The sequence below is a fragment of the Quercus robur genome, chromosome 2 (assembly GCF_932294415.1).
Source record: "Quercus robur chromosome 2, dhQueRobu3.1, whole genome shotgun sequence".
Lineage (NCBI taxonomy): Eukaryota > Viridiplantae > Streptophyta > Magnoliopsida > Fagales > Fagaceae > Quercus > Quercus robur.
In genome coordinates, this window is record NC_065535.1 from 96082210 (window position 1) to 96363069 (window position 280860).

The window sequence follows — 280860 nt, forward strand, 5'->3', positions numbered from 1 at the left end:
ATTAAATAATGAAGACTTGAGATTAAGGATGTTGCTTTAAAACCAAAATCACAATCAAGAAGTATCATCATCGTCATCATTACCATCATTAGTTTTAATATTATGTTGATGTTTATTGTTATATTATTTATGTTTATTTGTATTGTTATGTTAATTGAGAAATTAAATGAGGGTATTTAACCTTTTTGAGTATCTGACTATTATTATTAATAATAACTAGTTACTAACATGCACAATGCTCAGGAAAGTTTTATCAAATATGGTAAAACAAATTTTATCTTACCAAAATTGAAAACAGTATACTCTTTCTCAAGAATGCAAAAGGTAAGGTAAGGAAAATTTTCATTTCTTAGGCTGTGTTTGGCTTGATGTAAAATGTTCTCTAAATGTAAAAAATTTTCAGGTGAAAATATTTTTTGGAAAGGAAAATATTTTTAGTTGTTTGGTTGTGTTTCGGAAAACATGCCGGAAAATGGTTTCTAGAAAAGTGTAAAACAATTTTCTAGTCCACCCAAAACAAACATAGCCTTAATAACAACTATTTATAACACTTTGTACATCAGAAAAAAGCATACTAGAATTTAAAAATTATTCTTTTAGTTTTAAACTAACTTTCTCAAACTCATTTTTTTCTTCCTACAATCTAAAACACCGAAAACATATCTCAAAAATTAATAAAACTCAACAGAATTGCGATTCAAAACAAAAGTGTAAAAATATTTACTTCAACACCTCTCATGTGACATTAAGACAAAAGTTGAAATAAGTGATGAGAAGAAAAAATTGGGGAAAAAGACTTTAGTATGTTTTGATATCCTTATTTTCTTTTTCTTTTTTCTCATTAAGAAGGTACCATCATTAAACAACAGGAAAATAAAATTTGGAAATATTGTTGTGCACAAAATTGCAAGAATGCATAATTAAATTTAGAATTTGTAGTAAGGCTTTCAAGCCACAAAATAGAAGTAGGTGGCCAATCTTAAGCAAAAGTGTTGGTTACAGCCTTATCATGAGATTGAATGGTCTTGCTACTGATGGACGAGTATCAATCATACATGATGCTATTGTTGGACTTCTCTTAAGGTTATTTGATGCTATTATTATAGATGTGGTTTGGTTGTTTGGACGACCACTATGGACGAATTAACCTTAGATTGATCCCCATCAGATACCATAGTTAATCCTAATTTTTACATATACACAAAAATTATACTCTTCTCTCTTGAAGTTTGGGGAAATGATATTTTACCCCAAACTCGAAGGGAAAAATAATTTTCCTTCAATTAATATCCGATTGACCAAACTTTATTAAATTAATATTTAAAATATTGTGTATTAACATGCCCTTTGCTTAAGGGCATGTTTTCAAAATTATCTTACTTCATAATTAAATTGACTGTTTTAAAATTTTAATTATTAAAGTGTATTTAAAAATATTATGTTTGAATTTTACTTAGTATTTCTTTTCTTTTTTCAATGGGTTATGGAAAGATTTGCCATTACAAGTGTTTTGGTACTTTATAAATTTTACATTTTTATTCTAAATTTATCAACCTTTTTTTTTTACTAACTATTGTTAAACTTTTGTACAGAAATTTCTATAAAAATTTAGAATAATTCATTACTAATATAAACTTGTCATTGTTGATTATCATGCCTTATCATAGTCAACCTATATTAAAATGACTTTTTGTGTTAAAAAATTCCATATAAACTAATAAATTTTTAATGTAGATTTAAGGTTATCCAGATAGTAACCTTCTTGAAATGTTTAATAAGAAAATCCAACATGCGTCTCTATATATATTATGTCGAGGCCTTCCAAAAAGAAAAATGAAATTTGCAAAGATTTATATTCAATGTTCCAAGGTCTAATAAATAAAAAGTATTGTTTCTCCAAAAAAAAAAAAAAAGAGGTATAACAAGGTTTTTAAATCATAATCGATTTAGTAATTAATTATGATTAAAGTATGAATAAATATATTGTGGGTGTATTTTTTGCTTCAGGGAAACTCATGTACTCCCTGGCATTTTTTTGCTGATGGTACTCCTTTCTCTTCAGCTCATGCTTATAAGGCAAAGGGAGGAGGGAGTTTTCTTCGATATAGGACAGCAAAAAATGCCAGGGAGTCCATGAATTTCCCTGAAGCAAAAATATATATTATTTTTGTTGAGAATCAAAATACGAATAAATATTAAATTTTTATAACATGGTAAAATTAAGTAAAGAAAAAACATTTAAACATCCTTAAAATATATTTTTACAAAGTTTTGGTACGTCAAGTAAAAGATAATAAGAAAAATAACATGGTACTAAATAAATTTTATATCATACCCCACGAATCACACCCTTCTTTCTTTTTTATTCTTTTTTTTATCCCTCACCCTTTCGTTTTACTTCAAGACTTCAAACATCATAGCGCATGTGGGGCTATGATTACCACATGAATAAACAGATTTGGTTTCTTTTACTTTTGTTTTTGGCAAAAATACTTCTTTTTTTTCTTTTTTTTTTTTCTTTTTGTGTGTGTGTGGAGAAAAGATGATAAGCAAAAATACATTTTGATACCTCTTAATTTGTGTTTTCTGTCTAGTCCCCAAGTTCAAAATGGTCAATTTACACCATTGACTATGAGCGTAGAGCCAATACATATTACATACACACTATTGTTGATGAAAAATTCCTCCAATATAAAAGTAAAAAAACAAAATAATTACCCTTATATGTAGACAACGGCGATAAACAAAATTGTTTGAACCTCCAATCCCCTTACTAAATAGGAATTTTTGAAGAGTGTTATTTTTTGGAACTTGAAAGATTTAACTTTGTCTTAAAAATTCCTTTAAAAAATTGTCTTCTTCCATTCCTTTTGACATTAAAATTTTCTAAAATATATCATTGTTCAAAAAGTTTTTTCTTGAAAAATATCTCATTTTTCTATGTTTAATAGTAACTTTTATCTCAAAAGAAAAAAAAAATAGCAACTTTAAAATGAGTTGAAAACTATTTTTTGACTTTACTTATTTAGCTTAGGGGGTAAGATAGTCGTTTTTTTAGAAACTTTTACGGAAAAACAACTTTATCTTATGTTAAGCTATATAAGAAAAGTCAAGAGATAAATTTATTTTAAACCATTTTTTTTTCTGATATTACTAAACATAGAAAAATGCGAAAAATTATTTTCAGATCAGATTTTCCATTAAAACAAATGAAAATTAACAAAAAAGTTATAAATTCGCCTCCAAATTGGTTTGGAAGAATATCATCTATCCTGTTATGTATAAATTTATAAATTCATCTACATACCCCATTGTAATTATTGAATAAAAAAAAATCCATATGTATTATTTTAAATAAGTCACATTACTCATTAAATAGGTCATTAACTAAAATTATACATGAATGATTTTTGAAAAAAAAAAAAAAACACTTTAATTTCACAACATGTAAGTTTGTAGGTAATAGTTTCATATAAAAATTATCAATAATGCTATATCCATAATATTTTCATAACAAATTTTATGTGGCAGATTATTACTGATAGACAGAAAAAGTAATTTAAGTGGTATATTCAAATTAGAACCAATAACAACTTACTATATTTAATTTTTTTATGAAAATATAGTAAAAATGTTGTATACATAATCTTTCTAAAAAAAGTAATGAACAAAAAAATCATCAATTTCAGTTTTTTTTTGGAGATAAAAGTAATCCATTTCAGTTAGTAGTGAAATTTGGTGTGTTTCTAATTTACGGGTTAAAAACAAAAAAATCCAGTCATAAAAAAAACGCAAGGAATAAGAAGACAGGAAAAAAAAAAAAAGGTAACCGTAAAAATCTGTCATTGTACGAAAAAGGGGTCAAAATCTGACTTTTATATAAGATTTTCAGACCAAGCCAACGCATCCGATTCAGATTCAACAACTATTCGTCGAACTCATTCTTTCTCTGCACAACCAGTTCTTAGTTTCATCAGTCTGACAATTAAACTTTCTCAGGTTAGAGATCTTATGGTTCCTCTAACTGATTTTTCTATAATCTATTTATACTATTATTTAAGGGGACCTGTTTGGATCGGCATTTTTTTTTTCCCCAAAATATTCTTATTTCTCTAAGTTTAAGTGGAGAAAAAAATAAAGGATAATTTTATAAAACTACGTTTTTTACTTCTCACTAAAACATTGCCAACAAAATAGGATCACTTTTTTTTTTTTTTTTTTTTTTGTGATAAACAGGACCACTTCATGGTTAAAGGTTTTCAATTTTTTTTAATAGAATTTGTTTTCCTTACTCCATGATCTCATGTTTGTTTGTTTGTATTTTTTTTCTTTAAAAAACTCCTATTAAAAAACTATTACTATAACTTCCCATCCATCTCTTTTAAATTTAGCAAATTATTAACAAATACCTCTCCTTCTCTTTATCTTTAGTTACCACCTTTTTTTTTTTTTTTTGTGTGTGTGTGTGTGGTAAATATTACCAATCTATTGGTTAAACGTTTTCAATTTTTTTTAATAGAATTTGTTTTCCTTACTCCATGATTTCACTTTTTTTTTTTTCAAATATCTTCTTATTTATTTTTAATTTAAAGAAAAAAAAACACTCCTATTAAAAAACTATATTACTATTAACTTCCCATCCATCTCCTTAAATTTAGCAAATTATTGACATATACCTCTCTTTCTCTTTATCTTCGGATATTATTTTTTTTTTTTAAGGGAATTATGTATGGTTAGTTGGTTACTTTAAAGAAAAGAAGCAAACTCTCCTAACAAAATCAAGAAGGTTTTATTATTAAAAAAAATAAAAAATAAATAAGCACGTTTTTTCATAAAAAAAAAAAAAATCAAACAAATGTGAGATCATGGAGTAAAAGAAGAGGATGGCTACCGCATTACTGAAAAAAGTGTGGGGAAAGAAAAGTGAAGTAAAAGGAGTTTTAATTAGATTTGATGGTTGGCAGAAAAATAAAGCACGTTTTGTTATTAAAAAAAAAAAAAAAATTCAAGCATTTGTTTTTGTTTTTTTAATCTCAAACAAAAAGAATCAAATTTAAAACAAAGTGATAAACTTCAAACTAAACAGTTTTTAACAATTTCCATCATGCACACCTTTTACTAACTCATGTTCAAATAATTTACATAACTAACAAGCACCAACACTTCTCCTTGCTATAAAAACAACACAAACTTCTCCTCCCTCAAACCGTTTCCAACAACACAAAGCAGATGCTAATGGTGAATCCTTATCAACATCTCCCTTTGTTTACGTTTATTTACTTTTATCTCTATTTTTACTTAAATTTTTTTGTTTTTTCAACAGGAATCAACGAATCATACTAGGATTTTCATACCGATAGATCGAGCCTTGGCGTCTTCATCCACTCCATCAATGACTTAGTAGCTGACAACGTTAGAGAGAAGAAGCACTGAGATGTTCATGCAAACCTTTCTTTCACACTTCAAAGTGGAGAAGAATCCTTCCCATCAAAAAGTAATAGTTTTCCTTCATAAATTTCAAGCCTAAAATAGGCATTCTTAATAAATACTAGCCTCTGAGCACGCGTGTGCTCAGAGGTTCTTCTATTTTTTTTTGTAAGGGTTAATTTAGAGCATTTATTATACTTTGAAATTACTACATTTTCCAATCACAAAAAAAACCTAGGTGTGTGATGAGTATTATGTGTGGTGAAATAATTTTTCATCACACCCCTAGGTTTTTTTGTGATTGGAAAATGTAGTAATCCCAAAGTATAATAAATGTTCTAAATTAACCATTGAGGCATAAAAGAGTAGACACCTTTTACATCACAAGGGGAGGAGAAGGTCTACCTTACTTGATTTTGATGTCATGAGCTTTAGTGCTCGAGCAGATGGCCAAACTAATGACACTTGGGTTCATTCTTATTTCTCTCTCACTCCTTCAAACAAACAATTATACTATACTAGCTTGCTAATTCAGAATTCTTGGTGTTGCTAAAAAAGTTTTTGACCAGTTCATTACTTTTTCTCCCATCTTTAACATTTTAAATGGAATTAGCTTTTTTTTTTTTGTGGGGGGGGGGGGGGGGGGGTGATCAATACATGTAGGGCTGTCCATGGGTTGGGGGGGTTGGGTTTTTGCCCAACCCACAACCGACCCGTAGAAGTTCAAGTGGGCTATTTTTCAACTCGCAACCAACCCGTTACAGTAACGGATTCGTCGGTTCGGGTCACCGGATGGAGGTCGTCGGTTTTGAGTGAACCCAATATTCACCAGTGTCCAGCGAAATGCGGCAAGATTTTGCCAAATTTGGCGAGATCTTGCTAGATCCATCCAAGATCTAGTGAGATCTCATCGAATTCAGTGAGATTTCTGCCAAATCTTGATGAGAAATCAGCGGTTTGGCCAAATCTGGTGTTTATTATGCCAGAAATCGACAAATTTAAGTGAAAAAGTGGTCGGAATCTGGGAAAAATGGCCAGATTTTATGGTCTTCAGGCGGGTCGGAACACAGGTTTTAGAGGAATAGATCCGAAACCGACCTGCTAGCATCGGGTTTTTGGAGTCAGGACTCGAGTCCGACCGCCAGAGCAGTCGAATCGGGTGGTTCTGGGTCGGGCCCAGGCAGGTAGGGCAGGTGGCGGGTTGATCTGGATAGCCCTAAATGCATGTATAATAGTACCAAAGTAACCAAACTCCTTCAAGGTCCATAGGACAACTTAGTAAAGTTAGTGGAGTTCAAAAGCACTCTTACAGTCCATAGGGATCCATATGAGTTATGATTTAAAAGATAAATTTCAGCTGTTGAGATTTTCATCACTATATAAGTTACAGATTTTGCCTTTACTTCAAGTAGATCCTTTTTTTTTTTTTTTTTTTTTGCTAAGTTATTTCCTACAAACTCTTTATAGAAAATCTCTAGGGGTGTAATTAAAAAATTATTTCACCCAAAAACGTAAAATACTCATCACACCCCTAGACTTTTTTGTGATTGGAAAAAGTAGTAATATCAAATTATAATTGATTCAAGTTATTAACATTTACAAAAAATTAAATAAATAAATAAATAAAAGCCTCTGAGCACGTGTGTGATGATTTTAGTTTTATAGTTAGCAGATAAGTTTGTTGAAAGATAGCTCTCTTAGCTTTCACCATCAACAAGAATGAAAAACAAAGTGGAAAGATACTTAACGATATTTGAAAATGAGAATTGAGAAATGTAGTAGCAGCATATAAATGGGAAACAAGATTTGGATCATGGCGCATTGATAGAACTTTGTTTATAAATGTAACTTTAGCAAATTTCACTGCTTTTGAGTTTTAGGTCTTCTGTTACAGAAAGTTTGGCTTCAAAACTTGCCTCCTATAGTAGGAGATGGTGTATACATATGTATTGAAAGTTTAAAATATTATGACAAAATTTATGATATTCTACTTTGAAAAAAAAAAAAATACACATTTATTGTTTTTAAATTTCCCTCACAATCTTTTACAAATGTTCTGCAATAGTTCTTTTCAAGGGTTTGAAGATCCCAAAAATAATATACATATGCTAATAATATCATATGCATATTATTTCTTAAGTTTTGATTTCATCAATTTTATTAAATAATTTTAAAAAAAGTTGGAACTATATCCTAAGTTTTGATTTCATTAATTTTGTTAAAGAATTTTTTAAAAGTTAGATTTGTTCTCTAAATTAAAAGAGATTAGCCTCTGAGCATGCGCGTGTGCGCGTACTCAAAGGATATTGTTAGCATATGCATATTATTTCTTAGGTTTTGATTTTTTCATCAATTTTGTTAAATAATTTTTAAAAAAAGTTGGAACTATATCCTAAGTTTTGATTTCATTAATTTTGTTAAAGAATTTTTTAAAAGTTAGAACTACTCTCTAAATTAAAAAAAGATTAGCCTCTGAGCATGTGCGTGAGCACGTACTCAGAGGTTCTTTTATTTTTTGGGTAAAATGAGTGTGTGCTCAGAAGCTCTTTTATTTTTTGGGTAAAATTTAATAATTTGCATCCATTATAATTTGAGATTATTACATTTTCTAATCACAAAAAAAATCTAGGGGTGCGATGAAAAAAATATATCACCCACAATTGCATTACACTCATCGCACCTTTAGGTTTTTTTTTGTGATTAGAAAATGTAATAATCCCAAATTATAATAGATGAAAATTATTAAATTTAACCCAAAAAATAAAAGAGCCTGTAAGCATGAGCTCATTTTTCCTAAAATATAAAAGAGCCTTTGAGCACGCGCTCACACGCTTGCTCAAAGGCTAGTTACTTATGATTTATGTGTTGCATTGGAAGATGTTAAATCTTTGCTTGTCTTAAGTTTGTTGGATTAATCATTTGGTTTGACCCACTTCATTTTTCACGGTGTAATTAAAAATTGACGAGAAAATTCGACATGCATATATGCATGTATGTGTTATTGTGGGTATTTGTGTGTCTGAAAGTATGCATTTTTGTACATGTGTGTGTCTATGGTGAGGTGTCATGAACTTTCTGTGATGCAAATTAATTAGATGAATTTTGCTGGGAAATGGGTTATGGAAAAAATAGACATGCATATATGTATGTATGTATGTGTTAGTGTTTATGGGTATTTGTGTGTCTGAAAGTATGCATTTTTGTACATGTGTGTGTTATGGTGATTTGGTGAGTTGTCATGAAGTTTCTATGATGCAAATTAACCAGATGAATTTTGCTGGGAAATGGGCTATGGAAAAAATCGACATGCATATATATGTATGTATGTGTTACTGTTTGTGGGTTTTTGTGTGTCTAAAAATGTGCATTTTTGTTCATGTTTGTATGATGATTGGTGAGTTGTCATGAAGTTTCTATGATTCAAAATAATCAGATGAAATTTTGTTTGGAAATGGTTTATGGATAATTTATGAAGTGAGATATTTTTGGGACCACACATGCCCCACCTACCCATTCACTACCCACCACTCATCTCACACTACCATTTCATCACTTGGCCGGCCATCCTTCTTCTTATTTTCTTTTTTTTCTTTTCTTTTCTCTCATACACTCCTCTCTGCTCTTATATCCTCTCATCGGTACTTCCACACCACAACCACCACCATTTCCACCATCATTTTCCAGAAAGATCATCGGAAAATTTTGAGAACCTATAAACATCTTCACATCCTTTTTGAGGTAAAAATTTCTAATCTTTTTTGTGGGTTTTACACTTTTGCTTGAGGTTATTTTTATCTAAACTTTAATAATGATACTCATGTGATTTATGAGTATTGAAAGTGATATTTATGTGTTGGTATGTATGGGTTTTGTATTGGTGGAATTATTTGATGATTGGGTATATGGTTTGTGCTAATGATGACTATTTAAGATTTATGTATGGTGGAAAATTAAGGGGTTTTGAGTTATAACATGTGATGGTTGGTAAATCTAATTTTTCCATTGCCATTGGGTTTATTTGGAGTTAGTTGAAGTTCTAACTTTCTTGTTTTGGAGGATTATTTGATTTTGCTTTCGTAGGTCTCTTAATGATGTAGTGTAAATTTTATGGAAGCTAGTCATAATGTTGGGGATGATATTAAATGGGTTAACCTTATAAATTGGAGTTTATGCCTTGTGAATCAATTTGTTGAGAAACTTTAGGAGTAGAATATATTATTATCGATAAGGTTAAATACTAGGCTTGCCTAATTAAGTGCTCATTTGACAATTCCTAAATTGTAGCTAGATACAATTTCAAGCTCTATGCTTATTATGATAGATTTACTTGATATTGTTTAGGTTCTAGCTAATCTCCTTGGAGCTTGGAGAATTAGGCTTTTGCAGTTGCGAGGTAAGTAACTTTTTAATGGGATTTTTGAAAAATAAACATGTTGCATAAATGTTGTTTTTGGGTTAGACACTTTTTTGGAAACTACCTATGAAAATTATATTTTCCTAAAAACTATTGTGTCGTAACCTTAATATATGTATGATTATATATGAAAATGCATCATATTTGGTATTGCATTTGGGGAAATGCATGAATTTGTCAATATGGAAAAATGAGCATCTTTTATTTAACTTTTGATAAGGAAATCTTGGATTTTATGGTATATTAGAAAATTTAAAGATGCTTGTCTTGTTATGTGGGAAATTAATAGAAAATCTATTGACAAGAATGAAGTTAAAAACCTTACAAACTTTGTAGAAGTTAGATTATTTAAGATTTTTCTGAAACTACCTGGATATAAACTATGTGTTTCAAAATAATGTAACCTATGAGTTTTATGTGGTTTTAACACTATGCCATGTGTGATTTTTCGATGATCACCCGATTTGGTTTCCGTAGTCTTTGTGACAATGGAATCAAATCTAGGTTAGTGCCATTTTACTTTGAATGACGCGTTCTTTCCTCCTACCCATGGGGGGAAGAGGTTCCTTAATTGTGTGTGGGTGAGGCTGCTGTCTATGGGGCCAAAAGACCACATGTAAAAGAGGTCCTATTTGACGCGCTATTTATGCTGCCCATGGGGGGAGAGAAAAATCTTGAGGGTATGGGTGAGGCTGCTGTCCATGGGGCTAAGAGTCTGCATACTAGAGAGGACAATATCATGCCAGTTGTGAATGGGTGGATCCCCTGACCGGTCTATGTGGTAGTGTGGTATATTTGTGATAATTTACCTTGTGTTAGATATTATGGCCTTGAAAATTATATTGTTGGTGCTCACAGATTATGGTATATAGTTTCAAGGTATTTACTTTGAGAAACCTTGTATTTCATTATTAAATCATTCTTGTCATATCATATTATTGTTGAAAATGAAACTTGCATTTCCCCCACCCCCATTAATTATGCTACTTACTGAGCTCTGTCTCATTCTATTATTTTATAAAATTTTCAAAGTAGACAACAATATTTTGAGACAGCTTTTTGGTGGCTAATAATAGTTAGACTAACTATTAATGGAGGCTGAACTTTTGTAATGGAGATATTAGATGATGTACATTTTAGAATAGACTTGACTCATTCTTTTGTTTATTATAGTGGTTGTGACTTTATTCCCACTGATGGGACAAGCTAATGATATGTAATTATTTATTCAGACCTTCATTCTTTTGTGACCAATGGTTATTGTATTTATTGCACAGAGCTTTGACATACCTTGAGAGTATATTTAATGGAATTATTATGATAACTCTTGATGTTGGTACTTGATATGATTTTATTTGGATTGAATTGTCAAAATGAACAAAATCTACAAGTACTTTGAGATGTCTTTCTCATGCTTTGGACCCTATGGGGTTTGGGGCGTGACAGTGACTATAGGTGATTGGTGAGTAATGAAGTTTCTATGATGCAAAGTAATCAGATGAATTTTGCTATGAAATGGGTTATGATTCTTTTGAATATGGTGTGTGTGTGAGAGAGAGAGAGAGAGAGAGAGAGAGATCTGGTATGAATTTTACAGAAGTTGGAAGTTTTGATGTAGTTGCAATATTATTTTGGTGAATTGAAGGCCTAAAAAAATTGTAACCACTACACAAAGCTCTCACTTTTGTGGGATCTGTGAAAGGTGATTGTAGGTTGTTAAAATGTAATTTGTGATTGACAAGTGGCTCCCTAAGTGTCAAAGAAAGAAGCAGCTGAAACCTAGGAGTCAACAAATGATGAATCCAGTAGTAGCAAAATTGAACAAGCATGCAAGTGGACACCTCATGGACAAGTGTCAATTAAAGAGAAATGAAGCAAACTTCTATAGTATTCTTGAAGCTTGTAGTCATCCTAAACTCCTAACTCATCTATATATAGATGTGAGTTGTAAAATGATGTATGTAACATCCAGAAAAAGAACAATGAAATAGTTGTGCTGCAATACTCTGTTTTTCCTTCATATCTAGCATAACAGTAACATCTCTACAAAAGTAAAATACTAAATTCTACTCCTAAAACAATACTTGCACCCAACATAGGTTGCCTTACGTCAACGTTAAAAAATAAAAAAATAAAAAATAAAAGTTTTAACACTTATTGTATTGATATATGCATTCATGGGAACGTGTTATTGAGCAACAGAATTGGAATTTATAACCTTTCACTTTTTTGTGTAAATATGTTGCTAATGTAATTTCCAGTGCTGCACATTCAGTATGCTTAAATAATGTTGAGCATAACTTCAATTGAGCTCTGTTTATGATGGGAAGTGCGCTGTACAAAATCAAACTAGTTCACATGAATTATAATGATAGTTTTAAGTTTATATAAAATGCAAATGGCCTAATGTGGTTGTTCTTTGTTTAATACAGGAAAGATGTTTGAGGGGAAGGTGTTGGGAAATGGTCTCGTTGAAGAAGAGAGGGAACTTTCTAAGTCTTCAACTAATAAGGTACTTGGTTATATACTGAGACAGCTTCTCCCTTTTACTTTCTAAGGACTACAATGGTACTTTCTCTATATGTTTGACAGGTTTAAATCGTGTATACTGTTCTTGAAAAGGTGAAGTGATTTCTGTTTATAGTTGTCAAGCTTTTTAATTAGCTTTTCTGTCTACTTTCTAAACTGCTGCAACATTTAGATGTGTTGTACTCTGCGGTAGAAATTCCTTTCTTGTCTTTCTGCCTTTGGGTGTAAGCTAATGAGTATAGCTTATTCTATATTAGTAATGATGCTAGTTATGTTTATAGAGAGAGAAAACAGCAAACCTTAGGTATTTTTTCTGTCATTTTGATTATTTATTACTTATTTAACTTTATTATCTGCTATCTATAATTCAGTAAGTTTTCAGAACAAATGAGTATAGAATTACCCCTAGGCATGAATACTGTTAAGTAAACAACACTGAAATATACAGGTGGTAGCACATACGTTTATTAACTTAACATAAAATTTTAACAACATTACAAGAGGCCAGATAATTAATCCCATCTTTTTTGTTGGCAGAGATATGGTTTATCCCATATTTGGCCAATTGTTGAATGATTTTTTGCATACAATGTTTATGTTTACGTTTTCTTTTGATTGGCAAATTACACATGCACCCGATGGGTCTTGAAGTTGAGGTAGAGCTCATTGTATTTACTTTTTGCTGCTCCTCTCTCTCTCTCTTGTTTTGGAGGGGGGATGCTATAAATCATCTTCACATCAGTGGAAATAACTACATTAACCCTGAAATTTAGGCTTTTAAATATGTGAGTAGCAAGTCATGTCTAAATCAAGTGCTTGGGCATCTACTCCATTGAATGAAGGGATGGGCCATTATAAATAGCAGTAGTAGATACAACGACAAAAGTGTATTTTACTTGGATTTTTCTGTGCAGATTACCATCTCTATCCTTAGTCAGCTTCATAGGGTTCTGGTTTGTCATATGCAATTTTATCCAGAAAATTTGAGCATTTTGGACATCAAAGATGTTTGTTGTCTCTGAAAGAGTTGCAAAGGTTCTCTTTAAATCTGTTTAAACCATACTATAGAGGTTTTGTTTATTTTGAAATCTTTCATAAGTCACCTTTAAAATGTTTTTTTATAAGAATTATAGTCTCCAAGCTGCAAATCCTTCTGAGGGATCATAGGTCTGTTCCAATTAAATCAGCTGCAAAATCTAACTGCTATGGGTTATGTTCTAGAGACGTATGTAAAGACATTGTAGCAACAGGTAATGCGTTTATGGATGTAATTGGCATGATAGGTGAGCTTTGCCATCAAGTTATCATTTTCTAAGTTGATCTCTGAAATTTTTTAGCATAATCATTGATGCAGTAGATGACTCCACAGTTTTGAAACACAGAGCATTCAAAGAACTGAAAAAGGGAAAGGTTTAAGGTTTTTGAGGTCGGATTGGGGTTCAACCGAGGTCAAACCATGACAAAATAAAAATTATTAATTCAATTTCATAGAATTAATATAATAGTTTGTGACATAAAGACACATTCGAGTTCCCACGGGTGCATTTTATCAACTTTTTCCAAAACACACTCCCCTAAACTGGTTGAAAAAACCTGCTTGACCTCTGGTCCAGTTATAAAAACTATGTATGACACAACTACTTTTAAGATTACAGAAAGTAGTCAAGTATTCTTTTTCAATATTTTGTGATATGACTCTAATTGACAATTGTTTTGAGCTCGATGTTTCAAACCCTTTATTGCTTGTCTAATATTTTTTTCTTTTGTTTGTCTAAGGTTGACCCTGGTAAACCTGCATTACTGACCTGGCAGCGAAAGTTAAACAGTGAGGGAAGTGCCCTTTCTGAGTTCACTCTAAGTTTGAAAGAGAGAGTTCAGATGGTATGCTTACAGAATTAGATTTAATACCTTTTCTCTTTGGACCCTTAAAATCCTTTGCATATAAATGTGTTAATTGCTTTTTGGAAAGGCCTAAGGACATATACACACACAAACACATACATGCAGATCTGTACATACATACATACATACAATACACACGCACACATATATGTTGTGTATGTATGTGCTTATGGTTTCCTTCAAAGGTATTTTTAACTTGCTTATATTTCTGCATCCTTACCATGGTCTTGCTGATGCATCAGAATCACATGACAAATTCACGAACATTAGGACCTTAGCCCCTTTATAGAAGTATCATGGGTGCCAACTATATTGTTTGTTATATTTGGTAGGCTCCAATATTATTTCGGCTGTGGCGCCATGTCCGAGAAGAGGCTGCTAAAGGAAATGTAACTTTCTTTCTTTTTACCTATCCAGCTTGTATTGGTGCATTGGTTATGGTCTAGAGCATCTTTCTATTCTCTTTGCAGGGGGTTGCAATCAATCTATTTGCTAAACGCCTTGTAACTTCTTGTCATGGCATTCCCTTAGGTGGTATAGGGTATGTGTTCAATCTAAATCACTCATGATAGATGTTTATTACCATATAATGTAACATAAAAGCCATACATATTACACATTCTTTAATACATATACTAGACATTTGTGTTTCTAGTAGAAGATATTTATTATTGAACATTATATAACTTTATGTGAAGAAAATGCCAATGAGCTCTAGCTCAAATGGCACCTTCTCCCCTTGTAAAAGTAAGTTTGATGGTGAGGTTATGGGTTTACGAGCCACCAGGTGCATTTGTAGTTGACCAATTAAAAAGAAGTTTATGTGAAAAAAATGTGAAGCTGAGAATATTTCCTCACATTGTTTGGCATTATCTTTACTAACTATAACCAGCTGAAAACTTTCGGATCTTACCCAAATTATTGTATATTGCCTCTTTTTAGTGAGTTTTAGAACATAATCATCTCTTGTAAAAATATAATGTTCAGCTCAGGAAGCATAGGAAGGAGTTACAGAGGTGAGTTTCAGCGCTGGCAACTATTCCCTAGAAAATGTGAAGAGAAACCAGTTTTAGCAAATCAATTTTCGGTAAGTTCAATGAATATATTGTTGAAGTATTTTATCATTGATATGTTGAAGGAGATATTATAAATATTCCTTTATCTAAGGCTATGTTTTTTCGGGTGTTAGAGACCTTGTGTAGCTGTCAAAATGCAATGCCGTATCTGTCTTCCCAATTAAACTAAAGGGGTGATATGTTGAGGCATTCCTTGGCCCTATCTGGTCCATTTATCCTAAAACAGCTATTATCATAATGCTTTTGAGGACAGATTCAACTGTTTCAATCTGTTTTTGAACTTTTAAAAAATAGGTTTAAAGTTTTACTTTGTTCAAAGTAGAGTGATTTATGCAGCAGTGAGAAACAGTAAGTTGATTTAAGTTGAGGGAACAAAAAGAGATAGAGGAAAACAAAAAATAACATTACTAGAACTAGTAAAATAGGACACGTAAATTAAGGAAGTAACAAAGAGTATGACACCGGATAGAATAGAATGGTAGTAAAGAGTTCTTGTGGTCAATTTTTACTGGTTTGTTGAGGGTCCATAGGACCATAGGTGATACCAAAATTTTGGAACCAAGGCTTGATTGTTGTGGAAACAAAGAAATTAAAGGAGACTTTTAACACATCTTTTTTTTTTTTATGGATCTTTGGTTTGGTATTTAGTTCTGATATCATCATTAAATAAAATGCAAGTGGCTGATTTGGTCCTAGTTTACACGTTTTACAAAGAAATATGAAGGATGACGTCATCCATGGCTATGAGAAATTTATACAATATACAGGATATGTGATCCTAGATGGTGGGAAATGGTCAAAGACTTTCAATGGTTGATCAGAAAATGTTGGGATGAGTCTTTGATGAAAAGCTCATTGAAGCACTTAATGTTACTTTGATCAATTTTTGTTTCTATTTTCTATAGTTGATATTACAGTTGATCTTTCATTGGATGGAAATAAAATGAAGAACGGAACATCTCTTATCATTAGTGTCTTTCATTGGTTATAATCAAGTTTCTGCAAAATTTGGAATACAAATACTTGTGCAGGTTTTTGTTAAGCGCTCAAGTGGTGAAAAATATTCAACAGTGTTGTGCCCAGGGAGCCCAGAGGTGCTAAAGTAAGCAACTATTAGCTGCACTGTTAATTTGAATGCTTCAGAAATTCTTGAGAGCTTCATTTCATTTGTGCTTGAACTTACTGAATACTATGTCTTCCACAGAGAAACTGATGTTTCAGGGATTGGATCTTGGGACTGGAATCTGAATGGAGGCAACTCTACGTATCATGCTTTATTCCCAAGGTCATGGACTGTATATGAGGGTAATCGTTTAGTGGTATACTTCTCAGTCTACAATGATCTTTATCATGGATAATTTGTCTCATGCATTGGTCACCCGGTTCTTTTTAAATCCAGGAGAACCTGATCCGGAACTTAAAATGGTTTGTCGTCAAATTTCACCTGTTATCCCCCATAATTACAAGGAGAGCAGCTTCCCTGTATCAGTTTTTACTTTCACGGTAGGAAAAGGATCTATTAGATACATGGTTGTCTATATCAGATATATAGTTAGACTCAGTATTGAGTTGCGGTTTTAATTTTCTTCAGCTATACAATTCTGGAAAGACTGCTGCAGATGTTACCTTGCTTTTCACATGGGCAGTATGTCTCCTTTTCAAGTGTTCATCACTTTCAAATTTATGTCCTTTGGTTCCATACTTATGTTAGTTGTATTTCTTTAAAGCTTTTTCCTTCTTGGAGTTACCAAGTATATTTTATGTAGATTCCTGAAAAGAATCTGATGTGCCGGAAGTCATTAAAACTAATGCAAAATCTTCTTGTCAATGCCATTTTAGAATTCTGTTGGGGGGCTTTCTGAATTTTCTGGTCAACACTTCAATTCAAAAATAATGTAAGAAATTTGTCATTTGCTTGGCTTCTTCTTTATATATCTTACCTTTTCTTTTATTGATTTTTGAAATTAAAATTAGATACATACGCGTGCTTGTGTTTGTTTGTGAAGGATTAGATATTTGTGCCAGCATACGTGAGTGTGAAGATTGCTTATCTAATTTATAGCATGCCAATTGTTTATGCTAACCCATAAGATTATTTATTCTGCTAGGATGAAGGATGGTGTGCATGGTGTACTTCTACATCACAAGTACGCTCTTTTCAAATCTTCCCTTTGTTTGATCAGTTCATCATTATATGGTATATGTTCTGATACTCTCCGTGCAATACCCCTCACTTGCCACTATAGGACTGCAAATGAACGGCCACCTGTGACTTTTGCAATTGCAGCAGAGGAGACTGATGGTGTTCATGTCTCTGAGTGCCCTTACTTTGTGATATCTGGTAACTCTCAGGGTATCACTGCAAAAGACATGTGGCAGGAAATCAAGGAGGTTTGTAGACTTCCCATATTTTACATGCACATTCCATTAGAAAGGTTCTGGTAGGTGTAGTCAGTTGTCTGTGGTTTTACTGGCTCGAGACAAGTCTATAGGGCTCTTCTTTAGAAAGTTTCCCTTCCTTACCAAAATAAAAAATAAAATAAAATAAAAGACATCTCATCAGTTTCCTACATTTGCACATTCGTGCCAGGCTTTTAAGTTTTAATCTTACTGTGTATTTACAACTCAAGAAGGATTTTGGTTTCAGCAGATTGTAACCTGATTAATTAATATTGCCTGGCTTTTTCTTGGTGACAGATTGGCTGTCTTATCTTTTTTTTCTTTACCTGAACCAAGTATCTTCTTTTCACCTTTTTATCTAAGATTATCATGAGCTTGAAGAAGAATAATATATCTTGATGATTTTGGTTGAAAAAAGTGTGGGAATTGACTTTCTTTGAGATAGCCAGCCTCCAAAGAGGAAGGGGATTAGGTAGAGAGCCTAGAGGGGAAATAGAGGAATTTGTATCAATGTTCAATATAAGACCGATTACATGGCTCCTAGTATTTATAGTAGGGATCTTACACAGCAAGTATCAAGAAAAAAGCTCAAGATTGTCCTTTTAACCAACTACTGAACCACTACTTTGTAACTATTTAACTATCTTGGCTTTTGTCTTGCTCTTTGGTCATATCCACACGTGTCCTTAATTGGGTTGGACTAGACTTGTTGCACTTGGTTTAGCTAAATTACAATTTCAGCAAATCTGACAATTGGGTTTGTAGATCAGAAACTATAAGATTTGGTATTATGCCTTAAGAATATTAAACTGTTACTGTCAAAGTGAGATTTGATAAATAACATTGATCTCAAAAGTTGCGTATAGATGAAATAATCATTTAACAACTATTTTAAAAAGAATTTTCTTTGTGTTTTCACCTTTGGTAGTTTTGCCTCTCCCGTCCCACTGTCAAAGGGACATTTTCAGTCTTAAGGTTTGTTTTTTGTTTTCTTTTGTTGTTGTTGTTTTTTTTTGGGGGGGGGGGGGGGGGGGGGAGGGTGTTCGGTACATGGTGATGTTTATATTTTGATGCTGGAAGCACAACCAAAATTATTTTTTATTTAAATTTTGTTTGAAATCTCAGATTTAATTTTTTTGAATTTTGAATTTCATATTTTTCTAGAGTTTTACTATTGAATTTTGAATTTAATGTTGTTCATGATTTTATGGAATGTAACTGAGGCTTGATGTACTTCTTGATGCCTATTAAGGAGAGGCTCCAAGAATGGCTTGAAGCATTGAAATTTGAATTTTTTTTTTTTTTTTTTTTTTTTTTTTCATTTGAGAAGTTTCTCTAAGTTTGGTGGTGATTGCAAGCAACGTAGGTGCTGAAGTTAGGCAGATTCTAGGTAGTGAATAGTACAATTTTTTCCCCCCTTTATCTCTATTTTTCAACCTAGCCATCTGGCATCAAATTTCCTCAAAGGAATCTGACCTATTTTTATTTCTCCTGTTATGCATAAAAAGAAATAGCTTTATCTTCATTTCTCACATAACTTGATATGCGTATTTCTTTTCTAACAGTATGGATCCTTTGACCGCCTTAGTTCCATGGAAACGTCAGTGCCTTCAGAACCAGGATCATCTATTGGGGCAGCCATTGCTGCTTCTCTTACAATGCCTTCGAATGCAGTACGTTCTGTAACATTTTCATTGGCATGGGACTGCCCTGAAGTAAAATTTTCGAGTGGAAAAACTTATTACAGGTAGCTATCCAAAATTTTGTTTGAGAAATATCACATTTCAAAAAGTTATCTAATTGTTGAAAATTTTTATCAACAGGCGTTACACTAAATTCTATGGTACCCGTGGGGATGCTGCTGCAAAGATTGCACATTATGCTATTCTTGGTAATTAATGTTCCAGTGTGTGTGTTGTACATTGATGATTTGTATCAACTCTAGGATTTTAAAGTTTTACTCCATGTTTGAAAGCAAGAATATAAACTATAGTTCAACACATATGTAATAAAGTTGGCCATAATGCCCATACATTCATAAGATTTTTGATTGATAGGGAGTGCTAATACACAAAATAAATTGTTTTTATTGTGAAGAAATTGTTACTTCAATGCCCTTATTTTTGTTTTATTCTTTCTGAATATAGAGAATGGCCATTGGGAGTCCCAGATAGATGCATGGCAAAGACCTATTCTTGAAGACGAGAGGTTTCCTGAATGGTGAGTTTTGACGTGTTATTTGTTGTGCATGTATAGTCAGGTTCTAACTTATTCTGATGGTTTTCTACAGGTACCCTATAACTCTCTTCAATGAGCTCTATTATCTTAATTCAGGGGGGACAATTTGGACAGGTATTGTGGAGTTTGTCTTCATGATTTAGGACAGCATTGTGTGCACATCCTGTTTACATGAGGTTTCCTCTATTCTATTTAAGTTTAGCCAACACCAAAGTTTTGGGACAATGACTTGGGTGGTGCTGTATCAAAAGCGTTTTTGTGATTGTTGACTCAAGTAATAAGTAACCACGAGTTAGTTTTTATTTTTGCAGATGGATCACCGCCGGTTCATAATTTAGCAAGCATTGTACAAAGGAAGTTTTCCCTTGATAGTTCCAGGCCAGGTTTGAAAGACATAATCGATGTACCCCATCTAAATGATACCGCTGGTGATATTCTTGAAAGGATGACTTCAGTACTTGATCAAATCCACACCACAACTTCATCAAACTCTGCATTTGGGCCAAATCTTCTTCAGGAAGGAGAAGAAAACATTGGGCAATTCCTTTATCTTGAAGGGATTGAATATCACATGTGGAACACTTACGATGTCCATTTCTACTCATCTTTTGCATTAGTCATGCTTTTTCCAAAACTTGAACTTAGCATCCAAAGAGACTTTGCAGCGGCAGTAATGATGCATGATCCCAGTAAAATGAAAATTTTATATGATGGAGAGTGGGTTGGTAGAAAGGTGCTTGGAGCTGTTCCCCATGATATTGGAATGAATGACCCATGGTTTGAAGTAAATGCTTATAGCCTTCATAACACTGACAGGTGGAAAGATTTGAATCCAAAATTTGTCCTCCAAGTTTATAGGGATGTGGTTGCCACAGGCGATAAGAATTTTGCACAAGCTGTTTGGCCCTCTGTTTATGTTGCAATGGCTTATATGGAACGATTTGACAAGGATGGAGATGGGATGATTGAGAACGAAGGCTTCCCTGATCAAACTTATGATACATGGTCTGTCTCTGGTGTGAGTGCATACAGTGGAGGGTTGTGGGTGGCAGCCTTACAGGCTGCATCTGCCATGGCACGTGAAGTAGGTGATAAGGCATCTGAGGATTACTTTTGGTTTAAGTTTCAGAAGGCAAAAGCTGTGTATGATAAATTATGGAATGGTTCTTACTTCAATTATGACAGCAGTGGCAGAAGTTCAAGTTCATCCATTCAAGCTGACCAATTAGCTGGACAATGGTATGTTGTGACTGAAGCAATTTTCTAGATATTTTTTTAATATCATATTCTTTAAGAACATTAAGAATGGTTCTTTCAATTTATGATTGCATATGCGTGTGCGTGTGCTTACTTATCCAATTTTTACTTTTAAAATCAGGATAAAATCCTCTGATTTTTTTTTTTATCCAAGACCAGGGAAATATCTTTAGCAATTAGCATGTGCACGAAATGGTTTCTGGTATACATTATGCTTACACTAGTCTCCATGTGGGACAATTTCTGGATTTATCTAGAGCCTATGTTATATTTTGTATAGAAATACATATACAGTTGCATAACTCCACCTATGTCAGTGTTTTGTGTCATATATTTTGTTCATTGCTAGTCCTAAGCCCAGAAAAGGAGGGGGGTGGTTGTTGGCTGACAGTTAGCATAAAATTTAGTTACTTTATTATGAATATAACCCATACAGACACAAGTTGGGGTATCCTATACTAGCAGCCAACTCCAAAATTTTGGGACTCTTGGATTTATTGCTGTATTGTGTAAAAAATAATTTTTGTATTTTTTTTTAAAAATGTGGGAGAACTAAAGTGCCCATACTCTTGACCTTAAAATGGTCTTTTTTTTATTTCATTTTTTTTATATTATTATTATTTTTTCTGTACTGTGTCATGCGTGGTTATTTTATTTCTTTCAGTAACAATGGTGGTGGATTAGAAGTTTCTGCGTATTAACTCTGTAGGTATGCTAGAGCATGCGGTCTTTTACCAATTGTTGACGAAGACAAGGCCAAAAGTGCACTAGAAAAGGTCTTTAATTACAATGTCTCAAAGTTGAAGAATGGAAGGTGGGGAGCTGTCAATGGGATGTTACCTGATGGAAATGTTGACATGTCATCCATGCAATCAAGAGAAATATGGCCTGGAGTCACATATGCTGTTGCTGCAACAATGATCCATGAAGATATGATTCATATGGCATTTCAGACTGCAGTTGGAGTCTACGAAGCTGCATGGTCTAAAGAAGGACTTGGGTGAGTTAGCTCTTCGTTTGCCTTTTCTTCTAGAATTAGTTTGTTTTATTAACTCAAGCAGCTCAAGATAAATAACCAAAAGCTATTATGACTGTTTGTCGCATCAAACAAAGTGAACTTTGCTCGTTTTGTTTTCCTTGCTTTTGATAAGGATGCTTGGTTAATCCTATATTCCTATTACTCCTTCCCCTCCTTGCAATATATATATATAGGGTCCATTTAGATACAACTTATTTTTGCTAAAATTAAAAATTAAAAATTAAAAATACTGTAATAAACTCATTTTTAAATGGGTGAATAGTATTATTAGACCAATAAACAATACATAAACAATGCGTGAACAGTATTTTTTATCCCCTGCATAATGCTTTCATGTGATGTTACCGTTCACACATTGAAAAAAAAAAAAATCGGCAGAAAACGCAAACGATGGGTTTGGAACGCGGATCCAAACCCACACATAATTGTCAATCTTGTACAAATTTTCGTGCAAAACCATGTCATTAACTGTTGGTAGATTCAATAGTTTGCCTAAATCAAATTGATATTTTCTTTGACTTTTCGGCCTGATAAGATCCAAACCCACACATAATTGTCAATCTTGAACAAATTTTCGTGCAAATCCATGTCATTATTCAATAGTTTGCCTAAACCAAATTGATATTTTCTTTGACTTTTCGGCCTGATAAAATCATATCACTTATGCAACTTTATATAACTATATATATATATATATATATATATATAAAAGCGTGAATGCGAGAAATCACCGTATTTTGGTTTCGTGAGCCTTTAAGTTTTTTTTTTTTTAATAGTAGCTACAGTACCAAGTGGCACTGTAGCTACAGCAGCTACCATACCAAGTAGCTTTTTTTTTTTTTTTTTTAAGTCTTCCGTTTGTATTTTTTATTTTCTTTTATATATATTGTTATACTGATACAACAAATTTCACAATATTTTCACAATTATTGAGATGTTAATTTTTTATAAGTCAAAATAAAATAATAAAATATAAAACTGTGACCAACTACAACTGAAAATAAATGTTTTGTGAAAATATTGTGACACTTATTAGGTGAATGTGTAAAAACTATAGTTTGTTCAATATATACATTTTTTTTTTCAATCATCGATTTGTGCACTTTTTTTTCTACTAACCATATAAAAAGAGGCAATGCCTTTACAGGCCCCTTTTGGTGTAGTGAGCCATTCCCCCCCCCCCCCCCCCCCCCCACAAGTTTTGAACAGTTGCTACAGTGCTTTGGTTTCGTCAACCTCTGCACTATAGCTACGGTGCCTAAAGAGGGTTTTTTTTTTTTTTTTTTTTTTTTTTTTTTTTTTTTTTTTTTTTTTTTTTTTCTCTAATGCGCTAAAGCACTGTAGCTACAGTGCTTTGGTTTCGTCAACCTTTGCACTGTAGCTATAGTGCCTAGAGTTTTTTTATTTTTTATTTTTCCCACCAGTAATCGGTTTGTGTGTGTGTGTTTTTTTTTTCTTTTAAAATATTTATGTAAGCTGGTATATATATTGTTATACTGACACAATAAATTTCATAATATTTTCACAATTATTGACGTGTCAATTTCTTACAAGTCTACAGTATTTTGGTTTTGTGAGCTTTTTTTCCTTTTTTTTTTTTTTTTTTTTTCTTTTTTTATAAGTTTTGAACAGTAGCTACAATACCAAGTAGCACTATAGCTGCAGTACCAAGTGGCATTGTAGCTATAGTAGTTTTTTTTTTTTTTTTTTTAGTCTTCCGTTTGTACTTTTTTTTTCCTTTTATATATATTATTATACTGACACAACAAATTTCACAATATTTTCACAATTATTGAGGTATCAATTTCTTATAAGTCAAAATAAAATAATAAAGTATTAAAATATGAAACTGTGACCAACCACAACTAAATATAAATGTTTTGTGAAAATGTTGTGACACTTATTAGGTGAATGTATAAAAACTATAGTACTTTTAGTTTGTTCAATATATACTTTTTTTTAATTTATTTTAATCATCGATTTGTGTACTTTTTTCTACTAACTATATAAAAAGAGGCAATGCCTCTATAGTGCCCCATTTGGTGTGGTGAGCCATTCCCCCCCCCCCCCCCCCCACCCCCCAAAAAGTTTTGAACAGATGCTACGGTGCTTTGATTTCGTCAACCTCTGCATTGTAGCTACAGTGCCTAAAGTTTTTTTTTTTTTTTTTTCAAATGCGCTAAATTACTGTAGCTACAGTGCTTTGGTTTCATCAACCTCTGCACTGTAGCTACAGTGCCTAGAGTTTTTTTTTCCTCTAGTAATCGGTTTGTTTGTTTGTTTTTTTTTTTTTAATATTTATGTAAGCTGGTATATATATTGTTATATTGACACAATAAATTTCACAATTATTGACGTGTCAATTTCTTACAAGTCGAAATAAAATAATAAAATATGAGAGTGTAACCAACCACAACTAAAAATAAATGTTTTGAAAAAATATTACAACACTTATTGTTATCATAATATTTTCACAATTGTTGAGATCTCAGTTTCTTATAGATCAAATAAAAAAAAATGCTAAGTCCACAACATTTTAACATTAATTTCTATAGTGCCTTAAGTGTGTGTGTGTGTGTGTTTTGTTTTTTGTTTTTCTTCCTTCAAGTATGCCAATTGGTTTGAGATTTGTTTTTGTTTTTTGTTTTTTGTTTATTTAAGATCTTTATATGTTTACTTTGTACTTGCAATGCAAGTTTACATTGTAAATACACAAAAGTGGTTAATATTATACACATTTGCACAAAAAATGGTAAATATTGTACAAATTTTGCAAATGTGAACAAAATTTGCAATTTTTTTGTGTCTACCATATAAATTTACATTGTAAGTACAATGTATACATAGAGATATTGTGAAAATGTTGTAACGCATGTGTCAATTCCTTATGGGTTAAAATAATATAAAATAAAATAAAATAAATATCATACCAAGATCTAGCACAACTAAAAATTTGACATTTTGTTGTTATTACAATATTTTCACAACTATTGAGGTGTAAGTTATAGGTCAAAATAAGATAAAAAAAATATATATATATATAGGACTGGGATCCTTCATGGTTGAAAAAAGAGGTATTGTGAAAACGTTGTAATATTTTGTTGTATTCATAGATTTTTTTTTTTTTTTTTGGTTGGTTTAGTCAAATTTAGTAATCTATATATAAAAAGAGTAAACAGGAAAAGCTATCATAACTTTGTTACAGTAGTTTTGACTTGTTCAATTTTCACTGTTTTGCGGGCCTTTTTTTTTTTTTTTTTGGTGTGAATGCATAAAGCTGCAATAGATTTGCTATATTATTTTTGGTTTGCCCAATTCACATTGTTTTACATTATAATAAAATATTAACACAATAAATTGGCACAATATTTTCACAATTTTTGAGATGTTAATTCCTTATAATTCGAAATAAAATAATAAAATATCGTACTACAGCCAACGTCCACAACTAAAATTAAAGGTAATGTGAAAAAAGATGTGTACATTCACAATATTTTTTACAATACTTTCATAACAAATTATATGTAGTAATTTGTTTTTGGTTCTAATTTAAACTTACTAATGAAATTACTTTTTTGTCCACCAATAACAACCTGTAACAACTACTTATGATTTGTTATGAAAATATCGTGGACATAGCTTTTTTTTTTTTTTTTTTTTTTTTTTTTTGTGAAAAGTCTAAAATATCTTGTTATCGTCACAATATTTTCAAAATTGTTGAGCTGTCAATTTTTTACAAGTCAAAATAAAATATAACAAAATTATAAAGGTATTATGAAAATGTTGTGCTATTCTATTGTGTTTTTAGAAATTTTTTGTGGGTTTAGTTAGATTTGTTGAGCCAAAATTCACTATTTCACATACAATTTTCTTGGGTTGACTTTTTGTATTTTTTTTCTTTGCGCACCATTTTAAGTAAAACTACATAGTTTTACGCACAAAAACAAAAACTTAGGAAAAAAACACTTTTTATTCTTTATGTTTGGGGTAGTTTACAATTCCTCCTTCTTAAACTTTAAAATCAAGCAATTTTTCTCTTAATATTTTGGAAAAGAGCAAATATGTCATGTTATTACTCTCTCAGTTAAACCCTAATGAAAGCTTATAATTTTTAAAATATTTTATTGTGTAATGTCTAAAATACTCTTACTAAATTTTAACATCCCAAAAATTTTCTTCTAGTATTTTGAGTTTTAGATGGTAATAATTCTTGGAAAGTTAGAATGATGATGTAGGGACACAAAATCTTTAGCGGCCCAACAACGATGTTGGGCTCACACACGGAAAGTCCCTCACAATAACATTTGTAGAGAGTGGGCTTGAAAGGCCAGCGTTGGATCACAGGGCGACATTTCGGGCTGGACTATAGGTGAACCACTATGAGAACGAGCTTTGGGATGGACATTCAGGCCCTTCGATCTTGTATCCAGGAGGATTTGGCTCCTCGGATCATGTCCGAGGAGCGATGGTGCTGTCCCCGGTTACCCGTCGGTGGGTTTTTATGCGGTGTCCGGCGTATATTATCCAGACATTCTCTTTCATCAAGTCTTTCTCCCGAAGCTCGATGGGAGAGCCCCCCTCTTTTGGGTCACATAACATTCTCTTTTATACTAGCCTACGTTCGTCGTCCTTCGTCCACGTGTAGGGTCGATCTTTCCAGGGCAAATATCTGTCCCATCAGTCTAATCCTTGAATTGTGGGAGATGGTCCATAAAGCCTAAAAATCCGACTCTGTTTGGGGCGGTGTCATGTCAATGAAGGGTATTAAGGACTATTTCCGTGAGATATTTTCTGATCTCTCAAGTTTGCCTGTATCCCATTTTCGTCAATGGGGTTCTAGGCTTTCCGAGGACTGAACGGTCCTCGGACGTATCTTTGAACCACATCGGGCTCACTATTTTTGGGCTTGGGCCCTGGCCTCCTTTATTTTGGGGGCCTGTGGACTCCCTATAAGCGAGCGAGCCGGGACCATAGACTATTGGGCCCCACAGATGATATAAGGTTTTTTATTTGTTATCTAAAGAACATTGATTTTCTAGGTTTAAATTTTTAAAACTTAAAATTTATCTAATGGAAAATTCGATAACACATGCCTTTTGTTATCTTTTTTTTTTTTTTTTTTTTTTTTTTATCTTCTTAGCAAAACTCAGTTGTTTATTGTTGGGAGATGATGATATTCGTTAAATTCTTAGAAGTTTTTAGTGAGTGGATATATTGACTATAACAAATAAGTACTAAAAAACTATTATAGTGAAATAGATATTTATATGTTAAATAGCTCTCCTAACTCTGTGGTTGATCAAAATTCTTATACGAATGAGATTAACTTTTTATGACATAATTATCAAAATTCTTATAATTAATGTCTCTTTTTATTAATGTAAATCTCTATGTATTTTAAAAATCAAATTATTTATATCTTTATTTTGTTATACAAATAAAATCTAGAATTGATCCTAATCACTACTTTTTTTTTTTTCCATGGCTAGCACGTGCCTTGCATGTGCTGCCTTAACTAGTCTTTATTTACAAGAACCAAAAGCGTGAGGATATTTTCATCAAAAAAGAAAGGATGTGGATTTAGCATGCTATTTGCTTATTTTCTTGATAATATTTCTTTTGGCTTAGAGTTTCATTTTGAACCATTTACAGTAATAATTTTAAGGCAAAACTACACGGTAAGTCCCTAAAGTTTATTTGCTGAGCACAATTGGTCCCTAAACTTTTAAATAAGTGCTATTGGTCTCTAAAGTTTTAAAAATGAGTATTATTGGTCCCTTTGTTAACCTTTGTTAATTTTTTGCTTGCGTGTCAAGCGGAACAATAACGTGTCTTTTTTTAATGACAAGGCAACTGTTTTCAGTATTAAAAAATTCCTTGCCAGCAAACACACCACCCTCAGGTTAGCCATTGTCTCCAGCGCCACCTCTGGCTTAGGCCAGCACTTAGTCCACCTCCTTGGCTCACCTCCCCAAGCGCTCCTCCTCGTTGTGGACACCTCCTGCAACCTCATATGGATTATCTCTAATAAGTCTCATCAAACAAACTCAATAATTTCTTCAAATGGTACCCAGATTCCAATCTCAAATCAATATTAGACGAAAATTTGCCCAAGATCTCAGCTTGAATTACAAAACCCATTTTTCAATAACCCCAGTTGCAACAAAATAGATGGTGGAAACCAAGAGGTGGGTCTGTAAGAGAACACATTTAAGCTCACGAAACCACAAAACGAAGAGGTGGGTCTTGCTCTATTTTTTTGGGCTAACTTGGTCTTGCTCCTAATCGATGGTGGCTAGTTTAGTATATTGAACAATAGCAATATTAATAGACGTTATAGAACAAGATTCGAAGGAATAGGAAATAATTGGGTTTTTGGCTTTTATTTTTGGGGCCAAACAAGAAATGTGCGGTAAGCAAAATTGGGGTTGTAGGGATTGGTTCCAGACACTGCCGATGTAGGTGACAAGGAGGATGGGTTGGGGTGGAGACCCAAGGAGGAGGGAGATGAAAGTATTGGCTAGATCTAGCAATGGCACCGAAGACTATGGCAGGCTTGAAGTAGTGGCAGTCTGAGGAGAGAACTTGGCAATTGGTGAGTGGTGTGTTTGCTGACATGTAATTTTTTAATACTAAAAACAGTTGCCATGTCATTAAAAAAAGGCATATCATTATTCTGTTAACAAAGGGACTGATAATGCTTATTTTTAAAACTTTAAAGACCAGTAATGCACATTTAAAATTTTAGGGATCAATTGCACCCAACAGGTAAACTTTAGAGACTTGCATTGTAGTTTTGCCTAATTTTAAAGCCCATATGAACTTTCTCAAAAAAAAAAAAAAAAAAAGCCCATGTGAACTTTTTTACATAAATCGTGCTCTGTCACCTTGAGGTCATGACACCTTATCTGGCAAGAAATAGGCAAAAGAATAGAAGGCAAAAAATGAAAGGAAAGAAGAAAAGAAAACCTAAATGGTTGCTTGCACTTCACATCTTTGTGTATTAGTACCATATATATATATATATATATATATATATATATATATTATTAAGATGTAGGGCACTTGGTCAAACCATTAGATCTTTTCTTGATTCTGAAATACAACACAAAACTGGATATTCATGATGTCATTCAAGACACTTTTTGCCCAGTTTATTCTTGGAAGAATTTTTTAGTTAAACTGTTGGTTAATTCATTTAGGTGAAACCTAAATTTCCTTCTTATAGATTATTAACAAGTTACCATTTTGTGAACAGTTATTCTTTTCAAACTCCGGAAGCTTGGAACAACAAGGACCAATACAGATCTATATGTTACATGCGCCCTTTGGCCATATGGGCCATGCAGTGGGCACTAACGAGACCAAACCTTCTTGACGAAGAGGTGAGACAAGAAGTGAAGGAAGATTCTATGTTTGTGCACCATTACGGGTTCTCAAAAGTTGCTTGCCTTTTAAAGTTGCCTGAAGAGGGAAAGTCTAGAGGTCTTTTACAGGCTTTATGTGAGTTCGCCTTGACTAGGGTTGGGATTTAATTCAGGTTTCCACAACTATCCAGAGGCCTGTAAATCATTCCATTTGATTGTTGTATTTACTATATAGCACCTTGAATCTTAGTTGAGACAGCTATTTGATGTACTAGCAATGGGCCCGCGCAATGTGTAGATAATTTTGTAAGTTGTTATGTAAGAAGATTATATAAAATATTCAAAATATTTTAATGAATTAGTGTTGTGATAATTTGATGAGATTTATTTTAAATTAACGATGTAATACAAAATTAAGGGGGATGGAGAATTTGGACTATAGAGTACATGTCATATAAATTAGAAATTAGTTATTTTGTGGTGTAACTAATAAGTTGATTGTTTGTTTAATCATAGTTTTTGTTTCTTCAATGCATTGGAGTTAGTATTAATTTTTTTTTTGTAATATCATTGTTAATTTTTTTGTATGATGTCACGTTTATGTTATTGAAGTATGATAGTGATATGTTAAACACTTAGTGAAAATAGTAATATTTTGTTAAAATAATTTTATTTATAATCCACAATATATAAAGAGTGGTGAGGTGGAAGCCTATACAAGAGAGTTTCAAGGAATGTGCTACTTGACAGAACCTCATGGTCTCTCACATAAGATCTATGTTTTTATACTTTGATTAGAATGTAGCCTAAATGAGAGAGTTCCGAAAATTGTGCTACTTGGTAGAACTTCATGCTTTTTCAAATGAGATTTCTCCTGTTAATATATATTGATTGATTTGTATTATACTACGTTCTATTGATTCTCACTGGTTTTATATGTTCAAAAGAGCTAGTCGCACACTTACACTTACATCAAAAGGACTGGGATTTAAATCAGGTTCCATAACTATTTAGAGGCTTGTAAATTATTCTATTTAAAATCCCATCATTTATAAATTTCCTTGTTTGGCTCTGATATTTGATGATGAGAATTGTAAACAAAATAAATACTAAAACTGAAAATTACGTTAAGAGCAACCGTAAATATACCCGTCTTCCCATTCATGTGAGGCTTTGTCCATGTTAATCTCTTTGTGTAATTTCATCATTGTTCTACTTACTGTAATCCCACCTCACTTACTTACTCATGCGTATATGTTAGTCTTCTCCACATATGGAACAATCACTATGATCCAATTTGTTAACGTATATTATGTTATGGGCTTTAGGCCCAGCTAGGTTACTTGTATAGCACACTTGTACTTGTACTACACTTTACTTGTACTGCACATATATACCTCCTATATAAAGGCACTGATGTATATTCTTTGATCAATGAAATACAACACTATTGCATTCAGTATTTCTAACATGGTATTAGAGCCATCGCTCTGACTTTTTCTTTGCAGTCTTGTCTCTCATTGGTGTTATTCCAGACTCATAATTGCTTCTGCTGTTACAACTGCTGCTGCAGCCATTCGTCGTTAAACCTCTGACGCATTTCAGTCATCGTCTCTGGTTCCGGACCTGCAGCTGCCGTCATTCAGAGTCTCGAGACCACTGCCATACCGTCACCGCCGTGATCCTTGCCCCGATTATGTTTTTGTAGGTACGAATAAGATCGTCCTTCACCGATCTACCACCTCGTGGAAACCTGACCACCATCAAAGCTCACACGCGCCGTCACGCGCCACCTAACAATTCTGAGCCAAAGCTCATGCGTTCCATGCACTGAAAGCCTTCTTCCTTTTGCAACAATCGTCGTCGACAATCCAGCAATCGTTTTTGCAATTTATGTAAACGATTTGGCCACAGTATTGAGACTTGCTATCATCGCAACAAATCAGCTGTTTCAATTTCTGCTGCTACTGCTGCTAACACTGAGAGTGACCAACCAATGGCTCCCGTCTTTGCACGGTCTCAGTCTTCTGGATCCACTTTCACCATTTCCAGAGATGGCCTTATAAACACCATCGCTAATGTCATTCATATGGTTGGTAATACATCTTATTCCTCTTTTCTCTCAGCTTTATCTAGTATGTCTCCTACCTCTTGGCTTATGGATTCTGCTTGTTGCAATCACATGACACCTCATTCGTTATTTTCTGAACTTAAACCTACACCACACCCTCTTAATATTCACACAGCAAATGGTTCCACAATGTCTGGTCATAATATAGGCTCTGTTTCGACCTCTAACCTCTTGGTTCCTGGAGTCTTTAATGTTCCTGACCTTTCTTACAATTTATTTTCTGTGGGACAATTAGTTGAGTTAGTTTATCGCATTATCTTTGATTATTCTGGGTGTATTGTGCAGAATCCAAGGACGGGACAGGAGCTTAGGGCTGGTCCCAGAGTTGGGCGTATGTTTCCCGTGGACAACCTTCGTCTTCCACTTGTTGCTCATGTTTCTATTGCTGTAGCTGCTATAGTTTCTTCTGTTCCTTCCCTTGCACTTTGGCATGCTCGACTTGGTCACGCATCTTCCTCTCGGGTACAACAATTGGCTTCTCGGGTTTGTTAGGTTCAGTGTCTACTGAAAATTTTGATTGTGTGTAATGTCAGTTAGGAAAACAACCAGCCTTACCTTTCAATACTAGTGAATCAATATCCACTGATATCTTTGACCTTATTCATTCTGATGTTTGGGGGCCTTCCTCTGTCTCTAGTATTGGTGGGTCTCGATATTTTGTTATCTTTGTTGATGATTACTCTCGCTATAGCTGGATTTTTAATATGAAACATCGTTCTGAATTATTGCAAGTATATTCTAATTTTGCAAAAATGGTTGAAACTCGGTTTTCCAAACGCATCAAAATTCTTCGATCTAATAATGCTCTTGAGTACACTCAATATGCTTTCCAAACTATTTTGCATTCCTATGGCACTGTTCATCAACTAACTTGTCCAGGTACCTCTCAGCAAAATGGTAGAGCCGAACGAAAACTTCGTCATATTCTTGACATTATTCGTGCTCTCCTTCTCTCTGCCAAAGTTCCTGCTCCTTTTTAGGGCGAAGCTGCTCTTTATGTTATTCATACTATTAATCGCATTCCAAGTCCTATTATCCAAAATCAAACTCCATATGAGCGCCTTTTCGGGTCACCTCCAGACTATCACCACCTTTGCTCCTTCGGTTTTGCTTGTTTTGTTCTTCTTCAGCCACATGAGCATAACAAACTTAAGCCTCGGTCAAGGCTTTGTTGTTTTCTTAGCTATGGCGAAACTCAAAAGGGGTATCGGTGTTATGATCCTGTCTCTCATCGTCTTCATGTCTCCCGCAATGTTGTCTTTTAGGAACATTGCCTCTTTGTCGAGCTCTCTCACTTCCGTGCCTCCCTATCTTCCTCCTCTGTCTTAGATCTTTTTCCAGATGAGGCACATATTCCTACTGCAGCTGATCCTGATCCTCCTGTAGTTGCTCCTGATTCTCTTATAGACTTCTATGTCCAACCACCAGACATCATTGATCCCTTTCTTAGTTCACCCTTTAATGAACAGATGGAAGATGAATAGGTCGAAGACGAGCTACCTAACCCCAACCCCGAGCCTGGGTCCCCTGCTCCTGCTCTGCCTGAAGATCTTGCACAAGACATTCCACCTCGTCACTCAACTCGGGTAAGATCCATTCCTGCACATTTACTTGACTATTATTGTTACACTGTCCTTGCTACACTACACGAGCCTCACACCTATCGTGAGGCTTCCACTGACCCTTTATGGTAGATTGCAATGAAAGAGGAACTTGATGCATTATCTAAAAACCATACTTGGGATTTGGTGACACTTCCTTCTGGGAAATCTGTGGTTGGTTGTAAGTGGATCTGCAAGATTAAGACTCGCTCTGATGGGTCCATTGAGCGCTACAAAGCTCGTCTCATTGCAAAAGGTTTTACATAGGAGTATGGGATTGATTATAAAGAGACCTTTGCTCCGGTTGCTTGTATCTCATCTGTTCGTGCCCTCTTAGTTGTTCCTGCTGCCAGTAAATGGGACATTTTTCAGATGGATGTCAAAAATTCATTCCTTAATGGGGATTTAAGTGAAGAAGTTTATATGCAACCTCTTCCTGGTCTCTCTGTTGACTCAAACAAGGTTTGTTACCTTCGACGTGCACGTTATGGCCTTAAACAAGCTCCACGAGCTTGGTTTGCCAAATTTAGCTCTACCATTTCTCGCTTAGGTTACATGGCCAGTCATTATGATTCTGCCTTATTTCTTCATCGCACTGACAAAGGTACTATTTTACTTCTCCTGTATGTGGATGATATAATCATAACTGGTGATGACCTCAGTGGCATTCAAGAACTCAAGGATTTTCTCAGTTAGCAATTTGAGATGAAAGATCTTGGACATCTCAGCTATTTCTTGGGTCTTGAAATCACTCATTTTACAGATGGACTTTATATTACTCAAGTCAAGTATGCTTCTGAACTCTTGTCTCGAGCTGGACTCACTGATAGTAAGACTGTTGACACTCCAGTTGAGCTTAATGCGCATCTGACTCCCTTATGGGGGAAACCATTGTCTAATCCCTCTCTTTACAGACGATTAGTTGGCAGCCTAGTTTATCTCACAGTTACTCATCCAGACATCTCCTATGCTATTCATCAAGTGAGCCAATATCTGTCTGCTCCATGATCAACTCACTATGCTGTTGTTCTGCGCATTCTTCGATATCTGAAGGGCACCCTTTTCCATGGCCTTTTCTACTCAGCTCAGTCTCCTCTTGTACTCCGTGCATTCTCTGATGCTGATTGGGCAGGAGATCCCACTAATCGCAAGTCCACTACAGGTTATTGCTTTCTCCTTGGTTCTTCTTTGATTTCTTGGCGAAGTAAGAAACAAACTTTTGTGGCCCGCTCCAGTACTGAAGCAGAATATCGTGCCCTTGCTGATACCACATCTAAGCTCCTTTGGCTACGATGGCTTCTTAAGGATTTGGGTGTGTCCACATCCTCTACTACTCCCCTTTATTGTGACAACCAGAGTGCCATTCATATTGCTCACAATAATGTCTTCCATGAACGGACTAAACACATTGAGATTGATTGTCATTTTATCCGTTATCATCTTGTCCATGGTGCTCTTAAGCTTTTCTCCGTCTCCTCCAAAGATCAACTTGCAGATATCTTCACCAAGTCACTTCCTAAGGGACGCACTCGTGATTTGGTTGACAACCTCAAGCTGGTCTCACATCCACCTTGAGTTTGAGGGGGGATGTTAACGTACATTATGTTATGGGCTTTAGGCCCAGCTAGGTTACTTGTCTAGCACACTTGTACTTGTACTACACTTTACTTGTACCGCACACATATGCCTCCTATATAAAGGCACTGATGTATATTCTTTGATCGGTGAAATACAATACTATTGCATTCAGTATTTCTAACACAATTCGATTATATGACACATATTCACCAATCTATATTCTATATGTTACGGTGGACTTGCAGGCATCAAGCAAAGCCCTTCATATGCCAGTATCAAGCTTGATAGACATGTGCCGAATGAACTTCAATGACACATATTCATTTTTTTTTTTTTGGCTGGAAGTTATTTTCTACAAAACAAAAAGAGGTTTAGGATATCTTTTGATAGGATCAATTAAAATGTGAGACTCACTCCTTTGATTTTTGAGAAATGCTACGTCCAAAATATTTTCCCAATAAATCTTAGGTGGTAAGTTGTTATTGTTCTTTTTGCCCATCAATTACAGTCAATAACAACTTGTTACTTAAGATTTGTTGTAAAAAGTATTGTGGATGTAGCAGTTTTCTTAATTTTATCATTACATGGAATTGGTATGTGAATTGAGAGGTGAAAAGTGCTCTTCGATTGAGCTACATTGTTAGTCTTATACATGATAATCGTAACTCTTTTACATAATACAAGTAGAAATGTTAGTTGCAGCCTTGTACATGATAATCGTAAATCTTTTTTCCTTAAATAAATAAATAAATAAAACGCTAGTGTACAAGTCCAAATGGGAAAAAAAAGGTAGAGGAAAATTTTTGAAATAAAAAATTGTGTTTAGTCATAAATTAAACCAAAATGTGAATAATGAATATATAATAAGTAAATAATTTTATTAATACAAAAATGAATTTATTTTCTTAAAAATTCAAATGAAAACACCAATGAGATGAGGAAGACAAAAACCAAAATAAAATATTCGTAAACACTTAAAACAATCACTCAAAGGAAAATCACATGACAAAGAAATAACAATTTGTTTCTAATTTGTCAATGAAAATATTTTAAAAACAATGAATGGAAACCGCACAAAATTAATTTGTGTAGACCATCTTCTTCAATTGCACAAACTATTCCTCACCATCTTGTTGTTTTCCAAGTAAACTAATACCTAACAACATCACGCAATAAGATATATTATAATCTGATTTTTCCCACAAATCAAGTCCATAATAAACATCATTCATTAAAGGCATTCAACATTGTAAATAAAATGACAAAACAAATACTTGCATGATGGAACATATATGAATTAAGAAAGGATAGGACAATAAGGGTACAAACCTATTGTAGATCTATAACATGCTTGATTTGAGCTCCTTCTACGAGGCAGCTATTAGGTTGTATAATTTCTACCATCAAAGATTAAGCAAGATTTGTGAATACATTTTTATAGACATTATTTTCATTGATTTCATTATTTACTTCTAAACATCTAAATTAAAGTGGATTAATATGTATAGGCAAAGTTTTTTATTTTTCATTGATTTCAATGTTTAGTTATAAAAATTTAAATTAAAGTAGATAAAAATGTAAAAACAAAGTTTTATGTATAGTTAAATTAAACAGTCCTAAATAAATGTGGAACATCAATATATTCATATTTTTAGTACTGCAAAAAAAAAAAAAAAAAAATTATAGTATAAAATAAATGAGAAAATTAGTGATTATGTGGTAGATGAGGTGACCTAATTGCTACACTTCCATTTTTATATAGTATATAGATATAGATATAAATATGAAAAGGAATATAAGGAATATAACTTTTTGTGGCTATCACATTACTCTTTTTTAGTGATGTAAGGAATATAACTTATTTTCACATCATTTTACCACTTATTGAAAAGAGAAGGGAAAAAAAAAATTTCTTCTCCTCTCGCTAGAAGTTTTCCTTCTCACCTAGGGTGAGCCACCTTTCTTCACCACAACTCTTCCTCGTGGTTTTGTCTTTCTTTTTCTCTTTCTTCCTCCCTTGTCTTTCTTCTACACCTCACTGGTCTTTGAAGGTACTAGACCAAGGGGCTAAAATCTCGAGCACTGAGATGGACATCGAAGTTATTGATCAATTGCACCGGATTAAGTTAACTTCAGAGGAAGGCAAAGTTATCATTGTAAGGACAAACATAAGGGATAAAACTCTAGAAGAGTGCTCCCTTAGTCTTCTCAGAAAATTCTTAGCACCCCGTCCACTAAACCTGAGAGACGCCAAGAACCTTCTTCGATCAATATGGAAGATGGGACCGAACCTCAAGATAATCGAGGTTGGTGACAGTTTGCTTCAGTTTAAGTTTGCATTGGAGAGCCAGGTATCATGGGTCGTGAATAACAGACCCTGGAGCTTTGATAATAGGGTCCTGGTACTGGAGCAATGGAAACAAGGCATGACAGCGCGGTCAGTCACTTTCATAGACTTGTCTATTTGGGTACAAATCTGGGGTCTGCCTTTTGATCTCATCAATGCAAAGGTGAGCTTGGAGATTGGAAATAGTCTGGGTCAAGTTGTTGAAGTCGACTGTAAGGCACTTACCACGGACCAAGCGCGCTTTCTCCGAGTCCGTGTGGTGACTCCGTTGGACAAACCGATTCGTAGAGGCAGCCCGATAGGTACCCTGAGGGAGATAAAACCTGGATTGCATTTCGATATGAGCAGCTATGTGGGTTGTGTTTCAAGTGTGGTAAAATCGGTCATGAGGCCAAGGAATGCAACGTCCAAGTTACTGAAGGGGAAGAACTACCCTATGGGGATTGGTTGAAAGCTAGGTTCCGACAGAGAGCTCCAGGAAGTGGTGGTTCGACAGAAAATCGGACGGAGAATGACCTAATGGACACACCTTTTGCTCCAACTAGGGAGACCGGTGATGATAGGGTCCCACTAAATAGCCACGAAGCCGTTAGGGTTTCGACAGACACCAACCAACACGTAGCGTTGATTGAGGATAATTCTTCTTTTGATATGAATGATATCTCGGTGGATTTTTTGGCCATCACGCGATTTTCGCAAAAGAATATGACTGAGCGGGATTCACGGGATCCCATTCCTACTGTACTGAAAGTTGACGTTACACCAAAGGAAACTAGCTCCACACTGGGGCTCGCAAACATGGAAAGAGTTATTAGTGAGATGACAGCTACGCATAGTGGCCTATTTAGTGTGCCTATTTCTTACATGCAACTAGCTATAGACCCCATAGGATTAGATGGGACGATGCATGACAAGGGAACTGTGCACCCACTACAAATTCCATGTACACAAGAGGTATCCCATGCAAAAGATAGTAAGAAGGGTAAGGGGAAAAAGCCTCTAAGGCCCATGATTATTTCCATGCACATTAATGACTTGAACCATGAGGTGGTTGGCATAAAAAGAGGAAGGCTGGAAACTGAATGTAGCACAGAGGTGGTAAGCACTAAGGAACCCAAAAAACGTCCTCAGTTTGAGGGACATGATTCGGACAAAATTGCATCAATGGTGGAGGCTGGTGGTCAGCCCCACCGAGCACAATGATCGTGATAAACTAGAACTACCAGGGGCTTAGGAACCAACGTGCAGTGAATGCCCTTACCTTTTTGGTAAAGGAGAATGTTTTGTTTCTCATTGTGACAAAGCAATCTGTTGAGGAGATGAAACACATTCAGGTTGACCTACACTACCCCTCCATGTTGGTGGTTTTAAGTGAGGTCCAAAATGGTGGGTTAGCAATGCTCTAGATAGCTGAAACGAACTTACATATTCAAACCTACTCCCCTAACCTTATTGATGCTCTTATTTTTTATAACAGTAACACACCCTCAAGGTTGACTGGATTCTATGGTCAACCCGAAGAGCATAGGCGGCATAAGACATGGCAACTTTTACGCCACCTTTCTTCTAGATTCTTAGTCCCATGGTTATGTGTGAGGGGTTACAATGAAAACTTGGTTTCCGAACAAAAATAGGGTCATATCTCAAAGCCCCTACACCTTACGCTGGACTTTCGGGAAGCTTTATCTGACTATTCTTTGATCGACTTAGGCTTTCAAGTGAACATTTACCCATGGAGTAATGGACGGGAGAGTGACAACATTGTTCAAGCACGCTTAGATCAGGCTTATGCCACGTTGGAAGGGAGAGAACAGTTCCCACATGTTAAAGTCATGCATCTACACTCTTCTTGCCCTGATCATGTCCCAATTATGGTTAGCACTCACAACCCAAGCCTACAAGAAAGAAGAAAATCCCACACAGGTTTGAGGAAAAATGGGTGACCTACCCAGCATGTGAAGACACCATCCATGAGGCATGGGTGGGGTCAGTATGTGAGGGGAGCCCAATGTTTCAACTTTTTGAAAAGATTAAACAGTATAGACAAGCCTTGGTGCAGTGGAGCCATACGAATTTTGAGAATGCTAAGGAAAGGCTCCAGGATAAGCACAAGCTTCTGGAAGAACTAGCCAACTAGAATAATGTGGAGAACAATGAGGCCATTTGGGGTATACGAGCTAAAATAAACTCATTACTGTACCACGAGGAGGTGGTGTGGAGACAACGATCACAGTCCATTTGGCTTCCTACAAGTGATAAGAACACCAAATTCTTTCATCAACGAGCAAGCCAACGGAGACGAAAGAATCACATTGCTAGGACCTTTAATGCCAACGATGAGTGGTGTACCACGGATGATGAAATTGCAGATGTAGCGAAGCAGTACTCCAAAGCCTTATTTACTTCAACTCAACCAACTAACATGGAGGTTGTTTTAGACCCTATAGACAGGCTAGTAACCCCAGACATGAAGCACCAACTCTTACAACCATACACGCTGGAGGAAATAAAGCGAGCTTTGTTCCAAATGCATCCATCCAAGTCGCCTAGCCCTGATGGTATGTCCCCGTTCTTTTTTCAAAAATATTGGCATTTTGTAGGGAATGATGTGTTTAGGGCTGTCCTTTCTGTTCTAAACTCTAGCCACCTCTTACACAAGATGAACTATACCCACATTATTCTTATCCCCAATAAGAAGGAGCTGCAGTACATCTCAGATTATCGCCCCATTAGCTTAGGCAATGTGATATCACGGTTATTTTCAAAAGTTTTGTCTAATCATATCAAATTAATATTGCCTAATATTATCTCTGATGCTCAAAGTGCCTTTGTTCCTAATCACCTAATCACTGATAATACCGTTGTAGTGTTTGAGTTGTTACACAGGATGAGAAATAAGAGGAAAGGGAAGCAAGGTCAAATGGCGGTGAAGTTGGACATTAGCAAAGCCTATGACCAGGTTGAGTGGTTGTTTTTACGGAATATGATGACTAAACTCGGCTTTGATGATACATGGATACAGCTGGCTATGGAAATGGTTTGCACCACTTCTTACTCGATCCTCATCAATGGAGAGCCTCGTGGTTTGGTCAAACCCACTCGTGGAATCAAGCAAGGCGATCCCCTCTCGCCATATTTGTTCCTTCTATGTGTCGAAGGCTAGTTCGCAATGCTTCGTAGGATGAAGCGAATCAGTCTTTTAAAGGAGTTGTATCTTGTCAGCATGGAGTGACCATTTCTCATTTGCTCTTTGCCGATGACCGCCTACTATTCTATCAAGCCACGGTTCAAGAGTGCCAAGTGTTGCTCAACGTATTATCACAATATGAATCGGCCTTTGAACAAGCCATTAACCAGCAGAAAACGTCATTTTTTTTTTCAGTCATAACACCAGACAAGACACGCGAGACTTAATAAAAAATTTGCTTAGAGCCAGAATCATGACTAATTGTGAGAAGTATTTAGGTTTGCCAATGGTTGGGGGTAGAACTAAGACAACCACCTTCAAGGAAATCGAAGAACGTTTTACTAAGAGAGTATTAGGGTGGAAGAAGAAATTGATCTCCAAGGCTGGCTATGAGATACTTATAAAGTCAGTTGCGCAGTCTATACCGACTTACTCCATGAGCTTATTTAGGCTTCCAAAAGTAATGAGTGACGCCATCAACTCGACCTTGGCCAGATATTGGTGGGGTAAAAAATGCAATGAGAAAAAGATCCATTGGGTAAGCTGGCAGAAGCTGTGTACGGACAAGAATAGAGGTGGTATAGGGTTTCAAGACATCAACGCCTTTAACCTCGCAATGTTGGCCAAGCAAGCGGGGCGACTGATTCATGGCACTCAATCTCTCTTCTATTGAGTGTACAAAGCCCGGTATTTCCCTAGTAGTAAGTTCTTAAAGGCCCCACTGGGCCACAATCCTTCATTCATATGGTGAAGTCTTTTGTCTACTAAGGACATGATCGTTGCTGGTTCAAAATGGAAAATAGGTGATGGTGAGTGTATTGGTGTCACTACGCACAAGTGGTTGTCTCATGACCCTATCTTCAACGGTGAACCCGACCCTGAGTTGAAGGTTAATGACTTCATAGATGCTGACACAAGATAGTGGGATCGAGGCAAGGTCCATGCAATATTCACGACTAGAACTCAGAATGAGATTCTAGCATTACCCCTCAATGATACACATGCTAGGGACTCCTTTATATGGATGGAGAATAAGTCAAGGACCTTCTCAGTCAAGACCGCTTACCACGTAGCGCTCCGGTTGAAGCAGCAGTAAGTACTGGAGCACTCAAAGGCCCAGACAAACAAGCCAACTTGGAAGAAACTCTGGACACTAAATGTACCCCCAAAAGTCAAAACCTTCGTGTGGAGCGAGACAATTTGGTAAAAGAAAGGTTCATGTTACGGAGGTGTGTGGGTTGTGTCAGCAAAAACCTGAGACGACTGGGCATATCTTGTGGGAGTGTCCCCTTCCCAGGAATGTGTGGGCCTTGGTTAAGGGGAAGATTCAAAAGTGTTCCAATGAGGCTTGTGACTTTTCCTTGTTGTTCGGTTTCATGGTACAGAGCTTAGACCAACGCGATTTGGAACTTTGGGCAACAATGGCATGGGCTATTTGGAATGCTTGAAATAAGGTGTACTTTGAACAAAAACAAACTCATCCAAGGTATATTTTGAATGGTGTAAAGGGTCTGCTGAATGAGTACCAAAAGTTGATGGCTTCTCAGATTTAAGTTTTTATATAGGTGCCTTTTCGTAGCTACGTTGTTGTAACTATAGTCTATGGTCGGATTTAATTTTTTATATAGGTGCCTTTTCCTTAGCTACGTGTGTTGTAGCTTTAGTCTATGGCCAGCTTTTTGTAGCTGGCTTTGGACTTTATAAGTTGTCTACTTTACATGTATTCAGTTTACTGAGTTAAATAAGAATTTCTGACCTGTTATCAAAAAAAGAAAAAGAAAAGAGAAGTTGTGATAGGAAATGTCATTTTCTTTCCTACTAAAAAATTAATGGTTCATGCCAATAACCAAATAGTTACACACTTATACTAATCTTGTTCTAAGGAATTTTTCCCCTAATGTGGGTGTCTAGGATTCTTAGATCACTTGACTAATTCCTTTAGATAGTATAGTCCCTATGTCCCAAATACATTATGTAATTACAGGGATGAATCCCTTGGGGTAACCCAAGATGTTGTTTAGCTAGCTTGGAGACATGAATTCAAGACCTTTATAAACCATGTGTCACTAAAAAAGACATCAAACAATAAAATAGGAAGAACCATAAAACTTAACATTTACATCAAATATGTAGTTATATGCCTTGCTTATTTATTTTGTAAAATTATCAACCTAACTTGAAACTTAGTACATACCATATATGTGCTCTTTGTGGTTGAAAATTTAATACATTTTTCCTTGAGTTGAATTGAAGTAATAATTTCAGAAAACCAGAACTAGATTTGTCCTCATTAGGCTACAAATGACAGTTAATTATTAGCCCCCTTTTTTTTACAGGTAGAATGATTACCTTTTTACATTGACTTTTAACTCACAATGCTATTATTTCTGGAAGCTAACCTAAAACTTCGGTGACTAGCACTACAAGAAATCTGCCCTTTTACCTTGCTTATTTATTTGTAAAGCGTCACAAAAAACCTAAAAAACGTCACCATAGACTAATAACGCCTTGAAATGTATACTTTTTATATATTTATGTGGGCGTTATCTCCTTATTACTATGCTTAATTTGTATAATTAAGCCATGATTTGCATTAGTCCCTATTATTTATCTTTACATAATTTCTTGAATAAGATGCCATTTATTGTGTATAATTTTCTACTTTCAGGAAATCATGTGAGAAAGATGAATTTACAGGAATTTGTGAAAGAATGGAGGCCAAACTAGAATTAAAGTGGAGCTAAAGGACCATGCTTAAATGTCTAAGGAGGTGCAGCTGGAGTGCCTGGATCATCTACCATGATTGGAAGCTTCAAATAAGGAAAGAAATCAAAGAGGCAGAATCTGAAAAGGAAAAATCTGATTTGAGCACTGATCAGTATTTTGGGCGTATCTCTCTCCTCAAAAATCCAATTGACACAAGGCCAGATGGATTGGAACCGTGACTTAAATATATACAATTTTCCAGTTTTGTGTTTTTCAAAATTATCAATTTTTAATGCCTAAATTAACTCACAAGTTACTGCTATAAACCTGGACGGAAATTAAAATAGAAAAAGTTTTATTTTCTTTGAACACTTAGACATTAAGGTTTGGAAGGAAGGCTGTGTAGAACGAATTTTGGCAGAGAAAACCTTGTATTTTCCTTTCTCTAATGGCAGCCTAGACTCTTTGCTAGGCTAGGGGTTATGTTTCTTCTATACAATATGAATATTCAATGTGATTCTTTCTAAGATTTTATCAACAACATATTTGATTGTTCAATTAGATTTCTTTTGATGTATTAGTTCTTCCATGCTTTCAATAAGTTCAATTATGTTTTTCTTATTGTTTAGATGAATTTCTAATAGTTTCAAATAGAAATCAGGTTCTAAATTAGTGAATGGGTTTTTCTGAAAACTTTTCTAACCGCATTATTAATCTAGGTTATGATGCGTTCTTGAATTGTCTCAATTCAACCGAATCATAAGTGTTTAATTGTATAAGAACAACCAATTATGAAATATATAATTTCTTAGATCACAAAGAATTTTATATCGATATATGGAAACACCCTGATGCCCTAGTATTTACATTATTGATTTATATGGAAACACCAATTATTATTATTCTTGTTAACAATCACCAAGCAAAAGTATTTTTCTTCTTTACCCAAAATTTTGTTTAATTATATTGTCTTTAAATCTATCTTGCTCCTTGTGGTTCAACCTCGGTACTTCGAAAATTATATTGCTACGATCTCCTGCACTTGGGAGTGAGCAAGCATAGAAGCAAATGGTCTACAACGACTTTTTTGTGACGTTCAAAAATGTTGCAACAGAGCCATCGCTATAGGTCTATTGCGACGTTTTTAAAAACGTCATTTATAACTCTTTAACGATATTCAAAAACTTTTAGTGACATTTTTGAAAATGTCACTAAATAATATAACATTTTTGTTTATAATGTTGGAAAATATATCTAGCGACCTTTTTAAAACTCCGCAAATAATCAAGATGTTTCAAAAACATCACTATAGCATTTGTCCTCTTACTTTTTAGCAACGTTTTAAAACGTCGCTATAGGGTTGATTATTTGTGGCATTTTAAAAACGTCACTAAAATCTAACTTTAGTCAGATTTTTTGTGTAATTGTGAGTTGCTAGGTAGTGTTAACCATTTGCAAGATGAGTGCCAAAAAAGAATAGAAAGGGAGAAGGGATTGGGGGCAATGAGAGAGATGCAACTATAATTTTGTTCATAAGCATTGTAAAGCATGGTTACGAAAATAAAAACTTAAGGAGAATTACAGATGAAAGACCTCTCCATCCACAATAATGAAGCTCATCCAGTTGCTAAACACAACATTTTTAATATTAATTTAACAAAATTTGGTCAATCAGATGTCAAGGGGAGAAGTGTTTTTTTTTTTCTTCAAGTTTGAGATGAAGTGTCATTTCCCCAAATCTTAAGGGAGAGGAATGTAATTACGTCTTTGTCTTTTGTTTTTTTTTTTTTTTTTTTTTTGTTTTTTGTTTTTGTTTTTTGTTTTTTGTTTTTGTTTTTTGTTTTTTGTTTTTGTTTTTGTTTTTTTTTTTTTTTTTTTTTATCACAAGCTTCTATTTGTTTTGTGTTTTTGTTTTTATTTAGAGTGATGATAACATTTTTTTATCCTAACTTTAAAAAAAAAAAAATTCAATTTCAGATAAATCCTATTTTCAAAATACACGTTTTCAAAATTCTTATTTCACAAGAAATGTGTACGAAAATGTATAATAAGGATTGCGTAGCACATGCTTCTATTCTCCGTTGGTTTTTTATTTTTATTTTTTCACATTTTTTCTCTTTTTATCAAATTTCTATACTTACTAAATAATTAAGTAAATGCTAGGTACAAAAAAAAAAAAAAAAAAAAACCCTCATGTTTTTTGGAATAATTTTAATTCAATAGGATTAAGTGTCTGTTTAGTATTTTGTAGTTTGTGGTAACTTATTTGTTAAATATGAAATAATAAGTATAGTTTTTTGATAGTTTTTATGTAAATGTGTTCTAAAAGATAAATTTTATTTTATTTTTAAAGTTTATGTATTAATTTGATATTACTAAATTATGATTTAGCTTCTCTCTACATTAAAAAAAAAAAAGGTTCTCTCAAACAAAAATTATGATTTACTTGCTTTCTTTCTTTTTTTTCCTTCTTTTTTTTAAAAAAAAAAAAAAATAATTTTTAATGTGAAGGCTTTAGCTTGCAGTGAGGAGCACCCATGGGCCACGTGGTAGATGATTAGTTAGTTTGGACTAGGCGTAGACCAGCCCAATACTTATATAAGAAATCAAGTAGTGCGTCATTTTAATGGACCAAGAAGTGAGATTGTTTGGTTAAAGAAGAGATTGCAGGGCAAAAAGAAGCGTTTATTCACTCTTTTTGTTTGATGGAAGGGAAGTGGACCATATATATGTTTTGACATTAACATTTTCTTAAATATGATTTTAAAAAAAAAGTATTTTCTAGAAAATTATCTTATTTTACATTATTTTAACTTTCTTTATTTAATTTAGTATGAGATTGAGTAGTTTTCCACAAAAATAAAGGAAGTTAAGAGCTAGTTTTTTAACTCATTTTAAGGGCACAATCAAACATAGGAAAATGAATTAGTTTTTAAGAAAATACTTTTGAAAAAAATAATTTATTTTTTAGAAAATGTTAATAACGAAACAAACAAAATAGGAGGGAAAGCATGAGGAGGGTCATATTGATTATTTGGAGCTTTGATGTATTTGGTCATTTTAAAAGAAAAACGCTAAAGATATTTTGATATTTTAAATAAATATTAACTAATACTAAATTTTGATCTATATTTAAATTGTTTATGATATAATGTAATCCAATCTATTCATTTAAAAAAAAAAAAAATGAATGAATATGATTTAGAAACTATTACAGAATAATTTTATAAACCCTAAAAACCTCACCTAAAACCGTCCGCTAATAATATTTGTAATTAAAAAAAAAAAAAAAAAACTAAAACTGTTTTTAAAATCCTAACAGATGAAAATTAGCCACTTTACCCATGCAACATACCTTTCACACATATTGAATTATAATAATGTACTCTTTTTCAACCATCAAAATTTGAAGAAACCAAATTTTGTTCTTGTAAATCATCTGGACAAAGCTTATTTTCACAATAAAAAAGAATAAATTAGTTTTTAATGCATAAATATATTTTTATCCAATAAACAAAATAAACTACAAACTTATCCACAATACACAGGCTTTACACGATTTAGTAACAAAATCTATCAAGTTTAGAGGGATCGCCCACATCTGATAATACATCCAAGGGAGAAAGCCAGAAAACAATAATAATCAACCTCCTCAGGAGAAAACAAGCATAATAGGTTAGGACTTAGGATATTTCCTATTCTTCAATTTTTGTTACTACTGTATTATTAATTTTTGTTTGTCTTAACTTGGATAGACTAATTCTAGATTTTCCTATATTTTATGTCGTTGTGTCTTTGGCCTAGAAAATGCTATCCTTTTTCAAAAGGGTAATGGGTTTGCTAATGTCAACAAACTAAGTTGAGGGATTAAATAAATTGGTAAACTATGTATTTGGTATCCATCCTTTACACTAGATTTCAATTTGAGATCTAATATTTCAATTATGTCAATTTAGTCCATACCATTATCTCACTACAAAAAACAAGAGCTATAATGATGTTTTCAAACACCACTATAAGTCCTAAAAACGCCGCTATAGGTCCCTTTGGACTATAGGGGCGCCACAAAACACCACTATTGTTCCGTAACTGTAGAACTAAACCCTAAACGGAAATTTTAACACCACTATTGTACTGTAACTATTGTACTGTAAAATGCCACTATAAGTTCATACCCTATACAGCAATTTTGGATGGAAATTGTGACGTGACAAATGGAAAAAATTAAAAATTATTTTTCATTGATGTAACAATAAACTACTTTTTTATTTTAGGCATTTGCTACTACAACAATTTCCATCTAAAGATAATGGTAGTGACTAAATTGACACAACACTACAATGTTAAAAATCAAATTAACACAATTGAAAATTTAGAGACCAAATTGAAATATGTTATTAATGATAGAGATCAAATACATCATTTACCCTTAAATAAATTAACAGTCTTTTTAAATAAGTTAAAAAAAAAAGCTTGCACAACAGTTTCATTTTTTCTTTTAAATGAATGCATCCAAGTTTTCTTTGTTTTTGGATAACCATGCACTACGTATGCACAATACTAGTTTCTTTTGTTCATTATTAGTAAATTAATATTATAGATTGAAATTTGGCGTGATTTAATATGATAAAATCTCTTGTAGTTAAATAAATATATGTACTCCAAAAAATTGTGATCAAAGCAATCCCACCTATTTCAAAAAATAATTAAAAAAAAAAAAGAATTTTTTGATGTCTTGATCTATAAGAAAAAGTAATTATTATGAAACCGGTACCATAGTTAATCCTAACTTTTATATATACACAAAAATTATACTCCTCTCTCTTGAAGTTTGGGGAAATGATATTCTACCCCAAACTCAAAGGGAAAAATAATTTTCCTTCAATTAACATCCAATTGACCAAACTTTATTAAATTAATCTTTAAAATGTTGTGTATTAACATGCCCTCTGCTTGAGGGCATGTTTTCAAAATTATCTTACTTCATAATTAAATTCATTGTTTTAAAATTTTAATTATTAAAGTGTATTTAAAAATATTATGTTTGAATTTTACTTAGTATTTTTTTTCTTTTTTCAATGGGTTATGGAAAGATTTGCCATTACAAGTGTTTTAGTACTTGATAAATTTTACATTTTTATTCTAAATTTATAAGTTTTTTTTTTTACTAACTATTGTTAAACTTTTGTACAGAAATTTTTATAAAAATTTAGAATAATTCATTACTAATATAAACTTGTCATTGTTGATTATCATGCCTCTCCCCTCCTGTGCAGAATACATAATGAAACAATGTGCAAAAACATGAAACAATGTGGGGCCGAATATATCATCAAACCTACTGCCTATTATATTCAAATATTTGAAACAATGTGCAAAAAACATGAAACAAACCTGTGCAAAATACATAATGAAACAATGTGCAAAAACTTGAAACAATGTGGGGCCGAATACATGATGAGACAATGTGCAAAAACATGAAACAATGTGGGGCCGAATATATCATCAAACCTACTGCCTATTGTATTCAAATATTTGAAACAATGTGCAAAAAACATGAAACAAACCTGCCTACTGGAAGTTTAGGCACTACGTAACGTGAATGAGATGAACCTTGAAAACACGTATGAACTACAGAGAAGAGGGATGGGTCAGAGGCGGCAAAAGCAATAGGGTTTTAGAATAAAAAATATTTTATCTCATATCTTGTACTCTTGTGTTTTACTTTAAATATTAGTGATTTAGAGTTTACTAAATTTACAATTATAGTCTTTATTAGTGCGGGGTGGGGACGGGGCGGGGCGGGTTGGGGATAAAAATACTAAATTCATCCCCACCCTGCCCTGGGGTGCGGGGACAAAATATTGTCCCATTCTCGCCCCACCACCTTTGCGGGGCAGAGAAAACCTGCACGGGGTGGGGTGAGGCGGGGCAAAATTGCCATCCTTAACAACGGGGATAACAAAATTGCTTTAATAATCTCCAACCCCCTTACTCATTCCATTTGTTTTGACATTAAAATTTCTAAAATATATCACTGTTCAAAAAGTTTTTTCTTAAAAAATATTTCATTTTCCTATATTTAATAGCAACTTTTATCTAAAAAAAAAACACTTTAAAATGAGTTGGAACTCATCTGACTCAGACTCAACAACTGACTCAGACTCTATCAACTATTCGTCGAACTCTTTCTTTCTCTGCACAACCAGTTCTTAGTTTCATCAGTCTGACAATTAAACTTCTCAGGTTAGAGATCGTATTGTTCATCCAATTTGTTTTGCACTTATGATTTATGTGTTGGATTGGACGATGTTAAATCTTTGCTTGTCTTAAGTTTGTTGGATTAATCACTTGGTTTGACCCACTTCATTTTTCATGGTCTAATTGAAAATTGACGTGAAAATTTGACATGCATATATGTATGTATGTGTTAGTGTTTGTGGGTATTTGTGTGTCTGAAAGTATGCATTTTTGTTCATGGGAAGTGCGCTGTACAAAATCAAACTAGTTCACACGTATTATAATGATAGTTTTAAGTTTATAACTAGAGGCCATCCACAACTGTTCAGCCTATGAAATATTGTAGTAATTGATTTGGGAAAGAAATTATAATGCTATTTGTGGTTTATGAGACAATGGAGAAAGGAAAAGAGAATTGGAATTTTGTACATATGGGTTAGAATGTTTGTAGATTTCTATGCTTATACCCTTGTCTTCTGACTTCTTGGTAACCAAATGGGCTTCAAAAGAATGTGAAGCGTGTGATGAATTATATAAAATGCAAATGGCCTGATGTGGTTGTTCTTTGTTTAATACAGGAAAGATGTTTGAGGGGAAGGAGTTGGGAAATGGTCTCGTTGAAGAAGAGAGGGAACTTTCTAAGTCTTCAACTAATAAGGTACTTGGTTATATACTGAGACAGCTTCTCCCTTTTACTTTCTAAGGACTACAATGGAACTTTCTCTATATGTTTGAAAGGTTTAAATCGTGTATACTGTTCTTGAAAAGGTGAGGTGATTTCTGTTTATAGTTGTCAAGTTTTTTAATTAGCTTTTCTGCCTACTTTCTAAACTGCTGCAACATTTAGATGTGTTGTACTCAGCGGTAGAAATTCCTTTCTTGTCTTTCTGCCTTTGGTTGTAAGCTAATGAGTATAGCTTATTCTATATTAGTAATGATGCTAGTTATGTCTATAGAGAGAGAAATCAGCAAACCTTAGGCATTTTTTCTGTCATTTTGATTATTTATTACTTATTTAACTTTATTGTCTGCTATCTATAATTCTGTAAGTTTTCAGAACAAATGAGTATAGAATTACCCCTAGGCATGAGTACTGTTAAGTAAACAACACTGAAATATACAGGTGGTAGCACATACTTTTATTAACTTAACATAAAATTTTAACTACATTACAAGAGGGCAGATAATCAATCCCATCTTTTTTGTTGGCAGAGATATGGTTTATCCCATACTTGGCCGATTGTTGAATGCCTTTTTTTGCATACAATGTTTATATTTACCTTTTCTTTTGATTGGTAAATTACACATGCACCCGATGGGTCTTGAAGTTGAGGTAGAGCTAATTGTCTTTGTATTTACTTTTTGCTGCTCCTCTATCCTTTCATCTTCACCTCTCTTTCTCTCTCTCTCTCTCTTGTTTTGGAGGGGGGGGGGGGGGGGGGGGATGCTATAAATCATCTTCACATCAGTGGAAATAACTACATCAACCCTGAAATTTAGGCTTTTAAATATGTGAGTAGCAAGTCATGGCTAAATCAAGTGCTTGGGCATCTACTCCATTGAATGAAGGGATGGGCCATTATAAATAGTAGAAGTAGATACAAGTACAAAAGTGTATTTTACTTGGATTTTGCTGTGCAGATTACCATCTCTATCCTTAGTCAGCTTCATAGGGTTCTGGTTTTTCATATGCAATTTTATCCAGAAAAGTTCAGCATTTTAGACATCAAAGATGTTTGTTGTCTCTGAAAGAGTTGCAAAGGTTCTCTTTAAATCTGTTTAAACCATACTATGGAGGTTTTATTTATTTAGAAATCTTTCATAAATCACCTTGCAATGGTTTTTTTTATAAGAATTATAGTCTCCAAGTTGCTAATCCTTCTGGGGGATCATAGGTCTGTTCCAATTAATTCAGCTGCAAAATCTAACTGCTATGGGTTATGTTCTAGAATGGTCTCGGGCTTGGGGACTCATGACTAGTGATTCTCTCCCTTGTTTCATTAGCTCTCTTTCTCTTTGTAATTAATCTGTGGATTGGTTTTCTTTTTTGCTTTTTCTTTGTTTCCTTCTTGTATCTTCTGGGTTTGCTCTATGTTTTTCTTGCATAGAGTAGCCATTCGTATATATAACATTCTTACTTATCAAAAAAAAAAAAAAAATGTTCTAGAGACGTATGTAAAGACATTGTTGCAACAAGTAATGCGTTTATGGATGTAATTGGCATGATAGGTGGGCTTTGCCATCAAGTTATCATTTTCTAAGTTGATCTCTGAAATCTTTTTAGCATAATCGTTGATGCAGTAGATGACACCACAGTTTTGAAATCCAGAGCATTCAAAGAACTGGAAAAGGTAGAGGTTGGGGTTCAACCGAGGTCAAACCATGACAAAATAAAAATTATTAATTCAATTACATAAAATAAATATAATAGTTTGTGACATAAAGACACATTCGAGTTCCCACGGGTGCATTTTATCAAATTTTTTCCAAAACACACTCCCCTAAACTGGTAGAAAAAACCAGCTTGGCCTCCGGTTTCTGGTGAACCCAGTTGAACTAGCTGGTCCAGTTATGAAAACTATGGATGACACAACTACTTTTAAGATTACAGAAAGTAGTCAAGTATTCTTTTTCAATATTTTGTGATACGACTCTAACTGACAATTGTTTTGAGCTCGATGTTTCAAACCCTTTATTGCTTGTCTAATATTTTTTTCTTTTGTTTGTCTAAGGTTGACCCTGGTAAACCTGCATTACTGACCTGGCAGCGAAAGTTAAACAGTGAGGGAAGTGCCCTTTCTGAGTTCACTCTAAGTTTGAAAGAGAGAGTTCAGATGGTATGCTTACAGATTTAGATTTAATACCTTTTCTCTTTGGACCCTTAAAATCCTTTGCTTCTCTTATTTTATATAATCAAGCATATATATGTGTTAATTGCTTTTTTGAAAGGCCTAAGGACATATACACACAAACACATACATGCAGATCTACATACATACAATACACATGCACACATATCTGTTGTGTATGTATGTGCTTATGGTTTCCTTCACAGATATTTTTAACTTGCTTATATTTCTGCATCCTTACCATGGTCTTGCTGATGCATCAGAATCACATGACAAATTCACGAACTTTAGGACCTTAGCCCCTTTATTATGGTTTCATGGGTGCCAACTATATTGTTTGTTATATTTGGTAGGCTCCAATATTATTTCGGATGTGGCACCATGTCCGAGAAGAGGCTGCTAAAGGAAATGTAACTTTCTTTCTTTTTACCTATCCAGCTTGTATTGGTGCATTGGTTATGGTAAGGGATCCTTGAGCATCTTTCTGTTCTCTTTGCAGGGGGTTGCTATCAATCTATTTGCTAAACGCCTTGTAACTTCTTGTCATGGCATTCCCTTAGGTGGTATAGGGTATGTGTTCAATCTTAATCACTCATGATAGATGTTTATTACTATATAATGTAACAAAAAAGCCATACATATTATACATTCTTTAATACATATACTAGACATTTGTGTTTCTAGTAGAAGATATTTATTATTGAACATTATATAACTTTATGTGAAGAAAATGCCAATGAGCTCTAGCTCAAATGGCACCTTCTCCCCTTGTAAAAGTAAGTTTGAGGGTGAGGTTATGGGTTTAAGAGCCACCAGGTGCATTTGTAGTTGACCAATTAAAAAGAAGTTTATGTGAAAAAAATGTGAAGCTGAGAATATTTCCTCACATTGTTTGGCATTATCTTTACTAATTATAACCAGCTGAAAACTTTCGGATCTTACCCAAATTATTGTATATTGCTTCTTTTTAGTGAGTTTTAGAACATAATCATCTCTTGTAAAAATATAATGTTCAGCTCAGGCAGCATAGGAAGGAGTTACAGAGGTGAGTTTCAGCGCTGGCAACTATTCCCTAGAAAATGTGAAGAGAAACCAGTTTTAGCAAATCAATTTTCGGTAAGTTCAATGAATATATTATTGAAGTTTTTTATCATTGATATGTTGAAGGAGATATTATAAATATTACTTTATCTAGGGCTATGTTTTTTCGAGTGTTAGAGACCTTGTGTAGCTGTCAAATTGCAATGCCGTATCTGTCTTCCCAATTTAACTAAAGAGGTGATATGTTGAGGCATTCCTTGGCCCTATCTGGTCCATTTATCCTAAAACAGCTATTATCATAATGCTTTTGAGGACAGATTCAACTGTTTTAATCTGTTTTTGAACTTTTAAGAAATAGGTTTAAAGTTTTACTTTGTTCAAAGTAGAGTGATTTATGCAGCAATGAGAAAGAGTAAGTTGATTTAAGTTGAGGAAACAAAAAGAGAGAGGAAAACAAAAAATAACATTACTAGAAGTAGTAAAATAGGACACGTAAATTACGGAAGTAACAAAGAGTATGACACCGGATAGAATAGAATGGCAGTAAAGAGTTCTTGTGGTCAATTTTTACTAGTTTGTTGAGGGTCCATAGGACCATAGGTGATACCAAAATTTTGGAACCAAGGCTTGATTGTTGTCGAAACAAAGAAATTAAAGGAGACTTTTAACACATCTTTTTTTTATGGATCTTTGGTTTGGAATTTAGTTCTGATATTATCTTTAAATAAAATGCACGTGGCTGATTTGGTCCTAGTTTACACGTTTTACAAAGAAATATGAAGGATGATGTCATCCATGGCTATGAGAAATTTATACAATATACAGGATATGTGACCCTAGATGGTGGGAAATGGTCAAAGACTTTCAATGGTTGATCAGAAAATGTTGGGATGTGTCTTTGATGAAAAGCTCATTGAAGCACTTAATGTTACTTAGATCAATTTTTGTTTCTATTTTCTATAGTTGATATTACAGTTGATCTTTCATTGGATGGAAATAAAATGAAGAACGGAACATCTGTTATCATTAGTATCTTTCATTGGTTATTATCAAGTTTCTGCAAAATTTGGAATACAAATACCTGTGCAGGTTTTTGTTAAGCGCTCAAGTGGTGAAAAATATTCAACAGTGTTGTGCCCAGGGAGCCCAGAGGTGCTTAAGTAAGCAATTATTAGCTGCACTGTTAATTTGAATGCTTCAGAAATTCTTGAGAGCTTCATTTCATTTGTGCTTGAACTTACTGAATACTATGTCTTCCACAGAGAAACTGATGTTTCAGGGATTGGATCTTGGGACTGGAATCTGAATGGAGGCAACTCTACGTATCATGCTTTATTCCCAAGGTCATGGACTGTATATGAGGGTAATCGTTTAGTGGTATACTTCTCAGTCTACAATGATCTTTATCATGGATAATTTGTCTCATGCATTGGTCACCCGGTTCTTTTTAAATCCAGGAGAACCTGATCCGGAACTTAAAATGGTTTGTCGTCAAATTTCACCTGTTATCCCCCATAATTACAAGGAGAGCAGCTTCCCTGTATCAGTTTTTACTTTCACGGTAGGAAAGGATCTATTAGATACATGGTTGTCTATATCAGATATATAGTTAGCCTCAGTATTGAGTTGTGGTTTTAATTTTCTTCAGCTGTACAATTCTGGAAAGACTGCTGCAGATGTTACCTTGCTTTTCACATGGGCAGTATGTCTCCTTTTCATGTGTTCATCACTTTCAAATTTATGTCCTTTGGTTCCATACATATGTTAGTTGTATTTCTTTAAAGCTTTTTCCTTCTTGGAGTTACCAAGTATATTTTATGTAGATTCCTGAAAAGAATCTGATGTGCCGGAAGTCATTAAAACTAATGCAAAATCTTCTTGTCAATGCCATTTTAGAATTCTGTTGGGGGGCTTTCTGAATTTTCTGGTCAGCACTTCAATTCAAAAATAATGTAAGAAACTTGTCATTTGCTTGACTTCTTCTTTATATATCTTACCTTTTCTTTTATTGATTTTTGAAATTATAATTAGATACATATGCGTCCTTGTGTTTGTTTGTGAAGGATTAGATATTTGTGCCAGCATACGTGTGTGTGAAGATTGCTTATCTATTTTATAGCATGCCAATTGTTTATGCTAACCCATAAGATTATTTATTCTGCTAGGATGAAGGATGGTGTGCATGGTGTACTTCTACATCACAAGTACGCTCTTTTCAAATCTTCCCTTTGTTTGATCAGTTCAATCATTATATGGTATATGTTCTAATACTCTCCGTGCAATACCCCTCACATGCCACTACAGGACTGCAAATGAACGCCCACCTGTGACTTTTGCAATTGCAGCAGAGGAGACTGATGGTGTTCATGTCTCTAAGTGCCCTTACTTTGTGATATCCGGTAACTCTCAGGGTATCACTGCAAAAGACATGTGGCAGGAAATCAAGGAGGTTGGTAAACTTCCCACATTTTACATGCACATTCCATTAGAAAGGTTCTGGTGGGCGTAGTCAGTTGTCTGTAGGTTTTACTGGCGTGAGACAAGTCTATAGGGCTCTTCTTTAGAAAGTTTCCCTTCCTTACCAAAATAAAAAATAAAATAAAAATAAAAGACATCTCATCAGTTTCCTACATTTGCACATTCGTGCCAGGCTTTTAAGTTTTAATCCTACTATGTATTCACAACTCATGAAGGATTTTGGTTTCAGCAGATTGTAACCTGATTAATTAATATTGCCTGGCTTTTTCTTGGTGACAGATTGGCTGTCTTATCTCTTTTTTATTTACCTGAACCAATCATCTTCTTTTCACCTTTTTATCTATGATTATCATGAGCTTGAAGAAGAATAACATATCTTGATGATTTTGGTTGAAAAAAAGTGTGGGAATCAAGTGGGATTTGACTTTCTTTGAGGTAGCCAGCCTCCAAAGAAGAGGAAAGGGGATTAAGTAGAGAGCCTAGAGGGGAAATAGAGGAATTTGTATCAATGTTCAATATAAGACTGATTACATAGCTCCTAGTATTTATACTAGGGATCTTACACTGCAAGTATCAAGAAAAAAGCTCAAGATTGTCCTTTTAACCAACTATTGAACAACTACTTTGTAACTATTTAACTATCTTGGCTTTTGTCTTGCTCTTTGGTCATATCCACATGTGTCCTTAATTGGGTTGGACTAGACTTGTTGCACTTGGTTTAGCTAAATTACAATTTCAGTCAAATCTGACAATTGGGTTCGTAGATCAGAAACTATAAGATTTGGCATTATGCCTTAAGAATATGAAACTTTTACTGTCTAAGTGAGATTTGATAAATAACATTGATCTCAAAATCTGAAGTTGCGTATAGATGAAATAATCATTTAACAACTATTTTAAAAAGAATTTTCTTTGTGTTTTCACCTTTGGTAGTTTTGCCTCTCCCGTCCCACTGTCAGAGGGACATTTTCAGTCTTAAGGTTTGTTTTTTGTTTTCTTTTGTTGTTGTTGTTTTTGGTGGGGAGGGTGTTCGGTACATGATGATGTTTATATTTTGATGCTGGGAGTACAACCAAAATTATTTTTTATTTAAATTTTGTTTGAAATCTCAGATTTAATTTTTTTGAATTTTGAATTTCATACTTTTCTAGAGTTTTACTATTGAATTTTGAATTTAATGTTGTTCATGATTTTATGGAATGTAACTGAGGCTTGATGTACTTCTTGATGCCTAGTAAAGAGAGGCTCCAAGAATGGCTTGAAGCATTGAAATTTGAAATAAATTTTTTTTTTTTCATTTGAGAAGTTTTTCTAAGTTTGGTGGTGATTGCAAGCAACATGGGTGCTGAAGTTAGGCAGATTCTAGGTAGTGAATAGTACAATTTGTCTTTTCTTTTTTTCTTTTCCCTTTATCTCTATTTTTCAACCTAGCCATCCGGCATCAAATTTCCTCAAAGGAATCTGACCTATCTTTATTTCTCTTCTGTTATGCATAAAAAGAAATAGATTCATCTTCATTTCTCACATAACTTGATATGTGTATTTCTTTTCTAACAGTATGGTTCCTTTGACCGCCTTAGTTCCACGGAAACGTCAGTGCCTTCAGAACCAGGATCATCTATTGGGGCAGCCATTGCTGCTTCTCTTACAATTCCTTCGAATGCAGTACGTTCTGTAACATTTTCATTGGCATGGGACTGCCCTGAAGTAAACTTTTCGAGTGGAAAAACTTATTACAGGTAGCTGGCCAAAATTTTGTTTGAGAAATATCACATTTCAAAAAGTTATCTATTTGTTGAAAATTTTTATCAACAGGCGTTACACTAAATTCTATGGTACCCGTGGGGATGCTGCTGCAAAGATTGCACATTATGCTATTCTTGGTAATGTTCCAGTGTGTGTGTTGTACATTGATGATTTGTTTCAACTCTAGGATTTTAAAGTTTTATTCCATGTTTGAAAGCAAGAATATAAACTATAGTTCAACTCATATGTAATAAAGTTGGCCATAATGCCCATACGTTCATAAGATTTTTGATTGATAGGGAGTGCTAAGACACAAAATAAATTGTTTTTATTGTGAAGAAATTGTTACTTCAATGCCCTTAATTTTGTTTTATTCTTTCTGAATATAGAGAATGGCCATTGGGAGTCCCAGATAGATGCATGGCAAAGACCTATTCTTGAAGACAAGAGGTTTCCTGAATGGTGAGTTTTGACGTGTTATTTGTTGTGCATGTATAGTCAGGTTCTAACTTATTCTGATGGTTTTCTACAGGTACCCTATAACTCTCTTCAATGAGCTCTATTATCTTAATTCAGGGGGGACAATTTGGACAGGTATTGTGGAGCTTGTCTTTATGTTTTAGGACAGCATTGTGTGCACATCCTGTTTGCATGAGGTTTACTCTATTCTATTAAAGCTTAGCCAACACCAAAGTTTTGGGACTAAGACTTGGGTGGTGTTGTATCAATAACGTTTTTGTGATTGTTGACTCAAGTAAGTAACCACAAGTTAGTTTTTATTTTTGCAGATGGATCACCGCCGGTTCATAATTTAGCAAGCATTGTACAAAAGAAGTTTTCCCTTGATAATTCCAGGCCAGGTTTGAAAGACATAATTGATGTACCCCATCAAAATGATACCGCTAGTGATATTCTTGAAAGGATGACTTCAGTACTTGATCAAATCCACACCACAACTTCATCAAACTCTGCATTTGGGCCAAATCTTCTTCAGAAAGGAGAAGAAAACATTGGGCAATTCCTTTATCTTGAAGGTATTGAATATCACATGTGGAACACTTACGATGTCCATTTCTACTCATCTTTTGCATTAGTCATGCTTTTTCCAAAACTTGAACTTAGCATCCAAAGAGACTTTGCAGCGGCAGTAATGATGCATGATCCCAGTAGGATGAAAATTTTATGTGATGGAGAGTGGGTTGGTAGAAAGGTGCTTGGAGCTGTTCCTCATGATATTGGAATGAATGACCCATGGTTTGAAGTAAATGCTTATAGCCTTTATAACACTGACAGGTGGAAAGACTTGAATTCAAAATTTGTCCTTCAAGTTTATAGGGATGTGGTTGCCACAGGCGATAAGAATTTTGCACAAGCTGTTTGGCCCTCTGTTTATGTTGCAATGGCTTATATGGAACGATTTGACAAGGATGGAGATGGGATGATTGAGAACGAAGGCTTCCCTGATCAAACTTATGATACATGGTCTGTCTCTGGTGTGAGTGCATACAGTGGAGGGTTGTGGGTGGCAGCCTTACAGGCTGCATCTGCCATGGCACGCGAAGTAGGTGATAAGGCATCTGAGGATTACTTTTGGTTTAAGTTTCAGAAGGCAAAAGCTGTGTATGATAAATTATGGAATGGTTCTTACTTCAATTATGACAGCAGTGGCAGAAGTTCAAGTTCATCCATTCAAGCTGACCAATTAGCTGGACAATGGTATGTTGTGACTGAAGCAATTTTCTAGATATTTTTTTAATATCATATTCTTTAAGAACATTAAGAATGGTTCTTTCAATTTATGATTGCATATGCGTGTGCGTGTGCTTACTTATCCAATTTTTACTTTTAAAATCAGGATAAAATCCTCTGATTTTTTTTTTATCCAAGACCAGGGAAATATCTTTAGCAATTAGCATGTGCACGAAATGGTTTCTGGTATACATTATGCTTACACTAGTCTCCATGTGGGACAATTTCTGGATTTATCTAGAGCCTATGTTATATTTTGTATAGAAATACATATACAGTTGCATAACTCCACCTATGTCAGTGCTTTGTGTCATATATTTTGTTCATTGCTAGTCCTAAGCCCAGAAAAGGAGGGGGGTGGTTGTTGGCTGACAGTTAGCATAAAATTTAGTTACTTTATTATGAATATAACCCATACAGACACAAGTTGGGGTATCCTATACTAGCAGCCAACTCCAAAATTTTGGGACTCTTGGATTTATTGCTGTATTGTGTAAAAAATAATTTTTGTATTTTTTTTAAAAAATGTTGGAGAACTAAAGTGCCCATACTCTTGACCTTAAAATGGTCTTTTTTTTATTTCATTTTATTTTATATTATTATTATTTTTTCTGTACTGTGTCATGCGTGGTTATTTTATTTCTTTCAGTAACAATGGTGGTGGATTAGAAGTTTCTGCGTATTAACTCTGTAGGTATGCTAGAGCATGCGGTCTTTTACCAATTGTTGACGAAGACAAGGCCAAAAGTGCACTAGAAAAGGTCTTTAATTACAATGTCTCAAAGTTGAAGAATGGAAGGTGGGGAGCTGTCAATGGGATGTTACCTGATGGAAATGTTGACATGTCATCCATGCAATCAAGAGAAATATGGCCTGGAGTCACATATGCTGTTGCTGCAACAATGATCCATGAAGATATGATTGATATGGCATTTCAGACTGCAGTTGGAGTCTACGAAGCTGCATGGTCTAAAGAAGGACTTGGGTGAGTTAGCTCTTCGTTTGCCTTTTCTTCTAGAATTAGTTTGTTTTATTAACTCAAGCAGCTCAAGATAAATAACCAAAAGCTATTATGACTGTTTGTCGCATCAAACAAAGTGAACTTTGCTCGTTTTGTTTTCCTTGCTTTTGATAAGGATGCTTGGTTAATCCTATATTCCTATTACTCCTCCCCCTCCTTGCAATATATATATAGAGTACATTTAGATACAACTTATTTTTGCTAAAATTTAAAAATTAAAAATTGAAAATACTGTAATAAACTCATTTTTAAATGGGTGAATAGTATTATTAGACCAGTAAACAATACATAAACAACGCGTGAACAATATTTTTTATCCCCTGCATAATGCTTACACGTGATGTTACCGTTCACACATTGAAAAAAAAAAATATCGGCAGAAAACGCAAACGATGGGTTTGGAACGCGGATCCAAACCCACACATAATTGTCAATCTTGTACAAATTTTCGTGCAAAACCATGTCATTAACTGTTGGTAGATTCAATAGTTTGCCTAAATCAAATTGATATTTTCTTTGACTTTTCGGCCTGATAAGATCCAAACCCACACATAATTGTCAATCTTGTACAAATTTTCGTGCAAATCCATGTCATTATTCAATAGTTTGCCTAAACCAAATTGATATTTTCTTTGACTTTTCGGCCTGATAAAATCATATCACTTATGCAACTTTATATAACTATATATATATATATATATATATATATAAGCGTGAATGCGAGAAATCACCGTATTTTGGTTTCGTGAGCCTTTAAGTTTTTTTTTTTTTTTTTTTAATAGTAGCTACAGTACCAAGTGGCACTGTAGCTACAGCAGCTACCATACCAAGTAGCTTTTTTTTTTTTTTTAAGTCTTCCGTTTGTATTTTTTATTTTCTTTTATATATATTGTTATACTGATACAACAAATTTCACAATATTTTCACAATTATTGAGATGTTAATTTTTTATAAGTCAAAATAAAATAAAAAAATATAAAACTGTGACCAACTACAACTGAAAATAAATGTTTTGTGAAAATATTGTGACACTTATTAGGTGAATGTGTAAAAACTATAGTTTGTTCAATATATACATTTTTTTTTTCAATCATCGATTTGTGCACTTTTTTTTCTACTAACCATATAAAAAGAGGCAATGCCTTTACAGGCCCCTTTTGGTGTAGTGAGCCATTTCCCCCCCCCCCCCAAGTTTTGAACAGTTGCTACAGTGCTTTGGTTTCGTCAACCTTTGCACTGTAGCTACGGTGCCTAAAGAGGGTTTTTTTTTTTTTTTTTTTTTTTTCCCTCTAATGCGCTAAAGCACTGTAGCTACAGTGCTTTGGTTTTGTCAACCTTTGCACTGTAGCTATAGTGCCTAGAGTTTTTTTATTTTTTATTTTTCCCACCAGTAATCGGTTTGTGTGTGTTTTTTTTTTCTTTTAAAATATTTATGTAAGCTGGTATATATATTGTTATACTGACACAATAAATTTCACAATATTTTCACAATTATTGACGTGTCAATTTCTTACAAGTCTACAGTATTTTGGTTTTGTGAGCTTTTTTTCCTTTTTTTTTTTTTTTTTTTTTTTTTTTTCTTTTTTTATAAGTTTTGAACAGTAGCTACAATACCAAGTAGCACTATAGCTGCAGTACCAAGTGGCATTGTAGCTATAGTAGTTTTTTTTTTTTTTTTTTAGTCTTCCGTTTGTATTTTTTTTTTCCTTTTATATATATTATTATACTGACACAACAAATTTCACAATATTTTCACAATTATTGAGGTATCAATTTCTTATAAGTCAAAATGAAATAATAAAGTATTAAAATATGAAACTGTGACCAACCACAACTAAATATAAATGTTTTGTGAAAATGTTGTGACACTTATTAGGTGAATGTGTAAAAACTATAGTACTTTTAGTTTGTTCAATATATACTTTTTTTTAATTTATTTTAATCATCGATTTGTGTACTTTTTTCTACTAACTATATAAAAAGAGGCAATGCCTCTATAGTGCCCCATTTGGTGTGGTGAGCCATTCCCCCCCCCCCCCCCCCCACCCCCCAAAAAGTTTTGAACAGATGCTACGGTGCTTTGATTTCGTCAACCTCTGCATTGTAGCTACAGTGCCTAAAGTTTTTTTTTTTTTTTTCAAATGTGCTAAATTACTGTAGCTACAGTGCTTTGGTTTCATCAACCTCTGCACTGTAGCTACAGTGCCTAGAGTTTTTTTTTTTTTTTTTTTTTCCTCTAGTAATCGGTTTGTTTGTTTGTTTTTTTTTTTTTAATATTTATGTAAGCTGGTATATATATTGTTATATTGACACAATAAATTTCACAATTATTGACGTGTCAATTTCTTACAAGTCGAAATAAAATAATAAAATATGAGAGTGTAACCAACCACAACTAAAAATAAATGTTTTGAAAAAATATTACAACACTTATTGTTATCATAATATTTTCACAATTGTTGAGATCTCAGTTTCTTATAGATCAAATAAAAAAAAAATGCTAAGTCCACAACATTTTAACATTAATTTCTATAGTGCCTTAAGTGTGTGTGTGTGTGTGTGTTTTGTTTTTTGTTTTTTTTTTTGTTTTTCTTCCTTCAAGTATGCCAATTGGTTTGAGATTTGTTTTTGTTTTTTGTTTTTTGTTTATTTAAGATCTTTATATGTTTACTTTGTACTTGCAATGCAAGTTTACATTGTAAATACACAAAAGTGGTTAATATTATACACATTTGCACAAAAAATGGTAAATATTGTACAAATTTTGCAAATGTGAACAAAATTTGCAATTTTTTTGTGTCTACCATATAAATTTACATTGTAAGTACAATGTATACATAGAGATATTGTGAAAATGTTGTAACGCATGTGTCAATTCCTTATGGGTTAAAATAATATAAAATAAAATAAAATAAATATCATACCAAGATCTAGCACAACTAAAAATTTGACATTTTGTTGTTATTACAATATTTTCACAACTATTGAGGTGTAAGTTATAGGTCAAAATAAGATAAAATATATATATATATATATATATATAGGACTGGGATCCTTCATGGTTGAAAAAAGAGGTATTGTGAAAACGTTGTAATATTTTGTTGTATTCATAGATTTTTTTTTTTTTTTTGGTTGGTTTAGTCAAATTTAGTAATCTATATATAAAAAGAGTAAACAGGAAAAGCTATCATAGCTTTGTTACAGTAGTTTTGACTTGTTCAATTTTCACTGTTTTGCGGGCCTTTTTTTTTTTTTTTTTTGGTGTGAATGCATAAAGCTGCAATAGATTTGCTATATTATTTTTGGTTTGCCCAATTCACATTGTTTTACATTATAATAAAATATTAACACAATAAATTGGCACAATATTTTCACAATTTTTGAGATGTTAATTCCTTATAATTCAAAATAAAATAATAAAATATCGTACTACAGCCAACGTCCACAACTAAAATTAAAGGTAATGTGAAAAAAGATGTGTACATTCACAATATTTTTTACAATACTTTCATAACAAATTATATGTAGTAATTTGTTTTTGGTTCTAATTTAAACTTACTAATGAAATTACTTTTTTGTCCACCAATAACAACCTGTAACAACCTACTACTTATGATTTGTTATGAAAATATCGTGGACATAGCTTCTTTTTTTTTTTTGTGAAAAGTCTAAAATATCTTGTTATCGTCACAATATTTTCAAAATTGTTGAGCTGTCAATTTTTTACAAGTCAAAATAAAATATAACAAAATTATAAAGGTATTATGAAAATGTTGTGCTATTCTATTGTGTTTTTAGAAATTTTTTGTGGGTTTAGTTAGATTTGTTGAGCCAAAATTCACTATTTCACATACAATTTTCTTGGGTTGACTTTTTGTATTTTTTTTCTTTGCGCACCATTTTAAGTAAAACTACATAGTTTTACGCACAAAAACAAAAACTTAGGAAAAAAAAACTTTTTATTCTTTATGTTTGGGGTAGTTTACAATTCCTCCTTCTTAAACTTTAAAATCAAGCAATTTTTCTCTTAATATTTTGGAAAAGAGCAAATATGTCATGTTATTACTCTCTCAGTTAAACCCTAATGAAAGCTTATAATTTTTAAAATATTTTATTGTGTAATGTCTAAAATACTCTTACTAAATTTTAACATCCCAAAAATTTTCTTCTAGTATTTTGAGTTTTAGATGGTAATAATTCTTGGAAAGTTAGAATGATGATATAAGGTTTTTTATTTGTTATCTAAAGAACATTGATTTTCTAGGTTTAAATTTTTAAAACTTAAAATTTATCTAATGGAAAATTCGATAACACATGCCTTTTGTTATCTTTTTTTATTTTTTATTTTTTTATCTTCTTAGCAAAACTCAGTTGTTTATTGTTGGGAGATGATGATATTCGTTAAATTCTTAGAATTTTTTAGTGAGTGGATATATTGACTATAACAAATAAGTACTAAAAAACTATTATAGTGAAATAGATATTTATATGTTAAATAGCTCTCCTAACTCTGTGGTTGATCAAAATTCTTATACGAATGAGATTAACTTTTTATGACATAATTATCAAAATTCTTATAATTAATGTCTCTTTTTATTAATGTAAATCTCTATGTATTTTAAAAATCAAATTATTTATATCTTTATTTTGTTATACAAATAAAATCTAGAATTGATCCTAATCACTACTTTTTTTTTTTTTCCATGGCTAGCACGTGCCTTGCATGTGCTGCCTTAACTAGTCTTTATTTACAAGAACCAAAAGCGTGAGGATATTTTCATCAAAAAAGAAAGGATGTGGATTTAGCATGCTATTTGCTTATTTTCTTGATAATATTTCTTTTGGCTTAGAGTTTCATTTTGAACCATTTGCAGTAATAATTTTAAGGCGAAACTACACGGTAAGTCCCTAAAGTTTATTTGCTGAGCACAATTGGTCCCTAAACTTTTAAATAAGTGCTATTGGTCTCTAAAGTTTTAAAAATGAGTATTATTGGTCCCTTTGTTAACCTTTGTTAATTTTTTGCTTACGTGTCAAGCGGAACAATAACGTGTCTTTTTTTAATGACAAGGCAACTGTTTTCAGTATTAAAAAATTCCTTGCTAGCAAACACACCACCCTCAGGTTAGCCATTGTCTCCAGCACCACCTCTGGCTTAGGCCAGCACTTAGTCCACCTCCTTGGCTCACCTCCCCAAGCGCTCCTCCTCGTTGTGGACACCTCCTGCAACCTCATATGGATTATCTCTAATAAGTCTCATCAAACAAACTCAATAATTTCTTCAAACGGTACCCAGATTCCAATCTCAAATCAATATTAGACGAAAATTTGCCCAAGATCTTAGCTTGAATTACAAAACCCATTTTTCAATAACCCCAGTTGCAACAAAATAGATGGTGGAAACCAAGAGGTGGGTCTGTAAGAGAACACATTTAAGCTCACGAAACCACAAAACGAAGAGGTGGGTCTTGCTCTATTTTTTTGGGCTAACTTGGTCTTGCTCCTAATCGATGGTGGCTAGTTTAGTATATTGAACAATAGCAATATTAATAGACGTTATAGAACAAGATTCGAAGGAATAGGAAATAATTGGGTTTTTGGCTTTTATTTTTGGGGCCAAACAAGAAATGTGCGGTAAGCAAAATTGGGGTTGTAGGGATTGGTTCCAGACACTGCCGATGTAGGTGACAAGGAGGATGGGTTGGGGTGGAGACCCAAGGAGGAGGGAGATGAAAGTATTGGCTAGATCTAGCAATGGCACCGAAGACTATGGCAGGCTTGAAGTAGTGGCAGTCTGAGGAGAGAACTTGGCAATTGGTGAGTGGTGTGTTTGCTGACATGTAATTTTTTAATACTAAAAACAGTTGCCATGTCATTAAAAAAAGGCATATCACCACCGCACACCCTTGGTGCGATGGTCACTCCACAGGTATAAGTGCTTGTGGAGTGTGGGGGGCAAGGGCCGGGGTTCAAGTCTCCAGGAGGGAGCTTCACACACATATACACTTAGATTAGGCTAGAGTAGAATTCTATCTTGTATCAAAAAAAAAAAAAAAAAAAAAAAAAAAAAAAGGCATATCATTATTCTGTTAACAAAGGGACTGATAATGCTTATTTTTAAAACTTTAAAGACCAGTAATGCACATTTAAAATTTTAGGGATCAATTGCACCCAACAGGTAAACTTTAGAGACTTGCATTGTAGTTTTGCCTAATTTTAAAGCCCATATGAACTTTCTCAAAAAAAAAAAAAAAAAAAGCCCATGTGAACTTTTTTACATAAATCGTGCTCTGTCACCTTGAGGTCATGACACCTTATCTGGCAAGAAATAGGCAAAAGAATAGAAGGCAAAAAATGAAAGGAAAGAAGAAAAGAAAACCTAAATGGTTGCTTGCACTTCACATCTTTGTGTATTAGTACCATATATATATATATATATATATATTATTAAGATGTAGGGCACTTGGTCAAACCATTAGATCTTTTCTTGATTCTGAAATACAACACAAAACTGGATATTCATGATGTCATTCAAGACACTTTTTGCCCAGTTTATTCTTGGAAGAATTTTTTAGTTAAACTGTTGGTTAATTCATTTAGGTGAAACCTAAATTTCCTTCTTATAGATTATTAACAAGTTACCATTTTGTGAACAGTTATTCTTTTCAAACTCCGGAAGCTTGGAACAACAAGGACCAATACAGATCTATATGTTACATGCGCCCTTTGGCCATATGGGCCATGCAGTGGGCACTAACGAGACCAAACCTTCTTGACGAAGAGGTGAGACAAGAAGTGAAGGAAGATTCTATGTTTGTGCACCATTACGGGTTCTCAAAAGTTGCTTGCCTTTTAAAGTTGCCTGAAGAGGGAAAGTCTAGAGGTCTTTTACAGGCTTTATGTGAGTTCGCCTTGACTAGGGTTGGGATTTAATTCAGGTTTCCACAACTATCCAGAGGCCTGTAAATCATTCCATTTGATTGTTGTATTTACTATATAGCACCTTGAATCTTAGTTGAGACAGCTATTTGATGTACTAGCAATGGGCCCGCGCAATGTGTAGATAATTTTGTAAGCTGTTATGTAAGAAGATTATATAAAATATTCAAAATATTTTAATGAATTAGTGTTGTGATAATTTGATGAGATTTATTTTAAATTAACGATGTAATACAAAATTAAGGGGGATGGAGAATTTGGACTATAGAGTACATGTCATATAAATTAGAAATTAGTTATTTTGTGGTGTAACTAATAAGTTGATTGTTTGTTTAATCATAGTTTTTGTTTCTTCAATGCATTGGAGTTAGTATTAATTTTTTTTTGTAATATCATTGTTAATTTTTTTGTATGATGTCACGTTTATGTTATTGAAGTATGATAGTGATATGTTAAACACTTAGTGAAAATAGTAATATTTTGTTAAAATAATTTTATTTATAATCCACAATATATAAAGAGTGGTGAGGTGGAAGCCTATACAAGAGAGTTTCAAGGAATGTGCTACTTGACAGAACCTCATGGTCTCTCACATAAGATCTATGTTTTTATACTTTGATTAGAATGTAGCCTAAATGAGAGAGTTCCGAAAATTGTGCTACTTGGTAGAACTTCATGCTTTTTCAAATGAGATTTCTCCTGTTAATATATATTGATTGATTTGTATTATACTACGTTCTATTGATTCTCACTGGTTTTATATGTTCAAAAGAGCTAGTCGCACACTTACACTTACATCAAAAGGACTGGGATTTAAATCAGGTTCCATAACTATTTAGAGGCTTGTAAATTATTCTATTTAAAATCCCATCATTTATAAATTTCCTTGTTTGGCTCTGATATTTGATGATGAGAATTGTAAACAAAATAAATACTAAAACTGAAAATTACGTTAAGAGCAACCGTAAATATACCTGTCTTCCCATTCATGTGAGGCTTTGTCCATGTTAATCTCTTTGTGTAATTTCATCATTGTTCTACTTACTGTAATCCCACCTCACTTACTTACTCATGCGTATATGTTAGTCTTCTCCACATATGGAACAATCACTATGATCCAATTTGTTAACGTATATTATGTTATGGGCTTTAGGCCCAGCTAGGTTACTTGTATAGCACACTTGTACTTGTACTACACTTTACTTGTACTGCACATATATACCTCCTATATAAAGGCACTGATGTATATTTTTTGATCAATGAAATACAACACTATTGCATTCAGTATTTCTAACATGGTATTAGAGCCATCGCTCTGACTTTTTCTTTGCAGTCTTGTCTCTCATTGGTGTTATTCCAGACTCATAATTGCTTCTGCTGTTACAACTGCTGCTGCAGCCATTCGTCGTTAAACCTCTGACGCATTTCAGTCATCGTCTCTGGTTCTGGACCTGCAGCTGCCGTCATTCAGAGTCTCGAGACCACTGCCATACCGTCACCGCCGTGATCCTTGCCCCGATTATGTTTTTGTAGGTACGAATAAGATCGTCCTTCACCGATCTACCACCTCGTGGAAACCTGACCACCATCAAAGCTCACACGCGCCGTCACGCGCCACCTAACAATTCTGCGCCAAAGCTCATGCGTTCCACGCACTGAAAGCCTTCTTCCTTTTGCAACAATCGTTGTCGACAATCCAGCAATCGTTTTTGCAATTTATGTAAACGATTTGGCCACAGTATTGAGACTTGCTATCATCGCAACAAATCAGCTGTTTCAATTTCTACTGCTACTGCTGCTAACACTGAGAGTGACCAACCAATGGCTCCCGTCTTTGCACGGTCTCAGTCTTCTGGATCCACTTTCACCATTTCCAGAGATGACCTTATAAACACCATCGCTAATGTCATTCATATGGTTGGTAATACATCTTATTCCTCTTCTCTCTCAGCTTTATCTAGTATGTCTCCTACCTCTTGGCTTATGGATTCTGCTTGTTGCAATCACATGACACCTCATTCGTTATTTTCTGAACTTAAACCTACACCACACCCTCTTAATATTCACACAGAAAATGGTTCCATAATGTTTGGTCATAATATAGGCTCTGTTTCGACCTCTAACCTCTTGGTTCCTGGAGTCTTTAATGTTCCTGACCTTTCTTACAATTTATTTTCTATGGGACAATTAGTTGAGTTAGTTTATCGCATTATCTTTGATTATTCTGGGTGTATTGTGCAGGATCCAAGGACGGGACAGGAGCTTAGGGCTGGTCCCAGAGTTGGGCGTATGTTTCCCGTGGACAACCTTCGTCTTCCACTTGTTGCTCATGTTTCTATTGCTGTAGCTGCTATAGTTTCTTCTGTTCCTTCCCTTGCACTTTGGCATGCTCGACTTGGTCACGCATCTTCCTCTCGGGTACAACAATTGGCTTCTCGGGTTTGTTAGGTTCAGTGTCTACTGAAAATTTTGATTGTGTGTAATGTCAGTTAGGAAAACAACCAGCCTTGCCTTTCAATACTAGTGAATCAATATCCACTGATATCTTTGACCTTATTCATTCTGATGTTTGGGGGCCTTCCTCTGTCTCTAGTATTGGTGGGTCTCGATATTTTGTTATCTTTGTTGATGATTACTCTCGCTATAGCTGGATTTTTAATATGAAACATCGTTCTGAATTATTGCAAGTATATTCTAATTTTGCAAAAATGGTTGAAACTCGGTTTTCCAAACGCATCAAAATTCTTCGATCTAATAATGCTCTTGAGTACACTCAATATGCTTTCCAAACTATTTTGCATTCCTATGGCACTGTTCATCAACTAACTTGTCCAGGTACCTCTCAGCAAAATGGTAGAGCCGAACGAAAACTTCGTCATATTCTTGACATTATTCGTGCTCTCCTTCTCTCTGCCAAAGTTCCTGCTCCTTTTTGGGGCGAAGCTGCTCTTTATGTTATTCATACTATTAATCGCATTCCAAGTCCTATTATCCAAAATCAAACTCCATATGAGCGCCTTTTTGGGTCACCTCCAGACTATCACCACCTTTCCTCCTTCGGTTTTGCTTGTTTTGTTCTTCTTCAGCCACATGAGCATAACAAACTTAAGCCTCAGTCAAGGCTTTGTTGTTTTCTTAGCTATGGCGAAACTCAAAAGGGGTATCGGTGTTATGATCCTGTCTCTCATTGTCTTCATGTCTCCCGCAATGTTGTCTTTTAGGAACATTGCCTCTTTGTCGAGCTCTCTCACTTCCGTGCCTCCCTATCTTCCTCCTCTGTCTTAGATCTTTTTCCAGATGAGGCACATATTCCTACTGCAGCTGATCCTGATCCTCCTGTAGTTGCTCCTAATTCTCTTATAGACTTCTATGTCCAACCACCAGACATCATTGATCCCTTTCTTAGTTCACCCTATAATGAACAGATGGAAGATGAATAGGTCGAAGACGAGCTACCTAACCCCAACCCCGAGCCTGGGTCCCCTGCTCCTGCTCTGCCTGAAGATCTTGCACAAGACATTCCACCTCGTCACTCAACTCGGGTAAGATCCATTCCTGCACATTTACTTGACTATTATTGTTACACTGTCCTTGCTACACTACACGAGCCTCACACCTATCGTGAGGCTTCCACTGACCCTTTATGGCAGATTGCAATGAAAGAGGAACTTGATGCATTATCTAAAAACCATACTTGGGATTTGGTGACACTTCCTTCTGGGAAATCTGTGGTTGGTTGTAAGTGGATCTGCAAGATTAAGACTCGCTCTGATGAGTCCATTGAGCGCTACAAAGCTCGTCTCATTGCAAAAGGTTTTACATAGGAGTATGGGATTGATTATAAAGAGACCTTTGCTCCGGTTGCTTGTATCTCATCTGTTCGTGCCCTCTTAGTTGTTCCTGCTGCCAGTAAATGGGACCTTTTTCAGATGGATGTCAAAAATTCATTCCTTAATGGGGATTTAAGTGAAGAAGTTTATATGCAACCTCTTCCTGGTCTCTCTGTTGACTCAAACAAGGTTTGTTACCTTCGACATGCACGTTATGGCCTTAAACAAGCTCCACGAGCTTGGTTTGCCAAATTTAGCTCTACCATTTCTCGCTTAGGTTACATGGCCAGTCATTATGATTCTGCCTTATTTCTTCATCGCACTGACAAAGGTACTATTTTACTTCTCCTGTATGTGGATGATATAATCATAACTGGTGATGACCTCAGTGGCATTCAAGAACTCAAGGATTTTCTCAGTTAGCAATTTGAGATGAAAGATCTTGGACATCTCAGCTATTTCTTGGGTCTTGAAATCACTCATTTTACAGATGGACTTTATATTACTCAAGTCAAGTATGCTTCTGAACTCTTGTCTCGAGCTGGACTCACTGATAGTAAGACTGTTGACACTCCAGTTGAGCTTAATGCGCATCTGACTCCCTTATGGGGGAAACCATTGTCTAATCCCTCTCTTTACAGACGATTAGTTGGCAGCCTAGTTTATCTCACAGTTACTCATCCAGACATCTCCTATGCTATTCATCAAGTGAGCCAATATCTGTCTGCTCCACGATCAACTCACTATGCTGTTGTTCTGCGCATTCTTCGATATCTGAAGGGCACCCTTTTCCATGGCCTTTTCTACTCAGCTCAGTCTCCTCTTGTACTCCATGCATTCTCTGATGCTGATTGGGCAGGAGATTCCACTAATCGCAGGTCCACTACAGGTTATTGCTTTCTCCTTGGTTCTTCTTTGATTTCTTGGCGAAGTAAGAAACAAACTTTTGTGGCCCGCTCCAGTACTGAAGCAGAATATCGTGCCCTTGCTGATACCACATCTAAGCTCCTTTGGCTACGATGGCTTCTTAAGGATTTGGGTGTGTCCACATCCTCTACTACTCCCCTTTATTGTGACAACCAGAGTGCCATTCATATTGCTCACAATAATGTCTTCCATGAACGGACTAAACACATTGAGATTGATTGTCATTTTATCCGTTATCATCTTGTCCATGGTGCTCTTAAGCTTTTCTCCGTCTCCTCCAAAGATCAACTTGCAGATATCTTCACCAAGTCACTTCCTAAGGGACGCACTCGTGATTTGGTTGACAACCTCAAGCTGGTCTCACATCCACCTTGAGTTTGAGGGGGGATGTTAACGTACATTATGTTATGGGCTTTAGGCCCAGCTAGGTTACTTGTATAGCACACTTGTACTTGTACTACACTTTACTTGTACCGCACACATATGCCTCCTATATAAAGGCACTGATGTATATTCTTTGATCGGTGAAATACAATACTATTGCATTCAGTATTTCTAACACAATTCGATTATATGACACATATTCACCAATCTATATTCTATATGTTACGGTGGACTTGCAGGCATCAAGCAAAGCCCTTCATATGCCAGTATCAAGCTTGATAGACATGTGCCGAATGAACTTCAATGACACATATTCATTTTTTTTTTTTTGGCTGGAAGTTATTTTCTACAAAACAAAAAGAGGTTTAGGATATCTTTTGATAGGATCAATTAAAATGTGAGACTCACTCCTTTGATTTTTGAGAAATGCTACGTCCAAAATATTTTCCCAATAAATCTTAGGTGGTAAGTTGTTATTGTTCTTTTTGCCCATCAATTACAGTCAATAACAACTTGTTACTTAAGATTTGTTGTAAAAAGTATTGTGGATGTAGCAGTTTTCTTAATTTTATCATTACATGGAATTGGTATGTGAATTGAGAGGTGAAAAGTGCTCTTCGATTGAGCTACATTGTTAGTCTTATACATGATAATCGTAACTCTTTTACATAATACAAGTAGAAATGTTAGTTGCAGCCTTGTACATGATAATCGTAAATCTTTTTTCCTTAAATAAATAAATAAATAAAACGCTAGTGTACAAGTCCAAATGGGAAAAAAAAGGTAGAGGAAAATTTTTGAAATAAAAAATTGTGTTTAGTCATAAATTAAACCAAAATGTGAATAATGAATATATAATAAGTAAATAATTTTATTAATACAAAAATGAATTTATTTTCTTAAAAATTCAAATGAAAACACCAATGAGATGAGGAAGACAAAAACCAAAATAAAATATTCGTAAACACTTAAAACAATCACTCAAAGGAAAATCACATGACAAAGAAATAACAATTTGTTTCTAATTTGTCAATGAAAATATTTAAAAAACAATGAATGGAAACCGCTCAAAATTAATTTGTGTAGACCATCTTCTTCAATTGCACAAACTATTCCTCACCATCTTGTTGTTTTCCAAGTAAACTAATACCTAACAACATCACGCAATAAGATATATTATAATCTGATTTTTCCCACAAATCAAGTCCATAATAAACATCATTCATTAAAGGCATTCAACATTGTAAATAAAATGACAAAACAAATACTTGCATGATGGAACATATATGAATTAAGAAAGGATAGGACAATAAGGGTACAAACCTATTGTAGATCTATAACATGCTTGATTTGAGCTCCTTCTACGAGGCAGCTATTAGGTTGTATAATTTCTACCATCAAAGATTAAGCAAGATTTGTGAATACATTTTTATAGACATTATTTTCATTGATTTCATTATTTACTTCTAAACATCTAAATTAAAGTGGATTAATATGTATAGGCAAAGTTTTTTTATTTTTCATTGATTTCAATGTTTAGTTATAAAAATTTAAATTAAAGTAGATAAAAATGTAAAAACAAAGTTTTATGTATAGTTAAATTAAACAGTCCTAAATAAATGTGGAACATCAATATATTCATATTTTTAGTACTGCAAAAAAAAAAAAAAAATTATAGTATAAAATAAATGAGAAAATTAGTGATTATGTGGTAGATGAGGTGACCTAATTGCTACACTTCCATTTTTATATAGTATATAGATATAGATATAAATATGAAAAGGAATATAAGGAATATAACTTTTTGTGGCTATCACATTACTCTTTTTTAGTGATGTAAGGAATATAACTTATTTTCACATCATTTTACCACTTATTGAAAAGAGAAGGGAAAAAAAAAATTTCTTCTCCTCTCGCTAGAAGTTTTCCTTCTCACCTAGGGTGAGCCACCTTTCTTCACCACAACTCTTCCTCGTGGTTTTGTCTTTCTTTTTCTCTTTCTTCCTCCCTTGTCTTTCTTCTACACCTCACTGGTCTTTGAAGGTACTAGACCAAGGGGCTAAAATCTCGAGCACTGAGATGGACATCGAAGTTATTGATCAATTGCACCGGATTAAGTTAACTTCAGAGGAAGGCAAAGTTATCATTGTAAGGACAAACATAAGGGATAAAACTCTAGAAGAGTGCTCCCTTAGTCTTCTCAGAAAATTCTTAGCACCCCGTCCACTAAACCTGAGAGACGCCAAGAACCTTCTTCGATCAATATGGAAGATGGGACCGAACCTCAAGATAATCGAGGTTGGTGACAGTTTGCTTCAGTTTAAGTTTGCATTGGAGAGCCAGGTATCATGGGTCGTGAATAACAGACCCTGGAGCTTTGATAATAGGGTCCTGGTACTGGAGCAATGGAAACAAGGCATGACAGCGCGGTCAGTCACTTTCATAGACTTGTCTATTTGGGTACAAATCTGGGGTCTGCCTTTTGATCTCATCAATGCAAAGGTGAGCTTGGAGATTGGAAATAGTCTGGGTCAAGTTGTTGAAGTCGACTGTAAGGCACTTACCACGGACCAAGCGCGCTTTCTCCGAGTCCGTGTGGTGACTCCGTTGGACAAACCGATTCGTAGAGGCAGCCCGATAGGTACCCTGAGGGAGATAAAACCTGGATTGCATTTCGATATGAGCAGCTATGTGGGTTGTGTTTCAAGTGTGGTAAAATCGGTCATGAGGCCAAGGAATGCAACGTCCAAGTTACTGAAGGGGAAGAACTACCCTATGGGGATTGGTTGAAAGCTAGGTTCCGATAGAGAGCTCCAGGAAGTGGTGGTTCGACAGAAAATCGGACGGAGAATGACCTAATGGACACACCTTTTGCTCCAACTAGGGAGACCGGTGATGATAGGGTCCCACTAAATAGCCACGAAGCCGTTAGGGTTTCGACAGACACCAACCAACACGTAGCGTTGATTGAGGATAATTCTTCTTTTGATATGAATGATATCTCGGTGGATTTTTTGGCCATCACGCGATTTTCGCAAAAGAATATGACTGAGCGGGATTCACGGGATCCCATTCCTACTGTACTGAAAGTTGACGTTACACCAAAGGAAACTAGCTCCACACTGGGGCTCGCAAACATGGAAAGAGTTATCAGTGAGATGACAGCTAGCATAGTGGCCTATTTAGTGTGCCTATTTCTTACATGCAACTAGCTATAGACCCCATAGGATTAGATGGGACGATGCATGACAAGGGAACTGTGCACCCACTACAAATTCCATGTACACAAGAGGTATCCCATGCAAAAGATAGTAAGAAGGGTAAGGGGAAAAAGCCTCTAAGGCCCATGATTATTTCCATGCACATTAATGACTTGAACCATGAGGTGGTTGGCATAAAAAGAGGAAGGCTGGAAACTGAATGTAGCACAGAGGTGGTAAGCACTAAGGAACCCAAAAAACGTCCTCAGTTTGAGGGACATGATTCGGACAAAATTGCATCAATGGTGGAGGCTGGTGGTCAGCCCCACCGAGCACAATGATCGTGATAAACTAGAACTACCAGGGGCTTAGGAACCAACGTGCAGTGAATGCCCTTACCTTTTTGGTAAAGGAGAATGTTTTGTTTCTCATTGTGACAAAGCAATCTGTTGAGGAGATGAAACACATTCAGGTTGACCTACACTACCCCTCCATGTTGGTGGTTTTAAGTGAGGTCCAAAATGGTGGGTTAGCAATGCTCTAGATAGCTGAAACGAACTTACATATTCAAACCTACTCCCCTAACCTTATTGATGCTCTTATTTTTTATAACAGTAACACACCCTCAAGGTTGACTGGATTCTATGGTCAACCCGAAGAGCATAGGCGGCATAAGACATGGCAGCTTTTACGCCACCTTTCTTCTAGATTCTTAGTCCCATGGTTATGTGTGAGGGGTTACAATGAAAACTTGGTTTCCGAACAAAAATAGGGTCATATCTCAAAGCCCCTACACCTTACGCTGGACTTTCGGGAAGCTTTATCTGACTATTCTTTGATCGACTTAGGCTTTCAAGGGAACATTTACCCATGGAGTAATGGACGGGAGAGTGACAACATTGTTCAAGCACGCTTAGATCAGGCTTATGCCACGTTGGAATGGAGAGAACAGTTCGCACATGTTAAAGTCATGCATCTACACTCTTCTTGCCCTGATCATGTCCCAATTATGGTTAGCACTCACAACCCAAGCCTACAAGAAAGAAGAAAATCCCACACAGGTTTGAGGAAAAATGGGTGACCTACCCAGCATGTGAAGACACTATCCATGAGGCATGGGTGGGGTCAGTATGTGAGGGGAGCCCAATGTTTCAACTTTTTGAAAAGATTAAACAGTATAGACAAGCCTTGGTGCAGTGGAGCCATACGAATTTTGAGAATGCTAAGGAAAGGCTCCAGGATAAGCACAAGCTTCTGGAAGAACTAGCCAACTAGAATAATGTGGAGAACAATGAGGCCATTTGGGGTATACGAGCTAAAATAAACTCATTACTGTACCACGAGGAGGTGGTGTGGAGACAACGATCACAGTCCATTTGGCTTCCTACAAGTGATAAGAACACCAAATTCTTTCATCAACGAGCAAGCCAACGGAGACGAAAGAATCACATTGCTAGGACCTTTAATGCCAACGATGAGTGGTGTACCACGGATGATGAAATTGCAGATGTAGCGAAGCAGTACTCCAAAGCCTTATTTACTTCGACTCAACCAACTAACATGGAGGTTGTTTTAGACCCTATAGACAGGCTAGTAACCCCAGACATGAAGCACCAACTCTTACAACCATACACGCTGGAGGAAATAAAGCGAGCTTTATTCCAAATGCATCCATCCAAGTCGCCTAGCCCTGATGGTATGTCCCAGTTCTTTTTTCAAAAATATTGGCATTTTGTAGGGAATGATGTGTTTAGGGCTGTCCTTTCTGTTCTAAACTCTAGCCACCTCTTACACAAGATGAACTATACCCACATTATTCTTATCCCCAATAAGAAGGAGCTGCAGTACATCTCAGATTATCGCCCCATTAGCTTAGGCAATGTGATATCACGGTTATTTTCAAAAGTTTTGTCTAATCATATCAAATTAATATTGCCTAATATTATCTTCGATGCTCAAAGTGCCTTTGTTCCTAATCACCTAATCACTGATAATACCGTTGTAGTGTTTGAGTTGTTACACAGGATGAGAAATAAGAGGAAAGGGAAGCAAGGTCAAATGGCGGTGAAGTTGGACATTAGCAAAGCCTATGACCGGGTTGAGTGGTTGTTTTTACGGAATATGATGACTAAACTCGGCTTTGATGATACATGGATACAGCTGGCTATGGAAATGGTTTGCACCACTTCTTACTCGATCCTCATCAATGGAGAGCCTCGTGGTTTGGTCAAACCCACTCGTGGAATCAAGCAAGGCGATCCCCTCTCGCCATATTTGTTCCTTCTATGTGTCGAAGGCTAGTTCGCAATGCTTCGTAGGATGAAGCGAATCAGTCTTTTAAAGGAGTTGTATCTTGTCAGCATGGAGTGACCATTTCTCATATGCTCTTTGCCGATGACCGCCTACTATTCTATCAAGCCACGGTTCAAGAGTGCCAAGTGTTGCTCAACGTATTATCACAATATGAATCGGCCTTTGAACAAGCCATTAACCAGCAGAAAACGTCATTTTTTTTTTTCAGTCATAACACCAGACAAGACACACGAGACTTAATAAAAAATTTGCTTAGAGCCAGAATCATGACTAATTGTGAGAAGTATTTAGGTTTGCCAATGGTTGGGGGTAGAACTAAGACAACCACCTTCAAGGAAATCGAAGAACGTTTTACTAAGAGAGTATTAGGGTGGAAGAAGAAATTGATCTCCAAGGCTGGCTATGAGATACTTATAAAGTCAGTTGCGCAGTCTATACCGACTTACTCCATGAGCTTATTCAGGCTTCCAAAAGTAATGAGTGACGCCATCAACTCGACCTTGGCCAGATATTGGTGGGGTAAAAAATGCAATGAGAAAAAGATCCATTGGGTAAGCTGGCAGAAGCTGTGTACAGACAAGAATAGAGGTGGTATAGGGTTTCAAGACATCAACGCCTTTAACCTCGCAATGTTGGCCAAGCAAGTGGGGCGACTGATTCATGGCACTCAATCTCTCTTCTATTGAGTGTACAAAGCCCGGTATTTCCCTAGTAGTAAGTTCTTAAAGGCCCCACTAGGCCACAATCCTTCATTCATATGGTGAAGTCTTTTGTCTACTAAGGACATGATCGTTGCTGGTTCGAAATGGAAAATAGGTGATGGTGAGTGTATTGGTGTCACTACGCACAAGTGGTTGTCTCATGACCCTATCTTCAACGGTGAACCCGACCCTGAGTTGAAGGTTAGTGACTTCATAGATGCTGACACAAGATAGTGGGATCGAGGCAAGGTCCATGCAATATTCACGACTAGAACTCAGAATGAGATTCTAGCATTACCCCTCAATGATACACATGCTAGGGACTCCCTTATATGGATGGAGAATAAGTCAAGGACCTTCTCAGTCAAGACCGCTTACCACGTAGCGCTCCGGTTGAAGCAGCAGTAAGTACTGGAGCACTCAAAGGCCCAGACAAACAAGCCAACTTGGAAGAAACTCTGGACACTAAATGTACCCCCAAAAGTCAAAACCTTCGTGTGGAGCGAGACAATTTGGTAAAAGAAAGGTTCATGTTACGGAGGTGTGTGGGTTGTGTCAGCAAAAACCTGAGACGACTGGGCATATCTTGTGGGAGTGTCCCCTTCCCAGGAATGTGTGGGCCTTGGTTAAGGGGAAGATTCAAAAGTGTTCCAATGAGGCTTGTGACTTTTTCTTGTTGTTCGGTTTCATGGTACAGAGCTTAGACCAACGCGATTTGGAACTTTGGGCAACAATGGCATGGGCTATTTGGAATGCTTGAAATAAGGTGTACTTTGAACAAAAACAAACTCATCCAAGGTATATTTTGAATGGTGTAAAGGGTCTGCTGAATGAGTACCAAAAGTTGATGGCTTCTCAGATTTAAGTTTTTATATAGGTGCCTTTTCGTAGCTACGTTGTTGTAACTATAGTCTATGGTCAGATTTAATTTTTTATATAGGTGCCTTTTCCTTAGCTACGTGTGTTGTAGCTTTAGTCTATGGCCAGCTTTTTGTAGCTGGCTTTGGACTTTATAAGTTGTCTACTTTACATGTATTCAGTTTACTGAGTTAAATAAGAATTTCTGACTTGTTATCAAAAAAAGAAAAAGAAAAGAGAAGTTGTGATAGGAAATGTCATTTTCTTTCCTACTAAAAAATTAATGGTTCATGCCAATAACCAAATAGTTACACACTTATACTAATCTTGTTCTAAGGAATTTTTCCCCTAATGTGGGTGTCTAGGATTCTTAGATCACTTGACTAATTCCTTTAGATAGTATAGTCCCTATGTCCCAAATACATTATGTAATTACAGGGATGAATCCCTTGGGGTAACCCAAGATGTTGTTTAGCTAGCTTGGAGACATGAATTCAAGACCTTTATAAACCATGTGTCACTAAAAAAGACATCAAACAATAAAATAGGAAGAACCATAAAACTTAACATTTACATCAAATATGTAGTTATATGCCTTGCTTATTTATTTTGTAAAATTATCAACCTAACTTGAAACTTAGTACATACCATATATGTGCTCTTTGTGGTTGAAAATTTAATACATTTTTCCTTGAGTTGAATTGAAGTAATAATTTCAGAAAACCAGAACTAGATTTGTCCTCATTAGGCTACAAATGACAGTTAATTATTAGCCCCCTTTTTTTTACAGGTAGAATGATTATCTTTTTACATTGACTTTTAACTCACAATGCTATTATTTCTGGAAGCTAACCTAAAACTTCGGTGACTAGCACTACAAGAAATCTGCCCTTTTACCTTGCTTATTTATTTGTAAAGCGTCGCAAAAACCTAAAAAACGTCACCATAGACTAATAACGCCTTGAAATGTATACTTTTTATATATTTATGTGGGCGTTATCTCCTTATTACTATGCTTAATTTGTATAATTAAGCCATGATTTGCATTAGTCCCTATTATTTATCTTTACATAATTTCTTGAATAAGATGCCATTTATTGTGTATAATTTTCTACTTTCAGGAAATCATGTGAGAAAGATGAATTTACAGGAATTTGTGAAAGAATGGAGGCCAAACTAGAATTAAAGTGGAGCTAAAGGACCATGCTTAAATGTCTAAGGAGGTGCAGCTGGAGTGCCTGGATCATCTACCATGATTGGAAGCTTCAAATAAGGAAAGAAATCAAAGAGGCAGAATCTGAAAAGGAAAAATCTAATTTGAGCACTGATCAGTATTTTGGGCGTATCTCTCTCCTCAAAAATCCAATTGACACAAGGCCAGATGGATTGGAACCGTGACTTAAATATATACAATTTTCCAGTTTTGTGTTTTTCAAAATTATCAATTTTTAATGCCTAAATTAACTCACAGGTTACTGCTATAAACCTGGACGGAAATTAAAATAGAAAAAGTTTTATTTTCTTTGAACACTTAGACATTAAGGTTTGGAAGGAAGGCTGTGTAGAACGAATTTTGGCAGAGAAAACCTTGTATTTTCCTTTCTCTAATGGCAGCCTAGACTCTTTGCTAGGCTAGGGGTTATGTTTCTTCTATACAATATGAATATTCAATGTGATTCTTTCTAAGATTTTATCAACAACATATTTGATTGTTCAATTAGATTTCTTTTGATGTATTAGTTCTTCCATGCTTTCAATAAGTTCAATTATGTTTTTCTTATTGTTTAGATGAATTTCTAATAGTTTCAAATAGAAATCAGGTTCTAAATTAGTGAATGGGTTTTTCTGAAAACTTTTCTAACCGCATTATTAATCTAAGTTATGATGCGTTCTTGAATTGTCTCAATTCAACCGAATCATAAGTGTTTAATTGTATAAGAACAACCAATTATGAAATATATAATTTCTTAGATCACAAAGAATTTCATATCGATATATGGAAACACCCTGATGCCCTAGTATTTACATTATTGATTTATATGGAAACACCAATTATTATTATTCTTGTTAACAATCACCAAGCAAAAGTATTTTTCTTCTTTACCCAAAATTTTGTTTAATTATATTGTCTTTAAATCTATCCTGCTCCTTGTGGTTCAACCTCGGTACTTCGAAAATTATATTGCTACGATCTCCTGCACTTGGGAGTGAGCAAGCATAGAAGCAAATGGTCTACAACGACTTTTTTGTGACGTTCAAAAATGTTGCAACAGAGCCATCGCTATAGGTCTATTGCGACGTTTTTAAAAACGTCATTCATAACTCTTTAACGATATTCAAAAACTTTTAGTGACATTTTTGAAAATGTCACTAAATAATAACATTTTTGTTTATAATGTTGGAAAATATATCTAGCGACCTTTTTAAAACTCCGCAAATAATCAAGATGTTTCAAAAACATCACTATAGCATTTGTCCTCTTACTTTTTAGCAACGTTTTAAAACGTCGCTATAGGGTTGATTATTTGTGGCATTTTAAAAACGTCACTAAAATCTAACTTTAGTCAGATTTTTTGTGTAATTGTGAGTTGCTAGGTAGTGTTAACCATTTGCAAGATGAGTGCCAAAAAAGAATAGAAAGGGAGAAGGGATTGGGGGCAATGAGAGAGATGCAACTATAATTTTGTTTTTTGTTTTTTGTTTTTGTTTTTTTTTTTTTTTTTTGTTTTTTTTTTTGTTTTTTTTTTTGTTTTTTTTTTTTTGTTTTTGTTTTTTTTTTTTTTTTTTTTTTTTTTTTTTTTTTTTTTTTTTTTTTTATCACAAGCTTCTATTTGTTTTGTGTTTTTGTTTTTATTTAGAGTGATGATAACATTTTTTTTATCCTAACTTTAAAAAAAAAAAAAAAATTCAATTTCAGATAAATCCTATTTTCAAAATACACGTTTTCAAAATTCTTATTTCACAAGAAATGTGTACGAAAATGTATAATAAGGATTGCGTAGCACATGCTTCTATTCTCCGTTGGTTTTTTATTTTTATTTTTTCACATTTTTTCTCTTTTTATCAAATTTCTATACTTACTAAATAATTAAGTAAATGCTAGGTACAAAAAAAAAAAAAAAAAACCCTCATGTTTTTTGGAATAATTTTAATTCAATAGGATTAAGTGTCTGTTTAGTATTTTGTAGTTTGTGGTAACTTATTTGTTAAATATGAAATAATAAGTATAGTTTTTTGATAGTTTTTATGTAAATGTGTTGTAAAAGATAAATTTTATTTTATTTTTAAAGTTTATGTATTAATTTGATATTACTAAATTATGATTTAGCTTCTCTCTACATTAAAAAAAAAAAAAGGTTCTCTCAAACAAAAATTATGATTTACTTGCTTTCTTTCTTTCTTTTCCTTCTTTTTAAAAAAAAATAATAATAATAATTTTTAATGTGAAGGCTTTAGCTTGCAGTGAGGAGCACCCATGGGCCACGTGGTAGATGATTAGTTAGTTTGGACTAGGCGTAGACCAGCCCAATACTTATATAAGAAATCAAGTAGTGCGTCATTTTAATGGACCAAGAAGTGAGATTGTTTGGTTAAAGAAGAGATTGCAGGGCAAAAAGAAGCGTTTATTCACTCTTTTGGTTTGATGGAAGGGAAGTGGACCATATATATGTTTGGACATTAACATTTTCTTAAATATGATTTAAAAAAAAAAAGTATTTTCTAGAAAATTATCTTATTTTACATTATTTTAACTTTCTTTATTTAATTTAGTATGAGATTGAGTAGTTTTCCACAAAAATAAAGGAAGTTAAGAGCTAGTTTTTTAACTCATTTTAAGGGCACAATCAAACATAGGAAAATGAATTAGTTTTTAAGAAAATACTTTTGAAAAAAATAATTTATTTTTTAGAAAATGTTAATAACGAAACAAACAAAATAGGAGGGAAAGCATGAGGAGGGTCATATTGATTATTTGGAGCTTTGATGTATTTGGTCATTTTAAAAGAAAAACGCTAAAGATATTTTGATATTTTAAATAAATATTAACTAATACTAAATTTTGATCTATATTTAAATTGTTTATGATATAATGTAATCCAATCTATTCATTTAAAAAAAAAAATGAATGAATATGATTTAGAAACTATTACAGAATAATTTTATAAACCCTAAAAACCTCACCTAAAACCGTCCGCTAATAATATTTGTAATAAAAAAAAAAAAAAAAAAACTAAAACTGTTTTTAAAATCCTAACAGATGAAAATTAGCCACTTTACCCATGCAACATACCTTTCACACATATTGAATTATAATAATGTACTCTTTTTCAACCATCAAAATTTGAAGAAACCAATTTTTGTTCTTGTAAATCATCTGGACAAAGCTTATTTTCACAATAAAAAAGAATAAATTAGTTTTTAATGCATAAATATATTTTTATCCAATAAACAAAATAAACTACAAACTTATCCACAATACACAGGCTTTACACGATTTAGTAACAAAATCTATCAAGTTTAGAGGGATCGCCCACATCTGATAATACATCCAAGGGAGAAAGCCAGAAAACAATAATAATCAACCTCCTCAGGAGAAAACAAGCATAATAGGTTAGGACTTAGGATATTTCCTATTCTTCAATTTTTGTTACTACTGTATTATTAATTTTTGTTTGTCTTAACTTGGATAGACTAATTCTAGATTTTCCTATATTTTATGTCGTTGTGTCTTTGGCCTAGAAAATGCTATCCTTTTTCAAAAGGGTAATGGGTTTGCTAATGTCAACAAACTAAGTTGAGGGATTAAATAAATTGGTAAACTATGTATTTGGTATCCATCCTTTACACTAGATTTCAATTTGAGATCTAATATTTCAATTATGTCAATTTAGTCCATACCATTATCTCACTACAAAAAACAAGAGCTATAATGATGTTTTCAAACACCACTATAAGTCTTAAAAACGCCGCTATAGGTCCCTTTGGACTATAGGGGCGCCACAAAACACCACTATTGTTCCGTAACTGTAGAACTAAACCCTAAACGGAAATTTTAACACCACTATTGTACTGTAACTATTGTACTGTAAAATGCCACTATAAGTTCATACCCTATACAGCAATTTTGGATGGAAATTGTGACGTGACAAATGGCAAAAATTAAAAATTATTTTTCATTGATGTAACAATAAACTACTTTTTTATTTTAGGCATTTGCTACTACAACAATTTCCATCTAAAGATAATGGTAGTGACTAAATTGACACAACACTACAATGTTAAAAATCAAATTAACACAATTGAAAATTTAGAGACCAAATTGAAATATGTTATTAATGATAGAGATCAAATACATCATTTACCCTTAAATAAATTAACATAGTCTTTTTAAATAAGTTAAAAAAAAAAGCTTGCACAACAGTTTCATTTTTTCTTTTAAATGAATGCATCCAAGTTTTCTTTGTTTTTGGATAACCATGCACTACGTATGCACAATACTAGTTTCTTTTGTTCATTATTAGTAAATTAATATTATAGATTGAAATTTGGCGTGATTTAATATGATAAAATCTCTTGTAGTTAAATAAATATATGTACTCCAAAAAATTGTGATCAAAGCAATCCCACCTATTTCAAAAAATAATTAAAAAAAAAAAGAATTTTTTGATGTCTTGATCTATAAGAAAAAGTAATTATTATGAAACCGGTACCATAGTTAATCCTAACTTTTATATATACACAAAAATTATACTCCTCTCTCTTGAAGTTTGGGGAAATGATATTCTACCCCAAACTCAAAGGGAAAAATAATTTTCCTTCAATTAACATCCAATTGACCAAACTTTATTAAATTAATCTTTAAAATGTTGTGTATTAACATGCCCTCTGCTTGAGGGCATGTTTTCAAAATTATCTTACTTCATAATTAAATTCATTGTTTTAAAATTTTAATTATTAAAGTGTATTTAAAAATATTATGTTTGAATTTTACTTAGTATTTTTTTTCTTTTTTCAATGGGTTATGGAAAGATTTGCCATTACAAGTGTTTTAGTACTTGATAAATTTTACATTTTTATTCTAAATTTATAAGTTTTTTTTTTTACTAACTATTGTTAAACTTTTGTACAGAAATTTTTATAAAAATTTAGAATAATTCATTACTAATATAAACTTGTCATTGTTGATTATCATGCCTCTCCCCTCCTGTGCAGAATACATAATGAAACAATGTGCAAAAACATGAAACAATGTGGGGCCGAATATATCATCAAACCTACTGCCTATTATATTCAAATATTTGAAACAATGTGCAAAAAACATGAAACAAACCTGTGCAAAATATATAATGAAACAATGTGCAAAAACTTGAAACAATGTGGGGCCGAATACATGATGAGACAATGTGCAAAAACATGAAACAATGTGGGGCCGAATATATCATCAAACCTACTGCCTATTGTATTCAAATATTTGAAACAATGTGCAAAAAACATGAAACAAACCTGCCTACTGGAAGTTTAGGCACTACGTAACGTGAATGAGATGAACCTTGAAAACACGTATGAACTACAGAGAAGTGGGATGGGTCAGAGGCGGCAAAAGCAATAGGGTTTTAGAATAAAAAATATTTTATCTCATATCTTGTACTCTTGTGTTTTACTTTAAATATTAGTGATTTAGAGTTTACTAAATTTACAATTATAGTCTTTATTAGTGCGGGGTGGGGACGGGGCGGGGCGGGTTGGGGATAAAAATACTAAATTCATCCCCACCCTGCCCTGGGGTGCGGGGACAAAATATTGCCCCATTCTCGCCCCACCACCTTTGCGGGGCAGAGAAAACCTGCACGGGGTGGGGTGAGACGGGGCAAAATTGCCATCCTTAACAACGGGGATAACAAAATTGCTTGAATAATCTCCAACCCCCTTACTCATTCCATTTGTTTTGACATTAAAATTTCTAAAATATATCACTGTTCAAAAAGTTTTTTCTTAAAAAATATTTCATTTTCCTATATTTAATAGCAACTTTTATCTAAAAAAAAACACTTTAAAATGAGTTGGAACTCATCTGACTCAGACTCAACAACTGACTCAGACTCTATCAACTATTCGTCGAACTCTTTCTTTCTCTGCACAACCAGTTCTTAGTTTCATCAGTCTGACAATTAAACTTCTCAGGTTAGAGATCGTATTGTTCATCCAATTTGTTTTGCACTTATGATTTATGTGTTGGATTGGACGATGTTAAATCTTTGCTTGTCTTAAGTTTGTTGGATTAATCACTTGGTTTGACCCACTTCATTTTTCATGGTCTAATTGAAAATTGACGTGAAAATTTGACATGCATATATGTATGTATGTGTTAGTGTTTGTGGGTATTTGTGTGTCTGAAAGTATGCATTTTTGTTCATGGGAAGTGCGCTGTACAAAATCAAACTAGTTCACACGTATTATAATGATAGTTTTAAGTTTATAACTAGAGGCCATCCACAACTGTTCAGCCTATGAAATATTGTAGTAATTGATTTGGGAAAGAAATTATAATGCTATTTGTGGTTTATGAGACAATGGAGAAAGGAAAAGAGAATTGGAATTTTGTACATATGGGTTAGAATGTTTGTAGATTTCTATGCTTATACCCTTGTCTTCTGACTTCTTGGTAACCAAATGGGCTTCAAAAGAATGTGAAGCGTGTGATGAATTATATAAAATGCAAATGGCCTGATGTGGTTGTTCTTTGTTTAATACAGGAAAGATGTTTGAGGGGAAGGAGTTGGGAAATGGTCTCGTTGAAGAAGAGAGGGAACTTTCTAAGTCTTCAACTAATAAGGTACTTGGTTATATACTGAGACAGCTTCTCCCTTTTACTTTCTAAGGACTACAATGGAACTTTCTCTATATGTTTGAAAGGTTTAAATCGTGTATACTGTTCTTGAAAAGGTGAGGTGATTTCTGTTTATAGTTGTCAAGCTTTTTAATTAGCTTTTCTGCCTACTTTCTAAACTGCTGCAACATTTAGATGTGTTGTACTCAGCGGTAGAAATTCCTTTCTTGTCTTTCTGCCTTTGGTTGTAAGCTAATGAGTATAGCTTATTCTATATTAGTAATGATGCTAGTTATGTCTATAGAGAGAGAAATCAGCAAACCTTAGGCATTTTTTCTGTCATTTTGATTATTTATTACTTATTTAACTTTATTGTCTGCTATCTATAATTCTGTAAGTTTTCAGAACAAATGAGTATAGAATTACCCCTAGGCATGAGTACTGTTAAGTAAACAACACTGAAATATACAGGTGGTAGCACATACTTTTATTAACTTAACATAAAATTTTAACTACATTACAAGAGGGCAGATAATCAATCCCATCTTTTTTGTTGGCAGAGATATGGTTTATCCCATACTTGGCCGATTGTTGAATGCCTTTTTTTGCATACAATGTTTATATTTACCTTTTCTTTTGATTGGTAAATTACACATGCACCCGATGGGTCTTGAAGTTGAGGTAGAGCTAATTGTCTTTGTATTTACTTTTTGCTGCTCCTCTATCCTTTCATCTTCACCTCTCTTTCTCTCTCTCTCTCTCTTGTTTTGGAGGGGGGGGGGGGGGGGGATGCTATAAATCATCTTCACATCAGTGGAAATAACTACATCAACCCTGAAATTTAGGCTTTTAAATATGTGAGTAGCAAGTCATGGCTAAATCAAGTGCTTGGGCATCTACTCCATTGAATGAAGGGATGGGCCATTATAAATAGTAGAAGTAGATACAAGTACAAAAGTGTATTTTACTTGGATTTTGCTGTGCAGATTACCATCTCTATCCTTAGTCAGCTTCATAGGGTTCTGGTTTTTCATATGCAATTTTATCCAGAAAAGTTCAGCATTTTAGACATCAAAGATGTTTGTTGTCTCTGAAAGAGTTGCAAAGGTTCTCTTTAAATCTGTTTAAACCATACTATGGAGGTTTTATTTATTTAGAAATCTTTCATAAATCACCTTGCAATGGTTTTTTTTATAAGAATTATAGTCTCCAAGTTGCTAATCCTTCTGGGGGATCATAGGTCTGTTCCAATTAATTCAGCTGCAAAATCCAACTGCTATGGGTTATGTTCTAGAATGGTCTCGGGCTTGGGGACTCATGACTAGTGATTCTCTCCCTTGTTTCATTAGCTCTCTTTCTCTTTGTAAGTAATCTGTGGATTGGTTTTCTTTTTTGCTTTTTCTTTGTTTCCTTCTTGTATCTTCTGGGTTTGCTCTATGTTTTTCTTGCATAGAGTAGCCATTCGTATATATAACATTCTTACTTATCAAAAAAAAAAAAAAAAAATGTTCTAGAGACGTATGTAAAGACATTGTTGCAACAAGTAATGCGTTTATGGATGTAATTGGCATGATAGGTGGGCTTTGCCATCAAGTTATCATTTTCTAAGTTGATCTCTGAAATCTTTTTAGCATAATCGTTGATGCAGTAGATGACACCACAGTTTTGAAATCCAGAGCATTCAAAGAACTGGAAAAGGTAGAGGTTGGGTTTCAACCGAGGTCAAACCATGACAAAATAAAAATTATTAATTCAATTACATAAAATAAATATAATAGTTTGTGACATAAAGACACATTCGAGTTCCCACGGGTGCATTTTATCAAATTTTTTCCAAAACACACTCCCCTAAACTGGTAGAAAAAACCAGCTTGGCCTCCGGTTTCTGGTGAACCCAGTTGAACTAGCTGGTCCAGTTATGAAAACTATGGATGACACAACTACTTTTAAGATTACAAAAAGTAGTCAAGTATTCTTTTTCAATATTTTGTGATACGACTCTAATTGACAATTGTTTTGAGCTCGATGTTTCAAACCCTTTATTGCTTGTCTAATATTTTTTTCTTTTGTTTGTCTAAGGTTGACCCTGGTAAACCTGCATTACTGACCTGGCAGCGAAAGTTAAACAGTGAGGGAAGTGCCCTTTCTGAGTTCACTCTAAGTTTGAAAGAGAGAGTTCAGATGGTATGCTCACAGATTTAGATTTAATACCTTTTCTCTTTGGACCCTTAAAATCCTTTGCTTCTCTTATTTTATATAATCAAGCATATAAATGTGTTAATTGCTTTTTTGAAAGGCCTAAGGACATATACACACAAACACATACATGCAGATCTACATACATACAATACACATGCACACATATCTGTTGTGTATGTATGTGCTTATGGTTTCCTTCACAGATATTTTTAACTTGCTTATATTTCTGCATCCTTACCATGGTCTTGCTGATGCATCAGAATCACATGACAAATTCACGAACATTAGGACCTTAGCCCCTTTATTATGGTTTCATGGGTGCCAACTATATTGTTTGTTATATTTGGTAGGCTCCAATATTATTTCGGATGTGGCACCATGTCCGAGAAGAGGCTGCTAAAGGAAATGTAACTTTCTTTCTTTTTACCTATCCAGCTTGTATTCGTGCATTGGTTATGGTAAGGGATCCTTGAGCATCTTTCTGTTCTCTTTGCAGGGGGTTGCTATCAATCTATTTGCTAAACGCCTTGTAACTTCTTGTCATGGCATTCCCTTAGGTGGTATAGGGTATGTGTTCAATCTTAATCACTCATGATAGATGTTTATTACTATATAATGTAACAAAAAAGCCATACATATTATACATTCTTTAATACATATACTAGACATTTGTGTTTCTAGTAGAAGATATTTATTATTGAACATTATATAACTTTATGTGAAGAAAATGCCAATGAGCTCTAGCTCAAATGGCACCTTCTCCCCTTGTAAAAGTAAGTTTGAGGGTGAGGTTATGGGTTTAAGAGCCACCAGGTGCATTTGTAGTTGACCAATTAAAAAGAAGTTTATGTGAAAAAAATGTGAAGCTGAGAATATTTCCTCACATTGTTTGGCATTATCTTTACTAATTATAACCAGCTGAAAACTTTCGGATCTTACCCAAATTATTGTATATTGCTTCTTTTTAGTGAGTTTTAGAACATAATCATCTCTTGTAAAAATATAATGTTCAGCTCAGGCAGCATAGGAAGGAGTTACAGAGGTGAGTTTCAGCGCTGGCAACTATTCCCTAGAAAATGTGAAGAGAAACCAGTTTTAGCAAATCAATTTTCGGTAAGTTCAATGAATATATTGTTGAAGTTTTTTATCATTGATATGTTGAAGGAGATATTATAAATATTACTTTATCTAGGGCTATGTTTTTTCGAGTGTTAGAGACCTTGTGTAGCTGTCAAATTGCAATGCCGTATCTGTCTTCCCAATTTAACTAAAGAGGTGATATGTTGAGGCATTCCTTGGCCCTATCTGGTCCATTTATCCTAAAACAGCTATTATCATAATGCTTTTGAGGACAGATTCAACTGTTTTAATCTGTTTTTGAACTTTTAAGAAATAGGTTTAAAGTTTTACTTTGTTCAAAGTAGAGTGATTTATGCAGCAATGAGAAAGAGTAAGTTCATTTAAGTTGAGGAAACAAAAAGAGAGAGGAAAACAAAAAATAACATTACTAGAAGTAGTAAAATAGGACACGTAAATTACGGAAGTAACAAAGAGTATGACACCGGATAGAATAGAATGGCAGTAAAGAGTTCTTGTGGTCAATTTTTACTAGTTTGTTGAGGGTCCATAGGACCATAGGTGATACCAAAATTTTGGAACCAAGGCTTGATTGTTGTCGAAACAAAGAAATTAAAGGAGACTTTTAACACATCTTTTTTTTATGGATCTTTGGTTTGGAATTTAGTTCTGATATTATCTTTAAATAAAATGCACGTGGCTGATTTGGTCCTAGTTTACACGTTTTACAAAGAAATATGAAGGATGATGTCATCCATGGCTATGAGAAATTTATACAATATACAGGATATGTGACCCTAGATGGTGGGAAATGGTCAAAGACTTTCAATGGTTGATCAGAAAATGTTGGGATGTGTCTTTGATGAAAAGCTCATTGAAGCACTTAATGTTACTTAGATCAATTTTTGTTTCTATTTTCTATAGTTGATATTACAGTTGATCTTTCATTGGATGGAAATAAAATGAAGAACGGAACATCTGTTATCATTAGTATCTTTCATTGGTTATTATCAAGTTTCTGCAAAATTTGGAATACAAATACCTGTGCAGGTTTTTGTTAAGCGCTCAAGTGGTGAAAAATATTCAACAGTGTTGTGCCCAGGGAGCCCAGAGGTGCTTAAGTAAGCAATTATTAGCTGCACTGTTAATTTGAATGCTTCAGAAATTCTTGAGAGCTTCATTTCATTTGTGCTTGAACTTACTGAATACTATGTCTTCCACAGAGAAACTGATGTTTCAGGGATTGGATCTTGGGACTGGAATCTGAATGGAGGCAACTCTACGTATCATGCTTTATTCCCAAGGTCATGGACTGTATATGAGGGTAATCGTTTAGTGGTATACTTCTCAGTCTACAATGATCTTTATGATGGATAATTTGTCTCATGCATTGGTCACCCGGTTCTTTTTAAATCCAGGAGAACCTGATCCGGAACTTAAAATGGTTTGTCGTCAAATTTCACCTGTTATCCCCCATAATTACAAGGAGAGCAGCTTCCCTGTATCAGTTTTTACTTTCACGGTAGGAAAGGATCTATTAGATACATGGTTTTCTATATCAGATATATAGTTAGCCTCAGTATTGAGTTGTGGTTTTAATTTTCTTCAGCTGTACAATTCTGGAAAGACTGCTGCAGATGTTACCTTGCTTTTCACATGGGCAGTATGTCTCCTTTTCATGTGTTCATCACTTTCAAATTTATGTCCTTTGGTTCCATACATATGTTAGTTGTATTTCTTTAAAGCTTTTTCCTTCTTGGAGTTACCAAGTATATTTTATGTAGATTCCTGAAAAGAATCTGATGTGCCAGAAGTCATTAAAACTAATGCAAAATCTTCTTGTCAATGCCATTTTAGAATTCTGTTGGGGGGCTTTCTGAATTTTCTGGTCAGCACTTCAATTCAAAAATAATGTAAGAAACTTGTCATTTGCTTGACTTCTTCTTTATATATCTTACCTTTTCTTTTATTGATTTTTGAAATTATAATTAGATACATATGCGTCCTTGTGTTTGTTTGTGAAGGATTAGATATTTGTGCCAGCATACGTGTGTGTGAAGATTGCTTATCTATTTTATAGCATGCCAATTGTTTATGCTAACCCATAAGATTATTTATTCTGCTAGGATGAAGGATGGTGTGCATGGTGTACTTCTACATCACAAGTACGCTCTTTTCAAATCTTCCCTTTGTTTGATCAGTTCAATCATTATATGGTATATGTTCTAATACTCTCCGTGCAATACCCCTCACATGCCACTACAGGACTGCAAATGAACGCCCACCTGTGACTTTTGCAATTGCAGCAGAGGAGACTGATGGTGTTCATGTCTCTAAGTGCCCTTACTTTGTGATATCCGGTAACTCTCAGGGTATCACTGCAAAAGACATGTGGCAGGAAATCAAGGAGGTTGGTAAACTTCCCACATTTTACATGCACATTCCATTAGAAAGGTTCTGGTGGGCGTAGTCAGTTGTCTGTAGGTTTTACTGGCGTGAGACAAGTCTATAGGGCTCTTCTTTAGAAAGTTTCCCTTCCTTACCAAAATAAAAAATAAAATAAAATAAAAGACATCTCATCAGTTTCCTACATTTGCACATTCGTGCCAGGCTTTTAAGTTTTAATCCTACTATGTATTCACAACTCACGAAGGATTTTGGTTTCAGCAGATTGTAACCTGATTAATTAATATTGCCTGGCTTTTTCTTGGTGACAGATTGGCTGTCTTATCTCTTTTTTATTTACCTGAACCAATCATCTTCTTTTCACCTTTTTATCTATGATTATCATGAGCTTGAAGAAGAATAACATATCTTGATGATTTTGGTTGAAAAAAAGTGTGGGAATCAAGTGGGATTTGACTTTCTTTGAGGTAGCCAGCCTCCAAAGAAGAGGAAAGGGGATTAAGTAGAGAGCCTAGAGGGGAAATAGAGGAATTTGTATCAATGTTCAATATAAGACTGATTACATAGCTCCTAGTATTTATACTAGGGATCTTACACTGCAAGTATCAAGAAAAAAGCTCAAGATTGTCCTTTTAACCAACTATTGAACAACTACTTTGTAACTATTTAACTATCTTGGCTTTTGTCTTGCTCTTTGGTCATATCCACATGTGTCCTTAATTGGGTTGGACTAGACTTGTTGCACTTGGTTTAGCTAAATTACAATTTCAGTCAAATCTGACAATTGGGTTTGTAGATCAGAAACTATAAGATTTGGCATTATGCCTTAAGAATATGAAACTTTTACTGTCTAAGTGAGATTTGATAAATAACATTGATCTCAAAATCTGAAGTTGCGTATAGATGAAATAATCATTTAACAACTATTTTAAAAAGAATTTTCTTTGTGTTTTCACCTTTGGTAGTTTTGCCTCTCCCGTCCCACTGTCAGAGGGACATTTTCAGTCTTAAGGTTTGTTTTTTGTTTTCTTTTGTTGTTGTTGTTTTTGGTGGGGAGGGTGTTCGGTACATGATGATGTTTATATTTTGATGCTGGGAGCACAACCAAAATTATTTTTTATTTAAATTTTGTTTGAAATCTCAGATTTAATTTTTTTGAATTTTGAATTTCATACTTTTCTAGAGTTTTACTATTGAATTTTGAATTTAATGTTGTTCATGATTTTATGGAATGTAACTGAGGCTTGATGTACTTCTTGATGCCTAGTAAAGAGAGGCTCCAAGAATGGCTTGAAGCATTGAAATTTGAAATAAATTTTTTTTTTTTCATTTGAGAAGTTTTTCTAAGTTTGGTGGTGATTGCAAGCAACATGGGTGCTGAAGTTAGGCAGATTCTAGGTAGTGAATAGTACAATTTGTCTTTTCTTTTTTTCTTTTCCCTTTATCTCTATTTTTCAACCTAGCCATCCGGCATCAAATTTCCTCAAAGGAATCTGACCTATCTTTATTTCTCTTCTGTTATGCATAAAAAGAAATAGATTCATCTTCATTTCTCACATAACTTGATATGTGTATTTCTTTTCTAACAGTATGGTTCCTTTGACCGCCTTAGTTCCATGGAAACGTCAGTGCCTTCAGAACCAGGATCATCTATTGGGGCAGCCATTGCTGCTTCTCTTACAATTCCTTCGAATGCAGTACGTTCTGTAACATTTTCATTGGCATGGGACTGCCCTGAAGTAAACTTTTCGAGTGGAAAAACTTATTACAGGTAGCTAGCCAAAATTTTGTTTGAGAAATATCACATTTCAAAAAGTTATCTATTTGTTGAAAATTTTTATCAACAGGCGTTACACTAAATTCTATGGTACCCGTGGGGATGCTGCTGCAAAGATTGCACATTATGCTATTCTTGGTAATGTTCCAGTGTGTGTGTTGTACATTGATGATTTGTTTCAACTCTAGGATTTTAAAGTTTTACTCCATGTTTGAAAGCAAGAATATAAACTATAGTTCAACTCATATGTAATAAAGTTGGCCATAATGCCCATACGTTCATAAGATTTTTGATTGATAGGGAGTGCTAAGACACAAAATAAATTGTTTTTATTGTGAAGAAATTGTTACTTCAATGCCCTTATTTTTGTTTTATTCTTTCTGAATATAGAGAATGGCCATTGGGAGTCCCAGATAGATGCATGGCAAAGACCTATTCTTGAAGACAAGAGGTTTCCTGAATGGTGAGTTTTGACGTGTTATTTGTTGTGCATGTATAGTCAGGTTCTAACTTATTCTGATGGTTTTCTACAGGTACCCTATAACTCTCTTCAATGAGCTCTATTATCTTAATTCAGGGGGGACAATTTGGACAGGTATTGTGGAGCTTGTCTTTATGTTTTAGGACAGCATTGTGTGCACATCCTGTTTGCATGAGGTTTACTCTATTCTATTAAAGCTTAGCCAACACCAAAGTTTTGGGACTAAGACTTGGGTGGTGTTGTATCAATAACGTTTTTGTGATTGTTGACTCAAGTAAGTAACCACAAGTTAGTTTTTATTTTTGCAGATGGATCACCGCCGGTTCATAATTTAGCAAGCATTGTACAAAAGAAGTTTTCCCTTGATAATTCCAGGCCAGGTTTGAAAGACATAATTGATGTACCCCATCAAAATGATACCGCTAGTGATATTCTTGAAAGGATGACTTCAGTACTTGATCAAATCCACACCACAACTTCATCAAACTCTGCATTTGGGCCAAATCTTCTTCAGAAAGGAGAAGAAAACATTGGGCAATTCCTTTATCTTGAAGGTATTGAATATCACATGTGGAACACTTACGATGTCCATTTCTACTCATCTTTTGCATTAGTCATGCTTTTTCCAAAACTTGAACTTAGCATCCAAAGAGACTTTGCAGCGGCAGTAATGATGCATGATCCCAGTAGGATGAAAATTTTATGTGATGGAGAGTGGGTTGGTAGAAAGGTGCTTGGAGCTGTTCCTCATGATATTGGAATGAATGACCCATGGTTTGAAGTAAATGCTTATAGCCTTTATAACACTGACAGGTGGAAAGACTTGAATTCAAAATTTGTCCTTCAAGTTTATAGGGATGTGGTTGCCACAGGTGATAAGAATTTTGCACAAGCTGTTTGGCCCTCTGTTTATGTTGCAATGGCTTATATGGAACAATTTGACAAGGATGGAGATGGGATGATTGAGAACGAAGGCTTCCCTGATCAAACTTATGATACATGGTCTGTCTCTGGTGTGAGTGCATACAGTGGAGGGTTGTGGGTGGCAGCCTTGCAGGCTACATCTGCCATGGCACGTGAAGTAGGTGATAAGGCATCTGAGGATTACTTTTGGTTTAAGTTTCAGAAAGCAAAAGCCGCGTATGATAAATTATGGAATGGTTCTTACTTCAATTATGACAGCAGTGGCAGAAGTTCAAGTTCATCCGTTCAAGCTGATCAATTAGCTGGACAATGGTATGTTGTGATTGTAGCAATTTTCTAGATATTTTTTTTCATATCATATTCTTCAAGAACATTAAGAATGGTTCTTTCAATTTATGCTTGCTTATGCGTGTGCGTGTACGTGTGCGTGTGTGTGCATGCGCATGCATTGTGCTTGCTTATCCAATTTTTGCTTTTAAAATCAGGATAAAATCCTTTGAATTTTCTTATCCAAGGCCAGGGAAATATCTTTAGCATGTGTACCAAATGGTTTTTAGTATACATTATGCTTACAATAGTCTCCATGTGGGACAATTTCTGGATTTATCTTGAGCCTATGTTATATTTTTTATAGAAATACATATACAGGTGCATAACTCCACCTATGTCGGTGCTTTGTGTCATATATTTTGTTCATTGCCAGTCCTAAGCCCAGAAAAGGAGGGGGGTGGTTGTAGGCTGACAGCTAGCATAAAATTTAGTCACCTTATTATGAATAGAACCCTTACAGACACAAGTTGGGGTATCCTCTACTAGCAGCCAACTCCAAAATTTTGGGACTGTGGATTTATTGTTGTATTTTGTAAAAACTAATTTTTGTATTTTTTTAAAAAAAAGTTGGAGAACTAAAGTGTCCATACTCTTGATCTTAAAATGGTCTTTTTTTTTTTAATTTTATTTTAGATTTTTTTTTTCTGTACCGTGTCATGCACGGTTATTTTATTTCTTTCAGTAACAATGGTGGTGGATTAGAAGTTTCTTCGTATTAACTCTGTAGGTATGCTAGAGCATGCGGTCTTTTACCAATTGTTGACGAAGACAAGGCCAAAAGTGCACTAGAAAAGGTCTTTAATTACAATGTCTTAAAGTGGAAGAATGGAAGGTGGGGAGCTGTCAATGGGATGTTACCTGATGGGAATGTTGACATGTCATCCATGCAATCAAGAGAAATATGGTCTGGAGTCACATATGCTGTTGCTGCAGCAATGATCCATGAAGATATGATTGATATGGCATTTCAGACTGCATTTGGAGTCTACGAAGCTGCATGGTCTAAAGAAGGACTTGGGTGAGTTAGCTCTCTGTTTGCCTTTTCTTCTAGAATTAGTTTGTTTTATTAACTCAAGCAGCTCAAGATTAATAACCAAAAGCTATTATGACTGTTTGTCGCATCAAACAGAAGTGAACTTTGCTCATTTCGTTTTCCTTGTTTTTGATAAGGATGCTTGGTTAATCCTATATTCCTATTACTCCCCCCACCCCCCCCCCCCCCCCTCCTTGCAATATATATATATAATTGTCAATCTTGTACAAATTTTCGTGCAAATCTATATCATTAACTGTTGGTAGATTCAATAGTTTGCCTAAATCAAATTGATATTTTCTTTGACTTTGCGGCCTGATAAAATCATATCACTTATGCAACTTTATATAACTATATCTTTATTTACAAGAGCCAAAAGCGTGAGGGCATTTTCATCAAAAAAGAAAGGATGTGGATTTAGCCTGCTATTTGCTTATTTTCTTGATAATATTTCCTTTGGCTTAGAGTTTCATTTTGAACCATTCGTAGTAATAATTTTAATCCCATTATTCAAAACTATAGCCCATATGAACTTTTTTACATAAATCGTGCTCTGTGCTGTCACCTTGAGGTCAGGACATCTTATCTGGCAAGAAATAGGCAAAAGTATAGAAGTTAAAAAGTGAGAGGAAAGAAGAAAAGAAAACCTAAATGGTTGCTTGCAATTCACATCTTTGTTTATTAGTACCATATATATATATATATATATATTTTTTAAAGATGTAGGGCACTTGCTCAAACCATTTGATCTTTTCTTGATTCTGAAATACAACACAAAACTGGATATTCATGATGTCATTCAAGACACTTTTTGCCCAGTTTATTCTTGGAAGAATTTTTTAGTTAAACTGTTGGTTAATTCATTTAGGTGATACCTAAATTTCCTTCTTATAGATTATTAACAAGTTACCATTTTGTGCACAGTTATTCTTTTCAAACTCCGGAAGCTTGGAACAACAAGGACCAATACAGATCTATATGTTACATGCGCCCTTTGGCCATATGGGCCATGCAGTGGGCACTAACGAGACCAAACCTTCTTGACGCAGAGGTGAGACAAGAAGTGAAGGAAGATTCTATGTTTGTGCACCGTTGTGGGTTCTCAAAAGTTGCTTGCCTTTTAAAGTTGCCTGAAGAGGGAAAGTCTAGAAGTCTTTTACAGGCTTTATATGAGTTCGCCTTGACTAAGGTTGGGATTTAAGTCAGGTTTCCACAACTATCCAGAGGCCTGTAAATCAGTCCATTTGATTGTTGTATATACTATATAGCACCTTGAATCTAAGTTGAGACAGCTATTTGATGTACTAGCAATGGGCCCACGCATATGTGTAGATAATTCTGTAAGCTGCTATGTGAGAAGATTATATAAAATATATATTCAAAATATTTTAAGTAATAACATGAAGTAGTGTTGTGATAATATGATGAGATTTATTTTAAATTAATGATGTAATACAAAATTAAGGGGGATGGAGAATTTGTATAGAGTAAATGTCATATTAATTAGAAATTAGTTATTATGTGGTGTAACTAATAATTAAGTTGATTGTTTTTTTAATCATAGTTTTTGTTTCTTCAATGCATTGGAGTTAGTATTATTATTATTATTATTTTTTTTTTTTGTAATATCATTGTTAATTTTTTTGTATGATGTCACGTTTATGTTATTGAAGAATGATAGTGATATGTTAAACACTTAGTGAAAATAGTAATATTCTGTTAAAAGAATTTTATTTATAATCCACAATATGTAAAGAGTGGTGAGGTGGAAGCCTAAACAAGAGAGTTTCAAGGAATGTGCTACTTGAAAGAATCTCATGGTCTCTCACATGAGGTCTATGTTTTTATACTTTGATGAGAAAGAAGCCTAAATGAGAGAGTTCCGAAAAATGTGCTACTTGGTAAAACCTCATGCTTTTCCACATGAGACTTCTCCTGTTAATATATATTGATTGATTTGTATTATACTACATTCTATTGATTCTCACTGGTTTTATATGTTCAAAAGAGCTAGTCACACACTTACACTTACATCAAAAGGACTGGGATTTAAATCAGGTTCCATCACTATTTAGAGGCTTGTAAATTATTCTATTTAAAATCCCACCATTTATAAATTTCCTTGTTTGGCTCTGATATTTGATTATGAGAATTGTAAACAAAACCAAAACTAAAACTGAAAAATTACGTTAAGAGCAACCGTAAATATACCCGTCTTCCCGTTCATGTGAGGCTCTGTCCGTGTTAATCTCTGTGTAATTTCGTCATTGTTCTACTCACTGCAATCCCACCTCACTTACTTACTCATGCATATATGTTAGTCTTTTCCACATATGGAACTGCCTCCATGATCCAATTCATAGAGATTATATGACACATATTCACCAATCTATATTCTATATGTTACGGTGGACCTTGCAAGCATCAAGCAATGCACCTCATATGCCTGTATCAAGCTTGATAGACGTGCCGAATGAACTTCAATGACACATTCATTTTTTTGGCTGGAAGTTATTTTCTACAAAACAAAAAGAGGTTTAGGATATCTTTTGATAGGATCAATTAAAATGTGAGACTCACTCCTTTGATTTTTGAGAAATATTACGTCCAAAACATTTTCCCAATAAATCTTAGGTGGTAAGTCGTTATTGTTTTTTTTTGCTCATCAATTACAGTCAATAACAACTTGTCACTTAAGATTTGTTGTAAAAGGTATTCCGTACGTAGCAGTTTTCTTAATTTTATCATTACATGGAATTGGTATGTGAATTGAGAGGTGAAAAGTGGTCTTTGATTGAGCTACATTGTTAGTCTTATACATGATAATTGTAACTCTTTTACATAATATACAAGCAGAAATGTTAGTTGCAGCCTTATACATGTTCATCGTAAATCTTTTTCCTTAAATAAATAAATTAAGAAAAAAAAAACACGCTAGTGTACAAGTCCAAATGGTAAAAAAAAAGGTAGAGGAAAATTTTTGAAATAAAAAATTGTGTAAATGTTGTCATAAATTAAACCAAAATGTGAATAATGAATAAATAATAAGTAAATGATTTTATTAATACAATAATGAATTTATTTTCTTAAAAATTCAAATGAAAACACTAATGAGATGAGGAAGACAAAAACCAAAATAAAATATTCGTAAACACTTAAAACAATCACTCAAAGGAACATCACATGACAAAGAAATAACAATTTGTTTCTAATTTGTCAATGAAAATATTTTAGAAATGGTGAATGGAAACCGCACAAAATTAATTTGTGTAGACCATCTTCTTCAATTGCACAAACTATTCCTCACCATCTTGTTGTTTTCCAAGTAAACTAATACCTAACAACATCACGCAATAAGATATATATATTATAATCTGATTTTTCCCACAAATCAGGTCCATAATAAACATCATTCATTAAAAGTGTTAAAATATATATTATTAGCAACGTGATGTGTTATACCATGTTGTGTATGCTAGAGTAGATGTGGAAGGAGAAATATAGAATAGGAACACTGAGAACATGAGTGTTACGTGGTTCAGTCTTGTCGGCCTACATCCACGGAGGAATCTCTTAAGGGCTACATCTTTATTATGTATAAGAGTGTAGTACAATAACCTGTGTTACAATGAACCCTAACATGAGTATATATAGGCGACTAAACCCTAGACTACTAGTACAAGCAGGACTGGGCTTAGGCCTATTACATTAGGCTAATATGTCTAATATATATCTCTAACACCTTCCCTCAAACTCAAGATGGAAGCTTGATGAAGGCTTGAGGTTGGATAAGCATGAGAAGATCACTTGGAGATGCCTTGAAGAATGCATTTGAAGAAACCACAATGAAGAATGTGCCAATTGACCAATTTTGGAGCTTCAAATGAAGAAACGGAGGTCAAAATTGGAATCTACGCGAAAAATTGAGCAAGATAGACCCTGTCGGAAATTTTGACTTTTGGTCAAAGGTCAACGTAAAAAGTCAAAGTCAACTGGTCCATGGTCATAGTCAATGGATACTGGTCTGGGTCGGTTCCGGGTTTCCGGGTCGAGTCACGGATGGGGCAGCAGAGCCACTGACGTCATCCTATGACATGTCGCTGACGTGGACTAGGGCTGATGTGGAGGTGCTTGCATGGCTGTTGACGTGGAGTGATGACGTCATCCAGTGACGTCGGATGACATCAGCAGTAGTTTTCGGCGCGTGTGGCGTGTGCGAGTAGTCTCCGGCGATTGGAGGAGAGTCCCGAAACTAGGGAGGCGCGTGGTGGCGCATGTGAGCTCGGATGGAGGCCTGAATCTCGGGTTCTGTAGATCGGTGGATGTGGAGGCCAACATGGCGGCGTCTGTCACTAAAGATGATCTGCGAGTGAGGATTCCGATGTGGCGCGTGGGAGATATTTCAGAGCTAACTGCGGCGCGTGGAGGCGCGTGACTAGTTTTCAGTTGACCGGATTTTTGGGTTTTCCTCAAGGGAGGCTGAGGAGCACGTTTGTGTGGTCGGTTTCGACAGGCGAAGGCTTAATGTGCATAGATTTGAAAAGTAAATCACGGTTTTCTTGGTTGGGGATTTTGACACAGCACAAAGCCATGGCGGCTACAAGATGCCATGGAGTCTAGATCCAGCAGATAAACATATGTGACTTCAGATGGTGGTATGCACGTGAGAATCTTCTTTGCTATGTAGAGATGTTTGTTTGATGCCAAGAACGAAGTTTGGCTTTGATACCATGTTAAAATATATATTATTAGCAACGTGATGTGTTATACCATGTTGTGTATGCTAGAGTAGATGCGGAAGGAGAAATATAGAATAAGAACACTGAGAACACGAGTGTTACGTGGTTCAGCCTTGTTGGCCTACATCCACGGAGGAATCTCTTAAGGGCTACATCTTTATTATGTATAAGAGTGTAGTACAATAACCTGTGTTACAATGAACCCTAACATGAGTATATATAGGCGACTAAACCCTAGACTACTAGTATAAGTAGGATTAGGCTTAGGCCTATTATATTGGGCTAATATGTCTAATATATATCTCTAACAAAAAGCATTCAACATTGTAAATAAAATGACAAAACAAATACTTGCATGATGGAACATATAGAATTAAGAAAGGATAGGACAATAAGGGTACAAACCTATTGTAGATCTATAACATGCTTGATTTGAGCTCCTTCTACGAGGCAGCTATTAGGTTGTATCATTTCTACCATCAAAGATTAACCAAGATTTGTGAATATATTTTTATAGACATTATTTTCATTGATTTCATTCTTTGCTTCTAAACATCTAAATTAAAGTGGATTAATATGTATAGGCAAAGTTTTTTATATTTCATTGATTTCAATGTTTAGTGAGCGTTTGGATAGTGCTGAAAAGCACCATCTGTGCGTCTACGTTTTCTTTTTTCTTTTTCTTTTTTTTTTTTTTAATTTGAGAAGCACATGAACGTGAGAGTGACAGACCTGCCAATGGGTCTCGTGCAGTACTATGCATGGGACCCACTACCTCTTTGAAAGTGCAAATTTTGCATTGAAATGTGTCACATCAGTGGGTCCTATGCATTGCTTATAGGACCCACAAATCTCTTTTTTCAACAACTTTTTCATTAAAAATGGATCTTATGGTACTATTCACACATTTAAAAATTATTTTGCTACAGTGTTTTCAATTTTTAGCAAAATAAGCAATATCCAAACGCACCTGTAGTTATAAAAATTTAAATTAAAGTAGATAAAAATGTAAAAGCAAAGTTTTATGTATAGTTAAATTAAACAGCCCTAAATAAATGTGGAACATCAATATATTCATATTTTTAGTAATGCAAAAAAAAAAAAAAAAAAAAATTAGAGTATAAAATAAATAAGAAAATTAATGATTATGTGGCAGATGAGGTGACCTAATTACTACGCTTCCATTTTTATATAGTATATAGATATAGATATAAATATGAAAAGGAATATAAGGAATATAACATTTTGTGGCTATCACATTACTCTTTTTTAGAAATGTAAGGAATATAACTTATTTTCACATCATTTTACCACTTATTGAAAAGAGAAGAAAAAAAAAAAATTTCTTTTCCGCTCGCTAGGAGTTTTCCTTCTCACCTAGGGTGAGCCACCTTTCTTCACCATGACTCTTCCTCGTGGTTTTGTATTTCTTTTTCTCTTTCTTCCCCCCTTTTCTTTCTTTTACACCTCACTGGTCTTTGAAGGTACTAGACCAAGGGACTGAAATCTCGAGCACTGAGATGGATGCCGAAGTTATTGATCGATTGCATTGGATTAAGTTAATTTCAAAGGAAGGCGAAGTTATCTTTGTAAGGCCAGATAGAAGGGATAAAACCCTAGAAGAGTGCTCCCTTAGCCTTCTCGAAAAATTCTTAGCACCTCGTCCATTAAACCTAAGAGCTGCCAAGAACCTCCTTCGATCAGTTTGGAAGATGGGACCAAACCTCAAGATAATCGAGGTTGGCGACAGTTTGCTTCAGTTTAAGTTTGCATTGGAGAGCCAGGTATCATGGGTCGTGAATAACGGACCCTGGAGCTTTGATAATAGGGTCCTCGTATTGAAGCGATGGGAACAGGGCATGACGGCACAGTCAGTCACTTTCACTGACTTGCCTATTTGGGTACAAATCTGGAGTCTGCCTTTTGATCTCATCAATGCAGAGGCGGGCTTGGAGATTGGAAAAAGTTTTGTTCAAGTTGTCGAAGTCGACTGTAAGGCACTTACCATAGACTAAACGTGCTTTCTCCGAGTCCGTGTGGTGACTCTGTTGGACAAACCGATTTGTAGAGGCGGCCCGATAGTTAACCCTGAGGGAGATAAGACCTAGATCGTGTTTCAATATGAGCGGCTGTGTGGTTTGTGTTTCAAGTGTGGTAAAATTGGTCATGAGGCCAAGGAATGCAACATCCAGGTTACCGATGGGGAAGAACTACCCTATGGGGATTGGTTGAAAGCTGGGTTCCGACAGAGAGCTCCGAGAAGTGGTGGTTCGATAGAAAATCGGACGGGGAATGACCCAACGGACACACCTTTTGCTCCAACTGGGGAGACCGGTGATGACAGGGTCCTAATAAACAGCCACGAAGCCACTGGGGTTTTGACGGACTCCAACCAACACGTAGCGTTAATCGAGGATAATGCTTCTTTTGATATGAATGATATCTCGGCGGATTTTTTGGCCATCACGCGATTTTCGTAGGAGAATATGACTGAGCGGGTTTCACGGGATCCCATTCCTACTGTATTGAAAGTTGACGTTACACCAAAGGAAACTAGCTCTACACTAGGGCCCGCAGACACGAGAAAAGTTATCAGTGAGATGACAGCTACGCATAGTGGCTTATTTAGTGTGCCTGTTTCTTACATGCAACCAGCTATAGACCCCATAAGATTGGATAGGACGATGCATGACAAGGGAATTGTGCACCCACTACAAATTCCACGTACACAAGAGGTATCCCATGCAAAAGATAGTAAGAAGGGTAAGGGCAAAAAGCCTCTAAGGCCCACGACTATTTCCATGCACACTAATGACTTGAACCATGATGTGGTTGGCGTAAAAAGAGGAAGGTTGGAAACTGAATGTAGCACAAAGGTGGTAAGCACCAAGGAACCTCGAAAACGTACTTAGTCTGAGGGACATGATTTGGACAAAATTGCATCAACGGTGGAGGCTGATGGCCAGTCTCGCCGAGCACAATGATCGTGATAAGCTGGAATTGCCGAAGGCTTGGGAACCAACGTACAGTGAATGCCCTTACCTTTTTGGTAAAGGAGAAAGTGCCTAATGTTTTGTTTCTCATTGAGACAAAGAAATCTGGTGAGAAGATGAAACACATTCAGGCTGATCTACATTACCCCTCCATGTTGGCAATTTCGAGTGAGGGCCGAAGTGGTGGGCTAGCAATGCTCTGGACAGCTGAAACGAACTTACATATTCAAACTTACTCCCCTAACCATATTGATGCTCTTATTTTTTATAACAGTAACACACCCTCAAGGTTGACTGGATTCTATGGTCGACCCGAAGAGCATAAGCGGCACGAGACATGGCAGCTTTTACGCCACCTTTCTTCTAGATTCTCAGTCCTATGGTTATGTGTGGGGGATTACAATGAAATCTTGGTGTCCGAAGAAAAACAGGGTTGTATCCCAAAGCCCCTACACCTTATGCTGGACTTTCGGGAAGCTTTATTTGACTATTCTTTGTCTTAGTTCGCGAGCAAGCTCAAACTAAGGAATGGAAGTTACGCGAAGGGTACCGGTAATTGGGGGTGCCCCTAATCTACTTAGGCTTTTAGGGGAACATTTACATATGGAGTAATGGACGGGAGAGCAACAACTTTGTTCAAGCACGCTTAGATCAGGCTTGTGCCACGTTGGAATGGAGAGAACAGTTCCCACATGCTAAAGTCACGCATCAATACTCTTCTTACTCTGATCATGTCCCACTTATGGTTAGCACTCACAACCCAAGTACGCCTACAAGAAAGAAGAAAATCCCACATAGGTTTGAGGAAAAATGGGTGACCCACCCAACATGTGAAGACACCATCCGTGAGGCATGGGTAGGGTCAGTATGTGAGGGGAGCCCAATGTTTCAACTTTTTGAAAAGATTAAGCAGTGTAGACAAGCCCTGGTGCGGTGAAGCCGTATGACTTTTGGGAATGCTAAGGAGAGACTAACATAAGCACAAGCTTCTAGAAGAACTGGCCAACCAGAATAAGGCAAAGAACAATGAGGCCATTCGGGGTATACGGGTTGATATAAACTCATTACTGTACCATGAGGAGGTGGCGTGGAGACAATGATCATGGTCCATTTGGCTTCCTATGGGTGATAAGAACATCGAATTCTTTCATTAACGGGCAAGCCAACAAAGATGAAAGAATCACATTGCTGGGACTTTTAATGCCAACGATGAATAGTGTACCACGGATGATGAAATTGCAGATGCAACGGAGCAGTACTCCAAAGCCTTGTTTACTTCGGCTCAACCAACTAACATGGAGGTTGTTTTAGACCCCGTAGACAGGCTAGTAACCCCAGACATGAACCACCAACTCTTACAACCATACACACTAGGGGAAATAAAGCGAGCTTTGTTCCAAATGCATCCATCCAAGTCGTCGGGCCCTGATGGTATGTCCCCGTTCTTTTTTCAAAAATATTGGCATATTTTAGGGAATGATGTGGTTAGGGTTGTCCTTTCTGTTTTGAACTCGGCCACCTCCTACACAAGATGAACTATACCCACATTATTCGTATCCCTAAGAAGAAGGAGCCATTGTACATCTCAGATTGTCACCCCATCATCTTAGGCAATGTGATATCACAATTATTTTCAAAAGTTTTGGCTAATCGCATCAAATTAATATTGCCTAATATTATCTCTGATGTTCAAAGTGCCTTTCTTCCTAATCGCTTAATCATTGATAATACCACTGTAGCCTTTGAGTTGTTACACAGGATGAGAAATAAGAGGAAAGGGAAACGAGGTCAAATGGCGGTGAAGTTGGACATTAGCAAAGCCTATGATCGGGTTGAGTGGCTGTTTTTACGGAATATGATGACTAAATTCGGCTTTGATGATACATGGATACGGCTGGCTATGGAAATGGTTTGCACCACTTCTTACTCGATCCTCATCAATGGAGAGCCTCGTGGTCTGGTCAAACCCACTTGTGGAATCAAGCAAGGCGATCCCCTCTCACCATATTTGTTCCTTCTATGTGCCGAAGGCTTGTCCGCAATGATTCGTAAGGCTGAAGCAAATCGATCTTTTAAAGGAGTTGTATCTTGTCAGCATGGAGTGACCATTTCTCTTTTGCTCTTTGCCGATGACAGCCTACTGTTTTGTCAAGCCACGGTTCAAGAGTGCCAAGTGTTGCTCAACATATTATCACAATATGAATCAGCCTCTAGACAAGCCATTAACTAGCAGAAAACGTCATTTTTTTTTTCAGTCGTAACACCAGACAAGACACACGAGACTCAATAAAAAATATGCTTGGAGCCAGAATCATGACTGATTGCGAGAAGTAGTTAGGTTTGCCAATGGTTGGGGGTGGAACTAAGACAACCACCTTCAGGGAAATCCAAGAACGTGTTACTAAGAGAGTATTAGGGTGGAAGGAGAAATTCATCTCCAAGGATGGTTGTGAGATACTTATGAAGTCGGTTACGCAGTCTATACCGACTTACGCCATGAGCTTATTTAGGCTTCCAAAAGTAATGTGTGACGCCATCAACTCGACCTTGGCCAGATATTGGTGGGGTAAAAAATGCAATGAGAAAAAGATCCATTGGGTGAGTTGGCAGAAGCTGTGTACGGACAAGGATAGAGGTGGTATGGGGTTTCGAGACATCAATGCCTTTAACCTTGCAATGTTGGCAAAGCAAGAGTGGCGACTGATTCATGGCACTCAATCTCTCTTCTATCGAGTGAACAAAGCCCAGTATTTCACTAGGAGCACGTTCTCAGAGGCCCCACTGGGCCACAATCCTTCATTCGTATGGCGAAGTCTTCTGTCTGCTAGGGACGTGATCATTGCTAGTTCGAAATGGAAAATAGGCGATGGTAAGTGTATTGGTGTCATTACGCACAAGTGGTCATCTCATGACCCTATCTTCAACGGTAAACCCGACCCTAAGTTGAAGGTTAGTGACTTAATGGATGCTGACATAAGACAGTGGGATCGAGGCAAGGTCCATGCACTATTCACAGCTAGAACTCGGAATGAGATTCTAGCATTATCCCTTAATGATACACATGCTAGGGGCTCCCTTATATGGATGGAGAATAAGTCAAGGACCTTCTCAGTCAAGACTGCTTACCAGGTAGCGCTCCGATTGAAGCAGTAGCAAGTATTGGAGCACTCAAAGGCCCAGACAGACAAGCCAACCTGGAAGAAACTCTGGACACTAAATGTACCCCCAAAAGTCAGAACCTTCATGTGGAGGGCGTGCTCTAACAATCTACCCACTCGAGACAAATTGCGCAGAAGAAAGGTTCACGTTATGGAGGTGTGCGGGTTGTGTCAGGCAAAACCTAAGACGACTAGGCATATCCTGTGGGAGTGTCCCCTTGCCAGGAATGTGTGGGCCTTGGTTAAGGGAAAGATTCAAAAGTGTTCCAATGAGGCTCACAACTTTTTCTTGCTGTTCAATTTCATGGTATAGAGCTTAGACCAACGCGATTTGGAACTTTGGGCAACAGTGGCGTGGGCTATTTGGAATGCCTGAAAAAAGGTGTGCTTTGAGCAAAAACAAACTCATCAAAGGTATATTTTGAGTGGTGCAAAGGGTCTGCTGAATGAGTACCAAAATCTGATGGCTTCTCAGATTTAAGTTTTTATATAGGTGCCTTTTCGTAGCTATGTTGTTATAGTTGTAGACTATGGCCGGATTTAATTTTTTATATAGGTGCCTTTTCCTTAGCTACGTGTGTTGTAGCTTTAGCCTATGGCTAGCTTTTTGTAGCTGGCTTTGGACTTTATAAGTTGTCTACTTTACATGTATTCAGTTTATTGAGTTAAATAAGAATTTCTAACTGGTTATCAAATAATGAAAAAGAAAAGAGAAGTTATGATAGGCAATGTCGTTTTCTTTCCTACTAAAAAATTAATGGTTCATGCCAATAACCAAATAGTTACACACTTATACAAATCTTGTTCTAAGGAATTTTCCCCCTTATGTGGGTGTCCAGGTTTCTTAGATCACTTGACTAATTCCTTTAGATAGTATAGTCCCTATGTCCCAAATACATTTTGTAATTATAGGGATGAATCCCTTGGGAGTAACCCAAGGTGTTGTTTAGCGAGCTCGAAGACATGAATTCAAGACCTTTATAAACCATGTGTCGCTAAAAAAGACATCAAACAATAAAATAGGAAGAACCATAAAACTTAACATTTGCATCAAATATGTAGTTATATACCTTGCCTATTTATTTTGTAAAATTATCGACCTAACTTGAAACTTAGTACATACCATATATGTGCTCTTTGTGGTTGAAAATTTAATACATTTTTTCTTGAGCTGAATTGAAGTAATAATTTCAAAAAACCAGAACTGGATTTGTTCTCATCAGGCTACAGATGACAGTTAATTATTAGCCCCCTTTTTTTATAGGTAGAGTGACTATCCTTTTTACATTGACTTTTGACTCATAATGCTATTATTTCTGGAAGTTAACCTAAAACTTTGGTGACTAGCACTACAAGAAATCTGCCCTTTTACCTTACTTATTTATTTGTAAAACGTCACAAAAAACCTAAAAATCATTGCCGTAGACACAAATGGTCTACAACGACTTTTTTGTGACGTTCGAAAGCCTTGCAAGATAGCCATCACTATAAGTCTGTTGCGACGTTTTTAAAAATGTCGCCATTTATAACTCTTTAACGGCATTCAAAAAACTTTAGTGACGTTTTTGAAAACATCACTATATAATATAACATTTTTGTTTATAATGTAGGAAAATATATCTAGTGACCTTTTTAAAACTCCGCAAATAATCAAGATGTTTCAAAAACATCACTATAGGATTTGTCCTCTTGCTTTTTAGCTACGTTTTAAAACATCGCTGTAGGGATTATTTGCGGCGTTTTAAAAACGTCACTAAAATCTAACTTTAGTTAGATTTTCTGTGTAATTGTGAGTTGCTAGGTAGAGTTAACCATTTGCAAGATGAGTGCCAAAAAAGAATAGAAAGGGAGAAGGGATTGGGGGCAATGAGAGAGATGCAACTCTAATTTTGTTCATAAGCATTGTAAAGCATGGTTAAGAAAATAAAAACTTAAGGAGAATTACAAACGGGAAACCTCTTCATCCACAATAATGAAGTTCATCCAGTTGCTGAACACAACATTTATAATATTAACTTAACAAAGTTTGGTCAATCAGATGTCAAGGGGAGAAGTGTTTTTTTTTTCTTCAAGTTTGAGATGAAGTGTCATTTCCCTAAATCTTAAGGGAGAGGAATGTAATTACCTCTTTGTTTTTTGTTTTTTTTTTTTTATCACACGCTTCTATTTGTTTTGTGTTTTTGTTTTTATTTAGAGTGATGATAACATTTTTTTATCCTAACTTAAAAAAAAAAAAAAAAAAAAATTTCAGTAAATCCTATTTTCAAAATACACGTTTTCAAAATTCTTATTTCACAAGAAATGTGTACGAAAATGTATAATAAGGAATGCGTAGCACATGCTTCTATTCTCCTTTGGTTTTTTATATTTTTTTTTTCACATTTTTTCTCTTTTTATCAAATTTCTATACTTACTAAATAATTAAGTAAATGCTAGGAAAAAAAAAAAAAAAAACCCTCATGTTTGTTGGAATAATTTTAATTCAACAGGATTAAGTGTCCGTTTAGTTTTTTGTAGTTTGTGGTAACTTATTTGTTAAATATGAAATACTAAGTATAGTTTTTGATAGTTTTTATGTAAATGTGAGCCTAAAAGATAAAATTTATTTTATTTTTAAAGTTTATGTATTAATTTAATATTACTAAATTATGATTTAGCTTTTCTCTACATAAAAAAAAAAAAGGTTCTCTCAAACAAAAATTATGATTTAGCTTGCTTTCTTTCTTTCTTTTCCTTCTTTTTTTTTTTTAAAAAAAAAAAAAATTAATTTTTAATGTCAAGGCTTTAGCTTGCAGTGAGTAGCACCCATGTGGGCCATGTGGTAGATGATTAGTTAGTTTGGACTAGGCGTAGACTAGCCTAATACTTATATAAGAAATCAAGTAGTGCGTCATTTTAATGGACCAAGAAGTGAGATTGTTTGGTTAAAGAAGAGATTGCAAGGCAAAAAGAAGCGCTTATTCACTCTTTTGGTTTGATAGAAGTGAAGTGGACCATATATATGTTTCGACATTAAGATTTTCTTAAATATGATTTAAAAAAAAGTATTTTCTAGAAAATTATTTTATTTTACATTATTTTAACTTTCTTTATTTAATTTAGTATGAGATTGAGTTGTTTTCCACAACAATAAAGGAAGTTAAGAGCTAGTTTTTTAACTCATTTTAAGGGCACAATCAAACATAGGAAAATGAATTAGTTTTCTAGAAAATACTTTTGAAAAAAATAATTTATTTTTTAGAAAATGTTAATAACGAAACAAACAAAATAGGGGGGAAAGCATGAGGAGCGCCATATTGATTATTTGGAGCTTTGATGTATTTGGTCATTTTAAAAGAAAAATGTTAAAGATATTTTGATATTTTAAATAAATATTAACTAATACTAAATTTTGATCTATATTTAAATTGTTTATGATATAGTGTAATCCAATCTATTCATTGTAAAAAAAATAAAAATGAATGAATATGATTTAGAAACTATTACAGAATAATTTTATAAACCCTAAAAATCTCACCTAAAACCATCTACTAAAAATATTTATAATAAAAAAAACTAAAACTGTTTTTAAAATCCTAACAGATGAAAATTAGCCACTTTACCCATGCAACATGCCTTTCACACATGTTGAAATATAATAATGTACTCTTTTTCAACCATCAAAATTTGAAGAAACCAAATTTTGTTCTTGTAAATCGTTTGGACAAAGCTTATTTTCACAATAAAAATGAATTTTTATTGCATAAATATATTTTTATCCAATAAACAAAATAAACTACAAACTTATCCACAATACACAGGCTTTACACGATTTAGTAACAAAATCTATCAAGTTTAGAGGGATCGCCCACATCCGATAATACATCCAAGGGAGAAAGCCAGAAAACAATAATAATCAACCTCCTCAGGAGAAAACAAGCACAATAGGTTAGGACTTAGGATATTTCCTATTCTTCAATTTTTGTTACTACTGTATTATTAATTTGTGTTTGTCTTAACTTGGACAGACTAATTCTAGATTTTCCTATATTTTATATCGTTGTGTCTTTGGCCTGGAAAATGCTATCCTTTGTCAAAAGGCTAATGGGTTTGCTAATGTCAATAGACTAAGTTAAGGGATTACATAAATTGGTAAACTATGTATTTGGTATCCATCCTTTACACTAGATTTCAATTTGATATATAATATTTCAATTATGTCAATTTAGTCCATACCATTATCTCACTACAAAAAACAAGAGCTATAGTGACGTTTTCAAACGCCACTATAAGTCGTAAAAACGCTGCTATAGGTCCCTTTGGACTATAGTGGTGCCACAAAACACCACTATTGTACCGTAACCATAGACCTAAACCCTAAGCGGCAATTTTAACGCCACTATTGTATCGTAACTATTGTACTGTAAAATGCCACTATAGGTTCATACCCTATAGCAGCAATTTTGGATGGAAATTGCGACGTAACAAATGGCCAAAATTAAAAATTATTTTCCATTGATGTGACAATAAACTACCTTTTTATTTTAGGCATTTGCTACTACAACAATTTCCATCCAAAGATAATGGTAGTGACTAAATTGACATGGCACTGAAATGTTAGAAGTCAAATTAACACAATTGAAAATTTAGAGACCAAATTGAAATATGTTATTAATGATAGAGATCAAATACATAATTTACCCTTAAATAAATTAACACAATCTTTTTAAATAAGTTAAAAAAAGCTTCTGAGTTTTCTTTGTTTTTGGATAACCATGCACTGCGTATGCACAATACTAGTTTCTTTTGTTCATTATTAGTATATTAATATTATAGATTGAAATTTGGTGTGATTTAATATGATAAAATCTATTGTAGTTAAATAAATATATGTACTCCAAAAAATTGTGATCAAAGCAATCCCACCTATTTCAAAAAATAATTAAAAAAAGAATTTTTTGATGTCTTGATCTATAAGAAAAAAGTAATTATTATGAAACTGATACCATAGTTAATCCTAATTTTTATATATACACAAAAATTATACTTCTCTCTCTTTAAGTTTGGGGAAATGATATTCTACCCCAAACTCAAAGGGAAAAATAATTTTCCTTCAATTAACATCTGATTGACCAAACTTTATTAAATTAATATTTAAAATGTTGTGTATTAACATGCCCTCTAGCAGAGGGCATGTTTTCAAAATTATCTTACTTCATAATTAAATTCATTGTTTAAAAATTTTAATTATTAAATTGTATTTAAAAATATTATGTTTGAATTTTACTAAGTATTTTTTTTTTCTTTTTTCAACGGGTTATGGAAAGTTTTGCCATTACAAGTGTTTTGGTACTTGATAAATTTTATATTTTTATTCTAAATTTATAAGTTTTTTTTTACTAACTATTGTTAAACTTTTGTACATAAATTTTTATAAAAATTTAGAATAATTCATTACTAATATAAACTTGTCATTGTTGATTATCATGCCTTATTGTAGTCAACCTATATTAAAATGACTTTTTGTGTTAAAAAGTTCCATATAAACTAATAAATTTTTAATGTAGATTTAAGGTTATCCAGATAGTAACCTTCTTGAAATGTTTAATAAGAAAATCCAACATGCGTCTATATATATATTATGTCCAGGCCTTCCAAAAAGAAAAAAGAAATTAGCAAAGATTTATATTCAATGTATTACCAAGGACTAAAAAATAAAAAGTGATGGTGAACCAATAATTGGACCATCTCCGGTTCGTCCATAGTGTCATCGAAGTCCAAGAAAGTTATCCCAATATAAGAAGGTCGTCCGAGGGTAAGAAGGTCGTTTGAGGGGAAGAATGTCGTCCATCATGAAAGCACCTGGACAACCTCTCTACACTTAGAAGTTTTCAGAATGGATTTATGTTCAAAAGCTTATAATTCTAGCCACGTTCTACTATTTTGAAGTATGAGCAAAACCCTTGTTCATCATTATAACTTTCCACTAAGTTCTTAACTTCTAATGGCAGTTGTAGAAAATAAGATCGAACCTTTTAACTTCTATAGCAGTTGTGGAAGTTAAGTCTGAACCTTCTAACTTCTATTCACGTCGAGGAAATTACTAAACAAGTAACCACTCCAAAGCTCACTATATAAGGACTCATCCACATCAAATGAAAATAAGTTTCCACTACTCCTAAAGTTGGAATTCTTGAGTTCTAGAGGAAAAACTAACTTAAGTATCGGAGGGTTCTTGGCCAATTTACCTCGATCACCTTTGATCTCGTGTTTCTTTCTTTTCAGGCTTTCCAAGCAACCACTAGCCCATTGAAGCCCGGATCATTCAGCCTACTGATTTTCTGTACATTATCAAAAAGTATTACCAAGGTTTTTAAATCATAATCGATTTAGTAATTAATTATGATTAAAGTATGAATATATATATATATATATATATTATTTTTGTTGAGAATCAAAATACGAATAAATATTAAATTTTTATAACATGGTAAAATTAAGTAAAGAAAAAACATTTAAACATCTTTAAAATATATTTTTACAAATTTTTGATATGTCAAAAAGATAATAAGAAAAGTAACATGGTACTAAATAAATTTTATATCATACCCCACGAATCACATCCTTCTTTTCTTTTCTTTTATCCCTCACCCTTTCGTTTTACTTCAAACATCATAGCGCATGTGGGGCTATGATTACCACAATAATAAACAGATTTGGTTTCTTTTACTTTTGTTTTTGGCAAAAATACTTTGTGTGTGTGTGTGTGGAGAAAAGACGATAAGCAAAAATACATTTTGATACCTCTTAATTTGTGTTTGCTGTCTAGTCATAAATTCATCAATATCTCTCATTGTAATTAGCGAATTAAAAAAAAATTATATGTATTATTTTAAATAAGTCATGTATATTATTAAATAGGCCATTAACTAAAAATACACTTGAATGATTTAAAAAAAAAAAATAACACTTTAATTTATTGAATTGATCAACGGTAAGTCTGCAGATGATAGTTTCATATAAAAAGTAAGGATAATGCTATATCCATAATATTTTCATAATAAATTTTACGTAACAGTTTATTACTAATAGACTAAAAAAAGTAATTTAAATAATATATTCAAATTAAAACTAATAATATCGTGTCATATTTAGTTTTTTTCCAAAAAAAACTTGTGTACATAATCCTTCTAAAAAAAAAGTAATGAACAAAAAAGTCATCCATTTCAGGGCTTTTTTGTTTTATTTTATTTATTTTTAATGAGAATTGAGATGAAAGTCATCCATTTCAGTCAGTAGTGAAATTTGGCGTGTTTCTAATAAAAATCCGGTCATAAAAAAAACGCAAGGAATGAGAAGACAGGAAAAAAAAGGTAACCATAAAAATCTGTCAATGTAAAAAAAACGGTCAAAATCTGACTCTTACATAAGATTTTCAGACCACGCAAACGCATCTGACTCAGACAAAACAACTATTCGTCGAACTCTTTCTTTCTCTGCACAACCAGTTCTTAGTTTCATCAGTCTGACAATAAAACTTCTCAGGTTAGAGATCGTATGGTTCATCCAATTTGTTTTGCATTTATGATTTATGTGTTGCATTGGACGATGTTAAATCTTTGCTTGTCTTAAGTTTGTTGGATTAATCACTTGCTTTGACCCACTTCATTTTTCATGGTCTAATTGAAAATTGACGTGAAAATTCGACATGCATATATGTATGTATGTGTTAGTGTTTGTGGGTATTTGTGTTCTGAAAGTCTGCATTTTTGTACATGTGTGTATGGTGATTTGGTGAGTTGTCATGAAGTTTCTGTGATGCAAATTAATCAGATGAATTTTGCTGAGAAATGGGTTATGGGAAAAATCGACACGCATATATGTTTGTATGTGTTACTGTTTGTGGGTTTTTGTGTGTATGAAAATGTGCATTTTTGTTCAAGTTTGTATGGTGATTGGTGAGTTGTCATGAAGTTTCTGTGATGCAAAATAATCAGATGAAATTTTGTTTGGAAATGGTTTATGGATAATTTATGAAGTTAATGGGTTATTGGATAGTATATGATGCTTGTGTGTGTGTGTGTTGGTGATTGGTGAGTTTTGATCTGATGAATTTTGCTGTGAAATGGGTTATGAATAGTATGTGAAGTTAATGGGTTATTGGATAATATATGATGGTTTTGTGGGTGTGTGACTGTAGGTGATTGGTGAGTAATGTAGTTGAATTTTCTATGATGCAAAGTAATCAGATGAATTTTGCTATGAAATGGGTTATAATTCTTATGAATATGCAGCATGTGTGTGTGTGTGTGTGTGTGAGAGAGAGAGAGAGAGAGAGAGAGAGAGATCTGGTATGAATTTTACAGAAGTTCGAAGTTTTGATGTAGTTGCGATATTATTTTGGTGAATTGAAGGCCTAAAAAAAGTTGTAACCACTACACAAAGCTCCCACTTTTGTGGGATCTGTGAAAGGTGATTGTAGGTTGCCTTATACTCAACATTAAAAAAAATAAAAAAATAAAAAATCTGTTTTAACACTTACTGTATTGATATATGCATTCATGGGAATGTGTTATTGAGTAACAGAATTGGAATTTATAACCTTTCACTCTCTGTGTAAATATGTTGCTAATGTGATTTCCAGTGCTGCGCATTCGGTATACTTAAATAATGTTGAGCATAACTTCAATTGAGCTCTGTTTATGATGGGAAGTGCGCTGTACAAAATCAAACTAGTTCACACGTATTATAATGATAGTTTAAAGTTTATAACTAGAGGCCATCCACAACTGTTCTGCCTATGAAATATTGTAGTAATTGATTTGGGAAAGAATATAATGCTATTTGTGGTTTATGAGACAATGGAGAAAGGAAAAGAGAATTGGAATTTTGTACATATGGGGTTAGAATGTTTGTAAGATTTCTATGTTTATACCCTTGTCTTCTGACTTCTTGGTAACCAAATGGGCTTCAAAAGAATGTGAACTATGTGATGAATTGTATAAAATGCAAATGGCCTGATGTGGTTGTTCTTTGTTTAATACAGGAAAAATGTTTGAGGGGAAGGTGTTGGGAAATGGTCTCGTTGAAGAAGAGAGGGAACTTTCTAAGTCTTCAACTAATAAGGTACTTGGTTATATACTGAGACAGCTTCTCCCTTTTACTTTCTAAGGACTACAATGGAACTTTCTCTATACGTTTGAAAGGTTTAAATGGTGTATACTGTTATTGAAAAGGTGAAGTGATTTCTGTTTATAGTTGTCAAGCTTCTTAATTAGCTTTTCTGCCTACTTTCTAAACTGCTGCAACATTTAGATGTGTTGTACTCAGCGGTAGAAATTCCTTTCTTGTCTTTCTGCCTTTGGTTGTAGGCTAATGAGTATAGCTTATTCTATATTAGTAATGATGCTAGTTATGTTTATAGAGAGAGAAAACAGCAAACCTTAGGTATTTTTTCTGTCATTTTGATTATTTATTACTTATTTCACTTTATTATCTGCTATCCATAATTCTGTAAGATTTCAGAACAAATGAGTATAGAATTACCCCTAGGCATGAATACTGTTAAGTAAACAACACTGAAATATACAGCTGGTAGCACATACTTTTAGTAACTTAACATAAAATTTTAACTACATTACAAGAGGCCGGATAATCAATCCCATCTTTTTTGTTGGCAGAGATATGGTTTATCCCATACTTGGCCAATTGTTGAATGATTTTTTTTGCATACAATTTTTATATTTACCTTTTCTTTTGATTGGTAAATTACGCATGCTCCCGATGGGTCTTGAAGTTGAGGTAGAGCTCATTGTCTCTGTATTTACTTTTTGCTGCTGCTCCTCTATCCTTTCATCTTCACCTCTCTCTCTCTCTCTCTCTTGTTTTGGAGGGGGGGGGGGGGGGGGATGCTATAAATCATCCACATCAGTGGAAATAACTACATCAACCCTGAAATTTAGGCTTTTAAATATGTGAGTAGCAAGTCATGGCTAAATCAAGTGCTTGGGTATCTACTCCATTGAATGAAGGGATGGGCCATTATAAATAGCAGAAGTAGATACAAGTACAAAACTGTATTTTACATGGATTTTGCTGTGCAGATTACCATCTCTATCCTTAGTCAGCTTCATAGGGTTCTGGTTTGTCATATGCAATTTTATCCATAAAAGTTCAGCATTTTAGACATCAAAGATGTTTGTTGTCTCTGAAAGAGTTGCAAAGGTTCTCTTCAAATCTGTTTAAACCATACTATGGAGGTTTTATTTATTTAGAAATCTTTTATAAGTCACCTTGCAAAGGTTTTTTTTATAAGAATTATAGTCTCCAAGCTGCAAATCCTTCTGGGGGATCATTGGTCTGTTCCAATTAATTCAGCTGCAAAATCTAACTGCTATGGGTTATGTTCTAGAGACGTATGTAAAGACATTGTTGCAATAGATAATGCGTTTATGGATGTAATTGGCTTGATAGGTGAGCTTTGCCATCAAGTTATCATTTTCTAAGTGGATCTCTGAAATTTTTTTAGCATAATCATTGATGCAGCAGATGACACCACAGTTTTGAAACCTGGAGCATTCAAAGAACTAGAAAAGCGAGAGGTTCAAGGTTTTTGAGGTCGGATTAGGGTTCAACCGAGGTCAAACCATGACAAAATAAAAATTATTAATTCAATTACAAAATAAATATAATAGATTGTGACATAAAGACACATTCGAGTTCCCATGGGTGCATGTTATCAATTTTTTTCCAAAACACACTCCCCTAAACTGGTTGAAAAAACCGGCTTGACCTCCGGTTTCTGGTGAACCCAGTCGAACCGGCTGGTCATGAAAACTATGAATGACACAACTACTTTTAAGATTACAGAAAGTAGTCAAGTATTCTTTTTCAATATTTTGTGATATGACTCTAACTAATGATTGTTTTGAGCTCGATGTTTAAAACCCTTAATTGCTTGTCTAATATTTTTTTTCTTTTGTTTGTCTAAGGTTGACCCTGGTAAACCTGCATTACTGACCTGGCATCGAAAGTTAAACAGTGAGGGAAGTGCCCTTTCTGAGTTCACTCTAAGTTTGAAAGAGATAGTTCAGATGGTATGCTTACGGATTTAGATTTAATACCTTTTCTCTTTGGACCATTAAAATCCTTTGCTTCCCTTATTTTATATAATCAAGCACATAGATGTATTAATTGCTTTTTTGAAAGGCCTAAGGACATATACACACACAAACATATACATGCAGATCTGTACATACATACATAAATTACACATGCACACATATCTGTTGTGTATGTATGTGCTTATGCTTTCCTTCACAGATATTTTTAACTTGCTTATATTTCTGCATCCTTACCATGGTCTTGCTGATGCATCAGAATCACATGACCAATTCACGAACATTAGGACCTTAGCCCCTTTATTATGGTTTCATGGGTGCCAACTATATTGTTTGTTATATTTGGTAGGCTCCAATAGGATTTCGGCTGTGGCGCCATGTCCGAGAAGAGGCTGCTAAAGGAAATGTAACTTTCTTTCTTTTTACCTATCCAGCTTGTATTGGTGCATTGGTTATGGTAAGGGATCCTTGAGCATCTTTCTGTTCTCTTTGCAGGGGGTTACTATCAATCCATTTGCTAAACGCCTTGTAACATCTTGTCATGGCATTCCCTTAGGTGGTATAGGGTATGTGTTCAATCTTAATCACTCATGATAGATGTTTATTACTATATAATGTAACATAAAAGCCATACATATTATACCATCTTTAATACATATACTAGGCATTTGTGTTTCTAGTAGAAGATATTTATTATTGAACATTATACAACTTTATGTGAAGAAAATGCCAATGAGCTCTAGCTCAAATGGCACCTTCTCCCCTTGTAAAAGTAAGTTTGAGGGTGAGGTTATGGGTTTAAGAGCCACCAGGTGCATTTGTAGTTGACCGATTAAAAAGAATTTTATGTCAAAAAAATGTGAAGCTGAGAATATTTCCTCACATTGTTTAGCATTATCTTTACTGATTATAACCAGCTGAAAACTTTCGGATCTTACCCAAATTATTGTATATTGCTCCTTTTTTGTGAGTTTTAGAACATAATCATCTCTTGTAAAAATATAATGTTCAGCTCAGGAAGCATAGGAAGGAGTTACAGAGGTGAGTTTCAGCGCTGGCAACTATTCCCTAAAATATGTGAAGAGAAACCAGTTTTAGCAAATCAATTTTCGGTAAGTTCAATGAATATATTGTTGAAGCATTTTGTCATTGATATGTTGAAGGAGATATTATAAATATTCCTTTATCTATGGCTATGTTTTTTCTAGGGTTAGAGACGTTGTGTAGCTGTCAAAATGCAATTACACATCTGTCTTCCCAATTTAACTAAAGGGGTGATATGTTGAGGCATTCCCTGGCCCTATCTGGTCCATTTATCCTAAAACAGCTATTATCATAATGCTTTTGAGGACAGATTCAACTGTTTTAATCTGTTTTTGAACTTTTAAGAAATAGGTTTAAAGTTTTACTTTGTTCAAACTAGAGTGATTTATGCCGCAGTGAGAAAGAATATGTTGATTTAAGTTGACGGAACGAAAAGATATAGAGGAAAACAAAAAATAACATTAATAGAAGTAGTAAAATAGGACATGTAAATCAAGGAAGTAACAAAGACTATGACACCGGATAGAATAGAATGGCAGTAAAGAGTTCTTGGGGTCAGTCTTTACTAGTTTGTTGAGGGTCCATAGGACCACAGGTGATACCAAAATTTTGGAACCAAGGCTTGATTGTTGTCGAAACAAAGATATTAAAGGAGACTTTTAACACATATCTTTTTTTATGGATCTTTGGTTTGGAATTTAGTTCTGATATCATCATTAAATAAAATGCACATGGCTGATTTGGTCCTAGTTTACACGTTTTACAAAGAAAATATGAAGGATAATGTCATCCATGGCTATGAGAAATTTATACAATTTACAGGATATGTGACCTTAGATGGTGGGAAATGGTCAAAGACTTTCAATGGTTGATCAGAAAATGTTGGGATGAGTCTTTGATGAAAAGTTCATTGAAGCACTTAATGTTACTTAGATAAATTTTTGTTTCTATTTTTTATAGTTGATATTACAGTTGATCTTTCATTGGATGGAAATAAAATGAAGAACGGAACATCTGTTATCATTAGTATCTTTTCATTGGTTATTATCAAGTTTCTGCAAAATTTGGAATACAAATACTTGTGCAGGTTTTTGTTAAGCGCTCAAGTGGTGAAAAATATTCAACAGTGTTGTGCCCAAGGAGCCCAGAGGTGCTTAAGTAAGCAACTATTAGCTGCACTGTTAATTTGAATGCTTAAGAAATTCTTGAGAGCTTCATTTCATTTGTGTTTGAACTTATTGAATACTATGTCTTCCACAGAGAAACTGCTGTTTCAGGGATTGGATCTTGGGACTGGAATCTGAATGGAGGAAACTCTACATATCATGCTTTATTCCCAAGGTCATGGACTGTTTATGAGGGTAATCGTCAAGTGGTATACTTCTGAGTCTACAATAATCTTTATCAAGGATAATTTGTCTCATGCATCGGTCACCCGTTTCTTTTTAAATCCAGGAGAACCTGATCCGGAACTTAAAATGGTTTGTCGTCAAATTTCACCTGTTATCCCCCATAATTACAAGGAGAGCAGCTTCCCTGTATCAGTTTTTACTTACACGGTAGGAAAGGATCTATTAGATACATGGTTGTCTATATCAGATATATAGTTAGCCTCAGTATTGAGTTGTGGTTTTAATTTTCTTCAGCTGTACAATTCTGGAAAGACTGCTGCAGATGTTACCTTGCTTTTCACATGGGCAGTATGTCTCCTTTTCATGTGTTCATCACTTTCAAATTTATGTCCTTTGGTTCCATACTTATGTTAGTTGTATTTCTTTAAAGCTTTTTCCTTCTTGGAGTTACCAAGTATATTTTATGTACATTCCTGAAAAGAATCTGATGTGCCAGAAGTCATTAAAACTAATGCAAAATCTTCTTGTCAATGCCATTTTAGAATTCTGTTGGGGGGCTTTCTGAATTTTCTGGTCAGCACTTCAATTCAAAAATAATGTAAGAAATTTGTCATTTGCTTGACTTCTTCTTTATTTATCTTACCTTTTCTTTTATTGATTTTCGAAATTATAATTAGATACATATGCGTGTGTGTGTTTGTTTGTGAAGGATTAGATACTTGTGCCAGCATACGTGTGTGTGAAGATTGCTTATCTATTTTACAGCATGCCTATTGTTTATGCTAACCCATAAGATTATTTATTCTGCTAGGATGAAGGATGGTGTGCATGGTGTACTTCTACATCACAAGTACGCTCTTTTCAATTCTTCCCTTTGTTTGATCAGTTCAATCATTATATGGTATATGTTCTGATACTCTCCATGCAATACCCCTCACATGCCACTACAGGACTGCAAATGAACAACCACCTGTGACTTTTGCAATTGCAGCAGAGGAGACTGATGGTGTTCATGTCTCTGAGTGCCCTTACTTTGTGATATCCGGTAACTCTCAGGGTATCACTGCAAAAGACATGTGGCAGGAAATCAAGGAGGTTGGTAGACTTCCCATATTTTACATGCACATTTCATTAGAAAGGTTTTGGTGGGTGTAGTCAGTTGTTTGTAGGTTTTACTGGCTAGAGACAAGTCTATAGGGCTCTTCTTTAGAAAGTTTCCCTTCCTTACCTAAATAAAAAATAAAATAAAATAAAAGACATCTCATCAGTTTCCTACATTTGCACATTCGTGCCAGGCTTTTAAGTTTTAATCCTACCGTGTATTCACAACTCAAGAAGGATTTTGGTTTCAGCAGATTGTAAACTGATTAATTAATATTGCCTGGCTTTTTCTTGGTGACAGATTGGCTGTCTTATCTTTTTTTTATTTACCTGAACCAATCATCTTCTTTTCACCTTTTTATCTTAGATTATCATGAGCTTGAAGAAGAATAACATATCTTGATGATTTTGGTTGAGGAAAGTGTGGGAATCAAGTGGGATTTGACTTTCTTTGAGGTAGCCAGCCTCCAAAGAAAATAGAGGAATTTGTATCAAGTGGGATTATCATGAGCCTAGAGAGAAAATAGAGGAATTTGTATCAATGTTCAATATAAGACCAATTGCATGGCTCCTAGTATTTATACTAGGAATCTTACACAGCAAGTTTCGAGAAAAAACCTCAAGATTGTCCTTTTAACCAACTACTGAACAACTACTTTGTAACTATTTAACTATCTTGGCTTTTGTCTTGCACTTTGGTCATATCCACACATGTCCTTAATTGGGTTGGACTAGACTTGTTGCACTTGGTTTGGATAAATTACAATTTCAGTCAAATCTGACAATTGGGTTCGTAGATCAGAAACTATAAGATTTGGCATTATGCCTTAAGAATATGAAACTGTTACTGTCTAAGTGAGATTTGATAAATAACATTGATCTCAAAATCTTAAGTTGGTTGTAGGTGAAATAATCATTGAACAATTATTTTAAAAAGATTCTTTTTTTCTTTGTGTTTTCACCTTTGGTAGTTTTGCCTCTCCCGTCCCACTGTCGAAGGGACATTTTCAGTCTTAAGGGTTTTTTTTTTTTTTTTTTTTGTGGGGGGGGGGGGGGGGGGGGGGTGTTCGGGTACATGGTGATGTTTATATTTTGATGCTGGGAGCACAACCAAAATTATTTTTTATTTAAATTTTGTTTGAAATCTCAGATTTAATTTTTTGAATTTCATATTTTCTAGAGTTTTACTATTGAATTTTGAATTTAATGTTGTTCATGATTTTATGGAATGTAACTGAGGCTTGATGTACTCCTTGATGCCTATTAAAGAGAGGCTCCAAGAATGGCTTGAAGCATTGAAATTTGAAATAATTTTTTTTTCATTTGAGATGTTTCTCTAAGTTTGGTGGTGATTGCAAGCAACATATGTGCTGAAGTTAGGCAGATTCTATGTAGTGAATAGTACAATGTCTTTTTTTTTTCCCTTTTCTCTATTTTTCAACCTAGCCATCCGGCATCAAATTTCCTCAAAGGAATCTGACCCATCTTTATTTCTCTTCTGTTATGCATAAAAAGAAAAAGCTTTATCTTCATTTCTCACATAACTTGATATGCGTATTTCTTTTCTAACAGTATGGATCCTTTGACCGCCTTAGTTCCACAGAAACGTCAGTGCCTTCAGAACCAGGATCATCTATTGGGGCAGCCATTGCTGCTTCTCTTACAATTCCATCAAATGCAGTACGTTCTGTAACATTTTCATTGGCATGGGACTGCCCTGAAGTAAACTTTTCAAGTGGAAAAACTTATTACAGGTGGCTAGCCAAAATTTTTTTTGAGAAATATCACATTTAAAAAAGTTATCTATGTGTTGAAAATTTTTATCAACAGGCGTTACACTAAATTCTATGGTACCCGTGGGGATGCTGCTGCAAAGATTGCACATTATGCTATTCTTGGTAATGTTCCAGATAGATGATTGCAAAGATTGCACACTAAATTCTATGTGTACATTGATGATTTGTTTCAACTCTAGGATTTTAAAGTTTTACTCCATGTTTGAAAGCAAGAATATAAACTATAGTTCAACTCATTTGTAATAAAGTTGGCCATAATGGCCGTACATTCATAAGATTTTTGATTGCTAGGGAGTGCTAATACACAAAATAAATTGTTCTTATTGTGAAGAAATTGTTACTTCAATGCCCTTATTTTTGTTTTATTCTTTCTGAATATAGAGAATGGCCATTGGGAGTCCCAGATAGATGCATGGCAAAGACCTATTCTTGAAGACAAGAGGCTTCCTGAATGGTGAGTTTTGACGTGTTATTTGTTGTGCATGTATAGTCAGGTTCTAACTTATTCTGATGGTTTTCTACAGGTACCCTATTACTCTCTTCAATGAGCTCTATTATCTTAATTCAGGGGGGACAATTTGGACAGGTATTGTGGAGCTTCTCTTTATGTTTTAGGACAGCATTTTCTGCACATCCTGTTTACATGAGGTTTCCTCTCTATTCAAATAAAGCTTAGCCAACACCAAAGTTTTGGGACTATGACTTGGGTGGTGTTGTATCAAAAACGTTTTTGTGATTGTTGACTCAAGTAAGTAACCACGAGTTAGTTTTTATTTTTGCAGATGGATCACCGCCGGTTCATAGTTTAGTAAGCATTGTACAAAAGAAGTTTTCCCTTGATAGTTCCAGGCCAGGTTTGAAAGACATAATCGATGTACCCCATCAAAATGATACCGCTGGTGATATTCTTGAAAGGATGACTTCAGTACTTGATCAAATCCACACCACAACTTCATCAAACTCTGCATTTGGGCCAAATCTTCTTCAGAAAGGAGAAGAAAACATTGGGCAATTCCTTTATTTTGAAGGGATTGAATATCACATGTGGAACACTTACGATGTCCATTTCTACTCATCTTTTGCATTAGTCATGCTTTTTCCAAAACTTGAACTTAGTATCCAAAGAGACTTTGCGGCGGCAGTAATGATGCATGATCCCAGTAAGATGAAACTTTTACATGATGGAGAGTGGGTCGGTAGAAAGGTGCTTGGAGCTGTTCCTCATGATATTGGAAAGAATGACCCATGGTTTGAAGTAAATGCTTATTGCCTTTATAACACTGACAGGTGGAAAGACTTGAATCCAAAATTTGTCCTCCAAGTTTATAGGGATGTGGTTGCCACAGGTGATAAGAATTTTGCACAAGCTGTTTGGCCTGCTGTTTATGTTGCAATGGCTTATATGGAACAATTTGACAAGGATGGAGATGGGATGATTGAGAACGAAGGCTTCCCTGATCAAACTTATGATACATGGTCTGTCACTGGTGTGAGTGCATACAGTGGAGGGTTGTGGGTGGCAGCCTTGCAGGCTGCATCTGCCATGGCACGTGAAGTAGGTGATAAGGCATCTGAGGATTACTTTTGGTTTAAGTTTCAGAAGGCAAAAGCTGTGTATGATAAATTATGGAATGGTTCTTACTTCAATTATGACAGCAGTGGCAGAAGTTCAAGTTCATCCATTCAAGCTGACCAATTAGCTGGACAATGGTATGTTGTGACTGAAGCAATTTTCTAGATATTTTTTTTAATATCATATTCTTTAAGTACATTAAGAATGGTTCTTTCAATTTATGCTTGCATATGCGTGTGCGTGTGCGTGTGCGTGTGCGTGTGCATGTGTGTGTGTGTGTGTGTGTGTGCATGTGCATGCGTGTGCATGCGCATGCGTGTGCTTGCTTATCCAATTTTTGCTTTTAAAATCAGGATAAAATCCTCTGATTTTTCTTATCCAAGGCCAGGGAAATATCTTTAGCATGTGTACCAAATGGTTTCTAGTATACATTATGCTTACAATAGTCTCCATGTGGGACAATTTCTGGATTTATCTAGAGCCTATGTTATATTTTATATACAAATACATATACAGGTGCATAACTCCACCTATGTTAGTGCTATGTGTCATATATTTTGTTCATTGCCAGTCCTAAGACCAGAAAAGGAGGGGAGGTGGTTGTAGGCTGACAGCTAGTATAAAATTTGGTCACTTTATTATGAATAGAACCCTTACAGACACAAGTTGGGGTATCCTCTACTAGCAGCCAACTCCAAAATTTTGGGACTATGGATTTATTGCTGTATTGTGTAAAAAAATAATTTTTGAATATTAAAAAAAAATGTGGGAGAACTAAAGTGTCCATACTCTTGACCTTAAAATGGTCTTTTTTTTTTTTAATTTATATATATATTTTTTTCTGTACTGTGTCATGCATGGTTATTTTATTTCTTTCAGTAACAATGGTGGTGGATTAGAAGTTTCTGCGTATTAACTCTGTAGGTATGCTAGAGCATGCGGTCTTTTGCCAATTGTTGACGAAGACAAGGCCAAAAGTGCACTAGAAAAGGTCTTTAATTACAATGTCTCAAAGTTGAAGAATGGAAGGTGGGGAGCTGTCAATGGGATGTTACCTGATGGAAATGTTGACATGTCATCCATGCAATCAAGAGAAATATGGCCTGGAGTCACATATGCTGTTGCTGCAACAATGATCCACGAAGATATGATTGATATGGCATTTCAGACTGCAGTTGGAGTCTACGAAGCTGCATGGTCTAAAGAAGGACTTGGGTGAGTTAGCTCTTCGTTTGCCTTTTCTTCTAGAATTAGTTTGTTTTATTAACTCAAGCAGCTCAAGATTCATAACCAAAAGCTATTATGACTGTTTGTTGCATCGAGCAGAAGTGAACTTTGCTCGTTTCGTTTTCCTTTTTTTTGATAAGGATGCTTGGTTAATCCTATATTCCTATTACTCCTCCCCCTCCTTGCAATATATATATAATTGTCAATCTTGTACAAATTTTCTTGCAAATCTATGTCGTTAACTGTTAGTAGATTCAATAATTTGCCTAAATCAAATTGATATTTTCTTTGACTTTGTGGCCTGATAAAATCATATCACTTATGCAACTTTATATAACTATATCTTTATTTACAAGAGCCAAAAGCGTGAGGATATGTTCATCAAAAAAGAAAGGATGCGGATGTAGCATGCTATTAGCTTATTTTCTTGATAATATTTCTTTTGGCTTATGAGTTTCATTTTGAACCATTCGTCAGTAATAATTTTAATCCCATTATTCAAAACTAAAGCCCATATGATCTTTTTGACATAAATCGTGCTCTGTGCTGTCACCTTGAGGTCATGACATCTTATGTAGCAAGAAATAGGCAAAAGTATAGAAGGCAAAAAATGAAAGGAAAGAAAAAAAAGAAACCTAAATGGTTGCTTGCACTTCACATCTTTGTTTATTAGAACCATATATTTTTTTTAGTTGCTCAAATCATCAGATCTTTTCTTGATTCTGAAATACAACACAAAACTGGATATTCATGATGTCATTCAAGACACTTTTTGCCCAGTTTATTCTTGGAAGAATTTTTTAGTTAACTGTTGGTTAATTCATTTAGGTGATTCCTAAATTTCCTTCTTTTAGATTATTAACAAGTTACCATTTTGTGCACAGTTATTCTTTTCAAACTCCGGAAGCTTGGAACAACAAGGACCAATACAGATCTTTATGTTACATGCGCCCTTTGGCCATATGGGCCATGCAGTGGGCACTAACGAGACCAAACCTTCTTGACGCAGAGGTGAGACAAGAAGTGGAGGAAGATTCTATGTTTGTGCACCATTATGGGTTCTCAAAAGTTGCTCGCCTTTTAAAGTTGCCTGAAGAGGGAAAGTCTAGAAGTCTTGTACAGGCTTTATATGAGTTCGCCTTGACTAGGGTCGGGATTTAAGTCAGGTTTCCACAACTATCCAGAGGCCTGTAAATCATTCTATTTGATTGTTGTATTTACTATATACTATATAGCACCCTGAATCTTAGTTGAGACATTTGATGTACTATCAATAGGCCCGTGCGATGTGTAGATAATTCTTTAAGCTACTACGTGAGAAGATTATATAAAATATTCAAAATATTTTAAAGTAATAACATGAAGTAGTGTTGTGATAATATGATGAGGTTTATTTTATTTTATTTTTGAGAAGAAGATGAGGTTTATTTTAAATTAATGATGTAATACAAAATTAAGGGGATGGAGAATTTGGACTATAGAGTAAATGTCATATAAATTAGAAATTAGTTATTATGTGGTGTAACCGTGTAACTAATAAGTTGATTGTTTGTTTAATCATAATTTTTGTTTTTTCAATGCATTGGAGTTCGTATTAATTTTTTGTAATATCATTCTTAAATTTTTTGTATGATGTCACATTTATATTATTGAAGTATGATAGTGATAGGTAAAACACTTAGTGAAAATAGTAATATTCTATTAAATGAATTTTATTATAATCCAAAATATGTAAAGAGGTAAAGAGTGGTGAGGTGGAAAGTTAAATGAAAAATTATTTTAACAAAGTGCCACATGGTAGAATTGTATAATCTTCTATATGAGGTTTTTGCTTTCTTATATAAAATTTAAATATATATATATATATATATATATAAAATACGTGTGTATATAAAATTAGTGCACACTTATAAATAATTAATGTGTATTTACTTATTGACATATTTAATGAATTAAAAATTTGACATAAATGCAAACTTTGATGAGGTGGAAGTCTAAACAAAAGAGTTTCAAGGAATGTGCTTCTTAATAGAGTTTCATGGTCTCTCACATAAGGTCTATGCTTTTTTTTTTTTTGGGACAAATAAGGTCTATGTTGTTATACTTTGATGAGACAGAAACTTAAATGAGAGAGTTCCGAGAAATGTGCTACTTGATAGAACCTCGTGCTTTCTCAATTGAGATCTCTGTTGTTACATGTATGATTTAAAATATATATATATATATATATATTTTTTTTTTTTTTGATTGATTGATTTGTATTATACTACAACTATGGGATCTATTGATTCTCACTGGTTTTATATATGAAAAAGAGCTAGTCACACACTTAACAGTATAACTCAAAAGGACTTGGATTTAAATCAAGTTCCACAACTATGCAGAGGCTTGTAAATTATTCTATTTAAAAATTAAAATCCCATCATTTATAAATTTCCTTGTTTGGCTCTGATATTTGATGATGGGAATTGTAAACAAAATCAAAACTAAAACTGAAAAATTATGTAAAGAGCAACCGTAAATATACCCGTCTTCCCATTCATGTGAGGCTTTGTCCATGTTAATCTTTTTGTGTAATTTCATCATTGTTCTACTTACTGCAATCCCACCTCACTCTCTTACTCATGCATATATGTTAGTCCTCTCCACATATGGAACTGCCACTATGTTCCAATTCAAAGAGATTATATGACACATATTCACCAATCTATATTCTATATGTCACGGTGGACCTTGCGAGCATCAAGCAATGCACCTGATATGCCTGTTTCAAGCTTGATAGACATGTGCCGAATGATCTTCAATGACACATATTCATTTTTTTTGGCTGGAAGTTATTTTCTACAAAACAAAAAGAGGTTTAGAATATCTTTTGATAGGATCAATTAAAATGTGAGACTGACTCCTTTAATTTTTAAGAAATGCTATGTTCAAAACATTTTTTCAACAAATTTTAGATGGTAAATTGTTACTTTTTTTTTTTGCCAATCAATTACAATCAATAACAACTTATCATTTAAAATTTGTTGTAAAAGTATGATAACATGGCAGTTTTCTTAATTTTGTCATTACATGAAATTGGTATTTGAATTGAGAGGTGAAAAGTGGTCTTCGATTGAGTTACATTGTTAGTTACCACTAAATCGCAATCTTATTGAAATTTTCTAACTTTTTTTCTACCAGGAAAAAAAAAAAAAAAATGTAATACTAATAACCAACTCAGGCCCATCTCTTTCGGAAATACAAGGACCACCATAACTCTCTCTTTATCTAGAATACCCTTCTTTCCAAAGGCGAAGTACAATATTACCAATCACACATTAAAACAACAGGAATGCCACATGGCAGTCACCCATTACACCCTCATTCTTGGCATGTCCAAATAAGGTTCCAAAAGTCTAGGACTAGGATCACCAACCGTTTTTTCTTCCACTAAACTACCTCTATATAAGCTTAATCCCCACTTCAAAATTATTCTTATCTTTTCCAACAAAAACATTTGTAAACAAACAAAATAACATATACTCCTGCTGGTGAAAGAAGGGGGTTTACATATATTTATATTTTGCCCTGAGGGCGGTTTTCCGATTAATCGGAAACCGCTCAAAACTTTTGATTTTGTATTTTTATGTTTAAAATTGCAGCAGGGAACAAAGTAAGATTTCAAATCTTAGTGAATTTTGTGTGTGTTGAAGTCATAGAACTTGTATTTTTCTATTTGCTTTATCATAGTGAAAAGCATAACTTTGATATATAAGCTTTTTTGTCTTTTGCTTTTGTTTAAATTGTCCTTGTTGTCACATTTCATTCTGGGTATTGGATAAAAAGTTTGATCAACCTGTTTCTTTCTGCTTGTCGTTTTTTGAATCCTCTGAAGATAATTTCTTCACATTTCTTTGTATTTAATTTTAAAGGGGGAAACTTTTTCAAATCTGTATGCATTTTGAAGGAAAAAGAGATTCCTGTTTTGAGTTGGGTTTTGGCGCCCAATTCAAGAGACACCACAATTTTCCACATCACATTTCCCAAGAGGGAAATAGCAGAAAAAATGGCCAGAGATTGCCAATGTCAATGTGCCACTCTTCAGCCTGATGAATGGGTGAAGGGCAAGTTGGTTGGATCAGGATCTTTTGGCACTGTCCATTTGGCCATGAACAAAGCCACTGGAGGACTATTTGTTGTGAAGTCCGCGCAGTCTGGGGCAGGACTTAAGGCCCTAGAGAATGAAGCTAAAATCCTCCAGAGTTTGAATTCACAGTATGTTGTCCATTGTATAGGGAGGGATATGTTGAGTGGATCAAATGGTGGACACAAACTCAATGTCTTCATGGAGTACATGGCAGGGGGTAGTTTGTCGGATGTGGCAGAAAAATTTGGAGGGGTGCTAGAAGAGGAGGTGATTCGATTGTATACGAGAGAGATTCTTCATGGACTTAAGTATCTTCATGAGAATGGGATTGTGCATTGTGATATAAAGTGCAAGAATGTACTTTTAGGCTCATCAGGGAATGTCAAATTGGCTGATTTTGGTTGTGCAAAGAGAAATAAGGAAATCAAGGCTATTGAGGGTATATCAGGTTTATGGAATTATATTGGTGGGACACCATTGTGGATGGCTCCTGAAGTTTTGAGAAATGAAGGGCTGGACTTTGCTTCTGATATTTGGTCATTGGGATGCACGGTTATTGAAATGGCAACTGGCAGGCCTCCTTGGAGTGAAGATATTTCAAATCCAAAAGCTGCAGTTTTGAAGATTGCATGTAGCAATGAGAGGCCTCAGTTCCCAACTCAGCTCTCAGAGGATGGTGAGGATTTTTTGGCCAAGTGCTTGGAGAGAGACCCCCAAAAAAGGTGGACATCTGAGGAATTGCTTAACCATCCCTTTGTTTCTGGGAATTCAACGAGGATGCACACAAGAAAGGAACATATATGCTCACCAGCAAGTATCTTGGACTTTGGAAATTATGATTCAGATGATTCGGATGTTTCGGAGAGTTCTAATTTAGATGAGTTCCCCAGCAAAAACCCATTTTCAAGGTGTTGTAGTGAAATAAACGAAACAACAAGAGGAGAGCAGGCAGAGAGTGACTTGGCTTCATCAGAGATTTGGGTTACTGTCAGGTCTGGTGGAAGCTTGTAAAATAGATGCCACATTTGGATCAAATGTAGATTTAGAGACAGTGCAAGTGTAGACAGAAAAGTTTGAATGTACATAAGAGAGATATATTTGAATGTACAGCTTACTAGTAGAAAGAGAGGTTGTCAATTTTGTGTGTTTTCTGCTTTCTTATTTTTCTTTTCTTTAGAGAACCTTGTTTTCTAAGATCAAATATTTAAGTTTTAACCAACTTCCATGAAAATCAGGCTCGGACTTCGCGCACTGTGCAAGTAACTACATTGGTTTAGATGATCTAGACACTGTACTTAAAAGAGTTTTGTCATCTCCTTCATGACCTTTCTAATCTTTTTAACTCCCCATTTTTTTTTTTTTTTGTAGAAATTCATTTCGTTCTCCAACCTCATACTTTCTTTTAGAGTGGGTATCACGATTTCAGGTGACTCGGTAATTTTAATAGCAACAGAACTTATTTCGATATGCATTAAGAGCAGTATGGGACATGTTCATAAATTATTGGTTAGAATATGGAAAATAAACTTTGGCTAACAATTAGTTAAGAGGAGGTAAGTGTAGGTAATTACCAAAATTTGAGGGAGAAACTAGAGAGTTTTAAAACTGAAAGGATCAAAGTGTTGGGTTGCACTCAATCTCAATGAAGTTCTTTAATTTTCTCTTTAATTTTTTTGGATAGAAATCATGATCTAAATTTATAGTAGCTACTAGCTGCATAGTGATTTTTTTTTTTCTTTTGCTAATTTATTTTATTGCACCAAGGTCTAGAGTCAAGACACCTGTGGTATGTGTGTAAAGTTTCAAGCATTAAAGCCCGGTGACATCTGCCATAAAAAGTAGTTGATAGGGACCAAACGATCATATTAGGCCATTACTCCTCGAGTATATGCACTAGATGTGGGAATGCAAACAAGATAGAATTCTGCTGAGTGAGAGAGAGAGAATTGGATCTCACAAATAAACAACCAGAGCTTATGCATTCATCATTACCCTGACACTCCAAACCCAAGAGAAAGAAAACCAAGCCACTCCACAATTCTTTGATTCGCAGAATAAGAAATAATGCCTTCATAACTCATAAACTAGAATTACATACACCATTTTTCCAAGGATCCATATGAAAGTTATTTAACATACAAAAACACTGAATTTAGTCTAGATATACTTTTACATCAATCCCATTATCAATAAGGGATTGAACCACTGCTCTGATCTTCCCTTCAAACTTGTCCCTATCCCTCGGAGTATAGGAAGCAGTGTAGACATCAGCCTCTCTTGCCCTGTCAGCTAATATCCGACCAATGGCCAAACATGCAGGTATATCTGATCGGGACTTGAGTGCAGCTTTAATGTCCTTAGAGTTCGTACCAGCAACTGCAACCTGCTTGCTTGTCACCCTGTGGGTGAGTGAGGCTGACACAAAGCGTTTTGAGATGAACACATCAAGTGTAAATGGCTCCATGTACGCTACAGTGCGTTGTTTGAATGATACATGCTTGTTTGGATTTTTTGACTTCTTCTCCTTCTGGTAAGTGTATGGCCGGCTATTATCATCATCTAGGAAATCCTCTACCCCAAAAAAGCTTCTTGGTGCACAATGAACCTGTAAAAGTGCAATATTAGAGAAATGTTTGTTTCTCAATTGCCAATTTTTGGAAAAATCTTCAAATGATGCCAATATGAGCAACTTAGCAATTGTGATTTCCAAAACCATTATTCATCATTTTAGCCAATGGAGGGAAACATATTGAGAATTTAATATCTCATAAAATTAGGAGCTAGGATACAAGTAACGTAACCCTACAAGTCCCAAGTAGACCTAAAAGTGTGTATATGACTACTGTCAACCACACTTCTTTAATTTAATAACTCCAATAATGCAACATACAAAGACCTGATATGTTTTGCTCTATTCTAGGCTCCATTTGTGCAGCTATTTAGATAATTTATTGATGAGGTGTCTGATACAGTGCCTATTTCTCTCTTATTTATGAATGCCTTCTATTCCTTTCTTAGTTTGCTTAATGGTGGACTTTGAGGGCATGACTTTATCCCTTGAGAAAAGAAATAAAATCAAGCATTAACAAATTAGTAGGGGCAACTGCAGGCATAACTAAATAGGAATTCACTGTATATTTAAGCTCATAATGCATAGAATTGTTTAAGCTCAAACAATTATATTAAATTTTAAGTATCTGAAAAAGTTTCGACATTGCAGTTCCTGAACTTCATTGGATATCAATTGACTCATGCTAATGCATTATAAGTGCCCCTAACACTTCAACCATTTGTTATTCCACCTAGCCACAAGTAGTGCCAGTCCACAACACAAATAAGAACAACTGTTTGACTACGCTAAGTAGAGACATCGGAATAAGCAGTTTTGACTATCAATCTATATATTACTTTTCTTTCAACTTTTAGCCAGTTTTAGCGCATGCAATGTTGACAACAGGCAGTAATCAACAAAAGGAAACATTTTGAGAAACTTTTTTTTTGAATACATGTAAAGTAGATACCTGTCCATTATGAACATCGCTCGTGAGAACATACAAGTAAGGCCTAAATTTGTCTCCTCCATACGCATTAACCCCTCTGTTACACACCTTCCCAAGCACATGCTTCAACATGTTTTCAAACACCCAATACCCTTTTCTAAAAAACACAAATTATTTCAGTACCAATGCAATCCTCCTGAAAAATAAAAAACAATAGAATATCACCAAAAAATTACAATTGCCAAAAGCTTCACAATATACCCAGAAATTGTAAATTAATGTTAGAATCCAAAACTAATAACATTTATCGAATACCTAACATTGGAAAGGGTATGAGGAAATGAAAGATAATCAGTCAATAATTTTTATACAAAGAGAAATGCAAAAGATTGAGAGTCAAGCATTTTGTCAAACACCTAACGTGCAGTATGAAAAAACAGATGCATTGATATAAAATTTTGGGAGTTATGGGAAAAGGGTACATTTGTAATCAAAGGGACTTGCTATAAGCGTTGAATTAAAGATGGGTGTAGAAGGAAAGCTCGAAACAGTGGGAGAGAGACTATCCCTGGACACAAAGTAAACGGGATTGTGTTCCACACTGAGACAAAAGACATGAAAGTGACCGAAATCAAAAAGGAGAAGTTCATACACGGGCTTTGGTTTCGTGTGGGCTGGTCCAGCTTGAACATCAAGGTGTGGTGCACCTTATTATCATTACACACGCAGGCCGCGAGAAAAATATACATATGGTCATCCCTACAGATTATTTGGAAATATATGTAATTTTAAAAATATTTTATTAATATAATCGAAATTATCTTTATATATCAGCGAATCACTTGAAAGTTGAAACTATCTTAATAAGAAAATATATTCTATTAACAGTCTAAGATATATATATATATATATATATACACACCGTGGAGTTTTCCTTATAATATGGTTTCATGACTTTCATCTATAATAATTGGGACAAAATAGGCTTTTGCCCTTTTTGGGCAAATTAATTAGCTTTATACCCCTTTCCCAAACTAAGTAGGGAAATGCACATCTTTTAAAACTCGATTTATGATAAATCGAGTTAGAAAAAAAAAAAATTCTAAAGCCCTATAGTGACGTTTTTTAACTCGACTTTAATGAAATCGAGTTATAGGCAATTTTTTTACCTATAACTTGATTTCATTGAGATTGAGTTAAAAAACGTCATTATAAGTCTTAAAAAACCTCACTATAGGCTCATTAAAACGCCACTATAGGGTTTCAGATTTTTTTTTTTCTAACTCGATTTATCATAAATCGAGTTTTAAAAGAGGGGCATTTCCTTACTTAGTTTGGGAAAGGGGTTATAAAGTTAATTAATTTGCCCGAAAAGGGCAAAAACCCATTTTGTCCATAATAATTGACCATATTAATAATCTATACATTCCGACATGCAACACATGTTGAATCACTTTGGGAGGAAACTTTGCACATTGTTCCACTATTATTAATAACTAACTAGTTGCACACCCGTGGGTTCAGTTAGCTCAATTGGTAAAATATCTGATAGTTGTATGATAAAGAGCTATCATCAGGAGCGGATCATTTTGTAATATGATATAATCCATAATTTATTCTCTTTAAAATTTATCGAAGATAATTTATTCTCCTAAAAAATTGAACTATTTCTAAAAGTATTTTCCAAATCTCTATCTCTACAAATATATCATTTTATCATTTTGGATTTTTTTTTTGATTCGATATTTATAACCCAATAATCGAGGGACATGCCAATAAAATGTTAGATTTCCATTTTTTCTTTACGTGATGAGATTGTATTATATTTTAATTCTTTTGATTTTCCAGGTGCATTCTTTGTACTAGCTGCATGCATCCTTAATTCCTAAAAGTGATGTCTAGTTAAATGCCAACAGAAAAGGATAAGACCAAAAAAAATAAAAATAAAGGTTTAACAGGTTAGAATCATTATGTACAAAAACTTATTTACAATAAGGTAAATAAATAAAATACGTTTTAAACAAACCTTACTTCAGTAAAATGATCAAATTTGTTAGGACATATGATTGTTAAGGACATATTTTGTGTAATTGGCTAATCTTTTGACAAAACGCATTTTATTTGTATTTGGGTAGATCTAAGATGTGTTTAATACTTCAAGAAACATGTTATTCAAGTCTAGTATTAAAGCCATGAAGATTGGACCAAAAAACAAGTGAAGAAAAGCTATTCATTAAAACTAGACAGATAGCTCGATACCTACAAACAGATAGCTTGACAGTTGCTCGACAGATAGCTATCTATCGAGATTTAATGAATGAAGCTTGTCAGATTCTCGATCGATCAAGGTATCTATCAAGGTTACGGGAATTCAAATTTCCAAATCTGATTTTCAGCCTAAGCTTATGTACTTGTGTAGGGTTTCCTTTCTCATAACCCTAGACCTATATAAGGCTTATTTTAGAGGCTGTTACATATGAGAATACAAGGAGAACATATGCAAAAGGTGACCGATGCCTTATTCTCTCTAAAAGAAGCTACTGCGTCTTTGCGCCTTAGGGTTTTGTAACCAAGTGCTTCTTGATCTTCATTGTTGATGAAGTGAAGAACTTTGCAGCCAACATTCTTTTTCCTCAAGTTGGTGAGTGAGTCACGTACTAGGATTCGTGCAACAAAAAGGGTGGTGTTCATATATTGAAGAGTTTAGAGGTTCTGAAGCGGTAGAAGGTTTCTGCTGTAACTTCATCTATGGGGATTGTAGAGTTTAGGGACAAAAGTTTTGTACTAGATCTGAAACTTCTCTTTACTATAGTGAATTGCTTTTCGGGAAGGTTTCCCCCCAGGTTTTTTACTGTGAAACTAGTTTGTTTCATTGGTTTTCCTAGGTCATCATATCTTGTCTTATTTATTTTTCCGCTGCATGATTTTGACATGATATTGATGTTTGTTTATTTTAACAAGTTTTATTCATAATAAATCTAATTAACAACTTGGGTTTAAAACTTGTTAATTCTATCAACCAGGGTCTAAATTTCCCAACAAAATTTAATAGACCCTCACTTATACCAATTTCCATCAAAGACCAAATTGTAAGATAGTAATGTGCCATTGATTCCACCCATGTCCACCGCCAATGTCCACTACATATATTCATCAATGTGTCCATATACAAATCACTCACTTGTCATTACATTCATTTTATCAATGTTCTGAATTTCCATAGAAAATCAAAATAGTGGGTATACAAATTATAACTAAGTGAGTCACTTGTATCTGCCATGATATTGTGGTTTGGTGGCAAACTTGCTAAACTTGGCCAGTTGCTTTTGCCTTGGAGATGATGGCTATTAGCATTCTAGGTAGTGAACTTTAAATGGCTATGGGAAATTATCAGATTGTATCAGTTGCTATGCCCCATCAATGCTTAGATGGTAGAAAATGTCACATAAGCATTTAAATATATATATATATATATATAACTATATATATATATTTTTATATATATATATATATATTTATATATTTTATGTACCAATTGTTTTTCCTTTCTTTATTTTTCCTTTTTATTTTCTTACATTTTCTTTAATCAAACGGAATTTCATTTTACTTTCTCACAATGTTCTTCCCAAACCCAGAATATGCAGTTACTTGAGGAGTTTTTGAAAAGTACATATATAGAATGAGATCACCAGCACTCATTATTTTATCTCTAAAAGCATCATTCAGCTCGTTAGCAAGTAAATATCTAAGTACAAGTACTATATGTGCACCAAATTGAATCATTTGAGAATCTCCATGAGGCCTTGATAGAAACCACAATACCCATCGACCAACCAAATTATTCTAAACAGGCAGATTGCTCTACAGATATTTCCAAGCTCAATACCTATAACAAAATAGGACCCTGAATCAAACAACAAAATCACTACACCTACAAAGAAATATATAGCAAAAGAACCCCAAAATTGAAACCCATTTCTAGTCCATGTACCCATTTTGCAAATCTTGCCCAAAACAAAACCCATTTCACATATTGGTGGAGGTAGTAGATGGTCATTTATTCACCACAGACAGTAAAGTTCATTCGAATCAAAGTTGAGATACTAGAATCATTGATAAAAATTTTTATTTTTTATTTGTTTCTCTAAGTCAATTCTTAGATAAAAGAAAATAAAAACCAAAATGAAAACATCACATTGAAGTTAATTATTAATTAGAAAAACATAATAGCAAATATATTGAGAGTAACATTCCTGCAGTCTCAAGAAAGGCAACTATAAAGCAATTTATAATAAACATGATCAAATGCCCAACTAAAATCAATTTTGAAAAAGAAAAAAATATATTTGAATAGTTTTGAGACCATAAAAATTCAAACTCATTCATCATAAAACCCCAAATTTGAATTACATTTTTTTCCCTAGTTATGAGATGGAAATAAACAAATAAAAATAAGAATAATACAAATAACAAAACTCAGTTTGAGTTCATACCCTTTGGACATGAGCTACTAATGTTCACCTCTCACGTACCTCAGTTTTGTTCACAAGCTCTAGAGTCACTCTCTGTCTTTTGCACTCATTTGATTGGGTTTTGGCAGATGGACTTAAGCCATGACCAAAAGAACGGGAAAAACACTTAAGAAAATATCTCATTGTAGGGCATACCGATTAATTTGTGGAGCGAGAACAATTGAAAATTTATAAAGAAAAAAAAAAGAAAAAAAGAAAAAGAGGTGAGGAGGTGAGGCGGTTGCAATCTACCACTAACTATCAAAATTCCATATAATAACAGTATTTGAAGAGTCTGGGCTAATGGAGAGACATGTGCTGATGTGGCTTAATTAGAATGTAACAACAATAAATGCTGCGTTTTAGCTTTTAGATATATATAGATATAGACTAGTCGCAGACCCACGCGATGCGTGGGAAACTAGGAATAGATAATTATATTTTAGTTATTATATAATATATAATTTGTTCTCTAAATTTTGTGGAAAATAATTTGTTCTCCCAAAAAATTAAACAATTTCTAAAATTATTTTTCATTTATCTATCTCAAAAAATATATCATCATTTTATTATTTGGATTTGTTTTTATTGATATTATTCATTTTTTAAGCAATCCATATTTGATAAATTATGTTATTATGCGTTATATTTTCCTAATTTGTTTTCCTGTACTACTAAACAGTTTGAGTTTCAAATATATTATTCAAAATTTTCATTCTCTTAAAAAGAAATTATTATATTTATAATTTTTCTTATCGTAGGAGTAGCTTCGAACTATTGATTGGGTTTTGTTTATTAATATAGATACATGAGATTGAAACCATATATTTCTTAGACATTCCTAAAATACCATATTATAAATTTAATATTTAATATTTAAAATAATATGCAGGAAAAAAGTAGACTTTATGTCTAAAATTGAACACTTCACCTATTGAAATGAAAGAAAATAATTTGTATAACAACATAAAGAGAACGTGATCTAACGATATTAAAAAAAAAAAAAAAAAAAAAAAAAAAAAAACAAAAACTACATACACTTTCATTTATTAAGATTTAATTTCCTTTAAATAAAGCTTCATATATCATTTTTGTCACTACACTCCTGTTGAGATTTCTCATCCGCCACATCATTAGCTACATTATTATTCTTTTTATTATTTATTTTTTACTTTTAATTTTTTGAAAATATTAAATATATAAATACATTGGCTTTACAAATTCATCTCAGGCAATTTTAACTTTACATATTCATATACTTTAATTTTAATGTTATAACTAAATAATAAATCAATGAAAAATTAAAACAAACATTTGATAGACACATTCAAATTCATAGCCAAGATTGTTTTTTTGATATAAATTCAAAATCTCACTTCCAAAATAACTAAGTATTATGTCCCAAAAAAAAAAAAAAATCAAACAAAAGTGATAAGAGGGAGAGAGAAGACTTGTGATGGAAAACTTAAAAAACCAAACATGCTACTAAATCATATTAACCCAAAATAGTATTATAAAATAAATACAATGATTCATCAACCTAAAGTAAAGTTGTAAAAAGAATACTATATATATATATATATATAGAGAGAGAGAGAGAGAGAGAGAGAGAGAGAGAGAGAGAGAGAGAGAGAGAGAGAGAGAATAATCACCTTTTTCAAGAGATAAATAGAAAATAAAATGAGAAGACGAAGTATCAAAATAAAAAATATATTCACAAGTCAAACACCAAATTATCCAAGCCATGCTATATAATATAATAACATTATATTCTTGTAAACTATCTTTATATGTAATAGAATAACATTTAACTGTCATAGAAAAGAAAAAAGATAATAACTTAAAAATACAAAACCAAATTGCATCAACCCAAAATAAAATTCTAAAGAACACATAAATTCATCAATCTAAAGTAAAGATGCAAAAAATAAAAAATTCACTAATGGGAGAGAGAATGACATATTTATAGTAATAGAATGAGAATAAGAAGAGCCAAAATAAAAGAAAGAGGAAGGGATAGATGAAGAGTGACATGAAGGTTGAGAGTAGTGGAGAGATAAAAAGGTAAAAGAGAAATTATGGTTGGAAGTAGTGGAGAGAAATGAGAAATAGTAGTGGGTTAATCCCATATTGGAAAATAAATGTGAGTTAAAGAGATTTAAAACTTGTGCTGTGTATCCAAGAGTTAGGCCTTTTTGGATATACACCATTATTAGTTTCTTTAAGACCTTCTCTCCTCTCCCCGTGTGTGTGTGTATGTTAAAATACTTAATATTCTAAAAAAAAGAAAAAAATAAAAAAGGTAATTGACATGGTCGCTGATGTGGCTCAACAGGAGCGTTATAACAATAAATACTACGTTTTAGTTTTTAGATATATATAGATTGACTCCAAGATTTCTTATGAACATCAGAACATGGACATCTCAGGTAATTCAATCTTGTGGCTTTTCATTAACATTTGCGGCATGCTTAATACATGCAAGTCAGATGAGATGTGGTGTTTCTTATGACCAGCAAGTAACTTGTAAGAACCTAACCTTTGAAGCAAGCACAAACAATATGTAGGATGGAGAATGTACCTTTTATTATATTAAATTAAAGTGCACAATTATAATATATAATGTAAATAATTAAAAATTTTATTTTGAATTTCTTAAAACTTTTTGTATAGAATTTTAGGTGGAATAATATTTTATATTTCTTAAAACTTAGTATTAGAGTTTTATCTCAAATAAACTATTTTAACAATTGATAAGCTACTTGATATAGTAATATAGGATAGGCCTTTTTTTGGAGTTTAACAATTGATAAGCTACTTGATATAGTAATATAGGATAGGCCTTTTTTTGGAGTTTGTAATATAGTTTTATATAAAATAAACTATTTCAATAATTATCCAACGTGTAACACAATACATAATAAAAATCCATTATCCAACGTGAAACACAATACCTTAAGTTGTATCAAAAAAAAAAAAAAAAAAAAAACAATACCTTAAGTCATTTTTTTTTTTTTGGTCAATGGGGAATACTGCATTAACTAGCCATAAAAGGCGAAGTGTTGGCTACAAGCCTTAAGGAGTACAGTCCAAGAGCATCAGAATTTAAAATAATACAAAGATCTTCCCAAATAGGAGTGTCCAAAACAACAAAATTCCCATCAAGGTTGCAGCCACCTTTAGCAAGAAAATCCGCACATCTATTCGCTTCCCGAAAGACATGGTTGACCCTGACTTGCTGGAACTGGCGAAGGAGGTATCTGCAATCATTAAGCAGAGAAGAAAAAGAGTTATTGTAAGGTCTGGAAGAGTGAAGCAAGTTGACCACAATTTGAGCATCCAACTCCACAAGAAGCTTAGAGATGCCAAGTTGGGAAGCAAGCAGCAACCCATCCTTCAACGCCCAAAATTATGCTATGATACTAGAAGCAAAACCGATATGCCTCATGTACCCTTTAACCCATTTCCCTTGATAATCTCGTATTAGACCTCCCCCACCCGCTTTACCCGGGTTTCCAAGTGCAGCCCCATCAGAATTTAGCTTAAACCAGCCAATAGGTGGACTGAACCAGCGCACTTGAACAACAATATTATGTTTGGACTTTTGAGTTTTGCTTATACAGTAAAAATATTCTCTCACAGCCTGGATACAAGACAAATAAAGCTTTGGGTTGGCTGGATAGTTATCAAAAACAACCCTATTTCTATGTTTCCATAACCACCAAGCCGCAAAAGGAAAGATGAAGCACCAAGGAAGACCTTTAGCTTGAATGTTTCTGCTACACAAGCAGTTAATTCTAAGCCAAACCAGCAATTCAAGACTAAGAAAATCAGTAAGAACTTGAGGCACTCCAATGGATAACCAAAATTTCCTCGCAAATGGGCAGTCTCTAAGTGTATGTATGATCGATTCCTCTTGCACATTGCATAAGGGGCAGAGAGCAGAGCAATCAATTCCCCTATGTTTAATCACTTGCCTAGTAGGTATGCTAGCATGGTTGCACAACCACAGAAAATGCCTTATTTTTGGCAAAGTATCCACACCCCAAACCCAGCAGCCAGAAAAAGATAGAGGTTTAGGTTGATCTGAAATAGTTAAACGGTAGGCTGAGTCCATACTGAATTCTCCATCAGCTGAAAATTTCCACATTAAAGTATCCTCCCTCTCACCAAAAGATTGAATAGGAATGGCTTGAATTCTATCAATGACCACCTTAGGAAGAGCAAAAGAAATTTTTCCAAAGTTCCAATGCCCATTTTGGTGAATATCCGAAATAGTAAGAGACTCCTCATGTTGGGGAAGAGGGCCCTCAATTAATTCTCTCATAGTATTACCCTTCACCCAATTACTTTCCCAAAAACTCAATTTTGACTTGTTTCCCACATTCCAGCAAATACCTTGCTTAAATATAGGAAACCCCACTTTGATTGCAGCCCAATTAGAAGAGCAAGGAAGCTTCTCTGGATTTAAAGAGTCCCGACGATGCTGGGAGCAATATTTACTTAATAAGACTTTTGCCCACAAGGAATCTTGGTCGTGATAGAGTCTCCAATTGAGCTTGGCTAGTAAGGCAATGTTTTTGGCCCTTGCTGCCTGGATGCCGAGCCCCCCCTCGTCCTTGGGCCTAATTATTTTGCTCCACCCAACAAGGTGGAGCTTTCTCTTCTCTGTAGATGAACCCCACAAGAAATCTCTATTGACTTTATCAAGCTTTTCACAAACATGACTCGGCAAAGCAGCCCCCTGCATAACATAATTTGGGATTGCAGCTATAATAGATTTGACAAGAACCATTCTTCCAGCGAAGGATAGGAATTTAGATTTCCACCCCGAAAGCTTAGAGATAACCCTTTCCACAACAAAATTGTATCTATTCCGGGTTGCACCTTTGTGATTTAGGGGGAAGCCTAAGTATTTTCCAATATTTGAGGTTTCAACAATATCAAGAACACCACAGATATCCTCTCTAATGTTTGGGGAGACATTAGGTGAGAAATAAATGCGGGATTTTTCAGCACTAACCAGCTGCCCAGATTCCTTGCAAAAAATATTCAGCACCTTCTTAATGGATTCAGCACCTTCCTTATCAACTTTGGCAAATAGCATAAGGTCGTCTGCAAAGAAAAGGTGTGAAACACCCACATTTTGCCTAGAAGCTTTCAGTGGTGTCCAATTTTTCAACCTACAACTTTCATTGATGAGAAATCCAAGATACTCCATGCAAAGGATGAACAAATATGGAGAAAGGGGATCACCTTGACGTATCCCTCTAGTGGGCTTGAAGGTGCTTGATTTACCTCCATTAATGAGAATAGAGATGGTCGTGATTGATACACAACTCATAATCAACTTAATCAACTCATGAGGAAAACAAAAGGCTTGGAGGATTTTTCAGATGAATGACCACTCAAGACGGTCATAAGCCTTCACAAGATCCACCTTAATGGCCATGAAGCCCACTCTACCTTCTTTTTATCTAAAGAGTGAATAAGTTCTTGTGCAACAACAACATTGTCCAAACCCCTTCTTCCTGGAACAAAGGCAATCTGATTTGGCGAAATAAGTTTATCCAAAAAGGGTCTAATGCGGCCAACAATGATTTTTGTAACCACCTTATAGATGGTGTTGCATAGACTAATCGGTCTAAAATTACCCAAACTTTCCAGGCTGGTGCACTTAGGGATAAGTGAAATCAAGGTTTCATTAAGAAAATTAGGAATCACCCTTGAATCAAAAATATTTGAAACTTCCATACATACAGAATTTTTAACATCATTCCAAAAATATTGGAAAAACCCCGCATGTAATCCGTCTGGTCCAGGAGCTTTAAATGGCTTTAAGGCCCAAAGGCCATGTCTAATTTCATCCTCCAAAACAGGGCTAGCCAATATGGATCTCTCTTCCTTAGAAAGGAAGCTGCAACTAGAAAATAGGGCAACTGGATCAGCGGGGGAGAATAAAAGCTCCGTTTGGAAAATCTCTTTAAAGCCCGAAAGGATGTACTATTTAACTTCCTCTTCGTTAGTAATCCATTCCCCAACAGAATTTTTTAACATTCTAACCTTGTTCCTATGCCTCCTGACGAGCGTGGAGACATGAAAAAATGAAGTATTGGAATCACCATATGCAGCCCAATTAAGACGAGATTTTAAGGCCCAGTATTCCTCCTCTTGCTGTATTATTAAGTTATACTCATCGATGAGACTCTTTTCTAACTGAATCAAGAAATGACTAGGGCCATTGGAAAGGGCTTTTTGGGCCCCATTTATCCTGGCTAAAACCCTTTTCTTCCGGGCAAAGATATTCCCAAAAACCGATCTGTTCCACTGTTTAGCATTAACCGCAAACTCTTAATAGCTGTATGAAGGTCAAGCCCAGGCTCCCAAGTTTTCCTAACCACATTTGGGAAATCTGGATGGTGCATCCACATGGTGTGAAACCTAAAAGGTTTATCAGTTGCCGTGGGAGGAGGTCTAGATAACTCTAGTAGAACAGGGCAGTGATCGGAAAATACCCTAGGCAAATGGGTCACCGAGGCTTCGGGATATAGAGTTCTCCAAGCAGGGTTCGCAAAGCATCTATCAATGCGCTCTAAAATAAGATCAGAAATTTGCCGACGATTAGACCAAGTGAACTTTGGTCCAGAAAAACTAAGGTCCAGGAAGTTACAATCATCCAGACAGGATTTAAATTCTAATGCTTTATTAAGATTGATTTGCCTACCCCCTAGTTTATCATTTCTGCACAGAATTTCATTAAAGTCACCAAGAAGTAACCAGGGAAGATTATGTAAGAGAGCAACTTGGGACAAATTAGCCCATAATATTTTTCTTTCAGCAAGGCGAGGACTCGCATAAACAGAAGAAATAAGCCAAGTAAAGTCAGAATTGCATACCTTAATAGTAGCATGGATCTCTTGTTTTGTGGCAGCCAGGACAAACACCTCTACCTCCTCTTTTTTCCAGAGTAGCCAAAGTCCTCCCGCATATCCAATGGTTTCAGTGACAAAGAATCCATCGAAAGGAAGACCCTCAATAATCTTGGTAGCCCTATCGCCACCCACTCTTGTTTCAGTGATAATCATTATGGCCGGAAAGTGGTTGACTGCCATTTCAAAAACCCTTCTCGTGAAGTCCCCGTTCAGGGCACCCCTACAATTCCACAAAAGGATATTCATTTTGGAGCAGTTAATATTCGGCACTTCCATAGAATTAGTCCCCATCATTGCTGATGCAATCATGCTCCATCCCAGTCTCCTTAGGAGATCCTTGGACGCTGCCCAATCCGGCTTCCACACCACCAGATAGTTTAATATCCCTTGAATTTCTTCTTTGCAACATACCAGAAGATCGCATCTCTTGACTGGGTTGAGAATTTGGAACAACTTCAACGTAGGCATATTCCCCAGATGCATTGCGACCGATCCCCTGAAATCTATCACTTTCCTCTCTTGGACAAGCCAGCCCGATTCGTCCAAGTGGGGCAATACTAATGGCCGCCTTAGCATGTTCAACTCCTGCACTTCCTTTTCTGAGATCAACGGCGTGTCGGTTAGGAACTTCCACCATTGATTTGGGGTTCTGTCCTAAGCAGGATGATCCAGGGGAAGACTCCCTGTTCTTACACTGGTCGGGGTGATTAGGAAGATGTGCCTCCAAGCTGCCGCTAGGTCCTCTTCGAACCAACCCATTGATTCCATTGGGGCTGCACGGATTTGAGCAATTAGCTCCTCTGGGATGGCTATCATCTTGTTCCTGTACCAGATTGCCTACCCCATCGTGGGAAGTGGAAGGAAGGTTGGGTAGGGAAAAGCCATGGCTACTCGGACCGGATGCAAGAGCAGATGGTTTAAGGCAAGAATCAGGTTCGGGGTTGGCTCTCTTTAAGGTTTTGGAGCTACTGGTGCTTGGATTCCTCTTCTCACGGCCTGCTTTAGAGAGCTTTGCTTTCTTATTCCTAAGATTAGCTGTTTGGGAAGAAGGAGTACCCAGATCGTGGTTGAAAGGCTTTTGACAAGCCACCTGTTTATCATATTGGCAATCTCCATGTAAAACTTGCGTGCGAATCTCGCTAAACTTGCTTGATGTGAGCGCTGCCTCAGAGCTATCAGAAGCACCAACGGCTCTCTTCACGTGTCCAGACTTAAATTGAAAGGTCAATTCAGAATTGGGAGATGGCATAGGGTTTGATTTTACCTCTTTGCCCTTACTTTCCTTGGGAGCGGCACTTGGTTGCTGGTGGGGTGACTTGGTCCCACGGTTCCGTCCCATTCTAACAGAATTTTTTCTTCTAGTAACTATCATCCAATCACCAAAGTTGGAATCGGATTGGACACTTTGTTCAGTATGACCATCTTGTTCATTTTGCTGCACCTTTTGCCTCTCTGAAGGACCTTCCTCCCTATTCTTCTCCATTGGTCTTACACGGTATCCATAGCATTCTTGTTTGTGCCCAAGCCTCCCACAACAAAAACACAAAGCTGAGATACCCTCATACATCACCTTTCACCTTAGACGTCCCATTCTGACCAGATTGACTAATGGTTTGGAAAGATCAATTTGGACACACAGACGAGCAAAACTTGCTCTTGAACCCGACGCGGTGTAGGAGTCAATCCGCAAAACAGGTCCAATGGCTGAGCCGATCTCTATAAGCACCATAGGGTCGTAAAATTCAATAAGGAGCTCTAGAAATCTGATCCAAAGAGCCACTGAAGAGAATGAAGCTTTAGAAGCTTTAAAATATGGTTCCCATGGTTTTATTGCTAGAAAGTGCTCCCCAACAAACCAGGGGCCACCTTGAAGCACCTTGTCATAGTCAGACTTATCACTAAACTTGATTAGAAAAAAATCCTTTCCAAGATCAACACAAACCATCTTTGCAACAGGCTTCCATAAGGTATTGATTTTGAAAGTGAGGTAACTATATCCCACAGTTTTGCCATACACTTTCACTATCAATGCCTTAGTCCAAGGAGCTCTAATCCTAGCCTTAGTTTCTTTAGAAAGTTTCACATCCACCATACCTTCCACTAGATCATCCAGTTCAGTATCTGATTCAGCCTCTTCCTTAGCCTCTTCCTCTTTGTCAAACCGAAAAGCTTGTGCATAGGCACCAGGAATGTCTCCCACCAGCCTATCTTTGTAGCTGACCTGGGACTGATTTGGCTCTACAACTTTCTCTTTGTCTTTCCTTACACTCTTCTCAAGCTCTGCATCTTCCTCACTAGAACGTTGGTTAGCTTGCTGAAACTCAGGCTCCATTACTCTCAATGTGTCACTATATTTTTATTACTTGAATTATCCTTTAGGGTTAGAATAATTTTTCTCCATACCTTCAGTCATTTGGAACAACTATGACTTATCCAACTTTTATTTATTATATAATGTATAGTGTATAAAAATGACAATAGAAGTCTATGACAATTGACAAACCAAGACCCTCAATGGAGTTTCAAAGAACAAAAAGCATTCCAAGATTTTCCCCAACTGCTCCACCATATCTTTGAGTCAAGGTGCAGTGCTGAGTTGTTCGCTATGCAAATTTGGACGATTTTGTACTGAAGGAACAAAGTTAGAACAGCCCCGCCTGGCTTTCCTCTAAATCTCATAGTGCAGCGAGCGTTTGAAGCTCTGATGGAGTATCGGTCTGAACAGCCAAAGGAAACAGTGGCAGCACCTACGGTCAGAGCACGTGTAAGGTGGTCACCACCTCCTTTGGACTGATACAAAGCTAACTTCGATGCGGCAATTTTCCAGGATGTTGGTAGAGCAGGTCTTGGGGTGATAATCCGTGACAGCCAAGGTCTAGCAATGGCTTCTTTAACTCAGAATGTTCAGCTTGCTAGTTCTGTGGTGGAGATGGAAGCTTTAGCAGCCACACGGGTAATAGAACTTGCTGCAGAACTTGGTTTTGACGGGATCATTTTCGATTCAGTGGCAGAGCCAGGATTTTGTGTGTGGGGGACTAGAAAATGAAATTATTAATTTTTTTTCCTCAAAAGTCTTTGTTGGAGTTTAAGTACTTTATAAGTTTATATAAATCAATATTATTTGTGTATGGTTATATACATATATGATATATTAGGTGATTTATATTTTATATTATAGAACATATACAATTAAACAAAACAAAAAAGGATCTTCTTAAAAAAAAATAATAAATAAGAAATTGAAGAGGAGTCACATCACCCAAATGGAGAGTAGATAAAATAGTGTTTATTGTGTACCTTTTGAAGTGTCTAATTTTTCACCACACATGTGGAGGGCATCCTCTTAGCGTTGGAGAGTAAAAAGCCCAAGGCTTTGGCAATCAGTTCTGAATAAAACAACAAAAAGCTAATAAGAGAGAGTGAGAGAGAAAGCCAGAACGGAGAGGAACTGAAAAGATTTTAAAGACCCACCTATTAGCCCAAATGCAAAAAAACTGGTGTTGTTTTCTGAAGTCGATGGAGACAAGCGCACGGAACACAGCCTCCTTCGACCTTAATTTCAAAGTAAGCCAAGTAAACTTTTTGTGAATGAGGAAGAGCAAAAATTGAAACCCCTTTTTGTCTCCTTTATTTTATGAGATAATTGTAAAAATAAATACGTGCTTTTATTGTATAGATATCCTGATAATAATTACGGTATTTGTGTTTTTAAAGTGTTATGTTCACAATATTTTCACAATAAATTTGTCATTTTAGATTTAAGTGCCAGGTAAAAAAGTAATATAAGTGGTGGTTTAAAAACAATAATAACTCATCACTTAGATTTATTGTGAAAAATATTTAGATTTATTGTGAAAAATATTGTGGACATATTATCTATATATATATATATATAAAACCGAAGCTTTTAAAGCTTCCATAATTTTCTACGTCAGCACAATATTTAAATTAAATTTAAATTAAATTAAATTTTCCACCTCATCACTGTTTTCCTTTTCCAATGCAAATTAGACTTCTAGCCAAATAAGGACACTCTCCCACCACCTCTATTCTCTCCTATTTAAGAATTGCTTGCGTAGAAAACCTAAGCCCCAAAAACTTATTTTTGCTGCAACACAATTTTCTCCTTAAAACTTATTTTTCTTCAAGATTTTTTTTGAGGGTGGCTCATGCTTCACAATTCATATATTCCACTTATGTATTGGACTCCTCTCCTTCTTCGGTCAATGCATCAAGGTTAGGGTTATTTGATTTGTTCAATAAAAATTATAGATTTGTTGCTTTTTCTTATAAGTTTGTCAATTGTTGTTTTGTTTATTTAATTGCTGGGCCTGAATCTTTTAATTAAATCTTCAAATTTATATTGAACAAATCAAATAACCCTAACCTTGATGCATTGACCGAATAAGGAGAGGAGTCCAATACATAAGTGGAAAAGCTATAATCATGGATTCCCGTCTTTCTATTGTATTTCTCTATTGCGTAATTTTATATATATATATATATATTGTTTTATTTCAATACTTTTGAAGCTTTGAATCTTCTGATTTTTTTTTAAAAAAAAATTTGTGGCCTTTTGGAAGTTTTAACATCATAACTTTTGGGTTTTATTTTTTCTATTATCAGAAATTATCTAGAAGATTTCAATGAATATCCATGGATTATTCTTTTTGAGGGTAACTCATCTTTATCTTATATTTCTATTCCTAACTTTTTTTTCCTATATTTTTTCTTTAATTGTCCGTGTTTACGTCTTTTTTGTTTTTCTTATTTTTTCTTTAATTGTCCGTGTTTATGTCTCTTTTTGTGTGAGTATGTGTCATCGTATCTGGGTACTTAGGCAAAATCTATAAAGACTAAAGATGCTTTTTTTTTTGGTAATGAATCCTGTGTTCTTCATGACTTTAGTGAGTCATATTCTTAATGATCGAAATGGTTTTGTTTGACGTGGATTTTGTTCATATTGGTTTCAAAGTTTATTTCTTGGCTTATATTATAGATTGTAATATATTTATTCATCAAACTGTTTAGTTGAGTTTGTTTTCGAAATTGTTTTCAGTGTTGGACATTTTCTTGAAGCATGTTGGTATCATATATTAAAATACTGTTAAGTTGATAATAATAATAATAATAATATAGTTTAATAAATGTCTGAAACGTATAGCTGTTAACAAATGTTTTCGTTATATGATTTTATTTTACAAATTCAATTTTGGTGTTGTAGTAAAATAAACAAAGATTAAATTATATATTGTACTCAATACATTTCCCGTGCATCGCACGGGTTAGCGACTAGTTACTATTATTTTTAAAGAAAATTTAAAAAGGAAAATAATTTTAATAGCAAGATTGGGGGGGGGGGGGGGGGGGCGGGAGCTTATATTGGGAGATTGGTTTCATAGATTTTTTTTTTTTTGAGAAACTTCATAGATTTCGGGATCTCATTTATATAAATGATTTTTTTTTTTAAAAAAAAAATTTGGGGGGACCATGGCCCCCTTCGGCCCCAACATGTCTTTGCCACTGGGCGACTCCACCACAGTCATGAGAGCCCTCACGGATCAAGTGTCAAACTATGCTCCTTTCGGCTTGCTAATAAAAGAGGCACAGGATCTTGCAGAAAGACTTAAATCATTTAAAATTTCAGCATGTTGGTAGAGAAGGAAATTAGTGTAGCTCATGACTTTGCTAGGCATGCACGTTATGTCACAAGTTTTTCTGTTTGGATGAAGGATGTTCAATCCCATTGTTTTGAAATGTATCAGGCAGATTTGCCTTCTTCTTAATAAAAATCAGTCTTGTTTCTCAAAAAAAAAAAAAAAAAAAAAGTAAAATTAGCTTTTCTCAAATTTGCATTGAATCCCTTTACAAGCTAATGGATGTAAACAAATAACGCGCCCTTCCACTAAAATGTGGTGGAATGCCTATATGCCTAATCTATGCAATGTAAGTGCTCTATTTAGCATATAGGGTGCCCTTGCATAACTTCTTGAAGGTAAGAAAATTATTTAAAAAGAACATTATATCGGTCTTTCCTTCTCAAATGTTCAAAATGGCCTCTTATGCCTCTATTTTGGAGTTTATACACTAAAAGGGAAAGCAGTGATTGTCAGGTATAATGTGGCCCCATAGAGTCAAATATGCATTCAACAAGTACTACAAATTGTTTTCAGGAACTGATCTCAAATAGTTCAAAAAAAGGATCAAAAATGTAAAATTAGCTAATGGCAAATAAACTTTTTCTAACAGTAACAATTAGTTAAGAGGAGGGAAGTTTAACTAAGCATGAGAACTTGAAGGAGAAGTTAGGGGGGTTTGAAATAATAAGCATCAAAGTGTGTTTCACTAATTATGATTTGTGTTAGAAAGACTACGCATATACTAAACGTGATGATTTTAATTTCCTTTACTTTTTGTTTAAAATAATGATTTGAGGTGAACTCAAGGATGATATCCGCATAGTGACTATTCCAACTACAAGGTCAAGGTACCTATGTTACTGGTATGTGTATTCCGTTACAAATCTCAAGGCCTAGTGACATCCAAGAAACTAGGAGCAAAGTGGACCTGGTTGATAAGAAAATTTTTTGGTGAAACTAACATACCAGTAACATAGGTCATTACTTTGTACGTACAATAGTTTTGGGCCTTTTGGCTATGCAACCAAGATAGAATTCTGGCTCCAAAAAAAAAAAAAAAACTCACAATCACAGATAGAATACCAACACAAATGGCCTACATTAGTAGAGCTTTACAGTCTGTACTTTGTGGGATTCCAGGAAATATTTTCACACATTCAGGAACTTGGATTTCATTAGCATTTTGTTTAGAGTATCAGAAGCCTAAACACACCACATTTTTCACAAATAACATGAGAAAGATACATCGGGCTAGAGGAACTTTATTCAATGTAGTGTCTGACCGCCAAAGCAGCTGCAAGAGTATACACACAGCAAACAGAAAGTGGTCCAAGGATGCCTCAGCTAACAATTATACAGTCATTGACAATGAACCAATGAGCTTCCATAAGAAAATGCACAGACTAATTTTGATTAGGGAACATTAAAAGTGCTCAGAAATCCCTTGCTTCAATTGGAACAAAAATTTCATCCAAATAACCTGGACGACCATTGCTCCACTCTAATGCTTCCCACCAACGCCTCTCACCCTTTATCTTTTTCAAATCTTGACTAGATACTTCATCAATTAATGGATTCTTAAGATTTGGGCAATTATAAAAACTCAACCATTCTAACTTTGGTGCAATGTGTAAACCATTAGAGATGCTAACTAATCCAGGCACACAATGAAGTGAAATCTTCTTCAAATTTGGGAGAAAATAAGAGGTACCATGCTCAGCAGAGATTTCGCAGCTTACAATGCTTTTGATGGAGTGGCAGTATTCCACTTTAAGCTCTCCTAAATTGCATAGGTTATCAAGCAACCCTTGCGTGAAAATAGTGGTCAATTGGGGACATGTGCTCAATGTCAAGGACTTAAGAAGAAATAAAGAATTTTGCTGTACTGGCCCCTCCCATATGCTCCTTAAACTCTTCATATAATATATATACAGGTGTTCAAGTGATCCAAGAACAATTCTTTCATCATCATATGATTCAGATACTATTTCACTTATACCATCTTCCCCATAAGCATCTGCAGCATCTATAATCACTTGAAGCTCATTACATTCCCCCACGACACAGCATTTTAGTTGCTTCATATTTCTAGTTTCAAAATCAGATAGCTTCTTAATAGTCGCATGCCTGTCCAAGAAAAATGCGGTCACATGTTGGAGTACATTCTTAATATCCCTATGGACACCCACACCGTTTATGTATTTCAAGCATCGCTCCCATCGTTCCAGCTCAAACTCAGCATCAGGAGGGACTCGAGACAAAATGCGCTTGACATGGTGACCGACAGTAAATCTGAAATTAGAAAGTGATGGGCTATTCCACTGGAAGTGACTCAAAAGTTCCACCCTTGGAAAATAGAATTTAAGATTTTCCAACCTCTTTAAGGTACATACTTCATTAACAATATCTTCCACACATGCATCCCACCGCTTGTCATCTGGATTTACATCAATATTCAGCTCCTCTAACTGAGACAATGCAGAAATTACCCCACAAGGAACCACAGCATTTGATTGCATGGTTCTCCTACCATTACTCGTATATCCATAAAATGAAACTTCCAAGCATGTCAAATTAGTTAAATTCTTAATCTCCTTAGGTAAATCCAGAATATTTGCCCCTTCAAGATCAAGAACCTCAAGTTGCTTGAGATCTCCAACTTTTGGCGACAAAATCATGAGACGATGACAATCATTTAGAAACAATCTTTTGAGGCTTACCAATCTGATAAGAGAATCAGGCAAAGACTTGATACCAGTCCTGGATAAGTTCAGGATTTGAAGGGCTGGCATGAAATTAAAAAATGGCTGAGGAATCATTCTTAATTTGTAGTTTCTTGGAAGGAACAGAGCTGACAGATTGGGGCACCTTGGATTCTCAGGTAAATCAGACAACTCATTGTCCATCAAGTAAATCTCTTTGGCGTTCTTCCAATCCTCATCCTTTGGTGGCTTAGTTAATCCTAAACCACCCTGCATGAGAAATAATCCATGTTGCTCACTTGCTTCTGGTTCCATCTGACTAGATTTAAGGATCTTAATTGCTTCACCATCAAACCCCACTCCTTGAGGTTTTAGAGTACTTGATGCTTGCAGTTGCATTTCCTCAACCTGTATACCCTCTGGTTGTCTTAATTGTGAAGAAGCTTTATTCCCAATTTCTTCAATTTCAAATTTCTTTTGTCCACTTGAATTAGTCATCTTAACTTCTTTAACATCAATCACCATATCATGAGGCTCTGACGCTACTTCATCTTCAGTTTTTTTTTCTGCAAAAAAAAGCTTCCAAGTAAACTTATATTTTCTGTTTAGAAATGACCCAAAAAATAGGTAAAAAAAAATATTCAAATGATCTATATTGAATAAAGTACATGTGAGTATCATCCAGTATTCCTAAACTAATTGATTAAGACTCTGTTTGGATACCGTTTAGTGTTAGTTTGGATACAAACACGATTGCGTTTGCATCTGCGACTGTGTTTTTGTGTGGGTCTTGTGCCCTGTTCACGGGACCCACAAGTACTTTTTTCAACAACTTTTTCTTTAAAACTGAGTCTCACGGCATTATTTACATATTTAAAAATTATTTTGTTACAGTGTTTTCAGTTTTCAGTAATAAGCGGTATCCAAATAGACTCTTATTGCTGAAAACTAAAAACTAAAAAAACTGTAGCAAAATAATTTTTAAATGTGTGAATAGTACCGTGGGACCTAGTTTTAAATAAAAATTTGCTGAATTCCGTACTTGTGGGTCCTGTGAACAGTGCATAGGACCCACCATTTTTCAGCAAAACATAGGAACACACGGAATACGTGTGTTCCAAACGCACACTAAGGGTCTGTTTGGATACCGCTTATTGCTGAAAACTAAAAATACTGTAGCAAAATAATTTTTAAATGTGTAAATAGTACCGTGGGACCCAGTTTTAAATAAAAATTTGCTGAATTTCGTACTTGTGGGTCCCGTGAACAGTGCACGGGACCCACCATTTTTCAGCAAAACGCAGGAACGCACGGAATACGTGTGTTCAAAACGCACACTAAGGGTCTATTTGGATACCGCTTATTACTGAAAACTAAAAACACTATAGCAAAATAATTTTTAAATATGTAAATAATATCGTGGAACCTAGTTTTATAGTTGTTTTTTTTTTTTTTTTTTAATAAAAGTAGTTTGTGGGTCCTGTGAACAGTGCATGGGACCCACAAAAAAAAAGCATAGCTAGGAAGCAAAACACATTTCCCAAACGAAGACTAAGTTTTTTGTCCATTTTAAAATTATAAAGAAATATGGTAATAGAATTCAAAGATTTTTTTTTCAAAGAAAAGGACCAATCACCAAAGGACACATAAAATTTTATTTTTCAAAGAAAATAAACTCAATGCAGAGAAAAATACCAAGTGATGAGAACCAACATGCTTAGTAGTTAATTTTTCATAAAGCCAGTTCCAACCCCAAAAATAGGATAACTAAGGTCAATGTTTGGATTGTGCACAGGTCGTTTCTAAGAGGGAGGGGAGAATATAGTTAATTGAACCAACCTTAGCAGGTTGGAAAAAATCCCAACCCGCCACCGAACCACCAGCTGGTTGTCATAATAACAAAAAATAAATAATTTTTAAAGAACAATTTTAACATTCTCTCATAAACAAGTGTTGGAAATGGTCTCAAAATTTTATTTTGGCTTGGTTACCTATTTGAGTTTTCTTGGTTTGTAAGAAAAGTTTTTATTCCTAGTCAAAAAAGTAATTGGTATTGCTTGTCAAAGAAGTAATGTTGTATTTTTTGCAAATTCATTTTGAAACTTTATATATAGACCGTATTTCATTTTTTTTTGAAAATGCTTTCATTGAAAATATTTTTTTTTGTTTTCCATTCCCAACCCATTGACCCACTCCCATCCCCTACAATGACCAACCCATCAACCCAACGCACCCCGCTGTTGTTGCCACCCAAAACAATCCATCTCTCTCTTTTTGGTGCAACCATGGAAGATGGATATTTTACAAATTCACCTATTGGCTATTCAAGAATTATTTTATGGGTTTCACGTGTGGGTCCAATTGAAGTAAAAGTCATGTGGTTTTAAACGTTTGAGTCTTTTAGGGTTAAAATAGTTTTTTTATTTGGATCTTTATTTCATTAGCTATGGTCAATTTTTTAGTTAGAAACAAATCTATAATTTCTGCAATTCTTGCAAATGAAGGGTATTTTGGCAAATTTAGTTGAGTCTAGAATCTTCTAGGAGATCTTAAGTATCTTAGATTTATTTTCTTTGGGTCTAAAGTAGGGCTGTAAATGAATCAAGCTATTCATGAAGAACTTGAGCCTGGCTCATGAAAAAGCTTGTTTATATTTGTTTGCTTAGCAAGTAAGCCAAGCTCAACTTCAAGTTTAGGCTCTAAACATAAGGCCCGATTTAATTATAAATAATCATTATATTTTTATAAATAATCATTATAAATAATTATACTTGTCTAAAAATATAGACATATAGAATTGAGATTGAAATATCTAAGTGTGTAAATAGGTTCATATGATATAAAATAGTTATTTGTAGTGCATTGATAATATTAACAAACCATTAGTAATAAAAATTTATAGATTTGTGATGGGATAAAAAATTTTAATTATGGTTTTACCATATATGGGAAAAGAATAAATTAATCAAGCAATGACCTTATAGTTATAGGTTCAATTACCAATTGGGCTTGTTTATAACCATAGGCCCAAGTTAGTATTTTATTAGGTTTTAGTTTACTAATTAAAATGTAGTCCTAATAGGAGTCCTAATGCTATTAGTACAAGAAATTGCCTTTATATATATTTGTGCTCATTGTATTTAAAAGAGATGGAATTGATTAATAAAATTATTGAATGTTTTGAGCATAGAGGCACAACAGCCTATTTGGTTTCTTTCTCCCTTCTTCTTCCTCCTCCTCCTCTTATGGTATAGTTCACGGATACTGTTCATATAGCCTCTAAACACCATAAAAACTACCCATTTCCTTCTTACTTACAACACCAAGTCAAGCCCTTTCTTTTACCTATCAAAACCCTAAATCCTCAGATACTTTCTTCTTCCAAATGGCCATCAAATAACTCATCAAGCCACCTTTTAATTCCTAACACAACCCCATAACCCTTTCTGCAACAACTCTAGATCCTATTTCCATAAATCCTCCTTAATCTTAACCCACCCCAACCACATGTAGACAAATTCCCCTATTTGTCCTACGTCACTCTCTCAAACTCTCAATTTAATTCCCTATTTTGTGACATTTTTGAGAATTTTTTCATGGCATATGTATTGGCATAATTTAAGTGAATTATGTGTAATTATGATTATTTATGTGAATTTTATCAATGTAGCTGTGGGCAAAATTTGTGATATTCAATTGGATGCTTGAGTTGTAGTCAGGGGCGGAGGGAGGGGGGGGCGAGGGGGGGCACCTGCCCCCCCTGAACTTTCAAATTTTTTTAACAAATATGGCCTGAAATACCATCTTTGCCCCCCCTACACAAAAGACAAAAAAAAAAAAAAAAAATCTCAGTTAAGTAAATTCACATTACCTTTCCACAGCTTTCCTAGTAGCAGTTGACTTCTACTCCTAATGGTGGTACAATTCTATATATAAAATTAATGGACCCCACTTACTAAACTTGATAGACTAGACCAAGTTGCCAGCAGAATTTTTTTTATGCTTTACCAAGCCGCCTGTAGAGATCTATTATGAAATGAATTCACCTTATTCAATAAAACTGTGGGTCCCACTTGGTATTGATTAAAAAAGAAAAAATAACAACTTTGCTACCCCTACACAGAATAGGAATCAGAACTAGCATAGAACTCTTAAAAAAAAAAAAAAAAGTATATATAATGCAAATGGAGCACGGCCTCCCATCAAAAAGAAAAAAATTTCTTTTCAAATCAGTCTCTTTCTTTGGATCTCAGAGTTTTTGTGCAGTTTTTAAAAGCATTCAAGTTGGGTTTTTAAGTCACACATTCAAATATTCATAGGTATGTATATTCTTAATACTTTTGCTTTAATTTATTTGTTTATTTAATTTTTTAAAGAATTAAATTATATGTTTAAACTGTTTATATTTAGATGAATTGATTTGACTATTTTTAACCATAAATTTATAATTCAAATTATATATTTAAACTATTTGTATTTATAATGATCTCTTAATTTGATTATTCTTAATCATAAATTGTAATTTTTTTTTCTTTATTTTAATGATATGACATATATATTTGTAGTTAATTGAGATTATGGAGAATCCTGATCATAATAATGAGTCCGGATCAAATCCTAAACGAACTCGTATCGAAGTGGATGTTGCAAATCTTCCCATGGATCCTGGTTTAAGAATAAAAATTTCTAACTATCATCCTAATGAAAGAGATCAAATTAGAAGGCATTATCTACAAAATAAAGCTTGTCAACCAGTTAACCATGATTTTCCACAAAGTCAATTTGGCAAAACAAAGCGTCGATTTAATCCAGTGTGGTTCAAAGAATTTGAAGGTTGGTTGGAATATAGCATTACCAAAGATGCTGCATATTGTCTATATTGTTATCTATTTCGACCTGATACTGGTGATCAAGGAGGGGGAGACTCATTTGTTACTGAAGGATTTAGAAATTGGAAAAAAAAGGAGAAATTACAGAATCACGTTGGGGATCACAACAGTGCACATAATATAGCTCAAAGAAAATGTGAAGCTTTGTTAAACCAGAGACAAAGTATTCAAACAGTTATAAACAAGCAATCAGATGTTGAGAAAAGGGAATATCGGACTCGTTTGAATGCATCAGTGGATTGTATTTGTTTTCTACAACGACAAGGATTAGCATTTCGTGGCCATGATGAATCTAAAGACTCCAATAATCAAGGAAATTTTCTTGAATTATTACGGTTTCTTGCAAATCACAATGAAGAGATTGATAAGGCAGTTCTTGAAAACGCTCCTGAAAATCATCAAATGACCTCTCCTGATATCCAAAAAGAAATAGCAAATGCTGCAGCTGTTGAGACAATAAATGCTATTATTAAAGATATTGGAGACTCATTATTTGCTATTATAGTTGATGAATCACGTGATATGTCTACTAAAGAACAAATGGCAATTGCTTTGCGCTATGTGGACAAATTGGGACATGTGAATGAGCGCTTTTTAGGCATTACACATGTTAATAATACATCAGCAGTGACACTAAAGAGTGCAATTGAGGAAGTATTTAATAAACATAGCTTAAGCATTAGTAGATTGCGGGGACAAGGCTATGACGGGGCAAGCAACATGCGAGGTGAGTTAAATGGACTAAAAACTCTTATTTTGAAAGATAATCCTTCTGCCTATTATGTCCATTGCTTTGCACATCATCTTCAACTAACATTAGTTGCAGTAGCAAAAAATCACATCCAAATTGCAACCTTTTTTAACTTGGTTGCAAAGGTATTCAATATTGTTGGAGCATCATGTAAACGTCGTGATATTCTTCGCGAAAAACGTAATGCTGAAGTTATAGAAGCACTAAAAAATAATGAAATTTCAACTGGTCGTGGCTTGAATCAAGAAATGAGTCTAAAAAGACCTGGAGATACACGTTGGAGTTCTCATTATGGTGCACTTGTAAATCTTATTCACATGTTTTCTTCTGTAATTGATGTGATTGAAACTATTATAGAAGATGGTTTAGATTCTGATCAGAGAGCAGAAGCAAATATCTTAATTGGTTTACTCCAGACATTTGAATTTGTGTTTGATTTACATTTGATGAAAGGTGTGCTTGGCATAAGCAATGAGTTGTCACAGGCATTACAACGAAAAGATCAAGATATTGTGAATGCTATGAAGTTGGTTGACATTTCAAAGCAACGTTTACAAGCCATGAGAGATGATGGGTGGAACACTTTGCTAGAGGAGGTTTCTACATTTTGTGCAAAAAATAATATTGATGTTCCTGATATGGATGATTTATATCAACCTCGGCCACGACGAAAAGCTCAAAACATGAAAAATTCACATCATTATCAAGTGGAGCTTTTTTATACTGTTATAGATATGCAACTTCAGGAACTTAATAGTCGTTTTGAAAATTCTGAATTATTACTTTGTGTTGCGTGTTTAAACCCAGATAACTTATTTTCAGCATTCAACAAGGAGAAATTGATTCGGCTTGCTCAGTTTTATCCAAGTGATTTTTCAACAGTTCAAGTTTCTTTCTTGGATAACCAACTTGAGACATACATCCATGACATGCGGTCCACTGAAGAGTTTTCAGCACTTAAAGGAATTGGACAGCTTGCTGAAAAGATGGTAGAAATGAAAAAGAATGTTTCATATCCATTGGTTTACTCATTAGTGACTTTGGCATTGATCTTACCAGTTGCAACAGCTACTGTTGAAAGAGTTTTTTCAGCAATGAACATAATTAAAAATCGATTACGCAATCGAATAGGAGATCAGTGGATGAATGATTGCTTAGTCACATATATTGAGAAAGATATATTCAAAACTATTGAATGTGAAGAAATCATGCAGCGGTTTCAAAATATGAAAAATCGTCGAGGGCAATTGAGTAAAATAAGCTAGGTGTGAAAAAATAAATTAAAGTTTATATTTTATGTTAGATTCTGTATGACAATTACATTATCATATAGTTGTTTATTTATTTTGTTATTAATATTGATTAATTTTTTACTTCCAATCTTGTCTTTTAATCTTGCCCCCCCTGATCTAAATTCCTGGCTCCGCCACTGGTTGTAGTTGATACTTGGCTGAGATTGCTGAGCACTTGGTATGGAAGTTTGATAGACGAGGTAATGATGTAGAAAAAATAATGATTTTTCGTATGAACCAAATGTCAGAAATATGTTCCAATTTTCAGTTTCACAACCAAACACTGCAATATAAGCAATTTTCCTAGCTGAAAACATTTCATGTCAATACAGACAACATGAGTGTTGAAATTTTACCAAAGCCATCAGATGCCTACCACAGATTCACAATTGCTGCACCAACTTTCCAGGTTCACAAGCCTTTTATTGTGCATTTCTAAACACAAACATGAGCCTTTCTTGGGAATATTTCAAAACTTCCCAAAATAATAAGGGAATTATGAACAGTTTTTGGCACTCCAAACATGAGTCCATGTTTAGTGAATAATGGCCTAACAATCTAACTCAGAATTTGATGTGACAAATTCTCAATTGCCCAAAAAGTGCCAATACACTTTCCTACTACGAAGTTCAAATACCCTATACAAGATACAAATACAACACAAGATGGAAATGGGGATAAATAAACAAATTTGGAAAATCTATATTCCCCCGCCTAAGCAATATGCTGCGGGTTTGAGTCCATGTATTAGTCTCTCTAAAATTTGGGGTAAGGCATGAAGGCTACCTACCTACCAACTCTCCCAAACCCCACATAAGAAAATTTCTTATACAGTGGATAAGACTTTTTTTAACGATTGCAATCAAATTCGAATGAATATAACAAGAAACAAAGTAAATAGGAATAAAATGAGTCAATAAGAAGACGCAACGTATGCAGGAAGAACCTTCTTTTTAGGAATGTAATCTATATTAAGAGAAACAAGCCACAACATCATGCATTAGACAAATAAAATAATAGGTTAAGTGTTCTAGAAGGGAATACCTTTCTCATATTCCTCATTAGCTAATTTTGTAGCAAAGTACTCTTGCCGCTCTAGTTCCCTCTTTGCTTTTTCAGCATCATCTAGTTTCTTCAATGTGTCTGGATTGTGATGCTCTGGGAGGGCTTTTTGGAAAGTCTCAATAACTAGTTCATTGTCCTTTGAGACTCCTTCTAGTCTCCGCCGCACAAGTTTCTTCCTTATAAAAGATTTCCCAATATGTTCCCCATACTGAAAAAAAAAAAAAATAATAATAATAATATTAGAAGTTGGATGAAAGTGCAATTGAAAATATATGTAAATGCAAACATCAGACAGTTTAATACGGTCAGTAATGACATAGGACAAAAGCTTGAATGAACTCATATACCAATTTTTATGTAGGATCTTTAGGAATTCAGTACTAAATTAGCTAGGGTTCTTGATGAGATCTTGAAGGTTTTTTTTTTTTTAATAAATAAAAAACTAATGAAGTAGCGATATTTATAAAAAGAAGAGGTTATTTAATGTTCAGCAAATGTTTCCAACTGAGCTGTTGATCTTTCTATATTGTTATAAATACGACCATTTCACTCTTTCCACAATAACCATATCAAACATAACAGGACATAGTTCCAAATATCCAATGAGTGCTTCCCATACCAATTTCTCCAACCAAGCAGAAGATTGTCTACTCTCCTTGGTAACACCCATTGAATCCTAAAGGCTTTAAAGACTACACTCCACTAACCATATGCCACTTCACAATGGATCAACAAATGTTCCACTGTCTCTCCTTAATATCAGCACATGTAACACCAACCGACTAATGAGAAACCTTGCTTAATGAGATTATCGTAAATGAGAATCTTCCCTCAAGCGTCCATGGGGCCTTATCACCAAGGGAAAGAGTTAAGACTTTTGAGTGTAAAAGGTCTAGAAGTGAATTCATTTGACTCCAATTCTCAATCATGAAAACTTCTATAGAATTTCACATTCTAGCTCCGCCCAACCCTATCTAACTGACTATCCATGACTCAATAAACTTAAAATGTGTTTGGATACCGCTTATTTTACTTCAACTGAAAACTTATTGTTAAAAGTGCTATAGATAAAAGTAAAGGTTAGCTGAAATAGTACAATGGGACCCATAAATAGTACCAAAAGTGCAATGAAGCCCATAAATAATAATAAAAATTAGCTAAATAGTAAAATAATTTTAATTTTTCATTCTAATCGAAACCCACACTTAGGCATTCTTGGATTGGGTTTGATACTAAATGAGTTAGATGATTGTTGGGTTCAAAGAAAGCGAGCGAACAAAAGGAAGTCTTTATGCTGTTGATGATCCAATAATAAGAGAATCGCCGGATATATAAAATATGTATATAACTCATAATAATCACAATCGAAAGCTAAAACAGAAATGAAAATCGAACAAGAAATAAGGTTAAAAAAGAAGAAGAGATGAGTAAAACTATACTCCGTCAATCGATGTAGTAGTAAATGTTGATTGAGCAGCACTACCACTTCCATTGCCACCACTACCAGTACCAGTACCAGTAGCATTACCTCCTTGTCCTTTACTCGCCACGACAGTTTTGTCCGTTACAGTAGTTGGGCATTTTCCCTCTTTATTTTTATAAGAAATCCCTCTGGCTTTGGCTTGGCGTTCACTGACCTCCCTCAAATAATCCCTTACAGCTCTGGCTCTAAACGGGTTCGATTCTGGCGGTCCACCGTGCTCCATGTAAGCCGATCCGAGCCGTCCGATGAGCGCCTCAAGGCTACCCCACGCATGCCTAAGTGGGCAGGTACATGGGCCTGGTGGCTCCGGGTTGCCGAAGTATGGGCACCCAGTGAGATGGACCTTGGTTTTTTCGAACTGGTCCCAGTACCTCAAGAAGTCGAGCACGTGGTATTCATTGCACCTGGCTAGAGTTATAGGGGGCTCCTGTTTCCCTAGGTACTGTAAGAAGGTGTTCCAGTCTCGACGCTTTTGTGAATCGTACCAATCCAGTGAAGCAGGTGATAAGCTTGGAACAGCTGGTTCTGTTGCTAATGGATCGTCTCCCCAATTCGGATCGGATTTACCGGCAACTGATGCTGAATCCATAATCAAGAACTTGGGTGTTTTAGCTTTTTGGGGTTAGTTATATTGGGTGATACATAATACAGTATGACTGAGTTAAATCAAAGCATCCTAGCTATTTTCAAGAGCTAACAACGTTTTCATCTCTTCTTGATCTCTACGGTGCATAGAAACCACAATTCCTGTTGCTGTTGCTGTCTCTCTCTAGAAGAGAAAGACCGTTACTCTCTGCCCTGTCCCTGAAGTCCCTCACTCTTTTTTCTTAGCATTCAAGTGTTCTAGTATAGCATTATTATTGCATTAAAGTGTAATAACTTACACTGTGTTTGCAGGGCCGGCTGAACCAACCATAGATGCAATTGATGCAACTGTTTAAGCCCCAAATAAAAAAAAAGCCCCCATTTGTAAATAAAAAAAAATTTATTATATATATAATATTTATCTATATATTTTAATTACAAAATTTTTTTAAGTACTTTTATTGATAAATAAAATGCATTAAAAGGTCACATTGTATTATAAAATGGAGAATACTACATAATAAACGTGCACAATACAAAATATTACACACTACTTGATAGGATAAAATTGCATGGTATTTACAACTTGAAAGGACAAGACTGCACAGTATTATGTGCACTGTGTAGTCTTGTCCACAAGGCCCAACACATCACAAGGGCTATTGGCCCAAGCTAAGTTGGCCCCCACCATCCCACAATGAATAAGTTATCACATCTATTTGTTTGTTTGTTTGTTTGTATTTTTTTTTTTTTAAATATAAACTTTTTACTTTATCAATTATTATAAATTATCACACCAATTAATCATTTGATATATATCAACTTATTTGTATTATAGTGATACTAATTTATTAAATCATGTAATAAATTAATTTTTTACATGTGCAGGTTTAGACTTTAAAGTTTTTTAAAAAATCAACTTAAAATTTTCGCCTAAGGCCCCCAAAATTGTTGAGCTGGCCGTGTTGACATTTTTAAGAATTTGTAAGTGTTTTAAGATATGAATTTTCTTATATCTTTCTTATGCAAACCAAACAAAGGAAAAATAGAATTCTCATATTTTCTTCTATCCTTTCTTTCTTTTATCCAAATGCATCAAAAAGAAATATTTTATTTTTTCTTTCCCTTCCTTGCCTTTTTTTTTTTTTCCCCCCTTTTTCTTCCCTTTTCCTAGCTAGAACCAAACATAGTGTTAGGTAACTTGGTGCCTGTTTGTTTCAATGTTTTCAACCCAAAAAGCCCGTTTTGAAGAAAGCTGGAGTGGAAAGCTCGTTTGGTTCAGCATAAAACGCAACTTTTTGGAAAAAGTTACGTTAGAACGTGCAAGCCATTATGGAGCTCTAGAGGTCCATTTTAGAAAAAGTCCATGCGCGTTCTCAGCTATCTGTTGGACTCTTCGACTAATTACCAAATTATCCTTCAATAAATCATGTTAATTTCCTCAGTTCTCACGCTTGTCCCTCATTCCTCTCATCTCATCTCTCTGCTCTGCCCTCTCCATGCTGCTACATACACAGCACCACCCAACTATCACCGGTCTACCACTACAACCCATTTCAACATTTGATAATCCAAACACAAAATCAACAAAATCAAACCAAAAATAACTCAAAATCAACACAAAAGTACAAAACAACTTAAAATCAACTTAAACTCCATTGGAAAACCCATCCCAAACCCAACTCAAAATCAACCCAAAACAAAATCAACTCAAAATCAAACCCAAAATTTACAGAAAATCAACTCAAAATTAAACCATTAACTGAAAACCCATAACCCAAACCCAAAATCAAAATCAAATACAAACCCAATAGTGGTAGGGACTTAAGGAATCTGAGAATTAAGGAGAGAGATGAGGGATTTCCTTATGTTTCAATCCTTCATCTTCTTCATCATCATCATCATCATCAACATCTTCTCTCTTCCTTGTAACTTTCGAACTATCAAAAAAAAAGAAAAGAAAAAAAGAAAGAGATGCAGAGACTTTAAGGGATGAGAAAGGGGCGGAGATTGTGTGGAATGTTCTGGAGGGTGAAGTGGTAGGGAAAAAGACGAAAGAAGGAAAAAAAGAAAAAAAAAAAAAGTAAGGGCACGTGTGTGGAGGAAGTGGTAGGCAAAAAGAGGAAAGAAGGAAATAAAGAAAAAAAAAATTAAGGGTACGTGTGTGGAGGAGAAAAAAAGAGAAAAAAAGAAGAAAAAGGAAATATGGACAAAAAAATAAAATAAAATAAGGGAAACATAAAATGAAGAATAAGAAATTAAAATTGAGAAATACTGTCACAATATTTTCACAATACTTTTACAATAAATCTTAAGTGGTAGGTTATTATTAGTTAATATTGGTGAGAAAAAAATAATTTGTTTAGAAAGAGCAAAAATAATTGTAATAGTACGTTCAAATTAAAATCAGTATAAATTATCACAATACTTTCACAATAAATCTTAAATGGTAGGTTATTATTAGTTAATATTGGTGAGAAAAAAATAATTTGTTTAGAAAAAGAAAAAAATAATTGTAATAGTATGTTCAAATTAAAATCAGTATAATTATCATAATAAATCTTAAGTGGTAGGTTATTATTAGCTAATATTAGTGAGAAAAAAATAATTTCACAATATTAATTTAAGTATGAAATAAACTTCCTTATATATACATTGTTTTTTTTGGTAATTTACCCCTCAAACTGCCACTTTTATAAATGCTATCCAAACATTCAGTTTTTTTCAAAAAGCACTTTTTAATAGATTTTACCAAACACTCAATTTTTTGAAAAAACACTTTCAAATTATGCACTTTTTGAAAACTCCACTTTTTCAAAAGGTAAACCAACATTTTCCCAACATTTTCCAGACGGACCTTTAGTCAACATGAGCTAGGACCCATTAATTCTACTCTTCTTTCCTAATCGCATTTTCCACGCAGACTTCCTAGTCAACATGAGCTGGACCCATGTTGCCTCTTGTACTTTTTTTTCTACATCTTTTTCTTGTTATCAAATCCAACCCCAATACAAGTTTAGCACTTAAGTAAATAATAACAAAATGCAAAATCAAAGTTATTCAAATTAAGCATAACCTTAAAGTGAAGGCTATAACAACTAAACTTGTTTATGTTTGTTTGTTTAACAAATAAGCTAAACTTAAGCACAAGTACAAGCTTAATTATTAAACAATCAAAACTCAAGTATAATAATTTGTTGGTGAACAAATTTGTGAACATGCATTCTCAATTTAACTATATATAATATTTTATCCTTTATGTCTTCTCTCCAAAAAATAATGAATAGACTTGAGAATATATTTTGTAAGTAAGTAATTAGGTTTATAAAATATCAAATTCATATTTGTAATTCATTGATTACATAAACTGTTACGCCTCAAAATCATAAGCAATAAAAGTCTATTTAATCTGAACAATCCATAAAAATATTAAATAAAAGAAACCAGCAACTTAAAATCTCATCACAAATGCCAGAGCTCTAATCCACCAAAGACAAAACATCCTCAAAATAATTCTCTAGTACAATGTTTAATGCCCTAAAAATCATAATAAAATCCTTAGTTCCACAAAATAATTCGTAATTGTTGTCTTCCAAGAATCTTTACTCCAATAATTCCTCTAATGTATCTACAAGGGGAAAAATAGAGGGGAATGAGATAACTCAATAAGTGGAATTCATTAACATTGGGGTGTGGGAACAAACTTTTCAAATAAATAATATTTACAACAAATTCATAACTTGTAACTCATCAATATTTCACATTTAAAAAAAAAAAAAATCTTTATATTGTGAGCCATCATAATACATATATCAATACCATCATATAAACAATTTCCTACGCTTTTCTTGTGGTCAATGTTTATGCCCTGTTGACAGGGTTGTGCTGTCCCCTTTTAGGACTAGAACCTCCTTTTCATCCCTTTTCTTAAGGATGGCTCCTTTGGAACCTAAAGGTGCACTCACTTGCTAAGGAGCTTCCTTTTTGGATCCTCAATAGTATACTCCCTTGATAAGGAGTTATCAAATGTGCACTGTCCCCTTTTCTAGGACCGTCCCTTGCTAAGGACTAGCTACAGTATGATTGTCCCTTGCTAAGGACTAAATACAATACTAAGCTTTTAATCACGACTTGCCATAGGTTTTCAAAACATATTCAATATGCTCACAAAAATAATCCATTCATAATTCTCAAAAATATAAAGATATATTCACACATACAAGTTTAAATAAATTTAGGTTGTCCCACAAGTTTTTCATAAAACGAATAATCAATGTGCACATCAAACATTTATAAAATACAATTTATATATAGAATATCAACATATTTCTTAGATATAGAATAATTTAATAATCAACACTATTTTGGGAAAACCCCCAAAATTAGTAAACACCACTTACCTCTTATTTGCAAAATTAAAAGAAATCTACCTCCCTTGAATCACAATAGATCAATAGAATTATAGCCTAACAACACCAAAAACAGGTCCATCAATACACAATTTCCTACTTAAAATCTGTTTTCACCCTTAAACAATTTTATCCTAAACAATATTGATATATTCAAAATTCTCTATTTATTTGCTTACAACCCAATTCACTTTTAGCTTCAATCCAATTGTTCTATTTCACATATTCTTTTTATCTATTAATTGGCATGTTTGTATTACAACTCTATGGAACTCTAGGATTTTATTACGTGTCTAGCCATTGAGTATTTCAACCTTCCTAAGTTTAGAGCAGAAGAGAGCCATACCTGCAGTCTCCACTCATAGCCACAGTAAAGCAAAGCAAGGTTCAGTAGTGTGTTGCTGCTGAAGCAAAAGGAAGCCCCATCAGCAAATACACATGTAGCTTACGAAGTAAAAGACTAGGTTTTTTTTTTTTTTTTTTTTTTTTTTTTTTTTTTTTTTTTTAAGCTTATCAAGGCCCATATATTTACTGATGCCACCTCACTTGGGCTTCATATTCCATAGTATTTATCTTATTTTTAATATCTTAGGCTCAAATCAATTAAATCCATTTAATTGTGGGCCTCCTTTTTAATTTGTGTATAAGAATTAAATTAGTATCAAAATTATGGGGTGTTACATCCTTCCCCCCTTAAAAAAATTTCCTCCTCAAAATTGTACATACCTTCGTTAACAAATAACTTTGGATAATTTGATTTCATCTCATATTCTCGCTCTCAAGATGCCTCCTCCACTGTGTGATTCTTCCAAAGGACCTTAACCAAAGATATGGTCTTGGTGCTTAGCACTTGATCCTTGTGGTCAATAATTTGAATTGGAACATCCTCATAAGTTAAGTTGTCTTTGATCTTGAGTGGCTCATAGTTCAAGACATGTGCAAGATCTGGGATGTACTTCCTTAGCATGGAAACATGAAACACATTATGCACTCCTGCAAGTGTAGGTAGTACGGCCAACTCGTAGGCAACTTTACCAATGCATTTTAAGATCTCAAATGGACCAAAAAATATGGGACTCAACTTTCCCTTCTTCCTAAATTTCATCACACCCTTCATTGGGGCGACTTTTCAAGATACCATATCTCCAACTTCAAATTCTACTTTCCTTCTTGAGTTGTCATAATAACTCTTTTGTCGACTTTGTACTGTTTGTAATCTTTTATGAATCAGATTAATCTTCTCAGATGTCATCTGAATGATTTTTGGCCCCAACATTTTTCTCTCACCAACCTCTTCCCAACACAATGGGGACCTGCATTTTCTACCATACAAAGCCTTATAGGGAGCCATCTCAATACTAGAATGATAGCTATTATTATAGGAAAATTCCACTAAAGACAAGTATTTTTCCTAACTTCCTTTGAAATCCAATACACAATCCTTTAACATATCCTCCAAAGTACGAATAGTCCTTTCTGATAGTCAATCTGTTTGCAGGTGGAAGGCTGTACTAAAGCTAAGATTAGTACCCAAAGCTTTATGCAAGCTTTCCTAAAACTTTGAGGTGAATCTTGGGTCTCAATCAGACATAAATGAAGCTAGAACTCCATGAAGACTCACAATCTCATCAATATATATTTGTGCTAGTTGATCAAGTGAGTATTTCATCGTAACCAGAATAAAATGTACTGTTTCCATCATCCTATCCACAATTACCCAAATGGCCTCATGTCTCTTAGGAGATCTTGGCAAACTAGTCACAAAATCCATACATATATGCTCTCACTTCCAAAACTTCCATTCGAGAATGGGAAGTAGTTGCAGCAATCCTGAAGGTTTCTGGTGTGGTGCCTTAATTTGTTGACAAGTCAAGCATTGCTCCACAAACTGAGCTATCTCTCTTCATGTTACTCCACCAATCAGTTTCTCAAATGTCACGATACATTTTAGTGCTACCAGGGTGCATTGAGTATGGGGCACGATGGACTTCTTCCATAATCTCCTTCTTTAATGCAAAATCATTTGGCACATAAAGTCTATTTCCAAACCTCAAAACGCCATCATAAGACACATTAAATTCTAGTCTCTTCCCTTCTTGTACTTCTCCTAGGATCTTTACAATTTGTGCATCATTAACATGTGAACTCTTAATTTTCTCAATCAAAGTGGGTTGTATTGTCAAACTGGCCATAAAGACTTGAGAATCACCCATGACAATTTCAATTCTCATCCTCTCCAAGTCCTTAATAATCTCCTTTTAAGTAGTTAACAAGACAGCTGAGAAACCAGAAGACTTCCAACTAAGTGCATCAGCTACCACATTAGCCTTGCCTGGATGGTAATTGATTGGGCAATCATAATCTTTAATCAACTCAAGCCACCTTTGTTGTCTCCTATTCAATTATTTCTGAGTAAAGAAGTACTTCAAGCTCTTATGATCTATATAAATCTCACACCTTTCACTATACAGATAATGTCTCCAAATCTTCAATGCAAACACCACTGTAGCCAACTCCAAATCATGAGTGGGATAATTTTGTTCATAACTTTTTAATTGGCGGGAAGCATAAGCTATGACTTTACCATGCTGCATCAACACACAACCAAGCCCTTTTCTTGAAGCATCACTATAAATGACAAAGCCTCCCAAGTTGCTAGGAATGGTTAGTATTGGTGTAGTGACCAACCTTTACTTAAGTTATTGAAAACTCTTTTCACATTCTTCTGTCCACACAAACTTGGCATTCTTACAAGTTAGTTGAGTCAATGGGGCTTCAATACAGGAAAATCCCTCCACAAACCTCCTATTATAGCTAGCAAGGCCCAAAAAGCTTCTAACCTCACTCACATTCGTTGGTCTTGCCCAATCCACCACAGCTTTAACCTTACTAGGGTCTATAAAAATCCCTGTCTCAGATATCACATGCCCCAGGAACACCACTTGCTCGAGCCAAAATTCACAGTTCTTAAACTTTGTATATAGCTTCTTCTCTCTCAAAATTTGAAAAACAATTCTCAAGTGCTTTTCATGTTCTTCCATGCTTTTGGAGAAGATTAGTGTAATATCCCAGTCATAAAAAAAAAAGGGTAATGGTCAAATTTTTTTGGACCACATGTTCCCACCTACCCCATTTAACCCCTACCACTCATCTCACAAATGTCTCTACTCTCTTTGGCCGGCCATCTCTTATCTTTCATTTGTTTCTTTTTCTTTTCTTTTCACTTAAACACACTCCTCTCTATCACTCTCATCCTCTTCCATTGGTACCTCCATGCCACCATCTTCACCATCATTTTTCCGGCAATGTCACCGGAAAATCCTTGAGAACCCATAAACACCTTCACATCCTTTTTTTGAGGTAATAATTTCTCATCTTTTTGGTGGGTTTTGCACTTTTGATTGAGGTTATTTTTATCTAAACTTTTATAATGATACCCATGTGATTTATGAGCATTGGAAGTGATATTTATGTGTTTTTATGTATGAGTTTTGTATTGGTGGGATTATTTGATGAGTGGGTATATAATTTGTGCTAATGATGACTATCTAAGGTTTATGTATGGTGGAAAATTTAGGGGTTTTGAGGTATAATATGTGATGGTTGGTAAATCTAATTTTTCCATTGCTATTGGGTTTATTTGGAGTTAGTTGAAGTTCTAAATTTCTTGTCTTGGAGGATATTTTGATTTTATTTTCATGGGTCTCTTAATGATGTAGTGTAAATTTATGGAAGCTAGTCATAATATTGGAAATGATATTAAATGGGTTAACTTTATAAATTGGAGTTTATGCCTTGAGAATCAATTTGTTGAGAAACTTTGGAAGTGGAATGTGTTATTGATGAGGTTAAATATTAGGCTTGCCTAATTAAGTGCTTATTTGACAATTCCTAAATTGTAGCTAGATACAATTTTAAGCTTTATGCTTATTGTGTTAGGTTTGCTTGATGTTGTTGAGGTTCTAGCTAATCTCCTTTGGAGCTTGGAGAATTAGGCTTTTGCATTTGCGAGGTAAGTAGCTTTTTAATGGGATTTTGAAAAATAACCATGTTATATAAATGTTTTTGGGTTAGACACGCTTTTGGAAACTACTTATGGAAATTATATTTTCCTAAAAACTATTGTGTCATAACCTTAACAAAGATATATATATATATATATATATGATTATATATGAAAATACATCATATTTTGTATTGCATTTGGCGAAATGCATGAATTGTTGATATGGAAAAATGAGCATCTTTTATTTAATCTTTGATAAGAAAATTTTAGATTTTATGGTATATTAGAAAATTTAAAGATGCTTATCTTGTCTTGTTATGTGAGAAATTGTTAGAAAATCTTTTGACAAGAATGAAGTTGAAAACCTTATAAACTTTGTAGAAGTTAGATTATTTAAGGTTTTCCGAAATTACCTAGATATGAACTATGTGTTTCAAAATAATGTAACCTGTGAGCTTATGTGGTTTTAACACCATGCCATGTGTGATTTTCCGGTGATCACCCGATTTGGTTTTTGTAGTTTTTGTGACAACGGAATCAAATCCAGGTCAATGCCCTTTCACTTTGGATGACGCGTTCTTCTTTGCTGTCCATGGGGGGAAAGGTTCTCCTAGAGGTCGAAACACCACTTCTTTTCTAAAACAATCTACACTAGCACGATAAGCCACCAACTAGTCCATTCCCAAAATTACATCATAGTCATACATGTCCATCAAAATCAAGTCTGTTAACATTTCCTTATCCTCAATTTGGATGACACAAGACTTAAGCATAGAATTACACACCAAAGAATCACCCATAGGTGTGGCCACAGACAAGTCATAATCCATAAGTCTAGATAATCTAGTGACTTTTTTTAAGCAACAAAACCAGCCACAACAGCCAAAGGCTACAATTTAAGCACGTACTTCTATCGAGAACAACTAGACAGAACCAGCTAAACTACACAACCAAGTCAAATTATACAATCACACGGACCAGGGACAATCTCAGCAGATAACTGACCAAGACACAAGGTAATCACAGCAATAAAGCTAACAACCAAATATCCACACAGCAGATCAGCAAGGAGAACTCTGCAACTACTAGAGCGTTGTACTGCCACACAGATCAAGCTTTTAGGCTTGAATTCAACATCTGAGATGCCCCATCTTGTGTAGATTTTTTTGTTGAGGGGATATACACCATTACTTTCAATCCTGGTCTTCACCTGATTCCTTATGACCCTTAAAATTTGTTCCTCTGTTTACATAGTTCCCTGATGCTTAACAGCATTCCTTCGAGCCCAAATGTGGTATATTCCAGCACTGAAACCCACTAACCTAGCCTGCAACAATCAGCCCTTAAAGATTTTCCCATTCGAGTTATGTATTGCCCAGGTGTTAAGGTTATCCCATTCATCATCAAGGCCTTCTTTGACAGCGCCAGCTTTAACTGTCCTCCAGATTTTTTGAGAAAACGGGCACTTCAAGAAGGGGTGATCTCTATTTTCAATGCTTGCTCTGCACAACACATATAAAATGTCACAAATAATTCCCCAACTAACTATCGTTTCACTACTAGATAATTTGTCTCTCAAAGCCAACCAACTAATGAAAGTATGCCTTGGAATGAGTTTGACAAACCAAACAATTTTATACCAATACAATAGGGCTCCTTAGCCAAATTTAGTCCCAAGCACTTGAGACAGAAAAATTTCCAGATTTAGAGAGAGTTCATACAGACTTATCACATTCACCAATATAAATCCATGGCAATTTACTTATAGTAACAAGTTCATCAAACCTTGCATAGCCCCAATTCCAAGCTTGTCTAGAATCACACTAGATAGATTTGCATTTATTGAGCGGGCATCATCAAACACTTTTCTATGCCCAAATTTTGATAGAGAGGGTCATCTGGGTGTCAATTATCATGCCACATGTAAATATTTGAACCATCCCATGCTAGGAACTTGATTAAGGGTCTAGCCAAATCTTTAATTTTCAAATTTCCTCCATCCCCATGAACAACATTGAGGGATTTTGATAAATTAATAGTTTTTATTTATCTAAGCAGGATCACCTTAAAGGATAGTGGATGATGATGAAGAGTCAATATCAAAGGAGAACGAAAGGAAGAAAACGATATAGACGATTGTTAAAAGAAGTCTAATTCAAGCAAAGCATCAAGAGCAAATTGAGGTATGTGTTCTTTTTGATAATGTTGTTGATTCATAAAATGTTGTAGATACATACATGATAATATTTTATATGTTGTATTTTATTTATTTATTCTAAATTATTATCTAAATGTCTTACAGCTGATACAATGTGGGTTTTATGATTTTGATGCAGTAACGTCAAAGTTGCGTGCAAAGGAAGAGAGTTATTCAATGAGTAGCGGGTGGGGAGGTATTGCTCAACCAAAAACACAAGTCACAAAGACTATTTTTTTTCATTCAATTATCAAAAGCTATCTTTACAATGACATAGCATGGCTCTTTATACAATAAAGAGTTAGTTATGATGACATCATAACTAGCAAACTCACTACTCCTAGCACATGCTAAATAATCACAAACTATATTTAATACAACGTTTATTCCACATGTCTGACTAACTTTTAAATCAATCAATCACATGCCTAAAATATTTGATAATATGTTCTAAAGATAGCCTTGCTTGGAGTTGGCACTTGTTCGCTTGGCTTCATCAAGATATACTCAGCCATATGAATTTGCTTGCTTCAAATGCTTTGCATCAGATATTTGTTACTCATTTTCATTGTGGAAGCTTATGGTGTGGTTTTGGTATTTGAAAAAGCTTAGTTCCTTTAATCAACCCCTATAAGGAAAGTAGATTTGGAGTTTTGTAGTGGAGAAGAATAATCTTTGGAGAAGGCTCATTTAGGTAATATGGAGAAGAGTGTGGAGGATGGACAATGGAGTGGATTAAGGGACATTATGATGTTAGTTTGTGGAAGAGTATAAGTGGGGGATGGGATTTCTTCAACTAGTTAAGATTTGATGTATGAGAGGGATATCGAGTGAGGGTTTGGACAAATGTCTAGAGTGAATTAAAGATTTGTTCCCATATTTAATTTGTATACCTTAGCTGTTGACAGGGAAGCTTCGGTAGCTTTTTATCTAGACAACCCATCCGAGGGTGAGGTTAGGCATTGGAATCCTCCATTCGTTTGGCCTTTTCAAGATCGAGAACTAGAATCAGCTATAATTTTTTTTTTGAGATGCTCTATAAACACTAGCCTTCATCTCATGGTGGAGATTGAGTCTTGTGGATGCCAACAAAGAGTGGGATATTTAAGGTTTGTTCCTATCATAATGTCCTTAGGGGTTTCGCATGCCACTCTTTTCCATGAAAGAGCATTTGGGGTGCTAGGATCCCTTGAAAGATGGTGTTTTTCTGTGTGGACTGCAACTATAGGAAAAAATTTGACATTTGATAATCTCCATAATAGGCTCTTATTGATGGTTGATTGGTGTTGTATGTGTAAAAGGAGTGGAGAATTAATTAATCATTTGCTGCTCCATTGCTCTTTCAGAACAAATATTTGGTCATTTATTTTTGCATTGTTTGGGATAGTTTGGGACCTTGGGTGATGCCAAAATTTGTAATTGAGCTCTTGGAAAGTTGGCAAGGAAAATTCCTTTGCCGTATCAAGCCTTAACTGTTATGTGGAATCTTTGGAGTGAAAGAAATATGAGAACTCTTGATGGTGGTGATCAATCTAATTTTGTCATCAAAGTTTCTTTTGAGGCCCCTGTATGATTAGATGACTGCCTTTAGGTACCATCCCCTCATTGTCTTTCGTTAATTTTTAGATTTTTTTGTCTCTGTGATTGTACTTTTTGGAAAGGAATTTGTATGTGACCCTTCCTTTTCTTTTTTAAGAAAATTACTTGAGAAAAAAACCCTCTATTTAGGGTTTGAAAAAGTCCAAATTCCATTAGGAATAGGTATTAATCATCTATTTATATGAATGTAATAGTTTCTATTCAAAAGACGAGAATAAATTTTCTGAAGCAATGAAACTTAATTTGAGGTTCATGTGATATGACTTTCTCTAAGGCATGATGCGAGGAAATGCTAGAATCATACTTGGAATGTATTTTTGTTTTTTATGTCTATTTTTTTTTATGCATCCTTAAATTTTCAGGTGCGAATTACATCCAGTGCACTAGACCTGTAGAAATAGTGACATGTGTCCAAAAATGGACACGTGTCACAATCGCAGCGGGTTCAGTGTCACTGGACACTGGACGTAAGCTGCTTTCTAAATTTTCAACAACTTGAAACCTTGCAAACACATTCATAATAATTTGTCACCTATAAATCCCTACAACCAAATACCTCAAACCCTAAACCACACATACATGAAATGGAGACCCAAATAACCCCCAAACATTCAAATACTGTGCTCGGGTTGCTATTCACAGCCCTGTAATAGCAACCCAAACCTTAGGTTTTCCCTTTTTTTCTTCCAATACCATTACTTTATCCTTGTTAGAAACCCTATATACCTTACAAATTTTCCAGCTTTTTTTTCTACAAAAACCTAACCGTAATTCTTAAAAATTCTAGCTGTCCAGAACTTCTAAATTTGATTTGGATTGTTCCCCTTTGCCTTATGTTGCTAAATTTGTCTGATGCTTTAGTTTTAGTTTTGTTCTTGTGTGTGTGGTGGGAATTAAGTTATGTGATTCAGGTTTGGCTATTGTTTCGTCTGGGTTGAAGCTATGTCTTAGGTGTTGACGTTGTGATTGAGGTCTTCTCTACCGGAAAATTTCTTGTGAGATCATGTTGGATGCCTTGTCAAAGAGGTCTTCTTTGAGCGGCAATTCATATCCGCCACAACTATTGGTGGCAAAATCTTAATAATGAACCTGCTACCACTTTTGGAGATTGATTGGATAGTTAGTTTTGGCCAAGCCTTGTTAGTCAAGAGTGGGTTTTATTTTATTTTAGGACAGTAAAGAAAAATAAATTAAGAACATGGTGTTTGATGTGGGCCATGTGGCACATTCCACAGAGATTGCTAATGCTACCTCTATTTGTGGAAATTTTCAGTAAAATTGGTGGTACCCGACACCACGCATAGGCTAATTATTGTTTTGCACTGCTTGATATAAAATGTTTCGCATAATGTTCAAACTTTCCTACCAAATTTTCACATTTTTTACATGATATGAAATTCTTTGGACAGGATGTGAAAGAGTGTGGACACTCTTAGATGTGAAACAATCAAAGCCCCTTTCTATAATGCCCCTATTGCTTATGTTAGTCTCTCTATAAAAAAAAAAATAAAAAAAAATAAATAAAAAAAAAAAAAAAAAAAAACTCTTGCTTATATTAAAAGAGATTAATTTTTGCATGGTGACCTGATGTCAAAATCATACAGTGACGTATAATATATATATTTCTAATGAGTTATTGATTTGTATGCCAACTTGATGTGGAATGCTTATGTGCTTGAGCCAATTAAATCCATAGGAAAAAAAGGGCCTTAATATTTAAAACATTAGCGCAAAAATAAATTATGACTGAAAATGCTCCATGAGCGAAGTATGTATTTTAATATTAGATTTTGGTAGAAGATATGATTTCTTGGAATTGCTGGTTTATTTGTTTTTAAATAAGTCCATAACTTAACAAGAAATTTATTCTATGTATGGATTCTCAAGAAGAGAGAAGCCATGGTGGTCCCCCCCAGACCGCCCGGATCTCACAATTGAATAAAAAGTTGAATCTACATTAGATCTCACTTGAATCGCCCCATCTACCTCTTGTGAAGTTTTCAAAAAAATAAAAAGAGAAGATTAAATAAAAAAAATAAAGAGGCCATGAATGAATAATTCTTCATTGATTAAAATTGTTACTTGAGAATGTTTGGTTATGATTAGAGGAGAGTGATTAATGCACTAATGAGAAAGATTGAGTTGATTCAAGTGTGATTGAAAAAAAAAAAGAAAAAAAAGAGAGAGTAAAAGAATGCTTTTTTGATAAGAAAAAAGGTAAAGAAATGCTGAAATAATATGAATAGAAGTACGTGGTAAAAAATAACTTGTCAATTAAGTAATAGAAAGTATGATTTTGAATAGAATAAAATGGCAAAAAAAATACATGTGGCTAACCCCAAAAATTTGGGACTAAGACTTGGTTGTCAATGATTAAAAATAGGCTCCATGTCTAAAGATGATTCATGAGAATGTGAGAACTAGTCCTTTGATTCTATAATTTAACCATGTGAGAGTCATCTACTAACATGATTGCTAAATCCACTCAGCATCTTTTGACTAACCACATCCTTGTTTGTGTTGTTGTATATTTTATTTATTACTTGTCTAAACTGAAAAGTCTTCATCCTGCATTTGAGTTTTGTTAGCATCTTGAATTCCTTTTTGTTGTAACACAGATATGTTTGAGGCAGCAGCTTCTGGTTTAGGTTTGGCTGCAGCTTCTGCTGTGGGTACTGCAGCAGGGGAGGAGGCCTACAACTATGGGAAAAATATTGTCAATAACATGAGGCGCAAACCTGATAATGAAGCTGATAATGATCTAGAAGATAACCATAAAAGGTTAAAAGAGGAAGCAAAGAAGCTGTATGCCAGAAGGGATGATATATTGGCTCAAACAAAGACAAAGCTAGTCAATCAAGTATGTGAAGCTTGGATTTCTAGGGTCATGAAGAGTGAAGAAGAGGTACGAGAACTAGAAATCAAGTACAATGATGAAAAAAGTAATAAAAAGAGACGGAGTCAGCATGGGTCAAGCAAGTCACGCACAGATCTTAGCAAAATCATGGCAGAGAAGTGTGATGAACTGCATAATCTTTGGTTAGAGGAAAAGTCTAAGATAGGAATACTAGTTGAGAAATTGCCAGAGCGGGTGATAATTATGCATGGACCCAAACCAGAAGACAAGCCATTTCTCCACTCAACTGTTGAAGAAATACTGGGCCATCTAAGAGATAAGAATGTAAAAAGAATTGGACTTTGGGGAATGCCAGGAATTGGGAAAACAACCATAATGAAGAGCTTAAATAACTATGAAGAAATTGCTAAAATGTTTGATATTGTTATTTGGGTAACCGTATCAAAGGATTTGAGTTTAGAAAAGTTGCTACACAAAATTGCAGATCGGTTAAAATTGAATATGGAAGGCATCACTGAGCCTGAAATTGCACAACAAATATGGAGAGAGTTAAAAAGCAAAAGGTATCTACTTCTTTTGGATGAAGTTTGGGACTTTCTTGATCTGTCTCTAATAGGAATGTATGAAAGTGAAATGGATAGCAAGGTGGTATTGGCAACTAGATATCTTCATGTTTGTTCTGATATGGATACTCATTTGGAATTAAATGTGCCACGATTGTCTGAAGCTGATGCATGGAATATGTTCAAGGTAAAGGTGGGTCGAAATTTCAATATTCCAAATGTTGAACCAATAGCCAAGGAAGTTGTTATTGAATGTGCTGGTTTGCCACTCTTGATAGACAAGGTAGCAAGTAATTTTAGAAGAAGGGATAACATTCACCTATGGAGGGATGGATTAAGAAGTTTGCGGAGATGGCCTAGTATCAAAATCCAAGGCATTGGTGAATTGATTGAGTGCTTGGAGTTTTGTTATGAAAATTTGAAAGATGAGGTTCAAAAGGATTGCTTTCTCTATTGTGCATTATATACTGAAGACTATGAAATTTATACAGATCCTCTATTGGAATGCTGGACAGTTGAAGGTTTCATTCATGATGCAAGTGAGTTTAGAGTTGCACGTGGGATAGGGCATTCAATATTGAAGGAACTTATCAGCGTGTCTTTGCTAGAGAAGAGTGAAAAGATGAATCATGTGAGGATGAACAAAGTAATACGAACTATGGCACTTAACATTTCTTCTCGAAGATGTAATTTTAATATTTTGGTGAAACCCCATGAAGGGTTGCAAGAGGCCCCCGATGAGGTAGAATGGCAAAAAGCAAATCGAATCTCCTTGATGGATAGTAAATTGGGCACTTTGCCGAAAATGCCAGATTGCAATAAGCTTTCCACACTGTTATTACAGAGAAATTGGGAACTAAAAGAGATTCCTGATTTATTCTTTCGATACATGCAAAATCTACGAGTTCTAGATTTACATGGCACTGGAATTACGTTATTACCACCTACTATATCCGTCTTGAAGTGTCTTAGAGCGCTATATTTGCATTCTTGCATCTCTTTAATGAATCTCCACTTAAATGGACTTGAGCATCTTGAGGTGCTTGATATTCGAGACACTGGGCTTAATCATTTTCCAATTCAGATTAGACATTTGATTCGGTTGAAGTGTTTACGTATGTCATTGTCGAATTTTGGCATTAGACATACAAGTGATGTAGAATCTTGTCGAAATGTCTTTTCAAGTCTTTATTTATTGGAAGAGCTACAAATAATTGTGGATTCAAATAATCAAAGTTGGGAGCTAACTGTAAAGGCTATTTCTGAGGGAGTGGCTACCTTGATGCATTTGACTTCACTTTCAATTTGCTTCCCTACAGTGGATTGTCTTAAGAGTTTTATCTCAACGAGCCAATTATGGAAAGTTTGCTGCTTCACATTTCAGTTTTCTGTTGGTTACCATGACACAGCCCTTTATAAAATTCTTGGTTGCTTTGAATATCAAAATATGAATTGTTTGAAATTTGCAAATGGTGAAGGTGTAGATCCTATCATTTCAGAGGTACTTTTGAAAACTCATGCATTTGAATTGATTGGGCACAAGGGAGCTTCAAGACTATCAGATTTTGGTGTTGATAGTATCAACAAGATGCGAGGTTGTTTGATTGAAGGGTGCAATGAAATTGAAACGATTGTTGATGGCAATAGCATAACAGGAAGTGCATTAATATGCTTGGAAAAGATGCTCATAAATAATGTTCCAAATTTAAAAACCGTTTGGGAAGGTCCGGTACATTATGGAAGCCTATCTCAGCTAACAACTTTAACGTTATGCAACTGTTTGAACTTGAAGATGATTTCTCTAGTGGCATGATTAAAGAACTCTCTAAACTTCAACACTTAGAAGTTGAAGAGTGTCCTGAAATTGAAGAGATAATTACAGAGTCTCAGAATATTAGGCTGGAACCTGACGTGCTTCCAAGATTAAAGATGCTAGTACTTTCTAATCTTCCAAGAGTAAAAAGAATATTGACCAGTGACTCATTAAAATGGCCATCTTTAGAGAGGATTAAGATATCCATGTGCCAAATATTGACAAAATTGCCTTTCAACAATGAGAATGCAATCAACTTGAGATGTATTGAAGCTGATCAATCATGGTGGAGTGCATTGGAATGCCAAGATGATGCTATTAAACAAAGATTAAGTTCTAAATGGTTTCAATCTCCTTAATAGCGGTTCTTCTGGATAAGGTAGTGGTAGAAATATCTGCTCCATCTTTGAGTTTGTAATATTTAAATTGATTTTCTTTCCTTTTCAAGATATCGTTTAAATGCGTGTGATTACATGAATGTTGGATTGAAACCTTCCTTATAGTTGGTTACGATTGTCTTAAATCTTTCATGAAAACTCTTGAACATTTAAGTTATACCATATAAGATAAATCTTGCTTCACTTCAGTTGTGGGTAGCCAAACCGACCTTATATGGGTATTTCATGAATTTTTGTTTAATTTCTGAATAATAATAACTTTTGTCTATATAGAGAAAGTATTGCTTCTAGAAAGCATTTAGAAATGTACTGTACATACTAGAAGCCTAGCTTGACTAACAGCTTTAAATTTATGCAGATGCTTGAAGTTGAAGGTATTCTCCAATGGCATGGTTGAATAGCTCTTTGAATTTCAATACTTAAGAGTTGAAGTATGTCTTGAAATTAAACTGATAATTGTGGTTGAAATTTGGAAATACATTTGGTTTGGTTACTCATTGAAGTGGCTATAGTTAGAGAGGATTGCAATATCTATGTGCTCAATGTTGACAAAATTTCCCTTCAACAATGAGAATGTAGATAATTTGAGACATATTGAAGGCAATGGTGGAGTTAATTATTATGGCAAGAAGATGCTAGTGAACAGTGGTTACGCAGTGCATTTGGCTTCATTCTTGTTCACAGCAGTCCTGTGTATGGAAGTGGTCGAGGGTCTGCTCCCAACTTTTGGTTTGTAAGATTTAAAACTTTCTTGTTTCTCTACTTTTTAAAATGACATATAAATGTGATGAGCATCTACTAAGACTACTATATTGACATGTGATGTGATTGTTTAGTGTTCGTAATTTAAATAAATATTAGACTGAAACCCTTCTATATAGTTGGTTATGATTTTCTAAAATTTCTAATGAAGTTATACTGTTTAAGATGCAATTTCTTGCAAATTCACTTGAATCAAATCCAACTTTTTCACATACCTCCAGCTTTTTATTGTTTGATTGGAAATGCTCGAGTCCAGCTTGCCTCATGATCATCTTTCCCAAAGCTTTGTCTTGTTCGATATATTATGAGAGTATAATTTAAACATATGAGCGTGACTTATCCAAAATTGAGGCATGAAAAGTTGTGTTTATTAGAGATTGTGAACAAAGGTGGTAAACTACGCTTTGTCGATGTATAGGTGTTTTGTGTATTTCTGTTTGTTTAACTTCTTTGTAATAATGATAATGTGAATAACAGGAAATTTTGACTCCATTCGTAAAATATTGCTTCGAGAAACTATTTGTGAATATGAATGGTAATGGCTAATGACCGACATGCTTAAAATTTCAATCTCCAACAATTTGAGCTCTGTCAATAAAAGGTTACAATTTGTTAATAGACCTATGCTATGTACACCCTTCCTTTCATGCATCAGATTTCGTTCCCTCTCTCATTTATCCCTACCTAGCAGATGAAGCAAAATCCATTTTACCTGACTTACCTCCTCACCTTTCTGATCCAAAAAAAAAAACAGACAAAGGTAAAGTTTAGAATCTAGTTAACAAGGAAGGTCCATGCCAAAACTTTTGAAGTAATTGCACTAATATTTTTAGAAAGAGGCAACTTTCTTCTTCTCTTTCTTCTTCTTCGATCTTACTTATTTATTTTAATTTTTCTCCTTGCGTTTTTGTTACTGCCTAATAAGAGAACTAAAGTCTTCATTAGTTTTGCTGAGTAAAATATATGACAGTAAAACATTTAAAAATGTCCACTAGTACTCATACAAATGTTCGTGGAAAAGAGGGAATAAAAAAAGTTAAAGATTATGTCATACAAGCGGGAAAAGAAACAAAATGAATTTGCCCAATCAAAAGAGTCATTCTATTTCTTATCTAGAGTTTTCAAAATCTCATTTATTGTTAATCATATCACCAGCATTTAAATATTCATTGACTAATATATTTTTAATATCTACTATATAAATAATTTAAATAATGATGTGGACCAAAAATTAAACCACTTATTTAACATTGGAGCGTAAAGATTTTTAAGAAATTTATTTTGGAGTTACTTTATGTCAATTTGTCTCTTTATGCTTAATAAGGTGAGATTTCATAGAATGAGGATCCTCTAGAGTTTATAAAATAACCCCATTTAGATTTTCTAAAAATGTTGTTAAAGTACTTATGTGCATAGTGAGAAAGCTCTTGATGATTAAATATTGATAATAGACACTTATATTATAATGAACCCAATGTAAGGTTTATATACCAAATAATACTTAACTAATCCTAGACTAACTCAGGGTTAAGTTGCCTGTTTTATAAGAACATGAGTCTACAATTGGCTTGGACAGTATATCTAACAACCGTAATTGTCTCCGGATCTTGGCCTCTAATCCCTCAAACTAGTGACATGTATTATGCTTCGCGTAGGAGCACTCGCAATTTTTGTTGAGTCTTATCATTCTTGTAATCGACTAGAATCTCCACAATTCCTTCAAAATCCATGGGATAAACAAGTCTCCAAAATTCCAAGAATTTCCTAAATCCATGGGATTAATTGAAGTCTCCACCATTCCTTCTATCGCCAATGACATTTCATTTCTAAAGTTTAGGTAGTTTCAACAGGAAAAATCTTCCCTCGCACAACGTTTATTTTTTTAAGTTTAGGTTGTTTTAAGACATTAGCTATTGTTCCTTAAGTTTTTTTCTTAAATTTCTATCATTCGTCTAATCTAAAAACTTAAACAAACAGTGTTAAATTTTTTTTTTCTCTTTTATTCCCCCGTCCTGTGAGAGAATGTAGAAGGTAGAACCCCATGACATTAGATCTCTCCAACTTCTCACCCTTAATTTGAACCAATATGAAGCCAACAAAGGGTAAGTAAGCCAATGGGTGTAAAGGGTAAGAAGAAGAAACTAAGGGATGAGAAGGAGAAGATGCAAATGAAGAAGTGAAAGTGGTCCTTAATTTTGGAGATTTTGAAAAGATTCAAATGTGGGTTTGAAGAGATTTTGCAAATTAAATAGTGTTAGTCCTTGATTTTTGGGGATTTGGACTTCCTAGAAGCCACAGGAGAGAAAAATGATAAGATTTTTGTGTCGCTTTTATGTATAATTTATTCTCTAAAATTTATTTAAGATAAATTTTTTTTCTTAAATATTGAAGAATTTCTAAAATTATTTTTCCATCTCTCTATTTCTACAATTCCCCCTCCCCCAAACCAACCTTTTTTCTCTATTCTCTCTTTTGCAAGGGAATTGTGTGAAATATGAAATTAAATGAAAATTTTCCTTTAAAATATGAAGTAAGCCTCTAACTCTTTCATGCATGCATTGTCATTACATGTACATAAATTGTAAATGCATATGCTAGTATTTGAATTTCACGTGTAGATGTAGTACGCGTACCTGGATATATTGTTAGTAATAGTATATTTCAAATGCTGGATGCATGTATTTAGACTTTTTCTTGCAAATGTATATACCTTGTTAGTGTACCTCACATGCTAAGTATGTGTCAATCTATTAAGCTCACCACGTTTGGGCTTAAATCTTTATTCGAATAGGCCTTTCTTTTCCTAACGTTAAGCCCACCGTGGGCTAATTCTTTTGGGCTGTTCGCTTTTAGTCCAACTCAAGCTTTGTGGGTCCTTACTGGGCTAGCTTTCCTAAGTTTGCCCGGTCAATCTTTTCTCATCTCTTAGATATTCCATAGCGCTTTTTTTTTTTTTTTTTTTTTGAGGAACAAATATTCCATAGCTTTCTCTATATGCTACAAACATAATAATTTCACAATAATTTCTTAACAAATCATAAGTAATGCTTTCTCTATATGCTACAAACATAATAATTTCACAATAATTTCTTAACAAATCATAAGTAATAAATTATTACCGATTCTCATCTTGACACTTCAATTATATTTTTACCTGCATTTAACATTTTGTCTGTAACTTTATTCTTATGCTATGAGTATTGTTTGTTAGAGTTTGGAAAACACTAGAATGATGATGGCATGGCTTTAGGGGCAGAATAAGTAGCTATTGTATATTGATTGGTCCATGTCATGATTCAATCAATATGTCCATGCCATAAGAGTCACTTAACTCAATCATCGTCTTGTCTTGTCTTCTTACTCCCTCCTTCCCCATCTCTATATCTTCTGTCTATATTATCTTAAAAAAAAAAAAAAAAAAAAAAGATAAGTTGTCTAAAGTACCACATCGGTCAATTAGTGAGTGAAAAGTCTTCAGTTTATAAGCCTCACTAGTAGTTATAAAGGTTAGGCCTTTTTGTAAGTGCTAATGTTGTAAGTCTTGTCTTCTCACTACCTCCTTCCCCATTCCTTGTCTATATTATCTCAAAAAAAAAAAAAAAAAAAAAATAAACACTCAATCAGCGTATGTAAACATGGCTATACACATGCAAAATTATCTTTCAGACATGGATTGAGTTCAATAGTTTACTATTTTAATATAAAGTTTTATAAATTGAAGACTGAATTTTATTGCTAAGTATAGGATCATAAATGCGCGTCGAACCCAAAAATTTATAAGCAATTTTGAAACTTATTAGTTGTAACTGCCACCATAGCAATGGAGATTAACAGAAGGGAGCGAGTCTAAACGCTATGTAACATTAAGAGTACACATCAAAAAATTGAAAATTTAGACAGCATAAAATTATATGTGCCAACTGTTCACTTATAGGTATTACTAGTTTTACATAAAACTTTTTTTTTTTTGGGAGAAAAAGTTTTACATAAAACTTACAAATTGATATTACAATTAATGTGATTAGTGGGCTTCAACTACCTTATAAATGGCGGCTTAATTATTATTTTTAGGGTAGTCATTATAAAGCATAAATAAAGTGGTGGGCTTTGACCAAAAAAAAAAAAAAAAATTTCAAATACATGAAATTTTACAAATTTCTTCTACTGACAATTAAAAAGCAAAATAAATTGATGAAAAATAAAGTGAGAACTAGAAATGCTGAGATTATGGGTGTGTCACATGAGTTGGGTTGCGGGATTTTTTCAACCCAATCCACCATGGTAGGTTAAAAAAACATCCAATCTAACATAACCTATTACAGGGGTCGGGTCCAACCCAACCCAACCCACGTGGATTGGGTTGGACCCATGGGTTGAAATTTTTTTTTAATAAAAAAATAGTATTAATAATATGAAATTGACAATTAAAACAACACCACCACAAATAAAAGCAAATTTATAATCAAATAATCTTGAGCACAACACCAAACTAACGTAAACTATATAGGGAGAATTTAGGGTTTAAGTTTTATTTAGGAAGAGGGGTAAAAAAATAAATAAGAAAATTGTATAACATATTTTTTAAATTTCAAATATATATGAGTTGGGTTGGACTAGGTGAATTTTTGAAACTTATGACCTAACGCGAACCATTGTAAAAACAAATTTCATAACCCAATCTAACCCACTAACCCCTAAAAACTAACCTAACTCAATAGTTTGACTTAGATTGGGTTGATTTTGGTCGGTTGGCTGCACACATGGATGGAGCCATTCATGGACTAGGGAGGGGGGGAGGGGGGGGGGGGGGGGGGGGGGAGGGGCAATGGCCCCCCCTAATTTTTTTTTTAAATAATATAATTATATAACTATATATTTAGGTACTAATTTTAGCAACTTCGTTCAATAAAATTACATTTTGTCCCCTTTATTGATCATTATAAGAGAAATGCTGCAGCTACAAATTTTTTACAACATTTTTACAGACTATTGAGGTAGCACATTCTTACTGGTTTGCATCTAGATCCACAATTTATATCACTTATTACTTACTAATAACTACTAATTACAATAAAAATTTGTAAAAAAAATTGTAGATCTAGTATTTTCCACCTTTTAACGTCCATAAATTTTTTTTATAGATCTAAAATCTAAAAAATATATATACAAGCCCAAAATATTAGCTTAACAACAAAAATTACTGATAGGTGATAGCAAAGTTAAAAAAAAAAAAAAAAAAATTGAGACTAATCAACCAATTTTACCAAAAACAAACAACGTAGCCCTTTAAAAAACTTTAAACCAAATAATTTTGTCCTTACCAACAAAAGACACGCTCTACACACACATAAAAAAAAAAATAATAATAATAAAAGAAAATCTTTGCCGGCTAAGCAGTAGAGCCGAAAGCCAAAGCCACCGCATGCAACTAACAATAAAATCGCCCCCCTTAACTTCAAGTTCTGGCTCCGTCCCTGGCTGCACACCCCTTACTAAGATGAGAGAGAGAGAGAGAGAGAGAGAAAGGGGGAGAGAGCACAATAAATGATACTTGCTGCGATTACAAGCCAAGCTGCCAAGAAGAGCAAAGTTGTCGGCGCCGTCAAAGAGAACCAAGGTCCACAACGTATCTCTTGGTACTGCTTTTTAGGGAAAATGAAATTTTAGATTATTTTTATGGAATAGGTTGAACAAGTTACGAATTTAAATTATTAGGGATTTTTATTTTTGTTTTTGAATGAACTTTTTGTTGATATTTTTTGTTTAGACTATTTTTCTTATATTTGAACTAATTTTTATTGTTGTTATTTGACATTTTTTTTTAAGAGATTACCTATTATGTATGGGGGGCCATTATTTGTGAGTAATATTCGGTACATAACAAAATTTCACAACATTCTTAAACTAACATACCAAAAAATTTAAATTAGAGATTGTAGTGAACTTATGTGTGAGTTGGCATGCTAATTTAGGAATGTAGTGATATTTTGTTGTGTCCTTAACATTACTCTTATTTTTTTGAACCTAAATTCTTCGGTTTTTATTTTTAGAATTAAATTCTTGGGATTCTCAAGTCAGGTGTTCAAAATGTAGTCGTTAAAAGCCTCTCTGTAACATCTTCCGTCTATGGATTCTTTCCACACTACTTCATTGTCAATCTTGCTTTCAAGACTACCATGTAGAGCCGCCATTGCACCTTATAAATAAGTATTTAAATTGCCTCTTTGTATTTTGTTATACATCAATTTGGGAGCTCAATCCTCAATTAAAAGTTGTAGTACTTTAGAAGTCCTATGCCATTCCATGTGTGTAAAATAAATTACAGAGAGAATGAGCTTCTTGTAGCAGGTGTCCATTATCCATAAGTAAGTAAGCTTGGTGATGATGAACGAAGATTCTGAAATTGAGCTTCAGTCCAACCTTCTACCGATACTTTTCTCACACCATACTCCTTTGCCAGTTCGAGCCCCTTGATTAGCCAACCTCCCCTTGAAGCAATAAGCCAACAACGTTTCTCCTTTTGAGTCTCGAAGACATATCCCCACACTACATTGCCTATGTGAGCTTAGTACCCCTGTTATGTTGATCTTGAAGAAACCCCGCTTAGGTGGAAGCCACTCTGTGGTGGTTCTTGGCTACAAAATAGCTGTTCATGAATTGGCTTCCTTGAAATCACCAAGCATAGTCTTTGCCACATCGAAGATTGCTACGGTCGATGAAGAAATCCTCTTCATTTATTGAAGGTAGCTTTGGGAGTTTTCCTTTGAGCTAAAAGGCATGTCCAAAGGATGTAAGTCATAGTATCGGCCTTCTGCTGGCATATTATGCAAGTCTTATCTACAGGTAGCCCCCATTTCTTCAGGTTCATTTCAGTTGTCATCGCATTGCAGCAGGCACATCAGAGCTTTATTTTGTTGGAAACCTGCATGCCTCTGTTTGTTTTTGTTTTTGTTTTTGGTTTTTCAATTTTGTATAAACACCATGAAATGTCAATCAATCGATCCATGTCTAATGAATAAGTGACTTGTTTGAATAATTTAATAAATCATGTAATTTAAATTACACACGGATGGTTTAACTTAAAAAAAAAAAAATTTACACATTGATTGTTTAATGAATCGTTACATAATGGATCCACTAAACCTCTTTGAAGAAATTCTTTTCGAATATTATCTACATCATGATTTTACAAAGGTCAAGGGACCCCTTTTTTTTTTTTTGGCGAAAACACCATTTTGGTCCCTACATTTTGGGGTTAAAGTCAATTTGGTCCCTACATTTTGAGAGCAATCAATTTGGTCCCTGCTATTTTCAAGTTACAATTAATTTGGTCCCTACCGTTAAATGACTAACGGAATCTGCTTAGGTGGCAAACAGAATACACACATGGCATAAACTAAATTAAAATATAAATAGTGCTTCCATGTCAGCCTTCCACGTCAGCTTTCTCTACTGTTAAAATTGCACGTGAGTCTCACATGACTCACTTATCAGCAACATCATCTTCATTGGGCAACAACACAGACACGATACTTAATCCCAAAATGAAATTTTGAACCCTAACCCCTTCTTCTTCATAGCCATTATCACAGTCTGACAGCCATGATGAATAAAGCTCCTCAATGAACATGAACTCCTTCTTCTTCATAGCCACATCTCTTCTCACCTAATCCCCAAGATCAAAGATCCTCTCATCTCGCCGATTCCACTCTCATCTCGCCGATTCCATTGCCGATTCCCAATTGAGCTCTCGACCCTCAAAGAAACGAAGAAACAGAGAACCCAAACAGAGGTGAGTTGTTATGTGTACTTTCTTTGAGAATTTTAATAATAAGTATTTCAGAATGTTATTCCACTTATAATGGGTTTGTGTTTTACACCTTTTGGGGACCACAAAACCTCAACATTGACACCTTTTTTTGTCGTGTCTTTGGTTGTGCTTTTACACTTTTTCTATTTTTGTAACTATTGTTTGATTGTTATTAGCTTTGTCATTGACTGTTTGTTAGTTCTTTTCTATTTTATCTTCTTGGGTCAAGGTAGTCAATGTGTAAGCTTGTTAGCATGTGAAAGTGTCAGTCATTAAAAAATTTCTTGCATCCTTATCCCAAAAAAAAAATAATAATTCATTGCATAAGTCCATTATATATATTTTTTTGTTTGTGAAAAAATATAGAATTAATAGTATTTGTTTTCTCCACTAATTGGCAATAGCAACATGACAAATAAGGAAGCCACATGAGGTGACATTGAATAAATTTGCAATCACTTGAAAACTAGACCGTGGCAGGTTTTGTCACATGGGTAGGCACAGTCAATGGCTTTTACATGTACTCGATAAAGATACCAATCTCTAAATGACTTCGCAATCAACTGCATAAAGAATAATGTAACTATTCTAGAGTTGGCTGCTATTTAATCTTAAGATTGAAAATTAAATGGAGAATGAAATTATTGTTTGTTTTTTATTATTGTTTTTTGTAACAGTGTAGAATTTATACTGTTTAGTTTTTTTATTGTTTAATCTTGTGTGTATTTTTGCATGCAGAGTGGACGCCCAATATTTTACTATGAATGTGCATCATGGTGGTTATTTCACTCTTAATCCTCATCAGTACATGGGAGGTGTAGTGGGAATAGTGGACAATTGTAATGCTAAGATGTGTTCGAAATGTGAGATTGAGTCTATATGTAAGCAGTTTGGGTATACTTCTCTTAGCAAGTTGTGGTATAGGATGCCTGGTGTGAACCTTGAGAATGCATCGTTCCACATGATTGTGAATAATAATGATGCAATGTTCATGGCAGACTTGGTTGCAGGTTATGGAGAGATTGATTTATTTGTAGAGCATCCAATTGATGAGCCTATCGAGGTAGAAGTTGAAGAGATCCATTCTAGGAGTTTAGAGCTAGGTAAAGAACCTGTTATTGTCACTAATAGTGGTGAAAGTGACAGGGAAGAGGAAGATGCAGCATTAATGCACCTCAATCAAAATTCTGATGGTGGTGACAGTTGGGATAGTGATGATGATGTGGTTGAACAAGTGGAGCAAATGGGTGTTGAGGTAATGAACTCCGATTATGAGACTGAAGAGTTATTAAGTCTTGATGAATCATCTTCATCAAATGATGATGATGATGATTGTGTTGATAATTCTATTAGGTTGAGCAATTATCCCGTTTTTAAGCCAATATTGAAAGCTGAAAATATTAGGTTTGAGAAGGATATGCTTTTTATCTCACCTAAGCAATTCAAGGATGCTATCACTGAGTATGCAGTTCATGGAGGATGGGGGATCAGGTTTAAAAAAAATGATAAGAAAAGGGTTAGAGCTATTTGCCAAGAAGGGTGCAAGTTTGTAGCTTACCTGGCAAAGATTTCAAGGGAGATGAGCTACCAACTCAAAACACTAAACTTGGAACATACTTGTAGTAGGAGTTATAAAAATCCTAGGTGTACTTCTAAATTCCTTGCCAAGAAGCTGGTGAAAAAAGTGAGGCGTCATCCTGAGCTTAAGGTTGCAAAAATTCAAGATGCTGTGCATGAAAAATATGTGGTCTAGATAAGTGCCAGCAAAGCAAGTAGGGCTAGGGGTCAAGCTCATGAATTTGTTGATGGGTCTTAAACAGAACAATATAACAAGCTATGGGACTATTGTGCAGAGTTAAGGAGGTCTAGTCCTGGTAGTATAATACTTATGAAGGTACAAACCTTCAATGAAGGTGATTTAGCAGCTGAGATGGATTTGCTGCCTAGGATGCCTTATTTCCAAAGGTTGTATATGTGTCTAGAAGCTTGTAAGAGGGGATTCTTGGCTGCATGCAGGCCAATTATTGGTTTGGATGCTTGCCATTTGAAGACCAAGTTAGGTGGACACTTGATTGCTGCAGTTGCTAGAGATCCCAATGAAAAACATTTCCCTCTAGCAATTGCAGTTGTAGAAGCTGAAACCAAGGATTCATGGACTTGGTTTCTAAATTTGTTGCTTGCAGACATAGGTGAAGCCAGGAGGTGGACATTCATATCAGTCCAGCAAAAGGTATGTATTACAACTTTATTTTTCATGGTTAATGTTTGAGAATTTTAAAGCAAGCTACATTATTATGTTAGAGTTACTGACTTTACCCCTGTCTTGGTAGGGATTGGTGCAAACATTTGCTGACAATTGGCCACAATATGAACATAGGATTTGTTGTAGACATTTGTACAATAACTTGAGGAAGAATCACCCTGGTGTTCTTATTAGGGAGTTTTTCTGGAAAGCTGCAAAAGCAACATATCTCCAAGAATATGAGAGGGTCATGAATGAACTAAAAGAAATTGATGAAGGGGCATACAACTGGTTGCAAGACCATTCAACAACAATCTGGTCTAGACATATGTTTCGTGGGGATGCAATGAGTGATACGATACTGAACAATATGTGTGAGAGTTTCAATAGCAGGATCTTGAAATTTAGAAGGAAGCGCATAATTAGCATGGTAATTTATCTACATTCTTTTGTAAAGTTTCACTTTAATTGTAATTTAATAGTGTGATAATTCATTTCTCCATTTGTTTGTGTATTCAGCTTGAGGACATTAGATTGTATTTAATGGGACGATTTCAACTAAACAAGGAAACAATCTTGAAATTTGAGTCGGAGTTGTGTACTAAGGTTAAGAAGAGATTGTACAAGGAGAAGCTTGGAAGTGGCAAGTGGCTAGCTTGTTGGGCTGGTCATACCAAGTTTGAGGTCAAAAATGGGGTTAATAGCTTCATTGTGGACTTGGCTGAATACAAGTGCAGTTGTAGGAAATGGGAGATCACTGGTATACCTTGCTGCCATGCCATTTCATGTATTTTTTTCAATAGAGAAGATGCTGAAAAATATGTAAATGACTACTACAAAGTCAATGCCTATAAGGCATGCTATGAGCCAATGATAGAGCCAATCAATGGGCAGAACATGTGGCAATCAAATGGACTTCCTTTTGTGCAACCTCCCATTAAACGTAGACCACCTGGCAGGCCTAAAAAAAGTAGAGTAAAGGAACCTGATGAACCAACCCGCCATACCAAGCTTAGAAGAGTAGGAGTCCCTAAGAAGTGTAAGGCATGTGGGAGGTTAGGCCATAACAAAAGAAGTTGCAAAGGGGAGGTTGGAGGAAATTCTTCACTTCCAGGAGCTACCAAAAGGCCAAAAAGGAAAAGAACCAACACCAAGAACGTAAATACTTGATCTAAGGCTTTATGACTATCTTGTATTGTTTTTTTTTTTTCCTCCATTTTTAATATATCTAGTTTTTTTTTTTCCCTCAATTTTTATTATTGTTTAATGTTGTAGTTTTGATTATCTTGTATTTTCTGTTTGTAGGGGCATGAGGGTGGTCCAAGTGGTGGATCTCCCACTATTGAACCAAATCAGACAAGTGCACCACCTACCACCAGTGAAGCAGAATTCCCTTGTGCACCAGCCAATTCCAGACAAGTGCTACCACTTCCACTCCAACTAGAAACAGTTGTAGGGGTTCAACAAAGTCAAAAAAAAAAACAATCACTGATGAGACTCTAAGAGCCACTACAAATGCATCAAGGTATATGGATGCATTGAGGTTTAGAGAGAGCCAATCCTTTATGCATGGCCCAGGATTGTAAGCAGGATGTACTAGAGATATTTTGTAGAGGAGAGCAGCTTAATATTAGAGGGTAGCTTAATATTTTGTTACTAGCTGGAACTTATATTAAGATGATTTTAATTGATGTTAATGGCCTCCTTGATTTTTGTAAGGCCTTCTTCACATTTGTTTTATAATTGTGTTGACCATTGGAATGTCCTTAACTGTTTACAAGCTAGACAGTGGCTTTTATTTGCTAAACAACGATTTTCATTGTCAATGGAATAAGAATTTATTTTGTTATACGTTTGTGAATGTGATTCTGATTTGTGGTTAAACACACAACAGGTTATTTATTGTTGCTAGTTATGGGATTGATTTTTTTTTTAATGGTAGTTAAACTCAACAGGTTCATTTATGTTATACAGTGGAATTAATGGCATCACTGTCATTTTTGTTGAGCCATCACAGGGCAGTTAGTGGAGATGCCAAATGCAATTATGTTATACAGTGGAATTAATGGAATCATTGTCAATTTTGTTGAGCCATCACAGGGCAGTTAGTTTAGATGATGCAATTGCATTTGGCAGTAACTGCATTGCACAATTTCAACTATTGCACAATCTGCACATTACTTGATTTTTCAAACCCCTTAAAGCTCAACTGCAGATTACACAACAGCAAAAAAAATACACCATTTGGGGAATAAGATTGCCATTTCATTAAAGTGAAAAGTACAACAAATAAACTCTCAAAACCTTAAATATATCTGACAGAACCAGCAAAATTATCAGACAACACCCGCAGATGCATTGATACTTGGAAACACATTTACAAAAAACACTCCACTACATCAAAAACTTTTCTTAGTTTTTTTCTCTCTTAGTTTAAGTACAATAAACCCAGCCCTTTAACCCACCAAAACTACAATCACACAAATGCCGATCCCATATATTACCAATGACACTGCCAAACACATTGTCAAAACCTTTTTCCTCTTTAACAATTCGCAACTTGAAGTGTGATAATCTCTCTGCCTCTGCTATATAAGCACCTTGTCTTGCTTGTCGCACTCATATATCTCTTCATTAAGTCATTGAAAATTTTTTCATTAGCAAACAACCTGCAATTGAGTTTACAGTGTTAGTTGGCCTATTAAAATAATATAACTTTGATTAAAGCACTACCCCTACCCTGGTTGTAACTCCATAGTACTCTTACATATTTTCCACCTCAACTTATTAAGTTTCAGCCACAAGCACAAACAAAGACAGACGCACAGACACAAAATGAATAGAAGAACCATCAAATGATTTTAATTTTTTCTCTTCAAAATACCTCTAACAAGGCCAAAATCGATTAATTGCATGAATATTCAACAATTCTTATTTCCTCCCCACATTTTTCAATCAACCAATCAAACATCCATATCCAATTAAAACTCCTCAAGCACCATATAAACCCAACAGAATGAGAAAAAAAAAAAAACATACAATTTGATTAGATCAAAAAAATAATCATAATCGAATAACAAAGAGAGAAAAAAAAAAAAAAGGATCACTTTCTCAACATCATGAAGGTAAATACAACCACAACCCCATATCATGAAAAAAAAAAATTGAAAATTGACAGACACCCAGTTGTTTTTACACGCTGAAAATCAAGGCAATAACCAAAAAACACTCAGATCAAGAAAGAAGCATCAAAGTATAGGCATGGCTTTTTATCTATGAAAGGTAGATCCACCATTAACTTTAAAGATTAAAAAGAAGGAAATTAAAATAGTTGAACGAAATTGCAAGTCAGAATCTCGTACTCTTGGGAATGTTGAAGACCATGCCTATACTCTGATGCTTATACGAAAGCCTCCAAATAAAAGCTTAGTTAGCTACAAAGTATATGAACAAACATGGTGACCCATACATCATTCTAATGAACAAAATGTCACAAACCCATTATAAGTGGAATAATATTCTGAAATACTTATTCTTAAAATTCACAAAGAAAGTACACATAACAACTCACCTGCTGTTTGGGTTCTTTGTTTCTTCGTTTCTTTGAGGGTCGAAAGCTCAATTGGGAATCGGGAATGGAATCGGCGAGATGAGAGTGGAATCGGCGAGATGAGAGTGGAATCGGTGGAATCGGCAAGATGAGAGGAGCTTTGATCTTGGGGATTAGGTGAGAAGAGATGTGGCTATGAAGAAGAAGGAGTTCATGTTCATTGAGGAGCTTTGTTCATCATGGCTGTGAGACTGTGATAATGGCTATGAAGAAGAAGGGGTTAGGGTTCAAAATTTCATTTTGGGATTAAGTATTCAATCGTGTCTATGATGTTGCTGAGTGAAGATGATGTTGCTGATAAGTGAGTCATGTGAGACTCACGTGCAATTTTAACAGTAGAGAAAGCTGACATGGAAGGTTGACGTGGAAGCACTATTTATATTTTAATTTAGTTTATGCTATGTGTGTATTCCGTTTGCCACCTATGCAGATTCCGTTAGTCATTTAATGGTAGGGACCAAATTAATTGTAACTTGAAAATAGCATGGACCAAATTGATTGCTCTCAAAATGTAGGGACCAAATTGACTGTAACCTCAAAATGTAGGTACCAAAATGGTGTTTTCGCCTTTTTTTTTTTTTTTTTTTAAGAAACAGGTGAAGGCACCTATGCTCGATGTATGTGTACTTTTTTAAAAACAAAAAACAAAAACCTTTGGTCCATATATATGTTCGGTTGCAAAGGTTAAGCCCACATCCATAAACTTGGGCTTAAAGTATGTACATTGTAGGATTCCAGGAAAGAATTTCCTACATATTCATGAACTTGGATTTCGTTATCATTTTGTGTTAGGAGAATTATAAACCTAAACACACAATACATATTTTTTCACAAATAGCATGAGAATGATCAGGCTAGAGGGACTATATTCAATGTAAGTAGGGTCTAAATGTCATAGCTGCTACAGGACTACAGGAATATGAGCAGAGCAAATAGAATGCGGTCCATGGATGCCTCAGTTATACCATCTTTTTTTTTTATAATCAGTTATATACTACCATTGACATTAAACCAATGATCTTGCACAAGTCAATGCATAGACAAAATGACGTAGGACAACCACACTATTTTAATAGAACAATTAAACAACAATAGAATCAAGAATAAACCCTAGGAGTCAACACTTAAGGGTTGCTTGGAGTCAGCACCAAGCAAACTGGAGTCGACACCAGTGTAAAAAGAAACACAATATTTTTATAATTCTAAAAAAACTGTCTTACAATAATCAGAAAAAGTGCTTAAATAACTAACAATAAGATGCGTAAAAGAACCCTAATTATTAAATGCTCAGGCTTGCTTAATCTCAAGCCCAACTACTAACAGGCTCCATCCATAAGGCCACAGGTTAGACCGTCTTCTTTTTGCTTTTTCTCCCATACATGCGTATAATTGGAGGCTTGTACCTTGTGTCCACACCAACTCCTCTCGAGTGAGAAGAACTCGATCCCGTCAAGTGGAAATCTAAAGAGCTCTAATAGTACTCAAGCAAGTTAGGATCTAGTCGAAGTAGCTCATCTCCAGTAATCCATGTGCAATCAGAATTTGGTCGCCCTCGCCAACGAACTAGGAAACAATGAACTCCTCCATCCCTGGTAGAAAAAATATGTTCATCTAAAATAGCATCAATAGATTCTTTATGTGCATAGGACAGATTTAAGGTAAAGGCGTAGGGATAGGGGCATCAATAGGATCAAGCAAAGGCTTTTCAAAAGGGGTATAAGGAAAAAATGTGGGGCTTTTATAAGCAACTAGATCCTCAATATTAAAGGAGTAGTTAATACCATAATCATGAGGAAGGTTAATGACATATGCATTTGGGTCCATTCGTTTCAATACCTTGAATGGTCTGGCATTACAAGCCTGCAATTTCTTAATGGTCCCAGAGAGAAACCATTTATGTTGAATCCGAATCATGACATAATCCTCTACCTAAAACTCTGCATGACGTCGATGAGTGTCAGCATGAATTTTATATTTAGAATTACTTACCTGAATTTTTTTGCGAATCTCATTATGCAAATCATGAATATGTCATGCAAATGCCTCAGCAGATTCAGAAATTCTAACATGTGGGGACATGGGCAAAAGATCTAAGGGCTTCCTAGGTGTATACCCATGCACAACCTCAAAAGGACTAGCGCCTATAGACGTATTGATAGAGCTATTATATGCAAGTTGGGCTATAGGAAGAATGGAATCCCAATTCCAATTAGCTTCACCCAGTAGACACCGAAGGAGGTTGCCCAGACTACAATTAACCACCTCAGTTTGACCATCAGTTTGAGGATGAAATGCCGTCGAAAATTTTAATTTGGTGCCAACTAAATGCCACAAAGTCTTCCAAAAATAACTCATGAAGCGAACATCCCTATCAAACACTATGGTTTTGGAAAAACCATAAAGTTTGACAATCTCATCAAAGTAGAGCTTTGCAATCTTAGAAGCATCAGAGGTCTTAGAACATGGTAGGAAATGAGCCATCTTAGAGAAGCAATCAACAACTACTAGAATAGAATCATGCTTCCTAAAGGTGTGGGGCAAACCTAACACAAAGTCCATACTCACATCTTGCCACGGGCGATCTGGCACAGGTAAAGGCGTATAAAAGCCAGTGTTTTGCATGCGATGTTTGGCTAGTTGACATGTACGACACTGACCAACTATCTTGGCAACACCACTCTTAAGACCAGGCTAATAGAATTGACGTTCCACTTCCTCAATTGTTTTGTCTTGGCCAAAATGACCTACAAGGCCTCCCGCATGTATCTTCCAAACTAGGAAATCTCTCACTAAAGACCGAGGGATACATAACTTGTTGGCTTTAAACAAGTAACCATCTTGAAGGGTATAATCATCCAGGATTGGCTGTGAGGCATTATTTAGGCTAGTGTAGAGCTACCCAAAATTTGGGCATGATTCATAGTCATCCTTGAGTCGTTCAAGCCCAGTAACCTTAACACTCATGATTGATAGCAAAGACACCCTTTGACTTAGTGCATCAGTAGCCTTATTCTCAACTCCCGCCTTATATTTCACCACAAAGAAGTTGCGTTGTAGAAATTCAACCCAACTACAATGCCTAAAATTAAGCTTCTTTTGGGAATGGAGATAGTGCAAAGCTTCATGATCAGAGTAGATAACAAATTCTAGAGATAACAGGTAATGGTGCCAATGCCAAAGAGCTCGAATAATGGCATAAAATTCTATGTCATATATGGAGTACTTTTGCTTAGCATCATTCAATTTTCACTAAAATAAGAAATTGGGTAGCGCTCTTGACTAAGTACTCCCCCTATACCAATACTTGAGGCATCACATTCCACTTCAAAAGGCTTGGTAAAATCAAGGAGACGCATGATCAGAGTAGATAACAAATTCTAGAGACAACAGGTAATGGCGCCAATGCCAAAGAGCTCGAATAATGGCATAAAATTCTATGTCATATGTGGAGTACTTTTGCTTATCATCATTCAATTTTCACTAAAATAAGAAATTGGGTGGCGCTCTTGACTAAGTACTCCCTTTATACCAATACTTGAGGCATCACATTCTACTTCAAAAGGCTTGGTAAAATCAAGGAGACGCATGACTGGTGCCTCAGTCATCTTTTGTTTTACCTCATTAAAAGCCTTAGCAGCAGCTTTTGTCCAAATAAACTCCCCTTGTTTCATGCAGTCAGTGATGGGGGACATAATGGTACTAAACCCTTTGATGAATCGGCGATAAAAGGAAGCGAGCCCATGAAAACTTCGAATTTCATGGATATTTTTGGGCTCGTGCCAATCCACAATCGCTTGAACCTTTTGGGAGTCGGCAAAAACTCCCTCTGAGGAAACTATGAAACCTAGGAAGACGACTTTATCAGTAAAGAAAGAGCACTTCTTGAGGTTGCCATATAAACTCTCCTTCCTAAGGGTAGTACAAACTTGAGTTAGGTGGTCTAAGTGTTGCTCCCTAGATTTGCTATAGATGAGGATGTCATCAAAGTACACAACCAAGAATTTCCCCATAAAAGGCTTAAGCACTTGAGTCATCACTCTTATAAAGGTACTAGGAGCATTGGACAATCTAAAAGGCATGACCATCCACTCATATAAACCATCTTTCGTCTTGAAGGCAGTTTTCCACTCATCACCAGGACGAACCCTAATTTGATGATTTTGTTTTGTTTGCAAAATAATAAAATACACTGCTCCGCGATGGACTTAAAAGAAACTACAGACTTTAAAAGAAACTATAGAAACTAAAAAAGAGAACAGAATCTCAAAATAGAAAAAAAAAAAAAATTCTTTGCGATGGACTTGCGATGCTAGGGATCGACGACTGGTGGTGGCGTGAAGACAGGGAAGACAGCGGCAGCACAAAACATGGAAGAGTGGCGGCTGCTTTTCTCGAGTCTTGGCATTGGTAGTGGTTCGACGTCCTCAGTAGCGGTGGTCGAGGGTGATGATGGGTTTCGGCGGCTAGTGGCTAATGGGTCCTACGGCGATTGAGTGTTGATTTGTGAGTTTCGGCGGCTGGTGGTTGATGGGTCTTGCATGGATCATCCTTTTTTTTCTTTTTTTTTTTGTTTTGGTTTGTGGGTCTTGTGATCAAAGGCGGGCACAGATGATGGTCACGGGCTTGGGTGGGGTCGCTGGCTTCTCTACTGGTTTAAGGATGAAGAATTCATGTGGCCAAAGGGGGTATATACGGATTGCAGGGGCTGGTTTGGGCTTGTTCAAGATCTCATGGGGCAAAAACTTGAAAGGTATTGTCATATTTGGTTGGCTTACTCTTTAATGGTTTTTGCTTTCAAGTTGTTGTCTATGGTTGTGTTGTATGGACCGGAAGTCTGCTCTGATACCAAAACTAATGTAGGACAACCACACTATTTCAATAGAATAATTAAACGATAATAGAATCAAGAATAAACCTTAGGAGTCAGCACCTAAGGGTTGTTTGGAGTCAGCACCAAGCAAACTGGAGTCGGCACCAATGTAAAAAGAAACACAATATTTATATAATTCTCAAAAAACTGTATCATAATAATCAATAAAAGTGCTTAAATAGCTAACAATAAGATGCGTAAAAAAACCCTAATTATTAAATGCTCATGCTTGCTTAATCTCAAGCCCAATTACTAACAGGCTCCATCTATAAGGCCACAGGTTGGGCCATCTTCTTTTTGCTCTTCCTCCCATATATGCATATAATTGGAGGCTTGTACCTTGTGTCTGCACCACAAAATTTGATTAGGGAATATTTCAATTGTTCAGCAATTTCATATGTCAATTGGAACAAAAATTTCGTCCAAATTACCCGGACGACCGTTGCTCCACTCCAATGCTTCCCACCAACTCCTCTCACCCTTTATCTTTTTCAAATCTTGACTAAATACTTCATCGATTAATGGATTCTTAAGATTTGGGCAATTATAAAAACTCAACCATTCTAACTTCGGCGCAATCCGTAAACCACCAGAGATGCTAACTAATCCAGGCATGTAATGAAGTGAAATCTTCTTCAATTTTGGGAGAAAATAAGAGGTTTTATGCTCAGCAGGAATGTCGCAACATACTATGCTTTTGATAGAGGGGCAGTCTTCAACTTTAAGCTCTTCTAAGTTGCATAGGTTATTAAAAGACCCTTGTGTGAAAATAGTGGTCAACTGGGGACATGTGCGCAATGTCAAGGACTTGAGAAGAAACAGAGAATTTTGCTGTACCGACCCCTCCCATATGCTCCTTAAGCTCTTCATATAATACACATACAGGTATTCAAGTGATCCAAGAACAATTTTTTCAGTACCATAGGATTTAGATACATTTTCGTTGCTATCATCCCCTTCATAACCATCTGCTTCATCTATAATCACTTGAAGCTCATTACATTCCCCCATAACTATGCATTTTAGTTTCTCCATATTTTGAATCCCAAAATTGGATAGCTTCTTGGCAGTTGCATGCCTGTCTAAGAAAAATGCTGTGGCATGTTGGAGTACCTTTTTAATATCTCTGGGGACACCCACACCATTTATGTATTTCAAGGATCTCTCCCATCGTTCTAGCTCAAATTCAACATCACGTGGGACTCTAGACATAATGCGCTTAACATGGCGACCAACAGTAAATCTGAAATTAGACAGTGATAGGCTATTCCACTGAAAGTGCCTCAAAAGTTCCACCCTTGGAAAATAGAATTTAAGAGTTTCCAACTTCTTTAAGGTACATACTTCAGTAACAATATCTTCCACATGTGCATCCCACTGCTCGTTATCTGGATTCACATCAATATTCAATTCTTCTAACTGAGACAATGCAGAAATTACCCCACAAGGAACCACTGCATTTGACTGCATGGCTCTCCTACCATTACTCATATATCCGTAAAATGAAACTTCCAAGCTTTTCATATTAGTTAACTCCTTAATCTCCATTGGTAAATCCATAATCTTTGCCCCTTCAAGATCAAGAACCTCAAGCAGCTTGAGATTTCCAACCTTTGGTGACAACGTCATGAGGCGATGACAATCATTTAGAAACAGTCTTTTGAGGCTTACCAATCTGATAAGGGAATCAGGCAAAGACTTGATACCAGTCCTGGACAACTTCAGGATTTGAAGGGCTGGCATGTAATCAAAAAATGACGGAGGAATCGTTCTCAATTTGTAGTTTCTTGGAAGGAACAAAGCTGACAGACTGGGGCACCTTGGATTCTCAGGTAAGATGGACAACTCATTGTCCATCAAGTAAATCTCTTTGGCGTTCTTCCAATCATCATCCTTTGGCGGCTTAGTTAATCCTAAACCACCCTGAATGAGAAATAATCGACATTGCTCACTGGCTTCAGGTTCCATCTCAACGTCTTCAATCTGAGATTCCATCTGCCCATTAGATTTAAGGATCTTAACTGCTCCATCATGAAACACCACTCCTTGAGTACTTAATGCTTGTGGTTGCATTTCCTCAACCTGTATATGCTCTGGTTGTCTTTCTTGTGAAGCTAAATTCCCAATTTCTCCAATTTCAATTTTCTTTTTTTCACTTGAAATAGTCATCTTAACAGGTTCAACTTTAAACACCATACCATGAGGCTCTGATGCTATTTGTTTTTCACCGTTTTCATCTGCCAAAAAAAAAAAAAAAATTCAAGAAAATTTATACTTCCTATGCAGAAATGATCCCCAAAAAAAAAGGAAAAGAAAAGATTGAGAAGATATATATTGAACAAGCACATGTGAGATTTACCAAGTATCCCTAAATTAATTGAGTAAGTTTTCCATCCATTTTAAAATTATAAAGAAATATGATAATAGAAATTCAAAAATAAAAAATTCTTGAAAGAAAAAGAGCAATGACCAAAGGATACATAAAATTCTAATTTTAAAAGAAAACAAACTCAATGCAGTGGAAAATACCAAGTGATGATAATAAACTGCACCCGCATGAAGTTAATAGCGGGATTCAACTCAGTGCTCTGACCTACTGTAAATAACCCCCCCCCCCCCCCCCCCCCAAAAAAAAAAAAAAAAAAACATTTTCTGTTATGGCCAACAAAAAAAGAAAAGAAAAAACGTTCTCTATAAATAAATAAATAAATAATAGAATTGTTTTAAAGAAGTAATTAGTATTTCTTGTCAAAGAAAAAATGTTGTATATTTTGTCCATCAAGGAATAGTTTGTGAAACCTAATATGTTGACAGTAACGCAAAAGATTGTCGCTTTCCAAAAATGTTTTTATTGTTTTTGTGTGTTTGGTGCAGTTGAATCCTAGTTTTCCTAAAAATATTTTAGGTTGAGTGGGAAAACACAATTGAGAGAGGCCTAAAATGTTTTAGGCCTGGCCTTAACACAAAACATTTTCAGAGAGCACAACAGAACACCTCCAACCCCCGAGTAATTAGCCAACTCCTCCCCCAAGCTAACCACTCCAAACCACAAGAGAAACCATTGCATGAGCCCACCAACAAAACTCTTCCAACACAACAGATTAGACCAGCAATCCACCAGTTTTAGCTAAGATAACCCACAGCGAACATTTTTTTGTAATTATTTTTCCTGTTTTTCGTTCCCAATCCATTGACCACCCCCATCCCCCACAGCAACCAACCCACCCTGCCCCACCATAACTGCCAACCCACACGACCTCTCTCTCTCTCTCTCAAAATCTCAATTTAATTCCTACTTTTGTAATATTTTTGTGTATTTTTTCATGGCATGCTTATTGGCATAATTTATGTGAGTTATATGTAATTATGAAGAATTTATGTGATTTTTATCAATCTCTATGGCGAAATTTGTGATATCAAAGTGGATGGTTGAGATTGTTGAGCACCTAGTATGGATGTTTTTTAGTGGTCGGCAGATTTTAGATTTAGTACTCATTGCTAATGAGTGCCTAGATAGAAAATTGAAGAGTTGTATCCCGGATGTGCCTTAAAAGCTGGACATCGAAAAAGCCTATGATCATGTGAATTGGGATTCTCTATTTAATCTTTTGAGTAGAATGGGTTTGGGGGATAGATGGAGGAGGTGGATTAGGCCCTGTGTCACCACTGTTCATTTCTCAGCATTGGTTAATGGCTCCCCCTATTGGGTTTAAGCACACGGGGTTTGAAACAAGGAGATCTTTTGTCACCTCTTTTGTTTCATCTAATCATGGAAGTTTTGCCCAAGATATTGAAGAAAATTGAGGAGAGTGGTTTAATACATGGATTTCATGTGAGGCTTAATAACATAGATGGAGAGTGTATCTCACATCTTTTTGCTAATTACACTATCTTATTTTGCGATGCTTCTAGGGAATGATTGTTTTACATCAGGATTATATGTTTCCAAGCAATTACTGGATTGAAGGTTAATGTGGAGAAAAGTAAAATTGTCCCTATTAGGAAGGTGAGTAACCTAGATGATTAAACTGGTATAATTCAGTGCAGGGTGGGTAGTTTGCCAATGAAATATTTCGGAATGTCTTTAGGTACACCGTTTAAGGCAACTTCTATTTGGAATCCCATTTTGGATTAGATGGAAAAGAAACTTTCTAGTTGGTAGCGACTACTTATCGAAGGGAGATAGACTCACTTCGTTGAAAAGCACTCTTTCAAGCCTTCCAACATACTATTTTTCTTTGTTTACCATCCCTAAATGTGTGGCCAATAGATTGGAAAGAATTTAGAGAAATTTCTTCTAGGGGCCATCAGAGGAGGGCTTCAAATACCCCTTGGTGGCAAGGGACAAGGTTTTTTCTCATATTGAGGTAAGCATTGCTAGGGAAATGATTATGGAGGTTTGGGCATGAAGTTTCCCTCCTAGGCACGAGGATAAATTGCTTAGCCTATCAGGTGCAAAACTCCTAAATTACCTGGTTACTAGTCCTGGCAGGTGAGTCAGTTGCCTATAGAGATTTTTATAATTGAGAATTAGAGGTGATTTTCTCTTTTCTTGATCATATTTACTCTTGGTTCCAAATGGTGAGTGAAGTGATAGCCAATAGGATGCGTTGGTGCCTCAAAGAGAGTGGCAAGTTTGAGACTTGGTTTTTTTTATCAAGAGATTTGAGGTGCTACTAATTCTCCATTTCCATGTAAGGGTATTTGGAAAGTTAAGGTTTCTAAAAGGGTAGCTTTCTTTATGTGGACAGCAACTTTATGTCAGATCCTTTCTTTGGATAATCTTATGAGGAGAGGATTGCCACAAGTGAATTGGTGTTGTATGTGTCAAATTACTGGGGAATCAGTGGATCATCTCTTACTTCTTCATTGTGATGTTTCCCATACTCTGTAGGTGGACGTGTTTAAGATATTTGGGACTCATTGAGTCATGCCAAACTTTATTGTGAGTTTATTGTTTTGTTGGAGGAATTGGCTTGAGAAGCAAAGCTCAGATATTTAGAACATGATTCCAGGTTGTTTGATGTGGATTGTAAGGAAGGAGTGGAATCTTCATTTGTTTGAGGACATCGAAAACTCATTGGATTAACTCAAATATTTGTGCCAGAACTATCTTTGATTGGTCCAAGTATTAGGGTTCCTTGAATTGTTCATCCATTCTTGATTTCCTAGCTTCTCTTATACCAGTAATTTGATTGTTTGTACTTATGTATTCCTTGTTCCTTTGTATTCATCATCATAAACTCAAATTTTATATTTTTATTGACCAATAAAAACGCACTAGTTACCTATCCTAAAAAAAAAAAAAAAAAAAAAAAAAAAAAAAAAAAAAAACTCTTTTACTTTAATAGACAGCCTCACTGACATGTCTAACCATATTTTAGGATTGTAAGCTTCAGTCCCTTTAATATATATTAAATTAAAAAAAAAAAAAACAAATTGGAGACAAATTATAAATAAATCATTTTTAAAAGTTGATTGCAAATCAGATCAAACAACAAAAATAAAAAGCTCGCCACACTTCAAATTAAATTATATAAACCCTAAAGCTTCATCTTAGAGGTAATTTATTTATACAAGAAGCCATTTAAGTGGGGTCAAAGTTGATGCAATTCTGTCACTCAATTTATATGATTTTAATTTTCTTGTCAGAAAAATAGTGATTTATTCTTAGAATTCAATTGCACCACGCAATCATGGGAACAAAACACACACACACAAACAAAAACAAAAACAAAAACAAAAACAAAAACAAAAAAAAACAAAAAAAAAAAAGAAAAAGAAAAGAAACAGATGGAGTTACCACCTTGATAAGGATTGCCTTTGCCCACCATGATTTCTGGTTCTGCCAGAGTCTTGTGTGACAAAGGGACCTCAAATGTCCCAGCATCTTTCATCCTGCACTCCAAGGTAAATATATATATATATATATATTTTTTTTTTTTTTCAAAAATCACAAAAAACAAAATAGGGTAAAAGGATGAATATGTACAACAATAGGTTGGAACATGCCTTCTCTTTGGATTTGGCCCATTCCCCTCTTCTATTGTTTCTGCATCACTCTCTCTTGATCCAGTTAACTGAGTGAGTGCTGTTTGAGTAGATTCTTGATCCCTCTCAGGAACTGTGTAAGCTGGTACCACTTGACTTGACTTGTTCCAATTTCCAGCCTGGCTTTGCAAACCCAGATCTGGCTTAGCTTGAGAACTTATATTTTCACTTAGATCACTACCTTCTTTTGCTCGCTTAATACTGGGTTGAGGCTTTGGATGATTATGAGTGTCTTTGTGGACAATTTTAGTCATATGTCCTGTAGGAGAGCGCTCAACCTTTGTTTTGGTAGGACAATTCGGATATGTACATTTGTAGTAGCTTCGTGGATATTCACTGCCTTTAACTTTCTTCTTCCCATATTTACGCCAGTTGTAGACATCTTTGATAGGCTTATCAACAGCAATAGTAGGCTTCTTTAAGAGAAAGGAAGTATAAATAACTAAGCATGAGAATTAGAGGGAAAATTAGGGGGTTTTGAAAGAATAAAGCATCAAAGAGTTTGTTTCACTAATTATGGCTTCTTTAAGATTGAATCAGCATATACTGCAAGGTGAGACTTTTAATTTCTTAAATTTTTCGGGTTAAAAATTATAATTTGAAGTAAACTCATGAAAGTTATAAATATAGTTTATTTCCAAATTGGTTGAAAGAAAAATCATCAGACCAACTACATGACAGATTGACAATTCAAATTATCATTCATGTGTACTTTTAGTCACATGATCTATTTAATAAACCATGACTTGTTGAAATAATTTAAAGAGTATTGTGATTTAAAACACACGGTTGGTTTTATGAATCATTACACAATGAGTTTTCTATACTGATTTTCGAAAAGGACACGGATTTCCTCCAAACAAGTATCACAGTCGATATTTGTGTAGTTTAATAATAATAACAATAATAAAGAAAAAAAATCTTTGATTGAAATAGGGTTAGGTAATTAGGTTGCAAACGTTAAGCCATAGTGACTGTGACATGTAAGAAAGAAGAAACTAGCATCCATGAAACAAAACAATATGGACGTTGCCACCATAAAATTAATTGACGGGAAAAACGTACTCCTGATAATTCATTTGTCATTACTTGAGTAAAAAGTAAAAACACTGATTTTTATTTTGACTATGCAACCAATATAGAATTCTGGCTTCAAATGGGGAGGGAAAAAAAAAAGTATCACAGTCGCAAACTTTTATGGACTATATTAGTATGAGGCTTAACAGAAACCAAAACACACTATATGTGAGTTTGGATAACGCTTATTTTATTGAAAACTGAAAACTTATTGCTGAAAACATTGTAGCAAAATATTTTTTATTATTGCAAATTACTGTTCATGCACTTTTATTACTTGGCTGGCTAGTCCATGAACAGTGCCATGGACCAGCCCAAAAGCCCCAAAAAAAAAATGCAATCTCCGCAACCGCAGCCTCAGCCGCTACACAAACGGACCCTACATATTTTTTCACAAATAGCTAAGCTCTAAACGCCATAGCTGCTACAAGAGGAGTATGAGGCTATGAGCAGAGCAAATAGAATGCAGTCCATGGATGCCTCAGCTTAATTTTGACCATTGAACCAATGAGCTTTGCGTAAGGCAATGCACACACTAATTTTGACCATGGAATATTTCAAGTGCTCAGCAATCCCGTATGTCAATTGGAACAAAAATTTCTTCCAAATAACTTGGACAATTGTTGCTCCACTCCAATGCTTCCCACCAACTCCTCTCACCCTTTATCTTCTTCAAGTCTTGACTAGATATTTCATCAATTAATGGATTCTTAAGATCTGGACAATTATAAAAACTCAACCATTCTAACTTCGGAGCAATGTATAAACCACTAGAGATGCTAACTAATCCTGGCATGTAATGAAGTGAAATCTTCTTCAAATTTGGAAGAAAATATGAGGTATTAGGCTCAGCAGAGATTTCGCAGCTTACTATGCTTTTGATGGAGGGACAGTCTTCAACTCTAAGCTCTTCTAAGTTGCATAGGTTATCAAGCAACCCTTGTGTGAAAATAGTGGTCAACTGGGGACATGTGCGCAATGTCAAGGACTTGAGAGGAAATAAAGAATTCTTCTGTACTGACCCTTCCCATATGCTCCTTAAATTCTTCATATAATATATATAAAGGTATTCAAGAGATCCTAGAACAATTCTTTCAGTACCATATGAATCAGATACTATTTTGCTGGTATCATCTTCTTCATCAGCATCTGCTTCATCTACAATCACTTGGACCTCATTACATTCCCCCATGACACAGCATTTTAGTTGCTTCATATTTCTAAGCCCAAAATCGGATAGCTTCTTAACAGTCGCATGCCTGTCCAAGAAAAATGCCACTGCATGTTGGAGTACCTTCTTAATATCTCCAGGGACACCCACACCGTTTATGTATTTCAAACATTTCTCCCATCGTTCCAGCTCAAACTCAACATCACATGGGACTTGAGACATAATGCGCTTAGCATGGTGACCAACAGTAAATCTGAAATGAGACAGCTTTAGGCTATTCCACTGAAAGTGCCTCAAAAGTTCCACCATTGGAAAATAAAACTTAAGAGTTTCCAACCTCTTTAAGGTACATACTTCAGTAACAATATCTTCCGCACATGCATCCCACCGCTCGTCATCTGGATTCACATCAATATTCAACTCCTCTAACAGAGACAATGCAGAAATTACCCCACAAGGAACCACTGCATTTGATTGCATGGCTTTCTTGCCATTGCCATTACTAATATATCCATAAAATGAAACTTCCAAGCATTTCAGATTAGTCAACTCCTTAATCTCCATAGGTAAATCCATAATCTTTGCCCCTTCAAGATCAATAACCTCAAGCTGCTTGTGATCTCCAACTTTTGGTGACAATGTCATGAGACGATGACAATTATTTAGAAACAGTCTTTTGAGGCTTACCAATTTGATAATGGAATCAGGCAATGACTTGATACTAGTCCTGGATAAGTTCAGGATTTGAAGGGCTGGCATGTGATCAAAAAATGATGGAGGAATCGTTCTCAATTTGTAGTTTCTGGGAAGGAACAGAGCTGACAGATTGGGACACCTTGGATTCTCAGGTAAAATGGACAACTCGTTGTCCATCAAGTAAATCTCTTTGGCATTCTTCCAATCGTCATCCTTTGGCGGCATAATTAATCCTAAACCACCCTGCATGAGAAAACATCCACTTGCTTCAGATTTCATCTCAACGTCTTCAATCTGAGATTGCATCAGCCCACTAGATTTAAGGATATTAACTGCATTGACATCAAACAACACTCTTTGAGGTTTCAGAGTACTTGATGCTTGCAGTTGCATATCCTCAACCTGTATGACAGCTGGTTGTCTTGTTTGTGAAGCTTCATTCCCAATTTCTTCAATTTCAAATTCCTTTTGTTCACTTGAATCATTCATCTTAACTTCTTCGATATCAATCTCCATACCATGATGCTCTGACGCTATTTCATTTTCACTTGTTTCTTCTGCAAAATAATAATAATAAAAATAAATAAAATTCTTTTATTTTTTTATGACAGAAAACAAAAGGGGTTTATGAAAACTCTTAAATGATATGGATACTTAGGCTTTCCTTCTTTTTATTTTTTAAATTATCAAAACAAAAAAATTTAGGAGAGAGAGGAGAATCAATAATGGTTTCCTTTCTCGAAACCCACTTCTCCTATCTGTACTGTGTGATAAATAGATCAAAACAGAGAAAGAGAACATAGATTTGTTATGGGTTTAGACAAACAAAACAAACATCCGACAAAACTCAACACAGAAAAGATTGAAAATTTTCTAAATTCTTGTTCTACTTGCCTGGACTCTTGATTGGCAAAACCAAGGATATTACACCAGTTGACTGTGGGGGAGCTAGTCGAGCTTGAGCTCGAGCAAGTGCTGGCGTTGGTGGAGATGAATCAACTGTAGAGACTAAGCCAGGATTTGGATTGAGGGGGGCTGAAGTATGGGAAAAAAATAAAAATAAATAATGAAAATCCAAAATAACATTGGTTCAATATTTCAAAACTAAGAACAAATGCGAAATGATTATTTCTTAATATATTTTAATACATTTATTGTAACTCAATTTAATTATGGTTGCTAAATAAAAAATAATACAAGAGGGCAGTAAATATAGGAGAGAGAATCAGTCTGTGAAGTGGGCCATGGCTTACTGTTATGGAGATTTTTGAAAAGCCAGGAGGGGCTGTAGCTTCGTCCTTGATCATCAACTGCTTGAATTTTGGTTTCCAGCTTTGAATTTGGATTCACTACTGGTTGAGTCTGAGCTCTAGCGCTCCCTTCTGCCAAAGCATCACAGAAAACCCGGTGCTTGATAAAGCTATCCTTCCTTCAAAAACAAAAAAACCAAAACAACTTCAACAATCCCAAAACTCCTCAACAATTGCATTATCAAACTGGAATTTAAATCAAATATCAAAAGCAAAACAAAAACCTGGAGAACAAAGTCCCACAGTCGCATTTGTACTCCCTAGTGCCACAAATCTTGGAATGGGCTCTCCAATCAGACCATACCGCGTACTTCTTGGAGCACTTATTGCATTTCCACTTCTTCTCGCTGTGTTTCCTACAGAAATGCTTCTTTATCCCCATGAGATCGCCCAGAGCTCTTGATGGATCATGGTGCACACATGATGGCTCTGGACACATGTACACCTTCTTTTTCACATCCTTGCTTGACCTCTGACTTGGCTTCCCAGAAAGATTGTGGCCTCGCCGATGAAGCTGCAGATTCTGTTCCCTCTTAAACCCTTTCTTGCAAATTTCACAAACAAATTCATTCATCGCCAATAGGGTCTTTGGAGACACAGCAACCACCTCCACATCTGGATCTGTCAAAAAATCAAAAACCCAAAAAACAAGTCAAAAACAAAAAAGTTCTTAAATTTGAGACTCAAAACTCATATGGGTTTGTTTATAATTCTTTAATGTTACCTGGCATTCCAAGAAGGCATTGGTTTTTGTTAGTGGTTGGCTTTAAAGGTTGACTTTGATTGCCAGAGGAAGAGACACTGGCTTCCCCTGAAGCTGTTGAGGAATTATCTAAGTCAACCGACATGGATACTTAGAAATTTTTGCTAGGGTTTTCTTTGGAACTATAATATGCTAGAAAAAAAATATATATTTATCTAGGACAGTTTTGTGACTCATTTTTCATTAATCTTGAATTAGAGTATTTGTTTCAGTAGCTAAGATGCGATTTGTTGTTCAAAGTTATCATTTTTCTTGCCCCATTATAAAATTTTTTTTTTTTGGTTGAAAATCTATGTTCCCTCTACCCAAGCAATATGGTGCAGGTTCAAGTCCATGAATCAATCTCTCAAAAAATTGGAGGTAGGGCTGTCTACCAACCAACTCTGCGAAATCCTTGTGTAGTGGATAAACTTTTAAATGATTGCAATTAAATTCAAATGACTATAACAAGAAAAAGAAGTAAATAGGAATGAAATGAGTTGATAACAAGACACAAAGTATATAGGAAGAAGCCACTCGTAGGAATGAAATTTATATCAAGAGAAACAAACTGCAACATCATGCATAAGACAAATAGAACAATAGGTTAGGTGTTCTAGAAGGGAATACCTTCCTCATGTTCCTCATCAGCTAATTTTGTATCAAAGTATTCTCTCTGCTCTAGTTCCCTCTTTGCTTTTTTAGCATCATTTAGTTTCTTCAATGTGCATGGGATGCGATGCTCTAAGAGAGCTTTCTGGAAAGTCTCAATAGCAGTATCATAATCCTTTGAGAGTTTTGCCATTTTCACCAGGGCAATTCCTTTCCTAGTCAAAGATATTGCTATCATCTTAGAGTCTGATTTAAGCTGCCTTCCCCTTTCAACAGCCTTGTCACAATCTTTAATACATTCATCATACTGAAAAAACAAAAATATTAGAACTTGGATCAGGGTGTAGTTGAAAATATATATAAATGCCATATATCAGACAGTTCAATACAGTAAGTAATGATGCAGGACAAAAGCTTGAATGGGCTCATATACCAATTTTTACGTAGGGTCTTTAGAAGTTCAACACTAAATTAGGGTTCTTGATGTGATCTTAAAGGGTTCATTTTTTGATAAGTAATGATATTTTATTAAAAGAAGAGGTTACTTCATATTCACGATGATGAGCCTAACGTAACCTAATAGAGTTACAAAAAAAGTATACACAAGAGTGAAGTGAGCATATACAAGTAAAACCCTATGCATGAGCCCAATCAAACAAAGTACAGATGACCAATGTTTGCTATTGAGCCATTGATCTTTCTATATTGTAAAAAATATGACTATTTTGCGCCTTCCACAATAACCACGTCAAACATAATGGGACATACTTTCAAATATCCAATAAGTAATTCCCAAACCAATTGCTGCACCGAGCAGAAGATCATCTACTCTCCTAGGTAACACCCATTGAATCCCAAAGGCTCTAACAAGTAACAACTACACTCCACAAAGCATACTCCACTCCATAATGGATCAACAAATGTTCCACCATCTCCCCATTATACCGGCACTTGTAACACCAACCAACTAATAAGTAACCTTGCTTGATAAGATTATCAAAAGTGAGAATCTTCCCCCAAGCTACTGGCCAAACAAAGAACGACAATTTAACACCCCAAATGCTCACCAAGGGAAAGAGTTAGCTTTTATATTACAGATACCCTCATAATAAGAGTAACACCAAAGCAACCACTCCCTTTCAATCTCCATCTCATCCTATCTCTTCCCTCCCTCCTAGGGTATTTGAGTATAAAAGTTTATAGAAGTGAGTTCACTGACTCCAATTCCCAATCATGAAAACCTCTAAAGAATCTCATGTTCTAGCTCCGCCCAACCCAATCTTACTATTCATGACTGAATGATCTAAGGAATTCTTGAATAGGGTTTGATGTTAAATGAGTTATATGTTTGTTTGGTGTTAAAACAATGAATAGAACAAAGTAACAAAGAAAGATAAACTCTAGGCAGTCACACCCTCAAAAATTGAAATAAGCTGCTAGAATTTCATTAAAATCTATCTCACTATTTTTACTTTAGTGAATATATAAAGATACTTTTATAGGCCATTGTCAATACTACTAGAAAGACGAACTTCAACAGTACTTTCTCCTAAAAATACTAGGACTTCTAATAATAATCAAAACTAATTAAGAAATTCTAAACCAAATAGAAAAAGGACTTAAGAAGTAAAAATAAATAAATAGAGTCACGGGCTTCTAGAAGAACCCATTCCAAAAAATTTGGAAATTTCCAAATAGGTAAACTTTATTAAAACTGCACCAGCAACTTTGCAAAAATATATATCAATATTAGAATCAACTTTAATTAAAGTAGCATCAAAAAAAGCCAAGAAGGATTAAATGATTATATACTAGTTGCTCATCAGTTCTGACAAGATGATACAATTTAGCTAACTCAGGAGGTTGGACCTAGCTGAGGTAGTATCAGATAGAATTCTTCCTCTTCTTCTTCTTTTTCTTTTCTTTTCTTTTTTTTTTTCCTTTTTTTTGGGGGGGGGGGGGGGTGGTTTGGGGGGGAGGAATCATAACAATCATCATCTGATTCAAGATGTCAACATAGCTTGGGTAAGGTCACCGCATGTGTCCCAAAGTGACGTCCATTTTTTGGTAATGGGTATACTCGAGAGAAAAGTTTGGAATTCGACTCGAGCGGGAGTTTCTTAAAAGCTGAAAAGCGGAAGACTGGGGCCCTTTACAAAAAGTCTGGGAAACCAGAAACGGAATACCTAGCTAGGTCGCCGGTTGTAGGGAAATCCTACTTGGGGGTCTTGTAACTCTCGTTTTAGGACCTTATAGACGCCATATGTATGTGGTTTAGTGGGCCTCCGCGAGAATGTGCCCGCCTAACCCACAGAGAGAAGGGTCAAACGAGAAAATGGAAGCACCGTTAAAGCCTTAACTTAAATAGGCAGCGATAGAGGGGAGAGGTCCACTAGTGGAGGCATGGAGAATAAGAAAGGTTTTTGAGGTTAAAGAATAAAACAATCTTCACTTATTGTTATCAAACCTCTATCATTTTGTAGCCAGTTAATAAAATAAAAAGTAATCAACAATCAGTATATATCAAAATCAGGGTCCACTTAGTTTCAATGAACTGATGAATCAAAATCCAATGACGTTGCGATAAAGAAATAATTGACAGAGCCTTAATGGAAATCATATAATAAGCCAGAATGTCCACATCCACATGCACTCCAAACTCATCAAACTAAGGAATGAATATGGTAGGAGTCAAATATTGCAAATTTTAACCTTTTCAATTTTCCAGTCTTGGTAACAGCTGCACAGATTGAGAGAGCTCTATAACTTCTAAACACACAAACCCAACTCTCAAGTTAAGAAAACATAATCTAAGAGAGAGCGACCATGGTGTACCTATCCACTAAGCTGTCACACAAGTCATCAACAAAATGGTTTTAAATTTGGCATATCAAGAAAAACATTGTCAAAAAAGGGCAATATTAAAAACAAATTAGACTTCCCAATAATTGCTATTCCACATCAAACCCATCTTGTCTAAGTAAAAAAAACTAAATAACTCCACCAATCTTTATTTTTGAGATTTTTGACACTAGGGAAAGAGCAGCAGAGTTCAAACTACACACACACAAACGCATCATTGAGAATTCATAAACCCAGTCAAGTCCAACAACATAACTTAATTGTAACCAAAAGCAAACACAATTACTAGTAAAATAATACTATTGAGTATATAAACTCAATTGTAACAAAAAAGGCAACACATTACAATCAAAATCAAAAGTAAACCAGTCTGGTCAAGGAAATTTTGTAACCAAATTTGCCATACCTGTCCCATTGCTAGATAAGCAACAGCCCGATTCATGAGACACGAAATGTTCCCATTGTCCAACTCCATCACCTTGGTATAATGCGCAATTGCAGCATCAAAATCATTCTTAGTGTATGCTGCATTGCCCAATTCTTGTTCCATACATGCCTGCGACTCCCTATCCATCCCGTCATCTGCTGTCAACTCCATCAGATCCATTTCCTTTGCCGGCTCAGCCTCTAAGCTTTTCTTGTACTCTGGCGGCAGTGACAGCAAAGATGAAGACTGAGGAATCTCTGCCTCCACAGAAGTAGGCGTCCAGATGTTGATGTTCAACAAAACCCCAAGGAAAATAAGACCAATTGATGCAACAAGGAAAAAGCATCTAGATTCTATATTGAATGATATAAGCATTATCATGTTTTGCATTTTCAAATGGTACTTAAAATATAAAACAGAGGGATTTGAAAAAGTTTATTCTTAAAAATGTGAAGGATTATGTCTCATATCCCTCACAAATGCTTCTGTCTCATGATCAAAACACCATCTTTTGGAAGGGATAAAATTTCTTATCTTCGAATATTAGATGTAATAAGATCAGATTTTTGCTGTCATATATAGAACGCCAGGTTGATGCACTCCTCATAATGTGCAGAGTTAAAAGTAAACATTCAAAGAGATATAAGTAAAGACAAAAACTTCTAGGACCTAGAAAATAATTGTTTGCAAGAACTGATCATGGTTAAGAGAAGCAGAAGGACAAGAGAACTAAGGAGACTTTTTTTTTTTGTGGGGGGGAAGGGAGGACATTTTTTTATCTTTCATTTCCAATCTTCTAATAAAAGTTTCCAAAGAAAACTACTTCAGTTACACTTATAATTCAAGGGGAGATCGGGGTGGCCTAAAACAACATTTTCTTGTAGCCCAAGTTCTAGCATGGTGATCTTTTCAAATGAATACAGAAATTCTAAATCATTTGAAAAGTCTAACTTAGACAGCCTCACTGACATGTTTAACGGTATTTTAGGATTGTAAGCTTCAGTCCCTTTAATATTTATTAAATTTCTTCTTTTTTTTTTTTTTTACTTTGACATACCACTAACTTAACCACTTCATACATTAAAAAAAAATTTAAGGCTCATTACTACTTCCATTAAGACATTATGGATGTCTTAATTGATTGAGACCAAACTAGAGAAATGTCTTTCATATTTCCTTGAAAATTCAGGGAAAAAAAAAAAAAACCTTTGACATAAAAACCCTTTGACATACCACTAACATAACAACATCTACGTTAGAGATATATTAGACATATTAGCCCAATGTGATAGGCCTAAGCCCACTCTTGCTTGGACTAGTAATCTAGAGTTTAATCGCCTATTTATACTCATGTTAAGGTTCATTGTAACACTGGTTATTGTGTTATACTCTTACATAATAAAGATGTAGTATCACGTAACTCTTGTGTTCTCAGTATTCTCATTCTATGTTTTCCCTTCCGCATTCACTCTAGCATATACAACATGATATAACACATCGCATTGCCAATATATTTAACATGGTATCAGAGCCAAACTTCGTTATTGGCTTCAAACAAACATCTCTACATAGCAAAGAAGATTCATATATGCATAGCACAGATTCGCAATGCCTCTACTTCACTTTAGATCTAGACTCCACAGCATCTTGCAACCGCCATGGCTCACTATCAGATTCTCAAGCCTAAGCAATCTGTGCCTCTCCCTATCATATCTGTGCAAATTGAGGTTTCACTTGATGAAACCAACCATACAAATGTGCTCCACGGCCTCTTGTGACCAAAACTCAGGAAGCTGGTCTCCACAAGAATCTGCATACGCCAAGATTCCAGCACTCACTCCACGCGCTACCACAAATTCTTCACTCCTAAATCGCCTTTTGGACACATGCGCCGCCATGAAGGCCTTGTCGTCCGCCAATCTACATAGCTCGAAAATCTGACCCTCATACGACAGTACACGCTCCCTCATGTGCATCTCGGAATTTTGGCCTCACCTCCACGCACCAATGGATAATGCATGCTCCCACACGCGCTAATGAACCATGCTGATGTCATCAATGACGTCATCTGCTGATGTCATCAAGAGCCTCGTCAACCATAGCTACGTCAACAGCCACACAGCTCGCCACGTCACCTAGCTGACCGTTGACCCTGACCGACCCAACCCGAACCACCCAAATCTGACTGTGAGCACTGACTGTTGACTTTGATATTTGGTTGACTTTGACTTCTGCGTTGACCTTTGACCAAAAGTCAAAATTCCCGAAAGGGCCTATCTTGCTCAATTTTTCGCATAGATTTCAATTTTAGACTCCTTTTCTTCATTTGAAACTCTGAAACTAGTCAATTGGCACATTCCTCATCGTGGTTTCTTCAAAGGCATTCTTTAAGACATTTCCAAGGGATCTTCTCATGCTTATCCAACCTCAAACTTTCATCGAACTTCCGCCTTGAGTTTAAGGGAAGGTTTTAGAAATATATTAGACATATTAGCCCGATGTAATAGGCCTAAGCTCGCACTTGCTTGTACTAGTAGTTTAGGGTTTAGTCGCCTATATATACTCATGTTAAGGTTCATTGCAATACAGGTGATTGTACTACACTCTTACATAATAAAGATGTAGCCTTTAATGGATTTTTTTGTGGATGTAGGCTGAGAAGGCTAGACCACGTAACTCTCGTGTTCTTAGTGTTCCTATTCTATACTTCCCTTTCCGCAGTCTCTCTTGCATATTTAATATGATATAACACATCGCATTACTAATATATTTAACAATGTATAACTATTTAAGTCATCCATGATAGTTATTTCTTATTGATAACCATAAAAATTACAACTAGCAAAAGAACATACAAAGTAATAAAGAATAAATGAAGGACGAAAAAAAAAAAAGAAATCAAATGTCAATTAGTAACCGTTATTTGGAAAATAGAAAAGTGGTCAAGAGGAGTAAAACATAAAATAGAGATGACTATAGAAGATATTGAAAACTTTATAGTGCAATAAAATCAACCATTACATTCACTTAATTAAATCAATAATCATCAATTAAATATAATAATATAAATTTTAAACTTAAAACTAATCAAACTCTAACTAGGGAAATTATATTTCCTACCATAACTAAAAATGAGATTATATTTCCTACCATAACTAAAAATGAGATGTTCTTCAGTAATTTAGAAACTATATTAGAAATAAAGTTAGAAAATTTTTAATCTCATTTTTTGACATTTTATTTAACCATATATATATATATATAATCATAATCTTCATATACCATGACTTTAAAAAATCTAACAAATAGTTCTACCTCTTATTTAATGTCTATGTTATGCAAATCATCAACTAGTAAATATATGATAATGCATAATAGTAAGAAACGTTATAGACAAGATTATGAAAAATATGATAAAACGTTTTTTTTTTTTTAAGAACTCTTTATAAAGTTTAGGGACTAAAATGGTATTTTATCTAAAAAATTATCATGCACGACGAGCAGGTCTACGACTAATTTTATAATAAAATGTTGTTAGAGAAGAGTATAACAAAAATAGTAAATAAATTTGTGTACTTCCAAGTTTTGTAATCAATATCTTCTCAAACAAAAAAGTTTTGTAATCAATATATATAATTGGAACAGAATTCTTTAGTGTCCACATTTCAATATACTTGCAAAATAACAATAAAACAAAAAATAGGCTATAAAGATATATTGACATAAAATTCAAATTCCATAAAATGAGGACACACATTTATACAACAATGACTAATTGTGATTATAACTTAAAAATGTTACTCCGAATAGTTTTGTTTGAAAAAGAAGAGCCTATAAAATTTGTGGCATTTTTAATCTTTTAACTTTTTCATAGCAACTCATTCAGTTCTCCTGAACTCTTTAAGTTTCTCTATAATGCAAAATACCGTTTTGGATGACTAGGTAATTTCAATACCAACAAAGCTTCCCATAAAATAAAAATAAATAAATAAATAAATGGCAACAAATTAGGCTTACTACCGTATGTATTACTATTTAGGACACATTGTTATATATTACATTATTACTATTGGTTAGATAATGGCAAAATATGATCAAAAATAAATAAATAAATAATGGCAAATAAACTTTTTGTAACAGTAACAATTACTCAATTAGATAAAGAGGAGTGAGAATTTGAGAGAGAAATTAAGGGGTTTTGTTTTGAAAGAAACATACCGAGACTATTGTTTGAAATGCAATTTTCCTTCTCTTTCTCTTTCGCCGCTCTCTCCCTCGCCCGCTCACGCGCCTTGACACGGATTTCAGACCGTGAGAGAGACAATCCGGAGCTTTCACTGTCCCCGGAGGCGCTGTTCCAAGAGGACTTAGACCTAGAAAGATGCTGGCTTTTATTCTGCTGAAAATTGGGGTCATTATCTAACTCCACATCAGCTGAATCAAAGATTTGTTCACTCGCATGCTTCTCGTCTCTCAATTGATTAGGGGTATCAGGAAAAGGGCTTCTCAATGAAGGAAGCTCAGAAATGGGATCCGCAGCTGCTCTTATTAGCCAATCCACAGCTTTGCTAGGTTGGTCATAACCAAGCCGATCCTGAAGGTCATAGAACTGAATGGCAGTACCGACAGACAACCTAACCCTGCGGTCTCTTAAACCCTTGGATGTCCAGACCTTGCTGTGGCGATCTTTGCCACCTGATGCCCGGGAAACCCTAATGATTCTGGAAGAGTGGTGCCAGCCACGAAGGCGGTTGGTATTGACATTGGCAACAGCGTCGCCGCTTCCAACTGGACCACCAGTAGTGTTGCTAAGCCTTTTGAGCTGTTTTCCATCTTCTTCAACAACTGGGTAGTAGTCGGAAGCCCCTTTCACATCTTCGACAACTGGGTAGTGGGGCCAGCCACGAAGGCGGTTGGTATTGGCATTGGCAACAGCGTCGCCGCTTCCAACTGGACCACCAGTAGTGTTGCTAAGCCTTTTGAGCTGTTTTCCATCTTCTTCAACTGGGTAGTAATCGGAAGCCACTTTCACATCCATGACACTTTTCTCCGATCTTTCTCAGCAAACATAAATTACACAATCTAATAGAAAAATTATATATTGATAACAACAACAATCAAAAAACACACAAATAAAGTCAACACGAACACACTTAAAAAATGAAGATGAATCTTGCATAGGAGATGAATCTTGGATAAGTGATTTTTGTCAAATATTTGTCCATAATTCTAGTAAAAGAATAAACTATAAGTTCATTTGAAATATTAATAAAATTATTAATTATAGTTGTTTAGTTATTACATTAATTTGTTTGTCTTTAATAAACTATAATTTGTTATATTGTTGTTTAATTAATTATAATATTATTAATTATTGTTTAGCCTAACATAATTTAATTTATTTATCTTTTATAATGTATTGGTTAATTAAATTATCATTAATTATTTATTAGTTGCTTCATTATTTTTCTTTACTAACTATTATTAGCACACACCCCATATGCATTATCCACTGCCAACCCATTGTCTGCTGCCTTTACTTCCCACCTAGCCCCATGCCCCATTCACCCCTCCCCCTACTCATCAGACAAGCCTCAATCACAAGAGCCAATCAGAAATTCACAATCACAAATCACAAATCACAATAGACAATACACTAAAAGACAAAAAAGAGAATCAACCAATCACAAATATTAATAAAGTTACAATAAAGCTAAGCAATTACGGTTCAATAAAGCTAAGCAATTTCACCAACCAAAAAAAAAAAAGAATCAACCAATCAGATTAAGTCTTTAGTCTTAAAGAGAGAGAGACTCTCATTTCACTTTCATACTTTTAGTCTTTAGATAAAAGAGAGATAGGGAGACAGAGAGAAGTAAGAGAGTAGAGAGAACCCATTAGAGAAAAAGAGAGAGTCAGAGAGAAGAAAAGTGTCAAGTAAAGATGAAATATCTTGAGGTTAAGGAAGCAACACTGTGGGGTTGGGCAGCACATCGAGGTGACTGGCGAGGAAGGAATCTCTTATTCGATTTGTGCTATTCTGATCTCCAATCCGACTGGCGAGGCCGAGGCGATGACCAATCTCCAATCCGACTGACGATGATTGATGGCGATGAGCTCTGTTGCTCGAGTTTGAGGCGGAGGCGCCGTCCGTTGGTCGTTGATGACTAATGAGTTATTTTTTCTTTAGATTAGGTTTCTTCGTTTCTAATTTTAGTTTTTATTACCATCCATGGGTTAGGTATGCTACCATCTGTCTTTAGGTTAGGTTTTTTTTTTTTAGAATCTATGGGTTTGCTACCATCTGTTGGGTTTGTCGTATGTTGTTTTTTTTCTTTAGATTGGGTTTGGTTTCTCATATGTTGTTTAGGATTGATGTTGGGCTTTGGGTAGTGGGCTTGCTCTATTACAATTTTTTTTTTTTTCAGATTTTAGTTCAAATTTTTTTTTTTCTTGAAAGTAGAACAGATAATTTTTTTATTATTATTTGAGGCTGTTCCTGATTTTGCATTTGAGGGTGTTCCTTTTTTTTTTTTTTTTTTTTAAGGGTAACAAATAAGAAAATTTAAATTATTATATATAAAAATTTTTTATTTTTCGGGTCAGGGTGTTCCTGGGAACACCCTGGCCTCAACGTGGCATCGCCACTAAGAGAGAGACCCCTTTTGGCTTCTGAGCTCTTTTGTTCTTATCCTTTGAAGAGAGAGAGAGGAAGAGAGGGTATGTGTATTATTTTCAGAGAGCGAAAGAAGAGGTATCTGTGCTCACTCTTTAAAAACCTTTCTAAGACAAGCTCCACAATTACCCATCAACCAACAAATCAAATACAGAAAATTTTCAAGGATTCAAAGCTCTCTTAGAAAAATCTTACTCTTACCAGTTTTGACGAGAGAGAGAAAGAGAAGTAGAAGGAGACCTTGTTGGAATTTCGTGCTTTTCGAGTATCCTACTCCAGAGTCAACTTTCCTTTTCAGTAATATATATATATATATATATCCACAGCAGCAAATGAAAACGAGAAATTCAATGTTGAATAGAGGAAATTATGGAGCTAAATTTGAAGAGTGACAAGTACTTACTTACAGGTATGGAACTGAAAGTGGTGGCAGTTTTAGAGAATGTGTGGGGAATTGGAGGGAGCAGTAGGGTTGGTAGGATTGAGATCAGGATGCAATTGAAAATATGCAATTGCACCATATAATTAACCTCATTCTTCACAAAATTTTTTATATTTTTAACTTTTTACTTCTTTTTATTTTTTTTTTTTATTTAACCGTTAATATAGTTGTTTTTTCCAACTTTCAATCTCCATCTTTCATTGCAATTGCATCAAATTATTGCACCTAATCTCATTCCGAGCGGGTAGGGGTTCAAAACTAGGACATGGCTTAAAATATAATTTCATTATCACGTTCATATTCCGTACACAATATTTTTAATATGTATTACAAGGGAAATTTTTTATTTTACTAAATAATAATTTAGGATAAATTACAAAATTGGTCTCTCTTTTTTTCCCACAGTATTTCCTCAAAACTTTCAACCAAAGACTAATCACTGCTCGTAACGAATGGACCCCTAGCGGGGTAAATCACTGACCCAGAGAGTTTTTGCAAAGTACTGGTGCCTGGACTTGAACTGAGGAGCTCCCAATCAAACCCAAGACAACCACTTTGAGACCGAGTGCCCAACCACTCGGCTAACCCCACTGGGTTAAAATTGGTCATTATTCTTTACACTTTATTTTAATTTAATATTAATATTTAATTGTATCAATTTGATCCTTAACTTTTTAGTATTGTATCAATTTAGTTCCTATCATTATTTCTTAGATGGAAAAGCTAATGTAATAATAAAAAATTATTTTTCATGTCATGTCAATTGTCAACTGTACCGCCAAGTCAGATTAAAAAAAAAAAAAAAAAATCTGCATGCTAGTTCTCTCATCTTTCTTTCTCCCTCACTGTCTCTCTTCCTCTATTTGATCTGCCTCCATAGCCTTCATTAAAGTGGGTTTTGCGTCTCTAACTTTCTCATATTATAGATCTCTATCTTCTTATTGTAGCTTCAGCAAGAGCAAACCAAACCAATTGACTTTGAGATTTTGTAATTTCAATAGATCCAAAGGGTCTCTACCTTTGGACTTCCTCACCGTCTGATCCGATTTCATTTGCTTGCTATTGAAAATGAAGAAGAAAGTGTTGAATTGGGCCCGTGTGTGGCTTGAATTGCCACAAGCCCAAGTCAAGTCTAAATTCTCCTTAGTTGACCAAATCATATTTGTAATAGGAAACCTTTTTCTTTTTTGTCTCTGCAGACTTTAACATATACATATATATATTGTATTAAGTGCAGCCATGTGCCGTGAGATTAAAAAAAAAAAGAGAGAAATCCTAATTAACCTAGTGAGCAGCCGCATGAGAGAAAATACAGAAAAGAGAGGCAGCCCGCTTCTATTCTTATTTTTTATGTGAGAGAGTGCTAGGATGTAATTGGGATTTGGGTTTCTTGAGAGTGTTCTTGTGCACTATTGTATTTTCCCTGATAATAGTGAAATCCCTGCAACTCCGTGGACGTAGGCAAATTGCCGAACCACGTAAATATTGTCTTGTGCGTGTGATTATTTTCTTTGACGTGTGTTTTCTCTATTTGTTTTGTTTCTCACAGGTTGGGATTTTGGTTAAATTCCCTACAACTGGTATCAGAGCCTAGGGTTAGGTTTGAGTGGGAGCAATGGCAGAGGAAGCAGGAAAGGCGTCTGGAATAGAAAAGTTTGATGGCATAGACTTCGCGTATTGGAGGATGCAGATTGAAGATTATCTCTATGGGAGAAAATTGCATCTGCCTCTTTTAGGAACAAAACCTGAGGCTATGAAGGCTGAGGAATGGGCTCTTCTTGACAGACAGGTACTAGGAGTTATCAGGTTAACTCTGTCTAGGTCTGTTGCACACAATGTTGTAAAAGAGAAGACCACAGCAGATCTGATGAAGGCTTTGTCTGGTATGTATGAAAAGCCGTCAGCAAACAATAAGGTGCACTTGATGAAGAAACTGTTCAATCTGAAGATGGCAGAGAATGCATCAGTAGCACAACATCTGAATGAATTTAATACTATCACAAATCAATTGTCGTCTGTAGAAATTGATTTTGATGATGAGATTCGTGCTCTGATCGTCTTGGCTTCTTTGCCAAACAGTTGGGAGGCAATGAGGATGGCAGTAAGCAATTCTACAGGAAAGGAAAAAACTCAAGTACAATGATATACGAGATTTAATTCTAGCTGAGGAGATTCGCAGAAGAGATGCAGGTGAATCCTCAGGATCTGGTTCTGCCCTAAACCTTGAGACAAGAGGCAGAGGTAATAACAGAAATTCAAATCGGGGCAGATCAAAATCCAGAAATTCTAATCGGAACAGAAGTAAATCTAGATCAGGCCAACAAGTACAATGCTGGAATTGTGGGAAAACAGGTCACTTTAAGAATCAATGCAAAAGTCCTAAGAAGAAGAATGAAGATGATTCTGCTAATGCTGTAACAGAAGAGGTACAGGATGCATTACTTCTTGCAGTAGACAGTCCACTTGATGATTGGGTTTTGGATTCAGGAGCTTCGTTTCATACCACTCCACACCGAGAAATCATACAGAATTATGTTGCACGTGATTTTGGTAAGGTGTATTTGGCTGATGGTTCAGCTTTGGATGTTGTGGGTATGGGAGATGTTCGAATATTATTGCCCAATGGGTCTATTTGGTTACTGGAGAAGATTCGACATATTCCTGACCTGAGGAGGAATCTGATTTCTGTTGGACAACTTGATGATGAAGGACATGCAATACTATTTGTTGGTGGTACTTGGAAGGTTACAAAGGGAGCTAGGGTATTGGCTCGTGGAAAGAAGACTGGTACTCTGTACATGACCTCAAGTCCAAGAGACACAATTGCAGTTGCTGATGCAAGTATTGATACAAGCCTATGGCACCGCAGACTTGGTCATATGAGTGAGAAAGGGATGAAGATGCTACTGTCAAAAGGAAAACTACCAGAATTGAAGTCCATTGATTTTGACATGTGTGAAAGTTGCATCTTAAGAAAGCAGAAAAATGTGAGCTTCTTGAAAACTGGCAGGTCACCGAAGGCTGGAAAATTGGAGTTAGTACACAATGATTTGTGGGGGCCTTCTCCAGTTGCATCCCTTGGAGGTTCAAGGTACTACATCACTTTCATTGATGACTCAAGTAGAAAGGTATGAGTTTATTTTCTGAAAAATAAATCAGATGTATTTGAAACCTTTAAGAAGTGGAAGGCCATGGTTGAGACAGAAACAGGTTTGAAAGTAAAATGTTTGAGGTCAGATAATGGAGGAGAGTACATAGATGGAGGGTTCAGTGAGTATTGTGCTGCACAGGGAATTAGGATGGAGAAGACCATTCCTGAGACACCACAGCAGAATGGTGTGGCTGAGCGCATGAATAGAACTCTCAATGAGCGTGCTAGGAGTATGAGGTTGCATGCTGGACTACCAAAAACTTTTTGGGCTGATGCTGTTAGCACTGCAGCTTACCTGATAAACCGAGGACCTTCAGTTCCCATGGAGTTCAGACTTCCTGAGGAGGTTTGGAGCGGTAAAGAGGTAAAGTTTTCACACTTAAAAGTTTTTGGTTGTGTTTCCTATGTTCATATTGATTCTGATGCTCGTAGTAAACTTGATGCAAAGTCTAAAATATGTTTTTTCATTGGCTATGGTGATGAGAAATTTGGCTATAGGTTTTGGGATGAACAAAACAGGAAAATCATCAGAAGTAGAAATGTGATATTTAATGAACAGGTTATGTACAAGGACAGGTCAACTGTAGTGTCAGATGTTACAGAGATAGATCAAAAGAAATCTGAGTTTGTCAACTTAGATGAATTGACTGAAGGTACTGTCCAGAAAAGGGGTGAAGAAGATAAGGAGAATGTAAATTCACAGGTAGATTTGAGTACACCTGTAGCTGAAGTCCGCAGATCTTCCAGAAACATTAGACCTCCACAGCGTTATTCACCCACTTTAAATTATCTCCTGTTGACTGATGGTGGTGAGCCAGAGTGTTATAATGAAGCCTTGCAAGATGAGAATTCAAGCAAGTGGGAGATAGCCATGAAGGATGAGATGGATTCCTTGTTGGGGAATCAAACATGGGAACTGACTGAATTGCCAGTAGGAAAGAAGGCTTTGCACAACAAGTGGGTATACAGAATAAAGAATGAGCATGATGGTAGTAAACGTTACAAGGCCAGATTAGTTGTTAAAGGGTTCCAGCAGAAGGAAGGCATTGACTACACAGAGATATTTTCTCCAGTTGTGAAGATGTCAACAATCAGACTAGTACTGGGAATGGTGGCTGCAGAAAACTTACATCTTGAGCAGTTAGATGTGAAGACAGCATTCCTTCATGGTGACTTGGAGGAAGATCTTTACATGATTCAGCCAGAAGGGTTCATTGCTCAAGGACAAGAGAATTTAGTATGCAAACTGAGAAAGAGCTTGTATGGCCTAAAACAAGCTCCTAGACAGTGGTACAAGAAATTTGACAGTTTTATGCATAGAATTGGGTTCAAGAGATGTGAAGCTGATCACTGTTGCTATGTTAAGTTTTTTGACAATTCTTACATCATATTACTGTTGTATGTGGATGATATGCTTATTGCAGGGTCTAGCATTGAGGAGATTAATAATCTGAAGAAGCAATTGTCCAAACAGTTTGCAATGAAGGATTTGGGAGTTGCAAAGCAAATCCTTGGTATGAGAATCATTAGAGACAAGACTAATGGTACATTGAAGCTTTCACAATTAGAGTATGTGAAGAAAGTTCTCAGCAGGTTCAACATAAATGAAACTAAACCAGTGAGCACACCCTTGGGTAGTCATTTCAAACTAAGCAAAGAACAATCACTGAAGACAGAAGAAGAAAGGGACCACATGAGCAAGGTGCCCTATGCCTCAGCTATTGGTAGCTTGATGTATGCTATGGTGTGTACAAGGCCAGACATTGCACATGCAGTGGGAGTTGTGAGCAGATTCATGAGTAGGCCTGGAAAGCAGCATTGGGAGGCAGTCAAGTGGATTCTGAGATATCTGAAGGGTTCATTAGATACATGTCTTTGCTTCACAGGTGCAAGTTTGAAACTGCAGGGTTATGTAGATGCTGATTTTGCTGGTGATATTGATAGTAGAAAAAGTACTACTGGGTTTGTTTTTACTCTGGGTGGTACAGCTATATCATGGGCTTCAAATCTACAGAAGATTGTTACTTTGTCTAGTACAGAAGCTGAGTATGTTGCAGCAACTGAAGCTGGAAAGGAGATGATTTGGCTACATGGTTTCTTAGATGAATTGGGTAAGAAGCAGGAGATGGGCATTCTACACAGTGACAGTCAGAGTGCAATCTTTCTTGCCAAGAATTCAGCTTTTCATTCAAAGTCGAAGCACATACAGACAAAATACCACTTTATCCGTTACCTTGTTGAAGATAAGCTGGTAATGCTTGAGAAGATTTGTGGATCTAAGAACCCGGCAGACATGTTGACTAAGGATGTCACTATTGAGAAGTTGAAGCTGTGCGCAGCTTCAATTGGTCTTCTAGCTTGAGGACAGGAGGACGAGTTGCAGGGATGAGGGATTGTGTTATGGAGGATTGTGGTTGATGTTTGCAGCTTGTGAGCCCTTAAGGGCTAAGGTGGAGCTGATGGAGGAGTTTGCTAGTGTAGCTTGATCAATTCAAGCCAAGGTGGAGATTTGTTGAATTGGGCCCGTGTGTGGCTTGAATTGCCACAAGCCCAAGTCAAGTCTAAATTCTCCTTAGTTGACCAAATCATATTTGTAATAGGAAACCTTTTTCTTTTTTGTCTCTGCCGACTTTAACATATACATATATATATATATATATATATATTGTATTAAGTGTAGCCATGTGCCGTGAGATTAAAAAAAAAAAGAGAGAAATCCTAATTAACCTAGTGAGCAGCCGCATGAGAGAAAATAGAGAAAAGAGAGGCAGCCAGCTTCTATTCTTATTTTTTATGTGAGAGAGTGCTAGGGTGTAATTGGGATTTGGGTTTCTTGAGAGTGTTCTTGTGCACTATTGTATTTTCCCTGATAATAGTGAAATCCCTGCAACTCCGTGGACGTAGGCAAATTGCCGAACCACGTAAATATTGTCTTGTGCGTGTGACTATTTTCTTTGACGTGTGTTTTCTCTATTTGTTTTGTTTCTCACAGGTTGGGATTTTGGTTAAATTCCCTACAGAAAGTGCAAAACACAAAATGAAGTTGTATGAAGATTCATTTAAGAAGGTTGAGGATACAGGATTGTTTTGTGTTAATAAGGAACTAATGACATTGATTGAAAGGGCACCGTTCTGTAGTTATTTCATTAATAGCTTCGATGAAATGTTGCGGTATCATCTGGAGAGCTTAGAGTATCTCCAGCTGTCTCTCTAAATTTTTGTACTGTTTAGAGAGTGAATAATTTATTCTACCTTTTAGCTATCTACTTTTTAAAATACAATAGACTCTCTATCTTTTATCTATCTCATTAAAATATTATTTCTTCATTCTTTTTTTAATCTTTCTTTGTTTGTTTTTTCAATCTTCCTTTGTTCTTTTTTAAAGGCTATATTTTTCAAATTCCCAACAACCATATTTTTTAAATATCCCAATGGTAATATTTTTAAATTTTTTATAATGATATTTTTTTAACAAATCTCGCGAAACACTTGTGGTAATGATATAGTGAGTTGAAGGTCAATGTAATTTTAATTAGAAATGCTACATTCATAATATTTTTCACAGCACTTTCACGGTGACAACTTACTGTTGGAAAAACAGCATGGAGTGAATAAGAAATTGATGTTTTCTATATTCACTTGAAGATGTTATTAAAAGTGGTAAAAATCCTAAGTCCCACATAGGAAATGAAAGAGATAATATATGAGTTTATATGCTCAAGAGTTGGACATTGGGTTGGGCTTTTAGCATATGTGGACTGGGTCTACTTGTCCAAATAATAATATTTTATTATTTTAATTTTTGAGTCAGTTAGTCTGTGCACAGCAGTTATTACTGAAACAAAGTGCCTGTTCAGTAACGTAAGAGAGCGCGACCATGGTGGACCAATCCACTAAGCTGCCACACAAGTCATCAACATAAAGGTTTTAAATTTGGCATATATCAAGAAAAACATTGTCATCAAAAGGCAAAAAAATAACTACAAATTAGACCTCCCTATTATTGCAATTCCACATCAAACCCATCTTGTCTAAGTAATCAAACCTAAGTAACTCCACCAATCTTTATTTTTGAGCCTTTTTGACACTAAGGAAGGAGCAACAGAGTTCAAATTACACACACACATATCATTGAGACATTCATCAACCCGGTCAAGTACAACAACATAACTAAATTGTAACCAAAAGCAAACAAAATTACAAGTAAAATAATACCAATGAACATATAAACTCAATTGTAAAAAAAAATCATATTACAATCAAAATCAAAAGTAAACCAGTCTGGCCTAGAAAATTTTGTAACCAGATTTGCCATACCTGTCCCATTGCCAGATAAGCTACAGCCCGATTCATGAGACACGAAATGTTCCCATCATCCAACTCCATCACCTTAGTATAATGCGCAATTGCAGTATGGAAATCATTCTTAGTATATGCTGCATTGCCCAATTCTTGTTCCTTACATGCCTGCGACTCCCTATCCATCCCCTCATCTGCTGTCAACCCCATCAAATCCAGATCCTTTGCCAGCTCAGTCTCTGCGCCTTTCTTCCTCTCCGGCTGCAGCGACAGCAAAGACGAAGACTGAGGAATCTCTACGTCCACAGAAGTAGGTGTCCAGATGTTGACGTTCAACAAAACCCCAAGCGCTTGTATAACCCTCTTGTCCTTAAGATAGTTATTATGGAGCTCATGCATCATCCTCACAAAATCTTTATTTTGAAGGTAGGCCTGGGTGGTTGGATTCGCTGTGAGCTTGTGCCACATTTCTAGCCATGACAACATGTCTTCGAAGGAAGATAAGACTAAACTAGCTTTGAAAAACATGCGAAGATCAAATTGTTAGCGCCACAGGAAACACACTTTAGTTCTTTTAATTAACTGATAGCTTTTGAGTAGTATGGCTCATAGGTCATCACTGATTATGTAATCACCATACAGCAGGAAAGACAAGCCTACGAAATGAGAATTTAATCTTAACTTATTATAATGATCTCATCGAGAAAATGGGATAAACCAATTACACAGCATACAAACTATTGGAATTTGGGCAAAGTGCATTCACTTGATTAAGAAATAAAAATATTCACTCAAGACAACAACATTTTACAAGGTTCGCCCAACTCAAGACATTTTTTTATATGTCTTTAATTTCCAATCTTCTAATAAAAGTTTGAAGTAAACTATAAGTACCCCTAAAATTAAGAGACAGCCTCACTAACATGTTTAACCATATTTTAGGATTGTAAACTTCAGTCCCGTCAATATATATTAAATTTCAAAAATTTAGGAAATAAATTATAAATAGATCACTTTCTAATAATTGATTGCGAATCAGAAGAGACAATCAAAATCAAAAGCTCGTCAGACTCCAAATTATATAAATTCCAAAGCTTCATCTTAGAGGTAACTTATTTATACAACCATCTATTTTCTTGTTCTGTGCCATTTAACTGGGGCCAAAGTTGATGTAACTCTGTCACTCAATTTATATGATTTTCAAATGTCATGGTGAAATATTCTTCGAATCTACTTGCACCATGCAATTATTGGAAAAGAAAGCACCAAAAACAAAAACAAAAACAAAAACAGATGAAGTTACCACCTTGACGAGGACTTCTTGTTTGCTTGGTGATTTTTGGTTCTGTTACAGCATATGTCATCCTACACTCCAAGGTAATTTTATTTTATTTTTTTTAATTTCCAAAAATCACAACAAAGTAATAAATAAAAAGATGAATATCTACAAAGTACAATAATAGGTTGGGTACATGCCTTTTCTTTAGATTTGGCTCATCATCATCACTGATGATGCCGAAAATACCACCAGTAAGCCACACGGTCTTCGCACGCTCCAAATAGCACCTGCACAGCAAAAAGAAAGGACCTAGCAGAGAGTACCGGTGTGGTACCGGCCAAATACCCTCCGAAGGTCAAGTCAGAACTATTCTCACTGCTCTAAAGTGCTAGAGAGGGTAAATTATGCGTACCTTGGTTCATGAGGGTGCTTGGTTTTTATAGTAGTAAGGCTTTACCCCTTTTCCTTGGAGTAAAAGTCTTTTCCTTATAGGAGTCTCCTTGGGCGTAATTCGCAGGATCCTTTCCATATAGGAATCCCTTTTAGGTTTCAAGAAACGTGGACAGCAAGTCATTTACTTATACACGCGAACGTGGTTAGCAAGCATTCTTTGACTAGTGCCGTCAGTCCATGTTGTGCCTTCGGTCTACATACCGTCAGCTTCAGGATGACCTTCAGCTTTACTATGTCCGTCGGCCTGTGGAACTCTTCAACTTCATCACGCCGTCAGTCGTTAAACAAAGGCTGACGACCCAGTAGATATCGTCAACCATATCTCTTATTTGACCACTTTTATCCTTATCAGTTGCCCCCTACTCCATATCTCCGTCACTTTTTATACTGACGGGTTATGGAGTACATGTTTTTGTTAATTGCGTTATTTTTAAAGAGGCAGGAAAATTATGTACAAGGGTTTCCTCGAGCCGCCGCGCATTTAATGCTTTGGATAGGTGGCATGTTCTTATTGGCTTTGCTTCTGACGAGGGCGTCGCTTCGTCTTCCGTGCCCTTCTATCCCATATATAAGTAGCACCTTCTCCCCATTTTCCTCTATTTCATTCTTGCTGATCTTTGAGAGAGAGACCGTCGCCCTTATTTTCGTCAACGCAACCTTTGCTTCCGTCAACTTATCTGTCGCTATCCTTGAAGCAGTTACTTCTCCAGAAGGTCACCTTACCAGTAAGTTTCATCTCCTCTGCTTTTTCATTTTTGTCTATTTCATTTGTGAGGACGTCAGCCTAAGTACTTAGATTGGATCTGTCACTTGTAGGTAGTCAGATGTCAAGTGATGTGTCTGTGTGAGGAGTCGTCAGTCCGTGAAGGAGCAGGCTACGACGAGACCTTTGGTTTCGGCGATGAGTCAGAGGACTTCTCGCCTTCGTCAGAGAGAGAGACGTCGGCCCGATCTCTTGACGGTGATGAGAGATACACTAAGGGAGATAAGGATGAAGTAGAAGAGGGAAGAGGAGAGGATGAAGGTGAGGGGGGTGATATAAACGTTGACGGCAATGATAGCGACGGAGGTGATAATGACGGGGATAAGGGACTAAGTGAAGGAAATTCAGAGGGTCCTGGAGATAACCGTCCTTTCATTCTCCCTGAGGATTGGGCCGTCAACAAATTTTTACCTAGGATGAATGATAAGGTTTTTAAGGAGTTGCGCACTCGTTACCAAATCCCAAACCATATCCTGATCCGTCTCCCTGAGGAGAATGAGAGTTGTTACTCAGGGAGAACAGCTGACGTGGGCATGTATGATGCCATGTTTGCTGCGAGTCTGAGATTACCGTTGACGGCCCTACACCGTCAGCTAGCTGACTTCCTGGGCTTGTCCGTCACTCAAATTGCCCCAAATGCTTGGAGGACTTTCATAGGAGCTGAGGTCTTATGGGGCCGTCTAAGTGGAGGAAACCGTCAGCTTACCTTAGACGAATTCTTTTACTGCTACAGGCCCCATCATATCGCCTCGTCTAAGGGGACATACCATTTTAATGCCCGGGAGAAAAATTTGAGGCTGGTATCAGATATGCCAGATTCCAATAGGAACTGGAAAAGTAGGTATTTTTTTGTTGAAAGGACGGATTGGGTTTGCCGTCAGGAGGAATGGGCGACGATGCTCCACGGTTATTTTGACAATACTTAGGCTTTTGTCAAAGATTCAGGTTAATCCCGTCAACTATGTTCCTTCTGTTTTTGAAGTAACGCTACTAACATTCCTTCTCTTTTTCCTTTTCAGCTTATACCCGTCCCCACATAACCGATGAGCAGGAGGAGTTCATCTGTCGGGTTTTGGAAATCCCTTTGGAGGAGCGTAAGTGTAGGGATTTGATCACCCTTGACACAATTCATTTATATTGTGGGGGTCTAGAGCCGTCAGCTGAAGCTCGAAAGTTGGAGGAATTCTCACGTCGACATGAGTAGATTTCTTATTGGTTTCGTTAGTTTATTCCTCCATCTCTTATCCTGACGAATTCTTTGTATTGTAGAGATGGAATCTGCCAAACAGAGGATAAGGGCTGTCGCGGCCCATTAGAAAGAGGAGAAAAGGGCAAAGGAGGCGGGGGGTGAAACCTCGTTAACCCCCAAGGTCGTCAATAAGCAAGCAAAGAGGAAGCCCGACAGGAGTGACTTCATTGGGTCTCGTCAGCGAGGGCCCTTGCCGTCTCCTGACCCATAAGGACTATGCCGTCGGGGAGGTTAAGTCCTTCATAAAGCCGACGGACATAGAGCCTTGTGACCTGTTGGACACGGAAGATTTAGGGGCGTCAGCCCTTTTTGATCTTACCAGGGTATGCTTGCTACCTCTTGGTCAAATTTGATTTTATTTTGCTTTGAACTTTGACTGACGACTGTACTCTTTCCGTAGGCCTTGGTGCGTGTTACAACCCTTCAAGACCGTTGTGTTGCAAAGAAGGGAGTCGTCACTCGGGTCCGAAAGCACAATACAAATCTGATGAATGAACAAGCTCAGTACAAGGATGCCGTCCGTACGCTGAACCAAGAGCTGAAGGAAGTCAAGGAGAAGCTGGTGGAGGCTGACCGTCAGAATGACAAGCTCAAAGAGGAGGTGACGGATCTAGGCCAAAGGCTGCAGACGGCTGGGGCTGACACGGTTTGAGACTTTAAAGCGACGCAATCATTTATTGATTCTTGCGCCGAGTATTATGGCACCGGTTTTGACGATTGCCTTAAACAAGTCGCGTTAGCATTCCCAGAGTTGGACCTATCCGGAGTTACAATGGATGATGGAGGTGACGGCTCCTCTCAGCCTACTCCAACTCCTGAGTCTGACGGTATTGTTGTCCTAGCCCAACCTGCTGCAAACCCTTCTCCTTCTGCTTCCAATACCCCAGCTGTGATTGTAAACGTCAAAGATTAGCAAGCTGACGGGAACCCTGCTGACGCTCCTGCTTCTTAGTCTTCTTTTATTTGTACTTCAACCTTGTATTTCAATTATTTTGCAAACACTAGTTGTATTTTAATTATTTGGCAAAAAATTTGTTTAAGTGCCCTTTTGGTTTTCTTGGGCTTTTGTTTATATACAGATGTGTTTATGTTTATTTCCATCGCTCTCATATCTCTTAATCAATGATTGCGCCATACGAAGTCTTGGTAAACATTCCCGTCTATTTGGGAACCCGTCAGTTTTTGAACTTATTGGAAGACTTCGTAGGTATGACTAACGTGTATATTTTTCTTACCTCGACGGTTTTACGGGTTTCCTGTTGGATTTTCGGCCTTGTTCATCATTTTCCAAGGTCCGTCAGCTTAGTGGCATCGTCCAAGTATTGGTTCCGTCTGCTGGAACCCGTCAGTTTACAGCTTCGCCCGTTAGTTGCACTGTTTTTTATGGTCGTTAATTTCCTAATTTTTAGCCACCTTACGGGCTTAGTGTAAGTCTGTGGGCTCTATACCGGCCCAATCTGTTGAGACCGTCAGTTTTTTGGTTTTAGTTTGTTATGGGCTTGATGAACTTTTCACCTTTGTAGGCCCGTGGGTTTTTGAACCTTGTCCGTATGGTGATAGCCTCACCCTTTAGGACCGTCAGCTTTTTAGCTTTGGCCTTGATGACCTTGTCATCCTTGTAGGTCCGTTGGTTTTAGGACCTCGCCCACATGATGATAACTTCATCTATGGGACCGTCAGCTTTTTAGCCTTAGCCTTGATGACCTTGTCATCTTTGTAGGTCCGTTGGTTTCAGCACCTCGTCCACATGATGATAGCTTCATCTATGGGACCGTCAGCTTATTAGCCTTAGCCTTGATGACCTTGTCATCTTTGCAGGTCCGTTGGTTCCAGGACCTCGTCCATATGATGATAGCTTCATCTATGGGACCGTCAGCTTTTTAGTCCGTGTGTTATGGACTTGGTCGTTTTGGTTGTTCACTTTTGTGAACTTAGTTGCCCACTTCTATGGACTTTAAACCGTAGATTTCTAAAATAGATACTTCAGCAATTTTGAATAAACTTCTCTTATTGCCATGCATTTGTAAATAAAAGTAATTCTAAAACCGAATCCTGCCTTTTGGACTTAAAACAAAAAAGAGGTATTGTTGCAAAAAACTAAACTAAATGATAAATCTGAGGAGTAAGACTAAAATTTGCCGGAATGTAAATAAAAAGGGTTGGTCTTCATGTTGCCGCTCCTACTGGTAATACTTTCGTAGGTGCTCGGTGTTCTATGGGTGTGGCAGTTTTTGTCCTTCCAACGTCTCCAGGTGGTAAGTGCCTTTCCTCTGCCACGACGTAACTCGGTAAGGTCCTTCCCAATTGGAGCCGAGTTTCCCTTGGATAGGGTCCCTAGCTGCGCCCATGACCTTTCTAAGAACAAGGTCTCCAACTTGGAAGTCTTTGTGTCGGACCAGAGAGTTGTAGTGTTTGGCCATGCGGTCCTGGTACCTAGCGAGCCTTTGTTCTGCTGCTGCTCTGATCTCATCCACTAGGTCAAGCTGTAGTCGTATAGCCTCGTCGTTTTTGTTCTCATCATGGTTGTGCACCCTGTAGCTCGTGAGCCCAACTTCGGCCGGGATGACTGCTTCGCTTCCATACGTCAGCCGGAACGGTGTTTCTCCCGTGGGTGTCCTTGCCGTTGTCCTGTATGCCCATAATATGCTCGGCAACTCTTCAGGCCATATACCCTTTGCCCCCTCGTGCCGAGTCTTGATAATCTTGAGCAAGGATCGGTTCGTGACTTCGACCTGGCCATTAGCCTGAGGGTGGGCGGGGGAGGAATAGTGGTTTTTTCTTCCTAACTGTGAGCAAAAGTCTCGGAAGGAGTCGTTGTCGAATTGTCTCCCGTTGTCCGAGATAAAGACCCTAGGAATGCCAAACCTGCATATGATGCATCTCCAGACAAAGCTTCGCACGTTCTTCTCCGTGATTGTGGCTAGAGCTTCAGCTTCCACCCATTTTGTAAAGTGGTCGATGCCCACCACTAGGAACTTCAGCTGTCGTACTGCCGTAGGGAATGGTCCCATAATATCCAACCCCCATTGTGCGAATGGCCATGGGGCCATCATCGGGGTCAGCTCTTCGGTTGATTATCTAATAATATTGCTGAACCTTTGGCATTTGTCACAAGCCCTGACATAGGCTTCGGCATCCTTCTGCATGGTGGGCCAATAGTACCCCGCTCGCACAAGCTTGTGTACCAATGATCTAGGCCCTGAATGGTTTCCGCAGATTCCTTCATGTACCTCTCTCATGACGTAGTCTGCCTCTTCCGTACCCAAGCATCTTAGATATAGTCGGGAGAAGCCTCTTTTGTACAGGACATCTTTTATTAGGACGAACCTTGCCGCCTGGACCTTCAGTTTTCTTGCAGCCTCCTTTCCATCTGGTAAAACCTCGTCTTTCATGTATGACACTAACGGCGCGGTCCAGCTACTGTCAGAGCCTATTTCCTGCACGTTACTAGGGTCTATTAGTGGAGAAAGCTGAACAAAAGAGAGTACATTACCAGGGATGACCATATGTTCTGCTGAAGTGGCCTTTGCGAGGCGATCGGCTCGCTCATTTTCTCCTCTGGGAATTTGGACGATCTTGGCTTCTAGGTCATCCACTCTCACCCTTACTTGATCAAGGTACCTTTTCATCCTTTCGCCCTTGCATTCGTAGTCTCCATTTATTTGGTTAGTAATGACCTAAGAGTCGCAGTAGATGACTACCCTTGCAGCTCCTGCAGCTTTGGCGAGGTCCAGTCCTGCCATGAACGCTTCATATTCTTATTCATTGTTGGTAGCGGGGAAGTCGAGACGGACCATACATTCAATGGTGTCTCCTTCGGGCGATAGTAGCACGATACCAGCCCCTCCGGCTTGTCTGTTGGACGACCCGTCTGTATATATGCTCCAATGAGGGGACTCTTTTGCCCCCTTGTCTTTGTCATGAGTGAATTCGGCTATGAAATCTGCAACGATCTATCCCTTGATGGCGGTCCGTGGGCGGTACTGGATATCAAATTCGCTCAGTTCTATAGCTCATAACGCCAATCAACCCGCAGCCTCAGGATTGCTCATCGCCCGTCGTAAGGGCTTGTCAATCAGGACGTTCACCGTATGTACTTGAAAGTACGGTTTGAGCTTGCGGACCGCCGTCTATCCTCGGCGCGGGCCTTGGGCCCTAATGTAAAGTGGGCCGGAATCACAAATTCTCTGGTCCCACATTAGTAATTAGAAGTAGATAGATAGAGTTGGTGAATAGTACATGCGGCAAAATCCAATTAGTGGAATGGTGGTGGGCCATTACATTTTTTTTTTTAACCTAGTGAAGATAACAGGAGATGGCAAGAGAAGTTAATCATTCAATAGCACCGATGAATCAATGATTAACAAGAATTTTGTTACTCAAAACACTTTCGGTGGATAAATCCTTCTGCCTACTATTGAATTATCAAGAAGAAATCAATCAATCATTGATTCAATTATCGAAATAATAATTATTTTAATTTAAAAATATAAAAATAAAAAATGCATTAAGGATTTGTTTGGATACTACTTATTTTGCTGAAACTGAAAACTTATTATTGAAAATACTGTAGATAGAGGTAAAAATTAGTTGAAATAGTACAGTGGGCCCATGAATAGTTATCAAAAAGCGCAATGAGACCCATGAATAGTAGCAAAAATAAGCTGAATAGTGAAATAATTTTCAATTATAATCTGTATCCAAATGAAGGCTAAAAAAACAAATATGAACAGTAAAATGATTTAAAACACAAAAAATAGGATATTTGAATTTGTCTTGCAACGAGTCCAAATCTTTTGGATCCCACTCTTTGCTCCACAAATAAAAAAATTGCCAAGTGTCTACCTACTTAATTAAATGCTAATTTTCTGCCTTCTCTTACTTCACTTTCCTAAAATAAAAACCAAAACATTCCCATCAGTTACTATCACTGGTCCACCACCACCAACCAGCGCCAGTGCCTCTACAAGTCTACAATGGCCATCTAACAACACCTCGTTGTTTTCAAATCCATGACTAGGTATAGGTATAGAGAAATTGCGTTGTCCTTTCATTAACTAGCATCTATTCATTGAATCCACCAACCAATGGTCTATTTTGGTAGATTGATGAAGTATATTAGAAAACAAAAAAAACCAATATCAAGTGGCTCTGTGGCTGTGATTTTCTTTTGGTATTTAACATAAACTACATTGGTTATATACTTTGATATTATTATCTTAGGAATTTAGGATCCTACATTTGGTTTTGAAATAGAAGGGGATTGTTTCATGATATGGGAGCATGCACCGGTCCATTTGGTTCGATTTTAAAAAGAATTTCATAATAAAACAAACATTGACCCCTTGAGAATACTTTGGTTGAATAGACATCTAACATATTCAAAAAATTGTACGTTATATTGGAACATAAACATAAGTGGTGGTGGATGGTCGTTGATGAAGTGGTAGCGATGCTAGTTGGTTGTGGTGGACTAATGGTAGTGGTTGGAGGGGATGTGTTGGTTTTTACTTTATTTATTTTAGGAAACTAAAATAAAAGAAGAAGAAAATTAGTATTTAATTAAGTAGGTGTACACTTCGCAATTTTTTTTTTTAATTTTTTATGGAGCATATAAGAGGATAGAAAAAGTGAGATAAAAGATTTGAACTCACAATGTAATACATAATTTGCCAATTCTATTGCTTCTCGCGCTCCTCTTTTTGCCAATTCTATTGCTACTTGCGCTCCTCTTCCCTAAATGAACTCAGCCCAATGACAGCAGAGGTGGCCACCATACAGAAGCTCTCATAATCATGAATTATGATTGCCATGGCCCCCATATTACTCTCCTTTTTTCAAGTTACTGCTACATTTAACCTTGCAAACTTCTTGTGGATTCTGTATGATCCCATATCTTCTCTAGGCGTGACTTTAAGAATGAACTAGTCATAGACCCGCGCTTTGCGCATGATAATATTATTGTTTTAGCTATTATTGGTTAATAGTTGGTTTTTCGTTTTCTTTCAAGTTAATATATTGACTTTAAAAAAATATACAATCTAATATATTAATTCAACGACAACAACAACAATAATAATAATAATAATGTTGAATAAAATAATATGAGAAGAAAAAAAGTAAAAATAAAAGATATAACAATAAACACCAAATTAATTATCTCTAAATAAATACCAAATTATTTAAATCATATTATGTAATATTATAATATTACATGCTTATATACTATCTTTAATTCTTTACAATGCAATATGATAAAATTTAACAACCAAAGTGAAAAAAAAAAAAAAATAATAAATAAATAAAAAATAAAATAAAAAAACCTTAAAACACAATTAAATCGCATCAACCTAAAGTAGAGTTCTAAAAAATACAAAAATTTCTCAACCTAAAGCAAAGATGCAAAATATATATATATATATATATATATATCACCAAAAATTGAGAGAGAAAGAGAGAGAAATAAATTTTTTCGTGAAGAAAAATTATGCATATAATGAAAAAGAGAATGCCAAATTTATACTAAAAGGATAACAATAAGAAGAAACAAAATAAAGGGAAATATGAAGAGTGATATTAAGAGAGAGGGTAGTGGAGAGATGAAAACGTAAAGGGAAAGAGAAATGTTGAAGAAAGTGTAAATGTTAATAAAAGTGAGTACAATTTAATTTATTTAAACTTAAATAAAATATTATATGTTTAATTAAAAAAATAAAATATAAATAATTTTATTATATCGAGGATGTAACTGAGTTTAAATATTGAATAAAGTAAGATGGAAAGATTAAAAAAGTAAAAATATAATATATATAACAATAAACACCAAATTACCAAAATCATGTTATGTAATAGAATAATATATATTACAGAAACAACCATTTTGTGATGGAAAACTATGCAAAGAATGGAAGAGAGAATAACAAATTTATAGAAGATGGTGTGAATATGAAGAGACAAAATAAAAGAAGGTGAATGGAAAGATGAACAGTGACATTAAGGTTGGGGGTAGTGGGGAGATGAAAAGGTAAGGGAGGGAAAGATGAAGAGACACCTTTCTGTGACATTAAAGGAAGGTGTGAATATGAATAGGCAAAATAAAGGAAGATGAATGGAAAGATGTATAGTGATATTAAGGTTGAGAGTAGTGGGAAAATGAAAAGATAAGGAAGGGAAAGATGAAGAGACAAAATAAAGAAAGATGAAAAGTGTATTAAGGTTGAGGGTAGTGGGGAGATGAAAAGGTAAAGGCATGAGAAAGGTTGGAGAAAATGCAATTATTAAAAAAAAGTAAATGTTAAAAAACAATTATAGGAAAATTGGAAAGAAAAGGATAATGATGTTGATGCTGATGTGGTTTAACGTGAGCACAGTAACATTAAACTCTACATTTCAGCTGTTAGTAATATATAGATTTAATTTTTTGATAATGCAATAGTATAATATTTAGCAATCAAAGAGAACAAAAAAAACTTAAAACATAAAACTAAATCGTACCAACCCAACGTAGAGTTATCACAAATACAAAAATTTATCAACTTAAGCAGAGATGCAGGAAAATAAAATAAAAAATACTCCAAAAATTCTTGTGTGTGTGAGAGAAAAAGAGAGAGAGAGAGAGAGAGAGAGGCAGAAACAACCATTTTGTGATGGAAAACTATGCAAAGAATAGAAGAGAGAATAACAAATTTATAGAAGATGGTGTGAATATGAAGAGACAAAATAAAAGATGGTGAATGGAAAGATGAATAGTGACATTAAGGTTGAGGGTAGTGGGGAGATGAAAAGGTAAGGGAGGGAAAGATGAAAAGACACCTTTCTGTGACATTAAAGGAAGGTGTGAATATGAATAGACAAAATAAAGGAAGATGAATGGAAAAATGAATAGTGATATTAAGGTTGAGAGTAGTGGGGAAATGAAAAGATAAGGAAGAGAAAGATGAAGAGACAAAATAAAGAAAGATGAAAAGTGTATTAAGGTTGAGGGTAGTGGGGAGATGAAAAGGTAAAGACATGAGAAAGGTTGGAGAAAATGCAATTATTAAAAAAAAGTAAATGTTAAAAAACAATTATAGGAAAATTGGAAAGAAAAAAGATAATGACGTGGATGCTGATGTGGCTTAACGTGAGTACAGTAACATTAAACTCTACGCTTCAGCTTTTAGTAATATATAGATTTGTCAATGAGATCCTCAGCATCATAAGCAATTTTTGTGATTTCTGCTACCCAACTTCACACACGTGCATCTTGTTCCTGCTTGCGGTCCATTGTCAAATTCTCTCTCTCTCTCTCTCAAGTTTCCCCCTATTAGAATTAGAGTATGAGTTGAGAAGATGACTGTGATCTTTAGAAGTTTTTTTTTTTTTTTTTCGTTTTATTTATTTATTTAAAAAAACATTAATTATTATTTTTTCACATATTTAACAAATAAATTACTCAATATTTATATATTTTGTCTCATAGTAAATAAGCTGTGGAAATTTTTTTTTTTTTTTGTTGCCAAAATAATATTAGAGGTTTCATATTAAGGATCCATTTGTAGAAGCTATTAGAATACTATGGTTTGAGTTAAAATGACATTTGTAAAAATAAATAAATTAAAAAAAAAATTAAGAGTTGTGGTTGCAAAATAGAATTTTGAGTTTTTTAAACACTAATTCAATCTCCCAAAACATCTAACTAAACGGACCTTTAAAATATATTTATTTATCTTCTAATCCTATAATATGTATTTGACAAGAGTTTTGTTGTTAAATAAACCAGTTCAATTATTTCCGATAACATTATTCAGATTCAACTGCCAAATTAACAAACAAACATAATGCTATAATATGTAAGGAACCTTTCTTCTTCTTTCTTTTTTTTTTTTTTTTTTTTTTTTTTTTTTTTTTTTTTTTTTTAATTCTTTCATCTAAGAAATTCTCCTCTTCTCTTGTAACCTTTCTAGAATACCTTATGTCTCTCTCACTAACCTCACGCATTTTCTTTCTCCAACCTTTTCCTTCCACGTTTTTAGAATATTATCACCCTCATCACCACGTGGAAAGAATTGGATGGCAGAAGGGAAAATTCTCTCTTGAGGTGGACCCTAAAGACAACCTATAAAGTAGCTGATAAACTTCTCTAGAAAATTAGTGAAGGGGATAATTATTAAACTAGAAAGTTATAAATGAAGTGGAAGTTAGGCTAAACTTTGAGGATGAAAAATGTTGGGAAATTATAAAATATTTATATTTTTTATCATGTGTGCTTGGTAAAAATTGTGAAAAAGTGAAAGGATAAAAAGCAAAGTACTATTATGTTTTTATTATTAAAAGTATAATGATGAAAAAATATGGATAATTTTATACTTTCTTTCTTAATACCATCTCCTCTCTCTTTTTCCCACCAATTTGGAAGGAAAAAAATGGTGAGTTCATGATCTTCAAATGGAAAACTTCATCCACTCTATTTCTTTTTTCTCTCCCTTTTCATTTCAACCAAACAATAAAAAATTATATCTTTCTCTCTTTTCTTTCTCTCATTTTCCATTATCGCCATTTTCACCCAAACCAAACATAGGATTAAAGTAGTAAACTAGAATCCAATTTTGTTTGGCTTTGAGCGTTAGTTGGAGAATATACTAAATCTTGTTACATACCCCCTATAAAATTATGAAATGGTATTATGATTTTATTTGAAAACACGATTTCTACCCACATGATAGTGTGTTATGGTGAGTATGCATTAAATAGTATGCAATAGTCAGTGGATAATAATGGGGAGGGAAAAAATAATGGAGGTCGAGGTTGTAAAAAAAAAAAAAAAAAAAGTAACAACTGACATGGCAGTCCGGATTGACCCGATCCACAATTATAAGTTTTACCACGCGTTTAGTTTCCATCCGAAATCCGACTGACCGACACGTTTGCCAGTTGCAGCCATATACTCGTAAGATAAAATTTGGTTGCTCACTTTATCTTTTGTTTTGTTTTGTTTGAAGTCAACGTTAGTTACTCTGAGTCTCTGAGTAAGAAGTTCAAGATCGCCATCTCCGTCTGGGTGGTTGCTTCACGCTGCTATACCGAATACTCTGTTGAAGGTTAGTCTTCTTATCACTCTTTACAGCACAAACTCTACTCCTATTTTAAGGTTAGCTAGCTGAAATGGTTTCTTAACTCTGTATTACAAACTTTGGAATTCAATTCTGATTATGTAAGTAAAATTAAATTTGGTTGCTCGTCTTTACTTTTTTTTTTTTTTTTAATTGAAGTCAACGCTTGGTAGTGGTAGCTGGAAGTTCAATATCTTTTAGACTGCTGATCATTACTCTAATTGTATAAGGTTAGTCTTCTTATCCATGTATAGTACTCTCTCATAAATGGTTAGATTAGTCTTCTCATCCATCTATAGTAATATAGTATGCACTCATTAATGGTGAAGTTACCCCTTTGGAGTTCGGAAGGAAGCGCTTGAGCTTGTTACACAGTATTTAAAATGGCTTCTATTTTATTGGGGAAAATGATTAGACTTTACGTTGAAGATTTCTGATCTTAGAATTTTTAGAGGAAATGGGAAGAAAAAAGAGCAGAACAATTTATGTGGCTTGGTGCTGTCCCTACATCCACGGGTACCACACCGGTACGACAGAGATGCTTCATGTGGGCTACCTGACCGGTGTCATACCCGTGTAATATTAGTGTCCTATCCGCACTGCCATGTTATAATTTTTCAGAAATTGCTAGGGTTGCCATAACGTACCCGTGCCCATGTCTGTGTATGTACTTTCTAGAATTCCACTATATAAAAATAAGGGTTTTCAATGTGTTTATACTGCCCAAACAAACCCTAGCCCAATACATTGAATTTCCCAATTAATTTAGACAACAAGGTCTTTTTTTGTCTGTTTGTTTTTCCCCAAACTTGATTTGGGTTATGTTTTGATAAATTAATAGTTTTTATTTATCTAAGCAGGTTCTCCCTAAAGGTTAGTGGAGAATGGCGACTATTTAATATCAGAGGATAACGAAAGGAAGAAAAAAGGATATAGAAAATTGTTAAAGAAGTCTAGTTCAAGTAAAGCTACAAGAGCAAATGGAGGTGTGTATTCTCTTTGATAATGTATATTCAAAACTACTTAGTGATAATGCCTTTGTGGAGGAAAATGTTGTTGATTCATAGCATGATAATATACATGTTTTAGTTATTAATTTTTTTCTGAAACATTATCCAAATTTCTTACAGTTGCTTATGAATGTTGATATTGATGCAGAACCATCAAAGTTGCATGCGAAGGAAGTCAGAAATTCTATGAGTGGCGGGGTGGCGGGGTGGCGGGGAGGTATTTCTCTACCCAAAATACAATTTACAAAGACTAATTTCTTCATTCATTTATCAATAGCTATCTTTACTATGACACAAAGACTAATTTATGATGACAACATCATAACTAACTAACTAACTACACCTAAGCAAGTGTGTAATTGAATTAGTTACATGTTAAAATAATCACAAACTATATCTAGCACAACATTTATTCCACATGTCTAACCAACTTATAAATCAATTAAGAATATGCCTAATTGTTTGATCACATGTCATAAAGATAGGAGTTGGAACTTGTTCACTTGGCTTCCTCAAGACATTACTCAGCCATATGAATTTTCTTGCTTCAAATGCTTTGCATCAGATGTATGTAACTCCTTTTCATTGTGGGAGCTTATGGTTGTTATCATGGTCCTTCATCACAAAATCAACCCTATTTGGGTGGTTTGTTAAATGAGTTACAAATACCAAAACCCCACAAGGATGGTTTGGGTATTCAAAAACTTAGTTCTTTAATCAAGTCCTATCAGGAAAGTAGCTTTGGAGTTTTGTAGTGGAAAACAATCATCTTTGGAGAAGAGTCATTTAGATGAAATATGGAGAAGAACGAGGAGGATGGACAATGAAGTCGATTAAGAGCATCTCTAGCAGAATCATCAAATTTTTGTACTGTTTAGAGAATGAACAGTGACTTTTACCTTTATCTACCAACTTTTTCAAATACACTTTCCAACAGACTCTTTATCTCATTCTCTATCTCATTTAAATATTATTTCTTCATTCATTATTTATTTATTTTTTAACAACTACACATCTTCCAACATTTTTTTATTCAACACCTAATTATTATAATAGTAAAAAAGGATTTGAAGAATGAACAGTAGCTCATCAGACTTGATGAGCTACTGTTCATTAGCCAAAAAAAATTTCATGTATAGAGAGGCCATTGGAGCAGCATTTTGTGGTTATACTCTCTAAAATAGAGTATTTTGTGTTTGTTGATGCTATTGGAGATGCTCTGAGGGACCTTATGGTGTTAGTTTGTGGAAGAGTATAAGTGGGGGATGAGATTCCTTCAACTTCTTAAAATTTGATGTACAAGAAGGATCTAGAGTGAGGTTTTGGACATCTAGAGCGGGTTAAAGATTTTTTCACAGATTTGTATGCCTTAGTTGTTGATAGGGAAGCTTTAGTAGCTTCTTACCTAGCCAACCCATCCAAGGGTGAGGTTAGGCATTGGAATCCTCTGTTTGTTCAGCCTTTTCAAGATTGAGAACTAGAATCAGTGATGAATTTTTTTGACTTGCTCTATAAGCACTTGCCTTCATCTCTCGGAGAAGTTTGAGTTTTATGGATTCCAACAAAGAGTGGGATATTTAAGATTCGTTCCTATTATAATTCCTTTAGGGGTTTCACATGCCACTCTTTTCCATGGAAGAGCATTTAGGGTGCTAGGGTCCCTCGAAAGGCATGTGTTTTTTGTGGACTACACTTTTAGGAAAAATTTTGTCAATTGATAATCTCCATAAGCAGAACTTATTGATAAGTTGATTAGTGTTGTCCGGTTAAAAGGAGTGGGGAATCAGTTAATCATTTTCCATTCCATTTCTTTTTTACAACAAATATTTGGTCATTTGTTTCTGCTTTGTTTGGGGCAGTTTGGGTGATGCCAAAATCTGTGATTGAGCTCTTGGAAGGTTGGCAAGGATGATTCCATTGCCTAGCAAGCCACAACTGTTATGTGAAATCTTTGGCGTGAAGTAAACATGAGGATTTTTTTATGGTGCTGAGTAAGTGCGTGTGTGTGTGATTGGATGACTGCCTTAGGTACCATCCCCTTGTCGTCTTTTGTTAATTTTGTAGATTTGTCTTTGTGATTGGACTCTTTGCAAAGGGATTTGAATGTGACCCTCCCTTTTCTTTTCTAATTATTAAAAAAAAAAACTCTTATTAAGTTTTGAAGAAGTCCAAGTTCAATTAGAAATTAGGAATAGGTATTAATCATCTATGTCTATGGATGTAATATTTTCCAAATCAAAAGAGAAGTATAAATTTTCAAAATTTATGAAACTAAATTTGAGGTTTGTGTGATATAATCTTCTATGGGTGTGATGCAAGGATTTCTCAAAAAAAAGGTGTGATGCAAGGAAATGCTAGGTGTCATGCTTAGAATTTTTTATTTATTTATTTTTTCTGTCCGTAAATTTTCAACAGTTTGAAACCTTGCACAGGGTTACTATTCACAGTCCTGTAATAGCAACCCAAACATTAGGTTTTACTCGTTAGAAATCCTATATTCCTTACAATTGTCAAGCCTTTTTTCCCCTAAATTCTAACCCTAATTCTTAAAAAATTATAAATTTGATTTGGCATGTTCCCCTTTGTCTTTCGTCATTTTGGGCAGGCTGGATTTGTTGCTGATGCTTTAGTTTTGGCTTTGTTCTCATGTGTGGTGGGAATTGAGTTGTGTGACTCAGGTTTGGGTGTTGTTTGGTATAGGTTGAAGGTATGGTTTAGGTGTTGAGGTTGTGATTGAGGTCTTCTCCTACTCACAATTTCTTGTTAGATCATGTTGGATGCCTTGTCAAAGAGGTCTTCTTTGAGAGGCTATTCTTTTTTGTTGCAGCTCTTGTTAATCATGGGTGTCTTTTTGAAGCACAATAAAGAAAAATCAATTAACAACATAGCATGGCTAAAGTAGTTGATGTGGCACATTCCACATAGATTGCTACCTCTATATGTGAAATTTTTCATGAAAAGTGGCTGTATCCCCTAGCACCACCCTCTATATAGGTAATTATTGTTTCACACTTCCAAATATAAAATGTTTCACACAATGTTCACACTTTCACACCAGATGTCCACATTTTCCACATGATAAAAAAAAAAATGTGGATGCAGTTGGAAGTGAAACAAGCAAAGCCCCTTTCTATAATAACCTATGTTAATCTTTCTTTAAAAAAAAAAAAAAAAAAACTTATGTTAGAATAGATTAATTTTGCCATGGTGACCTAATGTCATAATCATACAATAACGTATTGGTATGATATATATTTCTAATTTTGGATTATTTTGATGTATATACCAACTCGATATGGAAATCATATGTGCTTGAGCAAATTGAATCCACAAGAAAAAAGGGCTTTAATATTATTACCATTTTATATTTAAAACAATAACACAAATAAATTATGATTGTGTTTTAATATTAGATTTTCGAAAAGAAAATTACAAAAAGGGGACATAAGCCCATGAATGAATAAATCTTCATTGATTAAAAATGCTCCTTAAGATGGTTTAGTTATGTTTAGAGGAAAGCGATTAATGCACTAACAAGAGAGAGTGAGTTAATTTAAGTGGAATGAAAAAAGGTAGAGGAATACCAAATTAATAGAAATTGTAAAAAATGACATATGACTGACTCTAACAAGTATGTTGAGATCCATAGCTGACCCCAAATTTGGGATTAAGGTTTGATTGTTGTTGATTAAAAATAAGCTCCATGTCTAAAGACCATTCATGAGATTGTGAAAACTGTGCTTTAATTTTTGTAATTTAACCATGTTTGCACCTTTTGAATAAAAAATCCTTTTTTGTATGGTTATATATTATACTTATTACTTCTCTAAACTGAAAATTCATTCTTCATTTTGCATTTAGAGTTTTTGCTAATGTTTAAAATTTTTTATTGTTGTGACACAGATATGTGGGGGGCAGCAGCTTCTGGTATAGGTACAGCTGCAGCTTCTGCTGTGGGTACTGCAGCAGGGGATGAGGCCTACAAATATGGAAAAAAATATGGAAAAGAGATTATCAATAGCCTGAGTTGCAAAGTTGATAATGAAGCTGATTATGATCTAGAAGACAACTATGAAAGGTTAATAGAGCAAGCAAAAAAGTTGTATACCTGCAGGGATGATATATTGGCTCAAGCAAAGACAAAGCTGGTCACTCAAGTATATGAAGCTTGGATTTCTAGGGTCATGAAATGTGAAGAAGAGGTGCGAAAACTAGAAACCAAGTACAAGAAAGAAAAAGGCAAAAAAAGGACATGGAGTCAACGTTTGATTGGGTCAAGCGAGTCACGCACAGATCTTAGCCAAAGCATGGCAGAGAAGTGCAAGAAACTGCATAATCTTTGGGTAGAGGGAAAGTCTGAGATAGGAATAGTGGTTGAGAAATTGCCAGAGCATGTGATAATTATGCATGGACCCAAATCAGAAGACAAGATATTTCTTGACTCAACTGTTGAAGAAATACTGGGCCATCTGAGGGATAAAACTGTAAAAAGAATCGGACTTTGGGGAATGTCAGGAATTGGGAAAACAACCATAATGCAGAGCTTAAATAACAATGAAGATACTGCTAAAATGTTTGATATTGTTATTTGGGTAACTGTATCAAAGGATTGGAATTTAGAAAAATTGCAACACAAAATTGCTGATCGGTTAAAATTGAATATGGAAGGCATCACTGACCCTAATGAAATTGCCCAACTAATATGTAGAGACTTGAAAAGCAAAAGGTGTCTACTTCTTTTGGATGAAGTTCGGGAAGTTCTTGATCTGCCTCTGATAGGAATGTGTGAAAGTGAAAAGGATAGCAAGGTGGTAGTGGCAACTAGAAATTATCATGTTTGTTGTGATATGGAAACTGATTTGGAAATTAATGTGCAACGATTGTCCGAAGCTGATGCATGGAAAATGTTCAAGGTAAAGGTGGGTCGAAATGTAAATCTTCCAGGCATTGAACCAATAGCCAAGCTAGTTGTCAGTGAATGTGCTGGTTTGCCCCTATTGATAGACAAAGTAGCAAGTATGTTTAGAAGAAAGGATAACTTTCACCTGTGGAGTGATGGATTAAGAAGTTTGCGGAGATGGCCAAGTATCAAAATCCAAGGCATCGATGAATTGATTGAGTACTTGAAGTTTTGTTATGAAGATTTAGATGATGAGGTTAAAAAGGTTTGCTTTCTATATGGTGCAATATATCCTGAAGACTATGAGATATATAAAGATTATCTGTTGGAATGTTGGAGAGCTGAAGGTTTCATTCATGATACAAGTGAGTTTAGAGTTGCACGTGACAAAGGGCATTCCATATTGGAGGAACTTATCAGCGTTTCTTTACTAGAGAAGAGTGCAAAGATGAATCATGTAAGGATGAACAAAGTAATACGAAATATGGCCCTTAACATTTCTTCCCGAAGTTGTAATTTCAAGATTTTGGTGAAACCCCGTGAAGGGTTGCAAGAGGCCCCCAATGAGGTAGAATGGCAACAAGCAAATCGAATCTCCTTGATGGATAATAAATTGTGCACTTTACCGGAAATGCCAGATTGCAATGAGCTTTCAACATTGTTATTACAGAGAAATCAAGACCTAGTAGTGATTCCTGAGTCATTCTTTGGGTGCATGCAAAATCTACGGGTTTTAGATTTACATGGCACTGGAATTACATCATTACCATCATCAATATCTTGCTTGAAGTGTCTCAAAGCATTATATCTGCATTCTTGCAGCTGTTTAATGGAACTCCGTTACTTAGAAGGACTTGAGCATCTCGAGGTGCTTGATATTCGAGACACTAGCCTTAATCATTTTCCAATTCAGATTGGATGTTTGAATCAGTTGAAGTGTTTACGTATGTCATTGTCAAATTTTGGCATTAGGCATTCAAGTAATGTAGAATATTGTCGAAATGTCTTTTCAAGTCTTCTTTTACTAGAAGAACTACTAATAGATGTGGATCCAAATAATCAAAGTTGGGAGGTGACTATAAAGGCTATTTCTGAGGGAGTGGCTAAATTGACGCATTTGACTTCACTATCAATTTGCTTCCCTACTGTGGATTGTCTTAAAAGTTTTATCTCAACGAGTCAATTGTGGAAGGATTTCCACTTCACATTTCAATTTTCTGTTGGTTATCATGACACAACTCTTTATAAAATTCTTGATTGCTTCGAATATCAAATTAGGAAATGTTTGAAGTTTGCAAATGGTGAAGGTGTAGATCCAATAATTTCTGACGTTCTTTTGGAAACTGATGCATTTGAATTGATTGGCCACAAGGGAACTTCAAGACTATCAGATTTTGGTATCGAAAGTATCAACAAGATGCGAGGTTGTTTGATTGAAGGATGCAATGAAATTGAAACAATTGTTGATGGTACCATAGTAAAGGGAAGTGCGTTAATATGCTTGGAAAAGATGTTCATAAATAATGTTCCAAACTTAAAAAGCATTTGGGAAGGTCCTGTACATAATGGAAGCCTATCACAACTAACAACTTTAACTTTATGCAAATGTTTGAAGTTGAAGAAGATATTCTCCGGTGGCATGATTAAACAACTCTCTCAACTTCAACACTTGAAAGTTTAAGATTGTCCTGAAATTGAAGAGATAATTGCAGAGTCTGAAAATAATGGCTTGAAACCTGACGCACTTCCAAGATTAAAGATGCTAGAACTTTCTAATCTTCCAAGGGTAAAATGCATTTGGACAAGTGACTCATTGAAATGGCCATCTTTAGAGAAGATTAAGATCTCCATGTGCCAGATGTTGACAAAATTGCCCTTCAACAGTGAGAATGCAATCAACTTGAGATGTATTGAAGCCCATCAGACATGGTGGAGTGCATTGGCATGCCAAGATGATGCTATTGAACAAAGATTAAGGTCTTTATGGTCTCAATCTCCTTCATAGAGGTTCTTCTCTAGATAAGGTAATGGTAGAAATGTCTACTCCTCCTTTAAATTTTCATTTTCTTCATTTTTCAGGATATCTTATGAATGTGTGTGATTGTTTAGCATTTGTGGTTACGTGAATGTTGGATTCAAACCTTCCTTATATTTGATCATGATTATCTTAAATCTTTAATGAAAACTTTTGAATATTTAAGTTATACCATATAAGATATCAACCTTGCTTCACTTTTGGGTAGCCAAACCTACCTTACATAGGTATTTCATGAATTTCTGTTGATTTGTGAATAACAGAAATATTTGTCGCTATATAGAAAATATTGCTTCCAAAAAGCATTTTAGAAATTTCTTGTACATACTAGAAGCCTAGCTCAACTAATAGCTTTAACTTTATGCAGATGTTTGAAGTTGAAGATATTCTCCCATGATTGAATAGCTCTTTCAACTTCAACACTTAAGACTAGAGTTGAACAATGACTTGAAATCAAAGAGATACTTTTGGTTGGAATTTGGAAATGCATTTGGATTGATTACTGATTGAAGTGGCTATATTTAGAGTGTAATACGATATTTATGTGTTGACAAAATAGCCCTTCAAGAATGAGAACGTAGTCAATATGAGACATATTGAAGGCCATTAATCATGGTGTAGTTCATTGTCATGGCAAGAAGATGCTATTGAGCAGAAATTATGATATATATGCATCTTCAACTGGTGCATTTGGTTTCATTCCTGTTCACAACAGTCCTATCTAAGGTAGTGGTAAAATGTTTGCTCCAACTTTTGGTTTGTAATATTTAATACTTTCATGTTTCTTTCCCCCACCCCCCCCCCCCCCCCCCCCCCCCTTTTTAAGATGACATGAATGCTAGTGTCTACTATAGTGACGTGTGATTGTTTTGTATTTGTGAATAAAATAAAATGTTAGACCGAAACCCTTTCTCTTCTCCCAAAAGAAAAAAGAAAAAAAAAGAAACCCTTTCTTTATAGTTTGATTTTCTATATTTTCTATTATACTATAGAAGATGCAATCTTGCTAATTCACTTGATTTTTAGTAGCCAAAACTACCTTTTTCATATACCTCCTACTTTCAAATGTTTATTTGGAAAAGTTCGAGTCCAGCTTAGATCATGATCATCTTTGCCACAACTTTGTGTTTATTATTATTATTTTTTTGGTAATATGGGAATATTATAAAACAATAAGAAGCAGCTATAGAAGCTGTATCAGTGCATAAACGGTTACAACCTAGATGGCTAGACCCATCAGGTCATCCATCAAAAGAGGTTGTAACTCCACAGGAGGAGTACTCAAAATGAGGAAGTCATTAGTCATGTTGTGTCTGAATAGCCTTTCTTGCTAGAGCATCAGCAAACGGGTTTGCCTCCCTATAGCAGTGGCTCAGCTTCCACAAAGGAATTTGGTTCAACAGGTTCTGCAATCATCAACAATTGGCGCAAATTCAGCATAGCTATTTTCGTTATTAGACAGCAAAATAACCACAGTGCTAGCATCAATCTCAATTTCAATGGCTCGGATTTGCAGCAGGATACAGAGGGTGAGCCCATCTCTGATTGCCCATGGTTCAGTTTCAAGACTGTTTGCCCATCCTGTAGCTCTAGTAAACCCCTTCACCCATCTTCCCAGGCAATCTCTAATTATGCCTCCCCCTCCTGCCATACCAGGGCAGCCAAGCACAACTTTGTGTTTGATAAATTATGAATATGATTTAAACTATGAGCACGACTTCCATCATCATCATCATCATTATTATTATTATTATTGAAGGGAAATTGATTATTATTCAAGAACTAGTGTTTTCCAATACAATAGGTGACATTTGAGTTGAGGCAAAAGGGCATGTGGGTTGTGAGTTTTGTGACCAACCCAACACTCTCTTATGCCTCCAAAATTTAGGTCTGAAAACAAACTACGCTATTGGTCTTCTATGTCTGCGTGTGCGAATTGTTGAAAAACGTTTTTCATTATTTTTTGTCTCCGCTTTTTTGCATATATTCTAGCTTTTAGATATTTTGAAATAAATTAGCTTTTAGCTTTATGTAACATATTTAAAATAAAAGTTACAAAAAATTATATCTTTTGATAAATATTATGCAAATAAGCAATTGGAAATAAACGATTCCACGCTATGTAGTTTTGTTGATTTAACCTGCTTGGTAATGATAAAAGCCTTGTAAGAAAAAAATTATTAAAAAAAAAAAAAACCAAAAACAAAAACAAACAAACCTTGGGTATGACGATATCCTAAATAACAGGAATTTTTGTCTCCATAAAATATTCCTTCGAGATATCATTTATCAATATGAATGGTAATGGCTGATGCCTGACATGCTTAAAATTTCAATGTCCAAAGCAATTTGAGCTATGGCAATAAAAAGTTTTCACCATGTAGTTATGGATGGATATTCTATTAATTCACCATGCCAAAACTTTAAAGTAATTGTGTTAGTTTTTAGACCCCTTAAAACACAATTAGATTAACCTAGTTAATTAGTCAAGTTGTTACTTAGTCCAAATTCCAAGTCTAGGTTATCACAATCAAACAATCATATCATGCATAGCAGCGGAAAATAAATAAGACAATGATATGATCATCCAGGAAAACCAAACCGGTAAAAAGCCTGGGGAGGATTTAACCTAACTATCCTCAAGGTAAAAAGCAAATCCACTAGAAAGAATCGAAGTTCATACAATAAGACTTACAAGCCCCCACGCTCGACTTCTTATTGCTACCAACCAGTAGAACTTACTGACACGACCACGTGCAAGCTCTGAATCCACAGACTCCTTCTTTCTTTGGCTTTTGCAAAACACAAACACCCCCGTTTGTGACTTTGAGATCCCATTCAAAGGTTTAGCAACACAAACTCTCCTTTTTGTGACTCCAAGACCACCCTTGAAGGTTTAGATCATCAACACCTTTGATGACAAGAGAAGACAGCAACTTCTATAATACCGGATCTTGAGATTCTTTAAGGAATAGCACCGGTAGAAGACATAAGAGAGTTTTTTAGGAACAAAACCCTAAATACAAAAGAGGCACACTCTTTTCTCTCTGAAAAGCCACATAAAAACGTGCTTAGGGTTTCCTTTATATACTGAGAGAAGTAGATTAGAAACTCTAATCCTAAATGGGCTTGAACTGTTGTTTGAACTTAATTAAAATTCTGCAGATACGACTTTCGATCGATCGAGCCTGTCTTTCGATCGATCGAATCAGACAAATTATAAAATCTTCTTCCTGCAGCTTGTATGTTCTTGAATCTTGACTTGAATCACCTTGAGCATTGTCTAATAATATCTATAGACTCTAAGATCTATATCTAGACAAGTTTGTGTTCACGATTTGCCAATTGTTCTAAACATTTAGAACCTAACAATCTTCCCCTTTGGCAATTTGTGACAAAACTTTCATACAAAATGAAATGCTCAAATACAAGAACAACCCAATACAATAAAATGCCCAATTACATCACAAATCACAATCTAAGACTCCTAACCTAGAAGTTGCCAATAAGAGGTAGAAGGTCTTGATCAAAATGTACTTGTCTTTCCTGAAACACTCAACAAACACATCACCGCATTTGTGAAAAGAAAGACATATAAACAATAATATGAAACAGAATATAAAAAATAAAAGTAAATTCTAACTCTCCCCCTAAGTTAGATACATCAAAAAGTTTTTATATTCTTCCCCTTTGAAAAACAATTTTATCTCCCCCTAAACAAAACAAACAGGTCATCTATGTCTCCCCCTTTTTGTCACGTATTGACAAAGACTACCTAATCAGAAGGTAGACAGAAAACATACGCAATAAAGTAAGAGAAAACAGAGACAACTCCCTATGAAGAGCAACAACTCCCCCTGAGAACCACAAAGGTTAAAAAATATTTCTCCCCCTATAAAAATAGGAAAAACAAAAACAAGTTTTGGGAAAAACAGTTTTGGGGAAAAATAAAGAGGGTGGGGATAAATAAAAAGACACAAACCAAGTTTTAAAAAAAAAAACTAAGTTGAGGATACACATGAAGAAAAAATATTCTCTCTTTCAATAAAATACAAACGTGACACTATGTGACCCATAAACAGTTACATGAGTAGAGAAAATATTTGCACATTGATTATCCATCATATCTCTTAAGAAAAATATTTTCTACAGTTCACACATAAAAATAGCATATACTAGAAAGTACATAACTCAAAAATTAATCAATCAATTTTTAAATCAAGTTGAGTACTCAATTTAGCAAAGTGTATGCATGTTATGTGTGAAAACAATGAGAAATATGACTGCAAAACTGCAAGATGGATACAGAAAACAATGCAATCTATGTGAATCCTAAACATAAATGATGCATGGGAAAAATCAAAATTTTGAAAAAACAGAGCAATTTAATGCAGGAACTCCTCAAAGCACAATATTTCATGAATGAAATGCATGAATATGAGATTAAAAGTTTTTCACAAAAAAAAAAAAAAAAAAAAAACTTGAATTCAACCTAGATCTTCCAAAAACAAGTTTTTCAATCAATTTGACCTCAAGTCTCAATCATTAAAGACATTTTGCATCAAAATCCAGGAACATGTAATCTTGGATGGCCACAACAAGATCACACACAATATAATATACCAAGTTTAGCAAAGAGTAACTTGTGTAGTGTGTGCAACTAGCAAAAGCTTGAAAAACATGTGAGGTGATGTGTAAATAGAAATCAATCACAATTTCTACAAAATTCATCACATAGAATTTGAAAGAGACTATCACCTAAAAAGCTACATCATATAAATCTCACATCTCCTAGATCATAAGCTTGCAATCATGTAAGTTTCTTGAATTATGCCTTATAATATACATACCAATTTTATTTAAGCAGAAACTTATTAAAATAGCCGGGATAATGTACACACCAATTTTATTTGATTGATTTAACATTAAGTCCAATAATGTACACACCAATTTTAACATTTAAACCGAGGCTACACCTTATGTTCTTTTTGTGCATGTGCTACACTTTCTCGAGTACAAAATCTTACGATATACACTAAGGTGTTCATGATTGGCTAGTGAACAGTGGTGAGATGGTTATTTATGCCTTTCTCTAAAGGTTCAAGTCCGACAGTCAAAGACATGTGACTTCAAGATCAAGACAAAGTGATCAAAAATTATAAACATCTCCCACACAACATGCACTACAAAGCTTCAACTAGTAAAGTGCACTAAGTAAGGTCATCAAAGCTAAACAAGGTACATAAACTTGTTATGTAAAGATAATATGGTCAATCCTTGATTATAAATCCAAGATGTAAAATACAAAATACAAAAATCTTTTTGGTTTTAAAAAATTTATGACCAAAAACAAAAAACACACATTATGCTAAATGAACAATGCAAATGCAATGCATGACAGTGCTTAACTAAGTTATAAAGGGTACACAAATAAGAAATATCAATTTCTTAATTAACCCTTAAGTACATGTACAAACTAGTACATACTCACATAAAATCAGAAATAGCTTAGCACTTATATAACACACATTATCCAAGTTTCTCCATAATGTCAAGCATGTTCTAAATCAAGAGAAATATCATAATACATGTAATCTTCAAGAAAAAAAAAACAAGACTCAAAATAAAATATTTTTGTCATTTTGAAAATTTTTCAATGTTTTTGGATTTTTTTTATTAAATAAAAAAAATTCTAAAAGAAACAAAACAACCAAAAAACAAAAACAAGGCATGTCCATAAACAATTGAAAGAATTAAATTAGGGACAAGTCAGCAACACTCACCTTAGAGAATCTTTTCTCACCCATCTAGCACGAGTCTTTGGCTTTGTAGGTGAAAATCCATGAGAAGCAGAGTGTATTTGAGGGATTACACCAATCTTCTGAGAAAGACTAAAATCTTGCAAATTCCTTTCACAAGCCAACAAGCTCAAATTTTTCAAAAGAATATGAAACAATTTATATGGACTTATGGCAGGAGAAATATCATCACATATCCTAGATTGAAACACTGAATGCTTAAATTTCAATTTATGACAATTAGGACGAATGTGACCATAGACACCACAAAAGTAACAAACAGGAACAAATTTAGGAACATCAATATTCCTAACAACAAATCTAGTCTCAGATTTTGGTTTTTGTCTCAACAAAGAGCAATTTGGTCTAATATGACCAACAACACCACAAAGGTGACAGGTAGGCGCAAAAACAGATTTATTGTGCTATCTAATAGTAGGTTTAGACATAAGTTTAGAAACTTCAACGTCTACATCAGAACTTTTACATTTGTCTAACCTAGCAAAATAAGTGGTTTCTTTATTATTCCTCTTGAAAGGAGGGATATAAACTTTCTCAGTTTTAGGCTTAAGAGAAACAGAAACACTTTTGTTATCAACAGCAGACTTGGTACAAGTCAAATTTTCAATTTTAGCTTTAGATTCAACTAACTCTTGTTCCAAGCTTTTCATCTTCTCATCTTGAGAGCAAATTTGATTTCTCAAAAATTCATTCTTTGTATTAGATTCATCTAATCTAACAACAAATTCCTCTTTTTCAAGATTAGCCAATTTTAACTCTTCCTTGAATTTCTTAGCAATTTTCATAGATTTCAATAATTCCTTACGAAGAGTTTCACAAGCATCAATAAAATCAACAGAAGCATGAGCAGACACATGATCAGAAACACACTTCAAATTATCCATGACAACAGGGGTCAAGGATCAACTCTTAGATCAAAAGATCTAAAGCAAAAGAGCAACCTGCTTTGATACCACTTGTTAGTTTTTAGACCCCTTAAAACACAATTGGATTAACCTAGTTAATTAGCCAAGTTATTACTTAGTCCAAATTTCAAGTCTAGGTTATCACAATCAAACAATCATATCATGCATAACAGCGGAAAATAAATAAGACAATGATATGATCACCCAGGAAAACCAAACCTATAAAAAACCTGGGGAGGATTTAACCTAGCTATCCTCAAGGTAAAAAGCAAATCCACTAGAAAGAATCGAAGTTCATACAATAAGACTTACAAGCCCCCACGCTCGACTTTTTATTGCTACCAACCAGTAGAACTTACTGACACAACCACGTACAAGCTTCGAATCCACGGGCTCCTTCTTTCTTTGGCCTTTGCAAAACACAAACACCCCCGTTTGTGACTTTGAGATCCCACTCAAAGGTTTAGCAATACAAACTCTCCTGTTTGTGACTCCAAGATCAACCTTGAAGGTTTAGATCATCAACACCTTTGATGACAAGAGAAGGCAACAACTTCTACAATATCGGATCTTGAGATTCTTCAAGGAATAGCACCGGTAGAAGACATAAGAGAGCTTTTTAGGAACAAAACCCTAAATACTAAAGAGGCACACTCTTTTCTCTCTGAAAAGCCACATAAAAACGTGCTTAGGGTTTCCTTTGTATACTGAGAGAAGTAGATTAGAAACCCTAATCCTAAATGGGCTTGAACTGCTGTTTGGGCTTAATTAAAATTCTGTAGATATGACTTTCGATTGATCGAGCCTGTCTTTCGATCGATCGAACCAGACAAATTATGAAATCTTCTTCCTGCAGCTTGTATGTTCTTGAATCTTGACTTGAATCACCTTGAGTATTGTCTAATAATATCTATAGACTCTAAAATCTATATCGAGACAAGTTTGTGTTCACGATTTACCAATTGTTCTAAACATTTAGAACCTAACAAATTGTACTAATTTTCTTTTTAGAAAAGAGGCAACATTTTTGTTTTTTTACTTTTCATGGTTAGCATATTTTCCTTGCTTTTTCGTTACTTCTTAATAAGAAAACTAAAGTCTTCATTAATTTGATGAGTAAAGTGTATGACAAAAAACATTTAAAATGTCCATTTCTCATTTAGATGTTCATAAATAAATAAATAAAAGAGGGGAAAAAATTGAGGATTATGTCATACAAGCGAAAAAAAACTAAGAAAAGAAGAAACAAAATGAATTTGCCCAATCAAAAAAGGTCATTCTATTTCTTTTATAGAGTTCCTAAGATTCTCAAAATCATAACCATTTACTATTTATCGCATCATCAACATTTAAATATTGATTGATGACTACATTTTTAATATCTACTATTTAAATAATTAATGATGTGACTAAAAATTAAACCACTTATTTAACATTGAAATGTAAAGATTTTAAGAAATATAAATTGGAGTTACATTATGTCAATATTTCTCTGTTATTCCTTAATAAGGTGAGACTTCATGGAAAAGGCACTGATAAATAGATACTATTAGATCGACTGGAGTCGATCCCCACAATCCCTTCAAAATCAACAGATGCAGTAGGATTGAGCAAAATCTCCACCATTCCTTCAAATTTAGTAGATATCAATACCTTCTCCAAAAAAAAAAAAAAAAAAAGATATCAATAGATACAAGTGGAAGCTAGAAAAGCCTTTTCATGTTATTAGTAACATGAAAATCCTAGTTGGTCTAATAAAATGATGCTACATCATTTTGTAGTCTAAAAATACTTTATAAAATTAAAATAACTTACAGTTTTTGTTAGTTAGAAAAATAAAGTGGCATAATGAAAATGATATAGCATCGTTTAATTTGGATGAACTAAACATGCATAGCAAAGCTTTAGGGGTGTAGTATGCACTTTGGCCTATTTAAATTTGATGTTCTTTCCTTTTCAAGATATCATCTGAATGCGATGAATGTTGGGTTGAAACCTTCCTTATATTTGGTCATGATTGTCTTAAATCTTTAATGAAAACCTTTCAACAAAATTATACCATGTAAGATGTCAATTTTTCTTCACTCTTACATGGGTATTTCAGGCCAAAATTATCAAATGCCCCTTTCTCACAAACTTTCTAGCATTTTGCCCCATTTTCCCAAATTAATTAGGGAAATGCCCCTGTTTTGAAACTCGATTTTCTAAAAATCGAGTTCCAAATGTAAAACTAGATTTTTGGAACATCGAGTTATAGTGAACGTGGACTTAGTGAATTTTTTTTTTGAAACTTGAGTTCCATGAACTCGAGTACTTCACATGGAACTCGAGTTTCAGAATTTTTTTTTTTTTTTCAATTTTTCGGTTCGCTATAACTCGATTGTCCAAAAATCAAGTTTTAAATTGAAACTCAATTTTTAGAAAATTTAGTTTCAAAACAGGGGCATTTCCCTAATTAGTTTGGAAAAATTGGCAAAATGCTGGAAAGTTTGTGTGAAAGAGGCATTTGCCAATTTTCTCTAGGTATTTCATGAATTTTTGTTTGATTTGTTAATTACAGAAACTTTTGTGTACATACGAACAGTATTGCTTCCAGAAAGCATTTAGAAATGTATTGTATATACTAGAATGTAGGGAATTTAACCAAAATTCCCAACCTATGAGAAACAAAACAAATAGAGAAAACACACGCCAAAAAAAAAAAAATCACACGCACAAGACAATATTTACGTGGTTCGGCAATTTGCCTACGTCCACGGAGTTGCAGGGATTTCACTATTATTAGAGAAAATACAATAGTGCACAAGAACACTCTCAAGAAACCCAAATCCCAATTACACCCTAGCACTCTCTCACAGAAAAATAAGAATAGAAACTGGTTGCCTCTCTTTTTCTCTATTTTCTCTCATGCGGCTGCTAACTAGGTTAATTGGAATTACTCTCTTTTTAATCTCACAGCTGCACTTGATCTCAAACATAATATATATATATATATATATATATGTCAAAGTTGGCTGATTAGGAATTGCTATTCCTAGTGAAATTCGGTCAAAAGTGACACACTTAGGTGGACGTGGGCTTGTGGCAATTCAAGCCACACACACGGCCCACTTCAACAATTCTCCACCTTGGCTTGAATTGATCAAGCTACACGAGCAAATTCCTTCATCAGCTCCACCTTAGCCCTTAAGGGCTCACAAGCTGCAAGCATTAGCCACAATTCTCCATAACACAATCCCTCATCCCTGCAACTCATCCTCCTGTCCTCAAGCTAGAAGACCAATTGAAGCTGCGCACAGCTTCAACTTCTCAATAGTGACACTCTTAGTCAACATGTCTGCCGAGTTCTTAGATCCACAAATCTTCTCAAGTATTACCAGTTTATCTTCAACAAGGTAACGGATAAAGTGGTATTTTGTTTGTATATGCTTCGACTTTGAATGAAAAGCTGAATTTCTGGCAAGAAAGATTGCACTCTGACTGTCACTGTGTAGAATGCCTATCTTCTGCTTCTTACCCCATTCATCTAAGAAACCATGTAGCCAAATCATCTCCTTTCTAGCTTCAGTTGCTGCAACATACTTAGCTTTTGTAGTAGACAAAGTAACAATCTTCTGTAGATTTGAAGCCCATGATATAGCTGTACCACCCAGAGTGAAAACAAACCCTGTAGTACTCTTTCTACTATCAATATCACCAGCAAAATCAGCATCTACATAACCCTGCAGTTTCAAACTTGCACCTGTGAAACAAAGACATGTATCTGATGAACCCTTCAGATATCTCAGAATCCACTTGACTGCCTCCCAATGCTGCTTTCCAGGCCTACTCATGAATTTGCTCACAACTCCCACTGCATGTGCAATGTCTGGCCTTGTACACACCATAGCATACATTAAGCTGCCAATAGTTGAGGCATAGGGCACCTTGCTCATATGGTCCCTTTCTACTTCTGTCTTCGATGACTGCTCTTTGCTTAGTTTGAAATGACTACCCAAGGGTGTGCTCACTGGTTTAGCTTCATTCATGTTGAACCTGCTGAGAACTTTCTTCACATACTCTGACCGTGAAAGCTTCAATGTACCATTAGCCTTGTCTCTAATGATTCTCATACCAAGGATTTGCTTTGCAGCTCCTAAATCCTTCATTGCAAACTGTTTGGACAATTGCTTCTTCAGATTTTTAATCTCCTCAATGCTAGACCCTGCAATAAGCATATCATCCACATACAACTGTAATATGATGTAAGAATTGTCAAAAGACTTAGCATAGCAACAGTGATCAGCTTCACATCTCTTGAACCCAATTCTATGCATAAAACTGTCAAATTTCTTGTACCACTGTCTAGGAGCTTGTTTTAGGCCATACAAGCTCTTTCTTAGTTTGCAAACTAAATTCTCTTGTCCTTGAGCAATGAACCCTTCTGGCTGAATCATGTAAAGGTCTTCCTCCAAGTCACCATGAAGGAATGCTATCTTCACATCTAACTGCTCAAGATGTAAGTTTTCTGCAGCCACCATTCCCAGTTGCAGTCTGATTGTCAACATCTTCACAACTGGAGAAAATATCTCTGTGTAGTCAATGCCTTCCTTCTGTTGGAACCCTTTAACAACTAATCTGGCCTTGTAACGTTTGCTACCATCATGCTCAATCTTTATTCTGTACACCCACTTGTTGTGCAAAGCCTTCTTTCCTACTGGCAATTCAGTCAGTTCCCATGTTTGATTCCCCAACAAGGAATCCATCTCATCCTTCATGGCTAACTCCCACTTGCTTGAGTTTTCATCTTGCAAGGCTTCATCATAACACTCTAGCTCACCACCATCAGTCAACAGGAGATAATTTAAAGTGGGTGAATAACGCTGTGGAGGTCTAATGTTCCTGGAAGATCTGCGGACTTCAGCTACAGGTGTACTCAGATCTACCTGTGAATTTACATTCTCCTTATCTTCTTCACCCCTTTTCTGGACAGTACCTTCAGTCAATTCATCTAAGTTGACAAACTCAGATTTCTTTTGATCTATCTCTGTAACATCTGACACTACAGTTGACCTGTCCTTGTACATAACCTGTTCATTAAATATCACATTTCTACTTCTGATGATTTTCCTGTTTTGTTCATCCCAAAACCTATAGCCAAATTTCTCATCACTATAGCCAATGAAAAAACATATTTTAGACTTTGCATCAAGTTTACTACGAGTATCAGAATCAATATGAACATAGGAAACACAACCAAAAACTTTTAAGTGTGAAAACTTTACCTCTTTACCGCTCTAAACCTCCTCAGGAAGTTTGAACTCCATGGGAACTGAAGGTCCTCGGTTTATCAGGTAAGCTGCAGTGCTAACAGCATCAGCCCAAAAAGTTTTTGGTAGTCCAGCATGCAACCTCATACTCCTAGCACGCTCATTGAGAGTTCTATTCATGCGCTTAGCCACACCATTCTGCTGTGGTGTCCCAGGAATGGTCTTCTCCATCCTAATTCCCTGTGCAGCACAATACTCACTGAACCCTCCATCTATGTACTCTCCTCCATTATCTGACCTTAAACATTTTACTTTCAAACCTGTTTCTGTCTCAACCATAGCCTTCCACTTCTTAAAGGTTTCAAATACATCTGATTTATTTTTCAGAAAATAAACCCATACCTTTCTACTTGAGTCATCAATGAAAGCGATGTAGTACCTTGAACCTCCAAGGGATGCAACCGGAGAAGGCCCCCACAAATCAGTGTGTACTAACTCCAATTTTTCAGCCTTCGGTGTCCTGCCAGTTTTCAAGAAGCTCACATTTTTCTGCTTTCCTAAGATGCAACTTTCACACATGTCAAAATCAATGGACTTCAATTCTGGTAGTTTTCCTTTTGATAGCAGCATCTTCATCCCTTTCTCACTCATGTGACCAAGTCTTCGGTGCCATAGGCTTGTATTAGTACTTGCATCAGCAACTACAATTGTGTCTCTTGGACTTGAGGTCATGTACAGAGTACCAGTTTTCTTTCCACGAGCCAATACCCTAGCTCCCTTTGTAACCTTCCAAGTACCACCAACAAATAGTATTGCATGTCCTTCATCATCAAGTTGTCCAACAGAAATCAGATTCCTCCTTAGGTCAGGACTATTTCGAATCTTCTCCAGTAACCAAACAGACCCATTGGGCAACAATATTCGAACATCTCCCATACCCACAACATCCAAGGCTGAACCATCAGCCAAATACACCTTACCAAAATCACCTGCAACATAATTCTGTATGATTTCTCGGTGTGGAATGGTATGAAACGAAGCTCTTGAATCCAAAACCCAATCATCAAGTGGACTGTCTACTGCAAGAAGTAATGCATCCTGTACCTCTTCTGTTACAGAATTAGCAGAATCATCTTCATTCTTCTTCTTAGGACTTTTGCATTGATTCCTAAAGTGACCTGGTTCCCACAATTCCAGCATTGTACTTGTTGACCTGATCTAGATTTACTTCTGTTTCGATTAGAATTTCTGGATTTTGATCTGCCTCGATTTGAATTTCTGTTATTACCCTTGCCTTTTGTCTCAAGGTTTAGGGCAGAACCAAATCCTGAGGATTCACCTGCATCTCTTCTGCGAATCTCCTCAGCCAAAATTAAATCTCGTATATCATTGTACTTGAGTTTTTCCTTTCCTGTAGAATTGCTTACTGCCATCCTCATTGCCTCCCAACTGTTTGGCAAAGAAGTCAAGACGATTAGAGCACGAATCTCATCATCAAAATCAATTTCTACAGACGACAATTGATTTGTGATAGTATTAAATTCATTCAGATGTTGTGCTACTGATGCATTCTCTGCCATCTTTAGATTGAACAGTTTCTTCATCAAGTGCACCTTATTGTTTGCTGACGGCTTTTCATACATACCAGACAAAGCCTTCATCAGATCTGCTGTGGTCTTCTCTTTTACAACATTGTGTGCAACAGACCTAGACAGAGTTAACCTGATAACTCCTAGTACCTGTCTGTCAAGAAGAGCCCATTCCTCAGCCTTCATAGCCTCAGGTTTTGTCCCTAAAAGAGGCAGATGCAATTTCCTCCCATAGAGATAATCTTCAATCTGCATCCTCCAATACGCGAAGTCTGTGCTATCAAACTTTTCTATTCCAGACGCCTTTCCTGCTTCCTTTGCCATTGCTTCCACTCAAACCTAACCCTAGGCTCTGATACCAGTTGTATGGAATTTAACCAAAATTCCCAACCTGTGAGAAACAAAACAAATAGAGAAAACACACGCCAAAGAAAAAAAATCACACGCACAAGACAATATTTACGTGGTTCGGCAATTTGCCTACGTCCACGGAGTTGCAGGGATTTCACTATTATCAGAGAAAATACAATAGTGCACAAGAACACTCTCAAGAAACCCAAATCCCAATTACACCCTAGCACTCTCTCACAGAAAAAATAAGAATAGAAACTGGTTGCCTCTCTTTTTCTCTATTTTCTCTCATGCGGCTGCTAACTAGGTTAATTGGAATTACTCTCTTTTTAATCTCACGGCTGCACTTGATCTCAAACATAATATATATATATATATATATGTCAAAGTCGGCTGATTAGGAATTGCTATTCCTAGTGAAATTCGGTCAAAAGTGACACACTTAGGTGGACGTGGGCTTGTGGCAATTCAAGCCACACACACGGCCCACTTCAACATAGAAGTCTAGCTTGACTAACAAGTTTAAATATGTGCAGATGTTTGAAGTTGAAGGTATTCTCCAATGACATGATTGAACAACTCTTTGAACTTCAACACTTAAGAGTTGAAAAGTGACTTGGAATTAAAGTGATAATTATGGTTGGAATTTGGAAATGCATTTGGTTTGATGACTCGATGAAGTGGCTATATTTAGAGAGGATTTCAGTATATATTTGCTCAATGTTGACAAAATTGCCCTTAAAATGAGATTGTAGATAATTTGGGACATATTGAAGGCAATGGTAATTTTTATGGTGAGAAGATGCTATTGAACAATTATTACAATCTATATACATTTTAAACTAGTGCATTTGGTTTCATTCTTGTTCACAACGATCCCGTGTAAGGGGGGTAGAATGTTTGCTCCAACATTTGGTTTGTAAGATTTAAAACTTTCATGTTTTTATACATTTTAAAATAACATGAATGTGAGTTTCTACTATATTGACATGTGATTGTTTAGTGTCTGTGATTTAAATAAATGCTGGACTGAAACCCTTCCATATAGTTGGTCCTGATTTTCTAAAATTGCTAATGAAGTTATACCATTTAATATGCAATCTTGCTAATTTACTCGGGTTTTTGGTAGCCAAATTGATTTTTTTTTTTTTTTTTTTTCCATATATCTACAACTTTTAATTGTTTGTTTGGAAAAGCTCGAGTCCAAATTGGCTCATGATCATATTTCCCAATCTTTGTCTTGCTTGATATATGATGAATATGATTTAAACCTGGAAAGTCAATATTGTACATTTGTACTGGTACTGGTAATATACAGTACTAGTATTCTTCTAAAATGTACCAAAAAAAACACAGAGTTGTACCAGCCTATATAGGTTTTACCTTGCATATTTCAAGTGTTTCAGCCAATACAATTAAAAAAAAAAAAAAAAAAAATTTTGAATTTTGTTTTATGTTTTTTAAAAGAAATACGTTATTTAAGCTAATATATTGGTTAATGTACTTAGGCTAATATTTAGACTTATAAAATATGTGAATTTTAAATTGGGTAAATTACAAAGTTGGTCAATATCCTTTAAACCATATCTCAATTTGGTTTTTAACATTTCAATTGTGCTAATTTGGTCCATAACTTTTCAATACCGTGTCAATTTAACTCTAGCTATTATCCATTGGATGGAAAAGTTAGACGTGTCAAACGGATAAATATAAAATGGATGGATAAATTACAAAGTTAGTTCTTATTCTTTACATCATATCTTAATTTGATCCATAACATTTTAATTGTGTCAATTTAATCCCTAGCTTTTTAGTGCAATTTTAATTTGGTCCATGCTGTTCTTCCTTGGATAGAAAAGCCTGACATGCTAACTAGAATAATATAAAATTGATTTACCTACCTCATCAACGGTCAACTTTGCACCCATTTCATATGTAAAAAAAACAAAAACAAAAACAAAAAACCAAATTTCAATTCTCTCTCTTGTCAGTTCTCACCATCCTCACCGCTTTGTGATCCTTGATCTGAGAATTAAAGCCATATCTTTCACTTCGATTTCACAGACTAATATTTTAATATCTTGAATCTTGGTGGCTATTTCATGATGTGATTTTACTTTTTTTAGTAAGCTACCTATTTTGTGGAGGAAAGCAGCAAATCCTTTCTCATGTCAATGTTGTGTAACATGAAGAATGTATTTGTCTACAACGTCGTCAATATGATAGGCTGCCTCTCCGGTTCATCTCTAATACAGTAATACCCAAAATTTCCATTCCGGAGGAACGTCACCACAAATAATAGAGCAACAGAACCAACCAAAAACAGAGAGAAGCTGACCCAATTAAAGCCAGCAAATCAAGAGAAGAAAATAGACAAGCAATATCAGAATACTCATTTAATCTCTTAGTATTTTCATCAAATAATTTGCTCTACATACTACATGCTCATTCACATCATATTCTCCCCACATTCAAACACACAATATTTCAACTAATACACAATGTACAATCCACGTATACACAAAAAAATACACACCCACGCATACCACAAACCCATATACACAGGCCTACGCTCTACACAACCAACACATACCCAAATGTGAATTAATAAACCCACACCCGTGTTCATGATGTGCCTCCAAATATCCACGCGCAGCCACATTATCACCCACTCCAATCTTCGATTGTCAGACCTCCACCTTCATAAATCTCTTTTCCACGTGCCATATAGATCCTTCATGAGCCTCGGATCGAAGAGTGAAAGTTTGAGGTTACGGGTTAAAGGGGTTTGAGCTTAGAGATCAAAGGAGAGAGCGAGATAGAGAAAGAAGTATTTGAGAGTTACTCTAAAACAAACTCTACACTCTAAATTGTAAGTTTTAACTTCTCTTTATGGCTTTTGAGTAAAGTTGTGATGTACCTTTGTGTTATAACTCATTTTCCTCTTCCTCCTGTGTGTGTTTGTTTCTCAAAAAAAAAAATTTATATTTTTTATTATTATAAAAGAATTAAAATTTTCTTAAAATAGTGTATATTTTTAGGGGTAAATAGCACTTTCCATGATCAATGTTCCTATTAGATTAAAATGTAGTAATATCTTCTCTTTATCTTTCAATAACGTACACTTTTTCCCCTTCCCTGAAATTTTTCATCAAATTAACAATAATTTTATTTTTATTTTTATTTTAAAAAAATGGCTGGTCCAATTATGCCAAAAATTTAGGTTTATAAGGAAATTATAAATTTAATCATTTAACTATAATTCTAACCATAGTGGCCTATGCAAATTGATCCTAATGTAGTTAGAAAGCTTCAAACCATGTCCCTAACTGACAATGAGGAGGAAAACACTAAGATCGCTAACGAAATATGATGAAGGAAAATGAGGAATCCCGTTTGAGTTTGATAGGGAGTTTCCTCGCCAAAAAACCCTAAAACAGACAAGCGGTAAAAGCAACTACTAGCAGAGCATGGAGCCAGAAACAACGCTCATGAAAATCATTGAAGTGGGGGACAGTCTATTCTTGTTCAAGTTCTGGTAGATGAGAGAGCTGTCACAGGATTGCAACGGGGACTGTGGAATTTTGATAATAAGTTCTTAGCGAATGGGAGAAGGGGATTGATTTTGGTTTCTTCGGCAGTGCCATATAAATCCACATGAAGAATTTAGAGGGTAAAAAAATAGGGAAGTGATTCAAAATAGTTGGAGTTTAGAGTTTTTTTTTTTTTTTTTTTTTTTTTTTTTTTACACAGTACACATCAAAAGATAAAAAAAAGGAGAGGTAACCAGAAGCAGACAATTGGAGAAGATAGAGACGACCTTTTTGTGAATAACAATAGATATATGAGTTTGTTTGAGAAATACCAAGTTGGAGAATAATACATGTAGCAAAGAGTAGCATTAATTACACAAATTATTTAACACAGTGGGTAAGAGCAATGACGGGCTATAACAGATTTCCTTCTTAGGTGAAGATAAGAAAAATTATTTTGTATTAAATGATACATGTCCATAACAAAATTCAATAAATAAGAGACATGTGTACAAAAATAACTACCTACTAACACATGTCTTTCATTTGTTAGTAAGATAGTTATTTTTTGTTGATGTGTTTCATACTAATTAGATTTTGTTACCACTGACATTATATCATTTGATACCAAATACCATGAGATAAGAGGAAAAAAGGAAAATTAGTTAACCATGAGATGGCCGACTAAACTGGTTGGAGAAAGATATATCCACACTACATATTTTTCACAAATAGCAGGAGAAAGATACAACAGGCAAGAGCGACTATATTCAATGAAAGATACATACATAGCTGATAGCTGCTACTGGAGTACGAGCAGAGCAAATAGAAAGTGGTCCATGGATGCCCCAGCTTACAATATATCATTGACATAGAACCAATGAACTTGCATAAGGGAATGACCAGACTAATTTTGATTAGGGAATGTATCGAGTGCTCAGCAATCCCGTATGTCAATTGGAACAAAAATTTCATCCAAATAGCCAGGACAACCGTTGCCCCACTCCAATCCTTCCCACCAACTCTTCTCACCCTTTATCTTCTTCAAATCATGACTAGATTTTTCATCAAGTAATGGATTCTTAAGATTTGGACAATTATAAAAACTCAGCCATTCTAACTTCGGAGCAATGTGTAAACCACTAGAGATGCTAACTAATCCAGGCATGTAATTAAGTGAAATCTTCTTCAACTTCGGGAGAAAATTATAGGTTCTATGCTCGGCAGAGATTTCACAGCTCACTACGCTATTGATGGCGGGGAAGTCTTCAACTTTAAGCTCTTCCAAGTTGTTTGTCCTTCATGATTATGTAGTCCTTCGTACGTAAATAGTTTTAGTTGTTTGTCCTGCAGGAGAACGCTCCTCCGTTATTTTGACAGGACATTTAGGATGTGCACATTTGTAGTAGTGTCGTATATATTCACTGCCTTAACACCTTCAACATTACTTGGTTTTCTTCGAAACCCCTCCATCTCACCTCTCTCTCCAATTTTCAAACCAGGCATTTGTCCCATTCCTATTCCACCAGCCGATTTATTTCTATTTGCACTCATATTAAGAACAGTCCTGGCAACCCATTTATCAGTTGTAAGCTTGGATTGATCTCCATATCTCTCAGCATGCCCAATAGGCCAATATTATCTTTCTTTAAATCCCTTTGACTGCATCTCAAAGAGTCATCACTTGGCTTAATATCTATATGGGAATCATCTCTCAAATCAACTGTTTCTTCCTCTGAGGAATGGTCTGATTTAGCAGAAACTCCGACAACATTTTTTTATATCTGACTTCTCCTCTGACAAACCATCTGCTTGTCTATACTTATTTTTTGCTGCAAATTAAACAAACAAGAGTCGTATACTCAAAATACGGTTAAAAATTCAGTTTTTAAGAGGGAAAGAAAACCGAGTGATTTTCTATTCTGTCGCAAAGAACGCAAAAGAAATGCCCATCAGTAATTGAACCCTTAAACTATAAGCTTTTAGATTTCTTTAGGCATGCATCAAATAAATAAAAAAAACACTCAATCCCAGAAAGTCAATAGTTGTGTTTCTAACTAGATTTTCTTGTTCTTATTGGGATCTAATTCTATCAATGGAAGTTTAAGATTCTGACTTTAATTACTTTTCTTATGCTTTTTGTCAGCAATTAAAAAGGGATGCTCATAATTTCTTACTAAATTCCATTCTTTAATCATCACTAGCATTATTAAAAAAAGAAATGGTAGTTTAATAAGTTAACAAACTAAACAAACATTTTGCTTAGGAAATATAATAAAATTATTTGATAAAAAATGAATCTATGTCTATATAATATATAATATCTAAAAGTTAAAGTATAACATTTATTGTTACTAAACTTTAGCTGAGCCACATTATATCAAATGAGACACTATAAATATAGATCATTTTTAATTTCATTTTTGGATAAAGTTACATTGATAACAACTTATTCTTCTTTGTGTTTTTATTTTAGTTTTTAATTTCTACATTGATAATTGGGCTTTAAGAAAAAAAATTCTATCCTATTTCCTTACAACCATCAATCATGTTTTCTTTTTTATGTTTCATTCATATCAACATTTTTTTCCCTTTCATACTATTCATATGACTTTAAAAAAAAAAAAAAAAAAAAATCAAATTGCATCAATTATTTTTAGCTCAAAAAAAATTGTAAATAAATCATCTTCTTTGTTCTTATCAACTTTTCTTCTATGACTTTATTGCTTTTTTGGATAAAGTTTTGTTGAGTTTAATTACTTCTTCTTTAAATAACATTAAATTTCTAAACTGATTATAACTTAAAATAAAAAATAAATAAAAAATCTATCCTATTTCCTTATTAGCATCATACGCGTTTACATGCTTTTTCTTTCTCCCCTATTTCCTTATTAGCATCATAAAAAGTCTATCCTATTTCCTTATTCTTATATATTCTTAAGCACAACAACTTCTTCTTCTTTTCTCTCCCCCATTATCAATAATTCTCATTCTCTTACCATTTCTATTATTTAGAAATCTAACTCTCTCTCTCTCTCTCTTTTTTACTTAGGCAATTTGATGTCTGTGAAATCCATAGTAGAAGTCTTTATCAAACCTACTTAGGCAATTTAACTCTTCCGTTTAAAAAAAAAAAAAAATATATATATATATATATATATAATACAAGAAAGAATTTGTACTTTAGCCTAATCTAAGTGTATATGTGTGTGAAGCTCCAAACTGGAGACTTGAACCCCGGCCCTTACTCCTCACACCCTACAAGCATATATACTTGTGGAGTGACCACCGCACCAAGGGTGCGCAGTGGTCCCTTTTTCTTTTTCTTTTTTTCTTATTACTATTTCTCTTCTTTGTTTTTGTGTTTTTTTTTTTTAAGGTTGTGTTTATGAGTCATAAATGCAATTTTAAATCCATGAAATCCATTATATAAACCTCTATAAATATTGACTCTTTAACTATTAATTTGATAATCCATCCTGTGATAGCTTGGATGGGACTAGGGCTCCTACTACTAGAAACTCAAGTTTCTGAGCATTGTACCTAATGTACATCCTTTTAAACTTGGGTTGTGCATTCTCATCTTCCATCTCTATTCGTAGTACCACCTTGCTTCCAACATCTATCCTCCTTATCATTTCTGCATAATCTCTTAGTAGGCCATAGTAAGACTCTTCATTCCCAATGATCGAACTCCTAGCTACCTTTCTTGATCTATAGATTTGACTAAGACTTAAATTAATCAACTGAATGGTGCTTAACACCTAAGACCTCCTAATTAGGATTTTTACTAAAATCTTCCAAATACCTGTTTGCCACATATGCTAATGTAACTTGCTCATTTTGAAATGATAGGGGGCAGGTACACTTAGGATTAAGTATCTTGATCTCAAACGTGCACTCTTCAGTCACCATTGAGGCATAACACCTCCATCCATAGTGTCAGGGACATTTTTACGCCAAGGGCCAAAAATGCGAAAACAGCCAAAATCTCCCTTTGGATTCTTTAGAAATGTTTATTTGTGAAGAATCAAGCCCAAAATTCACAATGTATAGAAAACAAAAGCTAATAGTGCTTTGACAAGAGAGAATCAAAATGCTAATAACAAAAGTGCAGAAAAAGCATAAAAACAAAACAGGTCTAAAACTTCGACCCACAGTCACCGAGAAGAGGAAATTGAGAGAGGTTGTGAGAAAGAAAGGGAAGGTTCCCCTATACCCATATTTCCACCCCTAAGGTTTAGAATTGTGAGAATGTTCCTGGCTTAGTGGGTTTTGGTTCTCAAGTTTCAGCTCTATGGGGAAAATGTGGTTTAACATGTAACAGCCCAACCTAAAAAAAATAAAAAAAATTGATCAGATCTTTTTAGGGGGCCACACGTGACCCACCTACCCCCCTAATTCCCACCACACATTTCAACTATCACCTTATCCCTTGGCCGGCTCACTCATTTCCTTCTTTTTTTTTTAAATTTAATCAACCATGTGTTGGCTTTATTCCGTGACATATTTGCTTGTAATACAGCACTTAGAAACCTTGTATTTAGGTAGGAATCATGTAAGGATAGTGTGTGAGAGAGTGTGAAGAAATGCTCAAGACTGTGCAGTGAAGCAGGGACTCGCGACTGGATCTCGCAGGAGGCTCGTGGCTTGCAAGCTGCCAAAAGTTGCACACGCACAAAGCATGCAAGGGAGCTGAATAGTCATGCTAACTGGAGCACTACAGGACAAAAATCCAGACTGGCCATTCAGTTAACTCGCGGCTTGAACTCGCGACTCAGTCAAGTTACGAGGTCAAGTCGCCAGCCAACCCTGTTTTGGAAAAACTGACTCTTCACATTCCATTCTCACACTAGTATAAATACCCCTCATTCTCACAAAACATGTGTGACTATTCAGAAAGAAAAACCCTAAGAGAGGTTTCTTCAAAACACCCACCCAATTAGAGAGAGCTACTCATTCTTAGAGAGAAATCTTTATAGTCTCTTCTCATTCCCTCTCTCATTGTCATACCTATTGAGAGGAGATTTCTATCCAAACACTACCCACACCCATTTAGAGTGTTGAGTGTTTTTGGAGCTTTGGGAAGCATTGGAAGATGCCAAGGATGGCGGATGCTATGGATTATAGCAAAAACCGGTAAGCTAGAAAAGAAAAAGGTTTGGCGCAACCTCGTTGAAGCAAGAAGTTTGGAGGGCTTAGGTACATCGGGTAGATTAGGCTTTGAGGGTCTATTACTGTTCATGTATCCCAACTACATTTTCTAGTGGATTATTGACCGCTTGGAGGACGGCGGAGAGGTTTTATGCCGAGGGCTTCAGTTTCCTCTTCGATAACACATTATGTGTTGTCCTTGTGTTTGCATCTCTCTTCCTTTAATCTTTGCCTTTTATTTTCTGCTGTGGATGTGATTTTAATTGGCTTAGATTGTTTTCCAATTCTGTACTAAGCTTTTGTTCATGTTCTGCACATTAATTGTTTGATATCAAGTTTGAATTGGTAATTTGTAAATTGGGGGTCTAAACGTTCAAGGGTATTTTTACACTATTTGAACTTTCATTTTTCTTTTCATTTTCTCTCATACGCTATCACTCTCTCGTTCTCCTCCGCCGGTACCACTCCTCACCACTTCCACCACCATTTTTTTGGCAAGATCACTGGAAAACTCCTTAGGAAAAAGGTAAGGCTCACTCACCTCTACTATTTGAAGCAAAAATTTCTAATCTTTTTGTGGGTTTATATGCTTTGCTAGAGGCTTTCTTTATCTAAGCTTTAATAATAATACCCATGTGATTTTATGAGCATTAGAAGTGATATTTATGTGTTTTTATGTATGGGTTTTGGTCTTGGTGGATGTATTTGATGAGTGGGTTTATAGTTTTTATAATGGTGGCTAGCTAAGTGGTGAAGATTTGGAGGTTTTGGTTTTTTAATGTGAAATAGATTGTGAATATAATTTTATTGAGTTTATTTGGAGCTAGAAAAAGATTTAAATGGTTTGTGTTGGAGGATATTGTGATTTTGGTTTCATGGGTCTTTGATGATGTTGTGTAAATCTTATGGAAGCGACTCATAAATTTTTAAGATTTTAGTATAAGGGAGATAATATTGAAACGGGTCAGTTTTATAAATTGGAGCCTATGTCTTGTGAGTTAATTTGTTGAGAAACTTTGGAAGTGAGAATATAATATTTGTGAGGTTAAATGCTAGGCTTACCTAATTAATTTCTTAGTTAGCAATTTCTAATTCATAGCTAGATGCAATGTTGAGCTTTATGCCTATTGTGATAAGTTTGCTTGATATTGTTTAGGTTCTAGCTAATCTTATTTGGAGCTTGGAAAATTAGGCTTTTTGTGGATTGCAAGGTAAGTAGCTTTTTAATGGGATTTTTTTGGAAAATAATCATGTTGCATAAATGTTGTTTTTGGGTCAAGTACATTTTAGGAAATTATATATATGGATTTATGTCTTCTTAAAAGTGTTATATTGTGACCCTATTATATATTATTATATATAAAAATGCATCATATTTGGTATTGCATTTGGAGAAATGCATGGATTGTTGACACGGAAAATATGAGCATCTTTGACTTAATCCTATGATAAGGAATTCATGGACTTTATGATATATTGGAAATTTAAAGGTACTTATTTATCTTGTCTTGTACTATTTGGGAAATATTGATGCAAAACATTTTTGAAAAGAAATACTTTTGAGAATATTGTGGATATTTGGTTGTTGTAATACCTTAGGAAACTATTTGGAAGTAAACGATGTATTTTGAATACATTGAACTTGTGAGCTTTTGATGTAGCTTTGCCCTTGTGCTATGATGTTGGCAATTACCCCGTCTTGGTTACAACAAGCCAAGTTGGAGACTCACACTTTGCATTACACGGGTAAATCCTTGAGTGTGTGGGTGTGGCCGCTGCCTATAGGGCCAAAAGATCACATGCAAAAGGGGTACTATGCGACACGTCATTCCCTGCTGCCCATTAGGGGGGGGGGGGTAAATCCTTGAGTGTGTGAGTGAGGCTAGGCAGGGCCAAGAGACCACATGCAAAAGAGGTACTACATGACGTGTTATCCCCTGCTACCCATGAAAGGGATAGGTAAATCCTTGAAAGTGTGGATGAGGCTTGGTAGGGCCAATAGACCACATGCCAAAAGAGGTACATATCATGCTAGTGTGTTTGGGCTCTAACTTGTTTGTGGTGGTATAATGTCTGGGTGATATCTTCATCCTTGTTATTCCTTGTTGCATCTTTGGTGAGGTTTTCTAGTTTTGAAAAGGTATTGGATATTTTTATTGCACAAAGTGAATGGAACGTAGTTTCATAGTTATTTTTGGAAGTTTGGTACTAAACCATTCCTATCGTTCTTGTCATGTGGTTAATGAAATTGTTTTTACATAAATTAAATAGAAATTCCCAAATTATAACATGTTTTGTAAAATGTTTATTATCATGAAACTTGAATTTCCCCCAACCCCATTAATTATGCTGCTTACTGGTCTCTGTCTCATTCCATTATTTTACAAACTTTTTCAGAGTAGGCAACTATTGTTTTGAGACAGCTTTTTGGTGGCTAGCAGTAGTTAGACTAACTACTGATGGAGGCTGACTTTTGTGATGGAGATAATTGATGATGTATAACTTAGAGTAGGCTTGACCTGATTCTTTTGCATCTAATAGTGGTTATGCCTTTATTTGGACAAGTTGATGATATGTAATTATTTATTCAGACTTCCATTCTTTTGTGACCAATGGTCATTGTATTTATTGCATAGAGCTCTGACTTACTTTGGGAGTATATTTAATGAAATTATTATGATAATTCTTGATGTTGGTACTTGATATGATTTTATTTAGATTGAATTGTCAAAAGGAACAAAATCTATAGGTACCTTTGAGATGTCTTTCTCATGCTTTGGACCCTTTCGGGTTTGGGGCGTGACACAACAGGTTTGAAACTTCGACTTATAGTCACCGAGAAGAGGAAATTGAGAGAGGTTGTGAGGAAGAAAGGGAAGGTTCCCCTGTATCCATATTTCCACCCCTAAGGTTCAGAATTGTGAGAATGTTGATTAGCTGAATGGGCTTTTGCTCTGAAGTTTCAGGTATGTGGATAGAACGTCCTCCCTCTCTTGTGGACTGGTGATCAATATTTATATCAAGCTTTTGGGGATGCTTGTGACCAGTTTTTTAGTTGGGAGGAAGGCCTTGGACCTTTCAGATGCTATTTCTATGACTTGGTGTATTATGTTTTATGCTTAGGGAAAAGTTTGGTTGCTTTTTACATGATTTTGGAAACAAAGTTGTTTCCTCTTCATGGCTACTATCTCTAGTCTTTGCAGGCCTTGGAAAACTACATTTGGGTGGCTGAGTGAGCTAGGCTATTCAGCCTTTTTCTTAGAGTCAGCTATGTTTTGGTGTGGAAAATGGAGCTGGGCTGAAAATTAGGGGCACAGTCACCCAAAGCATAAAAGCTTTTTTGAGGTGGAAATTTTGGATACAAGACCTCCTTCATGAGCTTGAGGTGCTACCACTGTTCCTTCCCCACTTGGTAGCACGCTTGGGTTGGGTTCATGCAAAAGGTCCGAAAGAAATCGACTCATACCCTTCAAACCACATTTTCTCAATTTCCCCAATGAGTCGCATGGACTTGGGTCATGCTTAAAAAAAATAAAATAAAACATAATACATCAATTGGGCTAGTAAAAAAATGTGTCACGAAAATGAATATCAACACATAATTATTCTTACAATGTACAAAAAATCTTCTTCTTCTCATTCAACTTTCACTTGATATTAATATGATGCTGAATTACATACTCCCTCAAAACCTTCCTAGAAACCTTGGAGTTTGAAAAATTCATCCCTTTTACCAACTGAACATTTGTCATATTTGTCCTCTCATCGAATTCTGGGTTGCCAGACCTCTGCTCATCATCAGAACCATCCATACTTGCAATATCATCCTCTAGAGCTGGTTCGGCCCACTCCTTATCTAAATCTATGTTTGGAGGTGGAACAGTGCTTGGCTAAGGTGTATTTGTGTTTGATTGAGGTGTATTAGTGTTTGACTGAGGTATTTCAGTGGTTAGTTGAGGTGGATCATTGTTAGGCTCAAGTGGATCAATGGGAGGTGGAGAAGACTCACCAAAAACATCATCACCAAAGTCTTCTTCTTCTAGACCTTCAGTCAACCAATCAAACTCCTCTTTTACCCCCACACTAGCATCACCCCCTCTAGCAACCCCTTCACCAAACCTTTGACCAACCCCTCCATCTAACCCTCCACCAAACCCTTCAAGAACTTCAACTGCAAGTGGAGCATGACCACTTTCCACATACAGTATGATGGTTTCTCTTGGCCCTCCTTTATGAAGCTTACACATAGACACCACATCTATATCATCATGTATAAGCCTCAAGTCTTGCTCCAAGTTGCCCCCAAGAACTAAATAATGAAGCCTAAATGGTTCAATAATCCCCAATTCCTCACATATACCTTCTATTTCAAAATAATTAAGCCTATCAGGATCCTTATACACTATTTCAACTTTCCCACCGAAGTATTCTAAACTTGGGTTCCATAGAAAAGTACCCCCATAATGAACCTCGAATTTCACTTCCTCATCAGCCATCTGCAATAACAAATTACCATTTTACATGTAGACAATTAAAGAATTGTAAACAACAGACACATAAAGAATAAACACTTGTATGTTTTTGTTTTGCTTTTGGGAGGCAACATACACATCAAAGGGACCACATTTTCTGCTTTGCTTTTGTTTTTATTTTACTAATAAGCACATGCAAATACTAAAATTAAAACCCAACAAATCCGTAGGGTCTACAGTGAGACACAATGACCACGACAGACAAA

The 280860-nt window shown here is 35.1% G+C and overlaps 10 protein-coding genes and 1 long non-coding RNA gene across 43 annotated transcripts; 5 read left to right on the plus strand and 6 right to left on the minus strand.

The window, feature by feature from the left end:
* The first annotated feature begins 8914 nt into the window (after positions 1-8914).
* LOC126716049 (uncharacterized) lies at positions 8915-128991 on the plus strand. Of its 26 annotated transcripts, XM_050416966.1 has the most exons (22): positions 8986-9165; positions 9769-9820; positions 50018-50097; positions 88544-88666; positions 89383-89487; positions 89853-89909; positions 89999-90069; positions 90516-90615; positions 91630-91700; positions 91803-91917; positions 91998-92101; positions 92189-92303; positions 92437-92492; positions 92706-92744; positions 92845-92989; positions 94575-94756; positions 94833-94900; positions 95153-95225; positions 95296-95357; positions 95552-96479; positions 97225-97515; positions 98455-98950. In XM_050416966.1, the coding sequence occupies exons 5-22, from the start codon at positions 89485-89487 to the stop codon at positions 98729-98731; spliced, it is 2757 nt and encodes a 918-aa protein (XP_050272923.1). In that variant the 5' UTR covers positions 8986-9165; positions 9769-9820; positions 50018-50097; positions 88544-88666; positions 89383-89484; the 3' UTR covers positions 98732-98950. The 26 variants fall into 26 exon arrangements, with proteins under 26 accessions (XP_050272912.1, XP_050272931.1, XP_050272920.1 ...); XM_050416955.1 differs by lacking the exons at positions 50018-50097; positions 88544-88666; positions 89383-89487; ... (15 more) ...; positions 97225-97515; positions 98455-98950 and adding exons at positions 12274-12353; positions 52172-52276; positions 52642-52698; ... (14 more) ...; positions 59997-60287; positions 66980-67461 and having other exon boundaries at positions 8915-9165; XM_050416963.1 differs by lacking the exons at positions 50018-50097; positions 88544-88666; positions 89383-89487; ... (15 more) ...; positions 97225-97515; positions 98455-98950 and adding exons at positions 12274-12353; positions 14147-14251; positions 14605-14661; ... (14 more) ...; positions 21953-22243; positions 29541-30007 and having other exon boundaries at positions 8976-9165.
* Positions 128992-131026: 2035 nt separating this feature from the next.
* Positions 131027-132887, plus strand: LOC126716051 (mitogen-activated protein kinase kinase kinase 17-like). Its single transcript, XM_050416980.1, has one exon. The coding sequence runs from the start codon at positions 131661-131663 to the stop codon at positions 132750-132752; it is 1092 nt and encodes a 363-aa protein (XP_050272937.1). The 5' UTR covers positions 131027-131660; the 3' UTR covers positions 132753-132887.
* Positions 132888-133796: 909 nt separating this feature from the next.
* Positions 133797-136048, minus strand: LOC126716053 (uncharacterized). 3 transcript variants are annotated; one of them, XM_050416981.1, is made up of 3 exons: positions 135894-136048; positions 135263-135437; positions 133797-134346 (listed from the first exon to the last, which is right to left on the minus strand). In XM_050416981.1, exons 2-3 carry the CDS (start codon positions 135371-135373, stop codon positions 133894-133896), a joined length of 564 nt encoding a protein of 187 aa, XP_050272938.1. In that variant the 5' UTR covers positions 135374-135437; positions 135894-136048; the 3' UTR covers positions 133797-133893. The 3 variants fall into 3 exon arrangements, with proteins under 3 accessions (XP_050272938.1, XP_050272939.1, XP_050272940.1); XM_050416982.1 differs by lacking the exon at positions 135894-136048 and adding an exon at positions 135724-135880; XM_050416983.1 differs by lacking the exon at positions 135894-136048 and adding an exon at positions 135557-135713.
* A 9979-nt stretch (positions 136049-146027) lies between these two features.
* Positions 146028-146930, minus strand: LOC126706027 (uncharacterized). The gene has a single exon (XM_050405294.1). It carries the CDS (start codon positions 146928-146930, stop codon positions 146028-146030), a length of 903 nt encoding a protein of 300 aa, XP_050261251.1.
* A 1327-nt stretch (positions 146931-148257) lies between these two features.
* On the minus strand, positions 148258-149016 carry LOC126706038 (uncharacterized). Its single transcript, XM_050405301.1, has one exon. It carries the CDS (start codon positions 149014-149016, stop codon positions 148258-148260), a length of 759 nt encoding a protein of 252 aa, XP_050261258.1.
* A 4384-nt stretch (positions 149017-153400) lies between these two features.
* On the minus strand, positions 153401-232499 carry LOC126716054 (uncharacterized). 5 transcript variants are annotated; one of them, XM_050416985.1, is made up of 10 exons: positions 221393-222296; positions 217154-217431; positions 213904-214192; positions 213256-213348; positions 212756-213152; positions 212475-212650; positions 212116-212256; positions 210280-211778; positions 202658-202970; positions 153401-153803 (listed from the first exon to the last, which is right to left on the minus strand). In XM_050416985.1, the coding sequence occupies exons 1-10, from the start codon at positions 222210-222212 to the stop codon at positions 153757-153759; spliced, it is 4053 nt and encodes a 1350-aa protein (XP_050272942.1). In that variant the 5' UTR covers positions 222213-222296; the 3' UTR covers positions 153401-153756. The 5 variants fall into 5 exon arrangements, 4 of the variants coding, with proteins under 4 accessions (XP_050272942.1, XP_050272941.1, XP_050272943.1 ...); XM_050416984.1 differs by having other exon boundaries at positions 202658-202891; positions 210201-211778; positions 221393-222294; XR_007652002.1 differs by lacking the exon at positions 153401-153803 and adding an exon at positions 198691-198759 and having other exon boundaries at positions 202566-202891; positions 210201-211778; positions 221393-222294.
* On the minus strand, positions 164456-165212 carry LOC126716146 (protein LIGHT-DEPENDENT SHORT HYPOCOTYLS 6-like). The gene has a single exon (XM_050417175.1). It carries the CDS (start codon positions 165092-165094, stop codon positions 164456-164458), a length of 639 nt encoding a protein of 212 aa, XP_050273132.1. The 5' UTR covers positions 165095-165212.
* Positions 172691-182679, plus strand: LOC126716059 (probable disease resistance protein At1g61300). Of its 2 annotated transcripts, XM_050416992.1 has the most exons (5): positions 172691-172859; positions 173439-173511; positions 175564-175688; positions 175842-175898; positions 179920-182679. In XM_050416992.1, the coding sequence occupies exons 4-5, from the start codon at positions 175880-175882 to the stop codon at positions 182532-182534; spliced, it is 2634 nt and encodes an 877-aa protein (XP_050272949.1). In that variant the 5' UTR covers positions 172691-172859; positions 173439-173511; positions 175564-175688; positions 175842-175879; the 3' UTR covers positions 182535-182679. The 2 variants fall into 2 exon arrangements, with proteins under 2 accessions (XP_050272949.1, XP_050272951.1); XM_050416994.1 differs by lacking the exon at positions 172691-172859 and having other exon boundaries at positions 173025-173511.
* Positions 191198-195540, plus strand: LOC126716061 (uncharacterized). The gene is made up of 5 exons (XM_050416997.1): positions 191198-191486; positions 192243-193734; positions 193835-194176; positions 194266-194904; positions 195052-195540. Exons 2-5 carry the CDS (start codon positions 193393-193395, stop codon positions 195247-195249), a joined length of 1521 nt encoding a protein of 506 aa, XP_050272954.1. The 5' UTR covers positions 191198-191486; positions 192243-193392; the 3' UTR covers positions 195250-195540.
* Positions 195990-197672, minus strand: LOC126716064 (uncharacterized). Its single transcript, XR_007652003.1, has 2 exons — positions 197318-197672; positions 195990-196415 (listed from the first exon to the last, which is right to left on the minus strand). It is a non-coding gene; the product is annotated as an uncharacterized LOC126716064 (long non-coding RNA).
* Positions 232500-245435: 12936 nt separating the features above from the next.
* Positions 245436-253337, plus strand: LOC126716057 (probable disease resistance protein At1g61300). Its single transcript, XM_050416990.1, has 5 exons — positions 245436-245565; positions 245737-245807; positions 246438-246563; positions 246736-246804; positions 250491-253337. The coding sequence occupies exons 4-5, from the start codon at positions 246774-246776 to the stop codon at positions 253166-253168; spliced, it is 2709 nt and encodes a 902-aa protein (XP_050272947.1). The 5' UTR covers positions 245436-245565; positions 245737-245807; positions 246438-246563; positions 246736-246773; the 3' UTR covers positions 253169-253337.
* The last annotated feature ends 27523 nt before the right edge of the window (positions 253338-280860 follow it).

What these genes read in the sequence shown, in the direction of transcription:
- LOC126716057 (XM_050416990.1), top strand. Translation starts at nt 246,774, where the DNA reads ATGAGTGGCGGGGTGGCGGGGTGGCGGGGAG. An exon ending in GGTGGCGGGGTGGCGGGGAG is followed by an intron (nt 246,805 to 250,490) that starts GTATTTCTCTAC and finishes GTTGTGACACAG; the next exon opens with ATATGTGGGGGGCAGCAGCT.
- LOC126716049 (XM_050416955.1), top strand. Translation starts at nt 12,279, where the DNA reads ATGTTTGAGGGGAAGGTGTTGGGAAATGGTCTCGTTGAAGAAGAGAGG. An exon ending in TGTGGCAGGAAATCAAGGAG is followed by an intron (nt 55,779 to 57,364) that starts GTTGGTAAACTT and finishes CTTTTCTAACAG; the next exon opens with TATGGTTCCTTTGACCGCCT. An exon ending in AGTGGAAAAACTTATTACAG is followed by an intron (nt 57,547 to 57,622) that starts GTAGCTGGCCAA and finishes TTTTATCAACAG; the next exon opens with GCGTTACACTAAATTCTATG.
- LOC126716053 (XM_050416981.1), bottom strand. Translation starts at nt 135,373, where the DNA reads ATGTTGAAGCATGTGCTTGGGAAGGTGTGTAACAGAGGGGTTAATGCG. An exon ending in GCGATGTTCATAATGGACAG is followed by an intron (nt 134,347 to 135,262) that starts GTATCTACTTTA and finishes GCACTTTTACAG; the next exon opens with GTTCATTGTGCACCAAGAAG.
- LOC126716051 (XM_050416980.1), top strand. Translation starts at nt 131,661, where the DNA reads ATGGCCAGAGATTGCCAATGTCAATGTGCCACTCTTCAGCCTGATGAA.
- LOC126716146 (XM_050417175.1), bottom strand. Translation starts at nt 165,094, where the DNA reads ATGGATTCAGCATCAGTTGCCGGTAAATCCGATCCGAATTGGGGAGAC.
- LOC126706038 (XM_050405301.1), bottom strand. Translation starts at nt 149,016, where the DNA reads ATGGAGCCTGAGTTTCAGCAAGCTAACCAACGTTCTAGTGAGGAAGAT.
- LOC126716054 (XM_050416985.1), bottom strand. Translation starts at nt 222,212, where the DNA reads ATGGATGTGAAAGTGGCTTCCGATTACTACCCAGTTGAAGAAGATGGA. An exon ending in ATGCCTTCTTGGAATGCCAG is followed by an intron (nt 213,153 to 213,255) that starts GTAACATTAAAG and finishes ATTTTTTGACAG; the next exon opens with ATCCAGATGTGGAGGTGGTT. An exon ending in TTTGCCAATCAAGAGTCCAG is followed by an intron (nt 211,779 to 212,115) that starts GCAAGTAGAACA and finishes ATTATTTTGCAG; the next exon opens with AAGAAACAAGTGAAAATGAA.
- LOC126706027 (XM_050405294.1), bottom strand. Translation starts at nt 146,930, where the DNA reads ATGAATATCCTTTTGTGGAATTGTAGGGGTGCCCTGAACGGGGACTTC.
- LOC126716061 (XM_050416997.1), top strand. Translation starts at nt 193,393, where the DNA reads ATGAAGGTACAAACCTTCAATGAAGGTGATTTAGCAGCTGAGATGGAT. An exon ending in TCATATCAGTCCAGCAAAAG is followed by an intron (nt 193,735 to 193,834) that starts GTATGTATTACA and finishes CTGTCTTGGTAG; the next exon opens with GGATTGGTGCAAACATTTGC. An exon ending in GGAAGCGCATAATTAGCATG is followed by an intron (nt 194,177 to 194,265) that starts GTAATTTATCTA and finishes TTGTGTATTCAG; the next exon opens with CTTGAGGACATTAGATTGTA.